This window comes from Schistocerca cancellata, chromosome 1 (genome assembly GCF_023864275.1).
Source record: "Schistocerca cancellata isolate TAMUIC-IGC-003103 chromosome 1, iqSchCanc2.1, whole genome shotgun sequence".
NCBI lineage: Eukaryota > Metazoa > Arthropoda > Insecta > Orthoptera > Acrididae > Schistocerca > Schistocerca cancellata.
Window position 1 is genome coordinate 1104056589 of NC_064626.1, and position 288358 is coordinate 1104344946.

At 40.5% G+C, this 288358-nt stretch overlaps 1 protein-coding gene and 1 long non-coding RNA gene across 6 annotated transcripts; one reads left to right on the forward strand and one right to left on the reverse strand.

Annotated features, from left to right (window-relative positions):
- The first annotated feature begins 3899 nt into the window (after positions 1 to 3899).
- On the forward strand, positions 3900 to 4645 carry LOC126091930 (uncharacterized). Its single transcript, XR_007521281.1, has 3 exons — positions 3900 to 4030; positions 4189 to 4299; positions 4478 to 4645. It is a non-coding gene; the product is annotated as an uncharacterized LOC126091930 (long non-coding RNA).
- A 23961-nt stretch (positions 4646 to 28606) lies between these two features.
- Positions 28607 to 211999, reverse strand: LOC126091904 (serine/threonine-protein phosphatase 6 regulatory subunit 3). 5 transcript variants are annotated; one of them, XM_049907219.1, is made up of 22 exons: positions 211967 to 211999; positions 211725 to 211822; positions 196850 to 196934; positions 193295 to 193374; positions 158865 to 159135; positions 140241 to 140411; positions 130867 to 131045; positions 128610 to 128723; positions 127843 to 127999; positions 120844 to 120996; positions 109073 to 109204; positions 108903 to 108967; positions 93432 to 93627; positions 88444 to 88533; positions 85533 to 85630; positions 77208 to 77354; positions 57739 to 57845; positions 55146 to 55463; positions 44217 to 44313; positions 44035 to 44121; positions 41052 to 41294; positions 28607 to 31087 (listed from the first exon to the last, which is right to left on the reverse strand). In XM_049907219.1, the coding sequence occupies exons 3-22, from the start codon at positions 196907 to 196909 to the stop codon at positions 31024 to 31026; spliced, it is 2829 nt and encodes a 942-aa protein (XP_049763176.1). In that variant the 5' UTR covers positions 196910 to 196934; positions 211725 to 211822; positions 211967 to 211999; the 3' UTR covers positions 28607 to 31023. The 5 variants fall into 5 exon arrangements, with proteins under 5 accessions (XP_049763176.1, XP_049763193.1, XP_049763185.1 ...); XM_049907236.1 differs by having other exon boundaries at positions 140241 to 140378; positions 211725 to 211999; XM_049907228.1 differs by having other exon boundaries at positions 44041 to 44121; positions 211725 to 211999.
- Positions 212000 to 288358: the final 76359 nt, after the last annotated feature.

The following is a 288358-nucleotide window of genomic DNA, read 5'->3' on the forward strand; positions in this document are numbered from 1 at the left end:
ACGACCACTCACGCCACAAGAAAGATAATAAACAGGTTGTAATCAATTACAAGGAATCTCTTTACTGGCAGTAGTGTATAAGGTATTTTCCAAGATTTTATTAAGCAGAACAGAAACAACACTGGAAAATCATTTAGGTGAATATCAAGGTGGTTTTAGGAAAGGAGGGTCATGCTCAGAACAAATATTTAAACTGAAGTCAGTAATTCGCCACAGATTACTTAAGTCACAGGACATTGTAGTTATGTTTGTGGATTTCAAAAAGGCTTTTGATTCTGTTAACAGAGGACCTAGCAGAGGGGGCTGAAAATGCCCAAAGAAGATTAAAGATTACGACCAATTTAAACAACAAAGAAAGGAAACAGCCAGGTTAATCAGAAATACCCATCGAAAGTTTGAAAAGCAGAACCTTTTGAAACCAGACCTTTTTATCAAACTTTTAAGAACAAAGTAAAGGAGTACCAACCCCTATAGATAAAATAATTCGAGAATTTGGCGTAAAGTCTAAACTGGCAAACATAATCCATGAAACACTTGCAGATACAATCTGTAAAGTAAAATTTATGGGAGAAATTTCACAGTGTTTCAAAATAAAAACAGGTGAATGACAAGGAGCCAGCCTCTCTCCAATTCTTTTTAATTGTGTGTTAGAGAAAACACTGAGAATTTGGAACGAGAGGCTTACTGAATTCAACAACTCATTTATAAGATTAGGAAGACAAAGCAAAAAGATTGAAATCAACTGTCTTCCATTTGCAGATGATTTTCCTATACTTTGCGAAAATGTGGCATCTGCTATAACACAAATAAATTTCCTGGAAGAAATAGCCAGCTCTGCTTAAGAATTTCTGCAGAAAAAACAACATTTGTAACAAACGTTGAGGATGTTCCAAAATTCCTTAAAACATATATAGGCCAAATAGAGAATATTAAAAAATGCAAGTATCTAAGCCAGATAATCCACAAAAATGTTTTGGAAAAATTTGCAATAAAGGAAAGGTTGCATATAATGGGGAGAGCATATGGTGTCACCAAATACCTCTACAATAAAAGGTGTGTATCCATAAATGCAAAAATAGGGCATTACAGCATAGTAGTGAAGTCAAAATGCCTATATGCAAGTGAATGCCTGACATTACACTATAATTTAGATAAATTGGAACTACTGGAAACGCAAATTATAAGGAAAATATTAGGGCCACAAAACACAGCAGAAGGCTGTAAGTTACAAGGTAATACTGAAATACGCCAAAACATAGAAAATATTTCAAACATAATGAGAAAAAGAAGACATGTTTTTCGGACGTTTATTTCGAAGGCAAGACATTAGATTAACTAATAAGATATTCAAATACTTGTGGGATAAGAAATCCACAACAAGCCGGATCAGCGAAATAAAAAAGGATTTAGAAAGAAACAATATAAAAACACAAGATATATACAATAGAGAAGCCTTTCGGGGAAAAAGTATTGAAAATGAAAGGATTCCAGGGCACAGTAACTAAAAAGACTGGTTGAAAATGGTCTGATGACAGAAAGAAGAAACACAGTGAACAGATGAAAGCATACTGGAAGAAAAGAAAAGAACAAAGAATGGAGACCTGAAATTGGGATGTGGTCCTCAGCTGGCCTGTTCACAATAAAATAATAATAACGACACTCATTTTTATTTATAAATAAGCTCAATTCAATTTCAATTTACTGCCACAAATTTTTGACCTCTATCTGGAAACTCTAAACAGGTCCTAAATATTCAATAATAATTGTGATATACAATGATTTATATTTCCTATATACTAATAAATTTTGTTAGCAGCAATTACTTGTAACACAAATGTAGAAATAAAACAGAAAATTGAAAATAAGAATCAATAAAAAAAACATAAAAGGAATTAAGTCAAGTTACAAGTGAGTAACTTACAGCTTATATTACTAGTTATGTTACTGGCAGCTATGGAATAACTCTAGATTTGCCGATTAACTACACGTGTATCTACTCCTAAACCTATTGTTGCTCCACTATTCCACATTGCCCACACTTTTATGTGCATGCCTTGGCAATCCTCAAGTCTACTCATACTTGTGTGGGTGGCCATAGCATTCTTTTCTTTCTTTCTTTCTTTCTTTCTTTCTTTCCTAAAAAAAAAGTTTCTTATATATTAAGAGACCAAACAGAATACTAATGATTGTCTTGTTCCTACTACCATGGCAATGATTAGATTTGAAGTTACACATAGATTTTTCACATCTCAATGATAATTCAGAAACAGATTCATCTGACGAAGTGTATAAAGTGAGTCCACTGACTGGCATTTAAATAAGAATTTCAAAGAATTTTCTGACTGTATGGGTTCCATTTTCTCTTTGGGTGAGGCTATAGGTGACATTTTAGGAAGCAGTTTATTAGAAGCAAACCTATCAGATTTGGTTTCAGATACTGGCTATACAAAGCCTAACAGCTACCTAGTAAAGTTCTCGCCCTATACAGTAAATGGTGATACTTCTGGATGCATGATGCGAGGCACTTCAGTCACTTGAAAAGTTTCACATAACTTATGTACCAATAGAAAGCTGCATTTTTCTTGACAAACTGCTTCAATTTTTTTATCTCTGTCAGATTCTGGGTTCGAGCATAACTTATTTGTTATCGATACAATAAGGCAGGATTACAGAAAAAATCGTCCTAAAAACATTGCCAAAACTCAACATGGTTCCCTTTGGGCAGTACAGACTTCAGATCAAAAAGATTACTCATGTGAGATGGAATGATAAGACATACGTTACAATTGGTATAAAAATGCCAGAAGAAGATGTTACAAGTCTAACCCACACACAGTGCCAGTGCTGGAGTAGAAGAGATAGAACCCAGATCAGAATTCTGCACCCAACTATCATTTACCATTGTAACCATGGTATGGTTATATCATGGTATTGTAGGGCGACGGGTAAAAGTTACTAATTTGTTTGTTCGCCGTTTTCCTCGCGCAAGCCTAGCAACTAATTCTGTGGTTAGCCAGAAAGCGAAGGGAAACATAACGACCTTAGTTTCCAGTCTGAACGGCCACATTCTGGTCCAGCCCACTGAAAGAAAAGTTTCTATCCTCCCATTTCTTTGCGCGATCAGGACTGTGATTTTAAATATAAGTATAAACTTCCAATCAAAATTGTATTGCGTAAAGTTTCTCATATACAACTCTTGGAAATTCACTATTTTCAATTGAAAGTAAGTCTTTCTATTCTAACAGCCCATTTAGCAGTTCAGAGGCGACCTCTACGGTACGTTCCTACCAGATTGTCTTTCGCCTGACTTCATTTGCAATAAATGTTAAAAATTAATGCTCACCATAAAAATGGAAATAAAGCAACCACTTGCCACACGGAATTGTAATTCTCACGGACGGCACACTAACAGTTACTCTAGCGAATTCTAAGCGATCCAGGACGGTGTAAAGTCCTTGCGAGTTCACTATCCGTTTTTACCACAAAATACGTGATTTGTCACCGTTCGGCTCTGACGTCATCCGAGGCAGAGCGTGATCCGGCGTTTGACAGACGTGGACATTACAGTAGGTGAATGCGAAGTGCACCTTTCTACTGTCTCTCGGGCTGTATTTATTTATATGGGTGCCGGAGCAGACGGCCGAGGGAACATCTGTTGTCTGCGGCTAGTGATGGACTAAACTGCGATTTTCCGATATCAGTGATTTCTGTGAATGCTACTTTTCAGTATCTGTTATTCTTAACTGTGATTTGTCGCAGTTAAGAGTCGCAGTTAAGGAACCTAGGTCGCGTATCCCTCCGCCACTGCTATTTCTGCGATTTCTGCTACTTCCGCGATTTCTGCGACTTCTGCTACTTCTGCGACTTCTGTGACTTCTGCGATTTCTGCGACTTCTGCTACTTCTGCGATTTCTGTGACTTCTGCTACTTCTGCGATTTCTGTGACTCCTGCGATTTCTGCGACTTACCACCGTATGAAAAAGCTACATCTGTCCACACAGAAAATTGCATCTCAACAAACCTGTCATTGGTAAGTATGTTTTACGTTTGTTCTTCCGTTGGCTTTAATTTTGTATTAAAGAAACAACTGTGAAAATATTAATAGTGTAATTAATATGTAAGTAGCCATACAGTACCGTAATAGTTTGTGTTTAGAAAATGAATCCTAACATATTGTTATGTTCTCAGGTACCCGAACTACATTTCAGTCACTCAGTAAAGTGATAACTCAAAATATCATTGTCAGCAGATCTGGAGAAATTGCCACTGCGTCTTTAAACCGTTTTCGTCAGACGAGAGGTTAGTTTCTAAGTGTTTCGATGGATTTAATTACTTAAGTGAGATCGTTTTTGCAAATGTGAAATATATCCCATTGAGTGGCTTTCATTACAGCAAATATTAGCAATCTACTCTGTCAATTATATTGCTTGTAATTAGTGACAGCAAAAATTGTTTAATAATCCTTGTGATTTTGCAGACACAGTTCTGGTTTCTGTACGTATCTATCCACATCAAGGCTGTTGGGAGAGACTCGTGAAGATTCAAGAGAGCTCTTAGAGGATTTGCAGTTTAAAAGTGACATTATTGCGAAATAAGTGTGCAGATGAGTGATTAAACTGTGTTTTATTGAAGTTGTTGTGCGATTTTAAAGGAATAATAAATTTTAAATACAGTGAGTGAATAATGAAAATCTCATTTTCCACATGTTAGCCGTCCTATACCCATAATTTTCCGCCACATATTTATTGGTAAACACCTGTTGGAGAGTGACATGCCGCCCCCCCCCCCCCCCTCTTTCTCCACAATCTTGGTGTGACACTGACCTGTAACATATCCCGAAGTCTACAATATGTATTTTGAGGCTGTTGATACGAAAGTGGGAAGTACAGATCTTACAGTTAAATCAGGAATAGCTTAAGTGCATTACTTGATAGTAACACAGGAAAAGCTTACTTATGTAGGTGGTAGTAGTGTCGGCAAAAAGTTCTTGTGTGTGAAGTTGCCATGTAGAACACCAGGTGTAAAACTTTTCTCCCGAGTCTTGAACTGTGTCGGAACAAAAGTGATACATTCATATGACCAATAATACTGTTTTTATTTCACTACACTTATACAGGTGTCTTGAGTTCTTCTGTGTTAACATTGCAAAGTCCTGTAGGCATGTGGAGTATTAACCAAAACTGTCATATTGGTAGCAGAATCAAACACATTTGTTATGTTACTTGATATTTTCAGGAGAAAAAGGCAATGTTGCTTCTTATTAATATAACACATTCAGAGTCACAGCTGTGTTTGACCAACCATAACTGATGTTGAATGTGCATGTCGTCATACAATATGAAGGGCTTATTTCAATAGTGGTACAAGTCCATTACCTCCACTTTTCTGTCTATAAAGCTTCTGAAATTAATGATCCAAACAAACATAAATAAAGGTTCATCTCTAGCAAGAAGCCATATGCTTGAATATTTCTGGTATCTCAACTACAGATTTTTCAGCACTCATTTAACTTTACGACTCTGTATCTCAAAATGAACAAAAGTGGACTTGTACCACTATTGAAATAAGCCCTTCATATGCAGTATTATGCACACAGTCACACACAGCACGTCGATCTCGTGAGGCACAAGGCTCTCGTAACGAAGTACGTACGTCGGTCAACAGATGCCACTAGGAAAAGAATGTTAACTGCGCTTTTTAGTTGCTACTTGCGACTCTTAGTTGCGATTTGTCACAGAAATCGCAGTTTGACTCGGTAGCGAATAGCGTAGTATTAACTTTGCTCAACAGATGGCACTGCTAACTGCGCTTTTTAGTTGCTACTTGCGACTCTTAGTTGCGACTTGTCACGGAAATCGCAGTTAGACTCGACAGCGTGTCGCAGAGATGAGCGTAGTACGAACTTCAGCCAACAGATGGCACTGTTAACTGCGCTTTTTACAAGGGAACATCCCCATCGCACCCCCCTCAGATTTAGTTATAAGTTGGCACAGTGGACAGGCCTTGAAAAACTGAACACAGATCGATCGAGAAAACAGGAAGAAGTTGTGTGGAACTATGAAAATATAAGCAAAATATGCTAACTGGGTCGTCCATGTGTAAGATAGGCAATATTTAGGGCATTACATCATGTGTAATGACCTCCCACACAAGAATACAGCCATCATTGCCTCAACCTGCCCTTGAGGCAAGAGAGATACACCACGTTATATGGCCTGAAATGTCTTCCACTAACATTTATCAATGCACACCATGGCAATGTTACGTGAGGAGCTCTGTGGTCCCGTGGTTAGCGTGAACAGCTGCAGAACGAGAGGTCCTTGGTTCAAATCTTCCCTCGACCGAAAATTTTAACTTTTTATTTTCAGTTTATGTAAAAAAACTCTTATGTTTTCATCACTTTTTTTGGAGTGATTATTACATCCACAAGAAAACCTAAATCGGGCAACGTAGAAGAAACTTTTCACCCATTCGTCAAGTGTACTAGTTAGGTGAGTCGACAACATATTCCTGTCATGTGACGCACATGCTGTCACCAGTGTCGTATACAAAATATCAGACGTGTTTTCCTGTGGAGGAATCGGTTGACCTATGACCTTGCGATCAAATGTTTTCGGTTCCCATTGGAGAGGCACGTCCTTTCGTCAACTAATCACACGGTTTTGCGGTGTGGTCGCAAAACACAGACACTAAACTTATTACAGTGAACAGAGACATCAATGAACGAACGGACAGATCATAACTTTGCGAAAATAAAGAAAGCAAAATTTTCAGTGGAGGGCAGATTTTAACCAAGGACCTCTCGTTCGGCAGCCGCTCACACTAACCACGGGACCACAGCGCTCCTCGCCTCACATTGCCCTTAATATTGCCTATCTTACGCATGGACGACCCAGTTTGTATATTTTGCTTATTTTTTCATAGTTCCACACAACTTCTTCCTGTTTTCTCGATTGATCTGTGTTCAGTTTTTCAAGGCCTATCCATTGTGCCAACTTATAACTAAATCTGAGGGGGGTGCGATGGGGATGTTCCCTTGTTAGTTGCTACTTGCGACTTCTAGCCGCGATTTGTCACTGAAATCGCAGAAAGCAGTACGGAATTCGGCCAACAGATGGCTCACGGCGTTGAATGTGAAATGCTACTTGCAACTGCTAACTGTGACTGAAATCGTAGTTAGATTTTGTAAAGTTGTTATTGTGATATCTGTGACTTCTCAATCACTGTGATTTCTAACAGATACGCGATTTCCTGCCCACCACTATCTGCGGCTATTGCATACTGCAGCAGCCTCCAAACGACCGCTTTGTCGGGCATATAACCTTTAATAATATGGTTACAAATTAATTCAGAAACTTATTAATTTTAACTTGTACACAGTTAAGCTGTTTAAAGGCACAGAAAAAGTTTCAGCTCGCTCGAATGAAAACTTCTAGAATTTTTGTGGTGGAACCAACGGTAGATCGTTACCTCCGAACCATATCTTTACTAGAACTTATGTCGGCAGTTACTAACACTACAACTCTCAAATTTGCTATAGCCCTATCACTTGTTATGTTTTATCATCCACTTTAACCAAAATTCTCTATCATAAAATCACAGGTACTTAATCTACAACAATTGGGTACATTTTAGTTGCAAAATTAGTTTTTACTTAATTACTCAAAAACTATAAGAGGTAACTTAACGTGGTCTTTCACTTATTAATTTTGGGTTGAACTGAAGCAAAAAACAAATTTTCATGTTTCTAAGTCCATTATTTAGCGCCTCTGATTTTTCCTAAAAATGTGGATTCCGGCGTTAAGTTTTCTGAAGTGGTTTTGGAAACTTGCACCACTTATTTATGAGCTCTGACTACCTTCTGACCATATTCTGGCTTTCTAGCTTCATCATTTAGCGCCTCTGATTTTTCTCTTAAACGGTATTTTTACGTAAACTTTTAAGTCTAGAACATAAAGACTTGGTATTTGGAACATTATAACATTAAACTATATTTTAACAAAGTTTTAAACATAAATTTTAATTTTTTATTTCATACTTAATTGTGCTGCATTAAGGTGACGTGGCGCTACTAGCAGTGAACTGGGGGCGTTAAGTGGCGACACACCCGCCCGCCGTTGTATCTCACACACGATATAGCGCTTGGCTTACTTCAGTATGGTAACTCTTTGATCAGCATCAAGGTCGCAACAGAATTCGATACTGATCAAGAGATGGTAGCCCTACTTCAGATTCTCCCTAAAATGGTGCAAAGGCGCAACATGTAGTCATTGCACAGTAACTGTTCATCAGGAATTTCCTACTTACATTTCGTTCGAAGAATGGCATGTCTGACATGTCTGAAGATAGTGACACCAAATGCTGTAACCTGAGAGGACCTGAACTGGTACTTCAGTTACTCCATTATGATGGAGGGAAGCGCCCTGTTGCACAGAGTATGCTCAACACTGGCGAATTTGTTAAATTCCACTGAGTTAAGAACAAAGTAGGGTTACATCCTACCAAATGTTTTGCTACGTACCACACTTTAGATCTAATCTAAATTATAACACAGCAATATCATAAGAAAAATTTAGTTTTGAAATTGCACACATTATACCAATTTCTACATTTAAATGTTCATATTGTATGAGAAATAGTTGTAAGTAAGCTATATATTGTTTCTTCCATGTTCACTACAGCACTATACTTTATTGCCCACCGTACAATATATGAAATACAATGGTCAAGGGCCTAAATAAAATGTGATTTTCAAAATAAGAATCGATACCATCGTTATGCACTGACACATGTTACAGAATAAAATATTACGAAAAATTAGGAAAACGTATATGTGGCTATTAGTGGGTTAACACAGCTGTCATAAATTTTTGTAATTTAGTCATAACCAGATAGAAGACCTGTTTTTCAACGTAAATAATTATCAAAATACTTGTGAACTGTGCAACATAATGGATTTACTTGACAGTGTGCACCACACTACATACAGTCTGTCCACCATTAGGATTTTCATGTCTACGTATTGTCATTATGACACAATTCAAGTGTGAGAGGATTTATTTATTGTTCCGTGGGACCAAATTAAGGAGAAGTCTCCATGGTCACGGAAGGAGTCAATACATGAAATTATAACACGATATTAGAAACAGATAAAATGAAATATAATAAAACATATTCAGGTGACAAGTCGTAAGTTTAAATGAAGAAAATCAACAATGTAACACTGGAATTTGCTTAATTTTTTAGCTCTTCCAGGAGCTCCTCGACAGATAGAAGGAGTGAGCCATGAGGAAACTCTTCAGTTTAGACTTAAAAGAGTTTGCGCTACTGCTAAGATTTTTGAGTTCTTGTGGTAGCTTATTGAAAATGGATGCAGCAGAATACTGCACTCCTTTCTGCACAAGAGTCAAGGATGTGCATTCTACATGCAGATTTGATTTCTGCCTAGTATTAACTGAGTGAAAGCTGCTAACTCTTGGGAATAGGCTAATATTGCTAACAACAAACGACATTAAAGAAAATATATACTGTGAGGGCAATGTCAGAATTCCCAGATTTTTGAATAGGGGTCGACAAGAGGTTCTCGAACTTACACCACATATAGCTCGAACAGCCCGTTTTTGAGCCAAAAATACCCTTTTTGAATCAGAAGAATTACTCCAAAAAATAATACCGTACGACATAAGCGTATGAAAATATGCGAAGTAGACTACTTTTTGTGTTGAAGTGTCACTTATTTCAGATATTGTTCTAATGGTAAATAAAGCAGCATTTAGCTTCTGAACAAGATCCTGGACATGGGCTTCCTACAACAGCTTACTATCTATCCAAACGGCTAGGAATTTGAACTGTTCCATCTCGCTTATAATATGCCCATTCTGCCTGATCAAAATATCGGTTCTTGTTGAATTGTGAGTTAGAAACTGTAAAAACTGAGTCTTACTGTGATTTAGCATCAAATTATTTTCCACAAGCCACGAACTTATTTCATGAACTACATTATTTGTTACTGTTTCAATATTACACACAAGATCCTTCACTATCAAGCTGGTGTCATCAGCAAACAGAAATATTTTTGAATCACCTGTAATACTAGAAGGCATATCATTTATATAAATAAGAAACAGCAGTGGCCCCTGCACCGACCCTTGGGGAATGCCCCACTTAACAGTGCCCCATTGGGACTGAACATCACTACCACTCTCAATATTGCGGAGAATTACCCTCTGCTTTCTGTTCTTAAAGTAAGAGGCGAACCAATTGTAAGCTACTCCCCTTACTCCATAATGGTCCAACTTCTGCAGTAATATTTTGTGGTCAACACAGTCAAAAGCCTTCGTTAAATCAAAGAAAACACCTAGCGTTCGCAACCTTTTATTTAATCCGTCCAAAACCTCACAGAGAAAAGAGAATATAGCATTTTCAGTTGTTAAACCATTTCTAAAACCAAACTGAACATCTGACAGCAAATTATGTGAATTTAAATGCTCCAGTAACCTTGTGTATACAACCTTCTCGATAACTTTAGCAAACACCGATGGCATAGAAATAGGTCTAAAATTGTCAACATTATCAATGTCTCCCTTTTTATAAAGTGGCTTCACTACCGAGTACTTTAATCAGTCAGGAAACTGACCACTCCTAAAGGAAAAGTTACAGATATGGCTGAGAACTGGGCTAACATACATAGAACAATACTTCAGTATTCTGCTAGATACCCCCTCATGTCCATGAGAGTTCTTGGTCTTTAGTGATTTAATTATTAACTCAATCTCCCTCTTGTCAGTATCATGGAGGAGCATTTCAGGTAACAGTCTCGGAACACTTTTCTCTAAGAGCGCTATATGATTCCCTGTTGGGACTAGGTTTCTATTTAGTTCACCTGCTATATTCAGAAAGTGATTATTAAATACTGTACATATATGCGACTTATCAGTAACACGGCCATTCCCACTATGCACTGATTCTATATCCTCGACCTGTCTCTGCAGACCAGCAATTTCCTTTACGACTGACAATATGGTTTTAATTTTGTCCTGAAACTTAGCTATTCTATCTGCATACCACATACTTTTTGCCTTCCTAATAACATTTTTAAGCACCTTACAATACTGTTTGTAATGGGCTGCTGCATTTAGATTCTGACTGTTTCTAACGTTTTGATATAATTGCCACTTTGTTCTACAAGATATTCTTATCTCTCTAGTCAGCCACCCAGGCTGCCTGTTTGTGCTGGTACCCTGTTTTAAACATTCTAACGGAAAGCAACTTTCAAAGAGCATGAGAAAAGTCTTGAGAAAAGCATTATATTTATCGTCTACTGTATCAGCGCTATAAACATCTTGCCACTCTTGTTCCTTTATAAGGTTTACAAAGGTCTCTACAGCAACTGGATCAGCTTTCCTGAACAGCTGATGACTATATTTAACATGTGTTGCAGCATAAAAATCTTTTAAAGTTAAAATTTGTGCATCATGATCTGAAAGGCCATTCACCTTTTTGCTAACAGAATGCCCTTCTAGTAATGAGGAATGAACAAAAATGTTGTCTATGGTTGTTCTACTGTTCCCTTGCACTCTCGTTGGAAAGAATACGGTTTGCTTAAGATTATGTGAATTAAAGAGGTCTACCAGCATCCTCTTCCTTGCACAATCACTTATACAATTAATATTGAAGTCACCACATATAACTAACTTTTTGTATTTCCTATAAAGTGAACCAAGAACCTCCTCTAGCTTTAGCAAAAATGTTGTGAAATCGGAGTCTGGGGATCTATAAATAAAAACAGTTAGAAGTTTAGCTCCGTTAAATTTAACCACACCTGCACAACATTCAAACACCTTTTCAGTGCAGTACTTTGAAACCTCAACTGACTCAAATGCGATGCCATTTTTCACATACATGGCTACTCCCCCACACCGCAAAGAGCTCCTCAAAAAGCAGCCAGCCAACCTGTATCCTGGTAAAGGAAGCCTCTGAATTATCTCCTTATTTAAGAAGTGTTCAGATATACCAATAATTTCAGAGTCAACATCTATAAGCAGTTCACTAACTTTATCTCTAATACCTTGTATATTTTGATGACATATACTAATTCCCTCATTACTCGGATACCTAAGCTTTGTCAAAAGTGATTCCCTTGTTAGAGAGACTTCCCTTAAGCAGGAATACCTATCAGCTGTCTTCAATCTAAAAAAAGGTGCAGCTCTAACACCCACTACTGCAGGAATTTTCCCATGAGTGATACCACCAACCCCACCTATGCTGTCACCTATAAGCTTTGCCAACCTCCCCTTCCCATACCTGTTGAGGTGCAGGCCGTGTCTAGTGAAACCGGTCTTGCTGATGGACTCCACCGACACCACTGAAATGTGACCCATGCTTTCTGTCATTAGCACACCCCCAAGTCTCATGTTATTACGCCTGACGGCTGTATTAAGATGAGGCCGATCGTGGCGCTGAAACAGTTCCACGAAATGCACATTCGTGTTGCCACTCTGAGTGGCTATCTTTTCCAGGTCACGATCTATGTTATACTCCCCATCCCTATCAATACTATTACCAGCTCCACCCACAATCACTACCTGATCCTCTTTAGTAAAATCCCTACATAACCCCCCTATGTTAACAGTCACCTGAGCCAACCCTGCATTAGGCTTCACAATGCTGGTGACCTGGTAATGATGCATGCTCACATCTGCCACACCACATAGCTCCTTAACAGCACAAAACGTCTGTTTACTGCAAGAAAGAAAAAAAGGACATAAAATAAATGATGCAGTGTCTTCCTGAAACTACAGAGTATCATAGACGATCGAACTTACATTCACTAAAAGTGGGTTCTTGTATCATTTGCAGCAGGCAGCTCTGACTGGGGTCCCATTAAATCATGTGTAATGACCTCCCACACAAGAATACAGCCATCATTGCCTCAACATGCCCTTGAGGCAAGAGAGATGCACCACGTTATATAGCCTGAAATGTCTTCCACTAACATTTATCAATGCACACCATGGCTTGTCAGTTCGAACTACCTGCTTCATCCAAGCTATAATGCCAGTATTCCTGCACCCTTTTCTACTCTTTATGACATCGTGAGCATAAGTATACATTTGGGGCAGTGACCACTGTGTGGTCTGTATGTTGCCCCTGTCTTTTTGTCCAGTAATGAACTGGTTATAGATCTGTAGGATTCAAGCCCATCGTTATGGCACTACAATATGTGATTGTCAATGTAGACTACTGTCAACAATACATTTTTGCCCATTGTCTGCAATACTACACACACACACACACACACACACAAGATCATGCTCGCATCTGCCACACCAAATAGCTCCTTAACAGCACAAAACGTCTGTTTACTGCAAGAAAGAAAAAAAGGACATAAAACAATGTCTGCCCACAACAAAATTATTAGACACACAACCCAGTCTTGAACAGGACAAGGATGATGAAGTTCTTCCCAATGGAAAAATTCCAGAATTTTCTCTAAGTGATTTATTTGGTGCAACTATGGAAAACAGTCCTGGACAGCCAGATGAAAATTTGAACCCTTCTCCTTCTGATTTTTAGTCCACTGCCTTGACAGTTTCGCTCAGTCTTTCAGTGCAGTAAGAATAGTCAGATATACAATGCAGACTACAAGGTTTTTTTACATACTGCTTTCTCTTTTGATGCCTGTAAATGAAAAGGAAAGGAAGGGACAAATAGTATTATTTCCAAAGAGAGAAAAACCCACTTTGGAATGAATAGCATGACAGAAAATTATGTACAGGACAACATGGAATCAGCACGGATCATAAGAAGTACCAATATCTAAGAAGTGAAGAGGAATGAACAGAAACAACACGGATCATAAGAAGTACCAATGTATAAGCAGTGAAGAAGACAAGTCTTCAAATGACATTATCCCATTTCCACCAATTACCATATCAATGGTTATTGCTGAGTATTAGCTTGGTTAAGGTGAGGCACCTCTAAGTGAACCTCACTGACGATGTTTTAATTACCTGGCTGTTGAAACACACACACACACACACACACACACACACACACACACACACACACACGGTTCACTGACGATGTTTTAATTACCTGGCTGTTGAAACACACACACACACACACACACACACACACACACACACACACACACACACACAAAATAATGTAGATGACGGTAACTCTCAGGGTCGAGGGTGGGAGTGAAACGGTTTCCAGATACGAGCTCGTTTGAAAAGTCCGTGCAAAGTCCGAGAGATGGCACCACCTGCACTTATCAAGGCCATGTTTAGTTAGTAGCATCTTTGGAAAGAACGCACACCAAGTTTCAGCCATATTGGTCTATTTATTTGTGTTTGGCATTCGTGTGAATCAAGGAAGTCGAGTGATTGTCAAAAAATGGACGAAAAATAATTTTGTGTGGTGATTAAACATTACTTTATGAAAGGCAAAACGCCTCAGCAGACTAAAGAGAAGCTTGATAAACTTTACAGTGACTCTGTACCTTCGATTAGAACAGTTTATACGTGGTTTCAAAATTTTCAGAGAGGCCATATGGGCACAAGTGATGCTGAACGTTCTGGGCACCCTGTGGAGGTTACGACTCCAGAAATCATTGATAAAATGCATGATATGGTGATCGATGACGGAAGAGTTAAGGTGCGTGAGATTGTTAGTGCTGTGGGCATCTTGAATGAATGGGTACATAATATTTTGCATAAGCATTTGGACATGAGAAAGCTATCCATAAGATGGGTTCCACGATTGCTCACGCTTGACCAAAAACGGAATCGTGTGAAGAGTTGCAAGGATTGTTTGCAGCTGTTCAGGAAGAATCCACGTGGTTTCGTCACTGTGAATGAAACATGGATACGTTACTATACTCCTGAGACCAAACAGCAATCTAAACAATGGGTTACCAAGGGAGAATCTGCACCAAAAAAGACGAAGACCAATACTTCGGCCAGAAAGGTTATGGCGTCTGTCTTTTGGGATTCGCAAGGGATAATCCTCATCGACTATCTAGAAAAGGGTACAACTATTACAGGTGCATATTATTCATCGTTACTGGGCCGTTTGAATCATTGTTATTGGACCGAGCTGCAAGAAAAGCGCCGGCGATTGGACCACAAAAAAGTCGTTTTCCATCACGGGAATGCACCAGCACACGCCTCAGAAGTCGTGGGCCCAAAATTAATGGAAATAGGATTCCAACTCGTTTCACATCCCCCCTATTCTCCAGACTTGTCTCCCTCGGACTACTATTTGTTCCCCAATTTGAAGAAATGGCTGGCGGTAAAAAGATTTTATTCAAAAGAGGTGGTGATTGCAGCAACTAAGAACTGTTTTGCAGACTTGGACAATTCCTATTATTCGGAAGGGATCAACGAATTAGAACAGTGTTGGACGAACTGTATAAGTCTAAAAGGAGCCTATGTGAAAAAATGAAAACGGTTTACCCCAAACACGTCAGTAGTTTTTATTTTTGCATGGACTTTTCAAACACCCCTTGTAGTTCAGGAAATTGTTGTCACTTTTAATGCACAAACAGTTTTTGGGATATTCAACACAAAACAACAGGGCTACTGACATTACTTAGGAATTATTTGTACCTGTGTACTAGTATGCAACTGTTTCTCAACCTATTACTGTATACTTACACTGGGACAAGTTTCTCCTAGGTAACAATGGACAAGCTGTTTACTATGGTTATGTTCCTGTACTCTGTCTGATAATGTCACGGACACAGCCTGTTACAAAGGTTTAAAACACATCAATAAACTGTCACAGACAGACACCAAAAACATACAGTTCCATAGTAACATCTACATCCATACTCTGCAAACCAAAATGAGGTGCACGGCGCAGAGTACATCCCATTGTACCAGTTACTATGGTTTCTTCCCATTCCATTCGCCTATGGAGTGTGGGAAGAATGATTGACTGAATGCCCTCGTGTGTGTAGTATAATTATTCTAATCTTATCCTCATGATCCCTATGTGAATGAATGTTGGGGGTTGTAGTACATTCCTGTCATCATCATTAACTTTGTTAATAGACTTTCTCAGGATAGTTTATATCTATCTTCAAGAGTCTTCCAGTTCAGTTCCTTCAGTATCTCTGCAACTCTCTCCCACGGGTTAAACAAACCCGTGATGATTTGTTCTGCCCTTCTCTGTATACATTCAATAGATCTACACTCCTGGAAATTGAAATAAGAACACCGTGAATTCATTGTCCCAGGAAGGGGAAACTTTATTGACACATTCCTGGGGTCAGATACATCACATGATCACACTGACAGAACCACAGGCACATAGACACAGGCAACAGAGCATGCACAATGTCGGCACTAGTACAGTGTATATCCACCTTTCGCAGCAATGCAGGCTGCTATTCTCCCATGGAGACGATCGTAGAGATGCTGGATGTAGTCCTGTGGAATGGCTTGCCATGCCATTTCCACCTGGCGCCTCAGTTGGACCAGCGTTCGTGCTGGACGTGCAGACCGCGTGAGACGACGCTTCATCCAGTCCCAAACATGCTCAATGGGTGACAGATCCGGAGATCTTGCTGGCCAGGGTAGTTGACTTACACCTTCTAGAGCACGTTGGGTGGCACGGGATACATGCGGACGTGCATTGTCCTGTTGGAACAGCAAGTTCCCTTGCCGGTCTAGGAATGGTAGAACGATGGGTTCGATGACGGTTTGGATGTACCGTGCACTATTCAGTGTCCCCTCGACGATCACCAGTGGTGTACGGCCAGTGTAGGAGATCGCTCCCCACACCATGATGCCGGGTGTTGGCCCTGTGTCCTCGGTCGTATGCAGTCCTGATTGTGGCGCTCACCTGCACGGCGCCAAACACGCATACGACCATCATTGGCACCAAGGCAGAAGCGACTCTCATCGCTGAAGACGACACGACTCCATTTGTCCCTCCATTCACGCCTGTCGCGACACCACTGGAGGCTGGCTGCACGATGTTGGGGCGTGAGCGGAAGACGGCCTAATGGTGTGCGGGACCGTAGCCCAGCTTCATGGAGACGGTTGCGAATGGTCCTCGCCGATACCCCAGGAGCAACAGTGTCCGTAATTTGCTGGGAAGTGGCGGTGCGGTCCCCTACGGCACTGCGTAGGATCCTACGGTCTTGGCGTGCATCCGTGCGTCGCTGCGGTCCGGTCCCAGGTCGACGGGCACGTGCACCTTCCGCCGATCACTGGCGACAACATCGATGTACTGTGGAGACCTCACGCCCCACGTGTTGAGCAATTCGGCGGTACGTCCACCCGGCCTCCCGCATGCCCACTATACGCCCTCGCTCAAAGTCCGTCAACTGCACATACGGTTCACGTCCACGCTGTCGCGGCATGCTACCAGTGTTAAAGACTGCGATGGAGCTCCGTATGCCACGGCAAACTGGCTGACACTGACGGCGGCGGTGCACAAATGCTGCGCAGCTAGCGCCATTCGACGGCCAACACCGCGGTTCCTGGTGTGTCCGCTGTGCCGTGCGTGTGATCATTGCTTGTACAGCCCTCTCGCAGTGTCCGGAGCAAGTATGGTGGGTATGACACACCGGTGTCAATGTGTTCTTTTTTCCATTTCCAGGAGTGTATTTGGTACGAGTTCCATACACTTCACCAATATTCTTGAACTAGTAGCATGAGTGATTTGTAAGTAATCTCCTTTACAGTATTCTAACAATAAATCAAAGCGTACCACCTGCTTTACCCACGACTGAGCGTATGTGATCATTCTATTTCATATCCCTACAAAGTGTTGCACTCACATTTGTATGAGTTGGCCCATTCTTATAGTCATAGGATACTATGTTGTTGTTTTCTTTTTTTTCCCCATTTTGCGAAGTGCGAAATTTTACATTTCTGAACATTTAAAGCAAATTGCCCATCTTTGCACCACTTTGATATCTTATAAAGACTGACTGAACATTTATGCAGCTTCTTCCAGACAGTACTTCATTGTACACTACTGGCCATTAAAATTGCTACACCAAGAAGAAATGCAGATGATAAATGGGTATTCATTGGACAAATATATTATACTAGAACTGACATGTGATTACATTTTCACGCAATTTGGATGCATAGATCCTGAGAAATCAGTACCCAGAACAACCACCTCTGGCCGTCATAACGGCCTTGATACGCCTGGGCACGGAGTCAAACAGTGCTTGGATGGCGTGTACAGGCACAGCTGCCCATGCAGCTTCAACATGATATACAGTTCGAGTAGTGACTGGCGCATTGTGACGAGCCAGTTGCTCGGCCACCATTGACCAGACGTTTTCAATTGGTGAGAGATCTGGAGAATGCGCTGGCCAGTGCAGCAGTTGAACATTTTCTGTATCCAGAAAGGCCCATACAGGACCTGCAACATGCGGTCGTGCATTATTCTACTGAAATGTAGCGTTTTGCAGGGATCAAATAAAGGGTAGAGCCACGGGTCGTAACACATCTGAAATGTAACGTCCACTGTTCAAAGTGCCGTCAATGCGAACAAGAGCTGACCAAGACGTGCAACCAATGGCACTCCATACCATCACGCCAGGTGATACACCAGTATGGCGATGATGAATATTCACTTCCAAGGTGCGTTCACCGCGATGTCGCCAAACACGGATGCAACCATCATGATGCTGTAAACAGAACCTGGACTCATCAAAAAAAAAATGACGTTTTGCCATTCGTGCACCCAGGTTCATTGTTGAGTACACCATTGCAGGTGCTTCTGTGTGTGATGCAGCATCAAGGGTAACTGCAGCCATGGTCTCTGAGTTGATGGTCCATGCTGTTGCAAATGCCGTCGAATTGTTCGTGCAGATGGTTGTTGTCTTGCAAACGTCCTCATCTGTTGACTCAGGGATCGAGACGTGGTGGCACGATCCGTTACAGACATGCAGATAAGATGCCTGTCATCTCTACTGCTAGTGATACGAGGCCATTAGGATCCAGCACAGCGTTCCGTATTAACCTCCTGAACCCACCGATTCCATATTCTGCTAACAGTCATTGGATCTCGAGCAGCAATGTCACGATACGATAAATCGCAATCGTGATAGGCTACAATCTGACCTTTATCAAAGTCGGAAACATGATGGTACGCATTTCTCCTCCTTACACGAGGCATTACAACAACGTTTCACCAGGCAACACTGGTCAACTGCTGTTTGTGTATGAGAAATCGGTTGAAAACTTTCCTCATGTCCGCACGTTGTAGGTGTCGCCACCGGCGCCAACCTTGTGTGAATGCTCTGAAAAGCTAATCATTTGCATATCACAGCACCTTCTTCCTGTCGATTACATTTCGCACCTGTAGCATGTCACCTTCATGGTGTAGCAATTTTAATGACCAGTAGTGTAGATAACTGCAGCATCTGCAAAAATTCTGACGTTACTATTGTCTGCAAGGTCATTAACATACAACATGAGCCGCAAGGCTTCCAGCTCACTTCCCTGCTGTACATCCGAAGTTACTTCTACACTCGATGATGTCTCTCCATCCAAGATAACATGCTGTGTTCTCCTTGCCAAAAAGTCCTAAATCCAGTCAAAAATTTCACTTGAGATCCCATATGAAATTATTCAGATAATTAACAAAGACAAAAACTTAATATTCATTGGGGACTGCAATTCAGTTTAAAAGGGAGAGAAGGAAAAGTGGTGCATGAATCTGGACTGGGGGTAAGGGATGAAAGATGAAGCTGCCTGGTAGAATTTTGCACAAAGCATAATTTAATCATATCTAACACTTGGTTTAAGAATCATAAAAGAAGATTGTACACATGGAAGAGGCCTGAAGACAGCAGAAGGTTTCAGATAGATTACATAATGGTAAGACACAGATTTTGGGAACGGATTTTAAATTGTAAGACATTTCCAGGGGCAGATGTGGACTCTGACCACAATTTATTGGTTATGAACTGTACATTAAAACTGAAGAAACTGCAAAGAACCAGAGGCTGTAGAGAGTTTAAGAGAGAGAAACAGGGAACAACTGTCAAAAACAAAGGAAAGGAATACAGTAGAAGAGGAATGGGTAGCTTTTGGAGTGGAAATAGTTAAGGCAGCAGAGCATCAAGTAGGCCAAAAGATGAGGGCTAGTAGAAATCCTTGACTAACACGAGAGATATTGAATGTAGTTGAAGAAAGGAGAAAATATAAAAATGAAGTAATTGAAGCGGGTGAAAAGGAATATAAACCTCTCAAAAACGAGTTCTACATGAAGTGCAAAACGGCTAAGCAGGAATGGCTAGAGGAGAAATGTAAGGGTGTAGAAGTGTGTATCACTAGGGTAAGATAGATGCCACCTACAGGAAAATTAAAGAGACCCATGTAGAAGGGAAAGTACCTGCATGAATATCTAGAGCCCAGATAGAAAACCAGTCCTAAACAAAGAAGTGAAAGCAGGAAGGTGGAAGAAGTATATAGATGGTCTACACAAGGTCGATGTACTTGAGGGAAAAATTATGGAAATTGAAGAGGATATAGAAGAAGATGAAATGGGAGATATGATACTGTGTGAAGAATTTGACAGAGCACTGGAAGATCTAAGTCGAAACAAGGCCCTGAGAGTAGGCAATGTTCTGTCAGAACCACTGAGAGCCTTGGAAGAGCCAGTCATGACAAAACTCTTCCATATGGTGAGCAAGATTTATGAGACAGGTGAAATACCCTCAGACTTAAAGAAGAATATAATAATTCTAATTCCAAAGAAATCAGGTGTTGACAGGTGTGAAAATTACTGAACTATCAGTTTAATAAGTTATGGCTGCAAAATACTAACGCGAATTCTTACAGACAAATGGAGAAACAGATAGAAGCTGAGCTTGGCGACAACCAGTTTGAATTCTGTACAAATGTAGAAACACGAAAGGCAATACTGACCCTATGATTTATCTTAGAAGATAGGTTAAGGAAGGGCAAACCTATGTCCATAGCATTTGTAGACTTAGAGAAAGCTCTTGACTATGTTGACTGGAATACTTTCTTTCAAATTCTGAAGGTGGCAGGGGTAAGAGACAGGGAGCAAAAGGCTGTTTACAATTTGTACAGAAACCAGATGGCGGTTAAGAGTGTCAAGGGGCTTGAAAGGGAAGCAGTAGTTGAGAAGGGTGTTACGAGGGTTGTACCAAAAGTAAGGTTCCCAGTGATCGAAGGAAGGTGCTTGGCTAAATCCGACAACAGTGCCATGTGCACTGGTTCCCCCGTTCTTGAGCCCACCCGTCCGCAATTCGCTACGTCGCTCAGTGTCGGCTTCACAGCTGTCAGAGATGGAAGTGTGGATCGCCGCTCCTGTCAAGTGCGAGGTTCAAACAGTAAACCGGTTTCTCCACGCAAGGAAGTCACCGCCCATGGAGGTTCATCGGCAGCTGTCTGAGGTTTATGGTGAAGAGTACATGTTTGTTCAGCAGGACCGCAAATGGAACAGGACTTTTGCTTAGGGTTGTATGAAGTTTACAATGAAGAATGGAGTGGAAGACCGTCAGTTTCGCATACAATTGTCCAGAAGATCAACATTGAGCTGCTCAAAGACTGGAGGGTCACTGTCTGTGAACTTGGTGAATGCATTCCTGAAGCTTCCCATGGCACAATTGAAAGAACTTTAACAGAAATGTTGGGTTATCGCAAGGTGTGTGCTTGCTGGGTTCCCCAGATGCTGAATGATGGACACAAGGAGCAACGCCTTGAATGTGCTTGCAAATTTCTTCAACAATGTGAGGGGGTAGGCAATAAGGAGAAGTTGTTCGACTCCATCGTCATGGGAGATGAAACGTGGGTGTTTCATTACGCCCCCAAAACAAAACAACAATCCCGTCAGTGGCGTCACTCCGGTTCACCACCACCAAAGAAATTCAAACGCAGTTAGCAGGATAGATTATGATGACTATGTTTTGTGATCGGAAGGAGGTGGTACTCATTGATTTTGTGCAACCTCGGATGACAAGAGACAGATAATGTGAAAGACTGACCAAACTCCAGCAAGCAATCCAGAATCGCCAGAGAGGACGACTGAAGGAGGGAGAAGTGCTTCTTCACCACAACGCTCGACCCCACATCGCTCATCAAAGACAGGAGCTTCTGAAGAAATTTGGGTGTACTGTTATGTCCCATCCCCTGTACAGCCTGGACTTAGCCCCCAGTGATTATCACCTCTTCCCCAAGCTAAAGGAACACTTAGGTGGTAAATGCTTCAAGAGTGACGATCAAGTCCGAGCAGAGGTCACACACTTCAACGGGATGGCAGATACTTCTTCGACTTAGGAATACAAAAGCTGGAACACCATCTTCAAAAGTGTGTCAAAAAAATGAAGACTATGTTGAAAAATAGACAAAAGTGTAAGCTTTTCAATGATGTATAAATTAATAACAATAAACAATGTTTTCTATTTGTAAAAAATATGGGAACCCTCGTAGACAGGTCTGTAGCCTGTCCCCAATGTTGTTCAATCTGGCAAACAGTAAAGGAAACAAAAATAAATAAATAAAATAAAATAAATTGGAGTAGCAATTAAAATACAAGGAGAAGAAATAAAAACTTTGAGGTTTGCCGATGACACTGTAATTCTGTCAGAAACATCAAAGGACTTGGAAGAGCAGTTGAACAGAATGGACAGCGTCTTGAAAGGAGGATATAAGGTGAACTTCAATCAAAGCAAAATGAACATAATGGAATGTACTCAAAGTAAATCACATGATGCTAAGGGAATTAGATTAGGAAATGACATACTTAAAGGGGTAGAGGGGTTTTGATATTTGGGCTGCAAAATAACTGATGATGGTCCAAGTAGAGAGGATATAAAATGTAGACTGGCGATGGCAAGGAAAGAGTTTCTGAAGAAGAGAAATTTGTTAACATCGAGTACAGTTTTACATGTCAGGAAGTATTTTTCTGAAAGTATTTGTAAGGAGTGTAAACATGTATGGAAGTGAAACATAGAAATAAACAGTTTAGACTAGAAGAGAACAGAGGCTTTTTTGGTGCTACAGAAGAAAGCTGAAAATTAGATGGGTGGCTCACGTAACTAATGAGGTGGTGCTGAACAGAACTGGGGAGAAGAGGAATTTGTAGCACAACTTGACTAGAAGAAGGGATTGGTTGGTACGACACATTCTGAGGCACCAAGGGATCACCAATTTAGCAATGGAGGGAAGCGTGGAGGGTAAAAATAGTAGAGGGAGACCAAGAGATGAATACACTAAGCAGATTCAGAAGGATGTAGGCTGCAGCAGTTACTCGGAGGTGAAGGGCTTGCACAGAATAGAGTAGCATGGAGAGCTGCATGAAACCAGTCTTTGGACTTAAGACAATAGCATCCCATATGATTGAAATTATGACAATAAATGTAGATGTGGTACTGAGTCAAATGCTTTTTGGAAATCAAGAAATACAGCATCTGTCTGATTGCCTTGATCCAAAGCTTTCAGTATGTTACAAGAGACAAGTGCGAGTTGGGTTTCACGTGACTGGATTTTGGAATCCATGTTGAGGTCATTCTGTTCAAGAAACTTCGTTAGCTCAGAATGTTTTCTGAAATTCTACAATAAACTGATGTCAAGGATATTGGTCAGTAGTTTTGTGGATCAATTCTACTACCCTGCATATAGACTGGATGACCTGTGCCCAAGAACTTTGAACTGTTTCTTGTCCGAGGGATCAGCGGTAGATCATAGTTAGAAGAGGGCTAATTTAGCCACAAATTTAGTATAGAATTGGGTCCTGGAGCTTTGTTCAATTTTAACGACTTCAGCTATTTCACAAGACTACTGACACTAATACTTATTTCATTCACCATTCCAGTGCTACAAGGATTAAGTTTGGGGAATTCTCCTGGCTTTTCCTCTGTAAAAGAACATATCAAAATGGAGGTAAGCATTTGAGCTTTTGCTATACTACCGTCAATTTCAGTTCCTGTCTCATTCACGAGGGACTGGACGCTAACTTTTGTACCCTAACAGCCTTGACATGCAAACATAATTTCTTTGGGTTCTGTGAAACATCATTCAACAATATTTTCCTACAGTAATTATTGAAGGCGTCACGCAATTCCGTCTTTGACAGCCAAACACATTTCATTCAGCGTTTCTCTCTCTCTCTCTCTCTCTCTCTATTGCCCTACGCTTTGATTTTGCACCTATTATGCCGTAATCTTCATTTATTTGTAAGTTTCTTTACAGTGACTATATATCGTGGAGGTTCCCTCCTATTATGAACAGTTCTACTGGGTACACCTCTATCCAATGCTTGGTCAACTATTCTTTTAAACTTCAGCCATAGTTCCTCTACATGTTCCTGCCCTGCACTGATGTTTTCAAATTCCTTATTGAGACATGGGTCAACTTTTTTTTTTTTTGTCTAAATAACTGAACATATATATCTTTCTACTTATTTAGTTGCCCTTTACACTTTGGTAATCATTGTTGCCAAGCGGTGCTATGGTCACTGATACCAGTTTTTATGTAGACATCCTCATAGAGGTCAGATCTATTTGTTGTCATTAAATTCAATATATTTCCATCATGAGTGGGGTTCCTAACTATCTGTTCAGGTAGTTTCAAGAAAGGCATTTAGTAATTTTTCACCGGATGTCTTATGCTCACCAATGTTCCCAATTAACTATTGGATGATTAAAATGTCCACCGATGAGTACTGTATGACTAAGGAGCTTATGTACAAACGAATTGAGGTAATATCTCAATTTTTAGTTTACATCAGGAGATGAGTCTGGTGAGGTGGTTATTTTATTTATAGTTATTTTTTGCCCACTCCTGATACTGAGTCTTGCCCATCAATCTCAGTCTTGAAACTTCCTGGCAGATTAAAACGGTGAAGCAGACCGAGACTTGAACTCGGGAGCTTTGCCTTTCAAAGGCAAGTGCTCTACCGACTGAGCTATCCAACCATGACTCACGACCCATCCTCACAGCTTCAATTCCACCAGTACCTCGTCTCCTACCTTCCAAATTTCACAGAAGCTCTCCTGCCTTCCAAATTTCATAGAAGCTCTCCTTGCAGAAGTAGCACTCCTGGAAGGAGGATATTTTGAATACATAGCTTAGTCACAGGCTGGGGCATGTAGTTAAGCCATTTCTGCACAATATCCTTTCTTCCACGAGTGCTAGTTCTGCAAGTTTCACAGGAGAGCCTCTGTGAAGTTTGGAAGGTAGGAGACGAGGTACTGGTGGAACTGAAGCTGTCAACAGGTCGTGATTGTGCTTGGGTACAGTCTTGGTCCAGCAAGCAGTTTTAATTTGCCAGGAGGCTTCTTATCAGTGCACACACTGCTGCATGTGAAAATTTAGTTCTGAATTCTCAGTCTTCCTCATTTTGCATTAAATTAGTAGTTGCAGATATGGCTCATTCACAGAAGTAATGCATCCTACGTGCACTTTGTGACATGAAATTATTTGATGGCCAATATTGTTACTTTGATGTAGCTATTAAATAAGGTATGTTTTTCCTACAAATTTAAGGACTTGCTGTACACCAAGTTTAAGTGGCTGGGTCAGAAAGTTAGCCACACAAACGTTACACTCCACATAGTGCTAATGATTAAGTACTTAAATAAGTGAACCCCTTGTCTCTCTCAAAAAAATGAAGTTAGTACCTTTGAGTGAAAGAAGTTTGGGCAGTTCAGATGGGAATGAAGTTGGAGAATCTGTGTGAAAATATGATAAAGCCATACTAAATGTGTTAAGTTTCCCAAATTGCTACAAGAAATGGTTCAGAAGCTTTATTGCTGGGAAGAAATAATTGATAGATGGGGAGGCGAGTAATTAGACTGGGACACAGACTAGAACACGATTGGCATTGTACGAAAAAGAAGGCCTGGCAACTTTTCAGAAGTGACTTGTTGAGAACCGCAATTCACTCGGTGGTATGTGGAAATCATTCATTAGTTTTCTAATTATCAACCTATTTTTGCAATTCTGCTTCCCCTGCTGTAAATGACTGTATTCAAATCTAAGTGTGCCATTAAGAATGGAGAGATACGCAGTACACATCTGATGAACTAACGAGTCAAAGTATAAAAGAAAAAAACATTTATTTTTTTCTTGATAACTTTTTCTCCATAAAATAAATTTTACTGTTTATGAATTAGTATTTAAGCTTCTCACTTCAAACACAGATTATATACAATGTAGATGCAATACCACTCATTGGCCAGTGTTTCCCCACATACATATTCACTAACACACCTTTTACTGTTGCTCAGAGGAACATGAAGAACCTGTAACACAGTCCTACACCATCCATTCAGGTCGCTCCAAATTTTTCTTTCCTCAATGACTTCTCTCTCATACTATGCCTTCCACCTGCACTTCCCTATCTTGATTTTGGGATAAACAAATTATGATCGGAATGTTACTGAAATCATTATTTCTTTATCATCATTCTTCACAATTCTAACACAAACAACACAATCTTCTCCATGCATCACCCTTCAAACAGACTTTCATATCTCAACTGTCAAGCAATTATAATACTCATTACTGCCTGTATTTCTTTTTGGTATACTTTATTTCAGGTAAACTACTCTCTAGTATTATTATACTGACAAATTATTGGTGAGCTGCCCTGATGAAGCTTTGCACAAATATTTCATAACAAAATATGTTAATGACTACCATTTGATTACAGATTCATATTATGTAGAAAAGTGTGACAAAATTATTTTTCTGTACATATTTTCCTTACCTGAAAGAATTCGTAAGTACAGCTTGTGGAATGGTCATTAAAATCATTTGTTTAGTATCTGAAAGTGTGATTTCAAAATTTCTCATCATTTCCTACAGAACAGCATGGGCTTTGTTAGAGCTCATACCTCTTTTCGCACTTAATGCACCATGTTATAATGTTTTTCAATCCATTTTTAATCAATTATGTAGCAGAAGCATGAGTATCTGTTTCATAATATATAATTTAAATGTGAAATGAAGAAACAAATGTAGTTGAACATTTCTCCCATTACAGCATTCCAGTCACTATACTGCCATGCTACTGTGAAGCAATTCATCAACAAATTGTATGTTTTATCTATGTATGTTTTCTTGTTTTCATATTTCTCTGCATGTTTGGAGACTTAGTGCAGTCCTAAATAAAATATTCTGTCTTGCTATCCATAATACATCCCCTCCCCTACCAAAATCCCATCCATTTATCCTCTGCACTTGCTTACTCTGTTGTCATCAGTCAGATTTAACTGTGCCCAAACCAATTTGTTTAAAAAAAACTATCTATTGAAGGTTAATTAAATTGCCTCTTGTAAAGGAGCACCTTCTTCAAGTCAGCTACCATCAACATATATGGTGTCCATAATTAAAGTTTCAGTTTCAAAACTCTGTAGAAAGAGAACCACTGCTCAGAATGATGTCAAATTTGAACGGCACATTATTGACACAGGATGAAACATCATGGTAAAAAGCTTAGCAATAGAAAGCACTGTAAAAATCTTAACATAATAAGATCAGCTACAAATTACATGGATAGCAATACGATGGCTATAGTTTGAGTTGAACATTACACCATCTGTACTCTTCAATGTGCATGACTGCATAAGTTCATGCTGTCAACAGCCCATCCACCACACCAAGGTCTTACGACATTGTATGGGAAAAATCGGTTTTTAATTTTCCTGAGGCCAAAAACTGCATAAAAAGAAGAAATTACATTGGTTTTTAATTGTCCTGGGAGCAGAAACAGCATAAAAAGACACTGTTTCTAATTGTCATGAGACTGGAGCAAGAGATGTTCAATATATTGGCCTCTATTTTCTGCCGCAATTTGAAATTGAGAAACAGCACTTTCCACAACAGACTGGAGTGTGTCAGGCATCATGTTCAGAATACACTGTGCAATGCGTGCCTTCAATTCAGCTACATTTTTAACTTGAGCGCTGAACACAACATCTTTCAGATAACCCCACAACCAGAAGCCACACGGATGAAGATTAGTTGATATGGATGACCAGGCAGTAGGGAAACTGCGGTTGATAATTCTAGCATTTCTGAAATGCCTCTGCAGCAGCCGCTTCAATGGCTGTTGCTTCATATCTCTAAAGACAGGTAATAATACTCGACAATGTATATGATTAACCATTCTGATCAGTAACAGCAACATGGGGCAGCATGACAGTACACCAAAACTCATAATTTTTAATCCCCCTCTAGATTTGAGGGTGATTGTGAGACAGATTTTCGAAGTCACTACATATGATACAGTAATTTGTGCTACTAACTTACTACACACTATCATTTCATGTTTATGAAACCTGGTGCTTTCCAACCCACTTCTATGGTATCAGTAAGTAAATATGTGCGAAAGCATTCAAATCCAGTGTCAGAATACAGAAACTTTTCATTATGTTATGCTCTTTCGAAGAATTGTCACTACTTCTACAGAAACCTATACTGTAGGTATCACAATGGATTTTTTAATACATTCTGTGTCAGTTCAACATTTTCCAGCTTACATGCATAAGGATCCCCAAATACTGTAAACTGTAGAGGCCACATGTAACGTCATTTGTAACAAATGTTAGAAACATGAATCTGATATTGGCACAATAACAGAAACAATATATAATAAAAGTTTTGTATTTTCTTTTGAACATTAAGCATTTTCAATTATATAAGGTTATAAAATTTGGACCTTACATTAACAAGAACTGTTTTTCACATTTCTAGTTGCAATATTTTCCATTTCAACATATACACCACTTGTTATACTATGTAAAATAACACTTGTACTGTTTGTGTGTTTAACATTTTATATAAGGCAGTTCTGCTAAAGAATGTTTACAACATGGAATATTCCAAAATTGCACCCTGGCACTTCTGAAATATCATCAAGATTAATATTTTGAGCTTAACTGCATCTTTTTAAAAAATTAATATATCACAGGTTATGAATTCACAGGCAGAAATGGTGGTAACCTTTGGAAACTTCAATATTAAAATAACAAAATTACTTATATGTCTGTATGTTCACAAAAGTCTCAAGTTTCTCTAAAAGTCTGTAATTCAGACATGGAATCTGTGTGGTCTCTAAATATTTATCTTCTAACAACTACATCACATAAAAATAAAATTGATCAAAACAAGGATACAGCTGCACCACAGCCATATTAAGAAACTGTTAAAAACTGAAATCAATGTAAAGGTCTCAAAATAAAGCAACATGAAGAAGACCACAGGTATCACAAAATGTTTATAAAAATCGCTTTGTATTTTAAAAGTGAAGATAACAATAGGAAATAATGGATCTAACTGATTATGAAATTATTTTTTTCACTGTGGAAGTATTAATAATGAAGTGATACAGTATTTATACTAGTATTGCTTTTCAACTGCAACAATTATCGATATGCCAATATAATAACCATTCATTTGGTAACAAATATGCACAGGAGTTCTTTCTTCCTTCTTTTTTTTTTACCTGAAGCTACTGTTTGCATTTATCTCTACATGTGACTCCATCATTTACAGACTGGTGAGGGCTGGGCCTGTATTCCATTGCTCTGAATATATTGTTCCATGGAGTGGTGTTTTTATATTGCAAATTCAACAAACTGTCCTTTGAAAATAAACAGCTCTATTGTCCAAAACTTATTGCACCTACAATCTAAGTCATTAAAAACAAAAGAAGGAAATAATTTTATGATATGTAACAGAAGCAACTAATGATCCATACTGACCATTTTAAGGAAACAAAGTAATGGGAACATATGAACACTTCCACAGACACATACAATACTGAATAGATTGCACAGCTCTTTGCCAATAAGAATGATTTAGACAGTACTTAAGTTTGTCTATTAAAAGATACATATAAAGGTGACTTTAAAACTGCTATATGCTGTACCTTTCCTGCTAAAGTAATACTGCTATATTTTACAATTTGATAAAATGAGATGATGGAAGAACTTCAAAAATGTGCAAAAATAAATAAGATTAGAGTATCATAAACTGCAAATGCATTCCTGAAGCAATGCCACCATCTGAAGACAATTTTGGATTGCAGTACTCCCGTAAAGGTAACATTCATGTTAAGATGGCTCATATGAACATATATTACAAAACTAATCACAAAACAATTAGTAGTAGTTCACTCTGTCTCTCAATGGGAAGCATAGACAATATCATTTCTTACAATAATCTTTCCCTTACAAAGAGGCACCTGCATAAATCACAGAAATTGTAAGGAACAGGTTTACACTCCAATTACATGTACATCCACATATTCTAAAAAATTAAAATAAATACATGCTCTGATATTTTAATCTAACAACTCAATCTATTTACAGGAGTCTTTTCAACGATGATAAATTCCTGAGGATGTAGTACACAATCTTTACATGCAAGTGTGCCATTTCATGTCCACAAATATACAAGGGCACACTAAACACACACACCCACAATCATGTATAGACACTAACATATACACATAGATCATTATACGCACCCTTCACAGAATATTCTTTCAGCACAGATTGTTTTTTCAAGTCAGTACTGTTTTGAGATTTTAGATTACATATTACATTCCACGCTAAATAACAATTTTCAACAATTTTTAAACAGAATTTCATGTTTAAAGATCACTTTCATCACTTTGAACACTTATTTTTGTAAGCATAGGCACCTTTTGCTGCTTTCTAAAAATTCCACTTCCTACACATTTTTCAGTAAATTTGCAACATAAAAAAGGAGCTTAAACTTCCCCCAGTCAAAACCTCACAGGAGTATAATACAATTAATACAAGTTATTGAGCACCTTTTAAGGAACACTATTTTACAGTTAGGTTCAGTCCTCTTGTTCCTCCTATAGAAACCATGTTTCAGCAATGGAATACAATCCCATAACCAATAGTACCTGCCCAATTCACAATGTAAACAGTTTTTCCAGAACTCAGTTTTCAGACAGGATGCCTAATCACCAAGAATACACAATAGGCCAATTCCACTGATATGACTGATGTTCAGCGTCAGAAACTGAGTTTCAAACAGGCCCATTGGATGTCTTGGGATTTTCTGCAGGTGGTGATGTGTCACTCAATTTGGGCCTGAAACAATATCATGTGTTATGTACACTAAACTTCATAGAACAAACAAGGCGTATCCTCTTCCCCCATCAAACTTATGATTTACTTAGTAATTACCATAATTAAAAATACAAACAAAATGGAGAGAAGTGTATGAAATAGCCAGTATGAATCCAAAGACCAAAGCAGAAATTTTATCTCCTCCTCCCCTACATTCAAAGGAAGTGGAAATGACATGCAAGAGTACAAACCCATTACTGCCAAACATACATATTCCATTTCTCAACAAAATACTTTAATTAAGTTATTTCAATAACTACCGTGTGTACCGTGTGTGTGTGTGTGTGTGTGTGTGTGTGTGTGTGTGTGTGTGTGTGTGTGTGTGAGAGAGAGAGAGAGCACATCATCGTTCACAGTGTTACTAATATAACTAAAGATGGATAAGCCAAAAAACTGTAACCACCTGCTTAATAGCTGGTCCACCACTGGAATTTAATTACAGCAGCTATCTTCACTGCTTGGATTCTACAGCCCTTGATACGTTTCCACAGGTATGTGGCACCAAATGCCTATGAACAAGTCACACAGTTCCCATAAATTACAGGCCATCAGTTTAGGGGCATAAAATTAGTGCCTTATAGCGTCCCTTGTGTGTTTGGATAAAGTTAATTTGGCAGGAAAGGCATCAACAAGAATTCACTTTCACACTCCCGAAACCAACGTAGCCCTAATCTCATCTTGTAATGTGGACAGCTATCCTGCTGGAAGATGCCATTGGCATTGGGGAAGATATCAAGGCACGCGAGTATGAAAATAAGTGATACGTAATATTGTATCTTTTGATTGAATTGGCTTAGGAGTTAAATTATTTACACTGCCAAGGGATCGTAGACCTTAGTATTTGACATAAATTTCAACTTGATACCTCCACTAGTTTCTGAGAAACACGAGTCTTAACAATAGGACACACAGACGGACGGATGGACAGAGTGGCCTATATGGGTTTCATTTTTCCCGACTGAGGTACAGAACCATTTATATATATATATATATATATATATATATATATATATATATAAAGAAAGATGATGAGACTTACCAAACAAAAGCGCTGGCAGGTCGATAGACACACAAACATACACACAAAATTCTAGCTTTCGCAACCAACGGTTGCCTCGTCAGGAAAGAAGGAAGGAGAGGGAAAGACAAAAGGATTTGGGTTTTCCCACGTGGAATGTTTCCCTTTGGATCTGACCAGTGGATACTCTTCCACTGATCCAAAGTCCCAATGATCCACAGTCCAATCCCAATGAACATGTGGCCACTGCCAACTTAACTGACAATGTTACTGTGCCGATATGGGAACATACAGGGGTTGTATGCTGCAAATTTGCTCCCAAAATTTGTGGCTCCGTGAGCATTGTGCTGCTCTGCTACAAATCACTGCCTATCCTGCCTTACAGAGTGGGCAAGTCTCCAGCCTTTATACTCTGTGATGAGGCTTGAATGTCCAACACCTTGTCATCTGCTAGTGCTTTCACCATCCTTCAAGCACTTTCAACAGATCCTACTGGCAGCCGCACACAAATAGCTTCTCCATTTACAAGATTTCTGTTTCCAGACTTATTTCTATTATAACCATCTAACAAGATCACATGGCAATACTTTTTTTTTGCTACATGTGAAGTTTAGAACTGAAATTTCAATCTCCAAAGACGTTTGCTGCCACTCTCAAAAAAATTGACTTTGAAGCTTCCCAAACATGTTTTAACACGTTAATGTAATGTCACTTTTCTGACAAGTGCTCTGGCTCTGGGGCTCACCTGCCATGCAGGGGAGCCTCTGTTTGATTCCAGCCAGATTCAAATTTTTAAATACAGATGCACATTTTATAAGCATTTGGGTGAAGCATAAAATACATAAAGATGGGAAAAAATACATTTGTATTTTTTTTTAATTTAAATAATCTTCATCAAAAATCTTAAAAAATCGGTAGTTTGAAATTTATATTTGCAATGGGAGCTGGATTTTACGAGAAATAGAAACTATGAATTTTTCTTTAAAAAAAGTGACACCACATATTAATTCTTATCTGATGAATTTTAAATATTTAAATGATGTAGGAATTGGAATTGAACAGGGAGAGGTGAAAGGGTGGTGAAGGGGGGAGGAAGGGGGGGGGGATGATCGAAAGCAGACTTAATCCAGTGATTACCATTGTCTAACACTAATGACTTTTTCCATCTTTGTATACATTACTCTACACAGAAATGCTTATAGAATATTCGTTTAAAACTCTGAATCTGTTGGGACTCAAACCCAGGACCCATACATGTCAGGTGAACACTCTCCAACATACTTACATTACTTCTCGAAAAATTGACCTATTTTAACGTAATAAAGATGGACAGAAAACTTCAAAGTCAGTTTTCTCAAGAATTTTTTAGAGTTGCATCAAACTGCTTTGTTACATCGATATTTTAGTTCTAAACTTCACATACTATAGATACGAAAAATTACAAAAATTCATCTGTCATGTGGTCTCATTGTAAGTTTGAGAAAGTCTGTGGCAGTGGCAGTGGATTTCCCCATTCGTAGCTGAGATTGTCACTAGAATGATTCCCCATTTGTCTCTGATCCACTTATATACCTACTTACTTGCCACATGTCCACAACACCAACAGGTGGCATTTAATCTCATGGTGGGCTATGATCATAAGGTTTTGGCTTATCAGTGCATGACAAGTTAAAGTTGTGAAAAGCATTACTTATAGTACACACACACACACACACACACACACACACACACACACAGCATACCATGTGCTTATATGTGTGGTTTGTTATCATTTGTTATCAGACTGTATTCCATTGCGAGGTCTAATATGGCATTTGTGATGGTAATGGTAGCAACAGCAAGAGTAACAGTACATCTAGTGCAAACTCTGATCTTACGATCAGCCATTTGGAAGTGAACTGCAACCTACAGGAGTTTGTAACAGGCACTGTAGCTTTAAATACATTAAATTTCTTAAGTAAACTAATGGACGATCTCTCTGGAGTGCGTGTATGTAGCAAATATTTATCAGCCACAATAGTTAGGCTGATTATTCAAAATGCATGTCACAACAGCGAAAAACCTCTGAACTTAAAGAGTCACCAGTACGAGTCTTTTGAATGTGTAACTTATATCGTAGTAAAGCAGCATTTGTGGTTCACAGTTATTGCCAAAGAATACATCACCCCTGAATTTCATTGAATATCAATGCAAACAAAAATGCATTTTTGAGAATTTTCAGAAGCTACCACTGTCCTTCGCATAATTTATGGATAATTTGTAGTAAATCTACTTGATTTAGTTTTTGTAGCAGACATTCTAATGAACGTATCATGAAATTACAATGAAATGAATACACCTAGCTGCATACAGGCATTGATGTAAGTCAACGGGGATAGTCAAAAATGTGAGCCCCAACTGGGACACGAACCCGGGATCTCCTGCTTACATGGCAGATGCTCTCTCCATCTGAGCCATCAAGGACATAGAGGATATTGCAATTGCAGAGACTTATCTCTGGCACGCCTCCCGTGAGACCCACATTCGCAACTTATTGTCCCGCACTATATTCACAGTGCCCCTGCCAATTATACTCATTACTCGCAGCTTTACTGCCGAATCCTGTAAGAGTTCGGGCGCTGTTTGTGCATCCGCACAGAAGAAGATGGTCAAATGGCTGGTGACCTTGAACTCTATATATATTGTGTTACATCTAGTTGTCCCCTGAAGAGGAGCAGCCCTATGTATTATGTACATTTATTGTAAAATAACTCAGCTTTGAATTTGCTAATGACTACAAATACCCTCCAAAAGTTTTAGGAAAATAGTAATTTTTACCACAAGTCTTTGTGTTGCCTTAATAGAAATCTCATTTTGTTTATTTGCTTCAATTCTTACACAGAATTAGCAGCTTTTTAGCTCATCAGACAAAAAGGTAATCAGCAAGCTTAATTTAAAGTTATTTGTACACTGTCCTGCAATACATTGCACCAGCCACAATGCAGCCCCACTTGTGAATGGTTGACATTCTGAAGCAGCTGTAAATCATACTGCCTATTGTCAAATGATTAGTGGCTGCTACAAAACAGTGTGAAACAGTGTGTTGGGAGAGCTCCCGAGAGTCATGTACTCTGACACTGATCCAGAGGTATCTTAAGTACTATCTTCTCCTGAGGATCCTTGTCTTCTCTGCAGAAAGTACATGATCTGTCATCCACTTGAGTTTGAGTGGCATGGCATTGGTAGATCTAGACATTCTGTGCAAAGTGGATGGGGACCAGGCAGGAGTCCCCCTAAACAACAAGTTTGAGCTGCTGTCTTTCACTGAAATTGAGCAAGTGGGACTCAGTTCACCTGTTTAGCAGCAACCAGTTTTGTCAAAAGGAGGCAAATGCAAAAAGGTAGGGGTCTACTGATTGTCCGCAGTTCAAACATATGGTGAATGATGGTACCCCTTGGGGGAATTTTGGCAGCACAAGACAGGAAAAGAAACCAGGAGCACTCAGTGTGTGCCTGGGGGCTTCATTCAACATGTTTAATAAGAGGCTATTCCAGTAGCCACTGAGAGAACAGGGTTTAGCCAACTGCAGATTGTGGCACACATTGGAACAAGTGATGCCTGTTGTCTGGGTTCCTAGGTCATACTTGGGTCATTCCAGTGACTGACAGAGAAGGTTGAGAAGACTAACTTTGTGCTTGGAATTTCAAGGAAGCTCATAATTTGCAGCATTGTCCCCAGAAACGATTGTGGCCCTTTGTTTCCAAGTTGAGTGGAAGGACTGAACAGATCCTCTGAAGGTTCTGTAACAACCTAGGCTGCAACTTCCTGAACTTGCACCATAGAGTTGAGAACTGTAGGGTCTCCCCTAAATAGGTCAAGTGTGCACAACTTACCAGACACTACTACTCAGGTAGCTGACCGTGTGTGGGATGCATACAAGGGTTCTTTTACATTGGGTGACTCACCATCCAATCTGGATAGCAACAGCTGTAAGTAGCCCAGATATGCCTCTCTCAGATGAGAATATTTAAATCCTAATAGTTAACTGTCAAAGCATTCGCAACCAAGCGACAGAGTTTGAAGTGCTCCTGAAAAACAGTGAAACTCAAATAATACTAGGTACAGGGAGTTGGTTGAAACCTGGAATTGATAGCAGCAAGACTCATGGGAAAATTTGTGTGTATTTCAAAAGGACAGGGAAATGGAGGTTGTTTATTTGTTGCAGTAGACAAGAAACTCAAATCCACCAAGACAAAAAATGAAGCTGCATGTGAGACTGATTGGCCAAGCCTCAGTATCAAGGGTGGGTATAAAATGGTAATTTATTTATATGAAAATGCAATGTCCCATACAGCAGCCAAGTATAATGGAATCAGTGCTGTTACAAACATCCTTTTTGGACCAAACATCTTAGTTGGACCACAAGGAATGTACTAGCAGATACCTTCCCAGTTCATCGAGCATAATGTGTGTTCAATCTGTATCTGTCATCCATTTTTTTTTTATTGAATTTTCTTTTCATTGTGCTGTTTCTCCAATCAGTTAGGGTGTTTATTCTAACACTTAATGCAATAGCATCGAAACCACATCTTAGGGAATTTTCACAAGCCAACATCTTAGTACAAATTGAAGCAGTGAAATACAACTTCTAGAATTAAAGGATGTCATGAACTGTATTATCTAATTTGCTAAGGATCTGTCAAGAACTTGTGCTGTCTCACTATCAAACAAAGCAATCCATTCACTGTGTTGAAATATTCGGTACCTTTACAGTTTATCATCATACTGGTGATCGGCGATCACAGACCCTACAGATCATGCACTGACCTTACAATGTTCCTGTACATGCGACACTGCACACTTTGGATCCAGTTCTTATGAACATCCAGCAGCTGAAGGTCCTTCTGTAGTTCATCTTACCATCACTTTAAAATCTTCCAGCTGCACAAGTTCTCCAGATTTTCCTGTAAACACAGATTTGGCCTGGCATGTGTATGACCCCCTGGCAATGTGCCATGCCAGGCTAATTCTCCATGCTTTCATTTCCACATGATATTCAGCTGTTTCATCATGTTGTACAGTTCTTGTTTTTTCTTGTCTCCATGTGTTTTCTTTGTGGAATGGTCCAATCATCTTTCTCATAATTTTCCATTCAAAGACCAACAGGTTTTCTTCTTCTTCTTCTTCTCTCTCTCTTTTTTGGTGTTTAAGGTTCTGCAGTACTACCACTGCATTATAGGCTTTTAAGTTTGATCTTAGCTGAGAAATTTTTTGATGCCAGAATCTGCTTCAGACTGTGATAAGTTTACAAGTTTTGCAACCATTGAGAATTTAATTTCGTGTTATAGGTTATTATGCCTGTTGAACCAGGTACCAAGATATTTAAAATTTCCCACTCTGGCCATGTTCCATATTCCAACCTGTAATGGAGCTTGTTATGGAATTCTCTGATACTTCAATCATTTCAGTCTTCTCCCTGTTAATCTTCAGTCCAATTTTACTTGCATTCTTTGCTAAGTCCTCTATGGTTTCTGCCATCTCTTCATCTTACTTCGCTATGGCTGCAATGTCGTCTGCATATCCCAATAACTGTGTTTTTCCATTTAGCTTCACACTTTTGCCTTCTCTTTTCAATTTCTGAATTATTTTCTTTAGCACCATATTAAAAACCGCAGGAATGATGGCTTCACCTCGTCTCATTTATGTTCTTTTGCTGAATTCCTTACATAGTTCCCCTTGGTATTTCACTTGGCTTTTGTCTCCGCTCTACACACTCTCATCGGGTTAATCTGACCTGGTCCGGCATTAACAGATTACGGTTTTTATTTGAAGCACTTATTTCCACACACAATATATTTTAATGGAATACACTCAGACAAAATTTTTTGCTTACCAGAAATTCTTTTTGTAGCAGACATTGTACTATAAAATATTTTGCGTGAGCTGTATGCCACAGCTTATATGTATTTAAAAATATTGTCTTATTCTGTCAAAAGCAAGTTTCAATAACGTGATCATTTTCAGTCAATGATGTCTTACTGTTCCACTGGTCACCTTGTCATGCCACTAAGTACAAACTGTGTATGTCTTAACATTACTGTTTGCATTAGATATTACTGCTAACAAGTGATTATTGACATATGCCTTGTAAGCTTCACTGCTGAAGAAAAACTTCATCGACTGAAGATGATCATTGATTGACAGCAACTTCTGTTGGAATACAATGACAGTTTTTAAATATTGTACTAAATCATTTGATATATTATTGCAAAAGATGTTTCAAACACATGTAGCCATATCTCATCTGCATTCTACACTTCCTCTGTAGTTTCATTTATGATTCTTGTTTAGGGATAGCCTTCCCATGTGCTGACTACAGCTACCATAATTGTTGAAAATGAAGAAACGATGGGAGGGAAGGAGGCAGAGTAAAGAATGTGAGAGAGGAAGAGTGATCAAGGGAAGTGGGAGAGGCTTGCAAAGAAGAGGACAGCTGTACGATGTGTGTTAAGAAAGGGCAACAGGGAACACACATACAAGGTGGATGAGAAAGGCTAGCATGACACTCATGTACAAAGTGGACAAGAAAGGCTCATGGGACACATATGTAATGGGGAAGTTCCTGCCCAGGTCTACAGACAAGTTTAGATTCTCAGGTTTTTAACTCCTGTCACCTTGCCAGTTAAGAACCCTCGGACCAGGGAATTTTTTTGTGTCAATATATCATAAACCGAACCATGGATTGTTCATAATTAGAGTGAAAATGTGTGTATGGTATGAATTCCAAATACTTTTTAAATCTATGTAAGTTTGTGAAAGATTGAACTTTCTCTTTATGACTGATAATTCTCCTATTAATGACTTCACTAAAGATATCAATTGAAGAGGCCAGTTAAAAATAGCTTAGATCTTTGAGTGACTAACAATACTGTCCGGTTTTCGAATATGCATAAAATATTACCTAGGTTTTTGCACTGAATGTCTGATTTGAGATTTTACCTTTGAAAATAATGTTATGAGCTGTAGAATTAAATTTTCAATCTGCAGCACAGTGCGTACTGATATGAAAATTCCTGGCAGATTAAAACTGTGTGCTGAAATAATGAGGCTAATTCGGATGTTGAAGACAGATCATGAGTCTTTCTTGGGTAGCTCAGCCAGTAGAGCACTTGCCCTACAAAGGCAAAGGTCCCAAGATCAAAACTTGGTCTGGCAGATAGTTTTTATCTGCCAGGAAGTCGCATATCAGCGTCACACTCCACTGAAGAGTGAAAATTTGATCGTGGAAACATCCCCCTAGGCTGTGGGTAAGCCATGTCTCTGCAATGTCCTTTCTCCCAGGAGTTTCAGAGGAGAGCTGCTCAGAAGTTAGGAAGGTTGGAGATGGGGTACTGGTGGAAATAGAGCTGTGAAGACAGGTCCCGAGTTGGGTTTAGGTAACTCAGTAGATAGAGAGAAAGACAAAGGTCCCAAGTTCGAGTCTTGGTCATGCACACAGTTTTAATCTGCCACGAAATTTAACATTATGAACTGTTTACTCTTCAGATCCTGACGTCTCGCCCAGAGCTATGTTGGACATTTTCAGAGCACCTTCAGAATGTCCAGCACAGCTCTGGACAAAACATGAGCCAAAAAGTTACTTCGACCCCAGTCATACAGCACAGAACACACACCATCAGCTATGACATCCGGTTGTGAAAGTCTTCATAGTATGTTTACCTGTTTCTTGTGTCTTTCCCCATTTTAAATACAATGTATACTAAATGTATGTTGCATTTTGGTTTCCTCATTAGTGGAGTTATATATCTTTAAGAAATGTGTTCTGTATTTTAAAGTCTTCTTCAGCCTTAGTTGTCCTCATTTTGAGTTGAGATTGTTGGAAGGTCAGGGGTGGCGGTGGTGGTGGTGGTGGTGGTGGTGGTGGTGGTGGGGAGGAGGGTGCCTTTCAGCATTATAGTTAAACAGCATACATTGCTGGAACCGTTCAGTTGTTAGTGACTATTTTTGTTACAACTTATTTCACTGTCAGTTGGCAAACCTAATACATATATATATTTTAATTTCTCCCGAGAGATTCCCATCGAGAGAAATTTTTTGGTGCAGGGAAGACGTGACATGATGGACATAGGAAAATTCTGTTTGCGACCACATAACATTCGAATTTCCTGGCAGCCGTGCCAAGCGACACCACTGAACAGGCTCTGCTTAAATGAAAGCAGCACAATACTTGCTGCTATGGAGTCTCTTGAGTCAAGACAAGACATCACGACATTGAACAGGTGACCAAACCCTTGATTGCAGCTGAGTGAGAGCAATGACCTTGTCTGCTGATCAAGTTGGAAGTGTTGCTAAATGTGCTGGCATCCCAGCACCAACTATGCCATCTGCAGTGCCGAAATACGTACCAGCTATTTGTGAGGAGCTTTTGGTGGCAGTTTTCTTATCGATAAGAGTTGCTGATGGCGACACAAACCTATGTGTGTCACTTGTAATTTGAAGAAAATTGGTTTTAAAGATTTTTTTGTCAGTTACACTTTATTTTATTGTATTTTTCATTGGGTCATGGTGCCTGAGAATTTGTGTGCAATTTTTTTCTACTAAATACCGCAAACCAACCAATTCCTTCCACTTCCCTGTCACTCTGCAATAATTTATGCAGATTTATTTTAGTTAATTCAAACTCTTTCTTTTAACCTGTGGTTCAAAGCATAAATCTTTCCTTGCAGCACAGTATGCTTACTTTTCTCATGACAGAGTTAAAAGTCAAGGGGGACAAAGTTGTAAGTAAGAAGCTAGTAGATAGGATTCCAAGAACGTTGTGTATCAGAAGAGAATGTGTTTCAGGTGACATGTTACTCTTATAAACTGTGTCCATCACCTATTCAATTTATGTTTGATTTTAAAACAAATTAGAAGAGATTACTCACATGGGCAATGCAGCAGCTACCTCCACTTCCACAGGGATGTTTGGATCTATTGGTCCATTCTCTGCAACTAATAGTTCAGTATTTGGCAAGAGCACGTGTTGTTGTTGTTCTTCAGTTTGTTTACTGCTGCTCGCACTATTATTAACAATGGTAGATGTATTCTCATTGCCAGCTGAACTGCTATTGCAGTCACTACTATCACAGGCTGAGGGGAGTGTCATTAGGCCCTGGGCTGATAAGAATCTGAAATTGTAAAAGCTTATTGTTCACAAACCTTAATGAACTACTCATTAATTTTAACATGTTACAAATCAATAATACAGTTGAAACAATTAAGTCACTGTCACTACACATCCACAGCGAAAGTAGCACCTGCTGATGGACTTCTTGTAACTACAGGTATTTCACAATGAGCCAAAAATTATGGACAATGGAGGAAAACTAGACAGTGGCAACAAGGAAAAACAATAACCTACAGTATTTATCTGGGTATTCGATAACCCTGAATATATAAGACAGTCCCTTAATTAAAGAGACTCTTTAACAAAATATTATTTTTAACTACTCAAAATGTCAATTATGTGGCTAAAAGAGTTAACAATATTTCTGGATAAACTTATTGATTGTCTGCATATTGACAAAACAGGGAGAAATAAATTTTTTTAAAAAAAGGTGTGTATTAATTTTTATCTCCAATTCTTCCTTTATTTACTATTTAAGGCAGTTGGTCTGTGGTATTACTATTCTTCATCATCATCATCATCATCATCATCATCATCGGTACCATTATCTGGTATGATAGTTTCAATTAACCAATGAGAGGTGAGAAAAGAGAATGTATTTCTATATACAAGCATCAGTGAAATTTATAATTTCAGCTTTTACAAATATTTGGCAGTTTCTTCTGATTATGTCGCAGTTTACGAGATACTTGGTGTGGAACCTCACAGCATCACTGGAATTGCTGTGAATGAAACAATCATCTATGAAATTTATGATCTTGGTTGTCACAAATATTTCGCTATTTCTTCCAAAAAATTTTGCAATTTTTGAGGTTCTGCTCCCCCTGTCCTAGAACTGGATAAATATGGTATCCTGTATTTCAGAACAATGTGCACAACAAAATGTAATGGATCCATATAAAATTCCATGTCATGAGCTAAATCATGCTAAAATTATTCAATGAAATGTGTGTTACAAGTTCTGATGAGATCACCAAATTGTTCCAGACAACCCACAATGCGCTGTACAAAAACCAGCTTATATGGAGCAGTTTTTTTGAAGATAGGAAGTTATAACCAGTAACAAAACCTGCGAAAAGGAAGAAGAGTTTACAGAACACAGCAGTGAAAATACGCAATTCTCAGACAAGTTGTTCCTGTTGTGTATAATCTAAAAAAATGAAGAAAGCCACAACATATCTGACAACAATGAAAGCAGCCAATGATAAGAAAAACTACATTTTGACATAGTCACAGGAGTGTACATTTAGGCATCTCCGTGTGTGTGTGTGTGTGTGTGTGTGTGTGTGTGTGTGTGTGTGTGTGGGGGGGGGGGGGGGGGGGGGGGGGGGGGAGCGCGCGCATGCGCGTCTTTTACTAGAGAAAGAGAAAGAGCGCGAAAGGTAGTGTGAATAATGTTTCCTGATGCACGGTCCTACACTCCACACCCAAGTCTGCTACAGGTAAGTGGCTGTCTTTCCCTTATTTTATGTATATGAAAAACCAATACTTTGAGATGAAAACAAATCATCAACTGGCAAGAAGGATAAAATACTTGAAGTAACTACAGAAAGGAATGAAAAAGTAACTGAAAGTGCACTAAGAGGAGACAGAAAAGGGATGATTACAAAACTGTAAGAAAGCTAATTGAGAAATTATGAAATAGGAAAAAGATGTAACACGAGGTTGGGAGGGGGTGGGGGGCGTGGGATAGGGGATTTGAAAGAGTGAAGGTAAGTTCATAAATGAGTATAATATTTCAGACATGAACAAATTAAATTTTAAACATGAATTTTCCATTTTACAGTAAATGTTATATTTAAACAGTTTTTAACAATTATTGGAACTGTTACATTTTCACTGATAGAAGAAATTTTATGGCTGCCTTAAGCAACATGGCATTCCAGTTTTCAAAACAATATTAAGTATGTGTAAGAATAACGACCCTCCTCCAACCCCCCCCCCCCCCTCTCTCTCTCTCTCTTTGCTGAATCCACTTCTCTAGTCTCCATAACTACAAATCACCACAGTGATGCATTATTGAACCATAAGACTTTAGCACTACTTTATAATAAAAGAAGAGATGGGTTTCAAAACATCATCCAGGCAAAGAATGAGTGTTCGACATTTTATGAACTGTTCCCATCGATGGCATAAATGACTAAGCAACTGCTCAGCTGGACAAGGAGTGTGGCAAGAAATGTCATCAACCTAGTTGAAGGATCCCTGGTTCCTTGCAGTGAAGGAAATTTGACTCAGGATGGTGAGACAGGGATCTGAACTCAGCTGCGTCTAAATTAGAATAGTCCACTTGCAACAACTATGCCATCTCACCCAAAGAAATTGTGTGCAGATGAAATGGTAGATACTTTGTTAAACCAAATACATTTAATGTGAGAGACCAAAATTATATGCAGTGAAACTGTGATGTTCCCCCATCTTATGTACTGACACTCCAATTGTTTGTGCTCACTCTGATATTGAAAAAGTGATGGCTAAACCAGCCCTAAAAACTGTATTTGCTTATCCACCATTAATACTGATGATTGGTTTTTTGGCTCTTACTACAGTTAAAATTCAGGTTAAAAACTACATGGATTTTCTGCAGTTAATTCTTTTGGAACTAAATTTTTATGGTTGTTCTTTTCCTTTTCCAAGATTATCAAAAACAATATTTATACAATTCCCATAACATATAATAAAGTCACTTATGTTCTCCATTTTAAAAAACCTTAGAAATTTCAATGTATTCAATAACGTACATGTACCTGTAGTTGTCCATTAACAGCTGAGCATCATTTTCTAAGGATGAGCTGCAATTTGCATTATCATCTGATTTTGGAAGAGATCTGTAACAAAAGGAAAAAGTAAATAAAAAATAACAAACAGATACAGTTCACATTATTTCATATTAATGAAATCAATTTTTTTATCATATTATTACCCAGTAGGTTCACAGGCATTTGTTTCCAATGCGTTCAAATGTTCATTCAATTTATTAATTCCCATAGCACCAAGCTTGTCTGCTAAGTCAGTCACAGCTGAAAGATAAAGAAGAAATGTAAAACTCGAAATTAATTAACCTTGAAGTACACACACACACACACACACACACACACACACACACACACACACACAATTATCAACAGCTTAAGAAAAAGGTGGCTAGGAAAAATGACTAATTTGACTTACAGTAAGAATCTTATGAGATACAATACATAAATGTAATTCCACTGAGAAATACTGGAAAACCTATAGCATAGCAACTTTTCCAATACCAACAACAATTACAATTTACTAAAGTGTGCCTCTCTAGAGAGAATTAATAGAATGGAGCAATTGATCAAGAATTCTACACATATGGGGGATAATTGTAAAAATACAAAATTAAGTAAAAAGAAAGAATGTTTTCTCCTCTTAAGCTGGGAGCCTCAATACATATCTGCCAGCTGCAGTCTCACTAGTGAAACAACTTCTCTGCTGTCTGTTGAAGACTAGTACTAATACAACAGTTGTTTATGGATATCTGGGTTAAGATCTTTGATTGGAAGTGAGTGAATTGGAAGGTATGATGAACTGGAGAAAAAAAAATGATGTGTGTATATATTTCACAGGCTGCTCTATATTACTGTCCATAACACATTTGTTCATTAAGGCAATGAAAAGGTAAAGGAAGATACACACACAAATTTCATATGTAGTCTCTTAACAGAACTGCCAGAAACTCATAGGAAGAGAAGGCAGGTTAAGACTTGGTTTCAGAGATTGCTCTCAAGCAGGCATTGGTGACCTGCGAGCCTGATTTGCATACTTACGTAAGCTCGCAGGCCAGCCACTTCGTCACATAAGTGACACGACAGCAATGCTCCTAGTGCATGGAGTCAAAACCATAGCATCCGTGACATTATTCTCTGCTCGCACATGACCAAATAGGCTGTAACTTTGCACTCAGACTGTAAAAGTGAAAGGGGGGCAGAGGGGGGATGTGTCCCAGGTGGAGTACAGTGCCTCCCCCCCCCCCCCCAACATTTCTTTTGGTGGTCAGATCTGGCCCACAGGCCACTGGTTGCCTACCCACGCTCTGGAGCACAACAAACCAAAAATTTCTTTTATGTTCTAATGTATGAGGGTTAAAACTTTAATTGTAGCAAGTATTTATTTACAACTTAAATAAAATAGAAACTTTAATACAAAGTTTTACCATTCTTCAAAGCAACCACCAGCATTGTGTATAACCCATTTCCAGCAATGTGGAAATCTTAGGATACCCTTAGCAGTGCCAGTTCTATTGATAGCTTCATGGAGCATTCTATTGCCCAACAAATCTCTATAGGAGTTCTGAAGCGAATGCCATGAAGTGCTATCTGCAATTTGGGAATCAAGTTGAAGTCCTGGTAGTGTGGTGGGTGGTACAGCACTTCCCAGCCCCACCAATCAAACAAATCAGTCACAACTTGCACCATATGCATCCCAAGCATTGTCCTGTAAAATGATTGGCAGGTCTTGCTGGAAGTGCCACACTTCTTTCTCTACGCTGCTCATTTTTTGAACACAACTTGTAGCCAACTTGGAGAAAAGCCTATTTTACACAAGGACATTGGGTTGTGCCCCTAGTTGCATGCAAATGGTTAGGGTATATGGCTGCAGACATTCCCAATGTACAGGGTGTTTCAAAAATGACCGGTATATTTGAAACGGCAATAAAAACTAAACGAGCAGCGATAGAAATACACCGTTTGTTGCAATATGCTTGGGACAACAGTACATTTTCAGGCAGACAAACTTTCGAAATTACAGTAGTTACAATTTTCAAAAACAGATGGCGCTGCGGTCTGGGAAACTCTATAGTACGATATTTTCCACATATCCACCATGCGTAGCAATAATATGGCGTAGTCTCTGAATGAAATTACCCGAAACCTTTCATCAACGTGTCTGGCGGAATGGCTTCACATGCAGATGAGATGTACTGCTTCAGCTGTTCAATTGTTTCTGGATTCTGGCGGTACACCTGGTCTTTCAAGTGTCCCCACAGAAAGAAGTCACAGGGGTTCATGTCTGGCGAATAGGGAGGCCAATCCACGCCACCTCCTGTATGTTTCGGATAGCCCAAAGCAATCACACGATCATCGAAATATTCATTCACAAAATTAAAGACGTCGGTCGTGCGATGTGGCCGGGCACCATCTTGCATAAACCACGAGGTGTTCGCAGTGTCGTCTAAGGCAGTTTGTACCGCCACAAATTCACGAAGAATGTCCAGATAGCGTGATGCAGTAATCGTTTCGGATTTGAAAAATGGACCAATGATTCCTTTTGAAGAAATGGCGGCCCAGACCAGTACTTTTTGAGGATGCAGGGACGATGGGACTGCAACATGGAGCTTTTCGGTTCCCCATATGCGCCAGTTCTGTTTATTGACGAAGCCGTCCAGGTAAAAATAAGCTTCGTCAGTAAACCAAATGCTGCCCACATGCATATCGCCGTCATCAATCCTGTGCACTATATCGTTAGCGAATGTCTCTCGTGCAGCAATGGTAGCGGCGCTGAGGGGTTGCCGCGTTTGAATTTTGTATGGATAGAGGTGTAAACTCCGGCGCATGAGACAATACGTGGACGTTGGCGTCATTTGGACCGCAGCTGCAACACGGCGAACGGAAACCCGAGGCCGCTGTTGGATCACCTGCTGCACTAGCTGCGCGTTGCCCTCTGTGGTTGCCGTACGCGGTCGCCCTACCTTTCCAGCACGTTCATCCGTCACGTTCCCAGTCCGTTGAAATTTTTCAAACAGATCCTTTATTGTATCGCTTTTCGGTCCTTTGGTTACATTAAACCTCCGCTGAAAACTTCGTCTTGTTGCAACAACACTGTGTTCTAGGCGGTGGAATTCCAACACCAGAAAAATCCTCTGTTCTAAGGAATAAACCATGTTGTCTACAGCACACTTGCACGTTGTGAACAGCACACGCTTACAGCAGAAAGACGACGTACAGAATGGCGCACCCACAGACTGCGTTGTCTTCTATATTGTTCACATCACTTGCAGCGCCATCTGTTGTTGAAAATTGTAACTACTGTAATTTTGAAAGTTTGTCCGCCTGAAAATGTACTGGTGTCCCAAGCTTATTGCAACAAACGGTGTATTTCTATCGCTGCTCGTTTAGTTTTTATTGCCGTTTCAAATATACCGGTCATTTTTGAAACACCCTGTACATTACAGTTTCATCATTTTGTGGCTGCCTTGGTCATGTGTGAAATAAAAGTTTTGGCAGCTGCATAAGTTGTGGTGGAGTTATACTTGTTTGCATGGGATTGCTGCACAAGAAAAGAAATAAGAAACATGTTTGGGTCTGTTAAAGGATAAAGGAAAGAAATCAGCTTGGTTGCTCAATGACCTTGCTGAATGTCACCAGAACAGTTCACGTTTCTTCTACACAGAGTTAATAATGCAATAAGGAACAAAGATGTCATGGATGAACCATTGTAGCCAGAACTGCTACAATATGCTGTTTTTGTTGGTGATAACGCATTTCTGTTAGCACCAATAATTGTTAACATTAAAAGCAATAATAATTATTAAAAAGAGAATGGTTTGCAATCATGGCAACATTTCAAATTTGAACAAATGTGTTGCAGTTTGTGATGTTTGAAATAAACGAATATTGAATAAAGAATTCAGCTTTCCTGATTTGTGTAGACTTTCCTTCTGTCAACACTCTTTCTTAAGCAGAATAGTCCAACTCGAATCAATGGCTTTTAGTCTTCACAGCCAATCATTGAAATCCCACAAACACCTAAGCAAGGCATAGATAACCAAAAAGCGAACATTATCCTCCATTCTCCACTTCAACCTAGATTTGTTTTATTGTAACTTCAAAATTGTTTTCTTTTGTGTCACTATTTGGAGACTTCAGACACACTAAAGAAAACAGCTCCACACAACAAAACTGCTTTGAGAATGATAGCATAGGTAATTACGTTAGGTGAACAAGCAGTCTGCACTGGTCACCTACCTAGATGTTATACTTCTTGGTACACCTAGATGGCAGCATATCTCCAACTTACCACTACAGACAATCCTAAGATTCAGTAAGTTCTTTTAATCCTTTCTACACTATCTTTTAAATAGTATGCTTTCCATCTTAATTTCTCTATGGCATTCCTCCTCATGTTTGTATTCCTCATGGACCTACATAAGAGTTACTTCTTCTCTGTTACTGCACCTTTCCCTCTTACACAGAATGAATTACACAGACAGAAGAAATGGTCTTACAATATCAGGAAACAAATTGCATTGATACGCAAACAATGCACACCATCATCATCATCAGTACATCAAACCATTTATGCGAAAGTTGTGGGATTATAGACAGGTAAAGAATGTATGTAGATCCTGGAGAAGAGAGAGAAAAGCGAGTGTATGCAATATTCAGATCAAAATGGGATGTAGTGTGTAGGCATCTGTCTCTACTTGCTCTAGCTGATTAAATACAACAGATACAAGTACACACTGGAGCAATGAAACAGATACCTAGTGATGCAGTTTTGATGGATGCATTAAAATTATCATTTTCATACTGCAGATAAGTATTTGGTGGTAAATTAAGTAACAATTACCTCTTTGAAACACTACACAACTTGTCCATTCAATGCCTAACAACCTGCTACTGAGTAAAGAAGATCAAGTCAACAGACTGTAGAAGCACTGGATATGAACTCGTGTATTCACAACAATGAGATCATTACACAATGAGTTTAAAACCTCACCATATATTTAACAAAGATACAATTTGCATTATACAAATTTCCCCTTACGACAATGACAGAAGAGAAGTATCAATCTTCAAGATACTCACATATGCAGAAATAGCATTAGAAAATACTATCATGGTAATTTTTTTGAGCAAGATGGCATAGCTTTTGGTACTGGCCTATTCTCAGATCAGCATTATCCCCATTTTTTTTTTAAGATAAGAAAAGACAGAAGCTTTTGGGAGTTGTAAGGGAACAATAAATTATTGGAAACAGTTGGTACTCATAAGGTAGAAGGCAAAAAGCAATATTCAAGATTAGGAAAAGATAAAGCAACTATGAAAAAAAGTTGTGTAGGAAAATCACAGGAAGCACAACACTCAAATGTCACACTTGAATATTCGAAGAAAACTGGCCAGATACACGGCGCAAATGCCGTCTGCATTAAAGGATATCACTATAGAATACGTACAATAAGATTTCTCATGACAACAATGGTACTCAAACCACTAACTTAATCTTGGATCAACAATCAACATTTTTTACTGAACAGGTATGTTCGATATGCCAATCTACCCTTGTGACAAAGAGGAAGACGTAAACCATTTCTTGTTCACATCTAGAATATGTCACTGACACTTTCGGGAAATAGGTGTTCAGAGATTTGTACACTTACTGAATATGATACAAGAACGTCAGCTATCAGGCAGCAGCATTAGGACAACCATCTAAGTTGGCAGACTATAAGTTTGCCCATACTGTCTTCAAATCCATTCACTTTTTACTCCAAATTCTTCACCAAACAGTTATCATTACAACAAATTATTTCTTCAGAAACAACAAGAATGAAAGTTGCAGTGGTATATTGGGGGTGATGCATAATAAAGAATTATAATGAAATTAATATTTTTTTCAAGTCATTTATGCACATATTGCGGTGAAGTCATATGGGTTATAAGTGGCTGGTAATGCATACTTTTACTGCAAAGTCAAAAATTTTCAGAAGCTACTGGACGTGCTTATATATTTTTGTAGGGCCAAAGGGAAGTATCTCGCTACTGCATCAGTTGGCAGTAACATTTTCCACATCTATGTCTGTACTGAAACTGTGCAAAAGCTTAGGAAAACCACTGGCCCATTAAGTGTTTTCATCTTTCGCCTTTCTGAAAATGTGAGTCACCACGTGGCAGTATGGTGACCAAAACTTTGTTTCAATTACATTCAGCCATTCTCTGAACAATTTAATGGAGCAGAAAATGGTAACAGAACAAGCACTGAAATAGGTGCAATAAGGACGAAAGGTTTCAATAACACCGTATCAGCTAAGCTTGATGGAGAAAAATTTGCAATTCTGGAACCAAAATGTACTGGCAGAAGTATGCTTTATTAATTACAAGGTAACAAGTTTATTCACGGGATAACTGAATGAGCATTGAATACCTGTTAGTTAATTCATCGGATGATTGAATGAGCACTGAATAACCATTAGATGGTAAAACATAACTTGCCAAACTCTATGTAAAAAAATACAATGAAGAATTTGAATGTTGTAAAGACCTCCACTGATCAAAACCCTGAATATTATCAATACACTAAAGATACCCAGTGCAAATATAGTTTTACAAAGGAAAGAAGCTTTCATGTTGCAGTAAAATGTAGAGTACAAAGAAATTTCCTGACAAAACAATGCAGAAGAATGGAACTAACTTTATAGACAATGAGAGATAGATATTGATAGATCAATGCTTTGAGATGGACGGAGTCGTTACTGAATTGTGCAGTTGGTAAGATTATTGTCTGGGTAAAAGGGCTGGGATTTGAGTTACTTTTCTGAATCACTTCTCTTTAAACTTTAAGTATGCTCTTATATAGACAGAGGATTTACATACACAATTTTTTCCATCCTCCACAGTACAATATACTAGCGTAAATTTTTTTTGAAATGCTATTTTGAGCCAACATAAAAATTAAAACTGGAGCAAATTTTGGTCGTAGGTATGACTAACCCTAACCACCACCACCACCACCACCACCACCACAAGACCCTGAATGTCACACAATGTTAACCAGACGCTCCGATATCCTCTGCTGGTAGCATCATTGCATGCAGAATGGAGCAGCATATAGTTAATTGAACCACTATTTCATTCTAGTAGTTCCACAACAGGGCTGAGAGAGAGAGAGAGAGAGACTTCTGTTTTTACAGCAATATTAAGAAGAATACAAGAACTGTAGGCTTACAGTCATTGATTGATGTTCCACACACTGGAGGCAAACTAACTATGAAGCACCTTTTACTGGAATGCAACAACTTACATGGGTTGACAGAAAGCACTGAAATATGAAAATGTGGAAGGTGACGATTGCCAACTAGCAAGAGTGAACCATTACAACTGTTTCAGAAGACTTCTGGAAATTCTGCAATACAGTAAAATATCCTAACATATTTCTATCACCAACCGCAGAACAAATTCTTAATTAATTTTAATGCAGCAACTACTGGGACAAAAAAGAAAGAAAGGATATGTTAAAATACCTATCCTGTATCTACAATAATGATCATTATTAAGTAAAATAACACATGTAATACTGCTCTATATAATACAAAGTGCTAATCAAATAATTTTAGAAAAACTACCAATTTATTTGTGAAGACTTGTTGTACAACGCACAGCTGAAAGTGTAGCACAGAAAATTCCAAAAATGTCATGCCTTCAATTCAGTAGTTCCCATTATGTACAGAACCATAGGAGGTGACTGCTAGTTTTATGTCATCTCTCTTTTCTAGAAAAAAGGAAATCATCTAGTGTGTCTGCCCCATAGCACTTTATAAGTGTGAGCAACTGTCTTAATTCTCAAACTGTGTTAATATTATGTTTAGGAATCACCATCATCATTATAAACTCTTTTATAGTTTCAAATTTTATTTATCTACCTTTTTGTTTTCCCTGATTATTTTTATTAAAATTTGTTTTCTTATACAGGATACTTCAACAAGAATATATGTATTTTGAATGCATATACTTATTAAACTGTGAGAAATACAACTATGAAAGTTGGGACACACATTCACAAATATCTCAATTTTAGATTACAAATGTTCAATATGTCCTCTACCAGCGACACAAACAATGTTACATTGATACTCAAGTTCCTCCCATACTTGAGTAAGCATGTTCATCATCACTGATGTTATGGCAGTACAGATCCTGCTGTTCATCTCTCCTTGGTTCTGAGGCAGTGTTGATGCATAGAGTCCTTAATGTAATCCCACAAAAAGGATTCACAGGGTGTCATATCTGGAAACCATGGAGGCCATCTGAGAAGTGCTAATTTACCGGCTGTTTGATGACCAATCCAATGGCTCAGTAGTGTTTCATTCAGATATTCACATACATGGCAACTGCAGTGAGGGGTTGCCCTGTCTTGTTGAAAAATGAAGCTGTTCTTATTCAACCTCAGAAACAATCAGTTTCGTATTGTAGCCAGACATAGCTGATTGTTAACCATGTTTCTATCAAAGAGGAAAGGGCTATAAACAGATCAGTGGGATATCGCAAAACACATTTTGGGTGAATCTTGTATGTGTTCAGTGTGTGCATGTGGGTTCTGCAATCCACAAATTGGAACACTGTGTTTGTTTACAATCCCACTCAGGTGGAAAGTTGCTTCATCACTGAATACTATGCATTGTGCAAAATTTTTACCTTTGACAATAGCTTTCTGAAGCTCGCCAGAAAATGCTTCACATTTGCATTTGTCTTCGTGACGTAGAGCCTGTAACAGCTGAGCCTTTAACAGCTGTAACTTGTATGGCTTCATAATCAATGGAGATCTCAAAATGTGCCAAATTAATGCCGTAAGTAGTTTTAACTCCTACCTGCAAAGTGAGTTGATTTTGTAGGATTACAATGGAAAGAATTTTGAACATGTGAGACATTTTTGTCAGAAACACAAGGGCAGTCAGGACTTTCCTCTTTACACACACAACCTGTGTCTACGAACTGTCGATACCATCTGCGAATATTTCATGCATTTGGAAGATCCGTTTGGTACCTCAAACACGAAATATCTTTGTGCTGTAATCATGGAATTACAATTCACAAACTTGAGAAAACAAAATTATCTCTGCTGCGGAGTAGCCATTTTGCAACCTGTGACAGTAACCAAGCAAACAGAAGACAGCCGACGTCTAGCATTAATGAATATAAACTAGATAATGTATTTGTTCCTCCAATAGCCAAGCTCTGGTGCAACAATCGATAGCTTTGACAACATAATACTTTTTAATACATATATTATTTTTTAAACACCCTGAATATATTACTCCTTGCTTTGCGGTTGCACTTTTATCAGGGAAGGGGAACACTTTCCTTACACAGTATACGATGTCTTTACACAATTCCAAAGTTTTCCCAATCCTTTGTTTATTTTAGTCTTCTCTCACAACTAATTATCACATTTCCTTAAGACAGCTCCATCTTTTATTTCATTCACTGTGGGCCTTGAGAAAAGACCACTTGTTCCCATTAATAATTCTCCTAACTGATTGAAAATTATTTTTTACTAATCTCAGCACAGATAAAGCTCTGATTATTGTCAATCAACTAAGAGAAGAAAAAAAAAAAAGACATGTAACGAAGATACATGAGGGATGTTCCCTATTGATTTACACTCTATTTTTCCCCCATCATTCATGGTGCACGATCTGACATATCACTACAGTTGCAAGTACGTAGTGCTGTAGCCTAACCATCGGTGGCAGGACCACTGCTAGAAATGTAATGTAATCCCTGCATAGCATAGCCCCTTTTCCCATCTGCTGTCATTACACAAGCAGACAACATACAGTGTGAACATCAAGGACAGCACTGGACAACATGGTTTCTGTGGAATGAGGGTGTAAACACTGTGGATATTCACAGGCACTTGGTGGCAGTGTGTGAGGCAGTGCACAGTCACAAAAAAACATGTACAACTGGGCTGATAGCTAGAAAAGTAGACACACATCAATGGAAAAAGCAAATAGTTCTGGAATTAAATTGACTGAGTAACACGAGGCAACATGTCAGAAGTGAAAAAGCATATTCAAGAGAATACACACACCACATCACGAAACTGAAGGGAGCTACAGGATTTGCCAGAAGTACTCTGCACTGCGCAGTACCTCAAGCTCGGGAAGGTCTTCGACAGGTGAGCTCCCAAATCAGCGAATGCAGCACAAACAACAGCACAAGAATATGCATGCAGTGATCTCCTTCAATGACATAGCCAGGATCCAGGTTTCATGTCCAAAATAGTGATAAATGACAGGACTTGGCTCCACTACCATGAGCGGAAAACCAAAGCCCAATCAATGCAATGGAAGCAAATAGGAAGCAACCCCCTACCCCCTCTACCCACAGAAGCAGTTCCGTACAGTGTCTTCAGTGGGAAGACACATGGCCTTATTTTTCTGGGATAAGGACTGAGAATTCTTCATTGACTGGCTGGAACCACCATTAAAAGGATGTTAGCAGTATTTGGAGACTCTTTGGCAACTGTACGCTGCAGTTCAAAATAAATGGCCAGTAAAGTGAGTGAAAGAAATGCTCTCCCAACATAACATTAGTTGCTCCCATACAAATCGCACAACTACAGCTGCCATCAATGATATGGGATTCTAGGTACTGTCACATCCACCATATTCACTGACTTGGCCCATTCTGATTACCACCTATTCACAGCTATGAAGAAACCTCTACACGGACATCATTTCATAGACACTTAGGAATTGCGAGTAGCTGTCCTGCAGTGGATGCGACAGACTCCAAAAAAGTAATAAGAGGAAAGCCTACAGGAGTTACCACATCAGCGGTTCAAGTGTGTGCATCTCATTGGAGACTATGCTGAGAAAATGCACGTATCTACCAAGGCACAGAGGTTCTTTGTGTGTGTGTGTGTGTGTGTGTGTGTGTGTGTGTGTGTGTGTGTGTGTGAAATGCTCCTTGCAGCTTGATAACCTGTCGCATGATATTCCAGCAAACCAGCCATATAAGGAAAGAAACAAAATACAGATATTTCTAATTATAAACAAGTATGTTCTATACAACCAACAGGACATAATCAAGTATTTAATTACACTCAGACTTGTGTGTGTTGCCTCCATCTTCATCTGTTTTCTGCATGCCTGATTCAAACTTATGGCCTTCATTCACTTCTGATGTTCCAAAATTGGTTTCAAAATCTGCAAAGCCTGCCGAACCAAAATCTGCCCAGCCTTGATCGGCCACTGCCACACCACCAGAGTTACCACTGTTACCACTGTTGCCCCATGGATTTTCTGCATCTTCCACTGGGGCAATATCTTTGAAGAACACTGAATCTTCTGGTACTGTTGCAATGTCTTCAATGAAAGTTGCATCATGTGATGATTCCTTGATGTGTGCCACATCCCAAGCTGAAAATGCATTAAGACTAATTTTATTCACATCTAAAATTTTCTTTTTTACAACTGCAACAATAACAAAGGCAAAAGACTTGGGCCAGTTAATAATGATAAACATTTTGAAATTTCAGTTACTGAACTAGCAAGCATGGTACCTACAGGATTACTGCACATTCTCTTACAAACTGATGTGGGATTCCTCACAACAAAACAAAAGTCTGCAAAAAACAAGTGTCTGAAATCCCTTTGTTTTTCTTTATTCAGGAATTACTGTAAACAACATGCTGAATTTTAACTAACAGATAAAAAAAAAAGCGATTCATCGAAACTACTGGGCAAACAGCTGTACTCTTAGAAATATGTTCAACAGTTCGCTACAAGCAATGTCTTGTAGTTTCATACCATTCTAAAAGAAGACGTCAGGGGCGCGCGCGCGCGCCCACACACACACACACACACACACACACACACACACACACACACACACACACACACACAGAGAGAGAGAGAGAGAGAGAGAGAGAGAGAGAGAGAGAGAGCGCTGAGTTGGGAGATTACAGAGTGAGTGTACATGCATTATAAACTCATGAAGATATACAGTGTGCTCAAAAAAATGCTGAATACTCTCAGACTTGGTAGTACTCATTGATACAAGGACAATAAGTAAACATGGGTCCAGAAATGCATAATTTTTGCAATAAACTTGGGTTTACAGGAGGTGTACATTCACGACAACGCACCCCTCTACTTTCCAGCATAAGGAATGACATACCCTCGCAATATACCCCGTTGTTGTGCCTGCTTGCACTCACTCACTGATGATGTGACCCTGTAGTGTCTGCACATTGTTGATTGGGATAGTGGGAACCAACTCCTTCAAGTGTCCCCATAACCAGAAGTCTAGGGGGATTGAGGTCTAGGGAACAAGCAGGTCGAGGTGTGGGGAGCCCAACCAATCCAGCAGCCCTGAAATATCTCCATCAGATGTACGTGCACATTGTGATGAAAGTGTGCTGGTGCGCCATCATGCTTGAATCATATTTTAATTTTTTTGCTGCAATGGCACAGCCTCCAGCAAGGTACGCAATACATTAATGAGAAAGTCCAGATAATGTGCCCCTGTTAACCTTTATTGTAGCACATATGGTCCTATTAACCTATCACCAAGTACACCTGCCCATACGTTGATTGAGAATCGGTGCTGATGCCCTCTTTCCCGAATTGCTTGGGGATTTACATCTATCCATACATGCTGGTAATGGAAATGCACAATACCATCTCTTGTGAGCCCTGCCTCATCGGTAAATAAATTCTTGGATGTGAACAGTGGATCTGCGGCACACTTCTGCAACATCCACTGACAGAGCCACCATCTGACATGATGGTACTGTGGCCCTAGGGCCGCAACACACTGCAGATGATATGAGTACAGTAATTATTCATGAAGTACACTCCAGATAAGAGAGTGAGATATGCCTTCTGCTGCTGCTAATCATCACACACTGGTCACAGGAGTTTCTTCCACTGAATGTAGCACACGCTTCTCCTTCTCAGGCGTGCAGACTGTGTGGCATCTTCCACTGTCAATCTTCAAAGGTGCAAGGGTACCTGTGTTCCTCACACAGTAAAAGTCAATTTGGCATTTTTCAGTGTAGAGGGCATGGGCTTGCAAGATACGTAGATTTGCTAAACCATAGCAGAATATCACACCAACCACTTCAGTTGTTGAGTAGTAAGCTTCCATTACTACCAAGCGGGGGAAGAGAGAAAATGTAAATGTACTACACCATTTGTAAATACATACAGCACACCAACAGTAAACACGTAAGTGAATCCTCATTTGGAAGAGCACCTAGGGTTGACAGTACTGTACAATGAAGCACAAAAACACGATGAAAACTAACTTGGCCAACAATACAACTTGAACCACACAACTGACTGCAGACCACCTAATGGTAGGTAGAGTACTGTGAGTAAGACATCATAACATCCTGCCGACACATTTGACAAAGCGCTAATGCAACGACTTTACTAATATCCACAACCAAGCATCATGCAGTCCTTCCTAGAAACACATTTATCTTGCAAAGTATGCCTTTCCGGACCCATGTTTATTGGACTTATTTTACTTGTTTTCATGAGCACTACCACATCTCAAAGTATTCAACACTTTTTCTTTGAACATCCAGTATAATTTATGTGCAATAATATATTTGATTTGTAACAGAAAATGGAAAAACACTCCATCTTAAGCACCAAATACAAAAACCAAAATAAAAAAACTCACGATCAGTTGAGTCTATCTCCATGTGGAGTATCTCTGTACCATCAATTGTTCCCCTTTCTTCTTCATCTGAGCTGTTCCCTGTACCTTCATCTTCATTTTGCCATGTGCTGTAGGATAATTTTTAAAAAATCACAAACAGTCTAAAAAAAACCAGTAATCTTTCAAGTGAACACATCTACACATAAGTTAATTTACTCCTTTACTGATCAAGACAGAAATGATCTATTCATACCAAATGCAATCATGAGTAAGTTTTATGTATCCAATACAATCATAAGTTTTATATTCCTGGAGTTTTTTATCAGTTAGACAATGTTTGCAAATGTTTATGTACTTTGAGAAAATTCACTGTTTACAAATCATGCATAACTCAAAAATAATTATTACATTGTACAGAATGGGTATCTTACCTGCTATGCTTAGATATTATGAATATTATTAATGTATTCTGTATGTGAATGAATGTCACCTTCTACAAACTGTTTTGGTGAGCCTTTCATTGGTGACACTAACCTTGCTGAAACTAGTCTTAGTCTTAACCCAAATCATCATGTACTTCTATACAAAAGAGAGAGATGTACAAAAATCCTCACGTTTCTCACATGTTTCTACTATGTATTACGCTTCCTCCAAGGCCACTATTAAGTGCTGTCATCTTATGCCTGAAGGTTATTGACGGATATCTATAATCAGTGTACTTTTAAAATCTTGAAACTGTACCATTTTTACTTTTTTCTCGTGAATAATATTGATGACACATGTTGAATCTTGATGAAAATATACCTTGGAAATATTCTGTTAATCAGTACAATGAAAAATCAGTCCAAAGTTGCAAGCATGCTGGATGTTCGCAAATATTCTGTTAAAGAGTTTAAAGTGAAATTGATCACAAGAAGCCCAAAAGAAGCTAGAACTTAAACTGTTAGATCTGAGAATGCAAGGAAATATGTGGTAGAAGCCAGTGTATTGTGTGTGTTACCTCAACCAGATGTGTCAGAAGAACCCAATTAACAAAATTAATTAAATATTTCTAGTAAGTAAAATGCATACTTAACTGATGGAAGTTTGCTGTAGTATGTGAATGGACCTACTGGAACAAATGAATCTGAGCCAACAAATACTGAGACAGTGATGAGACAACATATGTTAGGATCAGAATTCTTCACATAAATGTTGCAGAGCAAATCATAATGATGAAGGCAGATCGGGCAGATACAATAATTTGTGACCTGTATGATCCAATAGTCATTGTTTTTGATACTGTGAGCAATTCCTCAGTAAACTCTTTCCTGTACTATACTACTGTACTATATTACTTACAGAGAGATCAGTATTGACTTTGCATTTGAAACGTAACCAGAAATTTCCAATGCTGGTATTGCAGTTCAATGGCTTTTAAATTTTCCAAATATGATTACTAGTTTCAGAGTAATTACAATATTTAAAACAAAGGATTTATCTGCTTTGAACTTTAAACCAATTGCTATCTTATCTGGAACTCTGTGATTTTATACTCACATATGGAAATACATCATGATAGACATCAGTATAAAGGGGACACAGACAAAATGCAGCTTTGTTCTGTCTGTGTCCTTTACCTGTGTCAAGTGCTGCTTAGTTTGAAAAAGTAAACTACTTTTACAAATCAAGAGAAACTAGATATGCAACTTATTTACAGAGAATGCAGAGGGAATGCAAAGAGAACAGTAGTGTTGTACATGTAAAGGTACTGTGTCCAACATGAATGACAATTCAGCAAGTGTGCAAAAAAATGTTATTGGACGGACACTACACATAAGATAATGAGCAAACCTGCAATAAGGAGAGTGAATGAAACAACTGTTGCTCATAATCAATGTGTTAGTTACAGAGAATTCTGAATACGTCTGGAGTAAGTCAGCCCAGTGTTGCTCAAATTTGTGCACCAACAGCTTTTATACATATCATGCTTCACGTGACTAAAATTAACCAGTGGGACTACAGAAGCCATATGGAATTCTGTCATTCAATTGTGATGCGAGACCCTGATGGGAGGTTCTTTTTTCGAAGAAGGCTATTAACCGATGTTTGTTGTTGTTGTTGTTGTTGTTGTTGTTGTGGTCTTCAGTCCCGAGACTGGTTTGATGCAGCTCTCCATGGTACTCTATCCTGTGCAAGCTTCTTCATCTCCTAATACCTACTGCAGCCTACATCCTTTCGAATCTGCTTAGTGTACTCATCTCTTGGTCTCCCTCTACGATTTTTACCCTCCACGCTGCCCTCCAATACTAAATTGGTGATTCCTCGATGTCTCAGAACATGTCCTACCAACCGATCCCTTCTTCTAGTCAAGTTGTGCCACAAGCTCCTCTTCTCCCCAATTCTATTCAATACCTCCACATTAGTTATGTGATCTACCCATCTAATTTTCAGCATTCTTCTGTAGCACCACATTTTGAAAGCTTCTATTCTCTTCTTGTCTAAACTATTTATCGTCCACATTTCACTTCCATACATGGCTACACTCCATACAAATACTTTCAGTAAGTCAGATGCAAGATGCACCAACGCGTGGATCGTGAACTGGAGGTCCCTTCCCGGTAGGTTTGAACAAAGTGTAAGTGTTGCGGATGACGTTACCTTTATAAATCATGGAAAGCTGACAAGTTATGTTGCACCAACACCCTTCCTAGAGGGCTTCATAATCTATGGGCAGACTGGCCAGCCTGCCACCTGCGCTGCACAATTCAGAAGTGTGGGCCAGCAAAGTGCTGACATGACATGATGCAAGCCACCAGCCCAGTACAGTTGAGTGCTGGATTACATCATGGTATGCTGCCTTCGCCTCTCCATGAGCTCAGAAATGGTGCCCTGTCATAACAGAACCTGCCCAAGCTAACATAAATACCAACAGTACCTGTTACCAACTATTGCTTACACCAAGAACAACTACACGCTACCTGCTGACATAATGTCGGTCATCCAGTCTCGTCTCCAATTGGCTGCTGCCTCCATTAGAGACTTGTCTATGGAACACATGCAGATTTGATGTTGGTGGGGGCCAGGAACTAGTGCCATTTGTCTGAGACCTTCCACAGGCTCCCATCAACCAACTCCTGGGCACCGCCTGCATCTACATAAGACACTCCACAAGCCAAAGTATGGCAATGTGGTGGAGGGTACCCTGTGCCACTACTAATCATCATTCCCTTTCCCATTCTACTCTCGTAGTTTATCTTCGTGGTCCTTACGCGCAATGCATGTTAGCAGCTGTAGAATCGTTCAGCAGTCAGCTTCAAATGACAGTTCTCTAAATGTTCTCAATAATGTTCCTCAAAAACAACATCACCTTCTCTCCAGGGATTCCCATTTCAGTTCCCAAAGCATCTCCGCAACACTTACACTTTGTTCAAACCTACCGGGAAGGGACCTCCAGTTCACGATCCACGCCTTGGTGCATCTTGCATCTGACTTACTGCTGGCTAGTCAGTGCTGCCTTCACACCTAAGAGCATGGCTGGCCATAATATTATCCTGCTGTCATTGTAAGCCTGACATCTGCGAGAGCATTCTGTGACCATCGTGTCCCATGCCTGTTGCTAGTCAGGCATTTTACTGTGACAGACACATTGCTGCCCAGGGTCCATGCACACCATCAAGATACCATCTACAGCAGTTGTATCAATTCCCCTGAATAAAATATGTGGTTCATATTAGTGAGTTTATGGTTCCACGACAGCCAGAGAACTGGCTCTTTGCACCTCCCATAAAAGCTATCATTCTGAGACTTCATCTTGGGATTCAATGTTGTTAACAACTCACAGATCATCTTGGCTCCATAACAGAAATAAGCATTATTGGGCCGCTGAAAACTTGCACTGGCAGCGATCGTGTGAAACCCAACTCGCTTTATTTGTTCATGAGACCCAGAAAATATTAGATACAGGCTCCCAGGTAGATGCTATTTTTCTTGACTTCCGGAAGGCGTTCGATACAGTTCCGCACTGTCGCCTGATAAACAAAGTAAGAGCCTACGGAATATCAGACCAGCTGTGTGGCTGGATTGAAGAGTTTTTAGCAAACAGAACACAGCATGTTGTTATCAACGGAGAGACGTCTACAGACATTAAAGTAACCTCTGGCGTGCCACAGGGGAGTGTTATGGGACCATTGCTTTTCACAATATATATAAATGACCTAGTAGATAGTGTCGGAAGTTCCATGCGGCTTTTCGCGGATGATGCTGTAGTATACAGAGAAGTTGCAGCATTAGAAAATTGTAGCGAAATGGAGGAAGATCTGCAGCGGATAGGCACTTGGTGCAGGGAGTGGCAACTGACCCTTAACATAGACAAATGTAATGTATTGCGAATACATAGAAAGAAGGATCCTTTATTGTATGATTATATGATAGCGGAACAAACACTGATAGCAGTTACTTCTGTAAAATATCTGGGAGTATGCGTGTGGAACGATTTGAAGTGGAATGATCATATAAAATTGATTGTTGGTAAGGCGGGTACCAGGTTGAGATTCATTGGGAGAGTCCTTAGAAAATGTAGTCCATCAACAAAGGAGGTGGCTTACAAAACACTCGTTCGACCTATACTTGAGTATTGCTCATCAGTGTGGGATCCGTACCAGATCGGGTTGACGGAGGAGATAGAGAAGATCCAAAGAAGAGCGGCGCGTTTCGTCACAGGGTTATTTGGTAACCGTGATAGCGTTACGGAGATGTTTAACAAACTCAAGTGGCAGACTCTGCAAGAGAGGCGCTCTGCATCGCAGTGTAGCTTGCTCGCCAGGTTTCGAGAGGGTGCGTTTCTGGATGAGGTATCGAGTATATTGCTTCCCCCTACTTATACCTCCCGAGGAGATCACGAATGTAAAATTAGAGAGATTAGAGCGCGCACAGAGGCTTTCAGACAGTCGTTCTTCCCGCGAACCATACGCGACTGGAACAGGAAAGGGAGGTAATGACAGTGGCACGTAAAGTGCCCTCCGCCACACACCGTTGGCTGGCTTGCGGAGTATAAATGTAGATGTAGATGTAGATGAATCTGCGCTGGCAGCAATAAACTGTGACCAACTCCCCAGAGTCGGAGCCTGTGTCTGCCCCTGAAGCTCGAAAGGCATATCAAGAGAGTTCAATGACTGAACCCACACCAAAGAATAAGAAAAATTATCCAGTGTTTTTGTCGGTCGAATAATCAATTGTCTGACATGGTGTGTGGAAAGCTAGCTTTGTCACTATGTAGAACAATGTAACATTTTTTCTGATTTCATCAATGACTTGTGACAAACAAATTATTTTAACAATATTAAATTTTGAAATGGTAGTAATGTTATACTTTGATTGTACCCTCTAGTGATCATTTGTAAAAACTTAAATGGCGACACCAAAACAAATCATTCTGGAGTGAGAATTGTGTGTTACCATTCTTTCTATTTCCATTGGTGAAGTTATTACAGTGGAATTTTACACAGATGATTTCTTTGGTGCTCAAGAAGGTGTGTGTGTGTGTGTGTGTGTGTGTGTGTGTGTGTGTGGTTGTGTGTGTGTGTGTGTGTGTGTGTGTGTGGAAATGACCATATAATGCAGTGAAAGGTGGACAATAAAAACTTTTTTTTGGTTAATTTAAATGATGGTCCACAAATGCTAGAAACTTTTTAAACAATCTAACAAACATCAACAACTTTTATTTCATTCTATGCAATATTTCGGTCTTAAGTAAATTTATAGTGTTGTGCAACACTGACAAAAAATCTTTACAGTAACACAGTCTATTAAAGCCTGTTCAATCAAACTGTCATAGAGAGTACATTTTCTTAATGATGGCAAGCTGCAGGGACTGATACCTGAGAGGAGAAAGAGAAAAATAGGTCATACAGACATATGGTCAGAATGGCATTCCAGGGGAGATGCACCTGATTGAAGGTGTAAGTGTAGGTGCAGGTTTCTGTGGTTGAAAGCACACATCAGAACACACCAGGCTAGTGGGAATTCAGCTTCTACTAGTGTTTTAATGCCACACACTGTCCATGAGAACAGAGCACTCACACAATGATACTAGTGTGTTCTCATGACCTTTTTTGCTTTTTACCCTCTCATAGATTGTTGTCTCATTTTTTCTCCATTTCATGGAAGAACCCTCCACAGGTGAGCATGACTGGCATAAGGTGAGAAAATGTACTATTGTACTGAGAATAAACCAAGAAACTGATAGTTGCAGAAAGTCACAGAGCAGTTTCAGGAACTTTTGAGGGGTTAAATTAAATTAGATGAGGAGTAACCAGAAAATTTGATTTTTGCCACCTCTGTCATGACCAGGGCGAGTGGTTGGTGGAAGTGACTTAGTAGCACTTAGAAGCCAGTAGTTCAGCACCCTTGACATGTGAGCAGAGGGGCAGGGAGTGTTTGTCTGGCTTCAGGCTGATGTGTAGTCAAGAAAACATCATTGATTAAACACACATCTCATTAGTGAAAACACTACACAATTAAAGAAATGCTCTGGGTCGGAAAAGCCCTTCTGGGGATTTTCTAAAGGCAGCAGTTGAAGAAGTGCTGAAATAAGCAGGTGGCTGCAGCTTCCAGTAGTCTATGGTGACAGCTACTGAACAGGAATGCTGACACGAGGTCGTGTGTTTGGCAACTGGACTCAGCTTCTCAACTGAAGACAGTTCACACTAGAAGGCATGGAATCCTGCTGTAGAGGAAAACTGCTCTCAGCAGTATTGTTTGACCTTGCACAGCATGCCCACAGATAAAGGTGACTGTGTGGCCATCGGTCCCAATCTCTAACAGTAGTTCTACAGGGCAGGAGGTTGACAGTGACTGGCAGTATACCCCAAGGTGGCCCACTGGCTGGAAGACATCAAGTCCCCAACATTGGACTTGGAGCTAGCAGTGGCCTGCAGTCAGTGGAAGCCAAGTGGTGGCAGCTTGTAAAATGGCTCTGAGCACTATGGGACTTAACATCTATGGTCATCAGTCCCTTAGAACTTAGAACTACTTAAACCTAACTAACCTAAGGACAGCACACAACACTCAGTCATCACGAGGCAGAAAAAATCCCTGACCCCGCCGGGAATCGAACCCGGGAACCCGGGCGTGGGAAGCGAGAACGCTACCACACGACCACGAGCTGCGGACGGTGGCAGCTTGTAGATTCATGTCAACCTGTAGAATGACGTGGATTTCTAGACGCTTGTGGTTGCCACACTGCATGCCTCTATCTAAAAATGAGGGGTACTGATACAAGTTTGGCACCTACTTTTTTTTTTTTACCAAGGCATCAATTCCTGTCATATAATCCAAACAGAGCCTATAGCTTGGGCATGACGTAATCAGGCCACTATGTTGTAGTGGCAGCTATCTTTCTGCTGTGTCATCATTGACACTGGTCCATAGGCTGACCTGGCAATGTGGTAATCACCTGAAATCATGGTGACAGTTTTTATCACATTAGTGGGCAATTCATGACCTAATTGTGTTTGCTTGGCTCCAGTCTGACTCACTTCCATGGTTGTGTTGTCATTTTATCAGTCACTCCAAAAAATAGAGCTGGCACTGCTCTTTGACAGATCCAGTCACGGCACCTCAGCTCATGGTAATTTTGCAAAAACTCTACATACATCCTATAAATCACTTATTGTGTACAGTACATTCATCTTTTCCCTCACAATAATAATGAGGTTACTACAAGGTTCATTTGCTGCGTACTTAACCTAAAACGCATTCCCATGTTCAACTCATTGGGTTTTTTCCTTTTCACACATGACCATGATTTCATCAAATTACTACTTAAAAACTAGCAAAGCAATATTACCAGTCTTTACTCTCGACTCTACCCCTAAAAACTACTTATCAATAAATAGATTTACTCACTAAGCTTCTTATGCTAATCAGGCAGTGCCTAAACCCAATTTCACTTTACTATTCCTTATGGGCTGTGGGTAATCAAGTCCAATGCCTGTAGCTGTAAGTTTGCTTACTGTCCTCATTTTGCTTCCATAAACATTCTCAGACGATCCTTCACTAGCAAATTAAAAAATTGTGCTGGTAAACTATTTCCCTCTAAACAAATTTCCTTAACATATTGCCTTTCCACAGTAAATCCGTCTATTAAGTTCATCTCTTATATTCATCATTTCCTCCTGTCCATCTGGTGGCTTCTTTACTTGTTGCTTTGATACATCTCAGAACTTTGTCTATGCAACTGTACCTATCCTTACATTTTCCCAGAAACAACTATGCTCACCACAGAAGGTACTACCACATATAATATACTGACAGACAGTTGCACTTATTTCCCCTCACTGTAGTACTGATTACCATTGGTGACAGCTTCCCCTAGCTGAAACAGTGTTACCCCAAGTTTTGCCATGCTTTACCTCCAGTGTGTACTATTTTCTAAGTGTCATCACCTAAGCCCGGATTTGTATGCAAAATCAAATGGCAAAATATGCTTGCAAATATGCACTAAAATTCATGAAATATGCGAAAAGAACATTAAAAATAAAAATGGTTTGATTAAAAAATATAGTCATCAGTTCATCACAAATTAATTATTTGTACTTAGTTACTGTAGAAAAGTATTGCACTGCTTTAATCTAAATCTTAATGGGTTACAGTCTTTGGTTCCTTTTACCCAGCATTAGGCCAGTGTGGAACATTCCCCGGCCTTTCCATTATTCTTCTTCAATGACTGTTTTGTTCTAGTCCAGATTCCTCCTCCTTAAACTGGTCTTTATTGAGCCAATCCAGCTTGCTCTAGGTCTCCCTCTTGTCCTCAAACTTGGCCTCCATCATTTTTGGTACTCTTCCTTTCCAATTCTCCTTACATGTCCAAACCATTGCAACTTCTTGTTCTCCTCTCTTCTGTTCATTGTCCAGGTATCCTATGGATACGTCAGCATGGGTATGAAGTACGTCTTGCATGAGCATTTCCTTACACTTCGTTGGCACCTCTCTTCTCCAAACCAAGCCCCTCACACACCGCTGAAATGCATTCCTCTGTCGTACTCTTGCTAACTTCTGCCTCCATGCTTGCATTCTCCATTATCAACTTCCTACACATTTAAAGTCATCCAATTTCAATATCCTGTCCCTTGCCTTCCTGTCTCCTCTGATTATCAGCCATCTTGCTTCCCTCCACACTCTGTTTCATTCCATATTCTGTTTTTTTTTTTTTTTTAAAGATGTCTATTTGTTCTTTTACAGCTTTACTGTTGGTTCCTCACACCACAATGCCAATGACAACCACTTCTCACTTCCTCTATGAGCTTCTTTTGTCTCTTTCACTATTCCATCCATAACCATTATAAAATGTAATGGTGACAACACACTTCCTTGTCTCAACCCTGTAACATCCTAAATGAATCAGTTGGGACTGGGCACATGCTTTCGACACTGCTTGAAGAATTTCGGTTGTTTTGTTTTCCAACTTCCTTTCTCTCCAGAGTTTCCCATATCTTTCCTCTGGGGACTGACCTTCACCAAGTCAAGCAACGTCATCACCACATCTTTTTCACACTCCCAACGTCACTCCATGAACTGTTAATCTACCACGTTGTACGCCATACCACTACTCTTCTGACCGATTGTCCACTCCCCACCCCACCACAAATCACATTTCCGTCAATTATTTCTGCTACTTGTGATACCACTGTGATCCTTGAGTAGTTATAACACACTTTTCTGTCTCCTTTCTTGAACACCAAAATCATTATTCCCTTTCCCCATACATTTCTGAGTCCAAGTGAATCTTAGCAACCTCTACATCCTAGCAGGTCCAGCTACCTTTATCATCTACACATTTGTTTCATAAATCCCAGGTTCCCTTCCCCATTTTCATTCTTCTAAGCACTAGTTCTACTTCTAACATTGTTTTCTCCTCTTTCACACCCAGACCCCCCTGCCAGACCTCTGTTCCATTCTCAGAGCTGTTTCTCACATATGGTAGTTTGTAAAAGTACTCTTTCCATATTATTTCCTCTGGCTGCATTATTAGCTCCCCATTGTCCCCTTTCCTTCCTCTTACTCCTCGTAATTCCTTACAGCATCCTTTTGCCGAATTCCTCCCAGCTTTTCCTCTTTTCTTTTGTTCTTCTGTGTGTGTGTGTGTGTGTGTGTGTGTGTGTGTGTGCACACGATTGGCGCTCAACAGCGAGGTCATCAGTGCCCTTACACTTATGAAAACAAACGAATGTGGAGATGAACTAAAAGTGTTGTACACACATGCACTCATCAAAATGACAACACAATAATTCTGTATCACTTGCAATCTCACATGCACTAAAACCAATTAGGAGGGAAGAGAGCTAATCAAGAAATTAAAACACAGAGAAAACAAAACACAGAAGAACTAAAAGCAAATCACAGGGAAATGTGACTTTCTGACCACTTACAAAAAAACTAAGGTGAGCCAGCCACCCTTTGACACATTAAGAACATCTCCTTAAAATCTTGTTAAAAAACACTGGATAATTCACAAAACTTTAAAACCCTAAAAACATTCGTTTGATCATTACATAAAATAGATGGCAGATCCGCCAGCAAATCTGCTGCAGCCTGCTGGTCAGCAAATAAAATGCACTCCAATAAAACGTGGCGCACCGTGATTGTGCATGCCACAAGCACCACACATCTTAGGTCCTCTCGCCGGAGTAAGAATCCATGTGTCATAGGGCTGTGGCCTATGTGAAGATGAGTAAGAAGGACCTCATACCACCAATGTGGCTGGATGGAAGCACTCCACAGTCCAGTTGTGAGCTTGATGAAATGGAGCTTGTTATCAGTCACTGCCAGCCACTTGTCTTCCCACCGACATGCGACTTTGTACCTCAACAGCAAGGTGATAGCATGCAGGGGGATAGCACACCAAAATACCAGAGGATCACAATACATCTCCTTGGCTGCTCGATCCGCCCTTTCATTCCCCGCAATTCCAATATGCCCAGGTACACCTCCTTCCCCAGTCATCGTAGTTGTAGGAGAGCATTCTGGTCATTCTGGGTTACTGTACCTTCTGGGTACAAAAAGTTGGAGAGAGTAAAGGGTGCTCAGATAATCTGAGCAGACGAGAAATCTAACACCTGGAGAACATCTCATCTGCTCCAGTGTTCGCAAGATCGCATGTAATTCTGCATTGAAGACGGTAAATTCTGGAGGCAGTCTGACCTTGAGGACATGATCTGGGAAATTACAGAGCAACCAACTGAGACCTCCTGCTTAGATAAAAACAACTACACAGTCATGGTACTCACATAAAATATCAAAGAATATTGCCTTGAAAATGGAAGCAAGAGTGCTATCTCTCCTATACTGCACCAAATCTAAAATCATTCTGGGTCTCTCCAGTAACCAGGGCGGCAGATGGTTAAAACCCTGGATTTGGGGTCGCACTGGCTCCACACCGAGTGACTCCAGCACATGCTGCGTGTGGATCCCAAATGGCATCGTGGCTCGAGGACGGTTGGAAAGAAGGCGTTCCAGAGGTGGGCGAGCAACAGTATGGAGTGCTGGTGAAGTTGGAGCTGCAAGGAACTTACATGCCCGACACACCATGAGGAGCTGGCGCCAGATGGTAAATGGTGGTTCCCCCATCTCAGCACAGATGCTAGGTATGGGACTGGTCCGATAAGCACCCGTGGCCAGCCGAATCCCCTCCTTGATGGACAGTTTCAATCATCCGCAAGTAAGAGGGCCTCGCTGACCCATACACTGTGCAACCACAGTCCAGCCGCAAATGCACAGAAGACCGATAAAACTGAAGGAGACGTGCCCTGTCTGCTGCCCAAGACCTGTGGCTAAGGCACTTGATGATGTTCAGTGCCTTTAGGGTTCTGGTTTTCAGGTCTCGCAGGTGTGGTAACCATAAAATTTGGAGTAAAAAATGAGGCCCAGAAACCACACTGTCTCTCTAAAGTGTAGTGTGGTGTCCCTCATATTCAAGGCAGGCAAATTATAAAGACAACGAGAACGATTAAAATGAACACACACTTATCTGCAGAAAACTGGAAATCCATCTTTGCAGCCCACTCCTCTAACCTCTGAACTGTAAATTGCAACTGACAGCTCACCGTTGCAACACCAGAGGAGGAACAGAAAACAACAAAATCATCTACAAATAAGGACCACTGTACAGGACTCCTTATCGTAGATGTGGTACTGTTGATGGCTATGGCAAATAGGGTAACGCTTAAAACACTGCCCTGAGAACACCATTCTTCTGCTTAAATTGATCAGACAGTGTGTCACCAACTTGGGTCCTAAAAAACCGCTGAGTCATGAATGACCCTATGAAGATGAGGTGGTGGCCACGAAAGCCCCATTGATGCAGTTGTGTGAGAATACAGTGTCTCCGAGGAGTATCGTATGCCTTACTTATGTCGAAGAATAACAACCAAACCAGACGATGGTTAACCATTTGCTCCAGGGTCTTTCCTACACAGCTTGTTAAGGTGATACTCTGATAACTACTGGGATATGCACAGTCCTCTCCTAGTTTGAGGAGAGAGATCAGAATTGCCTCCCTCCATGAGTTGGGGGAGCTGCATGTCTGGATATTGATTAAAGCATTCGAGGAGGATTTCCTTTGATGCCACTGGCAAATGTCGAAGCATGCAGTACTGGATTTGGTCGTGACAGGGTGCAGTGTCATAGATCTCTTTTCTTCTGCTATCACTTTCTTATTATTTCTTTTTACTTTCCTGCCATTTCCTTTTACTTTCTTCTTGATTATTCCTGTTCCATTCACGACATGCTTTCTTCTTTTCTTTTACAGTTTCCTTTACCTGTTCCTACTCCTTCACCCTTCCATGCATTGTGTCACATGTTCTTTGCAGAGCTTACAAATGCCTCTTTTATATGCAATAGAGTATAGTATACTGTAAACACACCCTGCTGTCCACTGCAGCTGTTGCAATAGATGAGAAATGTCATCCTGAGGTTTTCCACAGTGAAATGCTGGTACCGCGCAACGCGGAATTTGAATCCCCACAGATGTCATGGACGTCGAAGACCACTAGAGGTCTCTGCACCATCGCACCGTAAGCTGTGGCAGAGCGTGCGTCCTGGCCCGCATTTAGTGTGAGGGTGCCACAGTGGAACATGTGGTTCCAGCGGCCAATAGCGGCACCCCCGATAGAGTATTTAAGTGCCTGCCTCTCGCTCAGCCAGCGAGTCTAATCATTGCGTGAGTCTCGACACATCGTCTTGACAACAGAGAGAGTGTTTATTGTTCTTTGTTTTCATTACTAGTGGAAATCTTGGATTCATTTGGTTGTCTCTGTCACTCTGTAGCTTCTTGTGTGTTGTCATCACACGATCTCTCTCCATCGTCCGTTGTTTCATGTCCATCCTTTCCATTCGTTCGTTTGTTCACGGGCCGCTCTCCGTTTGGTCCCGCCACGCTTTCTCGGCCACCCCATGACCGGAACGGTCGCATTCTCAGCAGGTTACAACAGAAACTACTATTACTACTGTCACTGAAGGAGGTTTTGTAGCATGAAAAAGAGCTCTGTAGATCACAAGATGTCACGGGTACATGAAACTCAAAATCTCTCCTTCAGCGAGTTTTTCTTGCATTTCGCACGTTTCCTCGGCTGGGCGTTTTGCAATTTCACAAACTGTTTTACAACTTGCATTTTTAACAAGAACTGCATTAAACTCATCAAAAGCAAATTCTGCAACTCTGTGTGTTTCAAAGATCAAAGCTAGCTATACGTTATTCACCATGGACAATGACTGCTGCAATGAATTGTTCTTAACCTACAGTTCCTTTATGATTTCTGGTAGCACAATGAAAAGTGACTACATATCTACAGCAAATTATTTTCTATATTACCTGAGTTTTAAGACTCCTGAGATCTGTACAGAAGCTGCATCTTCCAGATCTAAAGTGTCCAAATTCTTTTTTTCAGTTCTCTGAAATGTTTAGCATCCTAACCTAAGGCATCTAACTACAAACCCCATCGTGCTAGAATAGGCTGTGGATGTAATGATAATTTTGGAGCCAATTGTGTGAAAACTGAAACTAGCAATTTCTCTAATGAAAATTTTCTTGACATTGGAACAGGACTGTCAATTTCCGGATATTGTGATCTCGCCTTTTCTGGAACGTGGCATAGCCCTTAGGCTAAACAGGTCAAACGTATTAGTTTCTGGGTAAAGAACTTTACAGTGCATTTGCTCCTTTTACATTGTATGGAGCAGCATCTGTAAGAAATAACAGTATATTGTCGTATCTTATACCATTTGGCCACAAGAAAGCTACGGAATCATTAAAAAAATTTGCAGTTGTAGAATGGTTTACTTTTTTAAATATTTGAATGTTTAAGAGTTCAGTTTCAATTCCAGATTTCACTTCACTTCACTGACAACTGCATTGCGTACATAATGGCCTGCAGCAACTGTGGTCTTGTCTATTGAAAGCCAAATGTTTTCACATTTTAACGCATCCCGAATATCATGGCACACACATTTTACTGAGGACAGTTTCATCAAGCACTTGTTAGTGAAATTTTTAACTAAGTTTTACCATAAATAAATTTATTTTCCACAGAGCAATGTTTGCACTTATGATTACTGAACGTAATTTCTTGGCAAATGAGTCACATGAACCTTCCAGATCATCGACCTGTCCCCTAAATGACATACTTGCAAATTTTTGAGGTAAAGCAGATTTTCTGGTTGCATTTTGTTTGTAGTTCACAGTGTTCAGATGTGTACTACTTGGAACTTTTTGTCAGAAACAATACTTCACTCACATAATAAACTAAATCTAAATAATATTTGTCCCTCATCACTAAAATTATAGCTCCCAAACTCTGAAACACATTTACTTAAAGAAACAAAGTATTACTCTACATTCTTGCTTTTGAAGAACTGTGATTGCAACTGCAAGTAAATGCATGCAACACATACAGCAGATGTGATCTTATATTATACCTCAGATGATTCACCATCACACTACAGGGCACACATACAGAAAAGGGGAAAAAAGCTCCAGATTTCCCAGTTGAAAAGAAGCTATAGCCCGGGTAAAAGTAGAGTTTTTCATATCAAGTGACTATATACTTCCCCTTGGAGCTGTAAATCTTATTAATCCATTGAATGGTAAGGATTTTATATATTGTCATAGAACTTCCTGGCACTTTAGGAAATGAAACCCAGCAAACGACAATGCATTTTGGAATGATGTGCGGCAACATGAACACTGCATATTTATGAAAGGATAAAAATTCCCCCAAATACAGCAAGGCAGCTTCCAAAGCACTGAAATCGAGATTTCGCCTGTGCGATGCACTTTTGTCAGCCAATCATAGTTTGTGTCAAGTAATTTTGATAGGGAGTGACAGAATATATTCAAAGCATAGGACACACGATGTAGTCGGCCAACAACAACAACATAAAAAAAATAAAAAATAAATTAAAAATACTGAAGGTGCCATTGACAGGATCCTAACAGCACAGCTTAAACTGCAGCAGCTGAATATTTCTGACAAGCACGATTACAAATTTCACTGCTGTGCAATTAACATTTCGTGGGTTACCTGGCTGAATACACCTTGACTTTTCCACAGGAAAGACAATAACGTGTGAAATCGTTCAAGAACTTACCTTGCACTTTGTTTTGAAGAGTAATTACACTTTTGCTATTGTTGTTGCTTAATTTGTAATCTATGAAAGAACTAGAATAAATATGGAAACCAGAGTTGAAGCTTTGTCTTCTTTAGTATGTGTTGCCCTTTAAGATATAGTAATCTACCACAAACAAGCCAGTAAAATTTTAAATAATGGCATAAATAGCAGGTCTTCTGGGTCCAAAATTTTTCTTATCAGCTGGTCCTCAGAGTGTTAAGTTTTGAATGAGAATCATACACTCAGTGATTTAAGAAATTCATCACGCATCCTCACATATAACTCATCTTGCACAGAAGGAAATTTACTTACAATACTTTCACAAGACCTGTTAAAAACATAAATAGTTGTGACGTCATGCTCATCAAAACCAGTCTGTTGTTACAAAGTATTGCATAGTCTTTGTCCCAAACCCTTTGACTCATTTTGCTGTGGGCAGATGCTTATGAGTGCACTGCGATTTGTTGTTATATGGCATATTTTCTTTACACTGAAAGTAGCATTTTGGTGTTACTCCCCTGTTTATGTCTTACTGCTGCAGTATTATTCTGCAGTATCTGACTGTAGTAACAATCTTTGTTCAGACTATAAGTTCTCACCAGTCAGAAATACAAAAATTTAACTGAAAATCAAGTCAATGAAAAAGTCCTAGAATTCCCAGGGCACATACATCCTGCACTATGAATGAGGGAAACCTCAGCATCTGTTGTAACATGGCTAAACAATTATCTCATATGATGAAATCTTATAACTACAGCCACAAGCTGTCATTTCAAGAAAATGAAGTATTACACATGTCAACCAAGTAGAATTTTAAATACTTTACTTTATGTTTTTTGATAAAATATTAATTGATTATGAATGATAACTTTGATTTTGGCTAGAAAATGGGGAATATGCCATTACTTGTAAATTCTAATAAATATGCATGCAAAATCAATTTTCCCCAAAATATGAAGTTTAAAACTGCACTTGTGATCTCATAAAGGAGACTGTTAATGCGTACTTTTAGAGCATTCAAAAAATATATGCATTTTGCATGCATATATGCACCTTGGCGAACCTCTCGATTCTCAGGCACAGTCTCCAAAAAGGATTTAGCCTTGTTGACTCAAAACAAGTAGTTGCACTACAACATACACTTTACTTTTTTCCTCGTTTTTAACCAATCATTTGTCAAATTCTTTCTGCCTCTTCTCCACTTGCTCTGGACGCTTCCCTGTACAAAGCCACATTTTTCTCTGCAACATTTACTTTCACAACTATACCTGCTTGGTCTGCTTTCAGAGCCACTATTTCCTTTTGCAAAATTTTCCCCAGATTAGCTCCCTATGTTACTGCCAACGACATGATTGATCCTCTCTCATTCATTCACACAAAACAAAATCAACGTGGACACTTAAAAGTAATACTATCATGACTTTTCTTACTGTAACTTAAAACTTTCTGCCTGAGTGGATATTCATAATTACAACTTCCCCTTATTCGTAACCAGACACACTGCCCTATTAACTGGCACAGTCTCACAAGGATCTGCTAACCTCCCATTTGGAAACAGCCAACAAATACAACAAACAACACCTACAGGAGAAACAAATCAAAATGATGAGGAGGTATGAAATGCTACACATGGTCAACACCTTTAAAACTTCTATACAGTGAGTAGCAACCTTTGCTCCTGAAAAGATGCATTGCCCATACTAACCAGGTGAAAACTAATACTAATATTTAAACATTCTCAGAAAGCAGTCCAAATTTACTTCATTGCATTCTGATAGTGCAAATTGCGGCTGGAGATGTGGTCCTGGATCCAGCTGCAAATGTCAATCCCATCTCTGAAACTACTTGTAATGGCCAGTATTGGACGGCCACTACAATAGGCGGTGGAACTGACTAGAGAGCATGAGGAACTGATAGTTCAGCACCCTGGGTGGGGTAGCAAGTGGTACTGTGAGCAGCTGCCTGCTTGCAGGATGAAGTGTTATCATGAAAAAAATCATTGATTAAACATGCATTTTATTAGTGAGCACACACCACAAGTAACAACTATCTATGGCAATGCCCTCCAAGGCATTTGCTCAAAAAGGCAGGTGTTTAACCACGAGTAATAGGCAGCCTGCAATGATACCAGCAACTCTGGGAACAGGTGCATGTGGCTGTGTGTGCACTGACTGGACTCAAGTTGCCACTCAGGACAGAGCATGTCCAAAGGCACAGAATCCCGCTGTGGACACCATTGAGGAAGACAGCTCTCTGAAGCAGTGCCTGCCCTTGCAGATGGAGGCATACAGCACTTGTGTGCCCATACAGGTGAAGGTGATTAAGCAGCTGTCCATCTCTGGCTTCGAACAGTAGTTCTCCAGGTAGGCTAGCAGCAACTGTAAGTAGTCCCCGAGGTGGCCCATTAGCTGGAAGGTGCTAAATCCACAACATAGCCAGCATTATGCCTGCAGTTAGTGGTCACATCTTGTGGAGGCAACTTTTAGATCCCTGATGACCAGCAGAATGATGTGGACCTCTTCTTAAAGCTTGCAGCTACCAGACCGAATGAACCTATCTACAAATGGGGGATATTTATGTGGGTTTGGTGCATCCTCTTTTTTTTTTTTTTTTTTTTTTTTTCCCGATCACATTGCAAGAACAGAGCTTATTGCTCGAGCGTGAAGTAATCAGGTCATTGCACCATAATATTTCTGTCTCTCAGCTGTGTTTCACCATCATTTCAATGCAGGTCCCTTGGCTGGTCTGGCTATGTAATAATCTCTTGATGATGTGGTGGCCGTTTCTGTCACATCAGCAGATAATCCCTGACCTACCTGTGTTTGGTCGGCTCTGGTTGGACCCACTTACAGGGTCTCTTGCATTAGCCGAGGACGTGTTGTCGTTTTAGTCACTTGTGCCAAAAAATGATAGTTGTGCTACAGCTCTAATTGGAGGACACACGACAGAATTCCAGCTACGGTTCGAATCAGAGGTAAGAGAGCACAGGATAGAATTCAGACAGAGGATAAACAAGGAGAACAAGCATGAAATATTATTGAAAGTAAATGTATGAAAGTCAGTTCAAATAGGAGTAACAAATCAAGCTCAAAGGACAAAGCAAGAATTTAAAACAATCCTAGAGTGGTCTACGCATACGCGTGCGAGTTCAAAATGAAGAAGCATAAACATTTTTTCTTAATGGACTGCACCCTATATCATTACTACTAAAAGGTACAGTAGTTAATGAAATAAAATGTATGATTAAATGGGGAATTAAATGGGGAATAAGAGAGAGATCACGAACACCTCGCAAAAAACATACCGTAGTAGTGACAAAGGGTAATAAGTACATCACAGAAAATGCTGGACACTGTGATTACAATGCACCAATCAGTTGGTATCACATGCCAGAGTAGGCACGTCTCTCACATGATCCTGCCCTCAGTACTCCACTGTGCCATTACATCTGAGTCAGAGAGAGAGAAGCACGTAAGTTTAGTGACCAGTTGAATGCGACACAAAAAAGTGCTCACGATAAAACAGCATGTGTTGATTGTTTAGTGCTATGCAAAGCACACTTCATGGAAAATATGTGCAGAACTGTTTGCACAAGAAATGGAAGTGTTTTGGTACAATCTCCAGCAAACTCTGCAATGCAGAAATCAGTGGCAACATAGCACAAAACAAAACCTGTAGTGAATAAAAACCTTAACTATCTGAAAGGATTTTCTGGACAAGTTTACTTTACTGTGTGTGTGTGTGTGTGTGTGTGTGTGTGTGTGTGTGTGTGTGTGTGTTTTTGTGAGTGCGCATGTGCACTGGGAGGGGGGGCGGGGGAGGGGGGAGTGCAAAATTTAATTTACCTTGCTTTTGAATCTATGACTGACTGGAAGTTTAATTCTTGTTCTTGATCATCCCAAACTTCATCATCCGTTTTTTCCAATGTTTGTGTTTTTTGGGCACATAATTTGCCGAAAATATCTTCCTGTTGATCAATGTCATCCTTCAACCTGGAACCAAAGTAAAATAAGACATACCAGCTTTCTTCAGTACAATTAATACTACTACTATTTCCTTTCTATGTACCTAATGCATGTAGCAGAATTGAGATCACAAAGTAATACTTTCAAATTAACTGAATTAAAACTAATTTTTAAATTAACATTTTTTGATCACCGTTAAAAATTTTGTTTCTGACTGAAGGCTCTAGGTCATGTTTAGTACTTCATAATCAAGCAAATATCTTCAAATTCTGTACAACAGCTTCAATAAATTCATGTTTAGCTACACATCCCATCACACACACACACACACACACACACACACACACACACACACACACACACACAAACACACACAAACAACCTGCCCTCTTCACTTGTCTTGCATTTTGTAACTCCCATCACTTTGTAGTATCAGTACCCAATTGCAACTTTTTACTTGTTATTTCAGAATTATACATTCAATTTATAAAATTATATTATAAGGTATTTTTACAGTTGACGAGACAGTGTGCTGGTGTTGCATAGGCAACACTGGACTAACAGCTGGGAAATGGGAAAGGCAGAAGCATATCAGTAACATTCACCTTCAAAACACACACATTTGCTGAAAAATCATACATAATGTAGTCAGTATAAATCATTAAAAGTAAATAGACTGCAACGAATTCCTTCCACCAGGCTGTTCTAATGCTGCCCTGTGAGACTCTGGGGCCCCTCGCCTCACCTGCAGGCAGACACAAGTACTGTAGGCCACCTGCCGAGCAGCTCTATTGTACACATTTTGCACTTGTGGTAAGACAATTGCCACCCATGCCAGCAACTCTCTGCTAGGGCAGTGCAATCATGTAGGCTTCAGCCCAGCTACATGAATGACTATGTATCAACAGTCTGTCAATACCTGTCCACCTGTACCCACAGGCAGCCAGCTGCTTGTAGGTGAGCAGTTGAGCCCAAACAGTATACCTCAGCTGAGCTACATATCCAATCAAAGATTCTACAGTAAACAACAATCCTTCTGTAAATAGCAACCTTGTTGCGCCATACAGAGCCCTAACGCATACTAGGTATGCTAAATGCTCTCAGAATGTTTTCCCTCCCTTTCTGTTACATCTATTCATCGTCTCTAAGAAGCAGTTCACACTAACTTGCAGGAGCTACTTCTGAAAGTTCGAAAAACTTGCAGAATCTGACTTTCTGGGGGTGCTTCCACATCAAATACGTGCTAAGTGCGCGCGACCTTGAACAGGACTTAGAACATTTCTGGTCGCACCGCCGCGTGTCTCTAGTTTTACATAGACCCGCAGTGCACTATAATTCACTTCTGTTGCGCAATATGACCTCAAACGCTGCGCGATGGGACTTTTTCATTAGTTATTCTTGGTGATTCGTGTTAGAATCTGTACTTAATGTTGTTATCTTAGAGCCTCAAAATGTTAAAAGCCTCAAAGTCCTTCTCAGACAGACACACAGCCGAAGGCAAAAGGTTCTGCAAGCTGTTTGTGGAAGTTTACTTGCCAGTGGACAAAGTCTTAAGTCCCTGAGGACTTGTATTGAAGAAAGTAGTCATTTGTTGATACATTTATCATTAAAGTATTTCTACCAGGCTCAGAGTAAGATTTAATGCACAGTACTGCTACACATGTGGAGAGCAAATTAGACCCTGATTTTCAGAGGCACTGCATCCTCTTTACAAATTCCTGTAACGGCAAGGAATTTCATTGGCAATGATGAAAGTGTTCTGAATGCTGTTTAAATCCAGCTAAATGATATCTCTATACCATAACATTATTGGGCAGTGCAACACTGGTAGCAAACAGTAGCAGTAATGTGGCCCAACTGGAACCCAAATAATGCTTTTCAATGAGGCACAGTGTGTACCACATACACAATAATTGGAGAGCGATCTGACAATTTTCTCTTTGAATATGTTCTGTGTGTGACCCTGTGAGGATCTGACAGAAAGAATCACATTACACATGTAAGGCTGCAGTTAATGGCACAGATGTGTGCAACAGGAAACACTGACACAGCACACACAAAGACACACAGCACACACAGTACAGATAAAGCACTACTACTCCAACTAATCATAGTGTTCCCTAACAGACTAAGTACGCAATATTGGGGCAATTTCTGGACTGAGCTTGTATCTTACAGGATGCAGTGCAACATGCCAGAAGTCTCATTTGACACAAGGTTGTTTCAAGGAATGCTGTGCTCATATACATTACACAGCATAGTCTTTGTATTCAGATGACTTCAATCCAATAAGCTTTAGCTTTAAAGTTTTGTAGCTAGGTATTAGTGATGATTTCCTTTGCTCTGTATACGTCATCCAAGTCAAGGCTTAAGAAGAACATCACCATTAACTTGTTGACACTTCTTGCTTGGCTCATAACTCTTTGTCTAGCTGTATTTTTCTCTTATTTCAGTTTCTTATTTTCTGATTCCTGAAGACATTTTCACCAGAGCTACCTGAAACCTTTTGCAGACCTAGAGAAACCTTCCTCCGCTCTAGTTTAATTCTCCCAGACAACAGTCTCCAATGGTTCTGCCTATTTTCTCTCTTACAAAAGACAGCACACTGTCTACAAATACTGCAATGTTACCACTGTATCTGAATCATTTATGAAATTTGATTCCCAAGAAGGTGAGCATTATGCAAAAGAGTACATTATTCTTATAATGCAACATTTTTAAGGTGAGTTGTAGAGTAGGAAAGTGATAATAGGAAACTGAAGCTGTGAGGAAAGACCATGAGTAGCAACCAGATAACTCAGCTGGTAACAGCCTGACATACAGTTTCGATCTCTCAGAAAGTTACGTATTTACAAAAAGTTCCTGAAACACACAGAATGACAGAGAATTTGACTGGAAGTGCAGTGTTCAATCCAATAAGACAGGAGAAGGTGAAGTATGACTGGTGGGCCATTTTTGATTATGAGCGAACATTTTAACCTACTTAATGAAGAAGGTAACCGTCTTTTTTTTTTTTTTTTTGCAGAGCTCCCTACTGGTTAAGTAAGAGAGATGTGAAAGAGATCTGGTGTGAGGCATTGGCACCATTCTCTCTGGCAAGAACACTTGACTTTAACCCCATAATGCCGAGTGGCGTGAATTCATCTCATACTAATGCAGTATTAATAACTGGAAGGCTAACTGCTTTTGAGTGCCATCGCTGTTAGCTGCTGGTTCTGCATGAAGCTACCAACGCTTCTCACAAGCGCTGCATCCATTTGAGTGTTTCCAATACTTCCAAAGCGCCACAATCTTTTATTTTTATCTTTCATCTAGATATTTATTCGGGCATTAGGGGGTTAATATTGACCAGGCATATACAGTAAATAATACAGTTAAATTCAGACAACACACGAACTTATCATTTAGTCACAAAAAATAAGATACATCCAAATAAGAACTAGTTTCAGAGGCGAAAAAATAATCATAATTTTCTCCATAATAGTTGGTTAACATCACACATATATTACCCAGGTGTGTAAAAAAGCAAATATCAGGCCTTTCATTTGTTTTACAAGTTAAACAACTAAACGCGGACTTCTTAAAGATTTTATCAGTTTTCCATCATCCTTTAGTTGCTTCAAAATTCATGGAGATGTATTCCATCTTTGCAACTAAATGAAAGGAAGTTTGTTTTTTAAACATACATGTTTTGCTTCTTTCGTTTCTGAATCATCATCTGTGGCCAGCAATACATGTTCATTTTATTTATAGAATAAATGCACTATAAAGTTGTTACAAATGTGTCACTGTAAACTGGGACAGCTTCACCAAGCACGGCAACTTTGCCACTTTTTGAATAAGATAATCTTTGGTGTCCTACCAAGTTCCTGGATCATGAATTTGAGGCTCCAATGCTTTCACTGCACAAGGCAACAATGAATGACAGATTTGGTGTACATTTTGAAATTATTTATTGCTTTCTGGTCTTTGTCAGCGCTTTTTCTTTCAGCTTGTGAACACACAGTTTCTGGTAGTCTACAAAAGTTTCTTGCCCTGCCCACTCATTCTAACGTAGGTGAAGTCTATTTCTTTTGTTCAATGCAATATATAATTACATTTCAGGATCACTTTTAGAAATAAAATTGTGTGGTGTATTTAGTATACTAATGTAACTTGGCAATGTTGCAGCAGGAAGCTCAGTATCAATGGGACAACTTTGTCAGCCTAGAATCTTGCCTTTCCTTACCTCTTTCATATTTTATTTTAATCAAGCATTTCTGGGTCTCTGTATATGTCGTTGAAATGCCAAGACTCTGTAGAACCAAACAGGGAGCACACAGGTATCATAATTATGACAGCACTATGCTACGGCTAGCTGTCTCTACAGTGATTAATAAGTAAATGAGCAATGGAAAAACAGCAAGAGACTTCAGTATTTCTCAAAGCACAACTGAAAAGTAAAGCAAAAAGTCTCCATTTAAAGAAACAAGGGTGCAGACTGCACTGAATAGTGGAAGATCCTCGAACAAGTCCTCATGTGGAGATTGGGGAATGCCTCTTGACACCCTTGATCTATGGCTCATTGTGAAAAATTCTTGGGGTCAATGGAGAAGCAGGTTTCACAATTCAAAAGTTGATTACCTGGTGATGACTGGTACCATTCTTTTGTGAAATGGCATAAAAAGATTTTCCTCACATAAGTACCAAATTTTTCCCTTGCTAAAGCTAGAGTTGAAACAGATCAGCTTTAATCATGCTAACTCATTTGAAAGACTCATTAGAAAGAACTATGACAAGACAAATTTGACTGATGACCCTCTACATCTGCAACTACACACATCTGTATGTCTCCATACGAGCCTTAATTTCTCGAATCTTATCTTCGTGGTCCCTATGCAAAATGTACGTTGGTGGCAGTACGATCAATCTGCAGTCAGCTTCAAATGCCGGTTCTCTATCTCAGTAGTGTTCTTCGAAATGGATGTCTTCTTCTCTCCTGGGATTCCCACCTATGCTCCTGAAGCATATCCCTAACACTTGCAAGCTGATCGAACCTACCACAACAAATCTAGCAGCTCACCTCTAAATCTGACCTGGTGAGGATCCCAAACATTCGAGCAGTGCTCAAGAATAGGTCGCACTAGTGTCCTATATGTGGTCTCCTTTACTACAGATGAACCACACTTTCCTAACATTCTCCCAATAAACCAAAGTTGACTATTTGGCTTCCCTAACACAATCCTCACATATTTGTTCCATTTCATATCGCTTCACAACGTTATGCCCAGATATTTAAATGATGTGACTATGTCAAGCAAGACACTACGAATGCTCTATCCAAACATTATGGGTTTGCTTTTCCTACTCATCTGCATAACTTATATTTTCCTACATTAAGAGTCAGCTACCATTCATTACACCTACTAGAAATTTTGTCTATGTGATCTTGTATCAACCTACAGTCACTTATCTCTGACATCTTCCTGTACACCACAGCATCATCACTGAACAACCGCAGATTGCTGCCCACTCTGTCTGCCAGATCTTTTATGTCTGTAGAAAATAGCAACGGTCCTATCACACTTCCTGGGACACTCCTGATACCCCTGTCTCCAATGAACATACTGAGTCTTCGAGCCAGTCACATATCTGGGAGCCTATTCCATATGCATGTACCTTTGTGAACAGTCTGCAATGACATACCGTGTTGAATGCTTTTCAGCAATCTAGAAATACGGAATCAGTCTGTTTCCCTTCATCCATAGCTCGCACTATATCATGTGAGAAAAGATCCAGCTGGGTTTCACACGAATGATGCTTTTTAAAGCCACACTGATTCGTACACGTGAGCTTTTTGGTACCTAGGAAATTTATTATTCTCAAAATCAGAAAACGCTCTAGAATTCTGCAGCAAACCAATGTTAAGGATACTGGTTTGTAATTTCGCAGGTGTGCTCTTTTACTTTCATTACATAGAGGAGTCACCCGCACTTTTGTCCAGCCACTTGGCACTTTGTGCTGGTCGAGAGATTTGCAGTAAGTGCCAAACTAAGTAAGGGACGAATGATGTAGAGCACTCTTGCAAAAAAATAAATAAATAAATAAATAAAAATAAATGTGTGTATATATATATATATATATATATATATATATATATATATATATATATATATATATATATATATATATATATATATCATAGGGGATGCAAGAATCCAGAAATAGTTATAAATTCTTGCAAAGCAAGTGTTTCTTTAATGTTTGCAGCTTTGGGATCAGGAGAGCTGCTTCATCCTTTCATGATTTATTGTCAAAGTTATGGGGCACATGGATTTTAGGAGGAGCGAAAGCTACAAAATCTGGCAATACGGCAAGTGGATGGTTTGTGCTCTGCATTTTGAAAAGTGGTTTTTCCATGCTGTTGTTGAGCTGAGGTGGCTCTTATCTTGGCGGTATGGTATTCCACTGGTATCACTAACTACTTAGGTTGCCAATATCAATTCAATCGTGTGTTATGAGCTAAGATCTTTGGTTGAGGTGTGGGTGTTGGTGGTTTGGCAGAGTCTGAAGAGTCAATCGGTTGGAAGGTGCATGGCTGGCAAGTTGTGGTTTTTGGGGGACTCCAGCTGTCCAGTGCAGGTCTTGAGAAGCCACAAAAGGTTAACTTCATTGGGGGGGCAAGACTGGACAGCTCACTTAAACGGTGGAACCAGTAGTTGGCTCTATTTGGTGAATTTAAAGAGTTCAGGAGGTTAAGGCATTTTTAGCAAGCGCTAGGTTCTTCCTCATTATACGTCCGAAGCTATTCATTTAAAACTTGCACTTTTATTACTACTTCTCAGTGGGTTAGTTTTTCTTTTATGATGAGAATGCTGAACTTAGAAGATTCGAATTTTGTGTGTAACTTTCTGTAACGGTTTCATTGCAAGTCTCTTTGCATTAAAGCTTGTAATACTAATGTGTAAATTGTTTCCAAGGTCTCTAACTACTTTTTTGGTAATTTTTTTTAGTGATTTCCACTGATATTAATGCAGTTGGCAAAGTTGCCCAGTTTGCCAGGTAGCTCTGCCAAAAGTGTTTTCATTTCTTTATTTAAATATATAAATACATAAGTATATCTAAAAAGTAAGATGATGAGACTTACCAAACAAAAGCGCTGGCAGGTCGACACACACACACACACACACACACACACACACACACACACACACACAGAGAGAGAGAGAGAGAGAGAGAGAGAGAGAGAGAGAGATACACATACATAAGTAAGTTGTCATATCCACATATTATGAAATTAGACATCAAGATTCGTGTTTTAGAATGATTGTCCCAGTTTATGGTACTATATTAAGTTTTCTCTTGTACGCTTTTTTATCAGGTTAGAAACAACTGTTGCAGCATAAGTTTCATGTGATTAAATTATCATTTGTTGTTACTTGTGACCTTTGATGATGATAATCCAAGTGTATCGTGCTGGAGAGCCGACAATTTTTCAACCACATTTATTTCAACACTTCATTTTTCCCTTTTCATTGTGTATCAAATGTGGGTAGCCATCTGTTGTGTGTATTTTGCAGATACTGCATGAAGTGATGCTATGCCCGGGTAACACATGCCCGCATTCAAAAAACACTATACAGGAGTTGGGTTGGGAAGTCATTCCACTCCCACCTCAATCACATGATCTTTAGCCCTCTGATTCTAACCTTTTTCGCTCTCTATCAAATAATCGACAAAGTACTACTTTTCGAATGCACTTTGGACATGGCTCAATGAGTTCTTCACCTCAAAACCATGTGATTTCCACAGTTGCGGAACTGAAAAGTTACTCTACATAAGCAGAAGGTTGTAAATAGTGAAGGAGAAGATATATTATTGACGACTCAATCTATGTTATGTGTATCTGTTGTGTTCATTAAACTTATGGAAATATGTTACAAATTTATGCACTAAGCCAATATAATGAAACACCATCTTAACCAGTGAACAGCTGCTCATTACAATTTCTTTAAAAAAAGTTATCACACTTCAGTAGTTAAGGTCTCAGATCAGATACTATCTAGCACAAACTCATCAAGGTACAAGACCTTTCAAATGCTGTATAATTTAATCATCTCTGAGATCCTGCGCACGCACACACACACACACACACACACACACACACACACACACACACACACAGCGAGAGAGAGAGAGAGAGAGAGAGAGAGAGAGAAAACTTACTGGTTTGCATCCTCAATTGCAGCAAATTCATCATCCTGGAAACTGTAATTTTCAATGAATTGTGAAGCCACCTGTGGTATCTCATAATCAGGAAAAGTCTGAAAAAGCAATACTTGCTTAATTCAATGTAATTAAAAGGAATACAATGAAAAGCAAAGAAAAAATTGAAGTACTATCTCTCAGTTACTTACAAATTCAAGTCCTACTATGTACCAAAATATCATGAAGCAGAGTTACAATGGAATGAAGTATTTTCCAATTCATTGTGAGGCTTAACAGTGGAACACAAGGTACTATAATAAATCATGTGACTGGTAATTTACTATCCTATTCAGTGTAAATACCTGAAGTACAATGTCACTCTGCACAGTGACCAGTGAATAAATGGCAGTTCTAAGTGGTCAATAATGACCAAGTCCACACAATGAGTGGCTGGTTAGAAACAGAGTCCAAAACACAGCAAGAGCACCGTAAGCATATCAGATCTGTCTTATATCAAAAGAGAAGGAACCATAAAACAAGTAAATAGTTGAACACCGTAATCAATGGCATGGTCTGAAGGCTTCAAATGATAACTGCCAACAGACAATGTTGACACTGTGTGCACATATTTAAGCACGAATTCTACCAGATAGTAAGTCTATTTTCCTCTCTGCTTGTGCCATCTGGGGAGCTGTGAATAACTGTGTCTACTACCAGCTGCAGTATCTCAGACACTGTATCAATACTGCAGGTTGATGGAGATCCCAAATCACTGTCAGATAAGAGAGTTACTTTATTCCTTTTTACAATAACATGATCTGTTGACAGTTATTCCTATGGAGTGTGGCTTGAAGGCTGAGTGAGTGTCCTATTACAGGTCAAATGTCTGAGGCACAATCCTCAGTCAGTTAGTCCTTGGAATTTCTTACGCCTCTGGCAATTATTTTTGTATGTGAAAAATGAATACTGTACCATAGGTCGGAGTCCGTGTTAAACTGTAAGATACCCTGTAACTAGTTGGATAGGCCAGTTCAAAGGTGAGAGGAAGCAACATCATAGAACGACAAACAAGTCCAAGCATAGTACAGCACTGCTATGTTGAACCTACCTTCAGGTTGAGGTGAGCTTTAGGTTGGGCAATTTGTGCGAGGGGACCAAACAGCAAGGTCATGGGCCCCATTGGATTAGGGAAGGGATTCGGCCACGTCCTTTCAAAGGAACCAATCCGGCATTTGCCTGAAGCAATTTAGGGAAATCATGGAAAACCTACATCAGGATGGCCAGATGCGGATTTGAACAATCGTCCTGGCGAATGCGAGTACAGTGTGCTGTCCACTGTGCCACCTTGCTTGGTGAGGATACCTTTACTTCAGGCTTCACAGTATCACATTTACCAATTTACTCTCGGTATCAGGGCTGTCTGCAAATTTTTTTGGTCACCTATCACTACCACTTTACTATAACAAACTCTAAGAAGATTAGGTGGACATTGGTGGAAGTAGGCACAGACAAAATTAGTGACTGAAGGGCATAAACTCAACTTAGTTATGTTCCCTCCATAAAACAGTTTCCAAGTTTAAAAGCATCACATCCTGACAGGTTTGTAACATCCACCTTGCATCATTTTAGATTATTTAGCAGAAGGAAGAAAACCACTCTAGTTAATTAGTTGGTCAGGTATTAGTACTAACTGATATGCAATTTTGTTATGAGGATTCTTTGACACCAAAAGAGAAGCTATGAAAAAATAGCAGTTTAAGTATCAGATGCTTGAACAAGTCAACAAGATCAGTACATCAGAATTTTTTATATGTTACCTCCTAATATTAATTTAATCATATTTGCATCATGTGGCCAAATATGCTCACAAGCACATTGTTTGTCATTCTGCCACCAGGGTGTGCTTTGCATTTCTAGCAACATGCCACGAGTCACTCAATCACAAGCAACTTGTGGTATGACAAATTTTGATATTCACGTCTGTCACGTCTGATGAGCACAGGTCATCTGTTAGACTCCCCCCTACCAAACCATTATGGGGTAAACACAATGTGGCTCCTTAGTCCGTATCATTGTTACATCTACAATGAAATGCTCAGTCTTCCATTGTGCTTCAATGTGCGGATCCATGTTAATACTGCTTGTTCTTAAATATCAAAGCATAATTTACTCACTTCCACAGTGACAGCCTTGTTTAGCTCTGTACACAACTTATGTCTCTTGTGTTCTGCCCACAAGTTATTATGTGCACTACTTTCTATTTTGTCATATGACAATAAACAGAAAGTGAAAAAACTGTTGCCCCAAACCTGATTTAAGCATAAATTATGTACAAAAATATGGGAGATACCTGCATTGAAAGTTCAGTAAAGAGTTTTATTGAAAAAATAAATATGTTGGTGAAAATATAAAATGACTGTTCTGCTTTCAGTGTATTCTTTTCAATGGGAATTATACTGGACGAAACTTTTACAGAGACAATGCAGATATGAACAGAAATGAAAGCTCATGGAAAATCTGAAGATCACATGAGCAATGTAATTGATTTTCGAACATTAGATGCAGTAAATACTGAGGCATAGTTGATTCCTCATTTGTCAAGTTCTAGTCACATGGCACTGTCATATCTATAAGAAAACTTGACATCACATGACACAGCTGCCTTTTATTGCTGTAATACAGGTTTGTCATTATATCGACTGCATGACTATTACATCCCTTCAATTGAATTGGTGCCACCATACGCACAAACTGCTTACCAGCAATGGGAACATCATAATTTTACTATTACAGCAGCCTAAATACATATTATGCAGCCTTATTTTCCTCTTTTTATATTAGCGGTACAGTTCTAAGCAGACAAAAGCATTGCTACTAGGGCAAATAAGTATTTCATCAAAAAAGTGTGAAGTACTGAATACAAGCTTACCTGCCGAAATCCCATACCCTGGGCAAATGGAATGTCTGGATATTCTGAGTTACTGTCTTCTGAACTTGACTGACCTGGATGACTGCCACCCTTTAAAGGAATAGGAACAGGTAGTGACTAAAACTATCATAGAAATCATGAAGACTCGAGTCAACATCACACAGCAGCAACACAACTACATAAATAAGTATAACAACAATAATAATTAACCAAACAATACAAAAATCCAATACCTCAAGCATTTTCAATGTCTAGATACTTACTCAGATAATGACACATCTGTTGTACTTGAAACTAACACCTCATTATTACTACTACTACTACTACTACTACTACTACCACCACTACCACTACCACCCACCACCACCACATCATCATCTTTCCAATATAACTAACCTTTTATTACAGTGTTCAGTCTAGGTCATCATTATTTTTCTTTTAAACTTTATCAATAGCTAAATTTGCCCATCGGCTATCATATAAAATATATATTGTATGTACCAGCTCAAGGTCAAGATTTTCACCTATATCTTACCTCAAATTTTCACTTTTTCACTCCAACAAATTGGATGATGTCCAATGAACAGTGCTAACCATTTGTTAAATCTAGAAAACAAAACTTACTTGCAATCTAGGCCGAAAATTGAAAAAATAAGGAAAAAAGTACAGCTCTCTCTAATGTATTTTAAATTGTGTTTTAATAACTGATCTTTCCATGAAGTATCAGTGATTTTCATATTTCACCTAGTATACCACTACTGCATATCAGTGGATGAATGCTGGATTTTATCATACATCATCATATTTGAATCTAGTTATGTGCCAAACTAAGTACGTTACCTACCTTACACATGCGGCAGTGTGGGATGAATAAACAACTTGCAATGCTTATACTTTTTTACTTACTAATTGCTATGTAGAAAGCGATTTGAGTCAAAGATACATCTAAATTTATATTCCAAATGTCACTGTACTCTAAATAGTAGAAAACATCTAGAGCAATGCTCAATAACTAGCTTCTTAGTTACGTTCAGAGTTGTCCTTGTGTTCACTTACATGCATCAATTTTTGTAACTTTATAAATGTGATCCTTATGTAATAGAATGCATGAAATTCGGAATATTCTGAATCTCATTTCAGGCAAATTCTAAGAACATTTTAACAATATTTTTCCCCAAAGACAACTGAATAGTATATTTTGTTTTCATATTAAATCCTCCTTTGACCCTTCTCAATGTCTTTTGAAATTTATTTTACTGACAAAACTGCATGTATACAGTATGCCATTTGTGTTTTCATTACAAAGTATCTCTACTTCTTAAAGACGGCATGCGGAAGAAGTGCTCCCTTTTAATGTTCACATTATAATAGCCCTTTATGGATATTCTGGAATGCTCAGTATAGCATATACTATGTAATCAAAAGTATCCGGACACCCCCACAAACAGAAATTCATCATATTAGGTGCATTGTGCTGCCACCTACTGCCAGGTACTCCATATCAGCAACCTCAGTAGTCATTAGACATCGTGAGAGAGCAAAATGGGGCACTCCGCGGAACTCAGGGACTTCGAACGTGGTCAGGTGATTGGGTGTCACTAGTGACATACGTCTCTATGCGAGATTTCCACACTGATAAACATCCCTAGGTCTACTGTTTCCGATGTGATCGTGAAGTGGAAATGTGAAGGGACAAGCACAGCACAAAAGCATACAGGCCGACCTCATCTGCTGACTGACAAGAGACTGCCGACAGTTGAAGAGGGTTGTAATGTGTAACAGGCAGGCGTCTATCCAGACCCAAGTACTATGACAGTTAGGCAGGAGGTGAGAAAACTTTGATTTCATAGTCGAGTAGCTGTTCATAAGCCACAAATGATGAATGATGGCTCGCTTGGTATAAGGAGTGTAAACATTGGACGACTGAACAGTCAATAAACATTGTCTGGAGTGACAAATCACAGTACACAATGTGGTGATCTGATGACATGGTGTGGGTGTGGCGAATGCCCAGTGAATGTCATCTTCCAGTGTGTGTAGTGCCAACAGTAAAACTCAGAGGCAGTGGTGTTATGGTGTGGTTGTGTTTTCATGGAGGAGGCTTGCATCCCTTGTTGTTTTGCATGGCACTATCACAGCACAGGACTACATTGATGTTTTAAGCACCTTCTTGCTTCCCACTGGCGAAGAGCAATTCAGGGATGATGACTGCATCTTTCAACACCATCGAGTACCTCTTCATAATACATGGCCTGTAGCGGAGTGGTCCCAAGAAACTTATGTCTGCTAGAGTGGAAGCTGTCATCAAGGCTAAGGCTGGGCCAACACCATATTGAATTCCAGCATTACCAATGGAGGGTGCCACAAACTTTTAAGTCATTTTCAGGCAGGTGTCCGGATACTTGTGATCACATAGTGTATCTCTGGGAATGGAGTTGCACGATTTGTGCTTAACATATTGCTTTCGAGATGTCTCCACGGGAAGCCATTGGACACACTAAATTTGGAGGACCTTGTAGGCCGTCAAATGTCACAGTTATGTGAAATGATGCGTCATCCAAATAAATGGCTAACAGTTTCCAATGATCATTAAAAAAGTATGTGGTGTTACTGCATGGTGCTGAAACCATGTTTTCCACGTTTAACATGATGCAGTCCTGGCATACAGAATGTCTTAAGTCTATCAACATACAGAGCTGATGTTACTGTTGTTGCAATGCCATCCTCACATTCAAGGAAGTTAGGATGAATCACACCATGACACAACACAGCACATGAAACTGTAATGTTGGCACTATGTATTGAACACATCTGAAACTGTCAAGGATTTTCCTGTGGCAGTAACAGAAATTCTGTCTATTAACATATCAATTAAGGTGGAAGTGGACTTCAGTCTGACATCCTCATGTTGTTAAGGAAATTGGTAGCCTTGACCTATTCGCAAAACCCTCTTTGGGACACAGGGTCTCGGATTTAATTGTTGCATAACCTGTAAACAACACTTGTGGAACTTTGATTCCTTGTACACTTGGTCACCCAATCTCTAGTCAAGATGCATGTTGCTGAATAGAGAGGTGAGGGCTTCTCTTGATGGAAACACTTAAAGCTACAATGTTCTCTGGGGTACATACCGTTTGAACGCCACCTGGAGACTTCTTTTTCAAGGCCGTACCAGTTTCTTGAACATTATGCACCTATGCTGTGATAGCATGAGCAGATAGAATGTGTCCATGGTGTTCTAGCTGCTAATGTAATTGAAATACCCTTTGTGCAGCAGTCACACAATCACCCTGCTTGTAAAAGGCACTCACAGCAATAGTACATCCTGCACTACTTCAATGCTGCACGATTACTAAATGGCAACATGTTTACAACAACTATGCAACAATCCTAAACAACTGCCAGACTACAGTGCTGAAAACACCAACGTTCAAAATTTCCAGTTTACCTGCGTCACATCGTACATACACTGAATCTCATTACAATTATTACATTGCTGTTGCATGCAATCACATATTCACATATATAATGGCTAAAAGTTATGTGAAACAGAATATTTAAAAAAATTCTGTCAAGTGACAACAGAACATACTTCACATTACCCCACAAGAAGAATGATATAGCATCATTAATCATATGAATGTTATCACGTAACCAGTTCTGCTCTAAAAACTTCCTAGTTTCAATTCATAATGTTCACATGCGGTGAAAGGAGTGAGGAACAGATGTAATCTTTTCAACATAGTACACAAAAAATGATTCAACATATCTACAAAATGTCAGACATGTTTTTCAGAGAAACGAAGTAGTATACTATCCCCCAAAAAATATACCCAAAGAAGAACACAGAACTAGAGAGAAATGACAGATGATATAAATTCATTATATCCATCGTAAATGATTTTGACAGTTGTGTGTAATCCAAAAGCTAAAAAAAGATTTAGGAAATTACATATTTGTTTAATTGTGGGCTTCGTTAGTTTTTAATGTGACACAGCATTTATATAAGATGAGGGCATGCTGAAAAGTAATCTCCTGAATTTTTACATAAAACTCATGAAGCTTTTTAAATAAAACAAACTTTTTTAACATTCTACATCTTTGTTCTGCATGTATACATATTTATTTCTCAACAATCATCCTTGTGATGAACATGTATCTCCCAACAAGAGACCTGTTTGTTGATACTGTCACTGTGGAATGTTTGACTTCGGGTGTCCGATTGCTACTGATATCACAGCGCTCATGTGTGATATTGGGTTTCATGCTGAAGGAGACGATGCTTCATGTGTCGACGAACCCTTCTGCAGCTAGAAACTCCATTACAACATGCTGTTTCTCATCCAGTGACATAGCTGCACACTGCCATGTTACATGATACAATTTGGAGCCCTCCAGTGACAAAGGGTTGCAATGCATCAGTGAAGCAGGAAAGTCAACCAGGTAAAATGCATGAAATATAATACCTCAAAAAATACTGAGACCAGAATTTAAAAGAATCACAGGCATTATTTTTCATCGCGCCCTTATGCATGCTGTTCATAGGCAATAATTTGTTTAGATTTTTGGATTGTACAAATTTGTCAAAAATAATGTATTTGTTTGGTAAAATAATTTAATTGAGTTTATCAGAATGTGTGATTTAGTGACTGAGTGAGTGCAACCCCCACCCCTTTGCAGTGAGCACACCATCCTGACTCCCCTGGCTCACATCCCCCCCCCCCTCCCCTCCACGCACGCACATACTTTGTCCAAAACAAATCATTTTCAACATGAAGAGTATAAAATTATGAAGACTGTGTCATACTCAGTAACTATTAATCTGTGGAGGCATGCAATGTGTGACATTTTTCTCTCAGGAAGGAAATAAATGCATTTTATAATTACTGATAGAAGTAGCACCTTTTGGATAGAAAAGAATACTCATTCATATACATCTATACTTATTAATTTGAAGGTGAGAGTTATTTAACCAAAGAGTATCTCACCATGCAAGTACGGTGTGTTTGGTTGATATCTGCTAAAGCACCTGCTACAAATTTTTCCCATGCTGCAATTATGTCTGGAGAAACATATTGCTTAAGTAGTGATGCAAATGGTTCCTTCTCACCATGTTGTGCAATGTGATTTGCTATTTTAATTAGGTGTCCCATATAGCCACATCTCACACCACCTGGTTTTGATCTGCAATCAAGTAAACACCATCACATTACACTTAATCTAACTTCTTTTACAGGCACATTAAAACACAGAGATAAAAACAGTCACTATGAAAAAAATCTATGTCACTTCCACCCTAAACAGTATTTTCTTCTTGGTTCATATACATATTATAAAACTGAGGTTGTTTCAGTTGTGTTTGCTTTCATTTGTTACTTCCTACAGCTTATTTGTTTCGGGCAGAAATCTACAGATGCCAGTCACCACGTACTGGCCCCTACCTTGACTGGAGCAGAGGTAGGATTCTTCCTACATGCCAGTCATGAGGTCTGAAGATGGCGTAATGTAGCGCTGCAAATGTTTAATCAAATAAAATAATGTCTGGAAATACAAACGGCTGAAGGTGTTTTGATTTGACATTTTATATTGAACAGCCGAAGTCCCATAACCATCTGCACAAAGACAGGCTTACAGAAGTTTTCTGTTATGGTGAATTAGTCTTTGTCATGGTTCACATCTCATTTGATAACCAGACTGAACCTCGAAATCTACTAGACTCCAACACAGGACGCATTTCAACTAAGAATGGACACATTATTCTACACATATATCTCACTATCATTATAAAATACACAAATAGGATTAAAGCAGTTGCAGGTAATAGAAAAATCACCGATTTTATCAACAGCACCTACCGTCCACCCCTTCATACATGTACTGAAAGTCTACCATCCTGCACTGTGCGTCACTGAAAATCAGGAACTATGATTTAGTATGGTCTGTATCACAGAAACAAATATACCGGCAATAATCGGTTCAAACCAACCAATATTATGTAAGTCCCAAGTCACACCTTGTCCACTTCTGTACAGTTCACTAAGCAACTACACCAGTATACAACTTCGCATTCCCCCATCGTGGTCTGAGCCCTTCCTATCACAACAAACATCAGTCGTGCTCTTAGGATCTGGCAACATTAATGATACAAACTATTGTCATTTCTTCACACTGAGTAAACATTTACCCTGTAAATTACATATCATGCTTGTTTATGTAGTAATTTTGCTTACCAACAACAGAAAACATGACAGCAACAAGTTTATGCAAATTAATTCACTAGTAACTCACTGCCAAGTTCAAAATTAATTTGCTCAGAGAGCAACAAAATACTCACTGACATTCAGAGTGTCAATCACATCACATACATTGCACAAAAACTTATTTGCCTTAATTCATGACAACTACCATTGCTACTACAAATACTTGACACTGATCTACTTGTACGCTCTTACTGTTTCTTGTCTTCTATGAGAGGACTAAAAAAAAAAGAGTTACAAATTATTACAGTAGGCCAGGTATCTTTAATTGAATGTTGTGCTACGCTTCAAAGTGAAGCAGATACACAAAATTATTTTTCAACAGTCACCGTATCACTACAAACAACAGTTGAAACGTTCTACTAATCGTTCCATTCTTCGGCAACAGAAATTCGCTCCTTGTCCTTGGTCATGTAACCATGTAAGAACTGCTGTGTTAACATCCTCCTCGTTGGGAAACCTGCAACTGTTGCAAATCAGTCCCTCAACTTCCTGGACTTTGCCATCTGTAGTCAACATTGATGACCTTTTCCCATCAGCGTCACCCATGTCTTTGCAGCATTGTCCAAATTGTTGAAAACATTTCACTAGGGCTGGAGGCCACACTCCATTTGGTCAACATATTGCCAGAAATTTACAGTGAATCAGCATGCAATTTAGACATTTTGCCCATAAGAATCGTCCCATCCCACATACTTCAACTTTGAGCACATTTCCACCAGCCCCGTCATTTCACTCTCACACTGTGATGGACCCGTTAACTGTACCACAGCAGAACACTCTCTCCAGGAAACCCAGGACATGTACACTCTGACAATGAGCCACTCTTGTTGGGCAATGGTCTTACCGTAGGACAGCAAGAAGTCCTACTACAGCACTTTCTAGCGGTGAGCCAGCCTAACTGTGCAGGTACCAAGGCTTATTCCCCACAAGGTAGGACTAGTGAGTATGACAATATGATATTTAGCACTGGCAGGTTTGCATATTTGTGCTTTACATAATTTTCATGAATAAACAAAACTTCCTGAAAGTCCTTGCCCTGTATTTCCATTTAAATGCTGGAATTGTGAAAACATTAACGATTTTTGCTCATATGTACAGATACGTAAAAAAAAAAATTGAGTTACAGGTCAAATAAAATAACTTTCTGATTGATATATTGTATTGGCTGTGGCAGTGCTGCCTATGTGCAACCAATCATACTTGCCAAGAAACAACTATGGCTGGCAGCTCACTCCTACCACTCAAACTCACTGAAATATTACTTGCAACATGATTTCAAACTAAGCACAGTACTGCTGCACTGCAGGTTACGACAGAGCACACCAGATAAAAGAAAGGTATCTCCAATACTCCTTCAAGGATAAAGTTTCCTCTCCGCAACACACAGGGTCTATCACTACTTGTTGACTTGATGGTGAGTGGCAAGTCAGTATTAGGTTTTATGGTCCAGTACGGGGAAGGCAGAGACCAGAGAGTACTACTTCAATCCCGTCACTAACGGATGGGACGTGCTGTCTTCTAATGAACCAAAAGTGAGGCAGCGTGAAACAGTTCATACATCGGAAAGCTTGCTGTGTCCCGTGTCAGGGTGGACATAAGCCCAAAAGATGGAAAGTGTTATTCATTAGCAGTTACAACACGTGGCAGGGATGGAAGCATGGTATACGAGGGAACACTTCGAGCAGTGTGTGTGTGTGTGTGTGTGTGTGTGTGTGTGTGTGTGTGTGTGTGTGTGTGTGTGTGTGTATGGGGGGGGGGGGGGGGCACAATGTGTCTATGAGGGTATGCTTCAGCAGTCATTGAGGGAACAAGATGCAACAGCTGAAGATTGTAGTATCTATTTCTGAGTCCAAGGTCATATTTTGATCATGTCACAATAGACAAGGAGCTCAATATGTATAAATATGACTGATGAATGAATAGAACCTCCACAGTTGGCAATACGAGCACAGTGGCTTGACAAAATGGCAATAAAGCAAGAAAAAAATTTTTGCACATTGGAATATGCAAGATGTTTATCTGTTATGACAGTTCAGCATTCATTCGAAGGAATTAGGAAAAATAACTGCCACATAGAGAATCGTGCATTATTATCGCCAATTAATGGATACTGGTTGTATCTGTAAACAGTACCGGGTGCTTCGGTAGCTCAGATGGTACAGCAATTGCCCGCGAAAGGCAAAGGTCCCGAGTTCGAGTCTCGGTCGGGCACACAGTTTTAATCTGCCAGGAAGTTTCATATCGGCGCACACTCCGCTGCAGAGTGAAAATCTCATTCTAGAAAATTACCAGTCAACCAAATGTGCCCAATGCAATCGTGGAGGGGGTGAGGGGTAGTTTTGTACATAGCAAGCAAATAAATAAATAAATAAATAAATATTGAGGGTTCACACAAGCCACGAATTTGGAATACCACAGCAAACTGTGTGGAAGATTTTGCTATGGTGGTTACATTTCAAACTGTGCTGTCAGCAGCTCGTGCAACAATTAAAAGCTGAAGATTCTGGTGCGCTCATTCTATTTTGCATCACAATGCAGGAAGCACCTGAGGATGAACATTTCCCTTGAAAACTTACATTCAACAATGAAGGAACCTCCCACTTATCAGGAAAGATTAATTGAGATTAATCGCCACAATATGAGAGTGTGGGGCACTAAATGTCCTCTGAAATTATTGTGCATGAACAAGATTCACTGAAGGTTTAAGTTTTCTTGCCATGTCAAGGACAAAGATGTATGGGCCAGTTTTCTTCTGTGGGAAGACTGTGATAGGTACATCACCTTGATATGTTGCACAGTTGTGGTTGTTTCCACAACTGACTGCTGACTCCGAGAATTTTATCTTCCAACATAACAGGTAAGCCCCTCATAGGAGAATCAATGTTCATGCTACTTACACGAATGACTTCTGCATTGCTGGATTGGGCGTAGTAGTGGTGGTGATGTGGCTCTGTTTCCTTCGACATGCGGCCCCAGTCGCCTGACTCATCATTATGTAAATTTTTCCTTTGTTGATAGATTAAGGACTGTGTTTACCTATCCCCCCTGCCAGGAACACTGCGACAGCTCAGAGAATGCACCAGTGCTGCTGTGATGACCCCTGAGAGGATGGTGCTATATAAGGTATGAAACAAACTTTACCACCACTTGGACATGTGTTGTAAGACCAGAAGGGCTCTCAGAGCATTTATAAAGTGCAAAATGCAAACTTGAGCAAGTTTGCAGTTCTATTCATGCATCAGCCATATCTGTACATATAATATTTTGGAAAATATAAAGCTTTAAAATTTATGGTGGCCCTGTATTATACGTAATAGCAATAAACAGACCTTAAGTTCACACTCAAACTGGTGTAAACAATCCAGAGGCGGCTGTACTCACAATGATTTCCAAAGTACAAAATGCAACTACAAAAGGTAGAAAGATGTATTTGTTCAGTAAGCTAAAGAAGAACTGTGGCTGAAATCTACAGGAGTACCGTATTTACTCGAATCCAAGCTGCACTTTTTTCTGGTTTTCGTAATCCAAAAAACCGCCTGTGGTTTAGAATCGAGTGCAAAGTAAGCGGAAGTTCTGAAAAATGTTGGTAGGTGCTGCCACAACTAACTTCTACCACCGAATATATGTAGCGCTACACAGGCATGCTTTGCAGGCACAAAGATAAATACTGGTGCCAAAACCCCTGCGTCAGTAAATAAATTTTAAAAAGTGGAAGACAAGCTTCTTTCCTCCGCCCCGAGTTTTTCGACCACTGCATTTTCATACATTATCCAACGAAAGAAATACACATTTCGTATTGTTTATCTTCGAATGTAGCAGCATTTCAATGTACTATGAAAATCCGACTGGCGAGACTGTTTGGGATGTTTGTCAATATGGCCAACTCTACGTTCTGAATTCTTTCCTACCTGTGAGAAGAGATGGTTGCTAATAGGAACTTTTATGAATTGTTAATCACATGCAGTATTCTCTTCATCATAAGAATAATATGAATATAAACATTTTACCATGTATTCTTTCGTGTTTGCTGCTATCTCATTTAAATCCTGTCTGCCTAATAAACTACGAAACTGGAGTGAGACAACAGCAAGTGCGGAAGAATATACATATCATGTCATGTTTATATTCGTATTATTCTTATGCCTAATAGTAATACAGTCAGAAATGAAGCACAGCAATTGACTAGATTTTTAAATCTAAGATGACTCTAATTTCGGTGCAGAATGTAATGTACTAAAAGAGGCGCCTGCAAAGATTTTCAAATGGAGAAACATTTTCGCTAAACTCTCGTTCAGAACATCATCTAAATCAATTCAAACCAGACGAAGCACATGAAAAAGGAAGGGTACCCATATAAATACGGACGGAGCGCCTGACGCATAGCAAAGGCTACCTGGTAAAGCTTAATTGCTAAGCTTACGACTCAAACCAAACTACTGTAGCTGTATCATCATTCATTCAACCTAAATTATGTATCTTATTATAATGTTCCAACTTTGTTTCGATTTGGAGGTGCGGCCTAAAACTTTTCTCTCACCTTGAATTAAGAGTCTCAAATTTCAGGTGTGGCTTAGATTCGGGAAAATATTTTTTCCTTGATTGAGAGTCATTTTTCAGATGCGGCTTAGATTCGAATTCGGCTTAGATTCGAGTAAATACGGTAGACGACTAAGCACTGGATATACACGTATTTCCAGGGACACTGTCAGTTACGAAATTTTTAAAGAAACGATGGCCACCCATAACAGATGTAAAAGAACGCACAGGGTTATAGAGAAGAGACAGATGAAACACACTTAAAAGGGCAACGTGTGAAACCTTCGATGACTGTCACAACCAAATCTTACAAAAAAGATTGGAAACTGCAAAGTTTACATGGTGTTTGTCACAAGAAAAGAAAACAGATGTTGTCAACCCTTATTCATTGGTCAACAGCAAGGAGTCAAGAATAAGAATTTAAGGCTCATGTACTTTAATTGTGATTTCTTGGTGTAAATTGTAACCAATTGCTGCGGAAGGAAGGAAGGAAGGAAGCGAGAAAGATGCTGTGAGCTGTTGGCGATGAGTGTATCCAGATATGCTGAAACTCCGTGACGGCAAAGGGAATATAACAAGCAAGGTGCCAACCACTGAAAGATATGCCAACAGTCATCAGGCATAATGCATTAATTGTTAAGAAGTACCAGTAGTGCTGCTCTTTTGTCAAATTTTAATGATTCCTTGACTTTAATATGAGTCTTATGCGAGTATGTTTTCAATCAGGGCATTGTACAGTTACCTGTACATGGGCGTATGGTTTTGAATCTGGGCAAAGTCGTGTTGCCACACCAAGTCAGCTTGGCATCTTGGCTTCAGATTAGTATTGAATGGTTGTCACAGGGTGATTTAGAAAAAGCTTCTAAAGCAAATTATCCTAGAGCTAATGGTGTGTATTCTTTATTCACCATTAAGTGTCGAATGGAATTTGAGTTATTGGTCAGTTTAAGGGTACTGTATTAGCAGTTTATTGGGATGGTAAAATCTCAAATGATCATAACTCAGATGCAACTGTATGGGTGTATGGAGTAATATTTGGATTGATGTAAGCTCCTATTAGTTCCAGCTTATAATACTGACTCTGCGCAGAAGCATTTGGAGTGAGAATAGTTTCCGTTTTCAAGGTGTATGAAGCACATACTGAGTTCCTTTGAGTGCATGAGTTATACTCAAGAACAGATCAGTCTTGCTCTCATCCATGTACATTAAGTCTACCCTGACTCGCGGTTCTGGGTGACTTTCCCGAAATCTACCCCTTTCCCTAGACCTCTCCAGTCCTTTTCCTTCACCCTTCTTCCTTCCCCTTCAAGCCTTCTGCCTGAAGGATGAGCCACTGGCTCTGAAAGCTTGCAAAGCAAAACAGTCTTTTGTGTGTGTATTCTGCCACCACTTGGTGAGTAGATTTTTTTATCGATCCAATTAAATAATTTTATCAAAAACAGATTTGTTGTAGCAGCAGACACTATCTTATCATTAATGGCAGTTCTTAAGCCTTATTTGCCCTGAGCTTAAGAAGTTTATTTTATCGAATTACCATTTTCATTATGGTGTCAAGGAACCATTGAATGGGACAACATTCAGTATACTGATCACTTTATGGGAAGCTGGTTCGATTATCCTTCTGTAACAACAACTGGGATATATATGTAAAATAAAGGGAATGCCATCAGTCACCTATAGTGGAGCAAAGAAACACTTAACTTTTGCTAGAAAAAGAGCAAGAGCTTGGAAGCAACTATGAATGCTGTTTACAGTTATGTGTTTCTGTGCTCCCCATATTGGTCTGCTATAGGTGAGCAGTTGCCTTTCCGTAACTGTATTGCGTTAATGTACTGGTGGATATTGTGTGGTATGACTCCTGTAGTTGATGTGTAATTAGTATAATGTCAATTTTATCCTGATGATGTCAGGTTTGTTATGTGGTGGTGTTTTATCTGTTATAATGGTTCTGTTCCAGTATAATTTGTATTCATCATTCTCCAGTACATATTGTGGTGCATACTTGTATGTGGGAACGTGATGTTTTATTAGTTTATGTTGTATGGCAAGTTGTTGGTGTATTATTTTTGCTACATTGTCATGTCTTCTGGTGTATTCTGCATTTGCTAGTATTGTACATCCGCTTGTGATGTGATCGACTGTTTCTATTTGTTGTTTGCAAAGTCTGCATTTATCTGTTGTGGTATTGGGATCTTTAATAATATGCTTGCTGTAATATCTGGTGTTTATTGTTTGATCCCGTATTGCAATCATGAATCCTTCCATCTCACTGTATATATTGCCCTTTCTTAGCCATGTGTTGGATGTGTCTTGATCGATGTGTGGCTGTGTTAGATGATACGGGTGCTTGCCATGTAGTGTTTTCTTTTTACAATTTACTTTCTTCGTATCTGTTGATGTTATGTGATCTAGAGGGTTGTAGAAGTGGTTATGAAATTGCAATGGTGTAGCCGATGTATTTATACGAGTGATTGCTTTGTGTATTTTGCTAGTTTCTGTTCGTTCTATAAATAATTTTCTTAAATTGTCTACCTGTCCATAATGTAGGTTTTTTATGTCGATAAATCCCCTTTCTCCTTCCTTTCTGCTTAATGTGAATCTTTCTGTTGCTGAATGAATGTGATGTATTCTATATTTATGGCATTGTGATCGTGTAAGTGTATTGAGTGCTTCTAGGTCTGTGTTACTCCATTTCACTACTCCAAATGAAGAGGTCAATATTGGTATAGCATAAGTATTTATAGCTTTTGTCTTGTTTCTTGCTGTCAATTATGTTTTCAGTATTTTTGTTAGTCTTTGTCTATATTTTTCTTTTAGTTCTTCTTTAATATTTGTATTATCTATTCCTATTTTTTGTCTGTATCCTAGATATTTATAGGCATCTGTTTTTTCCATCGCTTCTATGTAGTCGCTGTGGTTATCCAATATGTAATCTTCTTTTTTAGTGTGCTTTCCCTTGTATGCTATTTTTCTTACATTTGCCTGTTCCAAAAGGCATATTTATATCATTGCTGAATACTTCTGTTATCTTTAGTAATTGGTTGTGTTGCTGATTTGTTCCTGCCAGTAGTTTTAGATCATCCATGTATAACAAATGTGTGATTTTGTGTTGGTATGTTCCAGTAATATTATATCCATAATTTGTATTATTTAGCATGTTGGATAGTGGGTTCAGAGCAAGGCAGAACCAGAAAGGACTTAATGAGTCTCCTTGGTATATTCCACACTTAATCTGTATTGGCTGTGATGAGATATTATTTGAATTTGTTTGGATATTAAGTGTGGTTTTCCAATTTTTCATTACTATGTTTAGGAACTATCAATTTAGGATCTACTTCGTGTATTTCCAATATTTGTAGTAACCATGAGTGGGGTACACTATCAAAAGCTTTTTGCTAATCATTATATGCGTAGTGTAGCGACCTTTGTTTAGTTTTAGCTTGATATGTCACCTCTGCATCTATATCAGTTGCTCTTTACATCCCCGTGCTCCTTTGCAGCAGAATTTTTGTTCTCCATTTATAATTTTGTTCTGTGTTGTATGGGTCATTAATTTCTGTGTAATGACTGAAGTTAATATTTTGTATATTGTTGGTAGGCATGTTATGGGGCGAGGGGTTTGCTGTGTCTGCTTGATCTTTAGGTTTCTGATGATGATGATGATGATGATTATTATTGCATTAGCCATCAACATATGAAATGGTACAGATCTGCATGAATATTAAATTGTTAGGGGTCAAGTGGAAGTGCCACCAATTTCATTTTTGTGGAAGAGGCCCAAAAAAAATGTCTCATTATACTGGCTCTCAGTTTCAGCGAAGTGTACCTGGCATTTTATGAGAAATCAACCCAATGTAGAAGTGTTCAAAAAAGAACAAATTATGATCTTCTTAGTCAGTAGTTAGCTGATGTATTAGTAAAACCTTATGGTTTCTAAGACAAACAAATAATAAAAAATATTAACTGAATTAATAATATATTTTTCCAAAATCAAAACTCATGAAGAGCATAGGAAAAGGTAAAATATTTCTCGTATTCGGATTGTCATTATTCCACCCAGTATTTTCATATGTTACATTCAGATTATGTTTTAATTCCACTGGAATGAATCACAGTCAGATACTGCATAAACTTCAGTCTTTAAAGACAAAGAGATATGTGTACAGAGGAAACTAAGGAGTGTTACAAACAGAAAATAAAGAATATAGTTTTACAATATTTGAACAATATATCCATATCTAAAATTGACTGTACCCAGGTTATCAGTATCTCTGCCCCATGATTAAACAGATATTTGCTATTCGAACATCCTACAGCTGAATCCTAAGCTTACTTGTGTTTCGCACGCCATCTGTTATGGATGGATCTCAAGGTAACTCTTATTTCCTGAAACAGTCTGTAGATGCCATCTGCTGTTATATATTGGAACTACTTCATCTATCTAGGCTTTCACACCAGTTGTCAATAAATCAAACTTGATTGCCTTCATGTACTTTTTGTTTATTTAGCATTCCAAATGTATTTTGGTATTTCAAATAGTTATTATTTTCGTCTTTTTAATCCCTCCTGCTTATACAGATGGACTTATTCAGAAAACTGAAGGTAATGAATGAATCTCAAAAACTTTTGAAGGTTTTTGTGATGATTATTCAGATGTTTCTGATGACGTAAGGTAATCTGAGTGACAATGACATTATTAAGACCCGTAAATAAACATAAGATGGCAGTGTTTTCAAGAGATTCCAACAATAATTAAAGTTATTCTGTTCTTGTGAATGGTTAGTTTTGTCATAATGTTAACTCATTCAACTCAATGCCTGAACCTTCAGTTGAGCACTGGCTACGCCAGTGCATGGGTGACGCTCTGGCACTTTCTCAAGTTTGTTAATTTGTACATAACAAAAGTGGATTAAATGATATTTTGGAAACTTTGGAAAGCAGACATTATGCTTGTGTCTGTATATGTGCGGATGGATATGTGTGTGTGTGTGTGTGTGTGTGTGTGTGTGTGTGTGTGTGTGTGGGCACGCGCGCGCGCGAGACTGTATACCTGTCCTTTTTTCCCCCTAAGGTAAGTCTTTCCGCTCCCGGGATTGGAATGACTCCTTACCCTCTCCCTTAAAACCCACATCCTTTCACCTTTCCCTCTCCTTCCCTCTTTCCTGATAAAGCAACCATTGGTTGCGAAAGCTTGAATTTTGTGTGTGTGTTTGTTTGTGTGTCTATCAACATGCCAACACTTTCGTTTGGTATGTTACATCATCTTTGTTTTTAGATATAAAAAAGAACTAAGGTTCATATAACTTATGCGAATGAAATGAATTTCTTACATTGATTAGAGGAAATGCATTTGAATGACTAATATTTTAATTGAAAAGGGCAGACTTCTTCTCGCCATATGGATGAGACCTTTCAGCCAAAAGACTTTATTCTAAAAGAAATACCACACACAGTCACACAAGTGTAATATATACACACATGACCACTGTTACTGACCTCTGGATGATGAGTAGCAATCTATTCTTTTCATAATATTGTCATCATTCCAACCTGTCCTATTGTTATGGTTGACTGAGGTTAGATTTTGTGTTGAATTTGCAAACCTACTTTGACATGTGTAGACTTCCACTTACTTTTCAATCTACGGCCAGTACCATTAGTGGAGAAATGGAATTGTCATGGGAAGTCTGTTGTCACCTGTTATATGTAGACAATATTTATGTGGTTTAGCCTCATGGCAGTGAGAATTTGAACAACTTTTTAAAATACCTGAATATTTGTTTCAAGATGGAGGTGGGAAGGACAGCTGCCTTCTCTTCCTTGATATACTGGCCAGGAGGAAAGCTGACAACAGGTTGTTGAGACATGCCATTTACAGCGTGAAGGAGTACTTGTACCTTGGTTCACAGAGACCATATCATCTCAGACCCTGAGAGTTTGTCATCTAAGTTAGCCCACCTTGAGATCTCTTTTTTGTCAGAATGGTAACAGTGAAAGACAGATTAGACGTGCATTGTGCTATCGACCAACTGAGCACTAGGTAAGTGGTGATAATACCAAGGTAGCACTGAAGTATAAGGCCTTTTTGCCTTACACAGGGAACATTTCCAACACAATTGGTCACATTTTGTGGAAATATGACGTTAAATGTGTTTTTCGACCAGCATCTAAAGTTAGAGTGCTTTTAGATTCTGTGAAGGATGATTGTTGAATAAGGGGGGCACCTACCGCATTCCTTGCAATTGTAGCACATCATATGACAGTCACACTATTGCTACTGTGGACGAACAGTGTACCGAACTTAAGCGTCACACACACTTATGACACCCGAGCCAATCTGCTATTGCATAACAATGACTTGGCGTAGGTCAGTATATGGAAAATAACAACAACAACGAAGGTTCTGGAAAGCACTTCCAGCTATTGGCATGATGCTATTAAGGAAGCAGTTGAATTTAAATTAGCAAGCAAAACTTAATAACAGAAATGCAAGTTCACTACCAATAAATTCTGACATTGGCCATCTGGGATTGTGTGATGGCATTAATATTTACAGTCAGTCTCTCTCTCTCTCTCTCTCTCTCTCTCTCTCTCTCTCTCTCTCTCTGTGTGTGTGTGTGTGTTGCACTTTTGACTTGAAAGTGACAGGCGAAGTACCCCTGTCAAAGTATCAGCAATTGTCTACGTCACCTGGCTGCATTTGTTTAAGTTAATTGAATATAAACTATCCTCTGAAACTTATGAAGTTGCAAGAACCAATATTAAGCAATAAAACCAGGAATGGTTGAATGGGGGGGGGGGCGGGGGGGCGGCATCTACCGCATTCCTCATTCCTCGCAATTGTAGCACGTCATACGACACACTATTGAGACACTGGAGGACCAGTGTACCTCGTAATTACTACTCTAACAAGGAGTGAGAGGATACGATTAAACTCATCACAGTGCACACAAGAATGGAAGAGGAAGAAACACAAAGATGTAGCGCAATGGGAAGTACTCCCTACCTTGCTTGCACAGTAGTTCTGGCAGAGTTTGGATGTAGATTTAGATTTGCCTATAGTATTTTCCAGTTATTCATCTACATTTTTGTGCAAATTCAATCATGGAGAACAGGCTTTCATACTCATTCATGCTATACTCAAGAAAATGCATTTCTGTGGGCCATCAGCATTAACTCTGAATGAAAGTGTCATCTACGACTTGTGAAGTGTTCCTCCATGATGTTTTATTTTCTGAGGAAAAGATTATACTTATAACCAAACAGGCTTCAGCTGCAAATATCAATCCTGGGTGTACTACTACATCATAATACAACAGTGTTGTGGTTTTCAGCCCAGAGACTGGTTTGATACAGCTCTCCATGCTACTCTATCCTGTGCAAGCGTCTTCATCTCCAAGTAACTACTACAACCTACATCGTCGTGAATCTGCTTGGCGTATTCATCTCATGGTCTCCCTCTATGATTTTTATCCACCATGCTTCCCTCCAATACTAAATTTATGATCCCTTGATGCCTCGGAACGTGTCCTCCCAACGAATCCTTTCATCTAGCCAAGCTGTGCCACAAATTCCTGTTCTCCTGAATTCTATTCAGTACCTCCTCATTTGTTACGTGATCTACCCATCTAACCTTCAGCATTCTTCTGTAGCACCACATTTATATCCTTAATATATCAAATTAGCTAGGACTTAGTCCAGTCTGCAGAACATTTTTCAGAGCATTGAATGGACACCCTGAGGAGAACCACTGCAATAAAGTCTAATGTTAATAAGGATATTGAAGGTAGCCGAATGCTGAAGACATTCAATTCCCCCCCCCCCCTCCCCCTCCCCCCCATACACCACACATCCCCATTGATTGGCTTATTTCTCCTTGGAAATTTGTTTCTTCAATAGCACATAAAATCATCTATGACGCTCTATTATTTATGGAGGTGGTAGCAATTTTAGGGGCACTATCGTAGAAGTAATTTATCCATGTGTCTATTTCTAGAGGATTCTCTGCCACCGTTGCCTAATCTGTGTTTAAATGATTTTAAAAACAATATTGGCATACAACAAAGAAACAAATAATAATTTACTGTCTGACCTAAAAATGAAACACTGAAAAGAGGAGGAGGAAATAAAATTAAACTTCACGGGCTGAGTGGCTATGTGAAGTTATTTCCGTGACTGCAATATACAAATAACTTGGAAGTATAAGCCCGCTTGTTAGTATGATGTTGCACCCCCCTCTTGCCTGGTGAATGCACTGATTCAGTTAAGAAGCATGTCATTAAGACATTGAATCCTCTCCTGAGGCAAGTTGGCCCACAACTGTTGCAACTTGTCCTTGATATTCTGGATACTGGCACTGGGGGTTGAGCATCCGAGCTGGTGCCACCCATGTTCTATTGAGTTACATATTTTGAGATATTGCTGGCCACAGTTTTATCTCAACATCATATGGACAGTTCAGAGAGATTATTTCATGAATGGATGAGCATTGTCCTGTTGAAATACGATACCATGATATTGTTACGCGAGGGTAACAACTGAGGACGTAGGATGACCATAAAGTACTGTAGCGGCATTGGAGTTTCTCGGTCACTACTATCTATGACCTGATGTAATTCCCGATGGTTTCCAACACCATGACTCCATGAGTAACTCTTACTGCGCCCATCCAAAAAATTAGAAGAATATGACCTCTCCCCATGTCACTGTCACACTTGCATACAATGATCATCCTGGGTACTGAAGAATCAAGATTCATCAGTGAACACAATGCAACACATTTCATCAGCAATCCCTGCTTCCAGGTGACAGCTTTACTCCAAACACAAACGTTCGTGTTGTGGTCTTAATAGCAGCTTACACATGGGACAGCAATTCCCTAGTTTGGCTGCTGCTAGTCTCCGACCAAAAGTGATGATGAATTACAATGCATTTACTGCACAATACGGCAATCCTGACTAGTGGCCACACGTGGTTGACTAAAAGCCTGATAAGTATGCCGGCCCTCATGTTCACTTGAAGGTCTAATATCAGACTACTGTCACAACTGAATGCCCCACAAATCTTGGTATTACACAATGCGACCAGTTGGCCAAATGGAGACCCACTATGAGGCCCCTTTCATATACTGGCAGGCGCTTATAACATTGTCACATACGAGTGTGTGGCATGTCTGTGTACTTCAAAGTGAACACTCAGCATCTGATGCTGTCCATACCTCTTATATACCTTAACAGACTTGATAATAAAACTATACGTGAACAACAATGGTGCACTCTGATGCACGTTTTACCTGTCACACAGAATTGCAACTAACCATTTACACACCAGCCAACGGTGTGTATGCATGCAAAGTTACACAGACATCCTATCACATTTTCTGTGTGCTTCCCTTTTTTGGTCAGGCAGCGTACATAATATTCAACTGCTTAATGCAATAAAGCACAGTACAATAAATTTGTATGACAAAAAAGGAGGCAATGAAAAAAATAAGAGGAAGAAGAAAGAAGCAAAGAAAAAATCTTCATATTTGACAAGTACATTTCAAAACACAAGCAATAAAATGTTTGGAACCAGGTACCAATAATAGACTGGAAGGAATGTAATCGAAACACCACCGTACAGAAGTGTGTCAACCATTTCCGAGGAAATTGCTTTACTTACTGTTTCGTATCATTGTCTTCCCACGCATCAAGGATTCGCTGAAGGAGTTTGCACTGTATGAAAACCTGTAATAAATGTTGTAAATTACTTTTGGTTGCAATTAAAATAAAGCTAGTATGTGATGCACTGAACATTTACTATTAATATGAAAGAGTATCAAAATGACTTACATGTGATAGAAGAACGTACGTCTGGGAGTCGTCACTATTTGTACACGTTAGTTCTGAATTCAGAGCAAATGCAATACACTTTTCCACTTGTGTGTGTAAGAAGTTGTTCCACGTGTACTTGAAAAATAGATCCTAAAAAAAGTGATGGCATTAAAATTACATCTGTAAGAGGACATTATACACAAAAAACTGTAAAAAGGCTGTCTGCACCTACCAGTAACATCATTCATACACTGCCTTAACCAAGTAATGCACAATGACAGATCATATACTTCAAATATAAACACAGTTAAGTATACAACATTTTCAAAATTCCTATGACAATAGTAATGGGTGAGAAAAGAAATGACATAACAATGGGGTGAACTTGCGCTTTTGACAGAATTCAGAGGAAAAACAGCAAAGAGGAAATTGACACTTCTCTCACATATACAGGTGTCCCTCCTAAGAGTCGTCAGAGGCATTCTCTCTGATGTTTCAGCAGATATTTGCAATTTCGTTTTTGCAGTGTTAGCTGTAGTCAGCCCAAACAAATACTGGTCATGTCTTTCATGCAACACCCAGTGTCAACAGAAATTAGAAGTTTATTTCCCATTAAAAACAAAATGATATTTAAAGTGGAATTTTTCACTAACATTCAATACAGCAGTCCCAAATTAATATAGTGCCATATTTGTTTTACGGATATATATTAATAGTGACATTGAAAGATTATGAATACACAGTACTCCAGCAGCAACTGAGGAGTGTTGCTGCATGGCAACAGCTGACAGTAAGGGCTAGGCCGGTGCTGCCATTGCTAGAGTACTGTTTTAATACCTCTGTTATAACATATGAAAACAACAAATATTGCACAAGATAATTTGGGACCACTCTATTGAACAATCATATAAAATTTGCTTTAAAAATATTTTTTTCCCTGACACAAAGCAATCCTCATTTTTGGTCTGAAAACTACACATAATTTAAATAGAACACAAAAGGTTGAAGAACAAATAGCTTTTTACAGGGTTTGTATTAAAAGTATCAGGAAAAGTCTTGGAAAAAGAAATCAGATACTGCCACAATGCCTCAAAATCCTTCCAACACACTGAGGGTACTCGTACAAGCTTCTTTGACAGCATTTAGTATCCCATAGTGGTGTCCTCTTAACTTTTGGAAATATGTTCACAGCTGCTGACTATTTTCTGTTTTAAGTGGTTTATGAAAATGTCTGTTGTTGCACCAGACTATTAAGAAAGGTGTTGTTGACATCGTATTTTTGCTCAAAGGTGACAACAATAAAATCATAAATTTGTTTAATAATGCACATAATACAATAAATTTCACGCTGAATACCAAAAAATAATAGCATAAATTTTCTAAATTTATGCGCAAAAAACCAAAACAACATGCAGCAGTTCAGTGTCTACAGAAGACAGGCAACTTCCAGCAACACAATCCCTGCTACATAGTCATCCAAATATACAGCATACAAAAAAGCTGCTTACAAAATGATGGTACATGAGGCAAAAAAATCTCACTGAACAAAGAGGACAGGGAGAAAGAACTGGACATTAAGCAAACTGCAGTGGTTAATGACAACCCCAGCTCAATGATAACATTAAATGGAAAAACAAATAACAACAAAGAAATTCCTGGCTCTTTAACATTTCTCAGAAAAATAGCAAACATACTTAGGTCACAAACTACAACAGAAAGCCCACGTTGGAATATCAACAATTGTGGAAAGGATAGACTGCTACTCACTGTAAATATGACACTCTATGAGTTGCACACAGGCACAATGAAAAGCTTTCGACCAAGCCTTCATTAGAAACGGAAAGCACACAAATTCACACAAGCAAGCACATCTCACACACGACTGCTGTCTCTGACTGCCCGATAACAGCACACACACACATAGAAAGAAACACTCGACACCCATTCCAAAATCTAGAAGATCTTAAGATACTACACCTCTTCTCAAAATCAGAGACAATGGATTTAATGAAGGAGCTAGAAATTTCTATACACAACGAAAAGCAAGGAGAAAAAATTCTCAATGACAAACTAGCAAGTTCAATAATCAGTAATGGTTATTGTATATATAGTGTAATCCACGGAAAAATTAACACCTCTGTGTTCAAACTGCTTATTAAACAATAGTGTCATAATATCTGTGTAGCATGTTTTGATTACAGAAACAGTGTAAGTGATAATTTGCTTCTGTGTACTACTCTGTGCAATGGATAGACACAATACTTTTTTAAGTAGACAGGCAAAAATACCACCTCTAACACTATATATAAACATTCCAAGATTCGAAACTTTCTGGCAGATTAAAACTGTGTGCCAGACAGAGACTCGAACTCGGGACCTTTGCCTTTTGCGGGCAAGTGCTCTATCAACTGAGCTACCCAAGCATGACTCATGACCTGAGCTCACAGCTTTACTTCCACCAGTACCTCGTCTCCTGCCTTACCAACTTAACAGAAGCTCACCTACGAAACTTGCTCAGTTGGTAGAGCATTTTTTGCCGTTTCATATCAACACGCTCTGCTGTGGAGCAAAAATTTCATTTTGATTCCATGATTCATTTTGTTGGATTGCAGTGTAACCTCAAAAAGACAACTACAATGCAAAAGAGACAGAAAATCACACATGCAAATGTTGCAGAAAATACTGATGTAAACAAATGCACATGAAAATGAGAAGAAATTCTCAAAACTTGTTGTGCCAAGTATGGAAAGTAAATAACTGGTGCAATCTTTCATTATTTAGATCATGAATAACACAGATTCAGGATTTCCAAAAACATCGAGTATGATGAGAAAAATTACATTATTCTGTTACTACTCAATTTTTTTAATATTTACATTTCTCCCTTCACACTACTTTTCTTTCTGCATCATTAATGTCAACTTGGTTTTTTTTTTTTTTTTTTTTTTTTTTTTTACATCAATGATTTCTAAGTCTTTTAAATAAAGTTCTGTCCTCTGTGGCATGATGATGCTTATGTGAATCAATGCTGGAAAATAAGATAGTTCCTGACCCCTGCACACCTAGGACCACATACACCAAGGATTTCATGTACTAGTAGGTAAAGCAGTTTTAAAGGAACTCTGAAATCATTTTTGTTTGTGAATCGTTATGCTACACAGATTAATTTCTGTAGATACTCAGATATTAAATTCAGATTTAGATTAAAAAAAAAATTAAAAAATCCAGGATGGGATGTAACAATATTATTAAAAGGAAAGTTGCCACTCACCCTATAGAGGAGATTCTGGAGATTCTGAGTCGCAGATAGGCACAACAAAAAAACTGTCACAAATAAAGCTTTTGGCCATTAAGGACTTTGTCAACAATAGACGTGTACGTATACACACACACGCACACCAACACACACACACACACACACACACACACACACACACACACACACGATAGTGGGCAGTATTTTGACTACCTTTCGTCATGCCCTGAAATGAGAAATGATACGCCCAATATCCTTCCCATCCCTCCCACAGTGGTATTCCGCCATCCACCAAATCTACACAATATACTCGCCCATCCTTACACAACCGCTGCTCCCAACCCCTTACATCATGGCTCATACCCCTGTAATGGACCTGGATACAAGACCTGTTCCATACATCCTCCCACCACCACCTACTCCAGTCAGGTCACGAACATCACCTATCCCATCAAAGGAAGGGCTACCTGTGAATCCAGTCACGGGATCTACAAACTAAGCTGCAACCACTGTGCTCCATTCTATGTGGGCATGACAAGCAACAAGCTGGCTGTCTGCAAGAATGGCCACCGCCAAACTGTGGCCAACAAAGAATTGGACCACACTGTTGCTGAACACACTGCCCAACATGACATCCTTCATTTCAATGACTGCTTCACAGCCTGTGCCATATGGATCCTTCCCACCAACACTAGTTTTTCTGAATTGCGCAGGTGGGAACTTTCCCACAACCCTCCTGGCCTCAACCTTCATTAGACACTGTCCTCACCCATCCAGCCACTTCCCTGTGCTCATTCCAGCACTACACAGCTGTCATTCCACCATCACACTCAAGTCTTTATTTCTCTTCTTTTCCGCTACTCCCCCTCCCCCCTTCTCCCATGCCCTCCGTCTAACCTGAAGCACTTCACTGCCCGCCACCTCCACCATACTACCACTCCCCTTCCCCGCTTGTCAAGCTGTGTGTGTGTGTGTGTGTGTGTGTGTGTGTGTGTGTGTGTGTTTTAATTTTTATTTTTTTTAAATGCAGACCTTACTGACCGAAAGCTTTATTTGTGACAGTCTTTTTGTGGTGTCTATCTGCGACTCAGCATTTCCGCTATATGGTGAATGGCAACTTTCCTTTTCACAATAAATTTGAATAATCAATGGTCAGCTCACAGTAATGCTTTATCAGGCAAAAATATGGCTTTTGTGACAAACTGCCACACTCCACACAATATCAGGTATCTCAAATTCATAGATCACGTAAATGACTCAACTTAATAACATTTTACAGCCAGGAGAAATCATCCCTATCTGAATATCAACATATGTGAAGAGGGACGAATGGAACAAGGCTGGTACAAATTAAGTTCCATCTCATCCTACCTTTCCCCAAATATATGGTGTGTACTCCACACACACATAGTTGTGTATGCAATTTTTGTTTAAAATTTTATATACATATGAAGAAACAATACATCTACGAAAAAGAATTTGTCTAATGATTTAGATGCCCTGCCATCAGAGATAAAGAAACCAAAACTGCACATTTTCACAGCACAGCATTTTCTTTCTTGCACTTGGTTTTAACAGAAAAACTGTAAATTGTTGTTTAATAATATACATACACTATGTTCATCGAAAGGCTTATTACAGAATCATGTAAAAACTTGAAATAAATCAGTTAAGAACTTGAGATTTTTGGAAACATTTCCACTTCATATATTAGCAAAAATAATGAGTGAATGCTGAAAATTAAGGCAAACATGTAGAACAGCTCAGACTGATCCCCTGCTTTATCCTCTCATTTTAAACAATTTTACATCTGCTGTGTACCTTTAAACACACACAATGAACATGTTAAAGAACGGCCCATGTATTATTAAGAATTAAAATTAGTTGTCCCCATGTTAAACATTCACACATTTCTTTATATGAATTGTTTGTTAACACAGATAACTGCAGGAAGGATTAGCAGACCCTGTTAAATGTCACTATAAGGACTTTCCTATTTAACTAAATGCGGAAACACTTTTTGCAGTTTATGATTAAAAGGGCCTTCAGAACAAGTGAACTTCATATTATAATGATTGATTAACAAATGGCTCTGAGCACTATAGGACTTAACATCTGAGGTCATCAGTCCCCTAGAACTTAGAACTACTTAAACCTAACTAACCTAAGGACATCACACACATCCATGCCCGAGGCAGGGTTCGAACCTGTGACCGTAGCGATCGCGCAGTTCCAGACTGTAGCGCCTAGAACCGCTCGGCCACTCTGGCCGGCTGATTGATTAACAGAGACTGGAAAAATTCACATTTGTGATAAATACAAATTTAGGTGCAAATTATGCCTCAAAATGTGAAAAATGTGAAATTGTCCAAAAAATGCTATTTTGATGAGAAATGTATGGAGATAAAACTATTCTATCTGCAGCATTTGTAGATAACTTCATTTTCTGCATATACATATACACAAAGCGATGAACAATTTACAATATCGGGCAATGCAAGAATGTGCTGCCTCATATGATGACAATGAACATGGTGTCATAAAACAAAGACGTAAACGAATGAGACTGTCGACGAGGTAGTTGATGGAAATAACTGAATCGAGAGAAGTCGATATACGTTGATTCGGCATTGCTATGCTGTCGCTACCAATTTTAGCTGGCTGGAGACATAACGTTCATTGTTCCTCACATGTTAATAGGTACGATGATTTCAATCTCAATTACACTGAACATTTCGGCAGTCATTTTACTCTGTTTTACTTATGGTTTTATAGATGTAGTTGCCCCAAACAAAATGTTATCTACTACTGTTGGTAGCGACAAGATACATATAAATGCTGGTCAATGTAAACCAATAATCAATTCCGCTCGCACCAGTCAGCATGCCGAATCCAAAGGTCTTTATCGAGAACACATGGTGAAGTTCGGATCGTTTTGTTTTTACTGTTTCTATTTGTTTGTGAATTATTGGTCGCTCGTCTGTGAAAGCACATGACGACACAAAATAATATGCAAGCCACGATTTATATGACTAAATTCCCAAACAGTGTTCTGCGAATTTTGCAACTGTCACATTGGATGATGTGAGAAGAAGGATAATATCGAAAAACATTAAATCAGAGATGCACTCTGCCCACAACAAGAAAATGCTGCTGCTGCTGCTGCTTCTCAAAAGAGGAAATCACTGGTCGTTGATTGCTCAAGTGGAGCCAAAAGAAGAAAGCAAGATAAAGACATTTTCGGGGAAAAAAACTGTTGAGGCACTTTTAAAAGCCAATATTCCACTGCAGAAGTTGGAAAATGCCGCCTTACAATCTTAGATTTCTGATTTCTCCAACGAAGATCTGCCATGTGGGAAGACACTGTGTGAGAAATATCAGGCAAGCAATTTGTTTTTGTGACTCTAGATGGTGGTGTACGATAGAAATAAGGGAAATAAGTACCCCCCCCCCCCCCCCCTAATCTGGTGCAGCAAGCCTTACTTGAAAAATACACGAGTTTTGTGTACAACGTGAATATATTATTATTTGCAGACCTTAAGAAGTGAATGAAATGGTATGTTCTAGTTTTCTAGTTGCTCTTTTCTTAAATTCAGCGGAATAATCAAACTCATTAATATATTTCTAGAATGTAGTTTTTGCACGTACATGGGCTGTATTATGTTTCTTTGTTGATGTGTGTTACATTGTGATAGTGATTTATTGAGTTTTGTTTCAAAATAAGCTTCCATAAAAATGAGAAATTCATAAAAGATAAACATTAATAGCCCTTGTTTGCTATGTTAGTTTCTCCATTTACAATTTTCCACGTGAGATTTATGAATTAGTGTTGAAAGTTAAGTTTCACAGAGCACAGTAAAATCACACGTTCTGGGCACTGGCACGTTAGTTGCTATAATCGTATGAGGAGGAAGTTGAGTTGTTCATGTATCAAAATGTATAATGCGTTGTACGATTTTTATTTCGTGTCCAACATAATTTGTAGAAGTGTGTTTTATTGCTGTGGTACGGCATCTTAAGTGTGGTGCTCAAAGTGGTGTTGTTGCTGTGTTAAATGGATTACTTTATTGATGTAAACATGTTATTTTATCATTACCGGTCTATCTTGTCTTATAGATACTGCCAAATGAGAAAGTAATAACATAATTTTGGATGTGTCATGTTTCGCAGAAAATCATATGCTAATGATCACTTACAGTTCACTTGAAGATTTCATCACTGTAATCACTTTCACTTTTAACGATAGCTGTAGTCCACGATACATCGGTTACAATAAAATCTTCACGTGTTAAATTACAGTAGTCACCACCCTGACGCAGCAGTTCACAAAGGCCTACAGCATCTTACTTAAGATGCCATAATGCAGAAAGAAAACTTGCTTGACGAAATTATTTGCGAGTAACAAGCTGTGGGGGAGAAAGAGAAAGAGAAAGAGAAAGAGAGAGAGAGAGAGAGAGAGAGAGAGAGACTGTTACATGTAATAAAACCATGTCAAGTTCCACCAATCATTTTATACCCAATAAAACAAACTTGTGTGAAAAAGCAGCTCTACTAATCTAACTAACTGCCCAAATTAACTTCTACCATGAGTCAGATTATGGTGTTTATTTTGCGACTTGCGTTTTATGATAGTTTTTTCTATTATTTCTAGAAATTGCCTCTGACCACAAAAAATGCACCAGTGAAGCTGTAACTGGGAGAAAAATAAACATCTTGTGTGATGAAACAACAGACAGGAAGGGACAGTGTGGTTTTGTTGTCCTGTTTCAAGTGCCAGACTTCAAAGACAGCAAGCTATTCCCTGCTGCAGTGAAATTCCTAGATACAGCTAATGCAACAAACTGCTCTTGAATCATATTAGAGACGGTAAGTTATCACAAAGTTCCGTATGAAGTTGTACAGGCATCAGTGAGTGACAGTGCTCCACACGAGTGTGTGTTACAAAACATTAAAGGTCATAATTGGTGGTCAATTAATGAATATACAATGTTGGGTGCATAAGCTGTCTGAATGGCAAGTGTTGGACAACAGCTAGATCAGACTTAAATCAAGTCGTGCCAAAGGTAAAATCGGCTTTCTTGAACACTCTGAAGGGCAAATATAAATAAGTCCAGTTTTTAAAGTCCAACAGTGCAAATGTAAAAGAAGCCAAACTATTTCCAATACCAGTTGTGACTCGCTGGAACAGCTGGTTCGACACTGTGTTTTATTTGGAAAATTACTTTCATGAGATTCTCAGTTTTTTTCCAGTTGCCAGATATGAAAGACACTTGCAATAGTGGTGAGAATTTTATAAAAAAATTGACAGGGAGAGGTGTGAAAAAAATTCACACACACATGGTGTTTGTCAAGGATCATTCCAAGCAGCTTGTGGATCTGCTAACATTACTCAAAGCGACAAAATATCCCACATGTCACATGTTGTACCCTAACAAACAATCTGGGATTAAAGTTTGCAGATATATGTGAAGGACAATATTCAGATTCGACAAAAAGTGTGCTGCGAACTGTAACTGCTTTGGAGCAAATTGCTTGTAAAGATACCTTTTTTAAGTCAGTTAATGCTGCCAAAAGCAAGCTTGCAGCACTCAGAGGCAAGGGTCCTAATCGTAAGGAATTTGAGCCTTTCACATGAGCATTTTATGCAAGAAATGTCATTCTGAATAATGCTAAGGATCCTCAAATTGACACACTCCCGAGATCCCCAACAGTAGCAACACACACAGTGTCTAGTAGGTATGTTTGTTTCAAAAAACTTGTCGAGAAGGAGCTGAAGGAACACAACAGAGTTAATGTGATCTACGTTTTTAGGGCCACGCAGACAGAAAGTGAATATGAAATGTTTGGCAAGCATTGTTTGGATTTATTTTGATAGTGAGAGAATTCTGTCTCACTATAACACAGTTGTAACTAAGAGGAGATGTAAACTAAAAGAAAGTAGTGCAGAAATTTGTACTCTCATTTCTTTCTAGGAACGGAATTTGGTGTAAACGTGATGGAATTACTGCTGAAATTTGTACTCTTTTAGCAATAAAAATACATATTTTAAAAATTCTGTAAAATACCAGTTTTCTTTCATTCCTCAAACAAATTGACTGTACAGTAGCACTAAATGAAACAGTTGCCAAGAATAGGATGTAACAGCCGGAAAACAGATTATTTTATTGGTCTAATTGATGCCAAAAAATAGATGCTAATTTGTCCAAAACAGATGCTAATCTAGCTAAAAATAAATGCTAATTTCATCAAAAATATACGTTACAAATTCCGGTCCTTATTGATTTATTACAGTTTTACAGACATGAGCATGTTGGTGAAACATACAAACAATTGCAACCTATACTTGATAGCATAATGGTTTACAAGTGTTGCAAAAGGCATATCATGTCTATGTCTCATATCCTGTACCAAGAAAGAGAAAGGCAATGAGTTTCTTGAATGCTCTTAGCAAGAGCTGGAAAATTTACAAGCAGACATTCTAAAGATGACTGAAACAAGACTCAGTGATGTGAACACCACATCATATTGCAAAAACTGCTACATTTTAAACAATCAATAGAAAATATTATCCTCTTGAAAACAAAGAATTATAATACATTGCAAACTAAACTGCCTTATTGTAGGCACCTTCAGTGCCGCGCAGGAGAGTTTGCATGCCTCGAAGTTGAGAGCTATGCCTACGGTAGCGGAGCTACTGACAGGGTCACCCAAGCTGGACTGGTCTCAAATGAGGAGCCAGACAAAAAGAGTGTCCTGCAATATAAGGCAGTGGGGGGCTCTGTAGGCATAGGGAAGCCAACCTCCCTACAAGAGGAAACGCTAAAGAAATCCAGGTCCACCAAGATGGGGGTTGGGCGTGGGGCCGATAAACCCACACTGTAAAAATGACATATTAACAGAACCTCAACAAGAGCCTCAGATGATGGATGAGACACAAAAAAAAGACCTCGGCAAAATATTTGGAATAGTAACATGGAATGTACGAACAATGTTGAAACCTGGAAAAATGAAAGAGATAGCTGATGAGATCATGAAGTTCAAGCACAACATTGTGGCACTACAAGAAATAAGATGGCACGGACAAGGGCAGATAGATATGCCCCATTATCTCTGCTGTATAGTGGACCAGACAAACAAACAGGACAAGCCGGAATGGGATTCATAGTAACAAACGAGGTTGATAAAAACGTTTGGAATTTGAACCCATAAATGAAAGACTTAGTAGACAGAGCGAAAGGGCAATACAGAAATATAACGATGATAACAGTAGTCACACCAACAGCAGGCATGGAGTGAAGTACAAAAGTATGATCTATTCATAGTTATGGGAGATTTTAACGCACAGGTTGGGTGAAGCGAATATGGAAGAGTACTTGGGAGATACACATTACATGAAGAAAGTAACGAGAATGGAGAAATGTTATGCTAGTTTGCTCTATACTCCACAAGCCACCTTACTGTGTGTGGTGTAGGGTATATTTGCATTACACAGTCTATGGAAAAAACTGATTCCAAACAGCAGCAACAATTAACTGATTTATCATTATATTTATGAACTACATATTACAAAAAATTCAAGAATCACAGAGTAATCAACTGTTTGTAAGATCACATAACAAGTCGACAGTTGTATTTTTGCACATATATCTCCGACTTTCTTAATATGATTTTAAAGCAATTTCTGGATTTAACAATTTAATACTGTAGCAAGACACACTTGCACTTTGGAAGTTAGCTCTGACTGTCCCCTCCCATTCTCTATGACATTGCAATATTTGGACAATACCGCTAAAACAACAAAACAATTTTAAAAAATGAAATATTTACTGAGCACAATATTTTTTCAGATGAAAAAGTTAAATGAAATTGCTGAATCTCACTGAATAGCTACTCTTCAGATTACCTTTATGAAACAGTATGCAATGAATTAATACTTTTTATTAAAAATGAAACTCCTCCAGCTGTACTCAAGATTTTATATTTATTTGGCTATTAGTTTTGATGTTGCGTCAATGCCTGAAGATGGCGCTGACACAATGTCGGAACTAGTAGCTAAATAAATATAAAATCTTAAGTACAGCTAGGGGAGTTTCATTTTTAATAAAAATTATACCAGCTGTGTCCCGCCTTCGTCCAATTTAAATGTGGATGTACGAAGAGCAATGAATTAAGGCCATTAATATGAAGCAGCAGTCTTATCTATTACATGCACAATATAACTTAGCCCTTTCTTAAGGTATCACCCTCTAACTTATTAGCTGTTGCAGGGGAGGAGAGGTTTAGGGGAAACACACCCCACCTCTTTCTTGCACAACAAGCAGCACATTCAAATCAACACTGCATTCACAGTCTCTACTACAAAGTTTTGGCACGCCTTGTTTTGTAGGTGAGGTTAACAATGGGGAAAAACATTCTGTATTAGCCTGAAGTCATCCGAGTCCACCGATTCCTTGCTCTCAGAAAAGGGCTAAGCTAAATTGTTTGCATACTATATCACAATAATCATACCAAAAATGTTATTTTATATACTTACTAACAGAACTTCTACAGTTCCTAATTCAGTTATTTCTTTGTTAACTGCCACATTATTTGTACCAACCATTGCAGCAAGTAGCTTTGCAACTTGCAATCTTGTTATGCCAACTGGTGGATCCAATACACCTGCAGTAGTTTTGATACTGGGTTTCTGTAAAGCACAAGATGAAACTATTACGACTAATTTCAAATGGCTTCCACACTACACATATATATAATCTTTAATTATAACACCACAAAACACTTTCCATGTACAAAATAAAACAAGGAAATGTCATGGAACGATAAAGTCAAGGAAAATTTAAGACAACAAAGTAGCTTCCTGTGACAAGAAATTATGGCACATAACGAGACTTGCTGATATGTAGGTTAGTATCAGGATTCAGGCATCCTGTTTTGAAAGAAGTCACAACAACAGAAGAGCCCCACAAAATGATTAAGAATGAGCAGAAAAGTAAGGTTAGCTTATTTCATCAAAATATTAGAGGATTGATTAATAAGATAGAAAAGCTTCTTATCTGTCTGGAAAATTTTAGAGAGCTCTGAAAAGATAGACATCCCGCGTCTGGGCACCACATAACCACAGGGTTAGATAAGTTATATTAAAAGATTACACAGTACTACCTTACTCATGCGGAACTAATGTGGGAAAAGAAGGAGCTGTTACAGACGAGGGTATTCCCAAAAGTAAGGTCTCCTATTTTTTTATAAGTACATAGACTTGTTTATTTCTACAATGGTTTACATCAGTTTACAGCTTGAACATTTAGCTATTTTTCGACATAATCACCATTTCTGTCGATGCATTTTTGTAGACGCTGTGGCAGTTTGTGAGGAATCTGGATTCTTTACTGCACTACCTGTCAGACAGCAGCAAGCAGTTAATAGTCTATGACTTTAATGTAGATTTTCTAAAGGATTCTGAAAGGAAAAAATATCTGGAAACCTTATTTGGATCCCACAATTTGATCTAAGTAACTAACTTTGCAACAATTGTGGAAGAAGACAGAAGGACCCTAACTGATAATGTTTTCTTTGCAGAAGCTCAATGCAAAAAAGTAACTGTTTACCCAGCAACAAATGCTCTCTCTGATCACAATGCCTGTTAGTTAGGATACTCCTCAGTGGGAATCAGAATAACTGATAACTCTCGGACAAATGTTTTTAAGAATAGTTTACAAGCGATGGCCTGGTATGAAATTTATAATGAACCAAATGCTAACATAATTTAATCTATTTCATGATAAATTAATATCATTATCTGAAAACCGCTTTCCACTTCAGTTCATCAGAAAGGACATTAAACAACCATGTCAACAATCATGGATCACTACAGGGATTAAGATATCTTATGAAAGGAAAAGGGAACTACGTATGTTGGCAAGAACAAGTACAGATCCTACAGTAGTTACACACTACAAAAACCACTCAAAATTACTATGTAAAGGTACAAAAAAAAAAAAAATTCAAGGAACATGCACATTATACAGAAAAGTTTCCTTATCACTAGCCATAACCCAGTCCACATACGGTTCCTGCATTGTTGCTTGGCTCATGGAATCCCCCCAAATGGCCTCACCATCAAATTACCAACCTCTGGCTGCCACCTCTCCTTCCACAATAACCTCCATCTGCCCAGATTCCACCAATCCTTAGCCCTCACCAACACAGTCCTGCAAAACCATACCAGCCAAGACCAATCCTTCTTACAATACCTTCTCATCATCCAAAAAATTCTCCTGCTATACAATCCCAAATTCCTATTACCCACAATACACATTGAAACCATTGTCCTCCAGGAACTAGAGCAACATGATCAACACCACCTCAAAAAAAACTCTCCAGCCTGCTCTCTTCCTACTCCCACTTTAGAGTATCACTGCCCACCACCTCTACAACAACCTCCAAACCTCCCCCATGTCCCCTTGTAGCTGACAAACCCTGTCTCACAGATCTACATTTTCCCCACCTTCCAAAACTCCCTCCCACCACCACACAGAATTCAGAACCTAAACAGCTCCAAATACCATTGCAAACCTTTCCTCCAGAAGCCTTAGCCCCTCAGAAATATCTTTCCAAAGGCCTCACCTTTTGCCTCACTCCCAAATTCAATCATGCAGGACTTGTTAAAGACCTTCTCTCCTTGTCCCGATTTCTACAGTGGAAACGCATTTTCACCACCAACCAAACCAGTCAGACTAAATCAAAGACCAATGTTGAATACTGCCTGACTCAGTTCACTCTTCTATCCAACCATGATCCACCCCCATTGCCCCTAAACCACCCTGTTTAACTTTCCAGAATTTCTTAACCTTGAACCTTGCCTCACCGTCATTCCCCAAATCCCTCAATATGCAAACTAACCTTACAACCGCAGAAAGAATTGCAGTCCACCATCTAAAAACTGATCCCGACCTTAGGACCCTACCTGTGCACAAAGGCTCCACCACTGTTGTTTAGAACTGCAAGGATTACCTGGCAGAAGGACTCCGCCAGCTATCACATACATCCACCTATAAACTTTGCCACAAGTGACCCCATCCCAGAAATCTAGCAGGATCTCCAGTCTCTCCTCAAATCCGTAGGCCCATCCCAGAACCCCTCCCCAGGGTCCATCTCCCTGCTCACCCCTACCATTCCTTGAACTCCCACCTTCTACATACTTCCTAAAGTCCATAAACCCAACCACCAACAACACTCCATTGTGACCGGTTAATGTGCCCCCCACTGAAATAATCTCTGCTCTTTTAGACCAACGCTTTCATCCTATTACTCGGAACCTACCCTCCCATATAAAAGATACCAACCATTTCCTCTACAGACTCTCCACAGTTCCTGTCCTTTATCACACAGTGCCCTGCTCGTCACTATTGAAGCCACCTCCCTTTACACTGCCGGCTGAAGTGGCCATGCGGTTCTAGGCGCTGCAGTCTGGAACCGCGTGACCGCTACGGTCGCAGGTTCGAATCCTGCCTCGGGCATGGACGTGTGTGCTGTCCTTAGGTTAGTTAGGTTTAAGTAGTTCTAAGTTCTAGGGGACTAATGACCTCAGAAGTTGAGTCCCATAGTGCTCAGAGCCATTTGAACCATTTTGAATCCCTTTACACTAACATCTCTAATGCCCACGGTCTTACTGCTGTTGACCATTATCTTTCACAACACCCAATGGATTCCAAACCAACAACCTCCTTCCTAGTCGACATAACCAACAGTCACCCACAGTTACTTCTCCTCTGAGGGCATTACCTACAAACAAATCTGAGATACAGCTATGGGCACCCACGTGTTACCATCCTACGCCAACCTATTCATGGGCCATCTAGAGGAATCCTTCCTAAACATCGAGAATCCTAAACTCTCACCAGGTTCACTTTCACTGATGACATCTTTGCGATCTGGATCAAGGTTGAGGACACCCCATCCACATTCCTCCAGAACCTCAACAGCTTCTCTCCTATTTGCTTCACCTGGTCCTACTCAACACAACAATCCACCTTCCCAGATGTTGACCTTCACCTCAAAGATGGCTACATCAGTACCTCTGTCCATATCAAACATACTAACCACATGCAATACCTCTACTTCGACAACTGCCACCCATTCCATACCAAGAAGTCCCTTCCATACAGCCTAGCAACCCGTGGTCGTCACATCTGCAGTGATGAGCAGTCCCTCTGAAAACATACCAAGGGTCTCGCTGAGCCCTTCACAGACCATAATTATCCTCCCAACCTTAAACAAAAACAAATCTCCCATGCCCTATCTCTGTAGTCTCCCACAACCACCCAAAGTCCCACCATTCGGCTCCAGAAGAGCATTCCCCTCTTAACTCAGTGCCACCCAGGACTGGAACACTTTAATTACGTTCTCCACCAGGGTTTCAACCACATCTCTTTGTGCCCTGAAATGAGAAATGACATGCCCAATATCCTTCCCAGCCCTCCCACAGTGGTAGTCCACTGTCCACCGAACCTACACAATATACTCATCTGTCCCTACACAACCCCTGCTCCCACCCCGTTACCTAATGGCTCATATTCCTGTAATAGACCTAGATGCAAGACCTGTCCCATACATCCTCCCACCACCACCACCACCACCACCACCACCACCACCACCTACTCCAGTCACGTCACAAACATCACCTATCCCGTCCAAGGAAGGGCTACCTGTGAAACCAATCATGGGGTCTACAAACTAATCTGCAACCACTGTGCTGCATTCTATGTGGGCGTGACAACCAACAAGCTTTCTGTTCATATGAATGGCCACTGGCAAACTGTGGCCACGAAACAAGTGGACCACACTGTTGCTGATCATGCTGCCCAACACGACATCCTTCATTTCAATGACTGCTACACAATCTGTGCCATATGGATCCTTCTCACCACATTCCCGTAACCCTTCTCACCACATTCCCGTAACCCTTTGTTAGTCATTTTTCCAGCCCATTTCTTGTTCCCATTCCAGCACTACACAGCCCTCATTCCACCGAAGTGCCTAGTCTTCTCATTTCTCTCCTTTCCTGCAACTCCCCCTCGTCCTCACTCTAACCTCCCGATTGCACCTAGCTGCGCTACCCTCTCTCCACCTCGTCCTTGCGTGCTCCCCCACCCCTACCCTGATGTCTCTTCCCCTCCCTGCCCCAGTCTCCTCCTTACCCCACCCAGTTGCCACTCCAATCATACACTGCTACTGTTTCTCACAGTGTGGCTTCAGCTGCCAGAGGCCACCTCTGTGGAAAAGATGAATAAAAGCCACATCTTTGAAATAAGTTCATTGTTCTGCAAAAGCAATTAATGCTTGACTGCCAATAATTTGGAAATAAAATAAAAATGGACTAATAAGATGTTTAGTATTCTGTAATTATGTGAATGAATTTTAATTCATTTGATAGGTACCAGGCAAAAAAATCTGTTTGTTTTCATTTTATGTGAGAGCTGTAAATAAAGAGAGAACAGCAAAATCATGAAACATAAATGCAGGCCACATAGAGACTACTCCCCACTACAACTCTGATTACTCTGCTCAAGTGCGAACCTGGCAGTTTGGGCGTGCCAGAAATATTTTTCCCTGTAGCATCTGACTGCTCGCTGCTACTGCTCATACAGCTAACAGCCATACTTCAAGTAATGAGAATTGGGAAAGGCATTGCTCATATGCCACTTCAGCACTGCACATGCAACTGGCAACAGCTCAAACAAACCTAATTTAAACAGTTGTGACACCACACTCATCGAAAACAGTTTGTTTTTATGAAGTACTGCACTGTCTTTGCTCTAAAAACTTTGAAACATGTTGCTGTTGGCAGACACTTCTGTGCGCACTGTGTTGTAAACGGCACATTTTCTTCACAGCTTAAGTTTTATATTGGTGTTTTTCTCTAGTTTATGTTTTGCTGTTGCAGTACAATGTTTTTGAAAGTATCACAGACTGCTTTTCTGTGAATGGTCTCATCCTCAATTTTAAAAAGACACAGCATATTCAGTTCTGTACATCCAAGGATACTATACCAATGTTAAGTGCAACACATGGCGAGGAATTAATAAATAGAATGGAGACTTCAAAATACTTCTGTGTTTATACTGATGAGAATTTAAACTGGAAAACACACGTTTTGGAATTTATAAAACAATTTATCTCAGCCACATTTGCACTTGGAATCATTGCAAATCTCAGAGAGACAAATCAGTAAGCTGACACATTCTGCACATTTTCATTCAGTGATGTCATATGGAATAATGTTTTGGGTAACTCATCTTTAAGACAGAAAGTCATTGCTCAGAAATGTGCTGCAACAGTGACATGTGGTGCACAACCATGATCATCTTGTAGATGCCTGTTTAAAAGAGCTGGGCATTCTGACTACTGCTTCACAGCATATTTATTCCTTCATGAAGTTTAAACCAACGCAGTTCAAGAGGAACAATGGAAAAATGACATTCATTACTCCACAGTAAGGTTGTCCTTAGCACAAAAAGGGGTGCACAATGTTGCAACAAAAATTTTTTCGTGACTGACACAGGGATGTAAGATGTCTTGCAGATAGAAAAGTAAAATTTGAAAACAAACTAAAATTTTCTCCTTGACAAGAAGAATTCTGTAGAAGAATTTCTCTTACTGCAATGTGTAAAAGGTGGTGTGTACAAATCACTAACTCATGTCTGCAGATATTTTGTAAAAAGATTCATAAATGTTCAACATGTAGCCATATTTATAACAATTTATCATAAAAATGATCCATGGAACATGAAATTAATTGAACTGTATGTGTAAAGGAAGAACAGTGAGACAACAGTTATAGAAAAGATGAATTTTGAAGTACCAAACATACAGGGCATAGAGCAATTAACAAAAAATATCAGGAAGCATACACAATAAATGTCGCATTACTCAGCAGAACAGAAGACAAATGTGTTACGTGCATATTCTATCCAAAACTATTAAGCCCTTAAGTTGAATTGTGGACTTGCCCCATCAATCATTAGTTTTATTTTAGCAAAGCCTGTAAATAATGGTTAGAAACCGCTTCATTAGTGAAATCCAAAATTGCAAACAGTAAATCACCTCTATTATAACCAAATATATCACAAAATTCAACTACATATTATTGCGAACATAAACAAATCCACACATTCAATCACTAAACTGACAATAGTGCATATAATTTGTTCTGGGTTTCATATATTCATTCATCCTGTTCATCCACTGATCCTACAAGAATTTCATGATATATGCCTTGATCAATAGAAAATTATGACTACAGTAGCAATGTTTTGAGAACGTTTAGTACAGGCATACAGTGAAATATTTCAATCTAATATTGTTGGCATACAAGCTGTAAATTTCCTGCATCACACTACAAACTGTGGCTAATGAATTAAATACAGTCACCTACATATTCGTACTAGTAGCATTATCATTTCGCTATCTACTGAAACTGCTGTATTATCTACATTAAAAGACTGTAATAAACATGTATACATCTGGTACTCACATGGGGTGGATCCAACAACAGGTTATGGAAATCTTTCAGGCGTGGTATAATTGTATTTGTTGTACTCAATATGACCTTAGAAGTCCTTTCACTATCACTGCAAAGTGTGTCATCACCTGATGTACTCATAACAGCGAATGTAGCATTGACATTTGGGCTGAAAAGTATTTTGTTACAAATGGTTAAAAATAATTACTCATTAATAGTAATCAGACAAAAAAATCTACAGAGCCATCACATAAAATAGCATATAGCATCTGTTAAGCAAAGGATCAGATACAAAACACTAGCAGCATTTCTTAGTACACTAAAAATTAAAGGCCACAATAAACACACTTTTAGGAGAGAACTTTTTAAAAATGTTCCTTCAGTAACCCATCCCAACTCTTATTTTCTATATTTCTGAAGTACGAAAACTTTAGTATCTCATCTTTATGCTAATACTGACACCTGGAGCTTTTGAAACTTTTCTTAAATTTTTAAGACTTATGGGGAACATGTTCTCATATTAACAAAAATTATCTGAAATTTCAACTGTTTTCATAAAATTAAGAGAAGTGTGGGAAAGAGATGATGGACCCAGTTTTTAATAAGCACAGTCCTTGCCACTTTTTCTTAATTCAGGTGTTCTTTCTTCCACAACACAGTAACACAACATTTCTGTGCAAAGCATGTTACTGGAGCAAATACTTGGAAATATGCCACTAATTAATTGATGAGAACGGTTCAGACAAATATTTGCAGTAATCACTAATACTATTGACTACCTTTCTTTTCCTTGATCCAGAAGTGCAAGTAGAACTGAGATACCTCCTACTATTGCAGTTTCACATTTCTCTGGGCCCAGCATATGATCCAGTAATTGTGTTACAGTATCTGGACTGGGAAAGCAGAAATAAATTAATCATCATCTAATTCAAATCTGAAGTAATAAAAGTACATTAAAAATATTTGGAAGAGTAATCAAGCACCCAACTAGGAGCTGGAGCAGCTCTTACGGACAAACAATTTGTGAGCTTATCAGCCTCACAGCAGTTAAATATACTTGGAAATATTATCAGTAAATAGAACATTACACTTACCCACTGTTTGTTCTGAAATATCTTTTTAAAAAATTTGTTCCGATTAGTGTGTGTATGCTTCCATCACTATCAAATCAGTGACAGGCACACAAAACTAGAAGTATATGACTCAAGTCTACAACAAAATTACAATCAAATTAATACTATTAGCTGCTGACGGGTGTTGATATACATCGACGGGGACAGCCGAACCCAGGATCTCCTGCTTACATGGCTGAGGCTCTATCTATCTGAGCCACCGAGGGCACAGAGGATAGTGCAACTGCAGGGATTTATCGCCAGCACATTCCCCGTGAGACCCACATTCTCAACTTGTAGTCCACACATTACATTCGTAGTGCCCCTGCCATTATACCCATTACTTGCAGCAGACAATCCACCGAGTCCCGAAAGAGTTCAGGCAAATCGTGTGCATCCGCACTGAAGGTCATCATCAGCCTGTTAGCCTTAAACGATATGAAGATAGCATCTGTTCTTTGACCTGTTCTTAAGTGGGGTTTTTTTCCCACTGGTTGAAGTAATTTTAAAAAAATAGTTTTCTTGAAAATTTAATTTCATGTAACATGACCTTGATTAGTCCAATTTCGTGATGGCCACTATAGTGAGAGTGAACTTTAAAGACACCAAATGTCATGATTTATCTGCTTATATCTCATGTATTTACCAGAAACATGTAGCTGTTGATAATATGGCAATTTCACATGAAGTGAAAGTACTTCCTGTGGAAGAACTAGCAAAACAGCGGTGGTTGAAACAATACGCCTGTGTGCATGCTGCAACTGCAATACACAGAATGTAAGCCAATATTTATACTTGATTTAGGTTCTTTCCATATCAATGTATTATAAAGTACATCACAACAGAGATATTCATTGTGGCTTTTTTCCCTCCATCCCTGTTTTGAAATTCCACCTCAAATGAGTCATGGAACATCTTGTGTACTTGTGGAAGTGTTTGTTCAGAAATGACCAGCATATACGAATTGCTGGACATAAACTAAACCAGATGGTACTGCAATACCAGCCGCAAGAGGTAGTGATAGGACTGCAAATAATAAATATTATGTTTGGAATAACAGCCAAGCATGAATCAGGAACCAACATGAGACACACTCAGATGTTACAACATATAGAGAAACCAATGAGGCTATACAGCACTGCCAAGAATGAGCCATGGAGATTTAGGCAACGCAGGATACAGCCTAGCCACACAAAGCATAAGGACCCACACACTGCATAAACTTTGTTACCACCATCTCGGCTCATGTCGCATCATGTCTCTGCAACTTCTCTCTCAATAGTAAATGCTATGTGGAAAAATGGCAAAAATTTCCAAAGCACAAACACATCTCAAAGACCCTACATTTAACATCTTTCATTATACACAGAAGAACCGAAACCTGACATGCACTTATTCCCTGTATACCTCCAAAGTAAAAATCTGGACTTTTTCACACTATGGAAAATTGAGGATGTAATAACAATACAAAATATGACAGACTGCTACTCACTATATACAGCAAGCACTGAGCAGCAGACAAGCACATTTAAAGAATACAAAGACTGTTAGATACTGTATTACAGATCATCATTGTCCTTGAGATGGAGCATCACCTCTAATTCATGAGTAGTAATCTATCCTATTTCATATTAAGTCATCACACTATCGCACAGCTCCACTACCACTGTGCACCTTTAAAAAATTTAAAAATTTTATACAAACACTTGTTCATGGCACTTGTTTACGAAAGCTATAGAGACCCTTGCTGATTAACGGTTTTATACTCTCACCAGCTACTGAGTTGACTCATTGTGTGTTCCTTTTTCTCAATGTTTTCAGTGTGTTTCCCTGTTCAAGGTTACTGCATTTGATCCACAGAGGCATTCTGCTTTTATTAGTATATGTCTTAGTTTTGTGTGTAAAGCAGTGGGTTTCTACTTACGATTCTATGGCATCCAAAATAGGATCAAAAGATGCACGATCTGTAGTACTCATCTGGTTCTCTCGTAGCATTTTTATCACATCACACAAAAGCTGGGAAGCATTACCATGACGGTCTGAATCTACTGAAGGATCCAGAAGTGCTACCAGATTTTGCACTAAGTTCTGGTCATTAAGCCACTGCAAAAGAAAATAATATCTAAGTAATTTTGCCCCACAAGATTCAGGCAAAAACCATGACAATCTGCAAAGCAAGATTACATATGATCATCTGTCCTATTTTTGGTCAATTAAGAATTTTAAGACATGTCAGAACACTTTATAAAATGGAAAAGCAAAGAGAAAGGAAATCTCACATGATTTAAAAATGGAATGCTTGTGGATATTTTACAGCTATATATTTGCTATATGTTGAGTGTGATACCAATATTGTTAAGTTTTGTTATTTGTGTGCAAGAAAGTGTGTAGAGGTAGCTTTTGTAACCTGTATCCATAAATATGAATGTGATGTGGCACAGAATAACTGTCACACAGTGATAGGTATAGCTGTCACATCCACAATAATGAAACTAATTACAGTTACAAATAGAGGTAGAAGAAAGATATGGACTGAGAAACTATGTAGCTGATATGTTCAGGTTTCTTTTTCTTTGACCATCTTAAATTTCAATCAGTTTGTCAATAATGAATCGGTCATTCCAATAGAAATCATCAGGTGGAGGTTGCATCATGGTTACAGATTTTAATGAAATTTGGTACAGTTAATACTGCACTAAAGTAAGTTCATATCTCAGATATTCAAATGTGAAACCACTGTTCCCCCCCCCCCCCCCCCCCTTCACAAAATGTGTCTCCATATGTGACCACCGAGCTCCTGTACTAAATCAGACAAAGCCAAAAGGTTGGTATCATTTGAAAGGTAACACTTCTCCCTTGTAGGAGAAAACAAGGGTGTGTTGCAATGATTCATGGTTCAGAAGTAATACATAGACAAACAGCTACACAAGTTATCACAGTTTTACAAGTTTCCAATATTTTTTTATCTCATGTGTGAATGATAGTACTGAAACAATACTTGGAGTGTATAGTGAGTTGATAAGGCTGAATTCATAAAACAAATTTGGTCATGTTACTTGCATGTGCACTTTGACTGACTGGATTTTGAAAATTCCAAAATTGTCGAAAATCACTGTTTGGGACCTATCCAAATGCAATGTGTGCAAGGTCACTGCATGCTGCAAATGGTTTCATTATGTAGCTTGTATCTAAGTCTAATATCTATGTTACTCCCATTTATTGTTAAGCCATTTAACCATGTTCTAATACTGATATACCACATATACCAGGCATTCTATGAGTGAATGAGCCTGTGTGTGACAGTTAAAAATGTAAAAGTCATGACTGTGAACAGTTTCGAGGAAATCCTAAGCAGTAAATTTAAATGTAGAGAATATAAAGATTCTGCAACTTCCCCCCCCCCCCCCTTTTGTTTATCACCATCATATTAGAGAAATTACACTTGTGGGTGCTAGTGGTAAACAGTAAGTTGTCAAGTTGGCAATCATTTCTCACCATTATTGATAAACAGTTCATTGTTGCAATGATTGCCCATCATTACTGACAAATAGTTCATTATTAAGATTGTTTTCAGTAGCATAACTAGAAGATCTGGAAACTAGAAGGCATCGCCAAGTTCTTTTGCATTAATTTCTTTTTTACAATGAAAGCTCTCCTATTTGTCACTAAAATCATGCATAGCTTTTTGATAGTAAAGAAAGACTTTCATTTTACCGAGTTCTGCTCAAGACCTACGGAATTCTGTAAGTTATAACGCTGCGACGGATAAACGCTGTGATAGATGGCACAATTTATACGAGATAATGAAGTTAAAATCTATCCCCTAAAGCACCAAACTATGCCACTGCTATCTTTAAGGGATTTTTTTTCTGAAGTGTCCAAAGTGCATTAAGTTACATTCAACATTAAATTTTTATTTTTTCATTGTTTTATTTTTACGGTGTTAATCCAGGACAATTAGTCAAAACTGCAGACAAAAATAATGGTGAATTACTGAAATTGCCCATTAATCTTGTCCATCAAATAATACGTGCTCTAATTCGAAGTAAAGAAATCAAGGACTAAAATTAAACATTTTATTTTGATTTCCCTAACTCCAAATGTCCCATCCATCACTTGTAGAAAGTCTAATACATGTAATAATAATATATTTTTTATGTACAGACAGCAACCTAACACACCACCTGTAATACAGTTCTGCCATCCCAGGAATCCTGGCTGGTCCACCACAACCATCCAATCACAGCTGTGCTGTCATTGTGCACAGTACTGAATCATCTTATGAGGAGTAAGCATGACACTACAGTTCAGTACGGAAGTGAGCCGCGAAGAGCATGATCATGTGTGGATGACATGGAGAAATGTTTTCTTGGTACACAGCACTGGGGCAGAAATGTCAAACTACCTTACTGTAGACAGTACACAGCACTGGGGCAGAAATGTCAAACTACCTTACTGTAGACAATCAGGACTCGAACGTGTGTGGCTATAGTGATGAGACAAAGCACCTATTGGCTGTTCGTACAGGATTACAAATTGAAGATGAGGAAACTTTGTGTTACCATCATGAGAAAGTATACCTGGACAATTTTACACACTTTTTGGTCATGTATGTTGTGACTCGTTCTCTTGTCACAAGACTGTGGTTTAAAAAAAAAAAAAATTGAAGGGTCAGAGTGACGAGGGTAATCCCAAAAGTAAGGTCTCCTATTTTTTATAAGTACATCGACCTGTTTATTTCTACAATGGTTTACATCAGTTTACAGCTTGAACTTCTAGCTATTTTTCAACATAATCACAATTCCTGTCGATGCATTTTTGGAGAACCTGTGGCAGTTTTTTTTTATGCCCATGTCATACCAGCTCACCGCCATGCTGTTCAGAAATCTATGAACCTCTTCTTTCACCTCGTCGTCAGAGCTGCATCGTTGGGACCACAATTAACGCTGACAGGTTCTGTGAGACTCTGAAAAAACTCAAACTGGCAATTCAGAACAGGACAAGAGGAATGTTGAGCAAGGGCGTGCACATTCTCCATGACAATGCTCTCCCACACATCGCTCAGCAAACTGTTGCTGTCCTGCAACAGTTTCAGTGGAACATAATCACCCACCCACCCTAGAGTCCTGACTTGGCGCCCGGTGACTATCACCCGTTAAAGAACATTTGGCCGGAAAGTGATTCATCTTGCCTGATGTGACGCATCGTGGATGCAAGTCTTTATGTGATAAAGTACATCAGGTTGTTTGTACATTTTATGAAGATGATGAGTACAGTTGTTTGTGTCCAGGGATGGAAGACTTTGTATCTGACCAATCGGAATGTGGTGTTAAAGAACACAAACAGAAATGCCTTGTTTTAGTGAATTTGAAGAAGCTGTATGCAGCCTTCAAAGAGAATTTCCCACTTACAAAACTGGTTTCTTGAAATTTGCATAGTTGTGTCCCAAATGGTGTGTACCCGCGGGTGCTCATGGAACGCATGCTGTGTGTTTGTGTGTGTGTGTGTGTGTGTGTGTGTGTGTGTGTGTGTGTGTGTGTGTTTTGTGTGTTTGTGTTTGTGTGTTTGTATTCATCAACAGAACATGAAGCTGATGTTAGATGTCACCAAGCTTAAGATGACAACTAGACTTATTTGAGAAGATTGTATGCTCTAGCGAAAGCAAGAACTATACGTTATATAAATGTGATAAGTACCCTAGAGTGCAATGTATTTCAGCTCCTCTTGCAGTATCAGAAGCACTGTGTTTGGCTGAAGATGTCCAGTATATGCAGTGGATCACGACAGATCGGTGTACATTGGATATAAGTGGTGGAAATAGTTGATGATTTCATAAACAATTTTTGCAACACACTGGAATTGCTGAAAAGACATCATTTTATAACAAAACAGTAATCACGTTATCTAGCTTCACTGAAAGAAACACTCAACCCAACAGTGTATTGCGATTGGCGATTTTTCTGAGAATTACTCATCTATTGCACAAAAAGCAACACAAGGATTTCACTGGCAGCAATTCCATGCAACAGTGAATCGTTTTGTAGTTTATCTACTGAAATCAGGGTCAGCATCATCAACTGTAAAGACAATGTGCATAATAAGTGACTATCTCATTCACTCAACAGCTGCAGTACATTATTATCAGAAAACCATTATTCCCCATATAAAAGATGCAATGCCACACTTAGGAAAAATCCACTACTTTTCAAATGGAGCACCATCTCAATATAAAAACCAGAAAAATTTAAAAATCTGACAGTGCATTCTGAGGACTTCGGATTGATAGTGAGTGGCATTTCTTTGCCATTAGCCACAGGGAGAGTGCCTGTGACAGAGTTGGGGAGACAGTCAAAAGAAGACTGGGTGCGAGGAAGAGTCTTCAAGAACTTCATCACCCAATCCTCACTGCACAAGCACTTTTTTGAATTTGCATTACACAAGATAAAGGATATTCAGTTCTTCTATGTCTTCTGAGGAGACATTGAAAATAACAGTGCAATGCTACTGAATGAAAGATTTGATCAGTGCACGACAATTCCAAACACAAGACAATACCACCACTTTATACCTGCTGGAAAGGACGTTGTTAAGATGTATCGAACTTCATGCACCATGAGATATGATATGGGTTATCTCTCTCACAATGCAGAGGCACAACCCTCTCCAGTACAATAGCAATCAGTATCATTGCAGGATATCAGGCCATCTTCTTACATTATTTGTGTCTACGATTCTAAGTGGCAACTTGCTTTTGTTGTGGACTGTTCTGAAAAGAACCGAGATGTTTTGGTGAAGTATATGCATCCACCTGCACCAGCTAAAGTTTACTTTTTAACCAACAAAGTCAGCTGGGTGAAACTCTGAGCGAGACATTCTAAAACCAAATATTGTGCCAAACACTATAACAGGCAGACAGTATGCACTGGACAGAGCAACTGAAATTTAAATACTCCAGTTGTTTAACAACTTTCAGCAGTAAAAGTGAGAAAAGGCACTGATCTTCAACACATGTGCTTCCTATGTAACATTCTATTTAGATAATGATTGATGTGTTTAGAGTGTGAAACACATTATTTCTACTAATTCATGTTGAATATGTTGCAGAATAATGGTCTCTTGTGTCAAATTCTGTGGCACTTACAATATTGTCCTTAACAGGTACAAGCTGTTAAAGAGTACAATAAAAAAGTTATGCACTGGAGTAAGACAGATATTCCGTGGGTAACTAGACTTAGATACAAGTTACGTAATTAAACAATTTGCAGCATGCTGTGACCTTGCACACAATGGATTTGGGGAGGTCCCAAATAGTGATTTTCAACAATTTTGGAATTTTCTAAATCCAAAAAGTCAATGTGTGCATGCAAGTAACACAACCAAATTTGTTGTATGAATTCAGCCTTAACACCTCTCTAGCACACCAAATATTGTTTCAGTATTATCATTCATATGCAAGATAAAAAACACTGGAAACTTGCAAAAATGAGATAATTTGTGTAGCTGTTTGTCTATGTATTACTTCTGAACCGTGAACCATTGCAACACATTATTGATTTCTCCTACAAGGGAGAGGTGTTACCTTTCAAATGAGACCAGCCTTTTGGCTGTATCTGATTAAGTACTGGAGCTAGGATGTCACACATGGTTTTTTTGGGGGAAAAAAATGTAACTCTGGGAGGCCCTAGCTCAGCCCCCAAGGGTTTCACAATTCAATACCTGGGACATGAACTTAATTTAGTGCAGGTATATTTCATTGAAATCTGTAACCATGACGCAACCCACTTTGGCTAAAATCTGATAATTTGCAAAGGAATGACCCAAATACAGAAAATTACATCTAAGTAATGAAATTGTTCTACAATTACTGTGAATATCAGCAAATGCAAAGACAGTGATTATAAGTGAATCAAAGGTGGACAACAATTTGTGTGTCAATTTTTTGAAATGTGCAAAAACAAAACACCATTCTATATGCACAAAATTGAATAAATACTGGAGAAAAACCCAAAGTCTTTGTGTGCAAGTCACTGATATCCCAAAATCATTGCTGGTGTTCTTTGATACAACAGAGAATAACATGAAATGCTAACTATATCACATTTACTGATGCCCTTTTTCCCTTTTAAAGACTGAAAATGGTAATTTAATTTAAACAAAGAATTCTGAGAGTTTTACAGAGGCTCATGGGATTTATCCCCTGGTTGCAACAGTCAAGAACCTCTTCACTGACACTTATTGTGGTAGTAGGTGTGTAGATGTTGGCTGGATACAGAAACTAATTACAAGTGTGATCTTTCTGTCCATCATTAATTTTCACATTTGTGCTCTTACTTTAAATTTACAGGTTCTTTTGTGACTTTCCTCAATTCTCTCTCCAAAACTCTGTGTTCTAAGCTTGCCCATGTACTCATAAAAGTTTTAATATTACTACTATTATAAATTAACATTAATAATAAGCCCATCACACATGAAGTACTTAGAGGTGGTGGTGATTTGCCTTCCTTTGTGCCCCCATTTCTTTCGTTCTCTTTCTGTGGTCGTCTTTTCTGTTTTCAGTCATATTGGCCCAGTCATCTTTGGTTTTCCCTGTAAGTCACCCTGCTGTTTGTGAATTTCGGACCTGAAGATTTCACAGTTTTGGACATAATACGGTGTAATTCCTGCCAATTTCAGATCAGCTATGATCTTGAAAATCCATTTCATCATGTCCGTTTTGGCTTTATTCTTATTGTTAACAAAGTCAACTCTGTTTTGTAAGCCTGTCTGGGATCATTCGTTTAATGTGTCTATAGAATGTTAACCCGCATTTTCTAATGTCACCATGGATATTTGTGTATTGTTGGACTTCCTGTTTGATTCTTGGTTGGTATTCTATGGACCTATATTTTTCTTGCAATTTTGGATTCCTTCTTTTCAATGTTTTCAATGTCTGTTTTCCTATTTAAAGTTACTTTATTTGATCCAAAGTGGCATTCTCGTTAACTAATGTACTGTATGTCTTGGTTTTGTGTGCTTGGAGGTACATTTCTTGCTGCAGATCTCTCTAGTAAGTCAGCATGCAGTTTCCATCTTTTGGCATCCGGATTTGTTTGCATTTGTTTCGATGCCATTTTCCTGAATGGTTTCACTGAACTATTTTAACTGTGGAGCTCGTTTGATTATGTCACATTTCATCTTCAAGAACTTTGGTGCTTGTTTGTTGTAGGTCACATTCTCTCTTTTTTCAAAAGATATCTGGAGACCAACTTGTTCTGCAGTTTCTTTCAAGAGTTCAATCTGATTTTGGGCAGATGAAATGTAGCAAGTTAAGGCTGCTAAACTGTCTGCAAATGCTAGGCAATATGTAGATTACTTGCCTCTGCATAGAATGACAGGTTGATCAATTTGAGGTTTGAGTTCTGTTTGCACCATTTCTGTATCACTTTTCTCAGGATGCATATGAAAAACAATAGACAGTCCATCTCCTTGTCCTACTCCAGTTTTGATTTTGGAAGAATCTGAAATTTCCCCATATAATTCGTATCTTTTATTACCACCACCACTATTTTATCTTTAGTTGACAGCACAATAGATCTGTGACTTGATGGTGCACTGTTCATTAAAATTAGATAACAATGCTGAATGAAGTATTATGTTTGGAGAAGATAGCACAACATTACAAGTATTAGTGTATCATAGCTATAATAAACTCCAACTCAAACGATGCTAAGGTGCCCATAATCAGTCACTGCCTGTACGTCTGGTATACAAGATAATTGAGAAGAGTACCTGTATCAGTTTGAGGTAAGGGACCCTGATCCAGAAACAAGAGATTTGAAAGTTATAAGTTAAAATTGTTCTGATACCTCTGGCAGTGGAATACATGTACCAGTACTGTTGTTAATAAGACTGTAGCGTAGGCGACTTTCAGAGGTGATAGTATAGCCCAATACAAGAAAAAAATTTCCCCTTATGACAGGTGAGCAGACGTTCAATAGAAGAGATGTGTTTCACAGTAATGAAGATGAACAAGTGCTCATAGCTCTTAAGGTATGCACCTTCCCTTTGTTCATACTGCCACCCCTGTAAGTTGCCTATCCTACACTCCTGGCAACAACAGTACTAGTACACGTATTAGACTGTCAGAGATACCAGAATGATTTCCACTTATAACTTTTGACACTGCTGTTTCCAGACCAGGATCTCTTAGCTCAAATTGATACAGTTACCATTCTCCATCATCTCTGTAAGTTTGGTTAATCCAGAATCATCTTATATAATGCTGATCATACATATTTCAGGCGTTTATTTTTCTAAAACGCTTAAGTAATATAGGTACCAACCTGTCATTGAGGAATGGAACAAGTTTAACAGTTCACAATGACCTTGTTTCTGTGGCAAAGAAATCCCAGACTATTCCATATTGATCCTAATTTCTGTAGTAACTTACCACATTCATTTTTATTTCATTTGGGTGACAATACTTAAATATGTTAAACACAAAAATTCACGGCAGCTGACACTGCTGGAGGCTAAACTCCAGTTACCTCTCTTCTAATAATTATTTAAATTTCAATCGAAATTGTATAGAAATTTCGTACTGTAAATTGTCATCTTCATCCTACAACTTCTCAAAATTAATGAAGACAAAACAAATGAATAGAACTGCTTTTCTTGTGATACTGTTACATTCTGATACAACTAATAACAACAATAAATAAAATAAAAAAGAACATCATACACTGAACCTAATATCCAATTTTATCATAGTTCTATGTATGATCTGCTATCAGTCCAATGGCTTAGCGGTAAAGTGCCAGACCACAAATCTAAAGGTCTGGAGTTTGATACGTGATCATTCCTAAGATTTTCATCTGTCACTTATCACTTGTTTGATTTCTGGTAATGTTTGTTGATGTGAAAAATGTGAAGCTGCATCGTGGTTCGAAATGCATGTAAAACTGTAGGTTCCCCTACAACTAGCTGGGTAAATCAGTTCAAATGTCACAGGAAGGCAATCCACCTCCAACAGGATCATACAAAGTAAAGCACTATGGTGTTCAAAACAGGATCATACAAAGTAAAGCACTATGGTGTTCAATCTTCGGAATGATGACAGCTTCTTTTACTTACTGTAACTTTTGTTTCACAAAACAACAGTAAAAAAAGTAATATCGATTAAGACACTTAAGAGCAGCACAGATAAATACAATGCCTGTTCTGGAAAGATGGCATAGCGCCACTCCAATTAGTTTTAACATTAACAATTAGTCATCTGAAACTGATATTTAACAATAAATAAGTCACAAATATACTTACTGTGAGAATGTTCTGTTTCATTTGTACTCCTTCAATCTGTGTGATTAGTTTTAATACAAGATCCATGATGGCTGAAGTTCCCAAATGCTTGAGCAGTAAATCCACACAGTTTTCTTTTGACTTTAAGAACTCGAGTACCTGCAAGCAAGTGAACTGATAGGAATACCAGTTCTGGGAAGAGAAGGAGACAAAAAGAAGTATATTAAACAACAAAGCTTCAGTAACTATCATCAACATGGTGATTATTAAGAACATTACAGAAAGATCTAAGTGGAAAAAAAATCCTAACATTAGGATTAAATTTAAAAATTACACAAATAACTGTTCTGTCAAAATAAATGGTGAACAGAAAACATGAATACTATAAAAACAATCTTAATGAAATGGGGTGAGGGTCATTCCAAGTCATTGTCACCAAGAAAGAAATGATGATGTACTATATTAATCAGTATTTAAAATCTAGTGCACTTCTTGAGAAGCAGGCTACTTAACACTCAGAGACCAGCTCAGAAAGATCATCAATAAATATAATTTCAAAATATCATGTAAAAGAAGGGAGACAAATCAGTAAAAAACAAGGTAACAGAGAAAACAATTAGAAACAGAAAAAAATGAAAGCACATAATCAGCAAAGTGAAAATAAATCATATAAAAACAGCATTATGAGGAAAAAGAAGTTTAGGTGTAGAGCATGATCCAAATATATGTTAAGGTACAGTTCCTCCTGGATGTGGAAGCAATTTTCCTAAGATAGAGGTCTGAAATACAGTAATGAATGTAGCCAGTTCCATAATATCTGTTCAATTAGCAATACCTTAATTAATGCTGGCAGTGTAAGTATGTCATTTGACTGTAGCCAATGTCAGTTTTCAAGTTAACTGTTCAACCACTTTACGCTTCCTTTGGTTTTTGTAAAGACTGGAACGATGGAATAGCTACACTGGAGGAGGAGCAGGTGGCAGTAAAAGGGGGTGAGTCAATGTATTGGACATGCTTTAAAATGTGTGTTTACTGTCATGATGAACTGTCATTTCCGTTTATTCACCTCCAGCTTCTCTCACCCAAAAAAAAAGAGAGTGTGATGACTTCATTCACATCTTTCACTTCCCTATATTGTTTCTTATTACCTACCTATGTTTACTAATCAATGAAATAAAGTTTTGAAGACTCAAACTTAGATTTTCAGTCTTTTGTCTGTTCAAAAGTACATTTGTTCCTAACTTACTATGACAGCAGACTATTAAGAGAATTTGGGCTTGGTAAGAATCAAATGGGACTAAAAACAAATTTCACTCTAGTTTACCTAACAATTAGGAAACTAAAAGGATCTGATGATTCTAAATCATTTTCGAATTTCAAGTGATTACATACTCATAACCCACTGTGTAAAATAGAGATTCTGATGACCTAGAAATGAAGTCCTTTTCAATCACGTACATACATCATAATATTAGTAAAAATATATACAAAGGTATACTCCTCACGCAGAAGGTCCGAAAATGAGTTTATAAGAATTTATTTAGGAACAAGGATGTATATCAAATTAAACTAACCAACATGTTCACCATCTTATCAAATGACAGCTGTACAGACACACAACTAAAAAGGGCAAGTATTTAACAAAGGTACTCATGTACACAGTAAAAACTGTTACGGGCATGAATAAAGCAAAATGTAAGGTAAATTTCTAATGGAAAATGTAGCTATTAAGGAGAACATGAAGTGTACTGAGCAAACAATGATTGGAACTTGATATTACCAGAGTGAGTAGCCATAGTGGCACTTGAAAAAAGTGAGAAAACTGACAAAAGTATTTGAAAAATGTGATTGAAAGGTTTTATGTATATAGACTGAAGCAGCGAGTGAAAATCTGTACCAAGGCCAGGAATCTAAACTGGGTCTCCTGCTTACTATGCAGGTGCATTAGCCACTAAGCCACCTTGGCACTGGGCAAAACACATCCTACAGACAGTTTCTCTTTTGGTACATTGTTCCTACAGAGAATCACAGGGGAGGGGACGGGAGGGGGAGGGGGTGGTGGTTGTCTGTTCGATAGACATCCAAACTGTGGTTAACTGGAAAATTTTGCTGGTCTGGACGTCCCCTACCTTGCTCTGACCTTCTTATCACATTGTGAGCTTTTAGTATTCTTATTAGTAAGAATAATCAATTTTGCAAACGAAAATATACAAACATCAACAGAAGTTTTTGCATCACCCCGATATGTGACACAGGTGCGTTGCTATAATTGTTCCTGTACTGATCAGAAGTTCACCCCTGACCTTGTTTGTCTACATACACACAATTACCAAGAGTGCAACTTATGGGCAGAACACCATTCTCAATTGACTCCAGCATTTCAGTAGGAAGTAAAGCATCAGTAAGGACGCATTAGAGACATCTGTGGAACAATAGGGTGAACATCCCTCAAGCCACAATGGACAATTGTTACCAATGACTGGGTCTACATCATAATGTTATGGGCAGAAAGCTTGTTAACCTGAGAAGTGCACCATAGTCAAAATGATGCAGTGTGGATGGAATAGTTTCAAACTGACTGGAGCGTTGAGGACTTCTACTACAAAACATCTCCCTGTTTGACAGTCATACAGGATGATCGGTAACTATGACTTTTTAATCAAAGGAACCGTAGACTGCGTGCTCCAGAACAGAATTTGTCATTTGAAGAGGCCATGGCATTACGTATAGCATCAAACTGTTAGGAGCCTGTTGTACAATGCAAAACTCCATTCCCAGCAACTACAGTGAGTACAGCATCATACACCACAACACCATGGACACCATAACAGATGTTAGGAGACAACTCAGTAATATTGAATGGTTCCAACACTGTGTCCCACATGAGCAACAAAATGGTTGTCGAGTGGTGGTCTGGGGTGCATTACATGGGGCCACTGTACATCTCTGCTGTTGAGGGTAATCTCACTGCTCTACAGAACAGGGATGAAATTCTGCAATGAACAGTGGGACAATATCGCCAACATTTTGACGAAATTTCATCTCGATGGATGATAACTCCTGTGGTCATCATGATGTTCTCTTGAATATGTTCCTTCAGCATGTTAGGATCACCAGAATGGAGTGGCCGGACTGCTTTCTGGTCTTTTGTTGACAAGAAATTAAAAAATGACACTCAATGGCACAAAAAATTCCAGTCTTTCATTCAGGAAGAAAGCAATGACCTGGATACTACATCAACAATAGGAGTGATGCGGAATCTCGTATTAAATTACTTAGAAGTAATGGCACAATGGAAACCCATGGATGTCCTATGTGGAAGAAGAAGAAGAAGGAGAGGAAGAAGAAGAAACACTCAAGCGCAGTTTCTAGCATGTCATATGAAGCAATTTCAATGCGTAGAACGCTCAGGCAAGATCTATCATAGGAAAGTGTTCTAGGAGTAGCATCTTTGACTAGCAATTAAAACATCCCAGCCACTGCTTAAATTTTGAATAAAAATCATCAGATTGGCAGCCAAAGACTCATGGTATAAGGAGCGCCCTCACTCTGCTGAAGCCTTTGTCAAAGAGGTCAGAAGAACAGATGTTGTTGTTGTTGTTGTTGTTGTCTTCAATCCTGAGATTGGTTTGATGCAGCTCTCCATGCTACTCTATCCTGTGCAAGATTCTTCATCTCCCAGTACCTACTGCAACCTACATCCTTCTGAATCTGCTTAGTGTATTCATCTCTTGGTCTCCCTCTACAATTTTTACCCTCCACGCTGCCCTCCAATACTAAATTGACGATCCCCTGTGCCTCAGAACATGTCCTACCAACCGGTCCCTCCTTCTTGTCAAGTTGTGCCACAAACTCCTCTTCTCCCCAATTCTATTCAATACCTCCTCATTAGTTATGTGATCTACCTATCTAATCTTCAGCATTCTTCTGTAGCACCACATTTCGAAAGCTTCTATTCTCTTCTTGTCCAAACTATTTATCATCCACGTTTCACTTCCAAACATGGCTACACTCCATACAAATATGTTCAGAAACGACTTCCTGGCACTTAAAACTATGCTTTATGTTAACAAATTTCTCTTCTTCAGAAACGCTTTTCTTGCCATTGCCAGTCCTCTCTACTTTGACCATCATCAGTTAGCATTTCATAACAACATCTTGCCCTTCGGGTGGGAAACAAACCCTAAAAGGTGAAAGAGTCAGCAGTCATCAAGGGCAACAGAATGCAAAAGGCAATGGAAACAGGATGCAAAAGGCAATGGAAACAGGATGCAAAAGGCAATGGAAACAGGATGCAAAAGGCAATGGAAACAGGATGCAAAAGGCAATGGAAACAGGATGCAAAAGGCAATGGAAACAGGATGCAAAAGGCAATGGAAACAGGATGCAAAAGGCAATGGAAACAGGATGCAAAAGGCAATGGAAACAGGATGCAAAAGGCAATGGAAACAGGATGCAAAAGGCAATGGAAACAGGATGCAAAAGGCAATGGAAACAGGATGCAAAAGGCAATGGAAACAGGATGCAAAAGGCAATGGAAACAGGATGCAAAAGGCAATGGAAACAGGATGCAAAAGGCAATGGAAACAGGATGCAAAAGGCAATGGAAACAGGATGCAAAAGGCAATGGAAACAGGATGCAAAAGGCAATGGAAACAGGATGCAAAAGGCAATGGAAACAGGATGCAAAAGGCAATGGAAACAGGATGCAAAAGGCAATGGAAACAGGATGCAAAAGGCAATGGAAACAGGATGCAAAAGGCAATGGAAACAGGATGCAAAAGGCAATGGAAACAGGATGCAAAAGGCAATGGAAACAACTGCATTCAAGACGCACAATGTTTATCGACAAGAACTAAGGCCTTCAACTGAAAAAATGTCAATGATCTTTCCACTGGCAAAAGATTTTGGATTAGCCCCCTTCAGATCTCCAGGAAGGAGCTGCCAAGTGGGAGATAACTTTGAGATGAAGACTAAATAAGCAACAAAATGGTGACATACTGTGAGTCAGAGCATGGACTGAAAGAAGTTTTAACATAGTAGGGGAGATAGAAAATCTGGAATGGGGAATGCAAAGACTCAGTCTAGAGATAATGGGCGTTAGTGAAGAAAAACTGAAAGGTACGAATTTCTAGTTACAGGAATATAAGATAATAGCTAAACGAAATGCTTTTGGCTGTTAAAAGGAAAATGTGAGAAGCTTTCTGTGACTACTGTAGCAGAGTCTTATCCAAAGACCTCAAATAAAACACAAAGAATTTCTGGTTGTGTGTGAAGGCTGTCACTGGCACCAAAGTTAAGTATTTACACACTCATGGATGACATAGTAATGAAATTTAGGGCAGCAAAGTTAAAGCAGAAATGCTGACCTCCAGTTTCAATTTTCCATTACAAAGAAAACCCAGGGACACTGCTCCAGTTGGATGCAAAACACTGAAAAATTAGAGCCCATACAAATGTTTATTATTTGTAAAAGGAAGATCCTCTACTGTACAATATAAGGTGGCTGGCAGAACAGATCCAGATGTATAAATGGGATTCCTATAGGAACCTCTCATGCCATCTTTTATTCATGGTAAATCACAATGCTGCTGACTCCACAGCAATAAGAGAGATACTAGACTGACCCATAAACTGTTCCTCCAGTCACCCTTCTGGAGACACTCTTGGATTATGTAGTGCAGTTAATGTTATATATCAGTTTTGTTGTTACTCACTGTCAACCTTGTCATGACCTAAAATGAACTTTTCCTGTTATCTCAATTCTGTGATAAAGCCAGGAAATGCATATTCAACAGTGCTAATGCAGCAGTCTATGTTTCAGCTTCTTTCACATATCCAAGGATTCCACCGTAAGAACCAGGATCAAAATGTTGTCAACTTGACTATCAGACTACACTCTGCTCAAAATAAAAGCATAAATATGAGGGTCACTCTAAAAGAAATGCACACTATTTTTGTAAAAATACAGTTTTCATTCTGCATTGTGAAAGTTTTACAGTGTGTAGATACATCCTTCCTGCACGTTTTCAAACTTAGTTCAACCTGTTCCCGTGAGCAGTGCCGTCACAGCACATCTTCAAGATGGCTGCTACACTTGACGTTCGTCAGAAGCAATGTGCTGTCACAGAATTCCTGTGCTGTGAAAACGAGACAGTGGAAAACATCCACAAGAGGTTGAAAAAGTTGTATGGAGGTGCTGCTGTCGATCACAGTACAGTCAGTCGGTGGGCAAGCAGGTTACATGATGAAATCGGGCACGGCGATATTGAGGATTGTCCTCGCAGTGGCACGCCTCTTACTGCACACACTCCAGACAATGTGCAGAGAGTTAACAAATTGGTGACTGCTGACAGACGCATCACAGTGAACGAATTGTCACGCTACACTGGGATATGGGAAGGAAATGTTTGCAGAATACTGAAAGTGTTGGCGTTAAAAAAGGTTTGTGCCATGTGGGTTCCCAGGATGTTGACAGTGGCTCACAAAGAAACAAGAAAAACGGTATGCAGTGAACTTTTGGAACAGTACGAGAATGGTGGAGATGAATTTCTTGGAATAATTGTGACAGGTGAAAAATTCAAAACCACACCTTCTACTGGAAAAGTTATGGCTATGGTGTTTTTCGATTCCGAAGGACTCTTGTTGTGGACATCATGCCAAGTGGAACCACCATAAATTCTGATGCATATGTGACGACACTGAAGAAACTTCAAGCTCGACTGAGTTGTGTTAGACCACATCGGCAAAAGCAGGATGTTTTGCTGTTGCACGACAATGCACAGCCAGACGGCCAGAAGTCAGTCAAAAAACCATGGAAGCCATCACAAAACTCCGATGGACAACACTGAAACACCCGCCTTACAGTCCTGACCTGGCCCCATGTGACTATCATCTCTTTGGGAAACTGAAAAGACTCTCTTCGTGGAACAACGTTTGAAGATGATGACTCCCTTGTGCACACTGCCAAACAGTGTCTCGAACAGGTTGGTCCATAATTTTACTGTGCGGCGGGTATACAGGCACTGGTTCCAAGATGGCGTAAGGCAGTTGAGAGGGATGGAAATTATGTGGAGAAATGAAAATATTGTTCCTAAAGGATGTATCTACACACTGTAAAACTTTAAAACATGTAGAATAAAAGACGGATTTTTTAAAAAAAATAGTGTGCATTTCTTTTGGAGTGACCCTCGTATAACTGACTCAATTAGCCTAATGAACTGCTCCTAATTTCAAATAAGAAGGTATTAGTTTTAATTCAATTCTAGTTACTTCAACTATGTTTTCTCTCTTCTGGGCATTACTGTATATACTCTTCAAGCACAATTAAATACTTACAATACTGAATGATCTCATCATACCATCTGCTATCAACTACTGAAAACTGAAAATTGTGACATAAAATGTATGCCAGCAAGCTGGGTAAAATTTTGGTTGGTTTGTTGACTGGGGGAGGGGACCAAACAGCGAGGTCATCGGTCCCATCGGATTAAGGAAGGATGTTGGCTGTGCCCTTTCAAAGAAACCATCCCAGCATTTGCCTGAAGTGATTCAGGAGAATCACAGAAAAACCTAAATCAGGATGGCTGGATGCTGGTTTGAACTATCATCTGCCTGAATGCGAGTCCAGTATGCTAACCACCGTGCCACCTTGCTTGGTGCAAAAAGTTGAGATCATATTTATTGGTGCAGCATGTGCTGAACTGCAGTGGACAGCCACGGTAAGGACTGCCTAAGGCCAGAGAAGCTGCCTTTGAGAGCTAGCTCGGGAGCAGAAGCTGGGTCTCATCAGGGTCTAAAAGGGAGAGGTGAAGGCAGTTGGCTAGAGAACCTGCATATTGAGGAATATAAAGGCATTGAACGTGGTGGCCTTTGCAAAATGGCAGATTATGACTACTGAGTGAAACTTCAAAATTAATGTTTAATTCACAGATACACTATATCACAAAACCAATCAAATCAGCATGGTTGCAGCACTGACGTGCATAAAATAAGACCATCACATATATACAGAGTTCACCAGAGGAATAAACCTGATGTAAACATTACAGCATGTCTGCTACTCTACAGATTCTGCTATACGTCCAATGTGTATTTGTATCTCAACTATATCAAATATAGTCCCTCGGAAAACTTGAAAGCCGATTTTTTTCTGTAAATTAATGAAGAACATTAAGAACAACCTGTTTCTCGGCACTTTTTAACTGTTTTTCACATGCATGTTTCATTACGGAGCAGGAAGCAGCCTAAGCCACTTTCATACTGTGTATTAACAGTACGATAATCAGAGTGCAACACCACAGAGACACTGATTGTACACTATTTTTGAAATACAAACTACATAGCTGCAGCATGATTTAAGAAAACTTTGATGACTGTTAATACATCTGAATATCTTAAAGCTTCATTTAATGTAACTTAGTGATAAGATATTTAATACACAAGTATGACCTACTTACAAGAGCGTAGCACTATCAGTGTATGTGCGCTACACCTTCTGACCAATCATGGCATTTGTGTTTGTTTACATCAGCTTTAGTCTTATGATGACAGAAACCACAGAAGTTATGCCAGCACTATAAATGAATAATATCGCACAAACCATTATGAATTATTACATGTTGACCACTTCATATAAAACAAACAATATGTCTGATGACAGTGGAGGAAACTAGCTATCATCACTGAAGTTGTGTGTCTATTTTATTTACTGAATTATACAGTGGTTTACTTCTTTTTAACTACGTAAATGTTTAGAGCATCACAGTCTGACACTTACACAGAAAGTAAAGGCAGCATGACATTCCTTGTACCCTTCTCTATTTAACCATGTATCATATACACCGTTCATTGTGCAATTTTTGTTTAATTATTTGAATGTTGATTCGGTCTATAACAAAGACTTGAAAGTGGTACTTTCAATGTAATATCTGACACCTCCATCGAACAGAGCAAAAAGAGGGTCTTTTACTGGGCAAGCGGTAAGTATTGTTTGTCATGTATTAACATGAACTCCTTTGTCAGTTATGCTGAGCCTCTGTGTGTAAATTGTATGTTTTAATTACTGGAGCAAAAACAATTACTAGGGCACTTTGTATGGTCTGAGGGCGACAAGAACACAAAGACACTTGTTTTAAAATGCGTGTTGTACAGTGTAATACACATAAACTGGACTGGGAGAAGGGGAAGCTATTCTGATAATTTTTTCACGTTAAGTCATGAACATCTAGTGTGTATTAAAAACTGTGAAAAATCCAGGAGGGAATGCCTACAATATTACAAAAAAGATAAAATCCTACTTACCACATAGAGGAGATGTTGAGTCATGGACAGGCACAACAAAAAGACTGTTATACATTTCAGCTTATAGCCTCAGTTAATTGAATTAAGGGGGGGGGATACTTTAGCATTAGGCTTTCTGGCTGGCTGAAAGCTCAAATGTACTGCAGTCTTTTTGCTGTGCCTGTCTGCAAATCAGTACCTCCTCCACTTCGTGAGTAGCAATCTATCCCCATCATAATATAGTCAATATATACTACAGTATTTTGTATTGTAATTACACTTCATTCCTCGTATACCTAACCAACTACATCCTAACCCATAACTACTTCACCTTTAAGGGAAGGCATACAAACAAGGGAGTCACACCTAGTGATACATGGGTGGTGACCACGGGGCCCCGAGCTGAGTCCTGGCATTGCTTCCACTTACTTATGCCAGGCTCCTCAGTTTTATCTTTCCTATCTGGCCACCCTCGGCCAGCTCTTGTTCTTTTCCGACCCTGACGCTATTAGGTTTGAGGGCTAGGGGTCTTTCATTTTCCAACCTATACTTCTCATGCAGCGTCTGACCCGGAGTGGGCTGCTGCAAAAGGCGTCTGTATCCCATGTTAGGGGCGGCCCCCAGAACTGCAGAAGGCAACGGAATACCACCGCAGATTATCTTCCTTGCATAATGCAGTCTCCATTTTATGCACAAAAATGGCTTCCTCTCATGTTAAATCAGTGTCTGGAGTTAAAAATAGTCCCCCATTCGGATCTCCGGGGGGTGGGGGCAACTTTAAAGAAGGCAAAAAATCAAAATGAGAATTGGTACCTGGAATGTTAGAACTCTGCTACAAGCTGGAAAACTATAAAACCTTAAAAGAGATGGAAAAGAATCATATGGACCTTGTAGAAGTTGCTGAGGTAAGATGGAATGGACATGGAGAGTTGCAGTCAGATGAATATGTATTGTACTACTCGGGAGGAGAAGCAAAAGGAATGAATGGAGTAGGAATGATTATGACAAAGGAATTGGCTAAACGTGTGGAATATGTAGACTATGCAAATGACTGGGTTATTGGTGTAAGGCTGAAAGGAGCACAAAAAAATTTACTGATTGTCCACTTGTATATGCCAACCTCAGAACATGATGACCAAATTGTAGAGGAAACGTACAGTGTAATAGAGAGAATAATGGACGAAAATAAAAAATGCTGCAAAATAGTAATGGGAGACTGGAACGCCATTGTGAGAGAACCGAAAGAAGGAAACATAGTAGGCAGTCATGGTCTTGGAAAGAGAAATGACAGAGGTGAATGGTTAATTGACTTCTGCAGGGAAAGGCAGCTGATAGCAGCAAACACATGGTTCAAGAACCACAAGAGGAGGCTCTACACTTGGAAATCACCAGGGGATAAATACAGAAACCAAATCAATTTTATACTGGTAGAAGAAAGATACAGGAATGGAACCAAGAAGGTGCACACATTGCCAGGTGCAGATATAAATTGTGACCACAACTTAATTATGGCAGAAATAGAAATAAGAATGAAAAAACTTAAGAAGGCGACCATGGTGAAGAAGTGGGATTTAGAGAAGATAAGATCCAACAAAGAACAAATTACAGAAATGCTGTTTCGGGAGTTTCTAAACACATTACGAGACAAAGAACCACCTGATAATGCCAACGAGTATTGGAATATGCAGAAAGAAGGAATCATTAAAGCAGGACAGCAAAATATAGGATATGTAAAAGGGAAAAGATAAAAAAAACCATGGGTCACACAAGAAATGATTTCGGAGATGGAGGGGAGAAGAAAACTGAAAAACAAGAAGATGCAAGAAAGATATACCAAAGGTTAAATAATGAACTGAGAAGAGAAAGAGAGCAGGCTAGGAAAAAATGGCTAAAAGTAGAATGTGATGAAATTGAAGAACTGGACAGGAAGGGAAGATACGACTTACCATACAACAGAGTAAAGACCATGGCATGGGAACAAAACAGAGCAGGATGTGCTACTGTGGAAATTTTGAGTAAAGACGAAGAGGTAGTGCACAAAGATCGTGGCGATGTCCTCCAGAGATGGGAAGAATATCTAAAAGGGCTATATGACACAAATAACAAACCAGAAACTCTGGAACTTTAATCACACAACAGTGTAAGTGATGACGAGAAAGGACCAACCATCATAATGGAAGAAGTAAAGTCTGCCATAGCTGCAATAAAAAATGGCAAAGCGGTAGGTACAGATACAATACCGGGAGAAATACTAAAATGCTTGAACCAAGATGATATAAGAGAAATATTGAGGTTATGTAATAAAATATGTGACAGTGGTGAATGGCCTGAGGACTTTCTGACAACAGTAATGATTCCATTACAGAAAAAACAAGGAACCAAGAAAAGCAGCGAGCACAGGACAATCATCCTCATTTCACATGCAGTCAAACTGATGTTAAGAATAATTAATAAAAGACTTGAAAAAGTAATGGAGGAGAATCTTGGCGAGGAGCAGTTTGGTTTTAGACAGAATACAGGCACCAGAGATGCAATAGGGCTCCTACGAATCTTGGAAGAAAGGTTTATTGAAAAAGGAAGAGACCTATATATGTGCTTCATCGATCTAGAAAAGGCATTTGACAATGTGGTTTGGGACAAGCTGGCGACTACAATGAGGGAAAAGAGAGTGGACTGGAAAACCAGAAGACTTATAAACTCACTATATCTTAATCAAAAAGTTTCAGTTAAAGTGAGAGGAGAAAGTACAAACTGGATCAGACTAGGAAAAGGAGTAAGACAAGGATGCTGTCTATCACCTACTCTTTTCAACCTCTACTTGGAAAATATGACTGACCAATACTCAATAGATGACAAAGGAGTAGAAATTGGAGGACGAAGAGTAGGGTGTTTGAGGGTTGCTGATGACATGGTCCTTTTAGCCACAGGGGAAAAAGAATTACAGGATTTGGTGGACACCATTGCAACTAACGGAAAAAATATGGAATGAAAATTAACACAAATAAAACAAAAGTATTGGCACTAGGAGGAAATAGGGAAAAAAATTATGCTGAATGGAGAAATACTAGAACAGGTGCAAAACTATAAGTGTCTTGGAAGCAGGATAGACACCGACTGGAAGTGCACCACAGAAATTAAAACAAGGATAGCAATGGCAAAAGAGGTATTTTATAAGAAAAGGAGAATTTTCTGCAGTAGTCTGGACAGAGAACTCAGAAAGAGACTCATAAAATGTCATGTATGGATTGTTGTTCTATATGGTGCTGAAACATGGACTACGAGGAAAAAGACAGAGAAAGGATGGAGGCTTTTGAGATCTGGACATGGCAGAGGGTGGAAAGAATAAGTTGGATGGACAAAGTAAAAAATGAAGAGGTACTGAGAAAAGTGGGAGAGAAAAGACAGTTACTAGATGTAATAAAGAGAAGAAAAAGAAATTGGATTGGGCGTATATTAAGAAAGAATGACGGACTGATAAAAACAGTTTTAGAAGGTTATGTAGAAGGGAAAAGGAAGCGAGGAAGGAAGAGATTCCAGATACTGGATGACATGATGGACGGTGCAACATACAGCAGCCTTAAGAAGGAAGCAATGGATCGCAGAAAATGGAGAGGTAAAGGACCTGCTAATATAGCAGAACTGATGATGATGATACAAACAAATTCGTGGCACAGTGATGGGCACCCGCATGGCACCCTCCTATGTCAACCTCTTCACAGGCTACCAAGAGGAAACATTCCTAGCTTCCCAAACCCCAATCCCCTGGTCTGGTTCAGGTTTACTGATGACGTCTTTATAATCTGGACCCAAGGCCAGGGCACCTTATCCTCATTCCTCCACAATCTCAACACCTTCTCTCCAATGCACTTCACCTGATCCTCCTCCACCCATCATGCCACCTTCCTAGATGTTGATCTCCTCCTCTCAGAGGGCTAAATCTACATATTAGTCCACATCAAACCCATCATTCACCAACAGTACCTGCAATTTGACAGCTGCCACTCCTTCCACACCAAAAAATCCCTCCCATACAGCTTGGCCACCTTTGACACATGCATCTGCAGTGATGAGAACTCCCTTGCCCAGTTTGCTGAAGGCCTCACAAAGGCAGACAGGCAATACCCCCAGACCTAATACACAAACAGATCTGTGACATATCCCCTCTCACACCTGATCCTCACTTCCACACCAAGAAGTAACCACAAAGAAGCACCCCCCTTGTCACTCAATACCACATGAGACTTGAACGACTGAACCATCTCCTTCGTCAGGGCTTTGATTATCTATCGTTATGCCCTGAAATAAGGGACATACTACCAAAGATACTTCCATCCACTCCCAAAGTGGTGTTCCACCGCTCACCCAACCTCCACAACATACTAATCCATCCGTATTCCACTCCCACACCCAATCCCCTGCCACAGGGGATCATACCCTTGTGGAAGACCCAGATGCAAGACCTGCCCTATTCACCCACTCACCACAACTTACTCCAGTCCTATCGCAGGCTTCTCCTACCCCGTCAGAGGCCGGGCCACCTGTGAAAGTAGTCATGTTATATACCAGCTCTGCTGCAACCACTGCACGTATTTTACATTGGTAAGACAACCAACCAGCTTTCAACCAGAATGTATGGCCACCATCAAACTGTTGGCGAAAACAAAGTGGACCTCCCAGGGGCACAACTTGCAGCAGAGCACAACATGCGAGATTTCAATGGAGGCTTCCAACTCATGCCTCCTCACCACCACCAGCTTTTCTGAGATTCACAGATGGGAGCTATTCTCACAGCACATCCTTCACTCCTATAAACTCCCTGGCCTAAACCAAAGGTAAATCGCTGCCACCGCCCCCCCCCCCCCCAACAGTGTGTGTGTGTGTGTGTGTGTGTGTGTGTGTGTGTGTGTGTGTGTGTGTGTGTTTCTGAGTGCCCCCACCATCTTTCCCACTACCACGTCCCAATATGTAACAGCTAGTTGTGTGCTGTCACCTCATGCCCTAGCCTGTAAAATCGCTTGATCAGCCATCTGCCACCTGCCTCCCCCCCCCCCCCCCCCACACACACCTGCACCCCTACCTAGCCCACGGACAGCTCCCCATTCTCCCAAGAGCCACTAGATGCTACCCCTAAACCTCCTCTCTGCCTCCTGCCTCTTTCCATCCCTCACCTCACCCCACCATCCACCCCCACCTTACCACAATTCACTCACTGTGGGACAGGACAGAGCTGGCAGTCGACTGAGCACTATGTAGGGAGTCAAGTATATATACATATGTGTGTGTGTGTGTGTGTGTGTGTGTGTGTGTGTGGACGCGCGCGCCCGCACCCATGCGTGCCCGCGCACCTTTGTCCTACAGCTCGAGAAAGGAATTTCATTCCAAACGCTAGCAAAGCAAAGCTCTGTACCTTTTGTTTGTTTATCTGTCGACAACACAGTGCTTCTGCCTTTTTGGGAGTTGTCTCTCTATTCCTAAATAATTTGTATTTAACAGTTCAAAGGCCACTCCACGTCATTCTGCGCTGTACAATCAGCGACTTGACTTTTATGTTGGTGACCTGTTAGCGACAAGAAAGATCTCTATTATTGTTTTTCTCTATTTTTTTCTTTTCCCTTCAAGAGTTCATTGGGCAGCTTTGAACTCTGATTTTTTTTTTTTTTTTGCTGCATTTTGGAATTATTACTGGTTAGCCTGTTGGAATCTACTAATGATTACCAGTATTTTGATGTTTTTTGAGAACCAGTGATGTTTAATTATTTGGGGAATCTGCCACCAAAGAACACTGACGACCCTGCCAGAGTAAAGCTCGGGCCACACTGCTGTGTTCAAACAGGTGCACCTGAGTATAACTCAGGCTGTAATTTTCTCTATGCGCAAGCCACACATCGCTAGAAAACTGGACTCATTTAGTACGAGAACAACATATGGACATCTCGCTATTTGCTCCTTGACAGGTGTTGTCTTCAGTTGTTAATTTCTAAAATAATTTTGAAACAAACAGCAGTGAACGTAAGAGCTGTTGTCATGATTGATTCAGCCAATGTGTGTGCATGTAGCAAGTTTTGTACTTCAACTAATTAGATTTTGCAGTGTGCTGTAATTCTGATAAAATGTGTCACATTCTTTGGGTGAGCAAGGAATGTTTGGAAGCTTGAGAGGAAGAATTCAGTGATTTTGAACTGTAGGGAAAAATATCTCAATGGGGACAGGCTGAAGAAATTTCGTATTCAGGTAAGCTGCAGTCTGCTTCAATTATTCATAACTACTCTTGTTGCTACAAAAAGTGCTGCTGTCATTATAATTTAGTTTTGTTTCATTTGTCTTAATCTCTTCTGTTTTACAGATGAAGCTTATGATGAAACAGAATACAACATTTGTTTCCAAGATTTGTTTGGAGAAGACGAGACAATTTGCTGGCTAAATAAGTAGTAAAGAACTAGTATTGTCTGAATGCAACGTATCTCTCTGCCTGCCACAATACTTCAGTCTTTTCCATACAAAAGACAATTACATGTGAAATTGCTCAAGAGCTCACCTTCCACTTTTGTTTTTTAAGGATAATTTTACTTTTCACCGTCTTTATGTATTAGCCTTTAACATACATCAAATACAAATGTGCCGTAACATTTTAAAAGATGGCATAATTGGCTGGTTTCCTGGGCCACAATTTTTCTGACTGCCTGGACCTCAAAGTGTTAAACACGCAATAACTTCTCATTATTATTGTTGTTATTTTATTTCATGCTTAAATGCCTATTTATAGGACAATAATTTCAATTATTTGTATGTTTTATTTTACTGACTGAATACCATATTTACTCGAATCTTAGCCGCACCTGAAAAATGAGACTCGAAATCAAGGGAAAAAAAATTTCCCAAATCTAAGCCGCTCCTGAAATTTGAGACTCGAAATTCAAGGGGAGAGAAAAGTTTTAGGCCGCAGCTCCAAATCAAAACAAAGTTGGTCCATTGTAATATGAGAGACAATTAGGTCGAATGAATGACGATACAGTTACAGTAGTTTGGTTCGAATCGTAAGCTTAGTATTTATCTTTACCAGGTAGCCAGGTATGCATCAGGCACTCCATCTGTATTTATACGGGTACCCTTCCTTTTTCACATGCTTCGTCTGGTTTGAATTGATTGCTCATTTTTCTTTGATCTGATAAGTGCCGTTCTCTTTATTATAGGGGTTTACGTCACTCTAAGCTGAAAATGCAGTACTGTACTGTGTCATGCATTGTTTGTCGCATTCTGATAATGATTGTTTACGGTCTGTCGCCGCTCGCAGCAGGGCTTGCTTTTGTGCACGCTACCACCGCTTACAATTAAATAAAATTAAAAAAATAAATAAATAAATAAAGAGAGAGAGAGAGGAATCGTCTCATTAGTGAAACAATGGCAAGAGACTGCTATTTGTTGTTACTTACACTGCTGCTTTCTTTGATAATGATCAACAAGAACCAAATAATAGACTGCGTATGATAGAAGATCTTCTGAACGAGAGTTTAGCGAAAATTTTTCTCCATTTGAAAATCTTTGCAGGCGCCTCTTTTAGTACATTACATTCTGCACCGAAATTAGAGTCATCTTAGATTTAAAAATCTAGTCAATTGCCGTGCTTCATTTCTGACTGTATCACTATTAGGCATAAGAATAATACAAATATAAACATGACATGATATGTATATTCTTCCGCATTTGCTGTTGTCTCACTCTAGTTTTGTAGTTTATTAGGCAGACAGGATTTAAATGAGATAGCAGCAAACACGAAAGAATACATGTAAAATACTTATATTCATATTATTCTTATGATGAAGAGAATACTATCACCAGTCGGATTTTCATAGTACATTGAAATGCTGCTACATTCGAAGATGAACAATACGAAATTTGTATTTACTTCATTGGATAATGTATGAAAATGCAGTGGTCGAAACTCGGGGCGAAGAAAAAAGCTAGTCTTCCACTTCTTTTTTTTAATTTATTTACTGACGCAGAGATTTTGGCGCCAGTATTTATCTTTGTGCCTGCAAAGCATGTCTATGTAGCGCTACATATATTCGATGGTAGAAGTTAGTTGTGGCGGCACCTACCAACATTTTTCAGAACTTCCGCTTACTTTGCACTCAATTCTAAGCCGCAGGCGTTTTTTTGGATTACAAAAACCGGAAAAAAAGTGTGGCTTAGATTCGAGTAAATACAGTAAATCATTTCGTGTCACCTACCATAAATCATGCATATAAAAAAGAGGGGCAATCTTCTTTATCATTTTGTTGATGTTACATTTCTTTCAACCTTTATCTTATTTATTTTCAAATAACTTGCCAAAACTTAGATAATTTAGACAGTGGGATCATAAGTTAAAGTAATTTGGTAGCAAGTTTAGCTGCTGGACATAAAAGCATATGGTGCTTGAGGTGACTGTATGATAATATGGGGCTAATATTCCAAACAGTCAGTCTCTCTCTCTCTCTCTCTCTCTCTCTCTCTCTCTTCCCCCCCCCCCCTCACTCCTTGTGCATTTGTGTGTGTGTATTACATTTAACTTCCTGATTCTGTCCAAATTAATGCCAAACAGAACAATTGTTTCCAGATAAGAGTTAACTTTCAGTAAGTGAAAGTAACTATGAAAAAAGATCAAAAAATTTACAGAAACCTGCTGAGTTAAACAAGTCAGAAAAGAAAGCATACTTAAACCACATTAATGATGTCACCATTCTAGTTCTAAACTTTGTGACAAGACAGAGCAAGTCAATTTAAGCTTTTTTGGTTCCTTTTCAGATTAGTATTTCTGATTGGTTCTGGTCTAACTGTCCTTTATGGAGATCAATGGCTCAATATTAACTGTAATATGATCCAAATTCTTTTCATTTATTAATTAAGGAGTACAAAGACAAATCCAATTTTGATACCTGTCTGGTACACAGTTAATAAAATCGAAATAATTAGAATGAAATTCATGAAGAAAATATGTTGGAATGAAAGTAACAAAATTGTGCAAAAACTTCAAAAATAGAACAAGAATTTTATAGTCAACCCCTTGGAAGCGATGATTGAGCAGAACATTCAACTTCACTTGCAATTAATGTCTACCTACAACTTCCAGAGACAGGCTAATAACACTACAAAGCTCATACAGTGCTACTACACGAAGGGCAAAACACAGCAGCAAAAACAGCAAAGCACGAAGGTTAATCAAGAGCACTCAGTATTTTAAGGCTGACAGACCTCCACATACTTATTCAAAGCTGAGTCAGGTTCTGAAGATACACTATCTGTAAAATTAATTACACCTGACTATATTATATGCATTTGGGTACATCAAAAAGAGGATTATACAATGTAGTGAAAGGGACTCACCTGCTCAGCTTTTCTTGTAATAAGCACGCTTAGTAATTTACTGAAGAACGAGGCCAACAATGGATTTAGTGGTGCATCTCTCTCAAGGAAGCTGTACAACTTTTCAAGTAACGTTTCATTGCCAGCAATTCTTTCATTAATTGCTGGCACATCACAAGTCAACAGTTCACATGCTATATTCGGGTATTTATATCGAGATCTTTCCTCTACATTATCAGGAGGATCTAAAGTTAGTGATATCAATTCTTCCATTACACTTGGTCTTGATAAGCTGAAACAAAGAAAGAATATATCATAATATAATAATACAATATTTTCAGCTAAAATGGTGAGCAAATCTGACAGAAAATCAGCTGGAGCCATTTCATGTGAATATAAAACACACTGTATTAAAATGTGGTGCACTGTGAACTGTACGTTACAAGCACCACACAGTGGATTGTCCTTCCACCGTAGCAACAATCTGTGAGTCAAAGGGCTGTGTCCTACATGAAGACACATGAAAAGGACCTCATCCTGCCTGCATGGTTGGAACGAGGTACATCATGACTGCTTTACTAGACGTAGCTTATGGTCTGTCACTTACAGTCACTCGTCTTCTAATCAGTGCATGAATGTACCTCAACAGCAAGGTGATGGCACGAGGGGGGATGGCACACTGAACTGTCTGGTGATCAGGACATGCCTCCTTGGCTGCTACATCTGCCATTTCATTTCCCTTAATACCCATGTGCCCTGGTACCCAGCAGAAAGATATCTCCTTGTCCAGCCTCTGTAGCTGGAGCAGGGTGTCCTGGATATTTTGGACACGTGTATCTCCTGGTTATAAGTGTTATACACATATAAGAGCACTGAGGGAGTCTGGACATACGAGGAGTTTAGCAACTCACCTGCTCCAGTACCCTCAAGATCACATATATAATTTGGAAACTTGTAGGAGGCTGCCATTATGAAGGAGCTACTAGCAGTGACTGACTGGAATGTTAAGGTAAGATCTCTCCAGGTAACACTGCCTTGTCATAGCACTGACCATGTGGGTGGAGAGGCTCAAGTGTTTGTGTGAAGATGAGAGCTAGACCAGCTATAGTGGAGCTATTGGCAGGATCTCCCACACTGAACAGGTTTCAGCAGATGAACTAGACAAAGCGTCTCACGTACTGTCCCATCTCTCCCATATGCATTCCTACAGACCTTTCCCAATCCTCCAGGGACCCCATCCAAGGTGTGATGCCATCCATCCCAAGAGGTGCATGGTACATAGGAAAATGTGTCATAAACAGAGCCTCAGGGATACTGGGAAACCTATTTGAGTAATGAGCTTTGCACAGTGTTGAGCTCCTTGGTGTCAATCTGATGTATCCTCTAATTCTCATGGGACCAAAATGGGGAACACAGAAAACAAAACAAAAATAAAGTGATTTGATGAGACCTGAAACATCCAAGCATCATGGTTGGAACCTATGCAAACTGTTTTTGCAACTGGATTGGGTGAAAGACCAACGAGGACGTGGAAATTGTCACTGAAGTTTGACCAGGTCAACATCAAATCCTTGCCTGGGACTGAAGAGGAGGAAACATCTCAGATAACACAAAGAAAAGGAAGATGAACAACGGCTTCCTAACCATAAATGGAGGCCAGCAAAAGGTCTTGGACGAAGAACTCCAAAAAAACACTGTATCAAGAGTGAAAGAGGTATACAGACCCCTTGCAATTCCAAGACAGGGAACAAGAGAAGAAGGAAGTCTAATACTCCCACTTCTCAGAATCAAGAAAGAGGAAAGAAACAGGGAAACAGTTCTACATCTGCATCTACATACATACCAGATGCAAACCACTGCACGATATGTGGCAGAAGGTACCTTGTTGCACTACTAGTCTTTTTGTACCACTACTAGTCATCTCCTTTCCTGTTCAACTCACAAATAGCAAGCGGGAAAAATGAGATCTTATATGCCTCCGTAGATGACTAAATTTCTCTGTCTTCCTGGTCCTTACACAACATGTATGTTAGCAGCAATAGAATTTTTCTATAGTCAAGTTTAAATGCAAGTTCTCTTAATTTTCGCAACAGTGTTCCTTGAAAATAATGTCACACTCCTCCCCCCCCCCTTCCCCCCCAGGGGTGGGGATGCAAGTCCATGCCCCAACTTCAAGAGGGTCTATCTGGATAAAGATGCTCTAATAATGTTTGTGAAGAGATGGCAATAGTGGGCTGGCTTAAGGAGGTGGTGTCCTAAGATAACTTCTTAAAAATGCTCCTCCAAAGACACTGTTCGAGAAAGCAACAGATGCAGAACCAGGTCTCAAGCAGAGGACTGGAAAGTAATCAACTGTAATATTGTATCTGTTGGCCAAATACCTTATGGTGAAAGTCAGTGACAAACCCGCGAGGGCAATGCAAGAACAGGATCCAGATTACTGTCAGGATAATTAAAAGACACCACAAGCAACCATAGCAGCAAGCTGGCAGCTGCAAGTGTTGCAGATAAATCATCCTGGAACCCTATTAAAATAAAGGGGTATGCAGATAAATCATCCTGGAACCCTATTAAAATAAAGGGGTATATCAGGTTTCAAATGACGTCAAGGAATGTTGGTTTATGCTAGAAATCTAACTCCACAACATGCATTTATGTAAAGAATGAGATTACATTTATGCCGAAGGCAGACTTTTGTTCCAAGGACTTAGAGACTACCTTGATGAGAAAGTGTAAGGAAAAATTCACGAGAGAAACCCTATTGGCCTCAGTTTACCTACTTTACAAGTATAGTGCTTCTCCTTCCCAGGAAGTGAGGAGACTGGTAGATAGCTGCTCACAGTTGAGTGACAATGGTTGGTTGGTACGGTTGGGATGCCAAGGCCCACAAACTGTTGTGGGGAAGCAGTGACACTAGCAGCTAAGACGAGTATCTACTCTAAAACCTGCTTGAAAGCAACTCTGAGATCTTTAACAGGGTGAAGGAACACATCTTTAGCAATAGAAGAAAAGAAGTAATTGACATAACTTCTGGGTCCATCTTAATAGGTAACTATGTCATCCTTCTCTACACGTACATTACGTTTCGAGTTTGAAATGGGTATTAGACCATGGCCTATAGCAATCCTTGGATAATAGACTGGGACTCATGGGGGAAGACCTAAGCTCAAGATTATCTGAAGGCAGAACTTAGATAAAAATACCAGTAGATCTTGTGGAAATCGCAGGCAGAGCAATGTGTGTCATTTGACCACCAACAAGTGTACAAGCATGATGTACCTTGGCTGCACAATAACCTGGAATTGCAAAGGAAAAATGGAAGCAAACTGTTCAACATTGCACAAAGGGAAGGGAAGGAAAATGGGAAAAATGTTGGAAGACCTTCATCAAACACAAACTTTCAATTACGCAAGCGAAGTTATCATCTTGGAAGGTATTCTGTGAGGCAGTAGGTACAGTTACTTCTAGTTCTAGTTCTACATCTTTTAATGCTACTGGTCATTTTCTTTCCCGTTCCACTCACAATTAACATCAGGGAGAAACAACTGTTGATATGCCTCCATGCTAGTCCTAATTTATCATACCTTATCTTCAATGTCTTTACACAAAATTTAATTTGGTGGCAGTAGAATCATTCCACAATCGGCCTCAAATGTCAGATCTCCAAATTTCCACCACAGTGCTGTGTCAAAAGAGAGTCTTCCCTCCAGTGATTCCCATTTTAGATCATGAACCATCTCTGTAATACTTGCATGCTGAATAAAACTTCTAGTAACAAATCTAGCAGCACACCTCTGAATTGCTTCAAACATGACCTGGTGGGGATCTTAGACACTCAATACTCAAGAATGGATCACACTAGTGTTTTATATGTTGTCTCTTTTATGGATGAGCTACACTTCCCCAAAATTCTCCCAATAAAATGAAGTCTAGCATTCACCTTCCCTACTAACAACCTGATGTGCTCATTCCATTTTGCTTTGCTTTGCTCTGCAACATTACACCTTGATTTGACTCTGTCTAGCAGAACCTTACTAATGCTTCACTTGAAAGTTACAGGATTGTTTTTCCTACTCATCTGCATTCTCTTACACTTTTCTACATTAAGAGTAAGCTGCCATTCAGCACATAAAACTACATATTTTATCCAAGTTATCTTGTGTACTTCTACAGTCACACAATGGCGACATCTGCCATACACCACAGCATATCAGCAAATATGCCTAAAATTGCTGCCGATCCTGACCCCCAAATCATTTATGTATACAGAGAACGGTCCTCACACTTACTTGTGACACTCCTGACAATAACTTTGTCTTTCATGGACACTTGCCGTCAAGGACAACATACTGAGCTCTTTTACTTAAAAGGTCATAAACCTAAACTGTATGCTTAGACCTCCGTCAGCAGTCTGCAATATGACATCCATGTCAAACGCTTTTCGTCATTTGTAGGATATCAAGTGAGAAAACAGTAGTTTCACATGAGTGATTCTTTATAAATTCATGCCAATTTGGGGACAGAAGATTTCCTGTCTTGAGGAAATTTAATATATCTGAACTCAGAACGCGTTGAATTCTGTAACAATTGATGTTAAGGATACTGGGCTGTAATTATGCGGGTCCATTCCTTTACCTTTCTTATACACAGGAGTTATCAGCATTTCTTTCCAGCCACTTGGGACTTTTTGCTGGGCAAAAGATTTGCAATAAATGCAAGCTAAGTGAGGGGCCAATGCCCCAGAGTACACACTCTGTAAAACTGAACTGGGATTCTGTCTGGAATTGATGATATATGTTTTCAACCGCATGAGAAAACACGGTGAGCATATTCCCTGAGGGAGAGGCAGAGATCTGGCAGAGGATTGCACATTAGAACTGGTAATCCCACCCACAGGTGATATCAGGAGGTCAACATTCATCACATGCAAAGATAATGGGCTGCACAGGATGATTAGGGAATTGACAAACAGCAACTGCATAGGAGATCACGGGTTGGTACCATTGGAACTGAAGAAGTAAGATCCCCCCTTCAGCAAGGAGACTATCTTTGGGACTAGTTCGGAAGGCACCAGTGGCCAGATAAACTCCATAATAATGGGGTGGGTCTAACAATATCTTAGCCAAAGGCGCTGCCAAGCCATAAACTGCCCCAAGACACATGAGCCAAGGAAGCAGATAGTGGTAAGCTTCTGTGTGTGACTAGCCTTTAGTTAATGAATATAGGGCAGCCAAGCCAGGTTTTTTTTTTTTTTTTAACAACAAGATTGCCCAAAAAACTGAACAGTGCAATAACTTCCAAGCACTGGGCACCTAAGTATAGTCTGGAACAGACTGGACCATGGTACAACAAAAGAAATGCATAACTGCCATTTATGCAGGACACAAATGGAAACCACAGGAAAGGATCCATGCAGAAGCCTATCAGATGGTGCCTTGGAGCTGGTGTTCAACCAAGGCTACAGTGTGGTATCTGTACCAAATGTAAAAGTCTTTGACAAACAGCACAATGGTGACCGGCAGCCTGACAGACACCACTAGCCCACTGACGCTGATGAAGTGTGCGACACTCAGGACAGAGCACTGTGGGATGCTGTTCTTTTGGACCCATGACGTGCTGAGGGAAATACTAACTCTGACCTAAACAATTGGTGGGATAAAAAATGACAAAAATTGTTAAGGAGTGACAAAAGCCCCAGCCATGGAGAATAAGTAAAATGTGATGGTGCCAAGCAGTGTCATATGCCTTCTGTAGGAAAAAAAAGAACTGCAAGGTGATGGTGTTTAGAAAATGCATGTCAGTTTACTGTTTCCAGTGAACCAGATGGTTGTGGATAGTGCCTCCTGGAAACCATACTGATAAGGGGACAAAAGAGCCAGAGACTCAAGAACCCATCATAATCCAAGGGCGAACAATCTTTCAAGCAGCTTTCAGACCATGTTGATGAGGCTGATCAATGTGGAGCTGTCAAGAGACATCTACATCTACATGGATACTCTGCAAATCGCATTTAAGTGACAGCAGAGAGTTCATCGAACAACCTTCACAATAATTCTCTATTATTCCAATCCTGTACAGTGCGCAGACAAAATGAACACCTATATCTTTCTATGCGAGCTCTGATTTCTCTTATTTTATTATTATGATTGTTTCTCCCTATGTAGGTAGGTCACAACAAATTATTTTCACATTCGGAGGAGAAAGTTGGGAATTGAAATTTCGTGTGATGATTCCGTAGCAACGAGAAACACCTTTGTTTTAATGATATCCACCCCAAATTCTGTATCGCTTCAGTGGCACTCTCTTCACTATTTTGTGATAATACAAAATGTGCTGCCCTTCACTGAGCTTTCTCAATGTACTCTGTCAATCCTATCTGGTAAGGATCTCACAACGCACAGCAGTAGTCTAAGAGGGCACGGTCAAGCGTAGTGTAGGCAATCTCTTTAGTAGATCTGTTACATTTTCTAAGTGTTCTTCCAATAAACATGGTCTTTGGTCAGCCTTCCCTCCAACGTTTTCTGTGTGTTCATGCCACAAAGTTGTTGGTAATTCTAGTTCCTAGGTATTAAGATGAATTTATGGCTTTTAGATTTGACCGATTTATCATGTGATCAAAGTTATCGGATTCCTTTTAGCACTCATAAAGATGACCTCTCACTTTTAGTTATTTAGGGTCAATTGCCATTTTTTGCATCTTACAGATATCTTTTCTAAATCTTTTTGCAATTTGTTTTGATCTTCTGGTGGCTTGACTAGTCAATAAATGACAGCGTCATCTGCAAACAACAGCTGCTCATATTGTCTCCTAAATCTGTTTCTATAGATAAGGAACAGCAAAGGGCCTATAACACTACCTTAGGGAATGCCAGAAATCACTTCTGTTTTACTCGACAACTTTCTGTCAATTACTATGAACTGTGACATCTGTCACAAATCACAAATATAGTCACGTACCTGAAATGATAATCCATAAGCATGCAATTTCACTACAAGCTGCTTGTGTAGTACAGTGTCAAAAGCCTTCTGGACGTCTAGAAATACGGAATCAATTTGAAATCCCTTGCCAATAGTACTTAACACTTCGTGTGGGTAAAGAGTTAGTTGTGTTTTCACATGAATGATGTTTTCTAAATCTGTGTTGACAGCGTGCTAATGGACCATTCTCTTCAAAGTAATGTATAATGTTTGAACTCAATATATGGTAAAAATCCTGCTGCCTATTGACGTTAATTATATGAGCCTGTAATTTAGTGGATTACTCTTACTACATTTCTTGAATATTGGTGTGACCTGTGCAGCTTCCCAGTCTTTGCGTATGGATCTTTTGTCGAGCGAATGGGGTTATATGATATGATTGTTAAGTATGGACCTATTGTTTCAGCATACTCTAAAAGAAACCTAACTGGTATACAGTCTGGACCAGAAGACCTGCTTTTGTTGAGAGATTTAAGTTGCTTCACTACTCCGAGGATATCTACTTCTACGTTACTCACATTGGCAGCTGTTCTCGATTTGAATTCTGGAATATTTACTTTGTCTTCTTTTCTGAAATATTTACTTCGTCGTCTTTGGTGAAAGAATTTTGGAAGGCAGCACTCTTGTTGATACTATTTCCATTGCTATTGCATAGAGAAGATACTCATTGTGTCTTGCCACTAGCATACTTCACATACGACCGGAATCTCTTTGGATTTTCTGCCAGGTTTTGAGACAAAGTCTCGTTGTGGAAACTATTATAAGTATCTCGCATTGAAGTCTGCACACAACTTAGAGCTTTCGCAGATCACCACTCTCGGAGATTGTGTGTCCGTTTAAATTTGACATTTTTTTTTTCATTGTTTCTGCAACAATGTTCTGACCTGTTTTGCATACCAATGAGAATCAGCATACATTGTTAATTTGGAAGAAGTGGAGACTGTCTCTCAGGAAGGCATCAAAGTGAATTTTTATCTGCTTTTTTGAACTGGTGTATTTTTAGTTTATTTTTGGAGGATTGGGGGTTACAATATTCAATCTCGTATGACAACCCTGCATTCACTAATCCCTGTATCTGTTTTGATGCTTGTTATTAGCCCAGGCTTATTTATTGCTAAGAGGTCAAGTGTGTTTAAAGAACTGTTTACTATCCGCATGGGCTCATGAAGTAACTGCTCGAAATTTCAGAGAATGCGTTCAGCACAATTTCGGATAATGTTTTATGCATACCTCCAGAATTATACATGTATTTTTTGCCAACACATCGAAGGTAAATTAAAGTCACCACAACTATAATAGTACGAGTCAGGTACACGATTGAAATCAAACTCAAGTTTTCTTTGAACCTTTCTGCAATTGTATCACCTGTTTTGGGAGGACGGTAAAAGGATCCAATTATTATTTTACTCTGGTTGCCAAGAATGGCCACTGTCAATACTAACTCGCTGGAACTATCTACTTTGATTCTGCGACATGATAAACTACTTCTACCTGCAACAAACACACCAATGCCAACTGTGTCTAGCCTATCCTGTGCATACTGCGCTCTTCATGGCATCCAGAAGGACCTGTTTCACATCTGGACTGACTCCACACGGAGTGCACACTGGCTGTCTTCCCCTTCTTGGCAGCCATGTCCCTAAGGGGCCCCATAATACGCCTAACATTGGAGCTCCTAACTACCAATAAGCCCACCCTCTGTGGTTGTCTGGATCTTGCAGGCTGAGAGGTATCATCTGAAACAGGACAGGCAACTGAAACAGGACAGGCAACTGCATCTGGCTTAATGAGAGTGTCAGCCACAGACAGCACCTGGATCCTGTTTGTCAGAATAACCGCGGAGGCCTAACGTGCAGCCCCCTGGGAAGTCTTTTGCCGCCTGCTACACCACAAGGTGACCTCCCACCGGATCACGTGTGACGGGTCAACCTCAGTGTGAGGAGCAGCTGAGCTTGCCACCAGTGACTATCAATCGGAGAACTCGGATGTGCTGGACATCAGTTAGATCTCCAAACCGGACAACAGTGATGCCCATCCACTGCAGATTCAAGCTGTGTATCCAAAGCCATCACAGCCTGGAGCTGAGAGCGGAGTGTCACCAACTCTGCTCACATGCACACGCAACAGTCACAGTCCCTATCCATACTAAAGACCATGGAAAACTACACTACTCAGACAAATTGACTATTGACATGTGCTGTGGAACTCTACTGTAGACCCTGACAAAAACGCAAGAACTATGTCTAAGAAATTAGATTAATACACAGAGATTCAAAAACCCAGCCGCAGCAACGGCCACCTGGAACGATGGCCATTACCAGGTGCCATGATGCCCCAGGAAGATGGGTATCCCTCCTTGGCATCGACTGGGAACTAGTAACTCATGCATCAGTTGTTTGATCCCTGCGTTGTCAATGGGCTCAATCAAAATCATACACAATGAGCCATCACATCTGATTTGCTCCCGTATTGGCTCTGAAGTATAAATAAGACCCTATGAAGATATTGTGTGCAGGTGATCTTTAACACTGCATGCAGTAGGTCCTAATTAACATGCTCTTTCCTAGACAGTCCCTGATACACAAAAATTTTGAAAATGGAGGTCAAATGCTGAAGGAGATCGCAAATTACTTCAGCCAAAAGTTGGTGAATGAAAGAAAATTCCAAGAAAGGAAGGCAAAACCTCTAGGGAATAGCTGGAGCGACATCAAAGGCTGCCACCACAAGAAAGCATGATCAGGAAGGATATTCACAGATGAGAGATTATAGTACCAGAGAGGAAGTAGGTGTTGCAATAACCTGGGGCCTCATGTTCACTACACATGTACTCCTGAAAAGAGTCCTGAGCCCCCTGAGGAGAACATACTACTGATGCCAAAGCCACGTTTCAAGAGAAGTTCTGCAATCTTGAACTCATTACACTCATGGTAGGACTAATGACTGGCCATGGAAACTTTAAGAATACTGACATATAACGAATATAAAGGAAGATGCCCCTAAGCGTAGACTATGTGGTGAGAGGGATGAAATCTTACCATATTTAATCTTCCAATGTGAACTGACGGAGGTCATAATTGGGTCATTAACTCTTTAAGAAATAGTGTGTAATAAGGAACTAGCAAAGCATCTCCTACTATTTTTTAACGATACAGTCTGGCTTTACTAGAATCAAATGGAGAGAAACAGCACAATAAATTCAGTTTCGATGCAGGCAATAGGAGGCTAAGGCCACTGTTTTGCCCCCTGTGAAAATAAATGAATCAATCAAGAGCAAAGAGGTAGAAAAGAAACATGATCACTCTGAAATTTGCACATCATTTGATGCTCACAACATGAAGGCAATACAAAGAACGGATTAAATTTCTTGAAAAGGTGAGATCACCAATATACTGAAAAGGCAAAAATAATGAGTTGACAAATCAAGAAAAGAATCTTGATTCAATGCAGACTAGTTATACAACTATCATTTTCCAGGTACCCTGTGTACCGTAGTAATGTGCAACTGTTATTGTCAACATTGTGTAAAGGCATAACATTGCTTTTTACCAGTGTTCCACAAGTAGACTAACATATAACAAGTTAAGGAGTGTAGAGCTCAGCAAAATTGTTGTCAGAGTCTTGTCTTGCAAACAGCTTGTATGGTATTGAAAAATGATGAATGACAGGTTGTCAAACCACACCTAAGCAAACGACGCAAGATATTTGAGCTACCTGCATAAATACTGTGGACCAATACAGTACTCACTACCTAATGCTAAAGTTCATCTGGTCACAGATGAAAGGTTACACTGTGAACTGTATGAAAGAAGTCTCTTTTGGATTGGAAGCAATCGTTAAGATTGAGACACTTGTGACAATTTGGAAGGCAGACTTGAAGGGAAGGAACATGGACCAGTTTGAGAACAATGTAAGAAAAATGTTCAACAGAGCAATTTAAGATAACTAACAACAAAGATTATCTTCAACATGCTGCATTCCACCGCCATAAAATAGCATCAAAATGTAATTAAATTGAAGAAAAAAATATTTAAAGTAAAGGACCCCATAAGATTCAAGCTTCTAAGAATGGGTTACAGTGCAGTGCAATAACGACACAAGAAATTAGCAGTTTCAGAGGAAGATCCAGAGTACTACCCCAGTTAAATTCTCAAACCACAACAAATGAGTGAGTGGTAACAGCATAAATGGGGTTGAGAAACAGCTGATTAGTGATCCACCAAACTGCCCACTGCCATTGACATCCATTTGTTGTAGAATAATAACATTTACTGAGTTCAAAGGTAACGAGATATCTGGGGGGGGGGGGGGGGGGGGGGGGGGGGGAAGAAAAAAAAGACGACCACCTTCATGGCAACCTGCATGGACACAGAAAACAATGATGATGTGAAATCCCACTTTTTTTCACATGGCCAAGGACCAAAGCTATCAGGTAGATGAAGCATTTCTTATTTTCCAAAAAAACATTCACAATTTCTTTCAGTTTCACATAAGTTGTACTTCCCATTATCTAATGGCACAGTATGGTAATCAATTATTTAATTAACATGGGCAGCTTGACATACAGCTTCAATAATAGACAATATTCTTGCAAAAGAGGTGCATGGGTAAGAAAAGACAAGAGTTTACAAAACGCTTGGATGTACGATCAGATCTATTTTTAGTAACAACTGACTTAACTTTTTTTTTTAAAGACAGAGGAAATCACACATAGTCCTCAGTTGGATGTAAGAACTTACAAGGTGCACCTACTCTAAGAATATACAATAGAACCACACTAATCTGGCCTCAGATGGTCCAACTCCCCACTTGGTCTGACCATCCCATTTCCAGTGTTTGTTTGGCTTCACTGGTCTTTGCTACTGTCAGGTCTGAACTTGTCAATGAGTCACCATCTGTGATTTAAATCAGAAGGCAGTTGATCATTGCTAGATGTGATAGTTTGATCACTTTCAGTATGAATTAACTTGTTTCTTACCTGATCAGTATGCGTTAATGAGCAAGCATTTGTTTTATAAATAAGTGACAGGATTGTTCTTACATACTAAAGTGTGTAAAACTAAATGACAGTACCAACTACACATGAACATGTAATGTTGTCTTTACAACTAGATGTTGAGCCCAATGACAAGAATGAATGGAACAGTGCAGCTGACATTCACTGCACAATTGAAGCAGAATTAACTGACAACCAAATCATCAATGCTGTAGCTCTTAACAACCAAAGAGAACAAGAAAGACAATAACGACAACAGATACAATAACTCTATGGCATGAGTATCACCTATAGATGCTAAAAGTGCATTTGATAAAGCCATTAGTACATCAGACATCTATGTTCTAAAAATCTAGTGAGAAAGAACATTAGACTCTCTTCATCCTGCTTAGAATGTAAGATTTCTTAATTTGCAATTTCTCATGATTTAAACAGTTAATTGCAATTCAGTTGTGTGTGTCAGTGCAGTACTGTACCAGGTGTACAAGTATGAAATGCAGACTCCAGACAACAGATGTCACACCAATGCAGTTTGTGCTATAAAGACTTGACACTGTGCTGTATTATTGTGTCATCAATAAGTGTCAGACGTGTTGCTGTGTTCAGTAAGCTGAAATTTATACTGAACAACAAGCATTCACAGACAGCATTAATTTTTTGTTTTCACTTGAAGAAAATTGACAGTGAATCATATCGATTTCCTCGAGAAGCTTATGGTGAACATGCTCCATTGCAAGATGCGTGTGGACAATGATATCAGTGTTCCAGAAATGGTGACTTTGATGTTGCAGGGGGAAAAAAAAAAAAAAAAAAAAAAAAAAAAAAAAAAAAAAAAAAAATGAAGATGAGGAATTGGAGGCATTGTTGAACAAAAATTATTTGCAAACACAAAAGCAATTCACCAGACAATAGGGTGTAGGTCAACAAGCTGTTTTCAATCAACCGTGAGAGATGGCAAAGACTCAGAATATCGGTAGGTGGGTACCACATGAGTTGAACAACAGGCAAATGGAAAAGTGCAAAAAGAGGAGATTTTGCTCACTTGATACAAAAGGAAGAAATTTTTGCATTGTACAGTTACAGAGGATAAAAGTGGATTTATTTGATAATCCCAAGCAAAAACACTCATGGATAGACCCACACAAACCATCCACAGGGACCACAAGACTGAATCGCTTTGGCAGAAAGATGATGCTCTGAGTTTGATGGAAACAGAGGGGGCACGGTCTACTATGAGCTGTTAAAGCTCGGGGAAATTGTCAACACCAAAAGTTAGCGACAACAACTCACCAAACTGAACTGTTCGCTGCTTTAAAAAAGGCCACATTACTGAAAGGGACAAGACAAAGCCATTTTTCTCTATGACAATGCTCCTTCACATACAGCAAAACTGGTTCACAACATGTCGGAAACACTCGGCTGGGAAGTTCTATCCTATGCGGCTTGCTCACCAGACTTGGCTCCTTCAGAGTATCACATGTCTGCACTGATGAGTCACACACTTGCTGAGGAGCACTTTGGTTCATACAAAAATGTGAAAAAATGGCTCAATGAATAGTTTGTAGCAAAAGGGGAAAATTTTTACTGGCGTAGTATTCACAAATTGCCCGAAAGATGGGGAAAATGTATAACAAACGACGGAGCATACTTTGAATTAAGCACTATTTATCATTCTTCTGACTAACATTTTATTTTAGGCAAAAATATCCACATTTCATGCTTTTACACCTAATAATAGGGAATGTATAAAGGTTAAACTTTTACTCACAGTATGATCAGACATATTTTACAGTACAGGCACTACTGTACATTAGACTTTCATATCAGACTTTTTAGTGTGTCAATGTTTTCTTTTTGTTTTGTTGGTGTTTTAACATGGAACATTACTTCCAGTTGAAAATTGATGTTTTACTGTTCTGTATTGTGACATTATGGGTCAATAGAACTGTTCTTCCGATTATCTGACTTTTTTGCATTCCAACCATTCTCCAGGTCCTGTAGAGAACGGATCTGCAAGGTTCTACTGTAGCATCAAACTATTATAGTAAAAGAAACTAAATGAGGAATGCCAAATGAAACCAGTTAGCAACAACATAAATGCAGAATGGAATAATTGCAGACTGGAGTACTATTTAAGAAATTATAACGCACACAGCCACTGAAGACCTAGCAATGTGGAAAATGAAAAGTCTAAAAGGAGGTTACAAATTTGGAATGAACTTATTAGCAAGTTATTAAGAGAAAAAAGGAGGCATATCTAAAAACCCTGTCATTACCCGAAAGACTGAACTGCAGAGAGAATTCTAAACGAATCTGCTTTAGTACAGACAGAAATACAAAAAATTAAATGGGGGAGGGGAGACCAATATCTGAGTGAAACAGAACGTAATATTCATGGGAGACAAAACATAGCATACAATCTTATGAAACACTTGAATATAGAAGAACGATATACTCAACAATTAAATGTAATATTCAAAAAGGAATGGTTAAAATACTTCTAATGTCTATGGACTGATAATGAAGAACCAGAAATAAACACCAAAACTGGCAACACTGTAGATCTGGTAACAATGGAAGGGCAACAAAATATGATCAAAGAAACAAAGAACAAAAAGTTGCCTGTCACTAATAACATAAACAAGGAGCTGATTAAACATTCATCTGATCAACTAAACCGTAAGACTCTTAAATTTTATGAATGTTTGCTTGTTGAGCAGACATGCTCCTGGTGAATGGAATGAAGCTTTGGTATGCCCTATTTACAAGAAAGGTGATAAATCACAATGTGCAAATTACTGAGGAATAAATCTAACTACACTCCTGCTACAAACTATATGCTAAAATAATATACGAGAGATTAGTACTAATGGTACAAGCACATACACTGAGGTAATAAAAGTAATGGGACAGGAATATGCACATATATAGAAAGCAGTAGTATCATGTACACAAGGTATAAAAGGTCAGTGCATTGGAAGAACTGTTATTAGCACTCAGGTAATTCAGGTGAAAAGGTTTCCAACAAGATGGGAATTAACAGACCTTGAACACAGAATGGTAGTTGGAACTAGACGCAAGGGACATGCCATTTTGGAAATCATTAAGTAATTCAATATGCCAAGATCCACAGTGTCAACACTGCATTGAGAATATCAAATTTCAGGCATTACCTCTCACCATGGACAACACAGCAGCTGACGACCTTCACTTAATGACAGAACAGCAGTGTTTGCATAGAGTTGTCAGTGGTCACACATTCCATGACATAATGACAGAAATCAATTTGGTGCATACAACGAATGTATCCATTAGGACAGTGCGGCAAAATTTGGTGTCTACGGCTATGGCAAGAGATTGTAGACACAAGTGCTCTTGCTAACAGCATGACATTCCCTGTAATGCATCTGCAGGGCTTGTGACCATACTGGTTGGACCCTACATTAATATGGTGTCCTGGTCAGAGGAGCCCAGATTCCAGTTGGTATGAGCTGATGGTAGGTTTCAAGAGTGATGCAGACCCCACAAAGCCATGGACCCAAGTTATCAACATGGCACTGTGCAAGCTGGTGGTGGCTCCATAATGATGTGGGCTGTGTTTGCATGGAATGGACTGGGTCGTCCTGTTCAGCTGAACCAATCTTTGACTGAAAACTGTTATGTTCAGCTACTTGGAGATCATTCACAGCCACTGATTCATGGACTTCTTATTCCTAAGCAATGATGAAATTTTTGTTGATGACAATGCACCACGTCACTGGGTCACAACTGTTTGTGATTGGTTTGAAGAACATTCTGGACAATTCAAGTGAATGATCTGGCCACCCACATCACCGAACACGAATCCCATTAGTATTTGATAAAGTTATTGAAAAGGCTGTGTATGTAAGGATAAGTGATCATTTTATGCAACACGATTTGCACAGTTCAACTTTAGAAGTCATTTAACAACTGAAAATGCTATATTCTCTTTCCTCTGTGAGGTACTGGCTGGGTTAAACAAAAGGTTCCTACCGCTAGGCATATTTTTTGATTTAACTAAGGCGTTTGATTGTGTTGATCACAAAATATTGCTCCAGAAGTTGGACCATTACAGAATACAGGGAGTAGCTCACAATTGGTTTGCCTCTTACTTTAGCAACAGACAGCAAAATGTAATTGGTCACAATGTTGAGAATGGCTGTGATGTGGGGTCTGACTGTGGTACAGTCAAGTGTGTGTGTGTGTGTGTGTGTGTGTGTGTGTGTGTGTGTGTGTGTGTGTGTGTGTGTAACTCTATAATATTTCTGTTTGCTGACTACACTAGCTTGGTTGATAGTAAAGGATGGTGTGTGCAACATTGGCTCGGTTTCAAATAGTGCACTTCATGACCTAAGTTATGGCTTGTAGAAAATAAACTAATGCTAAATCACAGTAAGACTAGTTTTTACAGTTTTTAACACACAGTTCAAAAAAAACAACATTTTAATTTCACAGAATGGCATATGATTAGTGAAACTGAACAATTCAAATTTCTAGGTGTTCAGGTAGATAGTAAACTGTCGTGGAAAGCCCACGTTCAGGATCTTGTTCAAAGACTTAATGGTGGCATTTTTACTATCTGAATGGTATCTGAAGTGAGGTTTTTTTTTTGTGGTTTTAGGGCGCACAACTACAATGGTCATTAGTGCCCAGACTAAGTTAGGAATGCACCGCGAGGCACAAGGTTAAAACAGCAACTACGAAGAACGCGAGCAGCTGTTCCTGGGTCATCCGCTAAAATGGCATCCAGTGTACATGGCAGGCCAAGATCAAGACGCAGTGTATTAAAATCCAGACAGGACGTTAAAATGTGGCGGACCGTCAGCAACTGCCCACATGGGCAGAACGGCGCCGGTGCAGCCGTCCGTCAACAGATGGCGATGGCTGAACCGGCAGTGTCCAATTTGTAACCAGGCCAAAACGACCTCCTCCCGCCGAGAAGGGCGTGAGGAGGACATCCAAGCCGCGGGAAGAGGTTTCAAGGCCCAAAGCTTGTTGTCCGTAAGTGCAGCCCAATTGGCATGCCACAGCGATAATATGCAGCAACAAATGACCCTGCTACAATCTGATGAAGGGGCAACACAACAAGAAGCTGTCCGAGGCTGGAGGACAGCAGCCTTGGCTGCGGCATCTGCAGCTTCGTTCCCAGGGATACCGACATGGCCAAGAACCCACATAAAGCTAACCAGAGAACCGTCGTCCACCAGCTGCTGAAGAAAGCGTTGTATCTGGTGCACGAAAGGGTGAACGGGATACGGATCACTGAGGCTCTGGATGGCACTCAGGGAATCTGAGCAGATGACATAAGCAGAATGTTGGTGGCGGCAGATGTAAAGAACAGCCTGGTAGAGGGCAAAGAGCTCAGCTGTGAAGACCGAACAATGGCCATGGAGCCGGTATTTGAAACTTTGTGCCCCGACAATAAAAGAACACCTGACACCGTCATTGGTCTTAGAGCCATCTGTATAAATGAAGGTCATATTAATGAACTTCTAACAAAGTTCGACAAAATGGGAGTGGTATATCGAACCGGGGTAACCTCCTTTGGGAGCGAGCTGAGGTCAAGGTGAACGCGAACCTGAGCCTGGAGCCAAGGTGGCATGTGGCTCTCGCCCACTCTAAAGGTTGCAGGGAGTGAAAAATCAAGGTGTTGAAGGAGGCGACGAAAGCGAACTCCAGGGGGTAGCAGGGCAGAGACATACAACCCGTATTGACGGTCAAGAGAGTCGTCAAAAAAGGAACGATAAGACAGGTGGTCGGGCAATGACAGTAGCCAACAGGCATACCGACAAAGCAGTATATCGCGCCAGTAGGTGAGTGGCAATTCACCGGCTTCAGCATGAAGACTCTCGACGGGACTAGTATAAAACACTCCGATCGCAAGACATAAACCCCGATGTTGTATGGAGTTGAGGCGGCGAAGATGGACGGCCGTGCAGAGGAGTATACGAAGCTCCCATAATCCAGCTTGGAGTGGACGATCAACCGATATAGGCGAAGTAGGACAGTTCGATCCGCTCCCCACGACATACCACTGAGAACACGGAGGACATTTAGAGAACGGGTACAACGGGCAGCCAAATATGACACATGTGGAGACCAGCTAAGTTTCCTGTCAAATGTAAGACCTAAAAATTTTGTTGTCTCCACGAATGGGAGACCAACGGGACCGAGTCGTAAGGACGGTGGGAGAAACTCTTTGTAGTGCCAGAAGTTAATACAGACCGTCTTCTCGGCAGAGAAATGGAAGCCATTGGCGACACTCCAGGAGTAAAGACGGTCAAGAGAACGCTGAAGACAGCGCTCCAGGAAACATGTACACTGCGCGCTGCAATGGATGGTAAAATCGTCCACGAAAAGGGAGTCTGATACATCAGCTAGGAGGCAATCCATTATTGGATTGATCGCTATGGCGAAGAGAGCGACACTCAAAACTGAGCCCTGTGGCACCCCATTCTCCTGGCGAAAGGTGTCTGACAGGACAGAACACACACGTACCCTGAACTGTCGATCCATTAAAAAGGAACGAATAAAAAGAGGGAGGCGACCGCGAAGGCCCCATGTATGCATGGTGCGGAAAATGCCCGCCCTCCAACAGGTGTCGTAAGCCTTCTCCAAATCAAAGAACACAGCCGGGGTCGGGCACTTCCGCAAGAAGTTATTCATAATGAAGGTCGACAAGGTAACCAGATGGTCAACAGCAGAGCGGCGCCTACGAAATCCACATTGTACATTGGTAAGTAGGCGTCGAGATTCGAGCAGCCAAACCAAACAAGAGTTAACCATTCGCTCCATCACCTTACAGACACAGTTGGTAAGCGAGATGGGTCGATAGCTGGAAGGCAAGTACTTGTCCTTCCCCGGGTTAGGAATCGGTACAATAATAGACTCGCACCAGCATGCGGGAACATGTCCCTTAATCCAGATGCGATTATAAGTACGAAGAAGGAAACCTTTACCCGCAGGAGAAAGGTTCTTCAGCATCTGAATATGAATAGAATCAGGCCCTGGAGCGGAGAACCGTGACCGGGCAAGTGCATTTTCGAGTTCCCGCATGGTGAATGGGGCATTATAACTTTCACGATTCAAGGAGCGGAAGTTAGCCTCCTCTGCCTGTTTTCGGGGAGGAAGGCAGGGTGGTAATGAGCGGAGCTCGAAACCTCTGCGAAAAAGCGGCCGAAGGCACTGGAGACATCCTCAGGGGCCACAAGGACGTCATTCGCAACTGTCATGCCAGAAACTGGTGAGTGGACCTTAGTGCCAGATAGCCGGCGCAGGCTACCCCAGACAACAGAAGGAGGAGTAAAACTGTTGAAGGTGCTTGTGAAAGCAGCCCAGCTGGCTTTCTTGCTTTCTTTAATATACGACGACACTGTGCACCTAATTGTTTATAACTGATACAATTCGACACTGTAGGGTGGCGTTTAAAGGTGCGTAAAGCACGTCGACGAGCACGCAAAGCGTCTCTACATGCTGCGGTCCACCAGGGGACAGGTATGCGACGTGGAGAAGAAGTAGTGTGAGGGATGGAATATTCAGCAGCAGTGAGACTGACTTCCGTGAGGTGTGCGACCTGACTATCACAGCTTGTGAAGGTTTGATCCTGAAAGGTCGCCCTGGAAGAGAAGAGCCCACAGTCTGCTTTGGAGATGTTCCAACTAGTTGAGCACGGAGCAGGGAGCCCCTCGGGCAGGATGCTGGAGAGCCCCAAAGGGGATGGTGGGCATTGAAGTCTCCAGTTAACAAAAAGGGTGCAGGTAGCTGAGCAATAATTTGCACCATGTCTGCCCTGGTAACGGCAGATGACGATGGAGTGTAAACGATACAAATGGAAAATGTAAAAGTGGGGAGAGTAATTCGGATGGCAACTGCCTGCAGGCCGGTGTGCAATGTGATGGGATCGTAGTAAATATCATCCCGGACCAGCAACATAACCCCTCCATGAGCCGGAATACCTGCCACAGGGGGTAGGTCAAAACGCACAGAGGTGTAATGTGCCAAGGCAAATTGATCGCATGGGCGTAGCTTCATTTCCTGGAGGGCTACGACGAGCGGACAGTGCAAGCGGAGCAGCAACTTTAAGTCCTCTCAGTTGGAGCGAATGCTGCAAATATTCCAGTGAATAAGCGCCATCGTGAGAAGAAAAAGAAAAAGATGCAAGAAGGAGTCAAATGAGTCACCTCGAAGGCCGCTGAGGGCCTGGCTCCGAGCGAGCACTGCCGCCGCTATCAGTAGGCGGAGAGTCATCGTCCATTGGTTCAATAGGTTCATTGGCCATCTTGTTAAGATGGCCGGGAGGGGGAGCTTCCTCCGCCAGTGAACGGCCAGATGTTCGGCTACCAGTGGTGCGGCCAGGCAAAACGGATGACGGCCTGGGGCGGCAACCGCTGGGTGGAGCAGGAGAAGAAACGCGCCGTGGCGGAGAAGGAGAACTGTGCTTCCTATGAGCCTTCTTGGAAGGTCGTTTAGTGGAAGTACTGGTCAAAGGCTGGGAGTTCGTGGTACATAGGAAGTCTACACGGGACGGTTCCTTCTTGAAGGCCCATGCATCTGACTTCTGGGTCTTCGTCTTGGCAGAAGCTGATGAAGGTGCTTGTGTCTGAGGGGTGACGGGAGGAAGAGGAGACGTCTACCGGGCGATCTTAGCACTGGCCGAACGGACGACCGTAGCGCTGAAGGTCAGATCGCATATCTGTGTCGCCACCTCCCTGGTAGTCCGAGGAGAGGCGAGGACAGCACTGTATTTCCCCGCTGGGAGCAGCGTGGGCTTCCTACTAGCAAACAGCTTGCGAGCAGCTGAGGTGGACACTTTCTCTTTGACCCGAATTTCCTGTATACAGCATTCTTCCTTGTAGATGGGACAGTCGCGGGAGGACGCTGCATGGTCACCCTGACAGTTCACACAACGAGGAGACGGAGGTGGGCAGTCACCCTCATGGGCATCCCTGACACAAGTGACACATTGAGCAGCATTAGAACAAGACTGGCGAGTGTGATTAAAACGCTGACACTGGTAGCAGCACGTAGGTGTCGGGACATATGGGCGAACAGAAATAACCTCGTAGCCCGCTTTGACGCGCGACGGCAGCTGAACACTATCAAAGGTCAAGAAAAGTGTCCGGGTCGGTACAAGGTCATTGTTGACCTTTTTCATGACCCTATGGACAGCCGTCACACTCTGCTCAGCGAGGAAAGACTGAATCTCCTTGTCAGTCAATCCGTCAAGTGATCTAGTATATACCACACCACGAGACGAATTCAAAGTGCGGTGAGCCTCCACCCGGACAGGGAACGTGTACAGGAGTGTGGCCCAAAGCAGTTTTTGTGCCTGAAAGGCACTCTCAGTTTCTAGTAACAAGGTACCGTTATGCAACCTGGTACAAGACTTGACAGATCCGGCTATGGCATCTATGCCCTTCTGGATAACGAAAGGGTTGACAGAGGAAAAATCCTTTCCGTCCTCAGATCGAGAAACTACGAGGAACTGTGGGGCAGGCGGTAGTACTTTTGTCACTGGTGGCTGGTCAAGTTTCCGTTTTTGGGCAGAAGTCGAGAGAGAAGAAGAAGAAGAAGAGAAAATCCCCCATGATTGCCAGCGTCTCCGATGACGCGCTCCTTCCTTGTGGGGACCCTCTCAGAGGGCACTCCCGCCTTAGGTGAATGTTTACACCTAAGGTCACACCTCCCGAGAAACGGACGGAGGGACCAATCGGCATGGTCGGAAGGTGTCAGCTCAGGCAATCACCCCTCCCTGGGCCTGGCCTTTACCAGGAGGTACGTGCGTGCCTTACTTGTCTACCCAGGGCGGGGAATTACGCGTTACCCCGTCACCGGCTACGCGAGCGAACGCGCGGGTCGGCCTTCAGGCACGCACAGGGAGGAAGGAAGAAGAGGAAAAAGAAGGGAGAGAGGGAGAGAAAGGACAGACTGTCTCAAACGCCGAGGCGGAGACCAGAGAAGGCAAGGAGAAGAAGGCAAGGAGAAGAAGGCAAGGAGAAGAAGGCAAGGAGAAGAAGGCAAGGAGAAGAAGGCAAGGAGAAGAAGGCAAGGAGAAGAAGGCAAGGAGAAGAACTAAGTAAGACAGTGAGATGGAGAAGAACAAAGAAAGGAACCAACCGAAGGAAGGAAGAAACCAGAAGAAGTGAAAAACCAAAATGACCGCAAATATAGGTTGTGGAACCGTCCGTCTGGACGCAGGTGCTAACTACCCCCTTGAGGGGGAGGGACTCCTTTCAGTCGCCTCTTACGACAGGCAGGAATACCTCGGGCCTATTCTAACCCCCGGACTCGCAGGGGGATCTGAAGTGAGTGATCGTTGGACATGAAAATTAGTGTGCTTTGCTTATTTTCATTCGTGTATGTCCTATGGTATTATATTTTGGGGTAACTCTTCCAATTCCAAAAGGATATTTTTGGCTCAGAAATGGGTGGTTCGGCCAATAAGTTTTGCAAGTTCATGAACATCTTGTTGACCCCTATTTCGACATTGGCGTCTTACTATCATTTCTTGCTAACAATATTAGCTTATTCCCAAGAAAAAGCAGCTTTCACTCAGTTAATACTCGGCAGAAATCAGAACTGCATTTGGATCGGACTTCCTTAACTCTTGTGCAGAAAGGTGTGCAGTATATTGCTGCATCCATTTTCAATAAGCTACCGCTCGAATTAAAAAATCTTAGGAGTAATCCATGCCTTTTCAAATCGAAACTGAAGAGTTTCCTCATGGGTCAATCCTTTTATGCTGTTGAGGAGCCCCTTAAAAATTAAGCTGATTCTTGTTCTATTGTTGATTGTGTTTAAACTTATGACCTGACTTTTTTCGGGTTCATAAACATTTCATTTTTACCTGTTATTACTTTTATGTTGTAATTTCATGTACTGACATGTTCTATGCCCTTGGAGATTTGCTCCTCAATTTGGTCCTATGGAACTTGATGTGTAAATAAATTAATAAATAAATGGATGGGACATAATCGAGTGGTTGGTTTGTGCACAAAGTCTTGCACTGGTAACACTTTCGCAATTATGGACGGCTACAGAGGTAGTGTGTCTCAGTATTTCTGCAAGGGACTTCTCAACTACTTGTTGAATCCATGCCACGTTGAGTTGTTGCACTACACCAGGCAAAAGGAGGTCCAACACGATATTAGGAGGTATCTCATGACTTTTGTCATCTGTGTATTTTTGGATGTACATGATTTTAGAAAAGGTAGCCCATGTTCTGATCGTCTTAAGTTTGGCACAAGTAACTGAGAAAAGAAAGGAATTTAGATTGCCAACTTACGGTCTCTTTGTTGACTATGAAAAGGCATTTGAGAAGTCTCCAGAATGCGATTTTCACTCTGCAGCGGAGTGTGCGCTGATATGAAACTTCCTGGCAGATTAAAACTGTGTGCCCGACCGAGACTCGAACTCGGGACCTTTGCCTTTCGCGGGCAAGTGCTCTACCATCTGAGCTACCGAAACACGACTCACGTCCGGTACTCACAGCTTTACTTCTGCCAGTATCTCGTCTCCTACCTTCCAAACTTTACAGAAGCTCTCCTGCGAACCTTGCAGAACTAGCACTCCTGAAAGAAAGGATATAGCGGAGACATGGCTTAGCCACAGCCTGGAGGATGTTTCCAGAATGAGATTTTCACTCTGCAGCGGAGTGTGCGCTGATATGAAACTTCCTGGCAGATTAAAACTGTGTGCCCGACCGAGACTCGAACTCGGGACCTTTGCCTTTCGCGGGCAAGTGCTCTACCATCTGAGCTACCGAAGCACGACTCATGTCCGGTACTCACAGCTTTACTTCTGCCAGTATCTCGTCTCCTACCTTCCAAACTTTACAGAAGCTCTCCTGCAGGAGTGCTAGTTCTGCAAGGTTCGCAGGAGAGCTTCTGTAAAGTTTGGAAGGTAGGAGACGAGATACTGGCAGAAGTAAAGCTGTGAGTACCGGACGTGAGTCGTGTTTCGGTAGCTCAGATGGTAGAGCACTTGCCCGCGAAAGGCAAAGGTCCCGAGTTCGAGTCTCGGTCGGGCACACAGTTTTAATCTGGCAGGAAGTTGCATTTGAGAAGGTCCAGCAGAAAATACTAAGGGAATCACTAAGGAATTGAGAGTGCCAGTATATCTGCTTATAGCTATCGAGTCATTATACAAAAATAATACAGTAAGTATCCACACTGTGAGGAATGGGACAGAATCTGCTGACAGCAATCCATGGTCTAGTTGTTCCCCACTCTTTTTAACGTTTATATTGGAAATATCATTTGTAAATGGTTGATTTTATTAAATGATAACTTTTAATTTTATGACTATGCTATCTGCAAATGATCATATTATAATAGGAGAATCTGAAGAAAAGGTTCAAATTTCAGTACACAAATTGTGAAACTACTGCTATATACGGAATGAGAATATCGACAGATAAAACCAACTTGATTGCATTTCAAAGAATGAAACCCATAAGAGCCAAAAGTGCTACAGAAGGAGATACACTCCTGGAAATTGAAATAAGAACACCGTGAATTCATTGTTCCAGGAAAGGGAAACTTTATTGACACATTCCTGGGGTCAGATACATCACATGATCACACTGATAGAACCACAGGCACATAGACACAGGCAACAGAGCATGCACAATGTCGGCACTAGTACAGCGTATATCCACCTTTCGCAGCAATGCAGGCTGCTATTCTCCCATGGAGACGATCGTAGAGATGCTGGATGTAGTCCTGTGGAACGGCTTGCCATGCCATTTCCACCTGGCGCCTCAGTTGGACCAGCGTTCGTGCTGGACATGCAGACCGCGTGAGACGACGCTTCATCCAGTCCCAAACATGCTCAATGGGGGACAGATCCGGAGATCTTGCTGGCCAGGGTAGTTGACTTACACCTTCTAGAGCACGTTGGGTGGCACGGGATACATGCGGACGTGCATTGTCCTGTTGGAACAGCAAGTTCCCTTGCCGGTCTAGGAATGGTAGAACGATGGGTTCGATGACGGTTTGGATGTACCGTGCACTATTCAGTGTCCCCTCGACGATCACCAGTGGTGTACGGCCAGTGTAGGAGATCGCTCCCCACACCATGATGCCGGGTGTTGGCCCTGTGTGCCTCGGTCGTATGCAGTCCTGATTGTGGCGCTCACCTGCACGGCGCCAAACACGCATACGACCATCATTGGCACCAAGGCAGAAGCGACTCTCATCGCTGAAGACGACACGTCTCCATTCGTCCCTCCATTCACGCCTGTCGCGACACCACTGGAGGCGGGCTGCACGATGATGGGGCGTGAGCGGAAGACGGCCTAACGGTGTGCGGGACCGTAGCCCAGCTTCATGGAGACGGTTGCGAATGGTCCTCGCCGATACCCCAGGAGCAACAGTGTCCCTAATTTGCTGGGAAGTGGCGGTGCGGTCCCCTACGGCACTGCGTAGGATCCTACGGTCTTGGCGTGCAGCCGTGCGTCGCTGCGGTCCGGTCCCAGGTCGACGGGCACGTGCACCTTCCGCCGACCACTGGCGACAACATCGATGTACTGTAGAGACCTCACGCCCCACGTGTTGAGCAATTCGGCGGTACGTCCACCCGGCCTCCCGCATGCCCACTATACGCCCTCGCTCAAAGTCCGTCAACTGCACATACGGTTCACGTCCACGCTGTCGCGGCATGTTACCAGTGTTAAAGACTGCGATGGAGCTCCGTATGCCACGGCAAACTGGCTGACACTGACGGCGGCGGTGCACAAATGCTGCGCAGCTAGCGCCATTCGACGGCCAACACCGCGGTTCCTGGTGTGTCCGCTGTGCCGTGCGTGTGATCATTGCTTGTACAGCCCTCTCGGAGTGTCCGGAGCAAGTACGGTGGGTCTGACACACCGGTGTCAATGTGTTCTTTTTTCCATTTCCAGGAGTGTATAATTAAACAAGTAAAAGAGTTTGAATATGTAAAGTGCAATTTTAAATTTCCAAAGTCAGATGATGTAGAATTGGTCACAGTCTGACATTTCTGTGGAACAATACAATGTACATTAAAACATACAACAGAAAGAAACAGTAATTAAACTCTGAAATGTCATGGTGTTACCTCTGCTGCTTTGTGGTAGCGAATGTTGGACCCTAACATCTGATTAATCATGACGAATCAAAATGTCAGATATGAAGTTCCTTGCTGTGTAGCAGGATATTCATTGTCGGAGCATAAAATAAATACTGATATTAGACAAGAACTAAATGTTGAACCTAATACAAATATAATTAAATACCAACTGAACTGGAAAGACCATGTCCAATGTATGTCTAATGACAGAATGACTAAAGCAGCAATACAACACAACCCAATAGTGAGATAAATGTTTCAAGTCCCTGAAAGACATGGGATGAACAACTGTGAGGCAGAACAAGCCAAAAGACTTAATCCTTGAAGATGACGATGATGATTATTTCAGTCCAAACATCTAGATTAAATTCCATTGTACTGATACAGGAAAGATTTGAATGATTTGGATATCAATTTCCACCCTATGTACCATGCAACCTCATCACATATTTTGAAAGTGTAATCACTGAATTACAAAGTACAAGCCGTTAAGTGTTGTTTTCGTTATTGTCAAGTTTGTCACTTCTGTGGAGATATGGCCTGCAACGAAACATTCTGACATGGCGAAGAAGTATGATTTGGAGCAGTCCCATTGAGCAGCATACTTAAAAAAGGAAGCATTGTTAAATGCTGAAGCTAGAGGTTCACCTGGATGTAAAAGGAAGACTATCCACATGACAGCATTCCATGATGTGGAAAATATTATTTTAAAATGATTTTGAGGAATGATAAATGGCAGCATTCTGGTAATTGGAAACATAGTGCTCGTGAAATATCCCTGAAGATTGATATTTAAAATATCAGTGTGTCGAATGGCTGGCGAGACAAATTTTGAAAAATGTCATAATCTTTCATTTCAGCATGTAAGTGGACAGTGTGAGGCTATGGATGCAGAAAGTGTAAACCACTGGAAGAACATGTCAATGCCACAATTAATACAGGGTTATAATCCCAAAGGTATTTTCAATACACATGAGACTGACATCTTTTACAACTTACTTCCTGCAAGAACTTATTCTGTTGAGGGAAAAAAGTTCCAAGGAAGAAAAAAAAAGTAAAGAAAGAATGACTGTGCTGATGTGAGTAAACAGAGATGTCAGTGAGAAGTTGCCTCCACTGATAATAGGAAAATTTAACATCGCAAATCTCTACACAATTTCTCACGTGTTTAGATGCCAAGATGGGTGCTGCAGGTAGGAAAATAATATTTATTGACTCATCCCATGTGCATCCCAAGGAAACAAGATTTCTAAGAAATGTGAATGTTGTTTTCCTTCCACCAAACTGCACAAGACAACTGAAGACAACCATATTCCCTAAGATGATGTAAAAGATGGTACTCTGCAGTCCACATACTATGAATATCTTTGTTGCTGCCTGAAACCATATAATACAATAGATTGTGTTGAACTGTTTTGCAAAGGCTGGTTGGGGTACATCAGCTGCTGCTGAAGGTGACATTGTACCACAGTAAGAATAGAGCAGACACGTGTTACTGAAACTCTGACATTCTAGGACATTGTTTCTTGTCATGACAATGTACCAATTTCTCCACGTGAGACTGATTAATATGAGTAAGATGCTGTGAGAAGGGTGAGACAGGAGGAGGGGGAGGGAGGAGGAGGTGACAATGAAGAAGAAGAAGAAAAAGAAAAAGAAGAAGAAGAAGCCATTGCACCAAGTTTCACAGCTGCTGTACAAGAAATTTATAATCTTGGAAACTACTTTTCCTCTTTTAATACAGATAACCAGTTCCAACAAACATCAACCAACTGGAGCAATCATTTCTCTCACTACAATATGCTAGAAGGACAAAACAAACAAGTTTTCTTGATTTTTTTTACAAAATAGAGAATGTTCGTATGTAAGTGTGTCTGCACGCACAGGCATGTTCTCGTACGCACTTTCTATTTAAATTTGTAAAAAAATATTGGCAAGTTAGTAATTATATAGCAGTTCTGTCACCTAAAGAAAATTAAATACAATTCTGGGTTACTGCTTCTGTGTAAATAGGCAAAACCCTCATTTAAGGAAAACCCCTATTTAAGGAAAAACTATACCATCATATCGACGTATCAAAATTTGTGTCTGGATTGGACACTGTTCGGTATGAAGGATGCAACATGTTATCTCTGATTGTGTGTCATTGTCAAGAAAGCCAGCACAAATGGTCAGTGATTTTTATGACTTGTTAGAGAGTACCACAAAAATACTGAACTGGCAGATGCTCTGAGAAAGTTGCTAACTATTTTATGAATGTCTACTTACAGAGGTAAAAGAAACAGTACTATGCTGGGAATCAAAATAATACAATACAGCACACTGTACTACTCCCATAGGGACCACTAAAACAAGATTAATTACACATCTCACAAAGGCATTTAAGCAGTCATTTTTCCCATGCCTCCTACATGAATGGAACAGAGAGAAACCCTAATAAGTGGTACAATGAGAAGTACCCTTACTGTGCACTTCAGAATGGTTTGTGGAGTATGGATGTAAATAAGCTGCATTTGAAGTAGACATAAAACATAAAACTGATAATCCAACATGGAAAAAGAACCTTGAAAAATAGTTTAATAACAAAATAAATATGTTAATGGCAGATACCTTTGCAACTCAGTTTTTCGTTTCACAGCAAGATTACAACAAATCTAAAATTACACAAAATCTCTAGCTTCACGACTTAATTTTACTGCATATTTTTCACATGTTTAAACTGAAAATAAGAATGGAAGACAAAGAGAGAGGTGATTAGTTGCAGAAAGGCGTATGACCAGGATGCAATCTTTCTGACCTACTATGCAACCAGTACAGCAAAGACACAATGATGGAAATAAAACAGGTTTTATGAGTGGGATAAAATTCTGAACAACAGGATATCAATAATAATATTCACTAATGACACTGTTACCCTCAGCAAAAGTGTGGAAGAACTTCATATTGTTGAATGGAATAAACAGTCTATGGATTGAAAATAAACAAAAGAATCCAGTTCAAATCCTGGCGGTGGATGAAATTTTCAGGACAGTATTTGGCCGGCAAGGGGAGGGAAGTTTGTGACAAGTCCCTGATCACCACTCTTTGCACCGATGTCCTGGACTAAATTCCAAACCTCTCCGCAGTGCCTTCAAAAACAGGGCATGTGACACTGTTGACAGTGATAGTAACCTTGGCAGCCCCCTTGGTGGTATTTGAGAGGAGTACCCTATGGGCCAGCACTGTTTCATCTTCTCCATTCTCTAATCATCATCATCATCATCATCATCATCATCATCATCATCATCATCATCCACAAACATTGCACATATCCACTCCACCCACCTGTGCTCCATGCAGCGGAGGAAACCTCTTTCTGATTGGATGACAGAAGCCACCCCATGGGGTCTCCAGCCAATAATGCCATACAATTTTACTTCAGTCTACAGTAATAATGAGTAGCAGAAACGAGGTTATGAGTAAATTTAATATCAATATTGGACTGCTAAGAGAATGAAATGAAGAAATTCTGCTATGTGGAGGAGGAAAGGGGTGGGGGGGGGAGGGAGGGGTGGGAGGGAAGGTGAGGAGGACATAAGAAGCAGACTAGCTCAGTCAATCAGGGCCGGCTTCATTAAGAAATTTCTACTAGTACTAGACCCTAATCTGGAGAAAAAATTTCTGAGGATGTATATCTGATACCAAGCACAGTGTGGAAATGAATCATGCACTATGGGAGACCTGGAAAAGAAGAGAATCAATGTTTTTGTTATGTGCTGTTAATGAAGGATGTTGAAAATTGGATGGACTGATATAATATGGAAAGAGGCAACTCACCACAGAAATGGTGATGAATTTAATATGTGGATAACACCGACTACAATAGACAGGAGGACAAGACGTGTTCAGATATATGGGAATAACTGTCATGATACTAAAGCGCAACAGAGGAAGACAGAAACTGGAGCAAATAATTCAGGAGACTGGGTGTTAGTGGTACATTGAGTTAAAGAGGAAGTCAAAATAGGCTGCATCAAGTCAATCAGAAGACTGATGACAAAAAAATCTGATTCCAATGAATCATGGGAGAATCCAGGTCAGCAACTTTTTCGTTTAACTTTCTTGGAAACTTTCACACACCCCACAAATCTAGATCTGTAATGCCAGATTGGGATCTGAATCCAGCTCTACCCATATGAAATTCCAATGTCGACATTACACCACTTCAGTCACTACCAAGGAGAACATATATGGCAAATAATGGATTACTTGTGGTCATTAGTTTGATTGCTTGAGCAGTAACATACTGATTACATGATGTCAATAATTACATTCTTCTAAAAATTACGTGTATGATCTATGCAAGCATAAGAAATTATTTTTGTTGTTACTCTCTCACTGTGCCTTTCAAGAGCAACACACCAGTTTCAGTTCTTCACTTTCTGTTCTCTTTTTTCCCCTTCTAATATTCCTTATTCACAGTGTATACGCGGACAAGGAAAAAAAAAAAAATCCCAGATTTTTCCCGATTTTCCCGGTTAAAAACACATTTTCTCCCGAGTGAAAATACACTTTATCCGTGTTAAGTGACAGTACACTTTTCCTCGGAACAGTAAAACTTGTCAATCCTTTGAATGGTTATGGTTTTCGTGAACCATACTAAAATTCATAATTCGGCTTACAGTGCACATTCGTATGTCCAGATTCGGATGTACCAGTACTGTATTATCTCATGTTTGGTTCTTTATTATGGCATAATGCCATACATGCTAGAAGATGAAAAGATGCACTTTTGAAATGCAGCAAACAGTTGAAACTAACCAATAGTGTGGAATTAAACATTTCGTTTCAAATAAATTGACTGCCTCAGCGAAAAGATTAATACAAGCCAAATTTCTTTAGCAAACCGACAAAAATAACTTCATTGTTCCACAAGGCACTTAATGCTTGACTGTCAGAAAGGTGGAAATAAAATCTGAAACTAGTAACATATTTTAGCCTTCCGTAATTATGTGAATTTATTTTTAATTCACTTGACAGCTCCCAGCCACAGAAATCAGTTATGTTTTCATTTGACGTAAGTGCAATAAACGAAGAGTAAACAGCAAAATCACTAAATGTAAACACGTTCCCCTCCCCCCCCCCCCCCTTTCTTCCTCCCTCGAGCGTTTGAAGTAGGGCGTCAAAAATTTAAGGGGGGGGGAGGGGGGAGATAGACTTTTCAAAAATATGTTCATTTTGTAGCGCACATCTTTCTGAAGAGTCTGATACATAAAACATGTGTTCGAGAAAACGTAAGACACGTTATTTGGTCTTACATGTGCCTAATTGCAGTGCCACGCCTCTTCACACAGCATTCTTCTATCGCACATCACTGTATTTTACTTTGTGGAATTCAAATGCATAATATTTTGTAATGGATGCCATCAAACTATATTCAGGACAGTGGAAATTAAAATGTCCTGTGGTGTCTCTCCTGCTCCCAGTTGCCCAGTTTCACATCCAGCTCCTCTTTAAAAAAAAAATAAAAATAAAAAACTCGCAATTAATATTGGATGGGATTATTTGTAACACAGAGAACAAGAACTCTTCAGAAAATTTGCACTCTTTATTGCCTATTAGCTAATAACTTGCTTTTGTGTGTAACATAAAATTAGATATAGAATTCATGAAACCAATAAAGAAAAGTGACAAGCAAACCAGTACACATTTCTTCAATCCTTAAGTCCTAGCATTTTTTTCTCTCTAAGCTTGCTACAGCTTTACCTGGTGTCCTTTCCTTTCTGCGAAAGGATCTATTACCTCAAAATTCATCAAAAGTTTTGTCACATAAAAAGCGAAATGTTGTTTTCTAATACTGAAAAAGCTTTTAATACAAACAGTACCCCATACTGGAGTTGTTTCTCAATCTGATTACGTGTATTTTGTCATTGTCTGCTAGATAAAACGAAATAGGCCTGTCTAATAGTGCAGCAATTTTAACATACACCAAATAAACAGACTGTTTTAGCACAAATGGTCACTGTTTTTAACATGACAGAATATAATTCAGGAATTACGAATATCAAATGCCTGTTAGGCCTACTACAAGCAATAAGCTTTATGTTTGGAAATAGCTTCACATTTCATTCATACACTCCAGCTTCTCAAGCATGAGATCGAAAAGTAGTAATACGAAATTTGGAATCATCATATTCTTCCATAATTTGTGTGATGTCCCTATTTCTTCTCCTTCCTCATTCTAACAAACAATCTTGTCATCACTAATTCTGTAACTATTCCTGCCAGTGTCAAAACTACTTCTCCGGTTAATTTCACTAACCCTGCCACAATCAACTGTTTAGTTATTCCGCGTTTATTCTCAGGTTAGGTGTTATTATGTGTTCATACAACGCTTTTTCCGCGCTACTCCCAGAATAGAACTTAGGTGGCTGTTACCGGGATCTGTACAACTGGCTGTTACTAGTGTAGCAGTCTGGCCGAAAATTTTCTATCAAAATTTCATTTTCTTGGATACACTGAGAAGGTAATACGTAGTCTTTCTTACATGTTATTCCTGTTAGTAGTTTATTTCCACACTGGTAGTCTGAATCTATGGATTTCGCTGGTAATTATAACAATGCTGATCATTCACAAACCCAGTCAATCAAATAAACAAACAGCAATTGACATTCACCCTTTCGGCTTTATTCCACTCAGATTGTATAGCCCCCTTCTGTCTGCAGGAAAGTTTATTTCTAGATGCAACAGGGATTTCCTTAGCATAGACATGACATACACTATGCACGCATTCAAAAATCAACTTATGATCTATTCAGAAATAAACTTAGAATATGTTCACAAATGTTCAAAAATCAACAGGGATGTGTTTCAACATCATATGAATAATCAATAGACCAATGTGTGCTGGATACTAGCTACTTTGTGGAACAAGGCTTTTTCCTAAAGAATATGTATTCTTGCCGCCCAGGGCATATATCCTAGTTTGCCCCCATTGAATTTGGCAGCTTGCACGTGCCAGTAAAATTTTTCCGGGTAGCACCTTGCTGCTACTGCTTATACAGCTAACAGTCACACTTCTGTAGCCAGAAACGAGTGAAGGTACTTCGCACAAGTGACTCAACTGCGCCTGTGCCCACTCGCAACTGCTCAAACGAACCTAATGTAAACAGCTGTGACGTCACGCTCATCGGAGGCAATTTGTTGTTATGAAGCATTGCACAGTCTTCCTAACGCCTTTGACACATTTTGCTGTTGGCAGAGGCTTGTATGAGTATTGTGTTTTGTTTTTGTATAGGGTGCATTTCCTTTGCAACTTCAGTTTTATGTTTTTTTCTCTCGCTCATGTTTTATTGCTGCAATATTATTCTGCAGAAGCAGGATACAGTAATATCCTTTGTTAGAATATTGTTTTTTACCAGTCAAAATTACAAAAATTTAACTGAAAACTAAGACAAAAAAAATTTGTGGAATTCTAAAAATTCAAGGGGTTTTTCCGGATTTCTCCCGGATGAAAAAATTCCCGGGTTTTTCCCAGATCTCCCGGTTGTCCCGAGTCATATACACCCTGTCATTGTTTCTCTTTCCTCTCAAGTCACTTCATATCTGCTTACATCCATGCCCGGGGCAGGATTCGAACCTGCGACCGTAGCAGTCCTGCGGTTACGGACTGCAGCCACTGATCCAAAGTATATCACATCATATCTTTCATATGCACTCTTTTATATTTTCTATTTTCTGAAATGTTTTAACATGACAGTACTTCTCAGTTTCCAACTGCATTACGTTTAGTGGATCCAATCTCTCCTTATAATTCTTCTTTCCCACATTTCTAGTTTATTGACAATCTGGTTAACCTTACTGCATTCTAAACGCTGACAAAGTTTTTGACAATGATTTTTTGTTGTAAATATTCCTCTTGGTAGTACAGATTTTCCCCTATTGCATATCTTTTCTTCCACAACAGATTTTTAAAGCAAATTTTTACATTATTTCTCACTTTTTTTCAATTTGCCAATATTTATTTTTAGAAAATTTTGGAGAGCATATGTTCAGAGCAATTTGATGTTTTATACAGAGATTCGTAAAGCTGAGTTTTTGGCTACTTCTTTCAAGAAATTAACTTGCATCACATTCAGCTGTTAAGATTTTCAGGAAGTATAGAAAAATCAGCAACAAACGCTGCTGTAGCAGTAGTAGTAGTAGTAGCAGCAGCAGCAGCAGCAGCAGCAGCAGCAGTAGTAGTAGTAGTAGTAGTAGTAGTAGTAGTAGCAGCAGCAGCAGCAGCAGCAGCAGCACCAGCACCAGCAGCGGCGGTGGCAGCACCAGCAGCATTTCGGCATCTCAACAACAAGCACTATATGTGAAAATATATCATTTGCAGAATACTTACAATTCTATCAGCTTTTTGTTTTGAATTTTGCATTCTTGAATTACATCCTCTTCATCCAATAATTCATATACTGAGACATCCTGAGAAAAAAAAGAACAGTCCGCAAGCTTTACAAACACGCAGAGACAAAAAAAAAAAAAAAAAAAAAAAAAAAAAAAAAAAAAAAAAAAAAAAAAAAAAAAAACACATTAATTAGTGCATCCTTAAGTTAATTTACATCCTGCATTTACTGTCATAAGATTTATGATCACTTTCTATGTTTTCCTCACAGTTTATCATGACAGATCCAATGTTATTCCTGTACCATATTATGCTGCCATATTGTAAAATTTGAATAATATGGTAACTATGTTTCCTTCCTACACATAATATTTTTATGCACAGTGCTGTTTAAGACTGTGTGAATCTAGTCACAATATATACAAAATAAGAAAACTTGATATCCACATCAGAATCATTTTACTATGGTATTAAAACTATTAAACTTTGTTAATTTTTAAAGCCTGTATCTACTGAAACAGTCTGTAAGATTTGTCTGACATATTGCCTGTTGGCTTCATCTCAAAATCATTGGCTGAGGTTCTTTTTTTAAAAAAAAGAAGTCCCCCAAAGATCCGAGACTGCAGCCAACACACAATACATCAAACAAGTGGCCACGAAAACCTCAGAAATTTTATGTCTCTGATCCTTAAGAAGTTGCTTATCTGTAACAAAGGGGTAACATACCGTACCTTTGATTTCTGTACATGTAACTTTTGTGTCATGTGTAACTAATAAAGGACTATTATTTGTGTTGCCTTCCAAATATGAAGTCTGTATGAACACAAGAATCTCAGAGGGATACCAATAACATGTTTTCCATACCCTACGTGCGTAATCAAATGTATACAATCTGTCATTTTCAGAACTGCAAGAACAGTCATCCAAGTACGCAATTTTTTGTTACACATATTCCACTAGACTTGTGTAAGAGTGCTCTTAAAATTAACACCCATCTGTACTGACAACAAGACTACAGGAATTGCTTTATGTTAGGAACAGCAATAATTTGGATGTATGTATGCACCAAAGATTTGTGCTATTGTCGCATCAAAACATTGCCCACACATGTAAAAATATTTTTCAACTGAAATTAGTACTTGTTTCTACATTTGAATGTGTGTGTGAATTCCTAAGGGACCAAACTGCTGCGGTCACTGGCCCCTAGACTTACACACTACTTAAACTAACCGCACGGCCAATCTGCATGGCACATTTTGAATGTTGAAATGCCTCCATGTTAAGAACCTTTCACTAACCATCCTACACTAAAATTCAAAAATGGCTCTGAGCACTATGCGACTTAACTTCTGAGGTCATCAGTCGCCTATAACTTAGAACTAACTAAACCTAACTAACCTAAGGACATCACAACATACATGCCCGAGGCAGGATTCGAACCTGCAACCGTAGCGGTCGCTCGGTTAGACTGTAGAGCCTAGAACCTCACGACCACTCCGGCCAGCACTAAAATTCAGCAATAGAATAATCAAAAAATGTTAGCTACATTATGCTCTTGAACACCACTACTAGATGAATCTACATTATTTTCACTGTAAATGCGTTGCAGTAAATACAGATGACACAGTTGAATCCACAGTTTTGTATTATAAATATTAAATTTGTACCTATTGCTTTTTTTTTGGTCATCAGTTTTCTGACAAGTTTGACATGGCCTGCCACAAATTCCTCTCCTGTGCCAACCTCTTCATTTCGCAATAGCAATTGTACCCTATGTCCCTCAATTCTTTGTTGGGCGTATTCCAATCTTGTCTTTCTCTACAGTTTTTACCCTCTACAGCTCCCACTAATACTATGGAAGTTATTCCCGATGCCGTAACAGATGTCCTGTAATTTTATACCTCCTTGTCCACGTTTTCCATATGCTCCTTTCCTAATCGATTCTGCAGAGAACCTTCTCATTCCTTGCCTTATCAGTCTACCTAATTTTCAACTTTCTTCTGTAGCACCACATCTCAAAAGCTTCAATTCTTTTCTGTTCCGGTTATCCTACAGTCCATGTCTCACTACAGTACAATGATGTGTTCCAAATGAACATTCTCAGAAATTTCTTCCTCGAGTCAAGACCTATGTTGATACTAGCAAACTTCTCTAGGCCAGAAATGCCTTTTTCACCAGTGCTAGTCTGCTCTTTACATTCTCCTTGCTTTGTTAATCATAGACTATTTTGCCACCTAGGTAGTGGAATTCTTCAACTTCGTCATCCCCACTGTAATGCTAAGTTACTGTTGCCATTTCTGCTACTTATCATTACTTCTGTCTTTATTTGATAAACTCTTGGTCCATATTCTGTACTCATTACACTGTTGATTCCAGTCAACACACCCTGCAATCCCCCTTCATTTTCACCGAAGATAGCAATGACATCAGCGAATCTTATTGATATCCTTTCACCCTGAATTTCAATCCCATTCTTGAAACTTTCTTTTATTTCCCTTCAGTTCTCCTTCCATGTACAGACTAAACAGCGGGGTGAAAGACTACATCCCAGTCTTACGCCCTGTTCCACTTCATTCTTGATCTTCCCGTCTTATTGTTCCCTTTTGGTTCTTGTATTTATAGTCCATTACCCTCCTTTCTCTATAGCTTATCCTATTTTTATCACAATTTCCAACATCTTGCACCAGTTTACATTGACAACTGCTTTTCCAAAGTCAACAAATCCTATGAATGTGACTTGATTTTTCTTCACTCCTGCTTCCATTATCAACCACGACATCAGAACAGTCTCTCTGCTTCCTTTCCTAAAGCCAAATTGATCGTTATCTAACAGATCCTCAATTTTCTTTTCCATTTTTCTTTCTTTTCCATTATTCTTGTCAGCAACTTGGATGCATGAGCTGTTAAGCTGACCCTGTGATAATTCTTGCACTTGTTGGCTCTTGCTATCTTTGGAGTTGTGTGGATGATGTTTTCCCAAAAGTGTGAAGGTGTATCACCGGTCTCGTACATTCTACATACCAACATCAATAGCCATTTTGTTGCCACTTCCCCAATGCTGCTCCTTAGCAACTGATAATGAAGTCATCTGAAATTAAACTCTGAAACAATCGAAAAATGTTTGATCATGATCAAACTTTATGATGAAATGAAGGCTTGGAGGAAGAACATATTAGCCTTCAATTTAATAAGCATTAATTTCATGATGTAATCTGTTGTCTTTTCAAATGTACCATAGAGGTAACGAGTAGATCCATAAGCACAGCTAGAATATGCTGTCTGCTATTTTAATTGCTTTTCTTATTGTATTTACATTCTTGTCTTTGGTTTAATTCAAACATATAACACGTAGTAATGCAAAATGTACTCTTGCAGGTTACCACTTTCTTCCACAGACCACTTCAAATATCAAAGTGACTACACAATCCTATGATGAATGACATTTTTCCTATTCAGTAACGTATTTAATGTACCGTAAGCAGTATAGAACAGGTAACAGCACCAGTATATATACATATTTAAAAAAAGAAGAAGAAATTGTCACTATATGCTTACCTTATTATTCAATAGAACATCAATATGAGGAGATGTCGACTGATTGAACTTCCAGTACATTCTTGAATTTGTGTTTCGTAAGTATCTGAAAATGAGAACTTCCATCATTTTCAATTGTGTAAATGTATTATGAAAATAAAGTATTTCTGTAAATCATTTCTGCCATGCAGCTTCAAAGAAGAAATGATCTACACTAATAAAATCCTGTAAAGTAAAAATATGGCCTCTCATTTACACTTTCTGATGAGCTAAGAGTATACAAAAAATAAACACGCGAAATGTAATGCATGACAACTAAACAAATCCCATACACCTCGCACAGCAAAAAAAATTACCTGTCACCTACTTAACAGAAATTTAGTGTGATTTAAAAGAAACCTATGGGATGCACATGCAAAAAAATTTGTGTTATCCAAAAATTTGAAACTTCTGAAAAACTTATGACCTCATTCTAACAACCAGCAGTTTAAAAGCTAAAACATATTTATCTCATGCCATGAGAATTAATTGCTCTCATATGTCAAAAACAGTCATAGGAGAAAGAAATTGCAATGAACTTATGAAAGTTGCAATGCCACATTCTGAATATTACAAAAAGATATCTTTAGAGAAATGGATTTGTTTTCAACATTGAAGATAATGTTCTGATAACTTTTATTTTGAAGTATGTAGCTTTGGACTAATGCCACAGTTAAAAATCAGTTTTTCATTCCAATATTTTATTAGCGAGATTCCTTCTCTTAAATAATAAGAGATAACCAAGATTTTACTTGTTTCATATCCTGTTTGCGCAAAAACATAAGACACAATTTCCCCTGGATTATCATTTCATTAGCAAGTTTTCAAGACTGCTTTAGAGTAAAACTTCACTGGAATACAATACATGCTGTGACAATGAAAATTAGATTTGCACATCACTTTACAGTCTTACAAATGAATTTACTGACTGCTTTTCTGGGTACTACCAGGTTTATAAAGTAGCCAACATACCATCTAACAGGCCAATAGAAACGAAGATTTCAAACTTAACTGCAAAAAAATATAACCAATAATTAACTCTGTGGGTCCATTCTAATTTAATGGACACAGACACACCAAATATAATGCTGCCTGGTTGCTAAAGCTGACAGGGGCAGAAAGTTATCATTTTCTGTCAATCTACTTCTTTCAAATCTTCAACTCCTATCAATCACCTCGCCAGTGCCTTCCTTCAGTGCATGTACAGTACAGATTCCCATTTACATACAGCTGCCACATGCTACATGCAGGAAAATGAAAATTCTAGCAATGTAATAGGCTACACACTGAGTTCAATCTGGATTTTGCGAATATGAAAACCAGTCTCTCAATTTCAGAACAATACAAAGGTATACACTAGGAACTTCACCTAACTACAGTAGAGTCCAGCTACCCAAAGCAAGAATGTTTGCAGATCAAGCCTAACACTAAACACATTCAGTTAAAAGTGTCAATGTTTCATTCAAAGTCCAGTTGCTGAATTCATAAACAGCCATTAGTTATGGCTGAGAGCAAAAAATTAAGAAACACATAAGTTTAATGTCATGTCAATGAAATAGTCAGAAAGGCAGCACTATGTCTCAAGAATTAACAGTGATTTTGTTCATCAAAAATAATAAAAAGTACATCAGAGAAGAGGTATAATGGAAGGGAAACAGCTGCACTTGATTCAATCAACAGAACCAGAGTACACAGTCTGACCTTAAGACACCCACTAGAGCTACATTTTGAAATATTGCTTGTCAGTTTTCATCCTTCTTGGATAAAGATGATTGTGGACTGGCTTGAACACTTTGACAGTGAATGAAGTCAGTCCCCTGCACTAAGCAGCAGAAGAGAGAGAGAGATATATATACAATACTATCACAACCTCTATCTTTCCTTCTCAAGTCAATTCCCCGCCGAAAGAAAGTTGTTGGGGAAATTACTTTCAAAGGCATAACAAACTAATTTTCTAGTTCACTAATACACTTACAACAAACAAATGATTCTAATACCTTATGACTATCAACAAAAATTGTCTCACACCTAATTAAATTCATTTAGCACATTGCCCGAATACAGGTAGATCCTGTTACACACTGACAGATTATCTGCATGTTTGCATCTATACAATTTTAGTTTTAGGTCCAGTGCTGCCATCTGTTAACAGTACAGAAGCACTAATACATCTCAATGAGCATCTTCTGTTGTGTTTTTTGAGACACGAATCATCAGTTCAATTCCGTTCAGCAGTGAAGTTGCACGTATCAGGTAAGAGAGTATGCTGTCACAGGAAAGCAGCACACATAATGATTGTAAGCATTACGAAGTTACAAGTTCTGGATTGTTATGAGAAAGATGAGCTTACTGTTGATATTCAGCATGATTTGGGACTTAGTGAGTCCACTGTTAAGCACTATTCATGACAGTGCAAAATCAATTCGAAAAACTGCTCAATCTTCGACTAACTTATAGTGCGTTTAAAGTTAGTTGTGACTTTTGACGTTTGGCTGACCAGAGGGGGATGAGACGCCGTTGCCCAGGTAACACCAATAGCAAGCTGGCTTTCCCTACCAAATGGCTAGCGTTTCACCAGGTAAAGCGCTTCTGTTGCCACATCATCAATAAACAGTACCATGTGGTGCCACGCATTACATGCATCAATGTTTGTCAACTCTTATTGTGAAATTATATTTTCTCGCATTGAAAAGTTCTGTAGTTGTCAGGTATTGTAAACAAGTGTTTTGTGTTGGCATTGCATTAATATCAACAGTGCAGTACATATGACCAAGAGATTTGCAATGAAAATGTCGTCCAAGAACACGTTCACCGGCTGAGAAGAAACATTCTGCTGCAAAACATTCCTCAGAATTCGACAAAAGTAATGGACAAAACACCATACCACGCAGTTGTGATGCGTGAAGCTCCAACAGTGCACTGGAGGAAAGCTGGTGTTTTGCTCGGGGTACAAGGAATGTTCCACAAGATAAAAGTTTAACGTAGTGTATATATGGCGAAGTTAATGGAATATGTAGTGTTGTAAAAGTCAAAACTCCACACTACCAGGTCGACGAACTGGCTAACGGTAAACAGCATAGTTCAATCAGGCTTCCTCTGTACCATGCTCATATAAATCCAACATAGTATATGGGTCTAGGTGAAATGTTATGCGGCAAAAAACAGCAGCAAGAAGTTTACCCTCACTAAGATCAAAATGCTGACAAAAGAAGTCACTGTAAATGTTGCACAACAGGAGTGGCCTGAGTTGTCAACCATACCAGGAAGGTAGTGACGAGCAATTCATGAAGGACTGTGACGAGTTCTGAGAAATACGTAACTTCTCTTGTTGCTACGTTAAAATCTTCTTCTTTCTCATTTCACCAGCTACTGGTTAGTTGGTTTAAAAGAGGGGGAAAGGTCATCGGTTCCTTGTTCCTAATAAAACAATGCCACAAGTAGGAGAATAAAACAGATGAGACATATAACACAAAACAGAAAGGAAGGAAAGACCACAAGAATGAAGGTAAGGCAACAAACACTAAAAGGAACAAAAGGACAAAAAAACAACAGACAGGCAAGAAACAGTTAGAAGAGAGTAAAACAAGAAAGCAGATTACAGTGGCTGGTCGACCACGAAAATAAAAAGGAAAAGCCAGCCACCCCGCAACACATTATTAAAGCCTCCATCCTAAAAGCACTAGGGTGGAGGACACAGAGGGACAAAGGACATGTGCTAAAACTCTGACCAAATGATAAAACCCACCCTCACACATGAAACGTAAAACCAAATCAGCCGATGAAGCGTTGTCTGCTAAAATCAATGATAAAGAGTCAGGCAACCTAAGATGAAGTCACACGGCAGCCAAATAAGAAGATGGCAGAAGAATATGTGCCACTGTCAACCAGGCGCCGCACCGACACTCAGGCAGGTCTTCACAGCGCAGAAGATAGCCGTGGGTCGCCCAGGCATGGCCAATTCAGAGCCGGCAGAGAACCACGGAATCCCTACGAGATGCCCTCATTGGGGACTTCCACACATTCATGGTCCTCTTAATGGCTCGCAGTTTGTTAAGCGTACTGAGATTTTGCCATTCCGTCTCCCAAAGCTGACAAAACCTTGAGGCGTAATAATGAACGCAGGTCAGTTAAGGGGATGTCCATCTCCATAAGTGGTTTCAGTGTAGCCTGTCAGCAAGTTCATTTCCTGGGATTCCGACGTGACCAGGGGCCAGACGAACACCACTGAACAACTGGACCTGGACTGTTCCAGGGCATAGATGGACTCCTGGATGGACACTACCAAAGGATGATGAGGGTAGCACTGGTCGATAGTTTTCAGGCTGCTCAAAGAGTCAGTATATAAAAGACTCCTCATTGCATGAATGGAGATACTGAAGTGCACAAGAAATGGCCACCAGCTCTGCAGTGAATACACCACATCCAATGGGTAAGGAATGCTGTTCAATATGGCCACCGTGAACGTAGGCAAAGCCAACGCAACCATCAGCCATCAACCCGTTGGTGTAAACCACTTCACAGTCCTGGAACACGTCAAGAATCGAGAGGAAGTGACAGCGGGTAGCTGCAGGGTTAATGGAGTCCTTAGAGCCACGTGAAAGATCTAGATGAAGCTGCGGCCAAGGCGTACACCATGGAGGCATACATGAACAGACCACAAGTAGAGGTGACAAAGGAAAGGACACATGAACCGCAATCATTAGCCCCGACCTGAGCCGCCAATGCGGGAGATGGACTGCCACAGGCGGGAAAAGGAGATGGTAATTCGGATGCTCAGGAGAACAACAAATGTGTGCAACGTAACTGGCGAGCAGTTGTACACGTCTGATTTGCAATGGAGGGACCTCAGCCTCCACCAGTACGCTGGTCACCGGACTCGTCCTAAATGCTCCTGTCGCTAGCCGAACCCCGCAGTAGTGCGCAGGGTTGAGTAAATGCAATGCTGAGGGCGCTGCCAAACCATAAAACACACTCCTATAGCCAATTCGGGATTGAACAAGGGCTTTGTAGAGCTGCAGCAGCATAGAATGATCTGCACCCCAACTGGTGTTGCTCAGGCAACAGAGGGCACTGAGGTGCTGCCAGCAGTTAAGATGAGGAAGCCAAGTCAATTGAGCGTCGAAAACCAGTCCTAAGAATCGACATGTCTCCACTACAGTGAGTGGATCGACATGAAGGTAAAGTTCTGGGTCTGGATGAATGGTACGACGTCGACAGAAGTGCATCACACACGACTTTGCGGCTGAAAACTGGAAGATGTGAGCTAGAGCCCATGATTGCGCCTTGTGCATGGCTCCCTGTAGGCGACGCTCAGCAACACCAGTACTGGAGCAGCAGTACGAAATGCAGAAGTCGTCTGCATACAGAGAAGGTGAGACAGAGGGCCTGACAGCTGCTGCTAGACCGTTGATGGCCACACAAATACAGAGCCCTGTAAGACTCCATTCTCCTGGATATGGATGGAACTGTGGGAGGCACCAACTTGGAGATGGAAAGTACGGAGCAACAGGAAGTTTTGGATAAAAATCGGGAGCGGGCTCCAGAGACCCCACTCATACAATGTGGCAAGGATATGATGTCGCCAGGTCCTGTTGTATGCTTTACCTAAGTCAAAAAAAGACAGCAACCAGGTTTTGGCATCTGGAAAAGGCTGTTCGGATGGTAGACTTGAGGGACACAAGATTATCAGTGGTAGAGCTATCCTGGCGGAAGCTGCCCTGACATGGAGCCAGTAGGCCACGTGACTCCAGGATCCAACCCAACCGCTGACACATCATATGTTCCAGCAGCTCACAAAGAACTTTGGTGAGACTGATAGCTACCATCAAGCGGGTTGTTACCAAGTTTGAGCACCAGTATTATGGTGCTCTCCCGCTATTGCGATGAAAATATGCCATCGCACCAGATCCGGTTGAAGATGACGAGGAGATGTCACCTGTAGTCAGATGAGAGATGTTTAATCATTTGGCTGTGGATCCGATCAGGCCCAGGAGCTGTGTCAGGGCAATGTACAAGGGAACTGAGGAGCTCCCACTCTGTAAATGGGGCGTTATAGGATTCACTGTGGCATGTTGTGAATGAGAGGACATTCCCCTCCAGCCGCCGTTTGACAGTGCGAAAGGCTGGGGGGTAATTCTCCGATGCAGAGGCTCGAGCAAAGTGCTGGGCAATTGCATTTGTGTTGGTAGATAACATGCCATTTGTGGTAACACTGGGAACACATGTTGGGGTCCGGTACCAGAAAAGACGTTTGATCTTTGCCCAGACATGGGAAGGTGACGTATGACACCCAATGGTTGAGACGTATCTCTCCCAATACTCCTGCTTCCGTTGTTTGATAAGTTGGCAAACGCGAGCACGGAGCCATTTAAAGGTTATGAAGTGCTCCAGGAAAGAATGCCACTGTAGAGCTCACCGATGCTCCTGATCGCCTTGCGCCGGGGGCGCCACAAAGAGCGAGGGATCGCGTTTTCTGCTGCAGAAACAATTGTTGTAGTTACCTGCTCAACCATCACAGCAGTGTTACCATGTGGGGGAGATTCAACAGTGACAGCAGAGGTGAAAGTCCCAGTCCGCCTTGTTTAAATCCCATCTGGGCATGCATCCGTGGGCCTGACGCTGAGGCAGTGACAGGAAGATGGGGAAGTGGTCACTACCACACAGGTCGTCATGTGCTCTCCAGTGGATAGACAGGATGCAAATTGATAAATCAATGACCGAGTAATTACCATGAGCAACACTGAAATGTGTGGTGGCCACAGTGTTTAAGAGGCACAGGTCGAACTGAGACAGTAAAGTTTCGACATCTCTGCCTCGGCCAATAAGCACGGTGCCACCCCACAAGGGGTTATGGGTGTCAAAATCTCCCAAAAGTAGGAAAGGTTTAAGGGAGTCAATCAATAAGTGCAGCTAATACATTCAGGGGTACTGCACCATCTGGAGGAAGGTATACATTGCAGACAGTTATTTCCTGCTTCGTCCTTATTCTGACAGCTTCAAGAGGGGTTTGAAGAGGCACAGTTGCACTACAGTCTGAGTTTATGACATAAACTCCACCTGACACTCAATTATAGTCGCTATAGTTCCTGTAATATCCCTTATAACCATGGAGGGCAGAGGTCCACAGTGCAGGGAACCAGGTTCCCTGGAGGGCAATACAGAAAGCAGGTATAAAGCTTAACAGGTGCCGTAGCTCAGCCAGGATGACGTCATTGTGAGACTGGGAAGACATGGAACATTCAATGAGGCAGTTTATGCCTCAGGGTCACCTGCTGCCACAGACTTATTGCCTGAGCTGTCTATATACATTGTGTCTGAGGGTCTGGCGAGATCTAGGTCCTCAGTGGATGCCAGAATCTCCACCTCATCCACAGACACAGAGCTTGTAGGCAGCGGTGGTGTGGGTGACACCATAATTTCCTTGGTCTTAGGGGTTTTCTTTTTGGCTTTCTCTCACTGCTCCTTGGGTTTCCCTGGTTGGGAGGACTTCACTGGCTCAGTCTTCGGGACTGTGGATGAGAGTGAAGACCTACAACCAGCTGCTTTTGGGCTCTTCAGCCACTGGCAGGTGTCATCTTTCCCACTAGCAGAAACCTGGGAAGGGAGTGACCCAAGGGACACCTTCCTAGTGAAAGAAGCCGAAGAAGACTTATGCTTCTCCGGCTTAGAAGTGGGGACAGATGTCCCCGATGGTTGGGAGGGCGTTGTTCCTGAAGCAGGTGGTGCAGGAGCAACAGGAAGGGAAACGCCACCCCACCATCAAGGGGGCAGGTGTAGTCTCCCGGCTTCAAGAGGTGATTGGGGTTGGCAGAGCTGATGGTGCCAGAACTGCTGTAGCGGTGGCATAAGAAGATGTCATACATACAGGATGCAAGCATTCAAATTTCCTCTTAAGCTCATTGTAGGTCAAATAGTCCAGGGTCTTGTACTCCATGATTTTCCTTTGTTTCTGGAGAATCCTGCAGTCTGGTGAGCAAGGCGAATGGTGCTCTCCGCAGTTGACACAGACGGGAGGTGGGGCACACTGAGTATTGGGATGTGATGGGCATCCGCAATCTCGACATGTGATGCTGGAAGTACAGCGGGAAGACATATGGCCGAACTTTCAGCACTTAAAGCACTGCGGTAGGCCATCACCTTGACCTTCTCGGGCAACGTATCACCCTCTAAGGGCAAGATGAAGGCACCAATGGTAACCTGATTATCCCTTGGACCCCAGTGGACACACCAGACGAAATGTACACCTCGCCGTTCTAAATTGGGGCGCAACTCCTCGTCAGACTGCAAAAGAATGCTACGCCATTGGACTGACAATCAGTAGGACATCCATCTCTCTGGAGCTGCTATTTGAATAACAAGTGCTTGTATACATATTTAACGAAAGAAGAGGATGACCCAGCATCTTTCTAGGCCAGCTCAGGTTGGTTTGATCATTTCAAGGATCATTTTGGCTTTCACAACATTAAAATAATAGGAGAGGCAGATGAAATGACGCCAAGGAATTTATAGAAAGGTTTAAAGAAAGTGTGACAGCAAGAGGCTTCACTGGGAATCATCCTTGATGAAACAGGCTTATTTTGGAAACTGATGTCTAGCTGCACTTTCATCTCTAATGAAGCAAAAACAATACCCGGATTTAAGGCTAGCAATGACTATTGCGCCATTTCTCTTTGGAGGAAATGCTGCAGGGGATTGCAAATTAAAACCCCTTATCATCTACTGTTCTCAAAATCCTAGAGTACCAAAGTGCTGTGACAAGAGCAGGCTGGGAGTTCATTGGAGATGGAAAAAAAGTGCTGTGATACTTTCTGCTATTTTCTATGACCATTTCCTTAAAGAACTGCATGGAGAAAGACTGCTGTGAGAAAGAAAAAAAAAGTCCCTTTCAAAATTCATCTTCTCCTCAATAATGTTCCCCCAGCCACCCACTTTCCATCACTGATTCAAATATAAACACCGAAGCCCTGTTTCTGCCACAGAACACTTTATATCCATCCTTCACTCCACGGATCAGGAACTTTTTTCCTATATTCAGTATGGCTAGGAGATTATTTCTGCTAGAAAGAGCAGATAAGCAGTTGTTGGCATTTCACTTAGACAGATAATTAACATCATTTGGTTCCAGTACAATGGACACAGAGGAATCATGGGCAAAATTTAAACAAATTGTAAATCATGCTCTGGAGAAGTATTTGCTGAGTAACTAGATTAAGGATGGAAAAGGGCCACTGCAGTTTAGCAACAAAATGCTGAGGAACCAAAGGCTGTTGCACTCTTGATTCAAACGAGAATGCACAACTGACAACATGCAAAAGTTAGTAGAGATTTGCAAGTACGTGTAAAGATCAGTGCGTGAAGCATACAACAACTACCACAGTCATACCTTTGCATAAGATGTTGTCAAGAATTCAAGAAAATTCTGGTCTTACATAAAATCATTTAAGTGGGTCCAAGGCTTCTACCCAGTCACACTTTGATCAGTCTGGTGTAGCAGTAGCGATTTTACGAAGAGTACTCTACTGCACTGGCTACTCACTTAGCTTGCATTTATCAGGAATCTCTCACTCAGCACAAAGTCCCAGGGAACAGGAAAAAACCCACAGGTGACTCCTGTTTATAAGAAGGGTAGACCAACAGACCCACAAAATTACAGACTAATATCCTTAACCTCAGTTTGCTGCAGAAGTTCGAATATACTAGATTTTCTTCAGACTGAAGAGCCCTTCTCCATTAATCAGCACAGTTTTAAAAAAGCATTGCTTATCAAGAACTCAGCTTGCCCTTTTCTCACATGATATCCTGCAAACTATGGATGAAGAGCAACAGGCAGATTCCATACATCTAGGTTTCCAAAAAAACATTTGACGCCGTGTAACACTGCAGACTTAAAGGTATGAGCATATGGAACAGGTTATCAGATAAAAGTAAGTGGCTTGAAGATCTCTTGAGTAACAAACTGGTACATTGCCCTCAATGACAACTCTTCATCAGAGGTGAGGGCATCATGAGCGCTGCACGAAATTGTGATAGGTCCAACATAACTTTCTATACACACTAATGAACTGGTGGACAGGGTGAGCAGCAATCTGCAATTGCTTGTGACAGCTGGCTCTAAATGTATAATACATACAAGTTTAAGCAGACAACTAGGAAAAACAAACCCAAAATGTTCAAATAAGCAATAGTAGTGTGACATTTGACACCATCATGTCGATTAAATATCTAGGCTGCAAAGCAGTATGTATGAAACAGAATTAGCATTTAAGGATTGAAGTACAAAGGTGAATAGTCAACTTTGGCTTATTGCGAGAATTTCAGCAAAATTTGGTTCATCTGTAAAGATGACTGCATACAGGACACTATTGCAATCCATTCTTAAGTACTGCTCGAGTGTTTGAGATTCACACCAAATCAGACTAGCCTAAAGGAAGTCACCCAAGCAATTCCGAGACAGGCTGCTAAATTTGTTACCGGCAGGTTTGAGTGACTCGCAAGTATTACAGAGGTGCGCTAGGTACTCAAATGCGAATTTCTGGAAGGAAGGCAACTTTTTTTTCGAGGAAAATTATGGATCAAATAAGCCAGCATTTGCGGCTGATGGAGAATAATTCTACTGCCACCCACATACATTTTGCATAAGGACCACAAAGGTAAAGCAAGAGAAATTAAGACTCATATAGGGTCAAGTAGATGCATTTTTCTGCCGCTTTATTACAGAGTGGTACAGGAAAGGAAATTACTAGTAAAGGTATATGGTATCCTCTGTCATGCACCATACAGCGGCTTGTGGAGTATATATGTAGATGTAGATACTATCTGCATCAAATTTTCTTCGCTTAATAGAAGAATGTGATTCAAATAATGGACTTACCATCAAGATTTTCTGGCTATAGTTGAATATTAAGAAGTGACTGATGTTATTAGAGACACATGGACTGACAGCATATCAAAATGTATGGATTGTGTATGGAGAAACCTGGCCCAATGCTGTGTAAGTGCTAGACGATGAAGTGATCAATGATATCAACATTAAAATGAGAGAACTTACAGACATGACATTGCAGACTGGATTCACTGATGTTGAAGAAGAGATTGTGTGTGACTTCCAAAACTCTCATTCCCAGGACCCGAACAAAGACTTGATAGTTTTCAGTGTGAACAGTAGTGAAGAAGAAACGGAAGTTTAGGAAGTTTGGCATGTTAGAGAGCTGACACCAAAGAAAATGGCCAAGGCTTTGAAAATGACATCTGCAATGACAATTTTTGATGAACATGATCTTGAAGAAGTAAGAAGTGCAATAGTGAAGAGAGGAGTTTAACTTTTTCCTACATGTTACAAAGAATTGTATAAACGAGTGGTAAAGAAGACTAAAGAGCTAATAATAAACATTTCTTTGCCAAGCAGTGTGGCACTTCAAATGAATGTCAAATGCCCAGCTACAAACGCCTGGCATGTAAGGAAACCAATCATGAAAACAAAACTGAGTATAGGACCATCAGAGTCTTCCATTGTAGATAATCCAGATGCAATTTAGGATGCAGATGAAAATAATATTGGTGTCTTATTGTGTGTTTCAGTGTCAAATTTTTAAGTGTATGAATTTTACATTAAAATGTGTTTCCTAAAGGGGACAATGGTTATATTTGCTAAAAACACTAAGAAACTCTACTATTTTAAACCTAATACGTGAGTAAATGAGAACCTAACCCTGTATTTTACGTATAAAATTATTCTCGATTGATATAAATTCGCTCTGTGTGGCAATTCCATGGAAATTCCCAGTAACTGTAGCCACTGACAGCACAAAACGTGTGTTTAATGTCACCTAATCTCTTCTCGCATTGCTAATATTTTCATGACAGTGCCTGGAAGAAATTGTTTAAATGTTTCTGTAAATATCAAATATCTAAATTTATCACAGTGATCCTTGCAAAAATGCATATGATAAGCACAGATAATCAATAAAACCCATACCATTTCACAATCTGAAATAAAACTTGTTGTCGTGATTCACATCTGTTAATATATTTCTTTTTCCCTTACTGTTTCCTTAAGTGGTTTACTGTTACTGGATTAGTCACGGTAGGTGCTTGTAAAGCGAATGGCAACTGTCACTTGCCTTACCAGCACCCACACAGTCACTTCATCGTATACTACACATAGTGGTACCAGTGATGGTGGTGTTTATGACAGCAATAATATGTTGGTAATGTAAAATTCAAATAACTTTAACTGCAGAAAGTTTGTTTGGATACCCATTTGTCTCATGAATCATATTTGTGACACCACATTATACTGCCAAACGTATGATTTGTTTTTAAACATATTTCTTTTGTAAATGCAAGGTTACTTGCTGAGTGTTTACATGATTGGCTTTTACACTAACCCATACCTACTTCTAAATCTATTAGATATATCTAATCACATTCGTATATAGAACAATTGTTGTGAAGAACAAATTATTTCAATTTGCTTTTCAATTAAAAAACACAATTTCTACTTACAGCTGCAATATGTAATGTGACTGTGGAAATCAGGAATATTTCACATCTTTACACAAAATCTCAAATGCAAATATGCAAACAGGCATAAATCAGCCATTATTCCAAACACACATGACCACTGAGCAGGTCATGTAATACACAAATAAAAATCCATGATAGTAACATGTCTTCTTGTGTCTGCTGGGTACCGTTTGACAGATAAATATGGAGATGAGTTTTCTATCTCTATCAGGAGCTTTAATTCACATGGGAAGGGGTCAAATATATTAAGTTTATGTCATGGAGACAAGTTATGTTCTTAATATTATAATTTATAAATACTAGTATTTTCAAATAGTGGTCAGTTTGTGAGACAAAATTTCATGTAGATACAGTAAACATATTGTGGTTATTAGTGTATCATTTGCCAATAGCTTGTCCATGATAAGCTCACCATTTTACTGGCACTGCCAGAAGTGTAGAAAATCAGCACTAGTTAAACTTTCATTCGCCTCCAAGCACTGACAACATTAGGCTGCTCTTAGACATGCAATGTCAGTGTACACATTGTGAAGAGCAATGGTGCAATCACTGTGGAAAGAAGCTAATGCTACCTTCTTCTCATCACTCCTCTCCTTTTGGAAGTCCTAATAAATGGGCAAGGTGAGCATCCTGCTGTTCCCAACAGCCTCTGCATGAATCAACTTACTATAGACAAGCTGTACATTATCCTTGCAGCACATTTCTGTGTAATGAACAGCTTACTTAATTGCACGTCTCTCAGGTCAGCTTACAATTTACATCAAAGTTATGAACACCAAGTCCACCTACAGGATATGTATACCTGATTTGTTTCCTTATGTGGTTACTTGCTGTACATTTTATTTTTCAATAGCAAACTGGCTAAATTTGACAAAAATGAACATATTAGTTTGACTCTACACTTACTAGAAATGATTGCTTTTTAAAAAAGGTAAATATATCATCTATATTAGACAGATAAAGAATCGTGCAGCTATGTTATTAAAATTCTCTTGATTATATTAGATACAACATTGTTACCTCCCCCCCCCCCCCCACACACACACACACTATTTTTTTGTCGGCAGCATCAGCAAATCACATGCAAAAAGGGCTCAGTAACTAATGTTTTATTCGTATTGTGAAACCATTCAACATCCAGAACTTAGGTCCCTATTAAACAGGAGTGCATGCAAGTACCTAAACAAAAGCCCAAGGAAACAAAAACCAATCTACTTGAGATTTAACACTGTGACAGACATGAAAAATAAAGAGTAACGCCCACACAGACAGAGCTCAGAAATCAATTGAATATTTTAGAAAATAACCCTATAATTTTCAAAATGAATATTTATTTGCAAACGGTGGTATACTGAGATAAGCCTTAGTCATAAGAATGTGAGAAATGTTCCTGCCAACAGCTTCAAAAATCAAAATTGAGAAAAGCAACATATAAGGCCTAATATAAAAAACCAAAAACGTTTCAATTCTTGTACAGTCCTGTTCTAACGGAGTACTCTCCTTCTGACAGGTCATTTACTTTTTTTAACTATTACTGCTTACTTTATCTGTGGACGATGAAACAGGTGTATCAATGAATTTTGTGTTTTAACATAGGTTTTTTTTTCAGTACAAAACAGATGTATCATTACCTCAACATCTCCGATGCAAATAACGTCCTTCTAAGAAAGTTTTGTATGGAATACAAACAAAATGGAAAATATTTCTCAAAAATTGCTGCTCCCATGGATTATTTGTCTCCGCTCCGTCTATTTTCTGAAAATCGTCTACTTTTGTGTGTGGGTGGGTCTGAATCAGTTACTTGTACTAATTTGTAATGTGAAACACACAAACTGCTAACACCTACACACATTTTTTCTGACTACACATTATTAAGTTCAGTTACTTCACGTTACCAGCACATGTGTACAACTCATTCATATTTTGTATTGGCAACGAAGTTCGAATTCCAGAAACCAAAAAAATGTAAGCAAGATGAAAGGCAAACGTATCTGTAAATACTCCAATTAACACCAATGCAATCCCAACAACTTACACAAAATTCCCGACATAATGGAAAACAGGTATGAAATAGGACAATAACACCACGTATTAATCTCTCTATTGAAAGAAATTAACCGAAATAGTAACTGCAAACAGCAAATACCTAAGAAAGAACTCCTCACTCATATTCCATCCCCGTCGGTAACTAAATTCAAACTTCCTTTTATTTTCCAACGGATATGTTAGTGTCTGTTCTCCGATTTCTGCAACTTAACTCATTTATAACATATTAAAAATTACATAGCGTAGCACTGAGGTCTAAAACAAGGTAAAATTATTTGTTACGTACCTTTGGTGTTTAAAACGCCAGAAGCTTTCTTCTGTATCGTTCTAATAAGCGTTCCTCTTATTTGACGAAGATCTTTGCTCCAATCAACAGGAATACATCTGTCAGAATATCACAGCAAATGGTGCTCACGTATAAAACACAAGATAGGAATACTCTATTAAAGTACTTTATATCACGCGTTGTTACAACGTAAAAATTTAAAAAAGCAAAACAAACAAACAGATTATCTGATTCTATTATACATTATGATGGCGTTACATTCTCGTTTCCCACAATGCACTTTCCCAAAGATAATATGAAGAAAATATCAAATATACAGCAGTTCGCAGGTCATTCGCATGCGTTATTTTTTATAACGAGATGCAGTCCAAATTTTTTCAGAACGCATACAATCTATGGAAAATTTTGTTTTCGAGGGCTCAGGAACTGGCTGCGAAATGTTTAATTAGAAGATATTGTTATTAAGAACCTTCCTCCACTAGCATATATAAGGTGGGCTTCCACATGCAATAAAAGTGACGCCACTTGACCGTCGCACGATCGACGCAACGGAAGTTTCGCGTGGGAACACCAAATTTCCTGTAGCGCCGCTCGAGGGACGTCACTTTTAGCCGTGGCAGATAAGTTAAAGTCGCTTTAAATTTTTGATGCCATTTTCCTTCCTCTACGACCGATTACCGTCTTTCAATTGCCATCTAACGGCTGAATTTCTAAGCGCCATCGCAGTGTTTTGATTTTCACGTTAATAATTTTACCAAGTGTGTGTTTCGAAGCGCCTGAAAATTTCTATAAAGTGGTTGTTAGTAACAATTTTACTGTTTATTGAGCAGTACGAGGTGCGACCTTGTTTATGAAACACAAAAACGATACTACAAAGGCAAATATCAAGAATTACTTGAAATTGTGGATAGCCGTAGGAAAACAGCCCATGGTTGTGATTTGTGTGTTGCAAAAACAAAAAACGAGAAACATTCACAACTCCTACATCAACAAACGCATAAAATTGTTAAAACCCTAAAGAGCGCAGAATAAGCAGATTCTCGCCCAAAAAGATTAATTTCTGAAAATTATGTAGCGACTGTGAAGTTGTCAATAAAATAAAATATAGCTTACTTCAAAAAAACTTATTACTTTCTTTTGTGTGTATTAAGAAAAATTTGCTTGCATTTTCTTTAAAATACAAGTGAGATAGTTGTGAAACTCTGATACATATATTGCTTTTTCTGTACTTAAGAATACATAAAAATTGATCATTTTATGCTGTGTGGTAAATGCACAGCTGTAACGACAGCAAAATTTTGTGGAGTGTGATTTTACCGTTTACAGGGGATACCATGCAACTCGTGTTAACATGATGTGTCTGTTATTCTAAACTGAATGTACCCTTAACCATGACAACATGGAATTTTAAGAAAAATATAATATTAACTTTCCTCATTCAGCGTTGCCAGTAGTTAAAATATTAGCCTTAACTCACAGTCAGACAAAGCATTACTGTAATAAGTCTCATGTTAGGGTGAGCCACTGGATGGGACAGATTATGTAAGCCATCAAAGATCATTTTCCTGAACGACATCAGCAGTCTGCCCTCTGATGGGTCACACCATAGTGTAATATATATATATATATATATATATATATATATATATATATATATATATATATGTGTGTGTGTGTGTGTGTGTGTGTGTGTGTGTGTGAGCGCACGTGCTGGAACCACAAGAACATGTTGGGGTGCTGTAAGAGGCCTCGTAGCTGTTTGTATTGTTCTTTTGCTGCAGCTAAATCACCAAAATCAATGAGCACATTGAGGACATTAGTGCAAGACATATAATGGGAGGGAAACGTTCCTACTGTGGACACAGGTGGCGTGGACCAAAGAGAAAAGTGTGACTTTTCAGCCCTCAATGTCTTCCCTGAAGTGCTTCACCAATGCTAATAACTTGTGATCATATGCAACCATAACTGTTGGAATACTCTTAACTTGCTGGAGAAAACACATAGCGATTGCTGGATACCATTCAATGTTTGTCGTAAAACTGCACTGACGGTGGTGTCACTAATGTTGGCAGTGATAGATAGGCGAGCAGTAGTGAGGTATGAGCCAGTGCCACTGCTTTCATTAATGATCATTTCATAGTGCCAAATGCTCATAACAAATCCTCCAGCCATGGAATTGTTTGGTTTCCCTCAATGTTCATAGCAGAAATGGTGTTGGTGAGAGGTGCTTGGATAACTGCTGTCTGTGGAATATAATGCCAATGGAAATTGACCATACCCAAAAATCTACAAAGTTTCTTGTAAATTGAGGGATTAGGCATTAGCCAAACTAATACACTCCTCTTGTGTGTTGGTCTGATCCCCTCTGACGAAACAGAATGACCTAGAAATGTTACTTCCTGTTGTCATAAGTGGCATTTTTCGGTGATAACTGTTATGCCTAATCACCCCAGGGTGTTAAAAACCTATTTAAGGTGTTCTTTGTGCTCATGTGGTGAAGAAGAGAAAAAGTGAACATTGTCCAAGTATGGAAAGCAAAATGGAGGTTGCACAGTGCGGATTCGATTAATCTCTGCCACGTTTGTGGCATATTTTTCAGTCTGAGCAGCGTGTATAAAAATTCAAATAACCCAAGGAAGTAATAATCGGAGTTTTGGGAATGTGTGCTGTTGCCATTGGTATTTGCAAGCACACCTTCTTTACAGTCTGTGACACTGAAAATGGAGACAAGTATAATGAATGGAAAAGCCTTGGATGTTGTGTACCAGATATCGATCAGGGATGCTTCTGGTACTGGGGGCCTTATAGCCACCGCAAATATAAAATGTGCCAATATTTTTGGGACCAAATGGATCAGTGAGGGTCACGTAAGGCCGTTACATAGAAATTCATCATACCTAGGAATTAGAATTACGAACAACTTAAATTGGAAGGAAGACATAGAAAATGATGTGGGGAAGGCTAACCATAGACTGCGTTTTATTGGCAGGACATTCAGAAAATGTAACAGGTCTACTAAAGATACTGCCTACACTACGCTTGTCCGTCGTTTTAGAAAACTGCTGCGCGGTGTTGGACCCTTACCAGAAAGGACTGACGGAGTAAATCGAGAAAATTCAAAGAAGGGCAGCACGTTTTGTATTATCGCGAAGTAAGAGAGAGAGTGTCACTGAAATGATACAGGATTTCGGGTGTACATCATTGAAACAAAGGCGTTTTTCATTGCGGCAGAATCTTCTCACGAAATTTCAATCAACAATTTTCTCCCCAGAATGCGAAAATATTTTGTTGACGCCGACCTACATAGGAAGAAATGATTATCGTAATAAAATAAGGGAAATCAGAGCACGCATGGAAAAATGTGGGTGTTCGTTTTTTTCTCGCGCTGTACGGGATACGAATAATAGAGAATTAGTGTGAAGGTGGCTGGATGAACCCTCTGCCAGACACTTAAATGTGATTTGCAGAGTACCCATGTAGGTGTAGACGTAGATGTTTCCTGTGGTGCTTCTCGAAAACAGCACAGCAGGAACCTCGGGACCTATGACGGGAACAAAGTCTGGAAACACAAAAAAATGGTTCAAATGGCTCTGAGCACTATCGGACTTATCTTCTGGGGTCATCAGTCCCCTAGAACTTAGAACGACTTAAACCAAACTAAACTAAGGACATTACACACATCCATGCCCGAGCCAGGATTCGAACCTGCGACCGTAGCTGTCGCGCGGTTCCAGACTGTAGCGCCTAGGACCGCTCGGCCACTCTGGCCAGCCTGGAAACACAGGGTCCCCTCATAGCTGCTAAGGAATTCAGTCCACTCGTTTCTCAGTACTTATCATTTCAAACTATCATATCCAAGCCATCATTATATCGCTAACATGAGTCACTAATCAGCTACCATAATGTCATATTGATTAGTGCGTGGACTGTTAACGTTATACCCTGGCGTGAAATACTAAATTAAATGAGAATTGCCTATAGCCATTTGAAGTTTATGAAGATGTGATCACCCAGTGACGCGGTAACTGGATGTGTGACTTTTTCGTCCCCTAGGAAGGCAATATTTCTGAGACGGAACTCTCACCATGGCTATCCCTATCCTTCTGAACGGAACAGCATATATAAATGTGGTAGATTCGTCGCTTAGTCGGCCGACTGCCTCATTTCGTTTTATGGTAGCTTACCAGCAATGACTGGAGTTTGCCTTTTTTTTCCTTATGAGATACGCATTGGTCACAAATACCAAACTCCAAATATTCTGGCTGTAGAAATGTAAACTTAATTTTGCATTGTATAGGTACCGTGCTGTGTTTAATTTTTCAGGGACGGTGTCTTTTTTTAAGATTTTACTTCATTCTTTTAAAGTTTTTGTTTAACATCCACTTATGACAGAATAATTCGTTCTTTTGATGTTGGAAAGAACGATATATGCTCACGCCTTTAGGAAAAATGTTAAAAATTTTGCTCAAGAATGTATTCGTACATGTTGAAAATAAATCAATGTTTAATCCGCTGTTATCATTGTTGTGTCACTTATGTTAACTTGTACCAAATATATGGAACAGGGGTAGTTGTATAGGGGGTGAATGGACGGGACTTGTTCGAAGAGGATTACTGTCGTTAACATTTCTAACTAGGTACGGATACAAATATTGATATTTTTTCGAAAGTAGTGTCTATTTGTGAAATATCGATGTTCATATGCCGATATTCCACATTCGTTTTTGAAACGAAAGGAAAATGTCAAAATATATGCTCCATTTATTTCAACGGAAGTTGAGGCATTTTATAAGTACAAGAATGTGTTGTCCAGCAACAGACTTTCCCTCAATTTCGAGAATCTCTGCATGGTAAGTCATACACTGCAATAGCTCTACAATGCTTACATAATTTTCATGCATATTGAAAGTATTAGATTTCTTAAAGAAAAGCATAGCGATTTTAAATCAGTTAACTTCTCCGTAATTTTTGTTCCAACCTCCTACAAAGAACCTCTAGTTCATTTCGTAGCTCACTTCACATACATTTCTTATCGAATTGATGTCATTTTACTGATATATTATGGCCATTCTAGTGATAGTTTTATAGATATCTTAGGTCATAAAAATCCAGATCTAAGGTTTACAGGTCCTTTTGACATTCGTAAACTAAATGATTTCTCACTTCATAGTAATCAACTGTGGGCGCCTTTGCTCACCATGTTTGTTGGTCAAGTGGTGGCACTCTGCTGGTGCCTCCTGCAATGGTATATGTCGCTCAGGATATGGTGGCGGATGCACAATGACCAAGTTTCTTCCAAAGCGCTGGACGAGTTCATTCGTTTGTTCAGAAGTGGATGCCGTCAAGCGTTTATCACCTTCTGGCCGGCAAAATCGAGGTGCACGCCCTGGAATGCTTCTCAGACGAATTTACAGAAACTATTCGGTAAAAAATTTCATTTTTCCTTTACTTGTAGCTTTATATGTTAGGTTTATTGTGATATGCCCATCATTTCGTTAATGGTCACCGTTATTGTGACCTTTACGTGGGAGTAAGGCACTGCGCGAAATTCGAAAAAGTTTGCAGTGAAAAAAAGGGCTCACTATGATTTTGCGTTTGGTGCATATTACATAACATTTTGCTGTATATGAAATTTAGCTAACATATTGAATTATTCTTTAGACTTGGGTGGACGTCTCTATCTGTCACCAATCTCGAGAAAACTGATGTGACGTAGCGCACTCATTTGCGAACGCACCGCGCCAGCGATGAAGCCAGAGTGAAGTATCCACAACATTCCTCATATTTCATAAACGGTTCTAGATATCGAAATGAGATTTTTGCGACTGATAGCAAGCAAAGAGGAGAGTATTTTGCTGTATGGTTATTATGCAAAACTTCATTATCTACTGTGTTATTCCACTAACTACAGACTTTTTCAATGAAAGAATGTAATTTTTGAGGGCCTTCAATAGCTGGTGAAATGAGGAACGCTATAGGTTTTGGAACAACTTAAGTGATGACATTACACGCTTTTTGTACTGAGTATGTGCTTTTTCATAAGTTACTGACCTAACTTTTCCTTACTTCCTCACTTAATAAACTTAACAAATCACGGTTTCAGAATATTTTCGCAATTGTGTCTGCACAACATGTTAGTGAGGCGAGACTGTACAACCTCCGCCGTATTTTGGCAAAAGAAGGAAATTTTAATATGGCAACAACAGAAATATGTAGGTTTTACTCAAAATTCACCACTCGTGACACTTCTCTGAAAGTTGTAAATAGTTAACGAATGAGACGAAAATAAATCACTGCATTTTAAGCGTAATTCTTTTTAGATACTAACCAAAGAAGAGGTGACAGGTCTTTTTGAATGGTCGCCATGGAAGTGTGGGCGTGAAGGGACCCCGCTTACTATTTACAAGAAATGTGAGTGTAGGCTTCAGTTTAGAATGGCATTTCCCCTCCAGCATCAGCTCGCTGCCGCCACCATTACCGCTGTCCACACACGTGCCGTGCCGTCTAAGCATCTACTGGCCACGGTATTCTGTGAGCACTTTAATGATGGAAGTCAGTGCGGTCAGCACACACGTGCCACAGATTCAAGTGTCGTTGGCCCTCATCTCGATTGTTGTAACTAGTGCCAAAGGCGTCCTTTCTTGTTTGTTACTGTGGGCTGCTCACTGAGGTCTTGTAATTCTGTAACACAATGTTGTGGCTTCTTCTTTCTTCCTTCTTCCTCGCTGTACACTAAAAAGCACTGCTCTGGCTGTCCACAGTACCTGATCTACCTAGAAAGCTCAAACCAATTCGTTCTGAGACGGGGCTTGCGATTTCTCCTAAATCATATCTTTCATACTTTAGGCATCTTACTTCTTAGTAAAATTACTCAGCCGAGAAGCTGGATCCCACTTCCAACACTAGTTTTGTACGTTGCAAGCTGATGTGGGCCCACCATACTTAATTAGAAGCTCAGGCTCAGATCAGAGGTGACGCAGGGTTTAAGTCATCCATTTCTTGGAACACAAGTGGCTGTGCCCAGGAGTGAAATGGCAAATGGATCAAGCTGATATTTTTCAGGTCTCTGTGGTTGGAGACAGTACAGAAAGACTCTGGTGTTTAGCTGAGATTGTGGTTGGAGATAGTACAGAAAAATTCGGGTGTTAAGGCGGATATGGTGATGGTGCGAAATGAGACTCTTAGTTGACTTACTGGTCTGTTACTTGTTGCTTCCTCATGTGTTTGTAATGAACATGCAGAAGAGCACAGACACCAGTTTATAATTTCAGTAAGTGTGAAACGTAGATAACCTTTACTAGATTCTGCAGTTAACTACCAAAACAAATGGCCATCCCAGACTATATCTTTGTTAAGATTTAGGAATATACAATAATGTCTGGTACTACAGATCAAGAACCATGGAAGTACAAAAGTCTGTTCTCTAATCGAATCCTTAGGTTCAAGTACTCAACACAATGAGAGTGACGTACAGACATAGGTACATGTAAACAAACGTATAATGGGAAACAACATCCCCAGTCCAGAGGTTTTGCTTGCAAGTTCTTCTTAGTGTACAAGTTTAATTTAAGACAATGCCCATTCACATAGGAACCACTGTAGGTTGTTGGCCATCCAAAGCTGGAACTCTTCTAATCGCTGGTCTCTTGAACTTACGAACTCTGCCTTGCTTGACGTCTGAGGGCCTTCACATACAGCAATTGGGGCAGTTTGGTTACGGATGGGACGTGACTCATAGCTTTTTACCTACCTCCAATTCACAATCAGTGAGGATGAAATCAGCATTTTCTTTATGCGTACGACCTTTCAATGGACTGACGAAAGCACCTTGCACTGTACGTCTCTACCGAAGTTACAAAGCTTACAGCTAATGTTCATACTTCGATGGTTTTTCTCTTTTTATGGTAGCCTTTCATGATTCGGTTGTTACAACTGTTACATACTGCACTGTCACTAGCCCGTATGCGATTTGTAGGTGCAGAAAGGAGGTAGCTTCACTAGGAAGGCAAAGTAGTTCACGATCATTCTAACAGCTTTATGCAATGTTGAATGGTGTTCACAGCGTCTCTCCAGAAGCAGCATGTCTTTGTGTTGTTACAATTGTCTATCAATTTCAAATTCAGAAAAGCCTGGATCAGTAATTTGTCGAGGTGGACATACACATAATCCCTAGGGTTGTGTGTGATGTTCTGTGTAACGATGGTTTGTGCACTCTACCTCAATGAGGGACATTGTTCTCTTAAGTAAGCAAACTGTCAGTTGTGCTAGGCTAACGTAATGACTTTTATGTAAACAGACTGCTCACTTAGGCACATGTTTTGTTTTTATTTAGGCCATAATTAATGGGTAGTAACTGTCATGATAATTACCATAATTTATGGGAAAGATGGTGACTTAGTGAATTTATGTTTTCTCAGATGTTCAATGCCTTTAGCTTAAAGTGATAACTGTCATTTTTAATCCTGTTAATTTACAGCCCAAAAAAGATGTCTTCCCATCCCACTGCCTCCACTGTGCTGCTACTGGTCCCATACCCACCACTGACTCCACCTCTACCAGCATCCAGAAACTGTCATTCTGTTAAAGTGGATCTCACTGGAGCAGCAGCGGCAACAGCAGCAGCAGCAGCAGCATCAATAAATTCTGGTAATATTGCAAATTTCGAGCTTAGCATAGCAACCAGCGGTATTGGCATAGTTTTCACAAATGTTCAGCACCCGTACTCTTTTGCGCAGCATACAACATTATGTACACTTTTAATTGCTAATTTTTAAGAAGATACCTGTAAATATGAATTTCGCTGCTATTTTCCCCCACTTTTTCGGACGATACACGTAAATACTGGTTTCATGACTAACTGCACCGATTTTTTTAAGAAGACACCCTTAAATACTGCTTTCATGGATATTTTTTAAACTGGTTTTTTAAAATGAGAACACGCCCAAATATGGGTTTGTAAAGACCTCCATACATTTCCAGCAGACATCTCAGAGTAAGAAGTTATTTCCAGTTTTGGGATAATTTTACCGATTTTTCGAGAAGAGGCTTTTACAGAGAAGGGTATATGCATTCGCGAACTCCACATTAGGCTGGGAGAGAGCGTGCCTATGCCTGTTCACAAGTGCCTAGCAGATAGTCACCTCCCGCTCTCACCATTGCTCTGCAGTTTAGTGACACGGACTGCCAGAATAGTATGAGTATAATTCGTAGTCTATGTTTACACAAACACCACACAGGGTAGTGTCTCCCAAGCACACTGAAAGGGTACTACCATGATGTGCTCCTTATAGCTCAGTGCCTCAGGCAATGCTCAGCTCTGTGATAAGAGATATCTAAAAAATCCGCCCATCCACCGCTAGACGCAAGTGCAGGTCAATGCCTGCGACCATGGGCCTCTGTACTCTGTAAGAAGCCCCCCCCCCCCCTCTGCCACACTCTCCACACACGCCCACCGCCCACACAGAGGGGTCCCTACAGGCTGGTTGCAGAGTCCAGTGGGAATATTTCTTTAAACGAACTGAAGAAAGAATTACCAAGCTACATGTGATCGGCAATATCTTGACACTTACTAGCATACATTAATACAATATCCGTCTGCTGGTAAAACCATACTCCGTACTACAAAAAGAGAAAGAAAATTCGTGGCAGACAAGTTTGAGACATGTGTGTGTGATCTGCGATGTGCTGTAAATGCTTCGTATTTTTTTAAGCCATTGTAGCACAATACCACAATACCACCTGTAACAGTAATATTTCGATACTGCTTAACGCCTTTTATATTCCAAATACACAGAAACTGAGATGCAACAATATGATTACAGTACGTGCAAGGACAGGGTGAAGACTGTTTTATTCCCACAATACTCGGTAGATAAAGTAAACATATACAAAAAAGATTGCAATACACCACACTTCTTCACCTCTGTTCTGCACAGTACAGAATCATTACCAGATAGGGCTGATGAATGACATCTAAAAAATGTTTTTCAAAGAAGGGTGAATCATATTTACATTTTCGCAAAATTGTTGAGAGTCCCAGAGATGACGATCTTTCCGTACGTAGAACTGCACACTATTCAGCGAACGATTTGCTTGATTACCCTGATTTATTTTAGCAAGTAAAAATATAAGCTTCGGGTCATATTTGTAAATGGATATGGCAGCAGCCTCCGAGTAGATGGAACTCCAATATATGCTGATGCAATCAACGCACTTATCCATAACACTATCCTATCAAAAGTATCCAAATAGTTATTAGTGGGTATTAACATGGGTTACAAAATACATTTCCCAACTCAAATTATACTGATTTTGAAATTTATGTCATGAAAGGTGTAATATTTAATGAATCATTTGTTAACGGTGGGAGTGGAGTAACAGCTCCCCCAGATCAAAAACCAAATGAGCTTTGCTTCTACATCAATATTGTAACCGAACAGTAGTGGATTTCCCTGTCTTTATAGGCAGTAAGTTACGATACGTTCAGAGTCAAGTACCTGTCATTGCAATTTTGGTTTACAGCTGTTAATGCTTCTGGTGATGATGTAGAGGATAGGTGGATTTATAGGCACACAGAACTCATGGAAGAATGTGGTTCCTTATTGATCGAGAAAACAACAGACATAATTTCTGCTGCTGACTGTGTCTCGGTAAAAACCTTCGTATTAGCCGCTAATTTTCTCACTGCAGTCATTATGTCAGACATATGTGGGAGCGAGTAATATGTTTGCTCACAACAGTTACAATATCGCTTACCCCCCCCCCCCCCCCCACACACACACACACCACACACACACACACACACACACACACACACACACACACACACACATTCTCACCATTGACGAATCTTGCAGTCTTCGATCTCGTAGTCCCATCTCGTTGCGACAGCACTGTTCCATTAACTGAAAGGCGGCCTAGTCCTCCACTCATCACTGACTAGGCAGAGAGCGGTCACAGAGAGAAAAATAGCACACTAACCTACAGGAAGAAATTCACTATCGTGTGATTGCTTATCTCCAATTATTTTAAGATTGGTGCTGCTGCTAGTGAGTTGTGGTCAATGGCGTAATGGAACTGTAGCAGGTATGTTTGACCATTTAGATTCAATAGCTACATTTATTTACACTACTGGCCATTAAAATTGCTACACCACGCAGATGACGTGCTACAGACGCGAAATTTAACCGACAGGAAGAAGATGCTGTGATATGCAAATGATTCGCTTTTCAGAGCATTCACACAAGGTTGGCGCCGGTGGCGACACCCACAACGTGCTGACATGAGGAAAGTTTCCAACCGATTTCTCATACACAAACAGCAGTTGACCGGCGTTGCCTGGTGAAACGTTGTTGTGATGCCTCGTGTAAGAAGGGGAAATGCGTGCCATCACGTTTCCGACTTTGATAAAGGTCAGATTGTAGCCTATCGCGATTGCGGTTTATCGTATCGAGACATTGCTGCTCGCGTTGGCCGAGATCCAATGACTGTTAGCAGAATATGGATTTTGTGGCTTCAGGAGGGTAATACGGAACGCCGTGCTGGATCCCAACGGCCTCGTATCACTAGCAGTCGAGATGACAGGCATCTTATCCGCATGGCTGTAACGGATCGTGCAGCCACGTCTCGATCCCTGAGTCAACAGATGGGGACGTTTGCAAGACAACAACCATCTGCACGAACAGATCGACGACGTTTGCAGCAGCATGGACTATCAGCTCGGAGAGCATGGCTGCAGTTACCCTTGACGCTGCATCACAGACAGGAGCGCCAGCGATGGTGTACTACTCATCGACGAACCTGGGTGCACGAATGGCAAAACGTCATTTTTTCGGATGAATCAAGGTTCTGTTTACAGCATCACGGTTGCATCCGTGTTTGGCGACATTGCGGTGAACGCGCATTGGAAGCGTGTATTCGTCAGGTGATTACAGGGTTATAAATACAAAATCAAATAGGGGTAATGCAGGAGTAGGTTTAATAATGAATAAAAAAATAGGAGTGCGGGTTAGCTACTACAAACAGCATAGTGAACGCATTATTGTGGCCAAGATAGACACAAAGCCCATGCCTACTACAGTAGTACAAGTTTATATGCCAACTACCTCTGCAGATGATGAAGAAATAGATGAAATGTACGACGAGATAAAAGAAATTATTCAGGTAGTGAAGGGAGACGAAAATTTAATAGTCATGGGTGACTGGAATTCGTCAGTAGGAAAAGGGAGAGAAGGAAACATAGTAGGTGAATATGGATTGGGGCTAAGAAATGAAAGAGGAAGCCGCCTTGTAGAATTTTGCACAGAGCATAACTTAATCATAGCCAACACTTGGTTCAAGAATCATAAAAGAAGGTTGTATACCTGGAAGAATCCTGGAGATACTAAAAGGTATCAGATAGATTATATAATGGTAAGACAGAGATTTAGGAACCAGGTTTTAAATTGTAAGACATTTCCTGGGGCAGATGTGGATTCTGACCACAATCTATTGGTTATGAACTGCAGATTGAAACTGAAGAAACTGCAAAAAGGTGGGAATTTAAGGAGATGGGACCTGGATAAACTGAAAGAACCAGAGGTTGTAGAGATATTCAGGGAGAGCATTAGGGAACAATTGACAGGAATGGGGGAAAGAAATATAGTAGAAGAAGAATGGGTAGCTCTGAGGGATGAAGTAGTGAAGGCAGCAGAGGATCAAGTAGGTAAAAAGACGAGGGCTAATAGAAATCCTTGGGTAACAGAAGAAATATTGAATTTAACTGATGAAAGGAGAAAATATAAAAATGCAGTAAATGAAGCAGGCAAAAAGGAATACAAACGACTTAAAAATCATATCGACAGGAAGTGCAAAATGGCTAAGCAGGGATGGCTAGAGGACAAATGTAAGGATGTAGAGGCTTGTATCACTAGGGGTAAGATAGATACTGCCTACAGGAAAATTAAAGAGACCTTTGGAGAGAAGAGAACCACTTGTATGATTATCAAGAGCTCAGATGGCAACCCAGTTCTAAGCAAAGAAGGGAAGGCAGAAAGGTGGAAGGAGTATATAGAGGGTTTATACAAGGGCGATGTACTTGAGGACAATATTATGGAAATGGAAGAGGATGTAGATGAAGACGAAATGGGAGATAAGATACTGCGTGAAGAGTTTGACAGAGCACTGAAACACCTGAGTCGAAACAAGGCCCCGGGAGTAGACAACATTCCATTTGAACTACTGATGGCCTCGGGAGAGCCAGTCATGACAAAACTCTACCATCTGGTGAGCACGATGTATGAGACAGGCGAAATACCCTCAGACTTCAAGAAGAATATAATAATTCCAATCCCAAAGAAAGCAGGTGTTGACAGATGTGAAAATTACCGAACTATCAGTTTAATAAGTCACAGCTGCAAAATACTAACACAAATTCTTTACAGACGAATGGAAAAACTGGTAGAAGCCGACCTCGGGGAAGATCAGTTTGGATTCCGTAGAAATGTTGGAACACGTGAGGCAATACTGACCTTACGACTTATCTTAGAAGAAAGATTAAGAAAAGGCAAACCTACGTTTCTAGCATTTGTAGACTTAGAGAAAGCTTTTGACAATGTTAACTGGAATACTCTCTTTCAAATTCTGAAGGTGGCAGGGGTAAAATACAGGGAGCGAAAGGCTATTTACAGTTTGTACAGAAACCAGATGGCAGTTATAAGAGTCGAGGGGCATGAAAGGGAAGCAGTGGTTGGGAAAGGAGTAAGACAGGGTTGTAGCCTCTCCCCGATGTTATTCAATCTGTATATTGAGCAAACAGTAAAGGAAACAAAAGAAAAATTCGGAGTAGGTATTAAAATTCATGGAGAAGAAGTAAAAACTTTGAGGTCAGTCACTACATTGTAATTCTGTCAGAGACAGCAAAGGACTTGGAAGAGCAGTTGAACGGAATGGACAGTGTCTTGAAAGGAGGATATAAGATGAACATCAACAAAAGCAAAACGAGGATAATGGAATGTAGTCAAATTAAGTCGGGTGGTGCTGAGGGAATTAGATTAGGAAATGAGACACTTAAAGTAGTAAAGGAGTTTTGCTATTTAGGGAGTAAAATAACTGATGATGGTCGAAGTAGAGAGGATATAAAATGTAGACTGGCAATGGCAAGGAAAGCGTTTCTGAAGAAGAGGAATTTGTTAACATCGAGTATAGATTTAAGTGTCAGGATATCGTTTCTGAAAGTATTTGTATGGAGTGTAGCCATGTATGGAAGTGAAACATGGACGATAACTAGTTTGGACAAGAAGAGAATAGAAGCTTTCGAAATGTGGTGCTACAGAAGAATGCTGAAGATAAGGTGGGTAGATCACGTAACTAATGAGGAGGTATTGAATAGGATTGGGGAGAAGAGAAGTTTGTGGGACAACTTGACTAGAAGAAGGGATCGGTTGGTAGGACATGTTTTGAGGCATCAAGGGATCACAAATTTAGCATTGGAGGGCAGTGTGGAGGGTAAAAATCGTAGAGGGAGACCAAGAGATGAATACACTAAGCAGATTCAGAAGGATGTAGGTTGCAGTAGATACTGGGAGATGAAGAAGCTTGCACAGGATAGAGTAGCATGGAGAGCTGCATCAAACCAGTCTCAGGACTGAAGACCACAACAACAACAACAACATTCGTCATCGCTATACTGGAGTATCACCCGGAGTGATGGTATGGGGTGCCATTGGTCAGTCACCTCTTGTTCGCATTGACGGCACTTTGAACAGTGGACGTTACATTTCAGATGTGTTACGACCAGTGGCTCTACCCTACATTCGATCCCTGCGAAACCCTACATTTCAGCAGGATAATGCACGACCGCATGTTACAGATCCTGTACGGGCCTTTCTGGATACAGAAAATGTTCGACTGCTGCCCTGGCCAGCACATTCTCCACATCTCTCACCAATTGAAAACGTCTGGTCAATGGTGGCCGAGTATCTGACTCGTCACAATACGCCAGTCACTACACTTGATGAACTGTGGTATCGTGTTGAAGCTGCATGGGCAACTGTGCCTGTACACGCCATCCAGGCGTATCAAGGCCGTTATTACGGCCAGAGGTGGTTGTTCTGGGTACTGATTTCTCAGGATCTCTGCACCCAAACAGAGTGAAAATGTAATGACATGTCAGTTCTAGTATAATATATTTGTCCAATGAATACCCGTTTGTCATCTGCATTTCTTCTTGGTGTAGCAATTTTAATGGCCACTAGTGTACATTCAACCCCAACTTCCACAAATCATGAATTCTGTGCAAATTGCTGTAATCTACCAGTGTCACAGTCCTCCAATAGGTAAGAGCCCACATCTAAAGAGATAATCTGCAGTACTATTATCGATTTTGCCGTTCCTATCCCACGCTAACATATTTATCGAGAGAAAATAAAAAGAATTTATGCTGCTGAATGTCTGCTGGTGGACGCCTTTGTATTAGCCCCTAATTTCTTGATTGCAGTCACTTTGCAAGACGTATGTGGGAGGAAGTAATACATTTGCTAATAAAACATAGAAGAAGCGGTAGAGAGATCGTCTCGAAGTCTCCCTTTTGTCGGAGTACAGCTTACCAGCCCTCCCCCATATCATATTTTCACCACTCACAGATCTTCCCATCTTCGATGTATGGCATTTGCATCTACCTGATTTTGGCCGGTAAGACTGGCTCTAGACGTCCTCAGCCAGGTCACAGAGCCCTGCTAATTCTCTTGAGATCCCATCACGTTGCTACAGCACTGATCGATTACTTAGAAGGTTGTCTAGCCCCTACCTGTCAGTGGCTATGTAGAGAGCTATCACGAGGAAGAATAGCACACTAAACCATACAGGACGAAATTCATTACCATGCAGATGCTTACATCAGAAATATCACTATTGGTACTGTTTCCAGGGATTTGTGGTCGATGACGTAATATAACAGTAGCAGGTCTCTTCGGCTATTTTAGATTCAATAGTTATATTTATCTACTTTCAGCTTCAGCGCCCAAAATCCTCAACACTCTGCAAATCGCTATAGACTACCAGTGTCACAGCCATCCAATAGATAAGCGCCGACATCTAAGAACCTATTCCGCAAACCATTGCACCATGTGGACTATGTTGTAGCAGTATTATCAATTTCTTCCGTCCTTTACCATTCACATGCGTAATGATTGAGTAAAAACGGTTGTCTCCATACCTGTGTATATGCCTGTATAAGTCCTAATACATCGCCTTTTTTTTCAAATGGGATATACCAAGATAATGCGATTCTGATAGTGTCACAACGTTTCGAACACACACACACACACTCTCCATTGAACCATTTACGCTGGTGCAGCTGCTTCGCACAAACGTGCACAATTAGAGCTACTATAAGGTTAGTGATAGATCTATGGTTTACTCACAGCAGTGTTCATTATTTGTCCCCCCCCCCCCCCATGTGATATTTCGAGAGTCAACTGACCATGATATCATATTCCAGCTAGAGTAGGTGGTAGTGCAGATATGTGTAGTTGGACTCATTTTATTTATTTATTAGAAACAAACCCACCAGTACTCACACGTAGGTCTAAGTTGTAATGTTATTTAGGCGTCATGCGTACACGATTTACAGATGTTCCCCTGCCACGCATAACTTGACCTCTCAGTGCTTAGTGTGTGGGCTACTTCCCTTAAGATTCCAGCAAACGAATATGAACCTGAGATATCCATTCTGCTGCAGCTCGCTCCAGCTACTCAGTGCTTGGCATTTACTGCAGTTAATTCTTCAAATGATGCTGTACGGGATTTTTAGGCCTATTAATGTCCAGTGGATTTAGATACATTCAGGTCAGCTACCAGTCCGACCACATGTCTTCGTGCCTGCTTGTAGACAACTCCATCACCTGCGAGCAATCTAAATTAAAAACAAATACAACGCAAACCGCTGACAGTGCATGGTGGATGGAGTATCGTACCAGTATTATCCTTCCATCCTACTGTCATCCACTGATTGAGTAAAAAATGATTGTCTGTATATCTCCATAAATACTCTAATCCACTCCATGCTTCTGGGAAGTGGGAGAGGGAATACATCTTCTTTCACAGAGATATTTTTCCATTACATAGTCAATGGAGGACGCCAACGCAGATGATCCCAGCAGTATTCAAATGCTGCACGAACAGATGTGGAATCACATGACAGGTAGACAACGACTATGTAGTATTGAGCTGTCAAATCGATGTTACCGTTCACCAGTACGTACGATTTAACCACAAACAGGTCTGTGCATGTTAATAGCGGAATATCAGCTGACAATGACCTCAGAGTTATAGCGGACATTGAGAATGTATGGTGTGATATGAAGGTGGGAGACTCGTTCAAATAGAGGGAGGGAAGCTGTGCGGCAAACTGACATACATCGAGCGGCAGTTGACTGCTAAATACGGCACATTCTGTCTCGCATTCCTGTTTTCGACAGCAGCAGTGTTAGTGCATCAATACTCATTGTGTTTGCTGTTGATACGCTAAAATTAACAGCTCGAGAGGCATCACAGAGCGTATTTCTAGTGCATCAAAGTATTGTGCACATACAAGGTCTGCATGAAGTGGTATGTGTGCCGCAGTGGAGTGAGAGTAGATTTATATTTGTCTTGCTTAAGGTAGTGGGAGCACTGAGATGGAGACGTGCTCTGTTCGTGATTTCGGTAACTCAGTCTTTCTAAGATCAACGAAAGTTCAATGCAAGATGATACACCTATTCCAAAAGGTACTGGATGCAATAAATGTCGAATTCAAAGCATACAAAAAAAACAATGATTTGTGAAATACTGTTGCATAGTTTCCAAATGTCTGTCGGTTCTATTTAAGTAGAATAATGACGTGCATGTGTATGTATGGGGGCAGAGGGAGAGGGGGGAAGAGGGAAATCCCTCACACGATTAAGCAATGCTACATTAAAACTACAGTCTTCCACACCATGTACATTTCATACTGATTTATGAAATTTCATTTGCTTATCGCAAATGGACAGTTATCCGCTCATTCCCACAGTTTTCTACAGCATATAGAATCCCATCTGATTTCCAAATGTAATTTGCTTATGAACACAATACCCATTCTTCCAGTGGAACAATGGAATCAGATGTTTTTGTAACATAGGACTATTTAAGTACAATGATGCTGTGTGTGGTACTCCCTCCCACCATTAACAAATGTTCCATTAAAACTATAGTCTTCCATGCCAGGTATGTGCATATAGATTTCCTCCTGATTTCGAAATGTTAATCTGTCTACGAAGAAAATAACCAGCCATCCAATGGAGCAGTGGAATCAGAATGTGTGTAACAAAACATCCAAATGTCTGTCGGGAGAGAAAGTACAGTGATGCCCTGTAGGGCACTCCCTGCCACAAATATTCCATTACAACTTCCACACCACATACACCCCCTACCGATTTTTGAAGTGTATCACGATATGGCAAGCATCTAGACAGGATCAAACTCAAACAGTCCATTTCTATAGTTATAATCCAGGTATTTTTTAGCGGAGAAAGACGTAAACGTTTCTGCCAGACGTTAGGTAGTCGCAAATTTCCATTCTGTTTAAAAGTCTCGCGTTTTATCCGGATCCATAAGCTAGTAGTCATCTGTAGAAGGCCATTGCAATAGCACCGGTTGATGGTCGGTTTCAACGTCAAACAGTTCTGGTTTAGATAGATTTCTTATTTTGGCACTGCATCCATACCAATTTCTGCTAATATGCCTCCTGCTCCTGCCTGCGGGAAATGGTACAATGTCTCTAGAATGCGTATACTCTCCCCTATTAAAGTACTGATAAATTACATCGTCTTCTGTCCAACATACAGTATGTACATTAAAAAACCAAGCACCTTTCACCAGTTCCGATTACATCAGTTCTGTAATACTTTTTGCTAGAGTAATAAGACACATGGCCATAGGCAAAATTCAGATTTTATTTTTCTTCCTGCAATACACCTAAATATAGAATCTAGTCATTACTAGCTTAGTGGGGTCGACATGTCACAAACACATATTACCGGATTATATGGAACTGTGTAGCACAGGCCTTAACAAAAGTACTCTGCTGATAGATGAACTAATGTTTTTTTAACCCCATGGAAGACTGGATATGTTGACAGAACGGTGCTATTGTCTGTCAGTTCTTTGTTTCGACATTAAAAAATCACGATTCCTCATACAGGCAAGATAAGGGCGTCGCTACACTTTCAACTACCTAGTTTCGACTACTTTTCAAGGTCAACTGGGGGAAGTGGATAATTAGTCACGAAACCAGTACTCATGTTTATCTCCCTAAAAAGTGAGGTGTAATAGCAGCGAAACCCGTATTTGCGTTTATCTTCTTAGAAATGGGGGAACTCAGTAAAATAGCAATGAAAAGTGTATCTTCTTAAAAATTAGCAATAAAACCATAAATAGCGTCATATGTTGCAGAAAATATTGTTGGTGCTGAATATTTGTGAAAACTAGGCCAATACCGCTTAGTGCTATGTTATGCTTGAAATTGCAATATCACCTGAATTTACCAATGCTGCTGCTGCTGCCACTCCAGTGATACCCGCATTAAGAATGATAGTCCCAAGATGCTGGGAGGAGTGGAGTGGTGGTGAAGGCGTGGCCAGTATCACTCTAAGCCAATAGCATTAAACACCGAAGTAATCATGAACCCATTAGGCCGACTTCTTGCCCTTAAATTACGATAATTATCACGATAGTTATTGCCTATTAAGTATGCCCCAAATACACAAAACGTGCACCCAAGTGAACAGTTTGTTTACATAAGGCTCATTCAGTTAGGCTACTGCAACAGAGCAGTTTTTTTACGTAAGAGAACAATACCGCCCATTGAGGTACAGCATAAAAATCCCTGTTACTGTTCTGTACTCAGATGTGAATGTTCCCCATGTTACGTTGAATATTCATGAGGTTGAAGCCCTGTGAAGCTAGGCTCTCCACGTTGGTGGCAGGTGGAGGTAACAATGGTAGAAGCTGACATTTGGCGTCTACTAGTTGAGTGCATGGTTTGGGTGGTGACGCCCGTAATGATGAATTGTCTTCTTGTAACGTGAGATGTTCTTCTCAGGCGGCACAGCACAATTTATTGGTTGTTTCTAGTTGCTCTTTGAGTGACAAGTGTAACTGCTAAGGCATCTGCACTAGTATGAAATTTTCACTATGCAGCAGAGTGTGCGCTGATATGAAACATCCTGGCACATAAAAATTGTGTGCCATCCCAAAACTCGAAAATGGGACCTTTGCCTTTCACGGGCAAGTACTCTACTGACGGAGCTACCCAAGCGCGACTCACGACCCGTCCTCATAGCTTCACTTCCGCGATTACCTCACCTCCTACCGTCCAAAATTCATGTAAGCTCTCCTGTGAAACTTGCAAGACTAGCACTCCTGGAAGGAAGGATATGAGGGATACATGACTTACCCACAGCATGGGAGATGTTTCTAGAATGATATTTGCACTCTGCAGCGGAGTGGAAACATCTCCTAGGCTGTGTCTAAGCCATGTCTCCACAGTATCCTTTCTTCCAAGAAGTGCTAGTCTATTGAAGTTTCACAGGAGAGCTTCTGTGAAGTTTGGAAGGTAGGAGGCGCGGTACTGGTGGAAGTAAAGCTGTGATGACGGGTAGCTCATTAGGTAGAACATTTGTCGCAAAAGGCGAAGGTCCTGAGTTCAAATCTACAGCTTGTACACAGTTTTAATCTGCCAGGAAGTTTCACATGTACTGTACTTGTCAATGAGCTGTGGGACAGACTGAGTCAGAGGTCTTCCGAAAGTGCCCTGGATGCAAACATCAGACCTTTGACAAAAGAGTGCTGTGTTTCGCATATCTGGACACAAATGAAAGTGACGAAGGAAATCCGCTGCCAACAGCCGTTAGTTCATGTCCGACGGTACGAAGGAGCACTTGAGGCTCTGTCCATTTCCAAAACCAATGTTATTTACAGTGGTACCGTATGTCGTAACAGTCAATCCGTTCACCACCTTGAGGTGAGGCGAAATATTTGTCATTGGTTGAATAGCAGAAGGGACCGCAAAAGTGCTGCGTTTGGAGCCAGAACTTACCATGAAATGCTGGTTGGTATTCTGGTCATGCAAATAGAGTTGGCCACTGCTGATGGCAGATAGAGGAACCAAACTCGTTTGGTTCAACTGGATGTTCGACAGTGTGATTTAGTAGCGTCGTACCTCTGACACCTAGTGATGATTGCAAGTGGCACTTCGGTGTTCCAAAGGAGAAACGCACCTGTGCACAGCGTGCTGAAGAGTGCATGAAACCAACATCTGCGTGCGATGTGTTGGCCACTGACGATACTCCGAGAGTTGGGAGGTGCCTGGCAGTTTGTTGTCAGTTGGGTGCATTATATCCCAGTTGCCAGAGAACAATGACCTATATTGGTAGTGTCAGGCGTTTTTGAAGGTGCCTGGTACTGTCCAGGTAGTGCCTGTTGTAGTGAAGGACGAGATTGCTGCTACTGCTTGTGCATGGATTGTTGTCAAGCATCAGAAGTAATCGTGTGTGCTAGTTAGTTATCAGCCACATCAACACACAAATGGTTGCCAAGTGTAAGTGCTGTTGGTGGACGGTGGGTATGCAGTGTGGCCATCTTGCAACACGAAAATACAATCTAATAAACGTAACTTAATTTCTTGTGACAGTCCTTCGTTGCATATCAAAAATGTTTGAACTTCATTTTGTTTGCACATATTTAGCACAGTGTAAAGTTAGGCATTAATGTAGAGTCCACCAACGTTTGTAAGTGGCGCTAAAGCTGCGACGGCATCCTAGCGTTCAACTGTTCAAAGTACATAGCCTGTTGGATTTGCTGTTCGGGTGACCTAAGAAGTCTTTGAAACAATGCAGCCTTGGCTGCTTCATTCCTATCGAAAAGTGGTGGTGAGAGAATGAAATCACTTATGGTAGCTGTATGTCCATTTTTGTGGTACAGCAAAGAGGTTTACCTTGCAGAATCATTGAAAATTTTGTTAATAGTGAGCACTGCTGTGAAAATCACAATCCAAACACGTGGTTGATCTGATGAGAACTATGGAAGCTTTAGAGGTGTGCATTGTATAGCATAATTATTGGGGAAGTGTCTGTAAGGCACCAACATTGTTGACCCGGGGATATCAGAGAGCAGAGCTCCGTCAATCGGCCGTGACGTGGTAGCAATCCCAGAAATATTCCAGTGTGGCTCAGCTGGCTGAGCTCCACTGATGGTTAAAGATGGATCCGTCATTTGAATGTCCATCGCGATAGCATATGCCACGAAGTAAGGCACTGCTCTCGTACACTAGTATCTATTGCAGATACTGCATCACAAGTAGATATAAACATCTGACGTTCTTCCATAGAAGAACAATCAATCAAGTCAGTGGAATGTTGGACTGGATGTTGTCACGTGGTATCAGCTCATACAAGCATACACATGAGAAGCAGATGATAGTCACTTACACCCAAAATTTTCGGACTTAAGTGGTTCTATACAGTTCGGTGTACTATGCAATCCTTGGGACATGCAGTCCAAGCGAAAGGCTGCTAATAGCTTGTATCCATTGTGTTGGAGATAAACTGCATGGCCTGTGCATTGAGTTCGCACAAAGCAAACTGTTGTCATGGGGCACCAATGTAGAAATTCGGGTGGTGGTGAGCACAAATGACATTAGAGTATTGGAGCCACAGACTATACACTTTAACATTTAATTATTTCTTGTACAAGCGCTGTAATCAGAGTACACTTTACACCGTAGTATGAGTCATGAAAACAACAGGCAACACGACAAAAAGGACAAAACTTTCCAAAGAGAAACACTTGTTCATTGTCCTTTTGTGTGGATACTGGCGGTCGCTGGTGATATCGGCAACAGATACCACCATATGCACATAAAGATTAATTTATGTAGTATGTATGTCAACTGCAAATCTCTTGAGTGAATGCGAAGTGAATTTGAGAAAGAAAGTAACAAGATTTCTGGTGGCAGCGTAATTTCCCCTTCAGTGTAGCTTTTAATATAGGAAATCTCTAACTACATTACACTGTCTTTTAGTGCACCTGCACGTAGCACAATTTCGAAATTCGGTGTAGAATAACTTCAGTATTTCGTCTTATTTAACTTAAATGAGGTGTAGGAGTGAAAATATTAGCGCTTAGATGAGTCTTTAGTGTATCGTAGATAGCATCCAACAAACCAGACAAGAACTCTGAAATTGTACTTTTGAGAAAGTGTAGAAACATTGGAAAGATGACAAATAATCGCCAAATTTGTAATACAGAAGCGTCGTTTTTAGCTTCACTCAGCGCAGGACCGTATGTCCAATGTGACTACCGGATGTTTTAATACAGTTCAGGTCACAGAAATTGGCTGTTGTTACTTGAAAGTGATTCACTCTTTGTTCACGAGTGCTATGTCCATTACGTGTAAGTTTGTTTGATGCCACTATGTTATTTATGCATAACACCCAATACCAAATGCAACATTTATGCTATCTCACCTTCTTACTGGATTCTTGTCTCAGTTCTAATGCCATATCCTGAATGACAACACCAAAGTCCGTACAAGTACTCCCAGCTGACGCCATATTGAATATTTGTCGCACTAAATTTTGACATTAGCACCTTCAAAGTGAAATTTGTTCCTTTGATGACTGATTAGACACAGTGACATAAGCTAAAAGAAATTCATTCCAAGTGAATGTGATGCAACACAGATTTCTTGTCGACTGAAACCTTCGAAAATTGTGTAACAACGCGAGAAATCACTTTTGATGTAAAAGACGTACACTGCTTCGAAATTAAGTGGTTACGATATGAGAGAGGGGCGCCATTTACCATTAAACTGAAAGAGACACGTAGCTTTGACATTGAATTTTACTCAATAAATTCAGAGAAAGGGCAGGGTCGTCAGCTGAGTTCTCCTGCCCTTACTGATCAGCAGAAACCGTGTATCAACAAAAGGCAAGTATTATTTCAGAAAAAAGATTGATATATTGTCTTTGTTCGCTTTCATTTATCCAAGTCAACATGTCTGCTTTAAAATCCTGTCTGTGATTGTATCTACGATCAGGGAAAAACAAGCATGTAGACGCTGAAAGTGCATAGGAAGAAACAGATTAGTATGGTGACGAACCAATTTATGATAGGTAATGTGTTATGCTAGCTGTAATTTAGTTGCTTTATTTCAGCGTGCTGTCAAAAATGGCTCAAATGGCTCTAAGCACTATGGAACTTAACATCTGAGGTCATCAGCCCCCTAGACTTAGAACTACTTAAACCTAACTAACCTAAGGACATCACACACATCCATGCCCGAGGCAGGATTCGAACCTGCGACCGTAGCAGCAGCGCGGTTCCGGACTGAAGCGCCTAGAGCCGCTCAGCCACAGCGGCCGGCCAGCTTGCTGTCCAAAGCTTTCATCTTCAGAGGAGGAATATTGTAAAACCAGTTTGTTTAATATGTTTCAATTTACAAAATAATGTGTGCATAGTAGCACAATAATTTCGCTACCAACAGGTGTGTTGGTTCATTTTGTATCTGACAATTTCAGTAAAATATCTCTTCACTTTACTTATAGATTTGATTTCACAGAAGTACAGAAGTCTCGTTTTTTCAATATCATGTTTTTCGACTAACACCACTTCAGCTCTACACCCCTCATATGATGCCTTGCAACTGTGTCACTGACCTCCAAAGGTTTCGCACCATCACTGTTCAATGGTAGATTACAAGAATGCAACAACAGATTTAGACATTTGCATCCGTATACCATACATGAAACCTTGTATGATGTTGAAATCAGATTTTTGAGTGGATGGGAACATACGCACTGTCAAAATACAGATGGATGTTATATTAATACTTCAAACAGAGAGGCAACGCGTATTATGATGGAAAGATACATCGCAGTGATCAGTGCAACTTCCTCCGGAGGCCTCTGTGTTGATAACAGAGCTAAATGAAATACAGAGGGACTCAAAACGCTGATGACTAAGATGAAGACACGTTTACTATTTTGTGAGGCTCGTGGTCGACTTTTCTAATCATATAGAAATTCCAGTCAGCTACACCAACTACTACTTGGGGTGACAGAAAACAGAACTGGTAGCAGAATACAGGTATGCTCAAAGATGTGGGAGGTAAAAAAGACCCTTATAGAATAGCAAAATACGCCTAACAAACCAACATAGAGGAAAGTATTACACAAATAATGTGCATATCCCTGCATGACTGTACTGATCATTTGGGATGTATTACAGAAAATTAATCGTCAATCGTTAAGCATTAATTTTAATAATGGAAGTTTCAGACCGCACGTCTACTGTCAAGAGCGGATTGACACGCACTTACGTTACTGTTGTGTGGAGGAGAACACCGCCACGTAATTTTCGACAGTCCTCATGTGTCAACTAATTTACAGCGTGCTATGTAAACAACTACCTGCCAGGTAGAAGACGCTACTTGCAGCAAATAATGTGTCCGTGTACAAACACACATTCAGCTTTATAATGAGTTCGAAGAAATTACGATCTAATTGACGTAAAACGTTTATATTAACATTTAAGAATTCGATCATCCATTGATATTTGCGAATAACTCATAAGCTTCATTTCTTAAAACATCTATTAAGTCCGTTGATACATTATAGAAATCACCAGCAATAACTCTATATAAATTGCCACTGCTGCATTGCTCCACATTACAATTCACACTATACTCGTATTCTAAAAACCTCGGATCTACCACTGTCTCCATTACATTCTCTCTACTCTTAGATTTCTCCGACACTTTACATTCTGCTCTACCACCTAATACATTACTTTCAGATTCATCCTTCCACATTCGCTCATAATTCATGCTTTCATTAAGAGCCATCGGTTCACTTCCAGCAATAGAAATAAATGCACTATTTCCTTCCTGTGAGATACCTAAATCAACCCTTCAGTCATCGCAACTCCAGCACCTAAACATCACTTTTACCTCCCTTTAACAATGAAATGAAATGTCGTGTGGCGAGGGCCTCCCGTCGGGTAGACCGGTCGCCTGGTGCATTAGCTGACGCCACTTCGGTGACTTGCGTGAGATGATGATGAAGACAACACAGCACCCAGTTCCTGAACGGCGAAAATATCCGACCCAGCCGAGAATCGAAACCGGGCCCCTTTGCATGGCATTCTGCCGCGCTGGTCACTCGATGCCTTTAACAATAAATCATCTACTTCCGCCGATACATAATAAAATTCCTCCCAGCTGACAATTACCAATACACCGCTTCCAGAAATATCTTCACATACTTCCGCCAATTCACCACCAAATTCACCTACAGCTGAAAATACTACAGCTACGTCGCCTTTATACATGGCTGGCACAAAACCATCCATAGCACTTTCATCTACATAACTTTAATTTTTGGTAATGATAAGTACCTCATCAGAATTCATCATACATTCTACCTCCACCGAACTCAGATCCACCTCAGCCTCTCTTCTAACCACAGAAATTTCCATGAAACATGCATTCATTCCATCATTCATTTCCTCTGCACAAAATAAGTTTTTCGGACTCATATCATCCTTATCAAATTTTTCTACACGTTCTACAATATTTCTTGCGCGCTCTTTATGATTGTACCTCTTAAAATTATTCCCCATTTTATTCTTACTTCTTACTACCTCCATAGCCAACAGTTGTGGGTTCTTTTCCTAAATTTCGACACCCACAAAATTTTTTAAAATAACGTGTCCTTTTCAATGCCAGTTTATTTCGCCACCTCCTACCTGAGATGTAGAGATCTCTGATTCCCGACCTCACATTCCGGCACTGGATTTCGTGAATTCTCCATTCTCAGTTGTGATTTCCATTATGAAAGTTCTAGTTTCCATTTCCCCTTTGAAATATTATTATGGTGATAAATATTTTCATTATGATCATTATGATTATTTTGGATATTATTATTGCTCCCATTCCAGTACCCATCTTCCTGTCTACTGCTTGCATTATATGGTTTGAATTTTATCCTCTCTTCAAGTTTCTCAATCAATCCTAAAATTCGTCAATGGAATTTGTCGGACTGTGGACAAGATCCAGTTGTATAAAATCTGGTAGTCGTCTCTTATGCGGCATTACGTCAGTCAAAACTCCCAGCGGACAATTAATGTGCATCAACTTAGACAGTTAATCATACAAAAATCCTACACTGACCTACTTCCGTGCTTCAAACTTAGTTTGTTTAGGAAACCATTCTGAAGTGGCGTTTGCTTCGTTTCACTCCAAAATTTGTTCAGGAAAAAATTCTGAAACAATTCACTCATTAACTTCGCCCCTGAATGTCTATTCCCCTCAAGATGTCTCTTCTGAAACTCTTCGCACAAATCTGTCTCTACACGCAGCAGTAAAATCACCTGGATAATATTTTCCGTCATTAACAAAAAAATTCTGTCGTACCCGAAATAACCCGTGGAACATCTATCGCATCAGTAGCATGATTCGCTGCTAAAGAATTTAATTTTGCGGTACATTTTTAATCTGCTGTTCACGCTGCACAGCTTCATAGTTAATCCCCGCTTCCAATTGCTGTCTACTTTTCACCATTTCTTTTTCACACTCTACCACTCTACACAACAAATTGTTAACAGATTTAGTGGTCAGTTCCTCAAACGCGTTTTGCCTCAGCAGCCATTTCTTTTGCTACTTGTCCCCGAAATCTTTTTCTACTGCTTCAACTTTGTTGTTAACCAGGCCAATCTCCTCAGAAATTCTGCTCATATCTGCTTTTATAACTACTAATTTTGTACCAATCACGCCTTCAGTATCTGATTTAATTTTTTCCATCTCAGACTTTACACTTTCAGTATTTGAACTCAGACCACAATTTCCCTTTTCCATTCTTTTACTTAATGTGTCTTTAATAGATTGCACTGCCCCCATTTTAGAGGTCAAATTTGACACAACTTCCTTTAACCATGCTTCTGGGTTAACCTCAATTACATCTCCTTGCTCTGATTTCGTACTATTTGCCCCGCTAATATTGTCCCTATGAACAACATGACATTCTGATTTAGGACTAACTGACTCACTAGCATTCTCTGATCCACACAAACAAGGTGATGGCTTAATCATTGGAAGGTCCATCACCGATGATGACCCTGTGGATTCACACATATTAACATTATTGATACATGTACTTAAGTTATTTGCTTATTCTGGCTGCTATTGCTGTACATCTGCTGCCGAAAGTGTAGATGTTGCCGATGCTGATGCTGTTGCCAATGCTGATGAACTCGAAGTCACTGCTGATGGCCCTCGTTGCTGTGACCACCATTGCTGCTCATGCTGCCCTCCAATTCTCTACTGCAGCTGCTCCAATCTGGAACTCCGCACTCCTCTTCGTAATTCTTCTTTCTTGAAGTTCTGCACCTGACATCCCCACACCAATTATTGCTAGCGATTCCCAAAGACGCAACTGCTGCAAGATCTTATGCTCTGAGCACCCACACAAACTGCCTATCATGCAATAGATTTGGGATGTGGGTCACAGAATATTGTAAAACGTTAGAGTTACAATTCCAATTCTGAAGGGACTAGATTCATATCCTCGACGAGAAAAGACCAATTGCATCTTTACTTATCCGTATTCTGCTGTTAAGTAGTTTCTCTCTAACCAGCATACCATACAAACAAGTTAACGGAGACTTTACCTATGGTTACAAGTAGTTTAGGTAAATGGGCTATGTACGGCTCTGTTTAGAAGGAATACCTCGATAATGTCGTAGGGTCAATCTGCTCATGTCTGGTTTCACGCCCAGCAGCTAACTCGCTGCAAATAATAATCTGTAATCCCGCAGTCAAGCAGTCTATATATTGGCTGAAATAGCGAATTAATAAAATAAACAGACATATAAAATAATAGATGATTAAGTAATTAATAAAAAGGGTTTTATTATAAACTCAGTAGTGAGGGTGTAGATGTCAGAGAATTATGTTGAATAATGTTTATTCAAGAAAGTAAACCTAAAATAAACGGAAAGTGATCGTACGATAACTATGCATTATACAAACAGAAATAATCCTATTAAATGCAGTAAAGTTGAACGAAGAGCGTTACAAGAATGGTAGCAGAATCCTCAAGCTAAACAGTCATCCAAGAAGCGCAATAAGCTAAGTCCACTTCGTAATCACAACACATGAAATATTTGCCAGCTCAAATTATTCAGAGTGTAGCACTACAATTTATAAAACACATGAAATACAAACACACACTTGCGCGCTAAACGGAAAGGGCTGCTCACTAAATTACAAAATCCGATCTTCGCCGAGGATGTAAAGCATATATTATTACCAACTTTCATATCGCCCAATGATCAGCATTCAAAGATAAGGGAAATTAGAGCTCGTACTGAGGCGCTGACAGTCGTTTTTCCCTCGCGCGAACTACGGGAGGAACAGAGCGGGAGAAATATGACTTCGGCGCGAATAGTACCCTCCGCCACACACCGCTTGGTGGCTAGCCGAATATATATGAAGATGTAGATGTAGAAGAGTAGTAACTCATACTCGAGTTTTTTGCTCGAGTATCATGTCGTTTTTGGAAACCCAGAATCTAATATGTAGGAATCAACATGGATTCCGGAAACAGCGATCGTGTGAGATCCAACTCGCTTTATTTGTTCATGAGACCCAGAAAATATTAGATACAGGCTCCCATGCAGATGCTATTTTTCTTGACTTCCGGAAGGCGTTCGATACAGTTTCGCACTGTCACCTGATAAACAAAGTAAGAGCCTACGGAATATCAGACTAGCTGTGTGGCTGGATTGAAGAGTTTTTAGCAAACAGAACACAGCATGTTGTTAAAGTAACCTCTGGCATGCCATAGGGGAGTGTTATGGGACCATTGCTTTTCACAATATATATAAATGACCTAGTAGATAGTGTCGGAAGTTCCATGCGGCTTTTCGCGGATGATGCTGTAGTATACAGAGAAGTTGCAGCATTAGAAAATTGTAGCGAAATGCAGGAAGATCTGCAGCGGATAGGCACTTGGTGCAGGGAATGGCAACTGACCCTTAACATAGACAAATGTAATGTATTGCGAATACATAGAAAGAAGGATCCTTTATTGTATGATTATACGATAGCGGAACAAACACTGGTAGCAGTTACTTCTGTAAAATATCTGGGAGTATGCGTGCGGAACGATTTGAAGTGGAATGATCATATAAAATTAATTGTTGGTAAGGCGGGTACCAGGTTGAGATTCATTGGGAGAGTCCTTAGAAAATGTAGTCCATCAACAAAGGAGGTGGCTTACAAAACACTCGTTCGACCTATACTGGAGTATTGCTCATCACTGTGGGATCCGTACCAGATCGGGTTGACGGAGGAGACAGAGAAGATCCAAATAAGAGCGGCGCGTTTCGTCACAGGATTGTTTGGTAACCGTGATAGCGTTACGGAGATGTTTAACAAACTCAAGTGGCAGACTCTGCAAGAGAGGCGCTCTGCATCGCGGTGTAGCTTGCTCGCCAGGTTTCGAGAGGGTGCGTTTCTGGATGAGGTATCGAATATATTGCTTCCCCCTACTTATACCTCCCGAGGAGATCACGAATGTAAAATTAGAGAGATTAGAGCGCGCACGGAGGCTTTCAGACAGTCGTTCTTCCCGCGAACCATACGCGACTGGAACAGGAAAGGGAGGTAATGACAGTGGCACGTAAAGTGCCCTCCGCCACACACTGTTGGGTGGCTTGCGGAGTATAAATGTAGATGTAGATGTAGATGTAGACTCTATTTTCAGTTCTGTAATTCCGTGATGCAAGCTAAAAAGTTAAGTTTTACGGTGGAGCGCATTCAGATCTCTCGAAATATATAGTCCCTTCAAAAGTTAGAATACTGTAGCGGCCGTTCACCAACCAGAGTCAATCACGCACATGAGCGAATAATACATGTTACCACAGGCAGATCTGCCATCTTCCAGAATTCGAGATCAAGTGGCCTGAAATGTTAGTCTCGTACTGGCCACTTACCACGCAGAATCTATCGCCCACATGACCAAGTAATGTACTACATCACAGGCAGTGTGCCTTCTTCAAGAACGAACGGAAAAGTGTCTAGAATCGCTCCGTTGAGTGCACCATTCAAAAATTGTCTGTCTCCACTGTTTTTCCATTGGCTGAAGGCCCGTTGTCACTGAAAATACGAGTGTATTGTTCTTATGTTCTACAGAAATGATTTTGACTCAACTTTCCCTTTCCTCACCAAACTAATATATTGCAACAATATTTAAACAAAAGAAATCTCATGAACATTCGCTCACGCTCAGGCCATTCACAATAAATATAAATAAAGGTTTGTTCATAAGTTGGGCCAGTGCACTCACATTAAAAACAGCAAAATGTCGTTCAGTACTATTTAAACAATTATTTACGTCTCCCTGATAGAAGTGCCTTTTGGCACTCTTTTACAAAGGTGGTGTCAGTTAACACAAGCGCTTGACCACTTTTTAAATTCCCATGATTTCGTATTAGCACTTGTAGTCAACAGTTAAATAAATATCAGGCAAAAATAATAACATATTCATTAAGCAAACACCCAAGTATGACAATAAATGAGATATTCATGCTGCATTAATTTGCCGTGTGCATTAATAAGGAACCTTGGAGATCATAAATACCCAACTCGTTGAGACTGAGGAGAAAGTATGGAGACATAAGTGATTATATTTGTGCCTCAGAAACTGTACAAATACTTTTAAGTTGGATAATCAGTAAATGATAATGTCTTTAAGAAATCATTTATTTACATTGTCCCCCTGCTACTTCTATAGGAGTCAAGGAAGCATCTGGAAATGCCACCAGTCAATAGACGCCTGCACCCGACGACCCACGCGAGTCTCTCTGTACAAGGTAATAAGTTGTCATCGTCTAATACATGAACTGAGGTGCATACCCCTTCTGGAAACAGTACATTCTTCTTCCTAGACATCACTGCTGTCTCACGTGTGGTCGCAGCCACTGCTTCGGACGGGCAGCAGCAGCGAGCAATGGTCGCCTATGGTGTTATCGCTGTGTTGGAGCTATCTCTACTGGGTCCAGAGCAAGACCTCGACAGGCGGTCTTAATCGCAACTGCGTGGGTAGAGGTGTGCAGATAGCAGCTCAACTGCTGGCCGTTGCTTGCTGTTGGTTGCTAACACTATTTCTACCGTTAGGCCTTCGAACTTTAGAGCTATTATATTCACTGCCGGATGCGCGGCCGCCCACGTACGTCCTCAAATATGATATCCGCACACATGAGCTGGAATATAATAACACCGGCGCTGTGCCACAAAATGGCGGTGAGAAATACAATTCTTTTGATCATAGTATGGCTGGAGAATAAACTAGTCTTATCATCAGAGGCTGCTGTTGCGTGATAGCGGACAGGTCCTGACTCGCTTGCGCCTATGGACAAAGGAGTCACCTCGACTGTCCAGTGATAAGCGCCCTGGAATAGGCGGCGCTCGCCTATATAAAGAGGCGTTTAAGCGCAGCCGGTCATTTGAGTCTGATTCCTGACGTGTCATATCATTGAGCTAGTATGTAGATTGGTCAAAGCTATTATGTGGTGCTTCTCACTAGCTATTCCAGCATTCCTCTCATTACCTGTTGAGTAGCCTGGGTAGCGCTTCTTAATAGAAACTGTCCTTTCATTCATTCCCGCTACTTTTGCCCCTGTTCCTTTTCTACCCTAGACCCTTGTCAGCGCTATGAAGAAACATACTGGCGCTGCTAACCACGATGGTGTCGCTAATAGGCGGCCCAGATTGACCTCTGACAATACAGATACACATAAATGATTTCTCTTGTTTTTCTGTGTGTGTGTGTGTGTGTGTGTGTGCACGAACTTGGGCATATTTCCCTTTTTATTACTTTCAATCAGATGACTAATTTCTTCTTCCCCTTCTCCTTTGTCTGTTGCATCTCACAAAAACAGATGGATAATAGCAGGTATTACGAAGTCCTCCCAAACACTTAAACACCTCAGTTCCATGAAAAAAATTCGCACTGATCCAGAATTCTTAAATTTATATCATAGATACAAAAAAATCTATAGGAAGGTGCTGCAAAAAAGTCATTTAATGACAAAATAATATATAATGCAGAGAATAAAAAAGGAAACGGGGAGAGGCAAACAAACGCAGAATAACATACTGCTAAGGGAGGGGGATAAAGTAATAAATGATCCACAGCACTTAGCAAACTATGTAAACGAGCATTTTTCAAGTATTGCAGAGAAGTTACAGCAGAAATTTCCCCAAACAAATACAACACCTGTAAATTATGTTGCACTGAATACAATGATGTTACTTCCAACCACAGTGAAGTCAGTAAAACAATTCAAAAACTAAAAAATAAAAAGTCAGTAGGCTTAGATGAAATACCAATGTGTGTACTGAAACAATGCATAGGGATTATACAAGACCCCTTAACAAATATAATAAATGCATCCTTCACATCAGGGACATTTCCAGAGGAGTTAAAACAGGCAAGAGTTGTACCTTTGCTTAAGAAAGTTAATGCAGAAGACATAGAAAATTACCGGCCCATTTCCCTGCTGTCAGCATTCTCAAAAATAACAGAAGCAATTATGAAAGACAGATTAATGAATTACCTGAATAAATACAATCATTCAGCGAATCACAGTTTGGTTTCCGAAGTGTCAAAAATATGGAGTCAGCCATAGTAGAATTCACAAAAGTTGTACTTGATGCTCTTGATGAAGATGAGTGTGTCACAGGCATATTTTTGGATCTTACTAAGGCGTTTGTACAGTCGACCACAAGATTCTATTTAATAAACTAGAAGCATTAGGAATAAGAGGGGTAGCTAACGATTGGTTTCGATCAGACGTAACAGATAGGGTACAAAGAGTAGAGATAAAACGTACTTCAAATAGATCAAAACATTCAGTAAAACACTTTTCAGAACCAAAATACATTAATATAGGGGTTCTGCAAGGTAGCATATTAGGACCAATACTGTTCCTGATATACATCCCAGTAGTGTTACCATGGTGAAAAAATCCTCTTCGCTGATGACAGCAACATTATAGTCGCTGAGAAAACAAGAGAACTCCTTGCCGAGAAAGCAAATGAAACTCTCAGGGAAGTTTATGATTGGTCAATAAGTATTAAAGTGACATTGAACATAAAGAAAACTAATGCCATGAATTTCAGTTTGAAGAGGAAAAATGACAATGTTAAATTAAATGTAGATGGCACCTCTATAGACTGTGTAACAAATGCAAAATTTCTAGGAACGAATATTGATTCTGAGTTGAAGTGGTGTGAACACACAAAGGTACTTGCAAACAGAATGTCATCAGCATGTTATGCCCTTAGAATCCCAGTGTGTAAAATGCAGTGTCTTTTAGTTGCATATTATTCATGTATACACTCAATTCTTAGCTTTGGAATTCTTTTTTGGGGATCAAATGCACAAAATATGAAGACAATTTTCAAACTGCAGAAAAGAGCCATAAGAATAATAACCAAAAATATTAGTCGAGCTCATTGTAAAGATCTGTTCAGAACATTGGGGATTTTAACTGCTCCATGTGAATACATTTACCAGTCAGTTGTACACATCAAAAATAACATTGGTAATTACTGCACAAACAGCTCTGTCCATGACCACGCTACAAGAGATAGACTCAACTTACATTTACCAAGAAAAAATAAACATAAAACTCAAAACAGCATTTTCTACCAAGAAATAAAACTGTACAATAAATTACCAAAAGAGATTAAAGAAATTACTAAAATCCATTTATTTAAAAAGGCAGCTAAAACGTACCTGTTATGCAATACATTTTATACATTGAAGGATTACTTAGCTAACACAGAGTAGGGGTTTGATAAAAAATGTTATACAAATAAATAGTAATAATAATGATTATAAAATATCCAATATTCCACATAAAACCTTCACTTTATGTTTTTTCCTTCTTTTTTCCTTTCTAGAAATACTTACCCCCAAGCTATGTATAGCACAATACTAACACCTCTTCCTCTTTCTGAGTTCAACATCTCATTCATTACGGAGGGATGCTGAGTCAGTTTTTCAGGATAGCAAATGGGAAGTTGTGGTACATAAAATGGCCCAGAGATCACCTGTGTGTGTGTGTGTGTGTGTGTGTGTGTGTGTGTGTGTGTGTGCACGAAGTTGCGCGTATTTCCCTTTTTATTACTTTCAATCAGATGACTAATTTTTTTCTTCCCCTTCCTCTTTGTCTGTTGCACATGTAAGCATTGTGTCATCTCTGTAGAGCGCCAGCGCACTTCAGGATCTTGTGAGGCAGCTTGGCCCTCCTAAGGATGGCTTCTGCGTAAATCCCGATTCATGTTAAAGTAAGTACCAGTTTTTCTCGCTCTCTCTGCCTCCCCATATGTGTTGTTCAGTTATCTAACGCTGCGTTTTTTGTTTCTTTCTGTTGGAGAGCTCTTCAATGAGCTTGCGACAGTGGGGATGGATCTGGTGCCACAGGCGAGTCCAGTAACAATTGACTCAACGCCGGCGCAGTCTAACATCGTCATTAGTGATGATGATGAAGACGATTTGCACGAGATTCCCATTGGGTTAGCCCCATCCTCTATCGCGAGCTCACTGGAGGGTGACAGCATTCATCGAGGAGTGCATATGTGAGGAATAATTATTTCTGTTATTCTAACACCCAACACAAACTCAGTCGTATGGTTACATTACTAATGTTATGTGTTCTTGTCTAGCTGTAGGTCCACTCGATAATGAATCATAGGTGAATGCATTGTCCCCTTTCTCCAGTATTAGTTTGAGGGGCAGGATGCCAGTTATTGAGAATATGTCTGTAGCATCTCTTGGATGGATGACCATGCGGTCTGCTGAGCGCTGTTGGCAAGCGGGGTGCACTCAGCTCTTGTGAGGCAAACTGAGGAGCTACTTGAGTGAGAAGTAGCGGCTCCAGTCTCGGAAACTGACATAAGGCCGGAAGAGCGGTGTGCTGACCACATGCCCCTCTATAACCGAATCCAGTGATGCCTATGGGCTGAGGACGACACGGCGGCCGGTCGGTACCATTGGGCCTTCATGGCCTGTTCGGGAGGAGTTTAGTTTAGTTTCTTGTGTGTAGCATCTAACAATGCTAACATTCACAATTGCATGCATGGATTACTAACATGATTTGTTCTTATTTGTTTCTAGATGTACTCGAGGCACAGGTTGAGCCCAGCTGACTATTGCTGGAAATAGTGGCCAGTAAAATTCCATTGACTCATTCAGGAGCTGTTAATTTTGAACGTTAGTAGAAACGCTATCAATGCCTTCATTGTTAAAATTAAGCATGATACTTAATAATTTTCCTTCTTCTGTCTGTGCAGGTGATATGGAGGAGACGCTGGATTGTGGAACTGCACCTATAGCAGCAGGCCTGTCGACAATGGTGCAGCACCCTTAAGCGCCATCTCTGTTCCAGCAGTCCTCTTAGCCATCCATGACGATGATCATGCAGGCTAGCCTGTTGACTGATTCAGACGCTGCTAATTTTGAACTTGAGAGAAACACTGTACACACCTGCACATATCTTTAGCTTTTAAATCATGCATGATACCTAATATTGATAAAATGCTCTCGGGCTTCCAGCCACGTCAAGTGCTTTAAAATCCACGAGATTTCAGCTGAGTTCTCATTGGCCATTGTCAAGTGATGACTGTTTTCGTTGCTGCTTTCGTCTTTATAAAGCCTCACTACCTACTGTGACGTTACTGGTGCTCGCACCAGCGCCATATACACTCCTGGAAATTGAAATAAGAACACCGTGAATTCATTGTCCCAGGAAGGGGAAACATTATTGACACATTCCTGGGGTCAGATACATCACATGATCACACTGACAGAACCACAGGCACATAGACACAGGCAACAGAGCATGCACAATGTCGGCACTAGTACAGTGTATATCCACCTTTCGCAGCAATGCAGGCTGCTATTCTCCCATGGAGACGATCGTAGAGATGCTGGATGTAGTCCTGTGGAACGGCTTGCCATGCCATTTCCACCTGGCGCCTCAGTTGGACCAGCGTTCGTGCTGGACGTGCAGACCGTGTGAGACGACGCTTCATCCAGTCCCAAACATGCTCAATGGGGGACAGATCCGGAGATCTTGCTGGCCAGGGTAGTTGACTTACAGCTTCTAGAGCACGCTGGGTGGCACGGGATACATGCGGACGTGCATTGTCCTGTTGGAACAGCAAGTTCCCTTGCCGGTCTAGGAATGGTAGAACGATGGGTTCGATGACGGTTTGGATGTACCGTGCACTATTCAGTGTCCCCTCGACGATCACCAGTGGTGTACGACCAGTGTAGGAGATTGCTCCCCACACCATGATGCCGGGTGTTGGCCCTGTGTGCCTCGGTCGTATGCAGTCCTGATTGTGGCGCTCACCTGCATGGCGCCAAACACGCATACGACCATCATTGGCACCAAGGCAGAAGCGACTCTCATCGCTGAAGACGACACTTCTCCATTCGTCCCTCCATTCACGCCTGTCGCGACACCACTGGAGGCGGGCTGCACGATGTTGGGGCGTGAGCGGAAGACGGCCTAACGGTGTGCGGGACCGTAGCCCAGCTTCATGTAGACGGTTGCGAATGGTCCTCGCCGATACCCCAGGAGCAACAGTGTCCCTAATTTGCTGGGAAGTGGCGGTGCGGTCCCCTACGGCACTGCGTAGGATCCTACGGTCTTGGCGTGCATCCGTGCGTCGCTGCGGTCCGGTCCCAGGTCGACGGGCACGTGCACCTTCCGCCGACCACTGGCGACAACATCGATGTACTGTGGAGACCTCACGCCCCACGTGTTGAGCAATTCGGCGGTACGTCCACCCGGCCTCCCGCATGCCCACTATACGCCCTCGCTCAAAGTCCGTCAACTGCACATACGGTTCACGTCCACGCTGTCGCGGCATGCTACCAGTGTTAAAGACTGCGATGGAGCTCCGTATGCCACGGCAAACTGGCTGACACTGACGGCGGCGGTGCACAAATGCTGCGCAGCTAGCGCCATTCGACGGCCAACACCGCGGTTCCTGGTGTGTCCGCTGTGCCGTGCGTGTGATCATTGCTTGTACAGCCCTCTCGCAGTGTCCGGAGCAAGTATGGTGGGTCTGACACACCGGTGTCAATGTGTTCTTTTTTCCATTTCCAGGAGTGTACTTTAATGTTTTCGTTGTGCGCCCACCGCACTCACTTCAACCTTCTGATGGCTCGGTCCCAAACCCTGCTTAGCTGCAGGTCACCGTCTTTATTGAGCGTGCTGTCACAAATTTTTATCTCGAACGCTCCTTTTATTACACTGTCTTAGAACCTATTAGTCACGAAGGCAAAACGTGAAATCCTCTTGTCTTCGCAGCAGCGACGTAGTTATCAACATGGCATTGAGAAATATCGCCATAGGTGCTATGTTGACTCTTAAGAAGGGGCGTAGTTTTGCACCATCTCCTCGGACTATCTCTTCCACTTACATAATAATTGGTGTGGAAGCAGTAGTTTGAAGGAGGACCAGTGAAACTGCAGAAGAAATTCGTCGAGAAACGAGCCGCATTCTTTCAAAATCCAAGCTGCCAATCTCGAACATGACAAGAGCTGAACGTAATGATCTTGACGAATTTCTCAACGATGTATGCTTCAGAGCGCCAGGAGTATATAAAATATCGTTTGGGTGAGTATAGTTTCACGCCAGACAGACGGTGGTTACTGTTGAACAACACTTTGTAGAACACGAAATATGTTTCCTGAAAAATTAGCAGTAGCAGAGCATGTTCTAGAAATCTGACATTGTACTACATTCGACATACGTCTTTTATTACAAGAGCTAAAATCTTCTGGGACAGCGTAATAAAAGAAGCAAATGAGATAAACATTTGTCCTCAATAAAGACGTAAAAATTTACCCACAATAAATATGGCGGTCTGCAGCTAAACATGGTTTGGGAACAGTAATCACCGTCTGTCTGGCATGAAGCTATCCTCACCCAAACGATATTTTATATACTCCTGGCGCTCTGAAGCATACATCCGACAGCCGATCGGTTCCAGTCTTTCCACCAGGAAGGAGGTACACAGCTCCTGTTGTCTGTAGTTCAACAAAGTCTAGACGGTCAATACCGCGGTTCGATCGCGTCCGCATTGTTACTTTAAGCCAGGAAGGGCTCTGAACAAGGGAAGTGTCCAGGCGTCATGGAGTGAACCAAAGCGATGTTGTTCGGACATGGAGGAGATACAAAGAGACTGGAACTGTCGATAACATGCTTCGCTCAGGCCGCCCAAGGGCTACTACTGCAGTGGATGACCGCTACCTACGGATTATGGTTTGGAGTAACCCTGACAGCAACGCCACCATGTTGAATAATGCTTTTCTTGCAGCCACAGGGCGTTGTGTTACGACTCGAACGGTATGCAGTAGGTTGCATGATGCACAACTTCACTCCCGACGTCCATGGCGAGGTCTGTCTTTGCAACCACGATACCATGCAGTGCGGTACAGATGGGCCCAACAACATGCCGAATGGACCGCTCAAGACTGGAATCACGTTCTCTTCACCGATGAGTGTCGCTTATGCCTTCAACCAGACAATCGTTGGAGACGCGTTTGGAGGCAGCCCGGTCATGCTCAACGCCCTAGACACACTGTCCAGCGAGTGCAGCAAGGTGGAGGTTACCTGCTGTTTTGGGGTGGCATTATGTGAGGCCGACGTAGGCGGCTCGTGGTCATGGAAGGCGCCGTAACGTGAATGGCATCCTTCGACCGATAGTGCAACCATATCGGCAGCATAGTGGCGAGGCATTCGTCTTCATGGACGACAATTCGCGCCGCCATCGTGCACGTCTTGTGAATGACTTCCTTCAAGATAACGACATCGCATGACTAGAGTGGCTAGCATGTTCCCCAGACATGAATCCTATTGAACATGCCTAGGATAGATTGAAAAGGGCTGTTTATGGACAACGTGACCCACCAATCACTCTGAGGAATCTATGCCGAATCACCGTTGAGGAGTGAGACAATCTGGAGCAATACTGCCTTGATGAACTTGTGGATAGTATGCCACGACGAATACAGGCATGTATCAATGCAAGAGGACGTGCTACTGAGTATCAGAGGTACCAATGTGTACAGCAATCTGGACCACCATCTCTGAAGGTCTCGCTGTATGGTGGTACAACATGCAATGTGTGGTTTTCATGAGCAATAAAAAGGGCAGAAATGATTTTTAAGTTGATCTCTATTCCAATTTTCTGTACAGATTCCGGAACTCTCGGAACCGATGCTATGCAAGACTTCTTTGACGTGTGTATATTTCTAAACAAATGCATGCATTTATGTCCAGAGTCTTGACGATAAATATTGGTTCACATGGTCGCTTCTCGCTAACGGTAGAAATTACCCTAGAAATGCAGCGAATATATATAAGTACAAAAATCTGATGTCTTTGGGCATTATCATTTCCAAGGAATCGAATTTCCCATAAAACTCCAACTCCAAAATTCGAGAGCAGAACTCCGATTATTCGATTCATGTATACACTATGGGAAATGATGAGCCAGAAGAAGAAGACAACCATTAGCACATTGTGCAGAAAAAGAAGTCAAGCGTAACCTAGTTACGCTGGTAAACATCCCAAACACATATACCTATTGCTAATCTTCGAGAGCAATGAGCGAAACTATGTATGGATCAAAAACATGATGTACGTTGTTTCCTCCTAAATTTCAAAAAATAAAGGGGCAAGGTATTTTTGCCTTGGATGCTACAACTCGTTTATCATCAGCAAGTATATTGCAACGCACCTCACTGATTGCTCAAACCAGGAACCCGTACATATGGAAATGCCTACAGAGGATAAAAAATTATTAAAATTAAAGAATGTCCACCAACAGGAGTAACGTCCCTTCGTCGTTTACGCCGATTTCGAGTGCCACCAAACTTTTGTAATGCACTGTGAAAGCGACCACTCTGCTCCCATTCCACATTTAAAGAGTGGTATCTACCGTATGCTGCTGTGTATCAAGTTGTGTGCAAATATGATTCTAGTCGCAACAAATTCGCATCTTATGTCGAGGATAATCCTGTGAGATCGTTGCTCGTTGAGCTCAAAATACGTTGCATGGGACGTTGATCGCAATTAATGTGACAATGTTCCCATGACCAACTTTTAGGAGAATGATGTGCTATACAAGTAGGCAGCTGACTGCCATGTTTGTGGTCTGCTGTTGTATAGAGAAGCGGAAACTCACCATAGAGACCATTGTCATCTAATGGGGAAGTTCCACAGTGCAGCTCACGATGCTTACCGCTTGAAGTACCATCTGTTATGGCATATACCCCTCTTTTTCCACAATTTGAATGGGTATGATGCACACTTTCTAGTTCAGCATTTAGGTGATTTCGGGTTGAAGGTTGATAAGGTCAATGTCCTTCATGACACTGTTGAGAAGTACATCTCTTTTTAAAAGATAATCACATCAAAAATAACGCTCCACTTTCTGGATTCACATCACTTCATGCATGCATATCTTCAGATACTTGCTAAAATGATAGGTCAGGAGGACAAGCATATCGCCAGAGCTGCATATCCCAGTGATGCGAAGTTTCAGCTTGTAATGAAGAAGGGGGTCTTTCCATACGAATACCTGGTGGAGAGACTCAGTGAAACCAAACTGCCTGGGATAAGCGCATTCTCTACTAAACTAACAGGCATTGCCATAACAGGGCCGACGAACGAGCACGTGGTGAATATTCGGCAGGAGTTTGGTGTCACTAATGTAGGCGAATATGTTAAATTATACATGAAAACTGATGTACTGACGTACACCTGTTCGCAGATATCTTGAAAAAGCTCCGGATTCTATGCCTTGGAACACATTATCTGGATCCTGTCTTCTGTTCACCACACCTAGGGTTTCAGGGAACACAGTGTTAAGGAAGATGTGTGTCAACATCTAACTGTAGACCGATGTTGATATGCTGCTCTTCTTTGAATGCAGGATTTTTGGGGGACTTTGTCAATGCGTGCACAGGTACGCCAAGGTGAATAAGCTGTGAATGAGTAAGGAGGAGTACAGGCCGTCTAACGATTTAATTACATCCTTTCAAAAAATGGCTCTGAGCACTATGGGACTCAACTGCTGTGGTCATAAGTCCCCTAGAACTTAGAACTACTTAAACCTAACTAACCTAAGGACAACACACACATCCATGCCCGAGGCAGGATTCGAACCTGCGACCGTAGCGGTCGTGCGGTTCCAGACTGTAGCGCCTTTAACCGCTCGGCCACTCCGGCCGGCCTTACATCCTTTACCCGGGTGTAAACAATCTCTATGGGAAACCATGCAACAAAATCTACCTTTTGTAGGGTTCCAGTGGCTGTCCAAGCAGGAAATCGACAGGCTGAAGAAAAATATTCATAATGTGATTGAGAATTCTGGTGTAGGGTACCTCTCTATATACCTATGTGTGTTCTGCACCGCTGCAAACTTCACATGTACCGCTTTTACTATGACGTTACTAAGCCCTAGTTCGCCATTCCGAAGTTTCTTTATATGGATGCAGATACTTCATCAACTGGTTGAAAGGCTGCGATCGATATGAAGTAATTAGGTAAAATCACGAAGAATTCGGCATAAAGTCAAGAAGAATTCGACACATCTATATATGCGGCAGATAATTCTTTTGGAGTAACACCTCAAAACAAAAAGGTTATTGGGGTGACGAAAGACGAGGTGAATGATTCTCAGATCGTGGAGTTTTTGGGGCTTCGATGCAAGATGTCTGCATAACATACACATTCAAGTGACAACCAGAGGCTTGTTAAGGGTGTGCATCACGCAGCCTTAACAGGTCTCAGGGTCAAAGATTACACGATGGCGTTGGCGTAGCTGTACATACAGTGTGTCAGGTAATTTTTATATCAAGAAGCCATGAGGTATATACTGCACTGAAACTGAAAGTAAGGCTTTCCCGTCATGATGACAAAAGGTTCATTTGCAGGGAAGGGATTGGGACCTCCCACATTCTAACTATTTGCTGGAGTGATTGTGTGGCCATGTATTTATTTGTAAATCGTGAAAGATGTGGGATGTAACACCTATAAAGAAATGAAGAGAAAAGCTGAAAGACGCACAGAATGGAGACAAGCTGCCATTGTAGCTGTTGCAAACCAATCCTTGGATTGACCACTACAGAAGAAGACATGATGTGCTAAGTAGTTTGATGAGCCAGTTGTCAAAGTTTTGTATGTGTGAGAGAAAATGAATGACTCATAGCACACTATGTGTGCGTTTTATAGTCTGCACACTCTGTGTGCTTTTAAAAATGTTGTATATTCATTTGTGTGTATTGTGGTTTTTCCTTTACCTGATACTGCTAGTCCCTGTTTCCCATGCATGTTTTATCTATAAAGAATTAAACGCTCACATGGAAATGACAGATTAAATTTAAATAGAATGATCAGAATGAAAAAAGTATAAGTTAAAAGATGATGTATAGGAACAAAATGGGAAACATAGTGTCTAAGTTCTTATAGTTCTAGTACCTGAGAGTATTAGTTTTAAAGTAACAAAAGAAAATATAAATATTTTAAATATAAAAGAAATGATTAATGTAAAAGTAGAGCAATAATTGTAAATATTGATGCTAATCAAAGTTCTGATTATATGTTAAATGTAGTATTTAAGTTTATCTAGTTCAGTACATAAGATAATTAGTTTAAAAAATTATACAAACAGATTACAATAATAAGCAGTTTATTATAAAATAATATTGTAAACAAACCATAAAATATCATTGACAATAAAAGAAAATATTGTTAGCAAAGGTTATAGTCAATAAATCATAAGTTATTTTTATGTCTTTGTTATTATTTATAAACCCTTTTACTACTAGTTCAATTGACAAGGCCCATGCAATAACTAAACTTTATGCAGAGATGGAAAATTATTGACACTAATTTGCTATTGTTTACAACATACAACATACCTGCACCTCTTCCTCACCATGCTCAGACCTAGAACAGTTGAGCTAGTTATAAAAGATAATAAGGAGGAAGCATAAGGGAGCTCGACTCTTATTTGTTCATTGGGTTTATGCCATTTTATTGCACTCATAATGGCTGAGAGGGGTTCGTGCCAGTTTTATATCACATGATCACTTGCATAGGGAGTGTGGGTTGGACCCTGAGTTACATCATGACCTTGAATATATTGTATTGTATTGTATGGAACTGGGGACCTAGGAACGACGGAGAGGCTTCATCCCCGACATAGCCCTCAGTGGTTCACAACTGCTACAGCAGTCCACTCACTCCACCGCTGCCCCACACCGAATCCAGGTTTATTGTGCGTTTCGGCCCCCAGTGGACCACATCCCCCCCCCCCCCCCCCCCGCCCTGCGCAGAGAATCTCTCACACCAGACGAGTGTAACCCCAATATGTTTGTGTGGTAGAGTAATTATGGTGTAAGTGTATGTGGAGGAAGTGTTTGCACAGCAATCGCTGACATAGTATAACTCAGGCGGAATAAGGGGAACCAGCCCACATTCGCCGAGGCAGATGGAAAACTGCCTTAAAAACCATCTACAGACTGGCCGGCACACTGGACCTCGACACGAATCCGGCAGGCAGATTCGTGCCGGAGACCTGGCGCGCCTTCCCTCCCAGAAAACACTGCATTAGACTGCATGGCTAAGTGGGCGGGCACTTTGAATATAACTAGCACAATTGCCTGGCGGATTACCCTGGGTGACCTTAATCAATCCCTGGTGGAGTCAGGCTGACCTTGAATATGAGTCGTCCAAGCATGTAACATTGTAACCTGACGCCAGATATCCTTGTCTTATTGCCAATGCCCAGCACTTTGGGAAAACGCACTGCTAGCCTCCTGATGTCATTACTGCTCCCCCCACTTCAAAGCACAAGGGAAGTGTGAGCATAAATACCATGCCTTTCTTAATCAAAGAGCTCAGCTGCAGTTGTCCTTTGGAGAAGGCAGGTATGTCAGTTAAATCTTTGCACACTTACTCGTCTCCAATCATCTATGGATCTGCAAGTCTCACTGGCGAGACTCTGCCACTGTATGCTGCAGCACCAACTTGCAGGTAATCAATGATGTGGTGCAGGGGCTGCCATCAACCTGTTGACCTACTGAAAGCTTGCTATTGGGGCAAAGAATCTGTTTGCCATCTGGAATCATGAGGGGAAGCCTCTGTCGCTGCTCAGCCCATTCCTGCAGCCAACACTGATGCTGCCAGCCTGTGTCTTCCAGCTGAAGGCCTCAGGTCGGAATCTGGCTGAACTGGAAGGTCGGTTTCCTGAGCACACATCTTCGATGTCAACATGAGCGCTTCAGAGGTCAGCTAGCAGAGCTGCTGTCCGTCATCGTCCAGTGTCAGCTGTGCAAGGTATAAAACCAGGGGGCACCGACTGACTGTGATGTAACGTCTATTCCACGAGCAAGCGACGTTGCGGCAGTACTGCCAGGCAGATGGGCACCTGCTACTGCTGACAGAGTCCGCACCTCACTGGCCCAACTGAGTTTCTAGCGTTCTGGGAAGGCAATTCTGTATTTCTAACAAGGAATATGTCACTGTGATTAATGTTTTCTTGGCGCTCTCGATGCATAAACAGATTCTCATCACCACATCCTGCTTGGCAAAATCCACACGACTGTAGAGGTCTTGGACCATACTCCTTTATCTGGTGTCAGCAAGTGTTTACCAGTGACATCTATGCCTGCTGCCACATCCACTCGTCTTCAGGGACAACAGCTGACATCATCAGCGGAGCTCTGCTGTAACGTCTTCAGCGATGGATTTCAGTTAGTTAAGATGTGGTGCATTGAATAACTGATATTTTTTGCCTTCTTTTTGTGTCTATTATAGTGGCCATTTTGAACCTTAGGGACCTCCACAGTACGTTAAAAGTTTCAGTTGTTAGGCTGCAAGACCTTGCAGATTTGTCTATGTTATGTGGGAATACTAGCGAGGTCTGCCTGCAGCCAGTGAGATGATCACTTTATAATTTGTCTGGGCATAGCTTGCCATATAGCATGTGTAGGAGATTTCGTCTTGAGGCATTGCAGTGTACAGATTCCCAGTGGACCACGATACAGCGCAAGGATGAAGTTCAGTTTTGTTCTTATTTGTGTATTGGCCGTCTTGTTTACTTATATTTTTTCTATAATGGCAGATGGAGGTTGCTCAAATGCCAGACACGTGGGAAACGCCTTTGAACGAAACAGTGGAAGCCCTCAAGGGGCAAATAGCCACTTTGTTGGAGACTACAGCCCAACATTAACAGGACAAGGAAGTTCTGCGTAGGAGGGTAGAGAAATGGGAAGCCGCTGGTGGGCAAGTAAATTCTGATTCAGGGGAGACCGTACCTGTGTTGAGTATAATCGCCCCCCCCCCCCCCCCCCATTCTGGCGATCCTACAGCAGCTAACCTTACAGTGGCATTTTCGAAAAGCACACAAAGATGTATCTGCTTTTATTGCTGACGGACTCTGCCGCCGATATAAGAAACTGGTTGGAGGAAACGGCCTTAAATATGACTAAACTGCACTTAGTATGTAACCTCCCCCTCACTTATCGACCTTAATGACAGTGAAAAATTAAACCGCGTGTACCTAATGGAAATTTGGGAAAAGCAATCGTCACCGAAGTTAATCTGTCGGTAAAGAGGGAGGAAAGGGTTACATCTAAATGAAAGGAAAAATGCTAATGAAACAGGTGGAAATTAATTCTGACAAGGGGTAAAGTTAGTAAAGAAAGTAAATGTGCGGCCATTACGTTAACAATTAACTAGCGGTAATTAGATATTTGAGATTTGGGGGAAATTACAGTCGCCAGTCCTAAGGACAATTACTATAGTAACTGAAAAAGAAAGGTTATTACACATATAATTAGCACTAGAAGCGTGGCAACTGAAGGTTGACACGTGCAGTGTGAAAACTGAAAGTTTGTCAGAAGTAATAAATTTCGCTACACTCTGACTTAATTTAGCAAAAGAATTAATAAAACAGGAAAATCGAAAGTTAATTTAGTGACTGAAATTAATAGTGAGATTTGTTTCTGAAGCACTACGAAATTCAGTAAAATAAGGTTAGTCTTGGGCTACCTCAACAATCATCTCAAAAGCTACTTGAATTTATGCAATTTAGAAATAAGAGATTTAACTTTGAACTTGAATTAAATGATTCTGAACAATTAACAATAGTAAAATTTAGTACGTACCAAGCTGAGCTGCAGTCACAGGTAAGCTAAAATGTGTTAACAAAACTCGCACTCTTAATTTGTTTGCTGGCGTTTGAATTTCAATGACACTCAGGTTCATTCCGGAAAAGGAAGGGACCCTGCTTGGTAATGCAATTGGGACAATGAGCAACAAACGTTCATGCTAAGTTGCTGTAATTTTGTGATGCAACAATTTTAAAAGTTTGAAAAGCTGAGGTCTGCCATACAGTTCTAAAACTTTACGTGCTTCCTGTCTTCCTTGTTGGTTGATTGAAGGTTTGAAGCCGTCGATCGAGGAGGTGGCGACAGTCACTCATTGTCGGCCGTCGCTGTTGCAGAAACTGGATGTTGGCGCGCCTTCTTCTCGACACGGTCACAAGACGAAACGGGCTCTTGATGTGCGCCAGCTAATGCTTCCCGTCCGCGACACCATGTCAGAAACTATCATCGCAAGTCGAGCGCAATTACATGCTGCCAAACCCCGAAAGCGCGGCAACTCGCGGGAGCTTCACACAACACATCTGCTCCACTCGCTACTCCCGCCAGACTCCCTCTGCTCCGCCCGCGCTCCACGCGGCAGAGTTAACACTACCAAAGATCCTAAACACTTTCGTTCTTCACACGACCTATCGATGAAATCGTTCGATAGCAGTTTTCCCTAGGCAAGACCCAGCGTAAAAATACAAATAATATTTACGAAACAAACCAATTATACATCGACACATATATACACTCCTGGAAATTGAAATAAGAACACCGTGAATTCATTGTCCCAGGAAGGGGAAACTTTATTGACACATTCCTGGGGTCAGATACATCACATGATCACACTGACAGAACCACAGGCACATAGACACAGGCAACAGAGCATGCACAATGTCGGCACTAGTACAGTGTATATCCACCTTTCGCAGCAATGCAGGCTGCTATTCTCCCATGGAGACGATCGTAGAGATGCTGGATGTAGTCCTGTGGAACGGCTTGCCATGCCATTTCCACCTGGCGCCTCAGTTGGACCAGCGTTCGTGCTGGACGTGCAGACCGCGTGAGACGACGCTTCATCCAGTCCCAAATGCTCAATGGGGGACAGATGCGGAGATCTTGCTGGCCAGGGTAGTTGACTTACACCTTCTAGAGCACGTTGGGTGGCACGGGATACATGCGGACGTGCATTGTCCTGTTGGAACAGCAAGTTCCCTTGCCGTTCTAGGAATGGTAGAACGATGGGTTCGATGACGGTTTGGATGTACCGTGCACTATTCAGTGTCCCCTCGACGATCACCAGTGGTGTACGGCCAGTGTAGGAGATCGCTCCCCACACCATGATGCCGGGTGTTGGCCCTGTGTGCCTTGGTCGTATGCAGTCCTGATTGTGGCGCTCACCTGCACGGCGCCAAACACGCATACGACCATCATTGGCACCAAGGCAGAAGCGACTCTCATCGCTGAAGACGACACGTCTCCATTCGTCCCTCCATTCACGCCTGTCGCGACACCACTGGAGGCGGGCTGCACGAAGTTGGGGCGTGAGCGGAAGACGGCCTAACGGTGTGCGGGACCGTAGCCCAGCTTCATGGAGACGGTTGAGAATGGTCCTCGCCGATACCCCAGGAGCAACAGTGTCCCTAATTTGCTGGGAAGTGGCGGTGCGGTCCCCTACGGCACTGCGTAGGATCCTACGGTCTTGGCGTGCATCCGTGCGTCGCTGCGGTCCGGTCCCAGGTCGACGGGCACGTGCACCTTCCGCCGACCACTGGCGACAACATCGATGTACTGTGGAGACCTCACACCCCACGTGTTGAGCAATTCGGCGGTACGTCCACCCGGCCTCCCGCATGCCCACTATATGCCCTCGCTAAAGTCCGTCAACTGCACATACGGTTCACGTCCACGCTGTCGCGGCATGCTACCAGTGTTAAAGACTGCGATGGAGCTCCGTATGCCACGGCAAACTGGCTGACACTGACGGCGGTGGTGCACAAATGCTGCGCAGCTAGCGCCATTCGACGGCCAACACCGCGGTTCCTGGTGTGTCCGCTGTGCCGTGCGTGTGATCATTGCTTGTACAGCCCTCTCGCAGTGTCCGGAGCAAGTATGGTGGGTCTGACACACCGGTGTCAATGTGTTCTTTTTTCCATTTCCAGGAGTGTAAATAAATAAATAAATAAATATATATATATATATATATATATATATATATATATATATGTACAAACAGTAAAACAATTACAATACGTAAAGACACAGAAATGTCATATATTCAGGTAACAAAAATAACGAAAACAAATTTATAGTACAATAGATGGAAATAGGAGGATATGCATTTCCGATGTTACAAGTAGTTGACGTGAAAATGTTCAATATGTATACCATGAGGCTCTTAGTAAGGCCTTGACGTTTGATGACCTGTCTGACCGTCTCGTCCAGCGCTATCGTTAAGTAGAATAGCCCAAGGTTTTTCTGAGAGAACTCAGCAAACTGTCGCAGAAACACAGCAAATCAGTAGAGTCTTTCTCTGACAGAATTAAGAAATTGAATGCACAAATGTATGAGTAATGTGCAATGTGGAGGCTGATATAATTATTCACTGTGAGGCAAAGCGTTCTGGATGGGTTTGTAAATGGTATTTCTGCTGACATGTCAAGGAGGGTCGACTGGAGGAATCAAATGTTTTATCTGCCGCCACTGAGATCGTCACGCAACTACAGAAGTCGACATTTCTACATGGAGGTAGAGTGTCCACGGTGTTTTCTCCTCCGAAGTAAAGTGTTACAGATGTGGATGTACAGGCCACATCAGGAAGCAATGTCGACAGCCAAAATGTTATGAATGTTGGTTAAGTGGGCCATAAAACAAAAGGTGCGGGATTGCCGGAGTAAAACGCAAGACAAGCAACATCCGAATAATCGGTCGGTAAACAGGAATGAGACTGTCTCATCAATCAGATGGCATTCCCTGCAGATTATGAGACTTCGAAAAAGTACAGAGACAAAATGCTGCCTGCGGTAATGACACAAATTTTTATTGGGCACAGGGGCTCATGTATTGGTCATCAGTCTTGACACAAAGAGATCAAGGTCTGCATAGTAAAGATTGTGTGGAGTGGGTGATAATGATGTGAGGTCATTGGAGACAGCATTGCTCAGTTTTAACATGGGAACCTGTTTTCTAGAATATGTTAAAATGTTGCTGCATGTTGGGGAAGAGTACTGTGCGATCCAGGGACTCGACTTTCTTGTTAAACATAATGCAAAAACTGACCTTTTGCAACGTACAACTCAACTTGGTCGGACATTGTTTCCGCTAGCAGCACCAGCTGCAAGTGTGACAATGTTACAAGGTTCACCAGTCATGAAGGTGATGCCAAACAAACTGGGGATACAGGCACTAGAGACCAGTTCGCATGACACAGTACCGCAGGGTACAGAGAAGCTGATCTGGGTTCACATAGGTATGGACTTCCCTAAAGATTTATAATGTATTGTAGAGCCACTGAAAAGTAACGAAGAACTGGGTAAGTCAGACTGTTTTCTATGCAGAAGTACAGTAAGCATCGATGACGTAGATAGAGATTTTATGGTTCCAGTCAGTCTCAATAATTTTGACATGGACGAAGTGAGTCTGCTAAAGGGTATCTTGACTGATAATTTGGATGTTTTAGAAGAAGGCAACATAGACAGATCAAGTGAGTACCTCTGCCACAACCAAGCCGTCAACATAGCTGCTTTACATGAAAAGTACAACATTTACAAAGGAATGATAGGAAAGTGATGGAAACCTTGTAACTGCTGTTCACAGATTTATTTGAGCCGAGAGGTCCATTAACAACAACGCCAATCACGCAGCACAGGGTACTAACAGGGAATAATACTTCAGTGTATAAGAAATCATACAGAATTCTGAAATGTATGCGACCAAAAATGAAACAAATTTATCGACCAACAGTCAGCAGACAGTATTATTAAACATAGGGATAGCACGTGGGGACCACCTGCAATTCTGATATTAAAGAAGTTACCAGACGTCACTAGAAAATAGAGATTTTGCTGTGACTAGATACCTTAAAGAACAAACCATCACTGAGGCTTCCGGCCTCTGTCTCGTGACTGGAGACGGTGAGTTGAATTCTGCGTAGCAACAAGTACTTCAGGCTCGTCTGGACGGCGAGTTTCCTGGGTGCATGTCTTCAACATCACGGAGAGCATGTAACCTCCCCCTCACTTATCGATCTTAATGACAGTGAAAAATTAAACCGCGTGTACCTAATGGAAATTTGGGAAAAGCAATCGTCACCGAAGTTAATCTGTCGGTAAAGAGGGAGGAAAGGGTTACATCTAAATGAAAGGAAAAGTGCTAATGAAACTGGTGGAAATTAATTTTGAAAAGGGGTAAAGTAAATAAATAAAGTAAATGTGCAGCCGTTACGTTAACAATTAACTAGCGGTAATTAGGTATTTGAGATTTGGGGGAAATTACGGTCGCCAGTCCTAAGGACAATTACTATAGTAACTGAAAAAGAAAGGTTATTACACATATAATTAGCACTAGAAGCGTGGCAACTGAAGGTTGACACGTGTAGTGTGAAAACTGAAAGTTTGTCAGAAGTAATAAATTTCGCTACACCCTGACTTAATTTAGCAAAAGAATTAATAAAACAGGAAAATCGAAAGTTAATTTAGTGACTGAAGTTAATAGTGAGCTTTCTTTCTGAAGCACATCGAAATTCAGTAAAACACGGTTAGTCTTGGACTACCTCAACAATCATTTCAAGAGCTACTTGAATCTACGCAATTTAGAAATAAGAGATTTAACTTTGAACGATTGAAGGTTTGAAGCCGTCGATCGAGGAGGTTGCGACAGTCACTCATTGTCGGCCGTCGCTGTTGCAGAAACTGGATGTTGGCGCGCCTTCTTCTCGACACGGTCACCAGACGAAACGGGCTCTTGATGTGCGCTAGCTAATGTTTCCCGTCCGCGACACCATGTCAGAAACTATCATCGCAAGTCGAGCGCAATTACATGCTGCCAAACCCCGAAAGCGCGGCAACTCGCGGGAGCTTCACACAACGCACCTGCTCCACTCGCTACTCCAGCCAGACTCTCCCTCTGCTCTGCCCGCGCTCCACGCGGCAGAGTTAACACTACCAAAGATCCTACACACTTTGATTCTTCACACGACCTATCGATGTAATCGTTCGATAGCAGTTTTCCCTAGGCAAGACCCAGCGTAAAAATACAAATAATATTTACGAAACAACCAATTATACATCGCCATAAATGCGTAAATATATATATATATATATATATATATATATATATATATATATATACAAATAGTAAAACAATTACAATATATAAAGACACAGAAACGTCATATATTCAGGTAACAAAAATAAGGAAAAAAATTATAGTACAATAGATGGAAATAGGAGGATATGCACTTCCGGCGTTACAAGCACTTCAGAGAACAACTCACAGTTCTGCTGTCCATTGTCGTCCAGCAATGGCTGCGCCGGCTGCTACACCAGGGGTCACTGACTGGCCAAGACGTAAGGGCTGTCGTGCAAGGCACCCACTATGCAGCACCACTGCCAAGCAGATGCATGCCCGCTAATGCTGATGGGCTCCACATAGCATCGGCCCTAGTGAGATGCCAGCCCTGTGGGAAGACAATTCTGTATTTGTGAACAATAAATGAATAATATTTTATTGGTGCCCTCAAGCATAGACATTAACGGATCCTCATCACTGCACCCTCCTGGGACAATCGTGACGACTGTAGCGGTCTTGGAACTGCCCCCTATAGTGTCTTGCAGAATCCTACGAATGCAAGAATGTACAAATCAATAGACTTCATACTCGTGGCAACAGCCCCGCCAACGACTAAACCACATAAAGAAACGAAAAGGAAGGCATTGATCCCTTTTCACCATGGATGCACGTGTCTGTGCTTCTTTTCTTTGAATCTGTGCTTTTTTGTTCTTTTGGTACCAATGTTAGAGGCTGCAATACCGTCCACAGTCACATGCATTTCTTCACAAATATGTTGTACACTGAAGAACGAAAGAAACTGGTACGCCTGCCTAATATAGTGTAGGGCCCCCGCGAGCACACAGAAGTGCCGCAACATGACGTGGCATGGACTCGACTAATATCTGAAGTAGTGCTGGAGGGAAATGACGCCATGAATCCTGCAGGGCTGTCGATAAATCCGTAAGAGTACGCGGGGGTGGAGATCCCTTCTCAACAGCACATTGCAAGGCATCCCTGATACGCTCAATAATGTTCATGTCTCAGGAGATTGGTGGCCAGCGGAAGTGTTTAAACTCAGAAAAGTATTCCTGGAGCTACTATGCAGCAATTCTGGACGTGTGGGGCGTCGCATTGTCCTGCTGAAATTAGCCAAGTCCATCAGAATGCACAGTGGGCATGAATGATGCAGGTGATCAGACAGGATGCTTAGTATGTGTCACCTGTCAGAGTCGTATCTAGACGTATCAGATGTTACATATCACTCCAGCTGCACACGCCCCACACCATTACAGAGCCTACACCAGCTTAAACAATCCAGTGCTGGCATGCAGGGTCCATGGATTCAAGAGGATGCCTCCATACCTGTAGACGTCCATCAATTCGATACAATTTGAAACGAGACTCGTCTGACCAGGCAACATGTTTCCAGTCATCAACAGTCCAATGTCGGTGTTGCCAGGCCCAGGCGAGACGTAAAGCTTTGTGTCATGCAGTCATCAAGGGTAAGTGAGTGGGCCTTCGGCTCCGAAAGCCCATATCAATTATGTTATGTTGAATGGTTCGCACGCTGACATTTGTTGATAGCCCAGCAATGAAATCTGCAGCAATTTGCGGAAGGGTTGCATTTCTGCCACGTTGAACGATTCTCCTCATTCGTCCTTGGTCCCGTTCATGCAGGATCTGTTTCCGGTCGCAACGATGTCAGAGATTTGATGTTTTACCGGAGTCCTGATATTCACGGTACACTCGTGAAATTGTCGTACGGGAAAATCCCCACTTCATCGCTACCTCGGAGATGCTGTGTGCCATCGCTCGTGCACCGACTATAACACCACATTCAAACTCAAATCTTGATAACCTGCCATTGTAGCAGCAGTAACCTATCTAACTGCGCCAGACACTTGTCTTATTTAGGCGTTGCCGACCGCAGCGCTGTATTCTGCCTGTTTGCATATCTCTGTATTTGAATACGCATGCCTATACCGGTTTCTTTGGCGCTTCAGTGTAGGCTGTCACTGGATTCATGATTTTCAGCCCTAGTTACCGTTATTTTTTAATCATCCGTCTTCTGATATTACACAAATTCTTGGAGGCAAAAAAGTAAAAAAAATACACTACTGACCATTAAAATTGTTACACCTCGAAGATGACGTCCTATAGACGCGAAATTTAACCGACAGGAAGAAGATGCAGTTATATGCAAATGATTAGCTTTTCAGAGCATTCACACAAGGTTGACGCCGGTGGCGACACCTACAACGTGATGACATGAGGAAAGTTTCCAACCGATTTCTCATACACAAACAGCAGTTGACCGGCGTTGCCTGGTGAAACGTTATTGTGATGCCTCGTGTAAGGAGGAGAAATGCGTAACATCACGTTTCCAACTTTGATAAAGGTCGGATTGTAGCCTATCGCGATTGCGGTTTATCGTATCGCGACATTGCTGCTCGCGTTGGTCGAGATCCAATGACTGTTAGCAGAATATGGAATCGTTCGGTTCAGGAGGGTAATACGGAACGCCGTGCTGGATCCCAACGGCCTCGTATCACTAGCAGTCGAGATGACAGGCATCTTATCCGCATGGCTGTAACGGATCGTGCAGCCACGTCTCGATCCCTGAGTCAACAGATGGGGACGTTTGCAACAAACAACCATCTGCACGAACAGTTCGACGACGTTTGCAGCAGCATGGACTATCAGCTCGGAGACCATGGCTCCGGTTACCCTTGATGCTACATCACAGACAGGAGCGCCTGCGATGGTGTACTACTCAACGACGAACCTGGGTGCACGAATGGCAAAACGTCATTTTTTAGGATGAATTCAGGTTCTGTTTACAGCATCATGATGGTCGCATCCGTTTTTGGCTACATCGTGGTGAACGCACATTGGAAGCGTGTATTCGTCATCGTCATACTGGCGTATCACCCGGCATGATGGTATGGGGTGCCATTGGTTACACGGCTCGGTCAGCTCTTGTTCGCATTGACGGCACTTTGAACAGTGGACGTTACATTTCAGATGTGTTACGACCCCTGGCTCTACCCTTTATTCGATCCCTGCGAAACCCCACATTTCCGCAGGATAATGCACGACCGCATGTTGCAGGTCCTGTAAGCGCCTTTCTGGGTACAGATAATGTCCGACTGCTGCCCTGGCCAGCACATTCTCCAGATCTCCCACCAACTGAAAACGTCTGGTCAATGGTGACCGAGCAACTGGCTCGTTACAATATGCCAGTCACTACTCTTGATGAACTGTGGTATCGTGTTGAAGCTGCATGGGCAGCGGTACCTGTACACACCATCCAAGCTCTGTTTGATGCAATGCCAAGGCGTATCAAGGCCGTTATTACGGCCAGAGGTGGTTGTTCTGGATACTGATTTCTCAGGATCTATGCACCCACATTGCGTGAAAATGTAATCACATGTCAGTCTAGTATAATATATTTGTCCAATGAATACCCGTTTATCATCTGCATTTTTTCTTGGTGTAGCAATTTTAATGGCTAGTAGTGTATTTTGTAAATCACGCAGAAAAGGGATTAAAAAGAAACATTTTTCTTTCGACGTAAGTGACTGATTTCTCACCATTTGGAGTGCTAGAGTCGCTTCAGGTGTGAACCGGCAACATCTTTCGCAGCAGAGTGTGCCATGACTATAGGTGTACTGCAAGGAAGTAGTTCGAGGGCGACAGTGTGTTGGAAGAGGGAGATGTGAGTGATTGCCCAGCCACTAATTCACCACTCTGAATATAGCTACACTGCCAACAACAGTGTACTCAAGTATTTGGGTATTTCTGCTGCATGTGTACTTTTGTGCTATGAGGGCGAAGTCTTTCTACTGTTTCAGAAAGAGTTAAGTTGGTTGTTTTGGGGAAGGAGACCAGACAGCGAAGTCATCGGTCTCATCGGATTAGGGAAGAACGGGGAAGGAAGTCGGCCGTGCCCTTTGAAAGGAACCATCCCGGCATTTGCCTGGAGCGATTTAGGGAAATCACGGAAAACCTAAATCAGGATGGCCGGACGCGGGATTGAACCGTCGTCCTCCCGAATGCGAGTCCAGTGTCTAACCACTGCGCCACCTCGCTCGGTGAGAATGAGTTAAGTCTAAATTTTAATTTATATGGCAAGCTGTGGAAAAGCGTCATTAAAAATGTTGAAAACATTTTACTTTTTCTCTGGTTCACCCGTGACTGGTTCACTACTGCAAGACGAAAATAAAATAGTTTTATTTTTTTGAGTTTGCAGGTGGTTAGATAGCATTCGGCAATTAATTGTATATGGAGCGATGTTGTCTGGAGACCCAGACATTGTTGATGTTTTCAAAACAGAATTTGGAGATGACGCCCAAGCATGCACTGAGGACCGAAGTTACAGTGCCAGTGAAATGGGTGTCTAATAGGAAAGCAGGTCTGGCACGAGCCAAGAATCGGTTATAACCCGTTTGATGACGTCACTTCCGGTATCAGATTAAGCAGTTGGGCGAACTATATTCAAGTCCGCCTCCTCCTACTCCCAAACCCTGCCCCACACCTACCCATGCACTTGGGGTCCTGTCGAAATGAGCACATAAATGGTTATAACTGATTATACCTGGTTCAATTCTCTGATAAGGACTTCTGGTGTCATGTTACAGCCGAGGGAACTGAGCGAGGTACATTCAATTTCACCTCCCCCTCCCTCCCCCCTCCGCCCCATGCCTATTCAGGCACCTGATGCACTGCTGCTTCTAGATGGCCTTCACCTTGAGTATCAGGTTTCATACTGAAATACTAGTGATGATGATGATGAGGTCCCATACTCTGAGGAGCGTAGGGGACGATGCGGGAGACCCGCACCGCCGTACTAGGCAAGGTCCTTGCGGAGGTGGACCGAAATGAGGATGAATGATGATGATGAAGGTGACACAACAACAACCAGCGAACTGCAGCGAACGACCGTCGCAGGTACCAAGAGGAGAACCGCACCGGAAATGACCGCGGAGAAGAGCCCTCGGACGTTGGCGCGCCAGGTACATACAGTCTGCGGCCGCGAGCTCGGCTCCAGTTCACCACCGGCAATGCAGGGTGAAGCTTTGACAATGCCAGCCACTAATACTGGCGAAACGTCAGTAAAATCATTAGATGAACGTCGGCCGAAGAACCCGAGACAGGAGCCAATAGGCAGTTTGTCAACAAGTGGCCACGAAAGCCTTAACAAAAATGTCTTTATCGTTGGGTAAAGGATCACGGACCCCTTACGACATCCTGCCTACGAACCCTTCCTTAGCCCCTTCATCCCTGCACCAATAATATTAAAGCTCCCCTCCTCCCTCAGCCCTTTCATTACTAGAGCAGTTGCGTGTGAGATGATCCTTTCGAGTTCTGTGCACCATAGGAAGAGGCCAATCAGGTTTCTTTGGGATCAGGGTTTAGGTATTTGTTATAAATTAATTTTATTATTATTATTATTATGTAAGTTTCGTCATTCGAGACCTTGGGAGGGGGCAAGCGTGTGAGTATTCGTTAATAACAAATTAATTTGAATATTAATACAAGTACGCGAATTTCGTCATTTCATAGGTTGGTAGAGACCAACCATCCTCCTCAGGCAGACACGTAAGTGCTCTCATTTCCCATTTTTTTCCACATTTTATGTATTTTTCCATATTTTTCACAATTTTACCATTTTAAACGTATTCTACCATATTTTCTATGGTCTACATGTAAATGTACAAGAATTTGTGTTGTAATTGCAACGAATTATTTAACAACAAATACGCCATTTCAAAGACTTTGTTGAACAAATATCACAGAGAGATTTACAAACAAAACGTAAATATTTGACGACAAAGATATTAAATGCTATGCAAATAACACGTCATATAAATTAAATTTATGACAATATAGTAAAAATTCTGGGGTTTACTGGTTTCCAAGAGGCGTGTATACACTGCACAGTATAACAGATACTACTCTGCACAAAATACACACCTAGATTACGAAGAACTTGCCGGATAAATTTGTGTAGAACGTGAACAGTGAACTGCCCTGTAGGATATCTATTACACGCGCAAACTAAGTTGACACTCGGCGCAGTGGCCAATGGGAGAGGCCATACATGGGAAATGCCTTTATGGTCGCTCCCAGTGTCCCCTATGCCGAGTGTCAATTTTGGCGTATAATGACAGTTCAAGTGCAGACACGTAGAGCCTGGCTGCGAACACTCTACACCAGCCCATCTTCCCCAGAAGTTTGTAATATTTTGACAACGTTTATGTGATCGTCCCCAGCGCGACCGACCTGGCGGAATAGACACTGCTAAGAAAGCATGCACTTCCCAGGTTACGAGCGAAAATGTTCTACACAATCGCCACATTCTCTGGACGCCGAGACGTGGATGTCTGACCTGCTCTGCTGCATCCTTTACCGAACTTGTGGTCATTAGCCTCGTTTGACAATTCTTCACTGTCTCCAGACGAATTGTGGCATTTCTACGCTTCACTGTATGCCACCATCTCTGCATAAGAATGATCAAATTCCATACCTCATAGAGTGAAGCAATCTGTGCTCATTATCCAGCTATAAGAGATCGGCCATCGTTTTTTTTATTTTTGAGCGTATCGCCTCTCGCGGCCACCGTCACTACTACGCAGCACGAAAAATCACTATCCTATTTAGTGTTCTGTATGTTTGCGCTGTTTCCAATATTATTCCATGAACATTAAAAACTTAACAGCCATTTAACAATACCTAGTTACTTCCCGCCCACCTTGTATTTCTATATGACCAGTCACTGACTCTCCGAGGTCACAGCACCTCTGCTGGTCTATGATAAATATGACAGTAGAGCCGCGCACGGTTCGCGTGCCGTCTGTTGATAAGCCGTCACGGCTCGCAGTCCACACAAAGTCTCACGTGCAGCACGCCCTACGTCATCTATCCGAGAAGACGAATGGCTCTTTTACGGTGTGTATACGAACCATTTAGCTGGCGAAGTACCTCCCACCATATGGACAACATACGCATATTGATTGCCGGAAAAAAATTCTAACCATGCCCGATAAAAGTAGAATCACCGCCATCTCTTCTCGATTCCCGCTGTCCCAATGAGAAAAATATTCCTGCAGCTGCGACAGTGCGTTCTCGACCACAGCCATTCCTATCTGAGAAGATCGAAGCCTCTGTGGCTCACGTATATGTTTACCGTGTAGCCGGGGGAAGTACTGACTCGCCTCTTTATGCAACCGACAGTACTCAAAGCGCCGACATAGCGCGCTCATTGGCTGTCAGTAACTGCCGGAAGCCTCCCCCTTCATTTCTGTCTGCTGTTGTGGGACGTCCAACGGTTGGAGATGCCAGTAACGCCCGTGTTTACGTATTATCACTTGCAGGCAGAAGGTGAGGAGAGGATAAGGAGACACCAACAAAAGCTTGTTGCGGCAGCACTTATATTCTTTATGACGTATCTGCCAGATTCTCGTAGAAACATGCAGAGGAAGCTGGAAACGCTTATGTCCTCTTTGTTCATTTCGTGTTGCAGGGCAGGGTGTGCTGAGAAATAAATGTTCAGAAAAAAAAATAAAATTCTGCCGGCCGCTGTGGCCGCGCGGTTCTCGGCTCTTCAGTCCCGAACCGCGCTGCTGCTACGATCGCAGGTTCGAATCCTGCCTCGGGCATGGATGTGTATGATGTTCTTAGGTTAGTTGGGTTTAAGTAGGTCTAAGTCTAGGGGACTGATGACCTCAGATGTTAAGTCCCATAGTGCTTAGAGCCATTTGAACCATTTGAAAAAAATTCTATACGTTTCGCCGTTTCCGAGTTAGCAAAGAGCAATGAAGTTAGCCAATCACGCCGTTGCTCGCACAAATTCAAGCGGTCTCCCAAAGATAGTGTTGTCAAATATGTTCTTCGTTCATTTTCCTATAACTGAACAATATAGCGATATAAAAATTGGACATGAGACGGTAATAAGGATCAAAGCCGAGGCTTTTGTATATGGAAGGGCCGCTTGTATTTCCGTGCGGAACGGACTGATTGGCTAACTTCAATGCTAATTAACACGGAAATGGTGCAATGTATCGAATTTTTTTCTTAACAATGTCAGCACAACATACAGTGCAACAACCTTACAAACTTTTCGCACTGTTTCTGACCACCCTGCATACACCTGTACATTTATGAATAGAAAATGGAAACATATAGGTATGGATAAAATTGGAAAAAATAGAAAAATATGGAAAAATCTGAAAATATGGAAAATATGGAAAAAACTATAAAAAGTATAAAATACGATAAAATTCGGATAGAAAATGGTCATACGGGATATCTGTATTTATACAGAGCAAGTGGTCGGAATTTATGACTTCGGCACTAGATCAAAGTGTCTGGAGATCTTGGAGATCTCTTGGATGCTTTTCTAGAAAGCTAAAAATTTATATTAAGGAAGACAACTATTATAATCACAGCACCATCCCCTCCAAAAATGACTGAGAGACCTATGCTAAAATTGAGAGAGTTCACAGACCACTTGAAAAAATATACTCTTATTTATACAGAGCGAGTACTCGAAATTTGCTACATAAGCTCTAGATATCTTTATAGGAGTGACGTGCATAGAAATAAGAAAATTTATGCAGACGGAGTGATCGGAATATTCGGCAGAGAGGGGCTGTAGGACCTTAATGTAACGACTAGATACAGGAGAGGGAATGCTGTAATGGTAGAAAGATATTACATTCGCGAGAGAGAGAGAGGGAGAGAGAGACTAGATGGAAAGTCGAAAATGTCGTATTCCCACTGTGCTTGAAGAAACGGTAATGTTATTCCCAATCCTACATACAGCTGTAGAAACACTGTGCACTGAGGTGACAAAAACTGTGGGATACCCCTTAATATCGTGTTGGACCGCCTTTTGCCCGGCGTAGTGGAACAACTCGACGTGGCATGGACTCGACAAGTCGTTGGAAGGCCCCTGAAGAAATATTGAGCCATACTGTGTCTACAGCCGTCCGTAATTGTGAAACTGTAGCTGGTGCAAGATTTTGTGCACCAACTGGGCTCTCGATTATGTCCCATAAATGTTCGAAGGGATTCGTGTTGGGCGATGTCGGTGGCCAGATCATTCACTTGAGTTATCCAGAATGTTCTTCAAACTAATCGCAAACAACTGTGGCCCAGTGACATGGTGCACTGTCGTCTACAAAAATTTCATAATGTATTGGGAATATGAAGTCCATGAATGGCTGCGAATTGTCTCCAAGTAGCCGAACATAACCATTTCCCATCAAAGATTGGTTCATTTGGACTGGAGGACCCAGTCTATTCCATGTAAACACAGCCCACACCATTATCGAGCCACCACCAGTTTGCACAGTGCCTTCTTGACAACTTGGGTCTGTGGCTTCGTGAGGTCTCCATCACTCTCGAACCCTACCATCAGCACTTACCAACTGAAATCTGGACCCCTCTGACCAGGCCACCATTTTCGTCTAGGGCCAACCGCTATGGTCATGAGACCTGCGGAGGCATTGCTGGCAATGTCGTGCTGTTAGCAAAATCACTCGTGTCTGTCGTCTGATGCTATAGCCCATAAACATCAAATTTTGCCGCACTCTCCGTTCGTAGTACGTCCCACATTGATTTTTGCTGTTATTTCAGGCAGTGTTGCTTCGCTGTTAGCACTGACAACGCTAAGCAAACGCCGCTGCTCTCGGTCGTTAAGTGAAGGCCGTCGAACCACTGCATTGTCCGTGGTGAGAAGTAATGCCCGAAATTTGGTATTTTCAGCACCCTCTTGAGACAGTGGATCTTAAAATATTGAATTCCCTAACGATTTCCGAAACAGAAAGTCCCGTGCGTCTAACTTCAACTACCATTCCGCGTTCAAAGTCTGTTAATTCCCGTCGTACTCACATAATCACGTCAGAAACCCTTTCACATGGATCACCTGAGTGCAAATGACAACTCCACCAATGCTCTACCCTTTTATGCCTTGCGTTACCGATACTACCGCCGTCTGTATGTGTGCGCACCGCTATCTTATGGCTTTTGTCACCTTAGTGTATTTTTAAAATGACCTAACAGTATTTTTACAATATGCTCCCAGCTGAAAGATACTATTTTGGCGTAGACTGTTAGGTATCCATTCGGTTGCTAAACTGCTTGTTCTATATTTAGGAATATAGTGTGAAAAAAGGTGCTGACCTGCGCTGAGCTCTCTTACCTCGCGTCGTTTATAGGGTTCCGTACCTCAACCGGTAAAAAAGAAATCCTTATGGGGGTCACTTTGTTCTCAGTCTGTGTGTCCCACTGTTTAAAACTCTTTCTCTCAAAAGAGTCAAGTTGAAATTTATGTCACACATTAAGATTTACGGTCCCCTGGCGATATGATAGCCTTTGGGTGCTAAGTCAGTGCAATCAAAAGGTACGGCCATTTATATCACATATTTTGATAGCCACAAACTTACTCATCAAAACCTATACGATACTTCCCTTTGGTCTGGAATCATGAAATTTGACAAGAAGCAAGCTTTCACTGTACATGAAAAGGAAAAAAACCCGAAAATTATGAATTTGTAATTATATCACTCGAAAACAATTTTTTGTTATTTGTTAACAGACTGTCTCTCTGCCCGTTCGTCTGTTAAACCACCTTTTTCTTAGGAACGGGTACATGTATCACGCTGAAATTTATGTCCCATGCTGATACCTATAATCCTTTGATAATGCAAAAATGTTAAGCCCCTGAGTCCATGCAATCAAAAGATGCGGTTATTTATGTCAAATATTTAGATACTCGCAAATTCACTCGTTTAAACCTGTATGGTACTTCCCTTGACGCAGAATCATTCAGTTTGGAAAGAAGAAAGATTTCACAGTTGAAACGTAACAGCTTATTCTTCGTATGGTTCCAAAAACTAACTTAGCTTATCGTTCACACTGCACTAAGGTTAATTCAGGTTGCTTAATTATCTGTCAAATTGTTAAACAGGACCCACTAGGGTAATTTCATCTTCTGAACATTGAAATGTAATTTTCAGTAACATCATGTCAAAGCATTCGTCAATATTACATGCATCCATTGCTGGAAACATGTATAATCAATCTGTTTAATTACAATGAGAATCGTTCACTTACGTGAATCAATAATGAAAGAGGTACCAAAAATGTTGTTTTTGTAATGTTTGAAACCTCTAACAATTTTGATTAATATAATGTCAACTTACAACGCAACTGCTAATCATAACAACACCTTAGTGACTACTGAAATCCATAAAACGAAATCTTATTGATGATGTAAACAAAGCGATTATTTGGATTACTGTAATATTCATTGAAATTCTGTTCACACTAAACAATAATGTACGTACAATATATTTGAAATCAGAAATATGTGAGGAAGATTTGGGATGGAGTAATTTCTGAGTAATTAAAGAAAATGTAATCAGCATTGTTTATTCAAAGCATTTCGACGATTTTTCTTTGAAAGCAGAAGAATTGTTGTTGTTTTTGTATCACACTCTATGCATCTCATTTATAACTACCGGACGATTTTTATTTTGTAATTTCCGGTAACCTTTGTAATTGTAATTGACGAGTCTGCTATATGTAAAAATGTATTGAGTGTTATAAAAGGATTATAAAGAGTATACGCCGGGGAATAGCGATGGTCAGTACAATGTAAGAATTCGGCGACTCTGTGACTTAAGAAATAGTACGCCTGAAACAATAACTGTCTATACACGTTTATTGAGAACCACGCAGTTCTTTGGCCCGTTTCCACTTAACAGACTTCCAAGAAACAGCATCTCCAGAGAAGCCTCAAGAGCAAGAGAAGCTGACGACATTAATTATCATTCTGAGGATACTGAGTAACATCCCCCAATTAACAAGAAATTCGTTTAAAGCTACTATTAACGTTAAGAAAATACAATTAACTTTCAGTTTATTTTTCTCTTTGGGGCAACATTTTTTTTTATCCCCAGTGTTGCAGTTCCACTGCACAGTACAAACAAAGGGGGAAAAAATCAGGAAACTGATAATACGTTATTGCATCACCCGAAAAGTTTTTCTTTTGTCATTTGTTATCCGACTTCAAACTTTGAAATTATCGGATTGAACCGCGAACCAGAGAGATGCTCGCTAGTTCTGCACATGTGTCGCAGATTCTGATGTCTTTTAATTTCTCTGTCGTCCGCCCCTGGTGGCTGAGTGGTCAGCGCGACGGAATGTCATACCTAAGGGCCCGGGTTCGATTCCCGGCTGGCTCGGAGATTTTCTCCGCTCAGAGACTGGGTGTTGTGTTATCCTTATCATCATCATTTCATCCCCATCGAAACGCAAGTCGCCGAAGTAGCGTCAGCTCGAAAGACTTGTACCAGGCGAACGGTCTACCCGACGGGAGGCACTAGCCACACGGCCTTACCATTTCCGTTTCTCTGTCAATATATGTAATGCATGTAAGTAGGTCATGTGATCATGACGTCTGTTCCTACATTTTTAGAGAACATACATTCTCCGCAAACCACCGATGGCGCCTGTTGGAGGGCACCTTGCAAAAACAGATCGTTGGAAAAAAAAAAACACTTTCTATATGCATTTGTACGGGCCCCAATTCCTCTTATCTTACGCGAAATGTACAGCACTTTGGCAGTGGTAGTGTGGTTCGGTAGTCAGCTAGCAATGCCCATTCCCTAAATTTTCTGAATAATTGTCTTACGAAAAGAACGTTGACCAATTTGAGTCCACGTAGCATCTCCGCAATATTCGCTTGATGATGAAATCTACTAGAACATTTTTGATTGGTGAGTGTGGCTGCAGAGGACTATTTAAACACACAAACATACTTTTTTGCTGGAATGTGGAACAGGCGATCATTAAAATGGATCGTCTGTAAGGGACAATATTAGCGCTAATATCAATATGCAGTCATAAGACAGCCTCAGTTACCCCATTAAGATCTAACCTATAATTGTTTATCACTTACATAACACTGACTGTACAACTGCCGAAGCCAACATTAAAACACACGCATACACACGGTCTGCTGTGGAGGTAGAGTGTTTATTTTCTTCTAAACATACACATGGCACAGTTACGATAATTTGTGTGTTGGTCTGCCACGGTCCCCCACTGTCCATAGTTAGGTTGGGGATAGGGTTTGCAACTCGTCCGAAGATGGAGCCACCAGTAATATGACCGGAGTTATGTTTGGCTTGGATCTACCGATGTTAAGTCCATGTTAACGTAAGAAGGTGGATCCTCTAGCATTATACCCAGGATATTGCTGAGGGTGGATACACCTGCATTATATCTACGACAAAAACAACATCGCATTGGAAGATTTCATATCAAAAACAGAAGGAATACTCCGAGTGGCCCACAAAGCATTAGAACAACTCCGGTCAACTCCAAAACACAATCGCGCCCAGCACATAACAACTATGATGCATCATATTTGCACCACCCCAGGGCCACCAGTTTCGTCACGAGTCCACTCGATTGAACGGAACGCCTAAATAAGACCAAAGCAATTTTCGAGATCGAGGAGCTGGTACAGTGGTTAGCACACTGGACTCGCATTCGGGAGGACTACGGTTCAAACCTACGTCCGGCCATCCCGATATAGGTTTTCGTGACTTCTCCAAATCGCTTCAGGCAAATTCCGCGATGTTTCCTATGAATGGGCATAGCCAACTTCCTTCCACATCCTTTCCTCATCCGATGGGACTTACGTCCTCCGCTCTTTGGTCTCTTTCCCCAAATCAACCAATCAACCAATTTTCGAAGAGATGCTTCGAAGACAGTGTCACATGTCGTTCAGACAGCCTTTGGTTCTCGCCTCCCCACCTGATAGGCAAGAAGGACGGCTCATGGCGTCCTTGTGGCTATTGTTAGGCACTGAACGTCCGAAAAAGTACCGGATCGGTATCCAGTACCAAAACCGAGCGAGGTGGCTCAGTGGTTAGCACACTGGACTAGCAATTGGGAGGATGGTGGTTCAAACCTGCGTTCGGCCATCCAGATTTAGGCTTTCCGTGATTTCCCTAAATCGCCCAGGTAAATTCTGGGATGGTTCCTTTGAAAGGGCACGGCCGATTTCCTTCCCGATCCTTCGCACAATCTAAGCTTGTGCTACATCTCCCATGACCTCGACATCGTCGGGACGTTAAACCCAGTCTGCAGTCCCTTCTTCCCTCCCAGTACCAAACATTCAGGAAATACACAAATTATTTAGCTGGTGCAAATATTTTCAGTTTGTAATATTGAAAAAGAGCTTAAAAACAAATTTCATTGGCAAAGGAAAACATACCTAATACCACAGTTACAACACTCTTCAAACTTTTCAAGTTTCCGATTATGCCTTTGGGCTTAAAAACGCAGCGCAAACATTTTCTAGACAGAGTTTTAAAGGGCCTCTCGTTTTATTATGCTTACCTCGATGACATTCTTGTATTTTCTGAAAAAGGCACAGTGGTATGAACAGCACTTATAGGCAGTGCGACAAAGATTAACTGACCACAGAGTTACACTCAATGATGACAAATGCATCATTAGTGAACCTGTTGTTACCAGCCGCAAAATATTAAGGAACTTTTTCGTTTTCTATGAATGGTAAACTTTCACTGCCGCCACCTCCCAGAATCCGCCGCTACACAGACGCCTCTCACTAACGCATTGATGGGCGATAACACAACAGTGGACGCCGCAATGAAACGCTCTTTCACAGCACTTTCACACACTGTGCGGCTCGCTCACGCAGCCCCTGGGGCACACTTAGTGCTGGTCGTGGACATCAACCAACGTGCTACCAGAGCAGCAGTACACGAAAGTAAACGGACATTGGCAGACACTAAGTTTTTCCCCTCAACTATAGCCAGACCAAAACCGTTGGAGCACTTGCGACAGCGAGCTTCTAGCGATCTACGAAGAGGTCCATCATTTCCACCAATTTTCAAAGCCTGACTTGTAACCATTTGTGTAGACCACAGACCCATTGTGTCGGCGTCAAATATATTAGTGACAAGTGCTCTCCACAAAAATTCAGTCATATTGAATACATCTGCCAGTTTACAATTGAGGTCCACCACATTCAAGACGCTGATATCATCATAGGCGACTATTTTCCATACGTTAGCAAAAAATGGTTCAAATGGCTCTGAGCACTATGGGACTTAAAATCGGAGGTTATCAGTCCCCTAGAACTTAGAACTACTTAAACCTAACTACACATCCATGCCCGAGGCAGGATTCGAACCTGCGACCGTAGCAGTCGCGCAGTTCCGGACTAAAGCGCCTAGAACCGCTCGACCACCGCGGCCGGCCATACGCTAGCAGCTTAACACTAATCAAAGACTACAATGAACTTGACTGTGTTCAGTCTTCTGACAAACAACTCCAAATGCTTTTGAAGGACTCATCCACTGGCGTATGATTCCAACAGCTGGACGCACCAGGTGGCATAACTAAACTTTGGTGCGATGTATCTACAGGCAAACCTAGGCCTTACATCACACCTGAATTTCGACAGACAGTTTTTGACAACGTACACAGTCTGGTTCACCCTGCAACCAACGCCACAGTTAAGCAAATTATTGATCATTTTATGTGGCCTTCTATAAAGATATGCGCTTATGCAAGCATACAATGCCAGTGCTGCAAGATCGGACATTATATACACACAAATATTGGACATTTTCCAGATTCAACAGCGAGATTCGATCACATTCGCCTCGATTTAGTCGGCTTCTCATCGTCTGAATGTTACAGATACATCTTTACAGTGGTTGACAGATGTACACAATGGACAGAGGCGGTTCCGAAAAAGGAGATACCCACTGAGACGACCGCTAGGGCGTTTATCGAGACTTGGCTGCCATGTTTCGGTTCTCACTTCACATTACGACTGACCTAGAACGGCAGTTCAAGTCCAATCTTTTCAATGAACTGTCAAAATTATGTGGCTTCCAGTGCCATTGTACTACAAGCTAATACCCAGTAAGCAATTGCGTCATTGAATGGGCGCTAAACTTTAACAGCTCCACTAATGTACCGCGATGATATGTGGACCCTTGCATTAGTGCTGGTACTCTTAGGGCCACACATGGCTTTCAAAGTGCACATCGGGTGCTCATTAGCTGAAATGGTTTACGATGACCCCTTGCACATCCCAGCAGAGTTGCCCATTGTCACACCACTGCGAGAGAAGCAACAGCTTCCCCAGCTGTAGCAAAACTGTGGAACCACATCAACTGAATACATTGCCCCCTGCCCTCCGAGTCGCATCACAGGTTCTCATCCAGTCTTTGTACACAAGGCACTAGCAGACTAGTCTCACATCATGTTTTGAATGGACCTCGTTTGTGCGCTGTTACCATTCGATGGAAAACCAAAGCGTCATAGGTACTCACTCATAGGCGCTTGCAGAATGTCTACACAGACCTGGCAGACTGGCACGATGAGTCGTTGGGCGAAGTGTCAGTCATCACAGCAACAACGTTGTCCAAACCTATCCAATCTTCCAAATGCCAGCTGCCCACACACAGCCACGACTCCTGCAATGTTGGGACGTGCGGACACGCCATTTGATATGATCGACGGATTGCAATCAAACACTTCACTGCACAACTGGATGTCGCTGTTGGTAGTACTGACATACTCGTCCACCAGTTGGGGTACTTAAAGGTGTGTGCCGCTTAACAGAAGACCATAAACAGCAATGAAGGATGCGCTTTGTGGAAAATAGTTAGTAGATGATGGGGCGGTTATTGAAGCAGCAAGACTTTGGGTCTCAAGTCCACCAAGTATAGTGGTATCATGCGGGCATACAGGCCCTCCAGTAAGATGGCGTAAGGCCATCGCATTGTATGGAGATGACATGGAGATCACATTGAAAAATAGGATTTTGTAGCCAAAAGAATGGGGGATAATATGGTGTACTGGAATCCTGAATAAAGCCAACCTGCCTTCAGAAAAAAAGTTGTTACATTAATTATTGAATGCCCCTCGTACACCATTACTCTCTGTATGTACTTTACAAGTAGGAGACTGCGTCCCCACAATCTTACCAAAACGCGCAGTCCGGAACCGCGGGACTGCTACGGTCGCAGGTTCGAATCCTGCCTCGGGCATGGATGTGTGTGATGTCCTTATGTTAGTTAGGTTTAAGTAGTTCTAAGTTCTAGGGGACTGATGACCACAGAAGTTAAGTCCCATAGTGCTCAGAGCCATTTGAACCATTTCTTACCAAAATTTAAAATTCAGACGTACACCTCTAGACTTTATCTAAACAGAGGCCACCATTGCCTCCCATTAGTGTTATTACATAAGGAAACTCATACTCTCTTGCCCAGTCTACTTAAAAATAGAATTGGTTTCATCATCAGTCAGATGTTACTTATAAGTGAAAACATTACAATGAGTCAATCATTACCATTGTGAGGAGTTGTAGATTACAAAGTGTGCATGTTAGTATTACGGGGATGGCACCACGACCCAAATTTTCATATCAAATTGATACACTAAATAATTAAATTGATCTATTAATTACCCCAAACTCGACCCCCTCTCACCCCCACCCACACTCAGACGATGTCATGTGTTTTCCTCAGCTTGCGCATGGCTTCCAGCACCATTCCCCATCCCAATCCCTTCCGCTAGCCCTCCCCCACCTACTGTATTGGCGTGAATTTCGAATTTTGGTGAGAATTTCTTTGTTCCAGGGCTGCGTCTACGTCTCATCCCACCCAGAAATTGGTGGGAAATTAAAAATGGAGGTACCCTTTCCGAGACTCGAACTCTGGTCCTTCTGGATGGAGAGCCAAAGTGCACCCCTCAATATATGCAAACTGTCCTGATACAGGAAAGGAAGATTAGGTTAATGTATTTTTTTTATATTGGTTGGGAAGATGAAGTAAATATCGGTCCTAATCATGTAATTAATCATAAACAACAGTTGTAATTACCTAACTATATGTATAGCGCTACACAAAGATGGGCTAAAATCGCAATACAGCTCATAACTTTGTGATGTCACACACCCATGTTATCCTGCTGGAAAAAATTTTCACAATATTACTCGAAACTAGTGGCAGATGCATTCAGACTCTACACCTCATCTACAAAGTGGCGGGAAAAAGGCTGGGGAGTAAAGTACTATCTTTATTTTTTCGGTGGGAGATATTTTCAACCGACAAGATGCTAGTGTCAGACATAGAGGAGTTTAATAAGTGTATTACCTGTAAGCATACAGCTGAGTACTGTATCTGTCGCCGTTTGACGTCAGATTTTTCTACAGATGCCTGCTCGACAATCACTAGCACTCGTAATGAACAGGTCTTAATGCAACACATGTACTGGGGAAAATCGTAATCATGAAAGACTGCAGAGGCGGCAGTAGCTGAACATGCGTTCTCCTCGATGGGCGCTCATGAAATAACCGACTTGGAGGCAATCTTACCCACACTCCCTCTCCTCACTCTGCGTGGAGATAGAGGCCTGTTCTACCTTGTGCTCGTGGTCGACAAAGAGATCCTTCTGGTGGAATTGATATACTGACTCCAGTCTGCAAAAATCAATCACAGATAGACAAAAGACAGGAGGATATTTCTTACAACCTGATAAGTGAATTTCTCAGAAAGACTGAACCCCTCTGGAACGACAACGAAATTCCAGAGAACTCTCCAGATTGCTTTTTCAAACGTCAACTGCTTGGAGAACAGGCAGGCTGCCTCCCCCGGCTCTGCCAGCCATAGCCCCAGTCGTATTTGAGGACAAAGTATTCCCTACATGCGGCCGGAGCAGCCTTCAGGGTCGGGCACGTGGCTGGATGCTCAGTTTGGCGGTTCTTCGCTAACACAAAAGAGAAATTTAGCAGCACCATCCCGCCCTATGCCCCCCCCCTCCCCCCTCCCTCGGTGGGTGCAGCTGCCTATAGTGACCACACTGGCTCATTCCCCACAACACGCCACGCAAGTGCCTGCCATGAAAACAATTCACTGTAACAATTGTATTTAACGTCAAGGCACCTCCTACAACCAAGCCTCTATTAAAAAGGAAAACACAATCGCGACAATAACAAATGTCCTCTTTCCACAAAAACAGGCGCAGTCCATTTTCTTTTAGTTTTATGAGCAAAATCGGTATAGTTTCTATGTTCGACTGTAGGATACAATTCGCATCTCAGTCTTTTGCGACATCCCACAAAGTGCGACTCCACTGATTACAAACGATCAGACTGCAGTTGCCTATACACGTCCAACCTGCGTAAAACTGGGAAAAAACTTTCACTATTTTGCTGCAAAAACTACTGATCACATTATTCGAAAAAGTCATCGGAGTAAAGAAAAAGCGAGAATTTAAACTCTGAAGAAAAGACATCTATGTTAAGCAATTTCTTTCAGCTCGATGGACAAATTACACGACTTGATAGGGTCTCTTGCATTCAAATCAGTCTCTGTAAATAAACTGTCTCAACATTCCAGACATGTGAAATAACGTTAAAGAATTCAATTTTTGATGCCATTAGCTAACATGACCAAAATAAAAAACGATCATGTTACGTTTGACAACAACATGATATAATTCAAGAGGACGTTGCTGTTTTGTACACTATGGCAAGTCCCATTTTACCAAAGCGATGCTATATCACACTGGCACTTATGAAACAAATCGTGAGAACCTGTCTTATAACAGAACTCCTATAAGATTTTTCCACATTTCTCTCTCTTCTGTTTCATCGAAACCAGTTACTGTCTGTGTGCTTACATTTGCTATTTTTGATGCATAACTCACTTCTACCAACATGTCCATACAGTTTCTATCATGCAGGAGATTCTTGAGTTCTATTTTTGTACGCAATTTGATCACCACAGACTGTTTCACACTACCTACTCACATGTCGTGAAAATCACTATCGTTTCTAGGTTCCACAATGAGCTACAATCCAAGTGGTGTCTACTTTATAGTTAGAGATTATGAATTATGAAACACCACAGGACTTGCGGTAACACCTATTTTTTAAGCACGCAATCATGACTGTATTAATAAAAACAGCCATGTTCCATGAGAATAGATACAGCTAATATCTATTAGTTTAAGGGGACAAATTGGTGTAGTTTTGAGAGAGCTATCTGCATTGAAACTTTAATCAGTTATACTACTCCTTGTAATAGAACCTCCTACAAGCATTTACCGTGTCTCTTCTTTCCGATATATTGAAAAGACAAATAGCGTCTGCTTGATGACATTGAGCACATCACATATACAGAACTCGCTCCACTGGAGCACATGGCCAGTGCTCAAAGTCGCTGGCACAGATCTGCATAAAGTTTTGTTGACTGTATGGGAGGAAGACCATATCCAACACACTATAAATCACAAAAGGGGGTTTCTGTATTGGTCCTTCATAAACAGTTGAATACATTGTTTTTTCGGCTGTAGCACATCCAAGCAGTTTACGGCTACAGCTTTGTACACCACCATCCACACTGATTTTTACCATGACTTGGAGGTCTGTATCAACTGCTGAACCAACATTAACACATTTCGGTCGCTTGGCTCTCACATAAAGTGAAGCACTGCATGGTGTAAACTATGCAGCTTCCACAGCATACAGGTTGGTAGAAATAAAACACAAATGTGATGTTTCTCATTGACAAAAATGATGAAAACATCGCAACATATGAAAACTGGAAGAGTTTGCGACATTGTAGAGCATTTCCAAAGACCATCCGAAGGTGATGACCTATACAGTTAGTCTCATCTTCCACAGTAACAGGGTAGCAGATGTCTCGGTGTTACATTTCTAAGAGTACTGTTTCCTAATTTTGCAGTCATGTGCCATTCACAACACACACAAGGTAGTAGAAATAAAAAGAGGTATTGCTATCTTACTGGTGAAAAAAAAATAAAAAAATAAAACCATATGGAGGGCACGACAGCATATGGAAATAGGACGAGTATGCAACATTGAGAAACGATTACAAACAACTATCTGAAGGTGATGACCTCTGTATTTAATCCCATGCTCCAAGTGACAAGTTACAGATGTCCAGTGTTCCACCAAAGCTCCTTCCATCTCAACCAAGTGGTGCCAGTTAATGATTATGCGATAATCAACACCATAATAGAGGACAGATGGGATGGGAAAGACAGTGTTGATCTGGGTTGATAGCACGATCAATTTTAGCAATTTTACCAGTTGTTCTGTTATTTTCCCCGCCAGCCAATAACACAGCAGATTGTTTCCCAATTACTGTATCATCCCTAAATCACCCCTCCACTACTTTCCAATATCGTATACTAGATTGCAAATGCAGATAGATGACTGTGGAGTAGATCCATTTGCCCATAAACATCGAATTATACCAATGCAGTTATGTTACCTCCTTATTTCTAGCTCATCGATCGTAGTGAAGAATTTACGATTACGATTGGCAATCTTTCCCTGTGTCGACGGGCGTCAAAAGTGTTCCCACATTCGTAGGACAAAGTCGGAGATTGGCAAATTTCTCCCACATTGTCCTTAACCAATCCTCCCTGCAACTCCAATCTTACCCACGGCAACTATTCAAAAGCCCCAGATCTTTGCTGATATATGCATGTTGAGGAGGGTAGCGTCTCTTATCGGTATAAAGTAGATATGAAGGTATCACGGAGATATAACAGATGGTTTAAGATATATGTGTGGTTTATACGTGATAGAGCTCCAGACGGATGAAGTTTAAAACATTTCAATTCTGAAGCATTATTCCACTGCCTGGAGTCAGTACCAGGAAAGTAAAAATTGAAATGAGCATATGGCATCTTTGGCCAGAAGACCCAACTGGGGCAGTTTGCCCACCGAGTGTAAACATTATTTCAGTCGACGCCACACTGGGCGACTTGCGCGCAGGTGATGAAGGTGAAATGATGATGAGGACAACACAACACCCAGTCCCCGAGTGAAGAAAATCTCTAACCTGGCCAGGAATTGAACACAGGCCCGCTTGCATGGTAGGCGAGCACATTACCACCCAGCTAAGCAGCCGGACGACCAGGAAGGTACTGTCATGAGAGAAATGATCATAGAACACAAACACACACTACGATGGTTACGCGGTTCTGCACCTAAAAATGCTAAAATGTTCAAATGTTTGTAAATTCCTAAGGGACCAAACGGCTGAGGTCATTGGTCCCTATACACTACTTAAACTAACTTAAACTGACTTACGCTAAGGACAACACGCACATCCATGCCCAGGGGAGGACTCGAACCTCCGACGGGAGGGCTAAAAATGCTATTTTGTTAAAGCCATATGGTTTCTGAAGTATTAGTTGGGCGGAATACAAAGCTCTTAATACTCTAATGCAGGATATATTTGTCCAACAACAGACATGCATTTACCCCACAATTTTCCCATCCCAATCACTATGGTGACAAATTTTAAAATGATAAAATTGTTTCCTTCTACACTACTTTGGTGTCCTAGGAAGGTACCATCAGTGTATATCCACCGCTCAAGCTGCAATTAGAATGAAGTCTGGAGATGGCTTTTCTGTCTCTTAGGAAATTAATGGATTTTATACATCTTTTAAAGTAAGAAACGTTTGTACACTCAATCACACTTCCTGCATCAGTCATGCTTATCATTAGTAGTAGTAGTAGTAGTAGTAGTAGTACGGTTTTCAAGGATACACCTATGTCTCACTAGGAAAGAGAGTGAAGAAAAACTGACGTGAATATTTTCGATAGCTGATACATTGAGGTACCACCCACATCATGCTGCGCGAAAGTAGACATGAAGAAGCAACTTCCTTGTAAGAAGTTAATTCTTCTTCATGTCCATTTTCGTGCAGCATGGCGTTGGTGGTACCTGAATGTATCAGCTATCAAAAATAATCATGTCGGTTTTTCTTCACTCTCTTTCCTGGCGAGACATAGGTGCATCCACCAAAACCGATATTACTACTACTGGTAAGCACTACTGACAATCGTCTCCTGACTTCGTTCTAAATCATTTATAAGCAGCTCAAGCGGCGGATTTCACTGACGAAAAATTCCTAGGACATCAGAATAGTGTAGAAGGAAGTAATTTTATCATTTTAAGATTTGTCACCGTAGTGATTGGGGTAGGAAACGTGGGGTAATAGTACGTCTCTTGTTGAACAAATATATCCTGCATTAGAGTATTAAGAACGTGGTATTCTGCCTGACTAATACTTCAGAAACCATATGGCTTTAACAATATAGCATTTTTAGGTCCAGAACCGTGTAACTATTGTAGTGTGTGTTTACGCTCTATGATCATTTCTCTCATACTGGTACCTTCCTGGCACTGACTCAAGGCAGTGGAATAATGCTTCAGAATTGATACTACGGTTGATTTACGCGAAATGTTTCAAACTTCAACTGTCTGGAGCTCCATCATGTATAAACCAGACAATCTTCTTAACCGTCTATTATATCACCGCAACACTCTCATCTCTACTATACACCGATAAGAAATGCTACCCTCCTCGGCATACGAGCATCTGGAGAGATCTTGTGCCTTTGAATGGGTGCCGTGGCTATGATTGGTGTCGCAGAGAGGATTGGTCAAGGACAATGTGGGAGGATCTGTCAATCTCCGACTTTATCCTACAAATACGAGAATACTCCATGACGCCCATCCACCCAGGAATAGATAGCCAGTCATAATCGCTTATTCTGCAGTATGATAGACGCTCTGGTAATATGTAGATAACCTAATTTCATCGGTATAGGACGCTGTTTGGTATACTTAGGTGTATATGGCTGAATAGACATACTGCACAGTCATCTATATGCATTCGTAATCTAGTATATCGTATCTACAAAGTAGTGGAGGGGTGATTTAGCGACGATGCAGAAATGGGATAGCATTCTGCCGTGTCAATGGCTGACGTCGAAATTACGGAACAACGTGTGTACTTTGAAGTATATGATCGAATAGACGTACTACACAGTTATCTATCTGCACTAGCAATCTAGTATATGGTATCTGCAGGGTAGTGGAGGGGTGATTTACCGATGATACAGAAACTGGGAAGCAATCTGCTGTGTTATTGGCTGGT

Excerpts from the sequence above, each read along its gene's own strand:
- LOC126091904 (XM_049907219.1), bottom strand. The coding sequence starts at position 196,909 with ATGTACTGGAAGTTCAATCAGTCGACATCTCCTCATATTGATGTTCTA. Across the intron at positions 88,534-93,431 it reads AAACACACCGTACTTGCATG|GGTGGCAGTCATCCAGGTCA; the intron begins GTGAGATACTCT and ends ATTCCTTTAAAG. Across the intron at positions 41,295-44,034 it reads ATGGACAACTACAGGTACAT|ATTCTTATCAGCCCAGGGCC; the intron begins GTACGTTATTGA and ends TTACAATTTCAG.